The 263,600-nt window shown below is 43.6% G+C and overlaps 11 protein-coding genes, 1 long non-coding RNA gene and 2 other non-coding genes across 28 annotated transcripts in view; 9 read left to right on the top strand and 5 right to left on the bottom strand.

The window, feature by feature from the left end:
- Positions 1 to 40: 40 nt before the first annotated feature.
- On the top strand, positions 41 to 112 carry Trnaq-uug. Its single transcript has one exon. It is a non-coding gene; the product is annotated as a tRNA-Gln (tRNA).
- A 155-nt stretch (positions 113 to 267) lies between these two features.
- Positions 268 to 339, bottom strand: Trnac-gca. The gene has a single exon. It is a non-coding gene; the product is annotated as a tRNA-Cys (tRNA).
- A 4,071-nt stretch (positions 340 to 4,410) lies between these two features.
- On the top strand, positions 4,411 to 9,492 carry LOC118510873 (brain-specific homeobox protein). Its single transcript, XM_036053235.1, has 5 exons — positions 4,411 to 5,299; positions 6,789 to 7,084; positions 7,213 to 7,378; positions 7,502 to 7,635; positions 8,509 to 9,492. The coding sequence occupies exons 1-5, from the start codon at positions 4,752 to 4,754 to the stop codon at positions 9,234 to 9,236; spliced, it is 1,872 nt and encodes a 623-aa protein (XP_035909128.1). The 5' UTR covers positions 4,411 to 4,751; the 3' UTR covers positions 9,237 to 9,492.
- An 11,701-nt stretch (positions 9,493 to 21,193) lies between these two features.
- Positions 21,194 to 100,331, bottom strand: LOC118510872 (GTPase-activating protein CdGAPr). 3 transcript variants are annotated; one of them, XM_036053231.1, is made up of 9 exons: positions 100,182 to 100,331; positions 98,747 to 99,542; positions 33,885 to 34,697; positions 30,734 to 32,613; positions 30,406 to 30,668; positions 30,023 to 30,345; positions 29,246 to 29,934; positions 25,458 to 28,889; positions 21,194 to 24,413 (listed from the first exon to the last, which is right to left on the bottom strand). In XM_036053231.1, the coding sequence occupies exons 3-9, from the start codon at positions 34,260 to 34,262 to the stop codon at positions 24,332 to 24,334; spliced, it is 7,047 nt and encodes a 2,348-aa protein (XP_035909124.1). In that variant the 5' UTR covers positions 34,263 to 34,697; positions 98,747 to 99,542; positions 100,182 to 100,331; the 3' UTR covers positions 21,194 to 24,331. The 3 variants fall into 3 exon arrangements, with proteins under 3 accessions (XP_035909124.1, XP_035909127.1, XP_035909125.1); XM_036053234.1 differs by having other exon boundaries at positions 98,747 to 99,520; XM_036053232.1 differs by lacking the exon at positions 100,182 to 100,331 and adding an exon at positions 99,957 to 100,069.
- Positions 100,332 to 100,866: 535 nt separating this feature from the next.
- On the top strand, positions 100,867 to 102,756 carry LOC118510870 (metallophosphoesterase 1 homolog). Its single transcript, XM_036053226.1, has 3 exons — positions 100,867 to 101,174; positions 101,238 to 102,074; positions 102,145 to 102,756. The coding sequence occupies exons 1-3, from the start codon at positions 101,079 to 101,081 to the stop codon at positions 102,334 to 102,336; spliced, it is 1,125 nt and encodes a 374-aa protein (XP_035909119.1). The 5' UTR covers positions 100,867 to 101,078; the 3' UTR covers positions 102,337 to 102,756.
- LOC118510871 (glucosamine-6-phosphate isomerase) lies at positions 102,701 to 108,170 on the top strand. 4 transcript variants are annotated; one of them, XM_036053227.1, is made up of 3 exons: positions 102,701 to 102,978; positions 105,306 to 106,092; positions 107,137 to 107,348. In XM_036053227.1, exons 2-3 carry the CDS (start codon positions 105,325 to 105,327, stop codon positions 107,200 to 107,202), a joined length of 834 nt encoding a protein of 277 aa, XP_035909120.1. In that variant the 5' UTR covers positions 102,701 to 102,978; positions 105,306 to 105,324; the 3' UTR covers positions 107,203 to 107,348. The 4 variants fall into 4 exon arrangements, with proteins under 4 accessions (XP_035909120.1, XP_035909123.1, XP_035909122.1 ...); XM_036053230.1 differs by lacking the exon at positions 107,137 to 107,348 and adding an exon at positions 108,040 to 108,170 and having other exon boundaries at positions 102,703 to 102,978; XM_036053229.1 differs by lacking the exon at positions 102,701 to 102,978 and adding an exon at positions 103,924 to 104,044.
- Positions 108,171 to 123,279: 15,109 nt separating this feature from the next.
- On the bottom strand, positions 123,280 to 191,270 carry LOC118510869. 8 transcript variants are annotated; one of them, XM_036053217.1, is made up of 6 exons: positions 190,082 to 191,270; positions 172,343 to 172,779; positions 139,312 to 139,478; positions 130,783 to 130,919; positions 130,523 to 130,699; positions 123,280 to 130,042 (listed from the first exon to the last, which is right to left on the bottom strand). In XM_036053217.1, exons 2-6 carry the CDS (start codon positions 172,463 to 172,465, stop codon positions 129,924 to 129,926), a joined length of 723 nt encoding a protein of 240 aa, XP_035909110.1. In that variant the 5' UTR covers positions 172,466 to 172,779; positions 190,082 to 191,270; the 3' UTR covers positions 123,280 to 129,923. The 8 variants fall into 8 exon arrangements, with proteins under 8 accessions (XP_035909110.1, XP_035909111.1, XP_035909112.1 ...); XM_036053218.1 differs by having other exon boundaries at positions 191,149 to 191,264; XM_036053219.1 differs by having other exon boundaries at positions 191,154 to 191,180.
- A 13,943-nt stretch (positions 191,271 to 205,213) lies between these two features.
- LOC118510868 (bromodomain-containing protein 7) lies at positions 205,214 to 208,783 on the bottom strand. The gene is made up of 4 exons (XM_036053216.1): positions 208,618 to 208,783; positions 206,228 to 208,486; positions 205,955 to 206,143; positions 205,214 to 205,860 (listed from the first exon to the last, which is right to left on the bottom strand). The coding sequence occupies exons 1-4, from the start codon at positions 208,676 to 208,678 to the stop codon at positions 205,574 to 205,576; spliced, it is 2,796 nt and encodes a 931-aa protein (XP_035909109.1). The 5' UTR covers positions 208,679 to 208,783; the 3' UTR covers positions 205,214 to 205,573.
- A 492-nt stretch (positions 208,784 to 209,275) lies between these two features.
- Positions 209,276 to 218,076, top strand: LOC118510865 (eukaryotic peptide chain release factor GTP-binding subunit ERF3A). The gene is made up of 9 exons (XM_036053211.1): positions 209,276 to 210,485; positions 213,208 to 213,399; positions 213,470 to 213,616; positions 213,694 to 214,042; positions 214,129 to 214,402; positions 214,868 to 214,954; positions 215,051 to 215,227; positions 215,303 to 215,471; positions 215,543 to 218,076. Exons 1-9 carry the CDS (start codon positions 210,113 to 210,115, stop codon positions 215,584 to 215,586), a joined length of 1,812 nt encoding a protein of 603 aa, XP_035909104.1. The 5' UTR covers positions 209,276 to 210,112; the 3' UTR covers positions 215,587 to 218,076.
- A 6,135-nt stretch (positions 218,077 to 224,211) lies between these two features.
- Positions 224,212 to 237,975, top strand: LOC118510046. Its single transcript, XM_036051435.1, has 7 exons — positions 224,212 to 224,501; positions 228,193 to 228,412; positions 228,495 to 229,235; positions 231,599 to 231,723; positions 234,168 to 234,348; positions 236,928 to 237,043; positions 237,144 to 237,975. Exons 1-7 carry the CDS (start codon positions 224,358 to 224,360, stop codon positions 237,873 to 237,875), a joined length of 2,259 nt encoding a protein of 752 aa, XP_035907328.1. The 5' UTR covers positions 224,212 to 224,357; the 3' UTR covers positions 237,876 to 237,975.
- Positions 237,976 to 238,145: 170 nt separating this feature from the next.
- Positions 238,146 to 239,299, top strand: LOC118510867. Its single transcript, XM_036053215.1, has 3 exons — positions 238,146 to 238,297; positions 238,396 to 238,893; positions 238,956 to 239,299. The coding sequence occupies exons 1-3, from the start codon at positions 238,253 to 238,255 to the stop codon at positions 239,181 to 239,183; spliced, it is 771 nt and encodes a 256-aa protein (XP_035909108.1). The 5' UTR covers positions 238,146 to 238,252; the 3' UTR covers positions 239,184 to 239,299.
- Positions 239,300 to 239,686: 387 nt separating this feature from the next.
- On the top strand, positions 239,687 to 247,079 carry LOC118510866 (alpha-tocopherol transfer protein-like). 2 transcript variants are annotated; one of them, XM_036053213.1, is made up of 7 exons: positions 239,687 to 240,125; positions 243,825 to 244,164; positions 244,285 to 244,487; positions 244,615 to 244,765; positions 244,867 to 245,014; positions 245,092 to 245,248; positions 245,319 to 247,079. In XM_036053213.1, exons 2-7 carry the CDS (start codon positions 244,056 to 244,058, stop codon positions 245,739 to 245,741), a joined length of 1,191 nt encoding a protein of 396 aa, XP_035909106.1. In that variant the 5' UTR covers positions 239,687 to 240,125; positions 243,825 to 244,055; the 3' UTR covers positions 245,742 to 247,079. The 2 variants fall into 2 exon arrangements, with proteins under 2 accessions (XP_035909106.1, XP_035909105.1); XM_036053212.1 differs by lacking the exon at positions 239,687 to 240,125 and adding an exon at positions 243,032 to 243,655.
- Positions 247,080 to 248,421: 1,342 nt separating this feature from the next.
- Positions 248,422 to 263,600, top strand: part of LOC118510863 (adenylate cyclase type 3) — a 40,563-nt gene continuing 25,384 nt past the window's right edge. Inside the window, exons 1-3 of one of the 2 annotated variants that reach the window (XM_036053210.1) lie at positions 248,422 to 248,609; positions 258,138 to 258,991; positions 260,659 to 260,830. In XM_036053210.1, coding sequence (XP_035909103.1) covers positions 258,766 to 258,991; positions 260,659 to 260,830 — 398 coding nt within the window. In that variant the 5' untranslated portion in view covers positions 248,422 to 248,609; positions 258,138 to 258,765. Of the gene's footprint in view, positions 248,610 to 257,993; positions 258,992 to 260,658; positions 260,831 to 263,600 lie in introns of both variants that reach the window. The other variant, XM_036053209.1, reaches the window with a different exon arrangement.
- On the bottom strand, positions 248,618 to 258,041 carry LOC118510864. Its single transcript, XR_004906081.1, has 3 exons — positions 257,909 to 258,041; positions 249,639 to 249,771; positions 248,618 to 249,517 (listed from the first exon to the last, which is right to left on the bottom strand). It is a non-coding gene; the product is annotated as an uncharacterized LOC118510864 (long non-coding RNA).

Below are 263,600 nucleotides of genomic sequence, written 5' to 3'. Positions count from 1 at the left end.
TCTTGTTTGTATAGGTAATTTGGAGTGTGCAAGCGCGAACGGTTCCATGGTGTAACGGTTAGCACTCAGGACTTTGAATCCTGCGATCCGAGTTCAAATCTCGGTGGAACCTCTCACTTTTTGCTTCGTGAGTGAGCGCGGAAGCTTTGCCGAAATACATCTATTCACAGGTGAGTGCCGATGATGAGTTCTTCCAAAGCCCATATCGAGAAGGTAAGGGTGCTTACTATGGAAAGGTTCGTGAGAAAAGTAAAAAAGCATCGGGCGAGGGGGCACCCGGGTTTGAACCGGGGACCTCTCGATCTGCAGTCGAATGCTCTACCACTGAGCTATACCCCCACACAATAAAAGGGCGTTTTACTGACGCATTAGAAGGGCAACCTGAGTTTCGTATCGACACTTCTATTTGTTCGTTCGGAAAATTGTTTTCATTGCTTGGTGCTTTCAATATGCATTTATTTTTCATTCCAGAAAATTGTATTTTTTTATTCTGTAGAAAAGTTATTACATTTTTAAAACCCTAGGTATAGGACTGAAGTTTACAAATACAGTTTGAAACTATTTCCCGCAAACATTAAATCGAACCATCATTTAGTGTCTGTAATGTAAAAAGTTTCATACAGTCTTTCGTACAAAAATGTATATTTCTAATGTCATAATCGTTTACTGATATTCACCAAGTTTTCAATTTTATTTCCTGTTGTACTATCAAACCGATCAGAAAGCAAGTTATTTTGGTTGATGTTGTGCAGTCAAATCGAACAAATTAAATGATTCAAAATTCAAATAAAAATTACCAACTCATCTTGGGTTTCAACTACACGGACGCACACAGTTTAATTCTAATTACGATTATTTGCGAATGAAAACGATACCCCCGGAATGTGGTTTTACGTTTTTCCTTCCTTTTTTTCAATTCGTTATGAATACTCTGGCCCGGCGTTTTGTCCATCGAGCTGCATAGGGCTGCACTTATGTACAGCGCTGGAAAAAAGGAGGCGGAGCCTGTAGGGAAAACGGAAAACAAACAAAGGCAAATCGAAGACAACAAACAAACAAATTAGTAAACTTAGAAATAATGTTTCGTTTTCACTAAAATAAATTTAAGAATTATGAACAACATTAACAGTTTGAAATAAAACTAAAATAAAATTTAGGATGAGTAAAATTTACAATAACAAGAAAGGAAACATGTGAAACTGTTTAGCAAAAACAGTACAAAGCAAAAAAGTTCCTAAAATGTTCAATAATTGCGCTAACTTTACAACAATTACCGTAAGAGAGAGCTCTGTATCGCTGACCATTTTGCACCATTAGTGCACGTGTACCGCCCATGCCACGTACCCATTTCAAGCTGGGAAAATGTACATACATCAGCTCGTAATGGCCACGATACAGTGCGCAAACTCGAGCCATCATCGAGGCTCGATGTTGTGGTACATAAGCACATACACATTTGCACGTTTTGGGTTTGAGTTTAATGTGAAAATGAAACATTACGGTTTTCATCTTGCCTCGTTTTTGTGCCCATTAAAGTGTGGGGAGTGAATGGGGTAGAGGTAATGGTGTCCTGGACCCGGGGTGGACAGGATGGAGCTTCCTTTTCCCTAGTACAGGACGCTTACGTGACCGTTTTTCGCTTAGTAGTTATGGTTATTTGCTTACAACATTCACTGATGGGGATGGGGGAGAGGATGGGGCTCTCTACCGGAAGTTAATAAATGAGCACACCGTGTGAGGTGGCCAGGTTCCGGTTGGTGGCTGGCGTTCGAGAGAAAAGTGCTTTTGATAAACAGATAATTTGCAGCCATCACGGCGTCACTGCTTAATCGATTCGAGAAGACACAGACACAAACACAGACAGGCTAACACTGGGGGTAGTTTACTCGCCGTAAAGTTCATTTGATTTGAACTTTATATTCCACGGTTTAGAATCTACACAAACACTGTGAAATATAGTTACTATTTTTCAATTTTGGAAATTCAATAAAGGAAAGATTATGCTTACATTAATGGCTCTTTAATGAGTGTCCTTTTTTATGGAACTAAACACTCATCCGAAATCCCAATTCTGAGGAATGGGAATAAAGCGTTAGAGGAACGTAGAGGACTGGGTTTCGATGGAGGAAAACCACCGGCAAACACCGGCGGCCACATTCAATAAATTGTTGAACCGCTAATTGATGCATAATTATGCTGCAGTTCCCCCCGGACGAGGAGAATGTGGGGCAAAGGAATGGGTAGCTGAATTGCAATTGCATATTTTAATAAAGCCTTTCAACCCCGAGAACAGCCATTCCATTCGCTTGTGGCAATAGCGATGGAGGAATTGTTAAAATGCTTCAATCACATTTTTTTTAATATGCATAAATGATAAACAGTTTGCTATATCATTTAATCATACATCCTATCTGTATTATAATCAGTTTAGTTTCCATAAGCAGAGCAGAAAGATTGTAATTGCAACGCCTAAAAGTATGCAATTACAGTGTTCAGTGCCAGAATTCCGAAAACATTTTTTTGTAGTAAACGTAAGTATAAAGTGACGCCATTTTTGTTTTCTTCTACAAATTATTGCACAATTTAAAGCTCTACTAAGTAATTAATGTGTGTTAAACTTTTACTGTATATTACACTAGAAAGAAATATAAAAAAACAAACGAAGTTTTCCTCCATTTCCTCAATTTCCAATTTTATGCAGTACTTTCTTACATAAATTATCTACAAGTTGGATGTTTGAAAAATTAAAAGTTTTCAATATTTGTACCTAAATAGATACTTTTAAGGTTCATTTCTCTACCACAACACAGGCTCTGCTCTGGACATTTAATTATAAATCATTCAAATAAGTCATGAAGAATTGCTATAGTTTTACAGTAAAATTATCAGAAACATACTTAAGTAAGTAAATGAAAGAAGCAAATAATTTAGCTTCAACGTGCTGCTCTAGCAATCGCTTAAACTGACTGTTTCAAAATGCGCCTGAAGGTATGCTATCAGGTGCTTAACTTCCAACACGCTCCTTAGTATCACTCAATTATGCGTGACAAAAGCAGAGGTTTCTTAACAAAAATGGTTTAGTTAACATGGATGTAGTCTTTAATGGTAAAAAAGGACTTAATTTTATCACAAAGCAATCAAAATAAAACCTTAGGTAGGTACGAATAAAACTTAATCTTCAAACTTACTTCCTCTAGCATGCATTGCCTACATCTAGGGGCGTTTTATGAACAGAACAAATCAAATGAGTTTTAAATTAGCTGCACTCTTCCCAACAAAACATTCTTAACATAAAGTTAATTGTTAAAATAACAGCTCAAGCTCAGACAAAATGAGAAATATGTACTGGTCAGCGAATTCTTTCGTGACGAAAACATTTCAAACCGTTCCACATAATGGTTCCTCGATGTTACCTTCTTGTTGCCAGCGTTGAACCACAACTCGTCAGCGAGTTAATTTTCCCCACCAACTCGCACACACACACACGCCACTTAAAATATGCTTCAAAAACTCGGCACGCTATGGTAAAATTCTCCATACCGAGCAAGCTGTGCGTAAAATGCAAAAATCTTCTCACACCGGCACACCAACACAAGCGGTTAATTATAATGATATGTAATTAATTCCGTTACAAAATCAAGCCCACCGGGAGTTACCCTTCCCAGCCGCAGCTCTACCCCACCCCACCCCAACCACCGTCTCTCACCTGTGGCCACCGCTTGCAAAATACCGCGATACCCCATAATCGCGATGACAGTAATCTTCGGCAAATTGCGCCAATAAAGCAGCAGTCATGGTAACTTGGATGGTGCATTCCACCAGCGAGCGTGCGAGCGAGCTACATTGCACATCCTCCACAGTTCACCCGAACACGTCTAATTGGCAAATATAACAGCGAAAGAGAGCCTAATATTAGAGACCCTCCGTTTATTGTTTCGCTCTTGTTGCTACATTACAAACAGGTGAAAAACAAGCAACAGAAACGCATCCGCTAATGCGTTTTTCCCTATCTCGGCCATTTTGTGTGAGTGTGCGGGGCTCGTTTCCATGGGCGACCATATGTACTAACTACTCGCCTGTCAACGGTCGCCATCAGACAGTTTCCAGCTATCGGCCGGCAGAGGGCAGCACGCCGCGGTAAGAGAGCGAGAGCGCAAGGGAATGGCGGAGATTCCTAAGCGGAGAATGATAAAACATAATTTTGCCACAATTTAGCAGACAATTTGTTCGTCAAATCGATGCAAGGGAAAACGCTGGTGATGGTTCATTAGCAAAAGCATGTAAAATGGAAGCGAATGGAAGCGGACGTCGGAAAGCTGGCCCTCGCCTCCTTATGACGTCCTCACAGTTCCGCGTTGTTCCATCCATAGTTTCGCTAGCGTGTAAGTATGGGTGCATTATGGTTCCATTTAAGAGTCGTCAATCACATCCGGCACGAGCACGGTAAGGGAGGGTTCGAGGCTCGTCGAGTGGCCTGCCTGAAAGGATTTGCTTCCCTACCGATTGCTTGTATATAATGGGCGCTTCCGGTACATGGTCCGGTGCTTGGTAGCTCGCTTAGGGTGTCGCGAGCCGTGCCAGTCAGCCAGTCAGTTGTCGGTGTGCTACGGTTGCAAAAGGATGCTCAGTGTTGCCAATCACCTCCGCCATCAAGGATTTGCAGGTTGGTTGGTGTGTCACAGTGAGTGATTCGTTCTCAGAATCTCGTCAACCGTTCGCGTGTTCGGTGTGTAATCGCTAGTGAGCAGTCAATGTGTACAACCGATCAGCGTGGCATGGCATCGTCCGTACAGGCACATCTGCACGGTAGCAGTACTAGGCCAGGTTACGCCACGAAGGATCAACTTCCGGCGGCCCTTGCAGCACGGTGTAAATCGCCCTCGGCGACGGGTGTCATCGCCGTCAAGACACCCTTCTCGATCGAGGACATTCTGTTTCAAAATGGTGGTGGTGCTGGCGCCAGTGTTGGACATCCAAATAGTCCTTCGAGGGAGCGTGTCATTCCTTCGCCCGCCGATCGTCATCCGGTAGAGTCGGATGTGGATGAATCGGATGTTGGGGAAGATTCACCGGAAGTGGCCACTGTTCCGACGGGTAATGCTGTGAACAGTGGTCGGAGAAAGAGTGCGTGTGAGTTAAGCGTAGCCGAGCGGAGTGTGGTGAGTGGAAATTGTGGGGAAAACAATGCAAAATCTGGTGGCGATAGTGTTGGTGCGCGTGGACAAAGTGGCCAGGATGGGAATGGGTTGGGTAAAGGTGGAGAAGATGACTATCGGAAGATGGTGATGCATTCGGAAAGGTGAGTTTAACTGTGGAGAGAGTGTGAAAACGAGAGAGAAAGCATAGGAATAACTGATATAAAATAATGGAAAAATACGTGAAAAAAAGTAAAAAAAGGAAAAAATATTCAATTAATTGATAGGAATACGATGAAACTCAGACAGAAGGTATGAAAGCAAGAAAAGAAAAATGAGCAGCTAATTTAAAAAAAGCAACTCGAATTTTGCTAAATTTATATTAATTTGACAAATGAAACCAGCTCCTAATCGAAGAGTGGATCACGCTAAAATAGAATCAAAACAGAGAGAATAAGAAGAACTAGCGATAAAAAAATATTTTAAAAACTTACAGACATTAATGCCAGTACCAGATAAAAGGCGGAAATGGGTAAACCAACGATAAAATTGTGTGCCTCTTTACCCTCCGGTATTTCAGCGCCTAAAAGTATGCAAATCAAATATGAAAGGAGCGCGTATGGTGCGAGACCTTTGTAGATTGTAGCAACAATGTTCAGACTCAAGTTTCATGGACAATTTTTGAAAGTCTCCAAGTGTTTGTTGTACGACTTGAATTAAATTGAATTACAATTTACAGGACAAAATTTCAAACTACTATGCAGTTTTCCAAGTGACATATGAGAAACAACCTTATAAGAACTCGGATTGCCATTTTTGGCTTTCTTGGTTTGATTTTACCAAAAGGTCAGAATGGTTAGTCCTGTGGTTGGTGACATGGAAAGCTTCTGAATACAAATTTCTATTTATTGATAGTATAATTATTGAGGTTAAAAGTGTCCTTTGGAAGGACCATAGTACGCTGTGTATGGTGCAGTGGCATTTTCCTTGAACATGTTTTAAACCTGCGTATTTTTATTGGAAATCCATAAATAACTCGTCGATATCTTACTAGGAAAAGGATCAACTGTGAGTTAAATAGCAACGAAAATTGCAGTTCGAGATACGCTGATTTCTTAGAATCGTGCGTATGTGGAAAATTTATTGTACACAGATTGCATACCTTCAGGCGCTCAAAATTCTTCACACAAAGAATTTGGAATGTTTTGAGAAAGGAAATAACACACCGAAACTGATGATGTTGTGTGTTTTTTTTAAAGATAACCATTACACTAATTCGTAGAACAAAGGAGAGCACTATCAATTTAATAGCTAAAGTTAAACGACATTTGACATATTTTAACTAGAAAACAGCTAACATCGTTGATCGTTTGCTAGTACTTTCTAAATGTTACAAGAATAATTAACTGATTTTCACAGCATTCCCGATTGTGCCTTAAGATACCAACGCCTGAAAGTATGCAAATTAGAAAATTTAGGGCTACAGATTGGGCGTTGTTAGACATTTGGACACCGTTTGATGCCTAACTGTGGAAAAAGAGTCAGATAACTCTGTCATTCGTAAAATCTTTCTATTTACTGAATTTTGAACGAAATTTAAATAAAAATCTCAAACAGAAAGTAGTCAAAAATTAATGTTGTCTCCCTTCCTAGATTTGGCAGCAAACTAAGCATGGACCACGGCAGCACACCACACCAACCGCCGGCCACATCAGCTTCCCGCCCACAGCAACAACAACAACCACCGCCACCACCTCCTCCCGTACCCCCACCCGTACCCCCGGTGAGCAACGCCGGCCCGGTACAATTCACCAGCGGACCGTCGGCCGGCGTCATGTACACGACCAACCCGTACAGTGATCCGGGCTATCTGCAGATGGCACTCGGCGCCTACCTAGCACCGTCGGCCAGCGGATACAAAACGGTCGATCCGTACTTCCTGTCGCAAGGTAGCGTCCAGTAATCGATTTGTTTTTCATCGATAATTAAGTTGGGACCTCGTTGTCATCCCCCCCAAAAAAAAAAACCTTGTCAATGGGTGTTAACGTGTGAGTTTTTTTGTTGTTTCATTGGACAGGAATTTTCGCCAGCTCACCTCTGTTCCCCGGTGCCGGCTGTCCGGACATTGCGCTCGGGTTGGGCATGGGCATGAGTGCGCTACGTCACTGCCGACGTCGAAAAGCTCGAACCGTGTTCAGTGACCCACAGCTGACCGGGCTCGAGAAGCGGTTCGAGGCACAACGGTAAGCGGGGCTATTTTTGGTGATGCCGTTGATAATGAAATTAAGAGTAAACTTTTGCGTTTTCCGGGTTGGGTTGCTTTTTGACCAGTGCTTGTTTCTTGTTCTCTGTCCCTGTAATGACAGCTACTTATCGACGCCGGAACGTGTCGAGCTGGCGTCCGCGCTCGGGTTGAGCGAAACGCAAGTGAAGACCTGGTTCCAGAATCGGCGCATGAAGCACAAGAAGCAGCTACGTCGACGTGAGGTCAATGCGGCCGGTAAGTTGCCCGGTACAACCGGTAGAACTTTTAATTGAGTTAATTGCTGGGTTTTTTTGCGGATGGGAGCGGAAGGGAAGAAGCGAAAGTTTGGAGCAATGACCGGTCACCGGAGTTTTTAAGGGGCGGTAAAGTATCTTCTTCGGGGGCGGGGGTAAAAGTTTGACCACTCCACTCTTGCCGGTGACCCGAGACCTGATTGTGCAGCAAAGGGTACTACGCCATCGTGAAACTCAATTACCGTAGCCGAAAACTCCAAAGAAATCTTCCTTTTCGCAGACCATACTAGGTGGAGACGCGTTCTAAGTTAGTGGGGTCCAAATTGGGAGACTGAAAGTAAAAACCCTTTTAAGAAGTTTCGACTCCTCAGAAGTCGACCCCGGGACAAGACATCCGATATCTTTGGGTTGCATCTTCAAGCAACCTTTCCATTTACTGTTTTCGCTTGGAAGAGTTTTATTTGATGCGGAAGAATTCCGTTGATGATGAACATTCCTTGCTGGGGATGGAGCAAATGGACGACATTTTCCCCTACCTTCCTGGAGACACAGTGAACACGACAGGGGGACCCACTTGAATTCTGTGTGACTTTGGCTATTCACAAACAATAGTGCCCTTCGTTGGGTCGCTTTCATGTCGAGTGCTATTGTGTCATGGATGTCTACATGGCAGAGCACAATGCGCTGGTATTCAATATGGAAGACACACTGAAGAAAATTCCTCATTGCTCACTACCTTCTTAAAAGGAAGAGTCTTGCGCCGTACAGCCCACGGTGTCATGCGGGTTGCGTGGTGTTAGGCGTCTTAAATAATTTACCGAATTTCTCTCTCTCTCTCTCTCTCACACACATCCATTTCATCTTTCCCGCACAGATACTGGCGGATCGGGTCAGAACGGAACCAGCAACGGTGGAAGTACCAACTCATCCTCTTCCTCCTCCAGCCGACTTCATGGAGCAGCGGCAGCGTCCTCCACCGGATCAACCACTTCAACCTCATCCTCGTCTTCCTCGTCCGGTTCGTCAGGATCGTCCTCGGCGGCAGGTGGTGAGAAGGGTGGCTTCACTGCCTACAGCAACGGGAAAGCTGCTCCGGGTGGAGTGTCGGCACTCGGCAACAAACCTCCACCCAGCTCGTCCGCTTCCTCCTCTGCCTCTTCCACCTCGTCCAGCTGTACGAGCGGGGGTATGCTAAAGCCCTTATCGTCCACCGGTGGATCGATGCACTCATCCTTTAGCTTGGTGAAACGATCGGCGGCTGCTGCAGCGGCGGCTGCTGCGGCTGCTGCTGCTGCGGCCGCTGCTGCCTCCATGAACAATGGCGGCCCGGGAGCATCGATGCATCATCCGTTTCATCCCAATCATCCACATCATCCGCATCCCCATCACCACCATCCGCAGCAGGCTCATCATCATCCGGGAGCTGGTGGACCGGCGGGTCCTCACCATCTGCTAGCGTCTCATCACCTGTCACATCTTGGTCCTCCACCAGGCCACCGTACACCACCGAGCAGTGAGGATGAAAATGAGCTGATGAACGATAGTGATTCGGACTGTAGTGATGTCGATATCGTTGGAGACGAACAAGGCTATCTGACGTAAGGATAGGAGTGGTGCATGCTGGACATCCCGTCAATTGGTGAATGGTAGTAACCAAGTAAATCATGTGTATAGTATGAGGCCCCGTTGGGGAGAAGGGAGCGAGGGTGTATAAAGAACTTGAAAATAGTGGTTGTGTATTAGATGTCCTCGAGCGAATTGAGGTTAATTCAGCACCGTTTAAATTCTTCCATCAGGGTAGGGTTTAGGAGCAAACTCGCAAGCTAGTATTTTCTTATTTAATTTGTCAGATGGAAGTCTGAGTTCTAATATCCAAGGTCTATTGAGTATCGAGATCTCGCAATAGCCAATTTATCAAAGAGACTGTCCTGTGGATATCCTTCGTCGATCAATCCATGTTCCAGAATTTCAGATTTTCGTTTAGAGTACTAAACCTGGACCTGGAGCTCTTTTAGGTCTTTCAATTTCTCGTGCACCAAAGATTCTACCATTGGATTTGAATCTTCAAATTAAATCAAATCTTGACAGTCCGGAGTCCAGCAAGGGCACATTAACAGAAAACCTAACTTCAGCTATTACATTCAGTTTGCTTTCCTTTTATGTTATTTTCTTCAATCTCACATTACAATAGTCAGATAAATGCATATAAATTTAATACCGAACAGGGCTAGTGTTGCAATGTAGCGTTAGAAATTTGAATTAAAACCAATACAACAGTATCTAGTCAAGAAGTGTGCGTGTGTGTGTGTGTGGTACAATAAGCCGTACTGTTGTCCACGAACGACAATATAAGAGACTTCAATAAACATACATCGCTAAACGAAAATCGAATGGCCTCCAGTTATTGCCGCTAAGTGGAAAATGGAGCACACCACTCGGTGGACACCGGCTTGGAACAATTATGCCAATCCCTTTAATTGCGATCCAATAGCTCTAGCGCTAAAGCGGGTCAATTACATCAAATCATTTCAGCCTAAGGCTCTTGATGTTTTCGCTGTGAGGAAAGGAGACTTTAACTTTGAACCAAAAAAAAAAAAAAAACGCTTTTCTTTGCCTTTCCTTTTGGTGGAAAATCCACCCGTGACAGCTAAGGCGGAGCTACGATTAGTACATAAGTGCTACATCTGCCACAGTAGTACATAGAAGCCGTCGTCATGAATCAGGATGCATCAATGGTCGGAAAAATGCGATGATAATCTACCCCTCGGTCCGCTTCTTCTTCAGGGCATGCGCAGACACACGCGGTGGAAGGAAAGGCTCGCGCGGCCCGTTTGTCATCGCCCGTTGTTGTGAAAATTGTGCACGGCGAGCAAGATTGTGAGCACGGCCTGCACAACACACCGAAGCACATTCGGCCGTGCGCTCATTAGTTCCAATTATATTTGATGAAGATATGGCATGATGCCAGAGCCAACCGACCCCCCCCCCCCCATCCACAAGTGCAAAGGGGCCATGGATGATGGGCGCTCGTTTGGCATTTTCTTTAACTCGCGGAAACAGTAGCACCTTGTGTAGCTCATCGTGTGGCTTCGTGAGTTTTCCTGCAAACGGGGGAAAAAAAAGGTTAGTTGAGATAATTGATTTAGGACCGTCCGCCACAAATCATCTCCTGATTGAGCGCATTATTAAACTTTATGACTGCGATGTGTGCGTGTTTGTGTGCGGAAAATCGGGTTCTAAAACGGATGGGACCTGGCGGAATGACACTCAGCGGGATACTTTTTCTATTCAAGTTGCAAAAAACTTTTTTGGGGGGATGTTTTGACGCTGGTGGTGGGATCTACACCGAGATTTGATTAGAGTTTTAACTTGACATGTGAATATGCTAATCTGATATGTTGGAATGGTTTAAAAAATCAAGAATAATTTGATGCTTGATAGAAGTTAGCCAGTCTATATGAATTTCTGGGAATTTCTGAGAATGAAGTGCTCATTTAGGTAGTAAAGTGGTGCTTCTAAAGTCCGATGAGGATGGATTAGGATGCTAATAGTTCCAACGTTTTGGAACCTGGTGCGCATTCTTGAGCACCTAGTGTTATTAAACGACGAGATCATTTAAATGTGTGGGTCTCTTGAGCTACTAGGCCGTTTCGACCTTCTGGACGACGAGAATACTTTAACTACTAGACTCTGACACGACCTTATCCGTTAAGTTAATTCAGAAGAGATGCCTTTTTCAAATAATTTAGAATGTCTGCTAATGGAAGTACAAGGGCATTAGCGATGGTATCTCCACACCCTCACCAAGAATATCAGTGAAGACATAGAAATATGCCACATCAGGTCTTCTCTATTACAACTATACGTTATCTCTCTAAAGGATTCCCTGCTGTATACTTCTTCGGAGAACCTGCACCAGTCTCTCCATCTTTGTCTAGTTGCTGTTCTATAGATCCTGATCTAGTATCTAGTATGCAATTGGGCCATGTAGCTAGGCGGCATGAAAGAGTCGCTGACGTCCTCACAGAGAACGCCTCTGAACAGAGCTAGACGGTATAGAGCATTTGGCGTTTAAGCTTCACAGCTTCTAGTTACTTAGTTGCTTAGGGATTCTTAAGGATATCCTCCTATAAAGGCGACCTCCACTGAGGTAAAAAAAAACGGGAGTTGTGGCTGTACACGAGTCTATCATGGACAATTGAATTGGTGGCTTATATGAAGAGGACTTACAGCCTGATCATGAACGTCGAACGGCAAAAAAGCATCCTCAAAAAGCTCAATCAGTATCATAGCAGTGTTCGAGCTGCCGTTCGAGTAATAACTGGAGCTTTCATTCGACGAATGCTTGACATGAAATATGCTGAAATCATTTTCGTTTACAGCGTTTACTCGCTGAAACCGTTTCTACTTTAATTTGACGATATTTTTTCTTTTCCTGTATTTTATTTGTACTTTTTCACTCTCTGTAAACCAAATGGTCATGCAGTGTTGTTTATATTTTGTGTCCGGTTTGACAGCTCAGAAGCCAGTTTGACAACCAAAACAGCTCAAAAAAACGATGTAACATTCGTCGATTCGAATATGTTGGATGATACCAAATTTTCTGCCGTTCGATTCGACGTCTCCATTCGATTCGACTGCCGTTCGACGTTCATGATCAGGCTGTTAAACTTTGTCTACATATTTTTTCCACAACAAAATCTGTTTTCTATATTAAAACAAAAAGATTTTTCTTCTTTTGATGCAACAAAAAGTCTTGAAGGACTCATCAATTTGCTACCATCTAGTTACTCTTTCATAAAGTAAGGATATTGATTTTTACTCAACTCTTTCGCGCAGATGTTTACCACCATTAAACACCATCAAACACACAGGGATATCCGTGAGAACCTTCTCGCAACCATAGTCCAACAACAAGTACCACCTTCCCAGCACGTACGTGCCAGCGTCAGAAAGTCTTTAAGTAACTAATTAGCAGCAAAAGGTTCCCATCGGTTCGGGGCACGTTTTGCAGGGTCGAAGTTGTAGTTGTTTGTTTGTTGCAGAAAACAGTGACAGGCACGTAGCCAGGCCAGGCAAAGAATCCAGCATCTTCTCATTACTGTTGGAGATGGCGGGAGCGACAAATGACCCAGTTGGATGGAATGATTTCAGCAGAAAGCAGATTTATGATGTTAAAGGTCAGGTGGAGCAATAGAAGCTTGCGGTCGTTTTTAAAACCTTTCTAATGACCGCATAAAACGATTCCAGTGAATCAGATGCTCTGACATCGCTCAAGTGTCATTCACACCCCTGCTCATCATCATCATGCCGGTCGGTGCCGTTGACATCCCTTGTCAAGCAGTTTGTTTGAGGCAAAACATTAACCCTCATCACTTCCGAAGAGAACTGCATACACACATTCTTGGTGTGCATTCATCGCCTTTGTCCTTGCACTTCCGTTCCGTGCTGCACTTATCGATTCACAATCACTGCCACACTGTATGCTGAGCGGTTGATGTTACAATTATCTGAACGATCTGAAGACAACACTGCTAACTTGGTATGAGAAAGATCTGTTTAACCTGTTCGCAGGAAAACGGAAATGCCGGTGTCGGGAGCAACGGAAACCGGATGCTCCAGCAGACTCATTACTGTTATTAGCCGGGAAATGTCAACGGTAAAACGGCCTGGTTAAACGTGTCGAGGGCTATGAATTAAGGTGAGCAGATAAAAGAGTAACCGTCACAGCATGATTGCTGGTTGTGATGTAAAGCACCGTGTGCGAGTGGAAATGGGGGAATTATATATCAAAATAGTTGCATAACGCTTATCACTGAGCGATGATCGGATGGAAGGCATGACGTTCGGAAAAAGGTTAAAAAAAGGATGAATTTCCTTGAACCGACGATAGGTTTAAATGGCACGTGTGCGTTACAGTTAGGGAAATTATAGTTTGATAACATCATGTACGAAACATGACTGTAATAAATTTTACTGATTTAATTAAGTTAAATTGAGTTGATAGGAGTGAAGTAAATGAAATTATTCAGTCGTTTATTAAATATTTTGAACAAGCTAGTAACAAACTTTGAAGAGTGTAACATTTTTTTTAATATTTTTTAATAATTTTACGTACCTTAACTTTTATATTTTTATGTATTACTATATTATTTCATGACTTTACTCTTTTGCAAAGCAATTTTTAGATTATGGGTAACATGTTTTTTTGTATTTAAATTCTTAAATTTCAACATCTCAAGGAACAAGTTTTCAAAAAGTGCTGTATGAAAAAGTTAATTTAATATGTACAATATTACGAAACAATTTTTATAAAAATTATGAACCATTCTTCGAGCTCTAAAATGTTCAAAAATAAGCTTCAGAGGAAGTAGCCATATTCACTTTTACACTCTACGTTTTATTAACAGACACTACCATTAGTGGCCTGCCCATGCAAAGAGCTGAAACACTAATGGGTAGCTGTAACATCCCTTAAGCTCACATTTTAAACCGAACCTATAGTAGAATACAATACCAATAAAAAAAAAGCAGTTTTCCCATCCTCCGTGCTAAGATCGGCAATTTAGATAGCACTCCAGCACTTCAGACATATTCGCCGACAAACAAAAAAAAATAACAAAAAGGGCCACATCGCACTCGGAAAGCATAAAAAGCAACAACAAAAAAAAAAACACTCAAAGCACGGAAAATGCCACCGAATAAGAGCGGAAAAATTGATTGGATTTATTGCACCCCACTCCGTTAAACCGTCGCGGAAAGGTGGATGAGTGGTTCGGGCTTGACTTTTGGGCGCGAGCCAAAAATTACTCACCGGATCACAGAACCAGCCGGCACCGTGGGTGTGCATCATGTAAATATTGTTATTAAATTTAGATACGATCAATGAAGGCGTAATTAAGCGTTTCGTCACCGGGAAATCATCGGGAAATATGGGGGGAAGATATTAAGGCGAAATGGGAAGTAGGTGTGAGAGAGATACAGGGCGTAGATAGAGCACTGGGAAAAAGGGGTTGACAGATACGGAACGCTCTCAAACGAAGGGTAATGCTTGAGCATTGTGTTATGGTGTCCGTGATCAGTTTCCCAGTTGCTTGATCATCCGTTTCGCGATTGAGGATGATTAAAAGGGCGAAAAGGCTTTGATAAAATCGTAGGCCAAACAGTTAAATTGATGCTCGTGTACTGCGGAAAAGGATGAAAAGTAGTAATTTTATAAATGCAAAAAAATTTGATGTTTAAGAGAATTTTTAGCATGAAAGTTAATTACAAGACAGCGTGTATTATGCTTGAAACGCCCGAAAGTATGCAATAAAAAATAAAGCAAATTTAAAGGATATTTTTGTGTGTTTAATTTTGAAATATTTTGCATACTTTAGGGCGCACGTATTCGGGCAGACTTTTGCAGAATAAATTAAAACAGTTCCATGAATCCAAATTGAAACTCTTGCTTTTATAAATCAATTCCTCACGTCTTTATCCTGATCAAAGCACCAGCTAATTAAATAAGCGAATACTGTTATCATGCGGTGCCTAATTCTTCCCATCCCATTGTTGACCTTCTCAATAATGTTTTTAATTTTATGCTTAAAAGATTGACATGGCAACAACTTCAAACGTACCCGGGCCTTTTTTCCCTACTCTTAGACTGCACAGTGCTTATCGATTTCATCCTGTTGTGGCGTCTCCAATACCTGGCTCGTCGTAACCAAGCGCAACGGATGGAAATTAACCAGTTCTTTCCAGTTCTTCAGCGCCACAGGTGGACGAATACATAAACAGACATTATCCGTCAGATGATTGCTCTATGCTTCCCTGCGGTGTTTTCCATGCAAACAAGAGGGTTGATGACACCCTTACTGAGGTTTAAGCGCTCACCCAAGGTACCTTGGGTTTTTTTTTTCTAGCACCTTGGCGTAATTCCTGTTAAAAGTCGATAAATGTCAACATTTGTTTGGGATGAAATATATGAATCCGATTACATCCCTCACAATAAACAGGGGTTCGTAAATGGCGGAACAATGAGCTGTTTGAGGACTTGTTGTCGAAGAGTGACATCGATGTTTTGGTAGGGTTGAATTTTATTAACACCTCTGCAACATCTGCATGGTTTAATACAACTTATTCGACTCATTTAAAGTATAGAAAAATACTTTTGGATTTGTTATTGGAAATTATCAAGGGTCTAATGGACAAATTGACCAGGACACTCCAGATTTTGGTGGTCTCAGTAGACCCTTCCCCAGATCATCTAATTAACAAACAATTAATTTCCCACTGCTGATTGATTTGCAGTAGAGCTGGTTTGGGGTGCTGATTGCCATTTACCCTCGCTGCATTGTGTTGCAATATGGCTGACTGATTTTTTTCTCCCGCGAGACACATTCCACCAAATTCTGCTGGTGTGTTGAAATAATCTCATTTATACCGCAACATCTTGCTACCATTTCCACTATTAGCAGCAGTTGATTTTGACTGCTAAGTTCTCCATTAAATCGCACTAACAAGCTGCCTGATTGATTTCCCCCAAAAGGACAGCCGAAGCTACCGAGGGAAGAGCGAATACACGCAGGCTTCCTGTGAGCAAGAATCAATACAGAATAGGGATCCGAACGAGGACTCGTAGGTGTGTCTCACAAAGGATAGCCACGAGACTCGCTTGATTCGAGTTGATTTTTCCTGCCCACTTTACACTTCCTTTAGCTCCTGTGCTTAGGGTTCTACGATGCCTGTCCACTTGCTCGAACAAGAAACAAGGTGGAACTACTTTCGACGCGAGATTAAGAAGCGGCGCTCGGATTGTTGAGAAGAGCCGTTATTGAATTTTGAAAGCCATTTCGTTTCGATCAACTTGTAATGTGTACCGTTTTTGCTAGACGGGGACGACCCTGTGCTGCTCATTGATGTTTGATCCTTCGCTTTTTTTCTCGCATTGTTACGGTGTGATGTGAAGGAGTTTTGTCTTTTTTGTGCCTTTTTTATTGCTTTCTTTATTGCTTTTGTTTCCTCTTTGTATTGTAGTGTTTTCAAGGAGTGCACTTCAACGTGTCGCAGTAAGTTAATAATATTTACTATTATCATTTATATCTCTTTAGGATATATTTTTCTTTTGAAGTCAAATCTAATTTGTTGCACAAAAAATGTTAATGATTTATAGTTTTCTACTTCATGATTTTGTATTACCTATTTTACTTTTATTCCATTTTTTGCATTGATTAGCCAAGCCTTCATATTGAAAATACAATTAAATTTGCTTGCTTTTAAGTTGTGATTTTTCTCAAATAGTGTTAATTTGTTTCTTGGATTTTAAAATATTTAGAATAAAATGAGTTTCAAATCTTAGAGCATTTTAAATTGGGAGGATTGCTTTGTTGTCTTACTTTAAATCAAAGTGGTACACAACAAGTGCACAAACTTCGACTGCTAAGGTAAGAGAAGATTAGACTTTTTATTTGATGGGAATCCACTAAAACAGATCACAATTATTCCAGGGAAGACAGGTGGTATTTTTTGGAAGAGTATACAACAAAAGGATACAAATAACAACAGAAGGATAAACATCTAACAGAAGGATAGCTTAGCTTGGCTCCTGTACGATCTTAAACACAACATAGCCTACCTTTAGGCGCATGTGGATTTTTTCAATAACCTGTTACGTTTCCATGTTCTTTTTATTCAATAATATTTCAAAAAGTCAAAAAGCTTTAAGAATTTTTATTTTACTGTTATTTTAAACAAAACCATAAATTTTAATTTAATACTTCACATGAATGAATAATGCTTAATTCAAATCAAGATGAATCAAACCTCCAATCTCCGTCAACACTTATCTGTCAGCTCGTGGTTAGCTAGACGCACGGTTTAAAACTACAATACGGTCCATTAGCCACGCTTAATATTCTAAACGTGTTGCAGTGACCTTCTGAAAGAACGTCCCACAAAAAGAAAATTTGCAAAACTAAAATATGCAATGGCAAAGCCCGTACGCCAATCTCACGCAACAGTAAAAAAGGATGGAAAAAGCGTGAGAGCAAAACGCAGACACAGAAAAACAGAACAAAATATAAACCAAAAGAAGTAAAGCACTCCTAACAATTCCGGCCCAACAAAGCGTAGCATACGTTTGCCTTTAACCCCAGGAGACCAACAACATCACCCGTCATCGGGCCAATCGAGCGGAGGAGAAATCATATTAAAAAACCCAGGAAAATCAGCACACATCTCCTAACACCCCGGCAGGAGGGAAAAAAGGCGCCACCAAATCAGCGCACCATAATCCGCATAATTAACCGACAATAGCGCAACCGGCCGTGTACTGAGCTGCTGCCGTGGTGTCTCCGGTTACGCCGGCCGGAAATACTGCTGAGGGCGGGCGTATGTCCACAAACCGATGGAGGGTTGGACAAAAAAAGGCAACATTTAAAAAATACAAGGGAAAATATGGATGGAATCAGTACTACACTCGATACGCCACCAAAAAAAAAAGATCCTTTCGCTGAAGGAAATTTGATCGCCGAACGAAAGCGCTTAAGACGCACAACAAACAGCCTGCGAGTCCTTCTGTGGTTGGACTGGAAAATCGGCTGGATGGAATAAGGAAACGGCCACTTCCCAGCATCTCAGCAGGAAGTGCACCGTCCCCCTTTCCTGCCCCAGCTCCGTCGATTCCGACCACCGATAAACGTCATGTAAACAGACTAATTGATTGAAATTAGGTTCACGTGGCACGGGGCAGAACGGGGCCGGATGTCATGCTGAGGTGGTAACCAGATTCTTCCTGCCTGTACGAGTCTGTGTGTGTGTGTGTGTGTGTGTGTGTGTGTGTGTGTGTGTGTGTGTGTGTGTGTGTGTGTGTGTGTGTGTGTGTGGGTGTGTGTGTTGGGATTCACTTCCGCCGTTGCATGACTTGATTTCGACACCCGTTCGCAGAGGACTCCTCGGTTCTAGAGTTCTGACATGGTCACGTGGCACTACTTAAGCGTCTTCTGTCTGTAGGTGTGTGTGTGAGAGAGAGAAAAATCAGCAGCAAAGCAACTCCGGCAGCAGGTTCATTATTTTGGATGGATGCCACCGATTAAAGCGGCATAAAACGTAATAACAACCTGTCACAGACCGTGGACAATTGTGCATGTAGGGATGACGGGGAACTGCAGCACGCAAACACATCTGATGGCGTGTGATGACCTGCTTTTACGCGATTGTTGACTCGTGTGCGGGTGATTAGAGAGGATTGTTGAATGATGCAGTGGACGACTCAGCGACAACTCATTCGCAAGCGAATGACGTAAATCTGTGACGACTTTTCTTTTGAAGCAGTAATTACTGGAATGTGTTGATCGTTCTTTAGAAAGGACATTTCATTCATTGCGGATTGGTCTTCAAATTCGGGTAAACCTTTAAAACTTGGACTTCTGATTTCACAAGAATCATGGCAATTGTTTAATGATAAAAATGGTCCTACTTGAAGTGTTATACTCAACAGTTGTTCAACTTTTTGTCCATCATTCATACAAACAGATCACAGTCTGAGAACAATAGAAACTTAACAAGAATCTTGAGCTGGGGAATATTTTAGCCATAAGGGATCTGCAGTATCATGACAGTATTAGCTGTTGATTTCTTCCAATTGGCTTAATGTGTTTTCGAATAACTTACGTACTTACCTGATTATCAGGACGGAATTTTGCTTGAGCGCTTTCTGGAGAACGTTACCACTCTTTCGTGATGTGAACTTAGCAGAACTTGTCTGTCCATCTGTCTGTCGATCAGGCGCTTTACAAGCTATGTACTATGTTCCATAACGATTGTCATGGTTCAACATTTTCCATTAGCTGGAGATACATCAAATAAGAAATTACAGCCGAACTCGAATATGTAAGCTAATACTTTATCCGTGTTTTAGAGGTCCTGGCATACAACCCTATCTCTACTATGTCTATCAAAATCCTGGGAGTTTGCCGAAAAACTGTCCACGGGTCAATCTCTGGGCATACCAAACTGAAACCAGGTTTCAATATATCAATTTTTATCATCGTGTGATGCTTCTTGCGAAAGGAAAATTTCAGAAGCCACTTCGTACCCCTGTCACCTATCACCGTACGATGAAAATTCTGGACCAAACAACAGTATCAGTCCTTCGAGAACTTGGTGTGATGAATGAAGTCAACCCTGAGCTCAACACCATTACTCCATCTCATAACCACGAAACGACTGTAGTGCTCGATTAGTAAATAAGCAATACTGCAATAACGAAAGTCTTATAAACAATTTTAAATTTTCAGTCATTTTGTTCTTCTGGCTGCATGTGCCACGGTAAAACGCCTACATTTATGCGATCCGCAACAATAAAATGTCATTAAAAAAGTTAAGATTGCACTTATTTAAATTTAAATGCATCTGTAAAAACTGCCATCAAATATGGAATAATAAATAGGGGTAGGATGTTCGATAGCTACACTACAATTAAAATGGCGTAAAGGGCAGACTTACAAGTTAGAGAGCTATTATTTTTAGCACGATAAGAATCTCAACCCAAAACGGTCTGCCATGCGGAAGGTGTGATGAAATTTAATTGCCATTCATCTCAGATGTGGCACAGAAGTTGCTCCCTCACCCCAAACAAAAAAGGACCCCGAGTAAATCGGCATCCAGATAAGCATCAAACGTTCACGGTACAGCATAATTAGGTTTAGTAATGAAAATTGAACCTCGAGTGGGCACACTTACACCCCCCGGGCCGGAGGAAACAACGGTGCAAAAGATAACGTTTAAGATAGTAGCACCGTTCAAAAAAGGTCCTGCGGGATGTAGGGTGTGTATGTGTGTGTGCGATCGTAAAACCCTCGGTAACTTAATTTCGGACGGCCGGACCAACCGGAAAAGAGTGGTGCGCGATGGTACGGAATTAAATTTTCCCTTCTTTGCTTTATTTATAACTCTGTTGCAAAAATTGTTTTGTTTTCAGCGCACCCTTTTCTCGTCGAACGGAACAAAAAAACGGGGGGAAGAGAGAGACAAAAAAAAAGTGCAAACGTTTAACATTTTCGTGACGCTTTTTCTTGTCCATCGTTGTCCACCCATTCCTTTAAGTTTGCTTTCGTAACTCTTTCGTACAAGTATACACACACACACGCACGCACGCATCGCACCGTTCCATTTTTAACTACTATATTTCACACCCGAGAGCTTAAAACGAACTCTCCCCGCTCTATTGCTAACACACCGGTACGTCATCTTACTGTGACCGATCTGTCTGTCACCGTTTTCCCCTTTCCCAATCAATCCATTTTCTGTTCAATTAATTCTCATTTCACTATATCAATTAATATTAACACATCAAGCATTACAGCTGCTGCTTCGTACTCGTTTAATTTCAGCCGTTTTTTTTTGTTGCCTTCGAAGCATTTGCTCTAACATGTGCGAGAAACGATAATTCTTCATTTAAAAAAAAAAATCAGAGTGTATTAAGAGGCAACGCAATTGTTCGACCTGTGTTCTGACGTTTAGTATTGGTTTTTATGTTTGTTTAAACACGATCATATGTTTTGTTATATCGTATGTTTGTTTTTTTCGTATTAATATATCATCATAACTATCATTTCCTTTGCATTCCGGGTTCTGGGGGGATTTCAAACACGTTTGCTGCTGGTCTCTGCTAATATCAATCAGTTCAATTACGCTCAAATCTATACATTACTCAGTAGTTGCGTTGTATTTCATTCCTTACCATTCAGTTCCTGCCTCCCTGTAGCCAACTGTTGGCAACTACGATCTTCTTTTTGTCAATTTAATTACAAAAAAGTGGCGTACTTCATCATTGATGGAAAAAAGCTTTATGCCTGATAATTCAGCTAATCAAAAAAGACAGCCAACTGGAAGGCTGCAAAACGGGTGGAAAGAGCTGTACAGGGTTACTCAGTCCAGTTGAATATTGTAACACTATATGTCAACGGCATGAAACGCTAATCCGATATCGTATATGCAATTTAGTATCGATAGCCCTTTTCAACACGGGAAAACAAACGCTCAACTCCGTAAAATCCCGACTCGAAAATAGAAAATGCCTGGTTTACAGAGCTATTTTTGACACACTTTTAACACTACTTCGTTTAGCACTATAAGTATCGTATCATTTCAATTGATCCTAAAAAAATAGGGTAGTATGCCGACCGATTGTGGCGCCGCTCTTCACACGGCAAAAACCGGAGATTGAATCTCAGCCAGACTGCCTCCCCGTACGTAAGGCTGTGACTATCCAGCTGCGGAAAAAACCAAGTCGAAGAAAAAAATGGCTCAAGATTCGAAGTCAAGATCTTCGAAGAAGAGGTTATGGTGCCAAAGAAGAAGAGGAAGAAGGGTGCTTTATAGAATAGAAAAAGCATTACAATATCTCAACAGAAAGAATTAAAAGTCTAAAAGACTTATCTTAAAGAATTAATAGATGTTTTAAAATCAAAACCATATCAAATAAGTTAACGTTTGAGTTAACGGAGTTAAACATTTAACTATTAAACAGTATGACAACGAATTACGCAGTGTCAACAGCCCCGAACACTAGGTATTTTCCATTATCGAGTAGGGATTTTAAGCAGCTGAATGTTTGTTTTCCCTTGTTGAGAAGGGGAGTTAACGAGGTCGAATTGCATATGCGATGTCGGATTACCTTTTTATGCCGTTGGCATATAGTGGTACAATGTTGAACTGGTCTGAGAAACCCTGTAATACAAACGGTACGGAAAACACGGTTAAGCAAAAAAAAGGGAATTTTTCATTTCCCCTTTCGAGCAGTTGAAGTTCAGTTCTTTTACTATTTCAATATATTTACAGGATGTGATGTTATCAAAAATGGGGTTTCCAACCACAAATCAAGACGCGATAAACCGACGCTCCTAGGCAAAGGGAAAGCTAGTTCAAGGATAAGTGCAATGGCAAACTGGTAGTTTTACGTCTGATAAAAAGCGATTAATTGTAAGCAGCTTCTATGTTTTCAATTCTTAAAATATTAATACACAATTCGTCGTGCATTGAGTTGCCTTCCCACAAAAATACTGGTGGAACTCTATTGTTTTTTTTTTGTCAAATTACAAAACCGATTTGGAGGATTGGAAAAACGTTATCGCCCGTAGTACAAACAGCTAATAGCTTATATTGGAGAGTTGGCTTCGATTTTGAGGAATTGGGTAGCTGCTTGTATAAACTCTTATCTCCCATTCGTTTCTATCATGAATAATCTTGCTTTACATAATCTGGAAAGGGTATTTTCTTTAATGTCTGCTGCCCTGTTATTGTCTCTCGTGTACACATAAACTTTCCTCTTTTCGTTACTATTCGCTTTCCCTTCCTATGGTGTGTGTTTAGTGAAATCTGTATAATATGCTTGCCTACTGTCTATTATCTTGCCACAAAAGCAGTGCTTTTTTTGTGAGCATTATCAAATTATAACACAGCATGATAGTGCTCGTAACAACAGAGAGTAAATATTTTTAAGCAAATAATTTTTTTCCCAAACAAACGATAAATCGACACTGTAAATTGTAATTTGCAATCGGAAGTCATAATAAGCAAACTGAAGTGCATTCTTCTGCAGTGAATTCCGTGTCGAATTCGAACGAAACAATCAAATTTAAAAGCGCTTAAACGATAAACTTAAGCAAAACTATTAACTTTTCTATTAAGAAAAGCGGAACAACCTTTAACCCACCACATGTCAAACATATTGTTTTTTTTACATTAAAACAAAACATTACATTATTTTTCGCCTGTTTTCAAACCAAAACGAACCAAACAGAAAACTGTTAAGCAAAACATCTACAAAGCTATATAAAATGTTAAAACAAACTTGTGATGTGCCTTTAGTTTGCAAGTTTCTTCTTCAATATTGTTGTAGCACACAATAACGCAAAAAAGCGCATCCAAATGAGTGCGATTTAGTTCGCTAACCAATAACGTACACTACCAGCAAAACGTAAAATCTATTTACAACTTATGCGTGTAGTTTGACTGCAGCTGACTTTTTTCACACTATTTGACAGCTGACAGCTCCTTCCTTTCGTCATTCCGATTCATCGTAGGTTATATTGCAAACACAGTTTCCCCGTTTGGCTATTGATCTGTGTCGGCAAATGCACCAACAACTTATATTCTGTTAGCTACTCCAAATACCTCATCATACTAGTTGTATTAGGCGAACAGTACAAAAAACGGGGGAAAAAAGTCTCGATTCCGATAGCTAGATTTGGCCACATTCTCTTAATAAGATATACCGTGCGTGTGGGTATGTGCCCCGGGAAAAGTGGAAAACCCGAGTCCCGGTAGCAGCAGCATCACCACCACGGCAACTGCAAGAAATCTCTTTTTCTTCCTATCGATAATCTGTTAATCGAACACGTTTGATTCTTGCTGCTCCTCTATTACAACTGGGGGCCGTGTATAGTTGCACTCTATACATATATATTTAACTGATGAATACTCATTCAACGACCTGAGTTTCCTGTAGTTGACTGTGATAGATAGATTTATGAAAAAAAAGGGTTCTTTAAGCTATTGCAATAAATAGATGTAGCTGCTGTCGTCTGTAGCCACATTGACGTACCACACCGTGGTGGTGGTGTATAAACAATAGTGTGTAGTAGAAGAAGTAGTAGTAGTATAGGTCCATCGGGTTCTGTCCATTTTGCTGCCATCGTTTGGTGTGCTCGTTAAGATTGATTCTGTTGCGATCGTGATTCAAACATGGCCGCAACGTCTTTGATGGAAATGGGCGGTGAGCAACGATCACGTCTAAAAAAGAAAGGGAAAAGAAGCGAGAAAGGAGAGATTAATTTATTTTTAGTGAATAATATATTTTAAAATGATGTTACCAAAAACCAAACTTGCGTAAGATATTAATTTGTACACTAACACATATTATGCTTAAAGTGCTTTAAGTCAAGACTTCTGTTCAGTTCGTGCGTTTGTAGCTAAGCGTACCGAATGTTTCGATTTACCAATGGCAGTTAACTTTTTCATTCCTATTTAATCTGTACTTGTTTGTTATAAAATCTGTATTGATGAATTTCGTACAAAAAATCACTCTTCGAATCCAATAATTCGATTGGTGTTTGACACCACTGCCGTCGTCGGTAAATCGCATCCATGCAAGTTTTGTGTGCTTGTACCGCACCTTGTACGCAAGCTTCAATGCAAACTCAGTGCGTGCGGCGATGTGTTCATGGTGTGCGAAGCAGAAAGTGGTAAAAAGTGTTTAAATTGCTGCGGGAAAATGGAAAATTCAAATAAAATCCATGAAATTAAGCCAAAATGAAGATCGTTAAAGAGAGAAAAATCTAGCAAAAAGATGAATTTTGATGAAGGTTCGTAAACAACAAACGCGCTAAACACGCAACAAACACATACAAGCAGCAGAATGTATTTAAAAGTGACTACCACTGTAGAGAGAACGAGTTTAACAGTATAAAATGTGCAGTTTAATTAAGTAAAAAGTATTATATAGTAAAAGAAACATGCACAAAACGTGAGTCACAGATAAATTGTAGTGAAAGCCTACCCATAAAAACACAGACACAACAGAGCTATCAAATCATACGTGTACACAGATGTCTGGTCAGCTGTAGTGTGAAGAGCGGTGGAGAAATATTGGTTGGATTTTTGGGTGGTCGTGTGAAAAAATGGAGCATCTTTCTGTTCTTGTATGTGCAGGTTGGTTTCGTGAGAGCTCCGGGGACGAAAACTAGCCGCTTACGCGGCAAGAGGGGAAACACACCGTGCGTGTCCGTGCCATAACGTGACTTAGACATGGAAGAAGAATAGTAAGCGTCTACTTACTGCGCACTACTGCTGCTGTTGCTAGACGAATTGCTTCGCGTCACGACGAGTCCGCTCCGGCCATTGGCAAAGCTGTGACGCTGCTGCTGTGGTTGCACCGCTTGCTGGGCGTCTTTGACGTCGTTCGCCGAGCCGGGCGACGACACAGGATAGTCCATACTGCTGCGTTTCACATCGAACTTTTGGCGTGTTTTCAGCTCGAACTTGTTATCGCACACCTGTGACATGGAAGCGTCACCAGCGATCGGACCGCAGGCGTTTGCCACCACTGACGGTAGATCGTTTTGGTTCTTCTCGTCACTGATTCGTCTGGTGCGGTTCGGTGCCGTTGGACGTAGTGATGCTGCCGCTGCTGGCTGCGGGGCCATAGCGACCGTGTTGAGCGAGACGGAAGCGATCTTACCCGCTACCGGATTGCAGCTTGAATCGGCCAACGGAAAAGGACCATCGGAGGACAGCAGTTCGGCCCGAGATTTCGAACGGAAGCGCAGTGAATCGTACTTCTTGTCTGCCCGATCCGCAACCAGATCACCTTCCTTGAATTCGCGCAGTTCAGATTTGGATTTGGACTTTAGCTTCCCGTTCGCACCACCACCGTAGTCTCCCCGTTCGCCCTTGAACGATTCCGAACGATACTTTTCGCTCAGCTGATGGCGACGCTCTTCCTTAATCTTTTCAATCCGCGAACGATCCAGCTTGCAGCTACCCAACATCTTCAGGCTCGTGATACTGTTGCGGTCATCGTCCGCAAAGCTGTCACCCTTGCGACCACCGACCACCCGCATCAAGGGCGTTCCGGTGGGTGAGCCAGCTCCACCCTCAGTCATCATACTGTCCGTGCCACTGTTGTTGGACGTCCCGTCGCTATAGTTGTACTGCACCAGGGATATCCGGTTCTCGGTGGTCGGCGTAATGCGCACATTGTAAGCACGCGCCTCTTTGGTATCTTCGATTTTCATCGAGAGATCTAGCTTCATCGGTGACGGGTCCGTTGGACTGCCGCCCGTCGTCTGTTTGTGACCACCGCCACCAACACCACCAAGCTGCTGTAACGCCTTCGCTCGACAACACTCGGACGTTGCTTTGCCCTTGCCATTCGCATCATCAGCACCGTTGAGGTCGACATTCTCCACACCCGTCGGAACTCCGCCCGTACCCAACGGGGGCAATTTCTTTGGTTGATTCATGCTTCGTGGACGCGCTGACAGAGAGAGCTCGAGCGATTTTCTCCGGTTTGGATTGTTCTCGTTGAGAATGTTCTTTTCCACCGCCGGGATCTGGTGGCTGCTCTTGTTGAAGCCTGCGGTACTTCCGACGACAACAAAGCCGCCCCCACTTTCCAACCGTCCACGACCGCTTCCAAACTCACGAACGAACGCATTCTCGTCCAGACTGCGTGTAAAGCTGGCAAACGCACTCCGATCATCCTTGCCGCCACCGGTAACACCATTGCCGTTGGCAGATTTATTACGTATCGTAACACGTTCGCTAGCGCCATAATTGCCATTGTTCAGCGAGGACCGAAAGTGATGATTCTGGCCACGATTGATGCCACTGAAATCGAACGGTGGAGTGACATCTACCGGGCTAGTTTCAAACTTTGTTGCCAGCTGCTTAACGCTCACGACCGTTTCCACCGCATCCGGAGCACCGTCCGTCAACAGTAGCTTCGTTTTCGGGGACACCACCGTCAACTCTATCTTGGGTGGAATTTCAATCCGATACTCCATCTCGTTGTCCAAATCGCTTCGGTCGGCACAGAGCGACGAGAACTCATCCTCCGTTAGGACCGATTTAAGCGTGTCCGTGGGATTGTTGCCTGTTGGCGGAGAGCACGATTCAACCGCGTTGGAGCGTTCCACATTTTCGTACAGCGGATAGTTGGATTTCTTCCGGAGTTCCACATTTTCGTACAGCGATACGTCGGTGTTGTCAAATTCTAGGCTATCCTCATTCACGTCCGACATTGGTACATCTTCACTTTCTTCCTCGTTCATCGGAATGCCGGAGCCGTTCGTCGATGTCTTCGTTTTGCGCTCACAGTAGTGCTCTTGATTCTCCGCAAGCACTCCGCTGGCGTTGTGATTGTTGTTAATACCATCCTCAACAGTGGATGATCCCTTGATAGGAGTTGATGCAACACCCTCCGAGGTGGTAGATATATCAGGTACTATTCGATGTGCCGCCGCCGCATCTTCACCATCGCTTTGCCCTTCCATCGGTCCGGGAGGGTCGGCTTCACTCTTTACCAGATGGTTCACCTCCGAGACAACGTTCTTCAAAAACTTGACCTGCTCGTATACCATCGTTTCGTCGAAGTTAGTCTCGAGCAAACGCTTGGACGGCGATAATCCATCATCCATTGCACCGTCCTTTTCTTCCTCTTCTTCGACCGGTGGGACAAGCACATTTTCGTAGATGCTACGCCGCTCGCGTTGGTATTCTTCTTCCGCAATTAGATCCGGATTCACGCCAGCACTTTCGTCCATGTTCCTTGGTGGTGAGCTAGACCGGAACACATTGCCTTCCTGCTCTTTCCGAACGGGTGAACGCACATTGTACGTAATGTTGATGGTGGCCTTGATCGGAGTACCGGGCGATTTGGCGGCTGCCTTCTGACTAAAGCTGGTCATTTCGACGACCGAGCCTTCACCAGTGGCTGCAACATGAGCACCGTTCGGGGACAGGTCTGGGTTAAGGTTTTGGTACGCGAAATCACTTGGCGTAAGCGATTGACTAGTGTTGGTGGTCGTATTGTCCGAGGTGAAGTTGGTCGAACCTGTTAGCTTTGTGGAGGCGCCGCTGAGGTCAAGTGACAGCTCCCGCTTCATCGCTTTCAGGTCGTGTTTCTTCACTGTCGCCGGCGGTTTACCGCCAACGTTCGGCGAATCGTCGACGGGCGTTTCTTTGGCATTTTGCATTTGATGTTCCAGATGGGCCGTGATGTCCATCTCGTCGTAGACGGGCGTGGTGATGTTGCTATTGCTCGTCGTATCGGAACTGGTTGAACCGATCAGCAGCGAGTAGCAGGGACTGGGAACCGGTGGCGATTGGGGAGTGGTGGGTTTCGCCCCGGTGGTACCTGCCGACGACGGTGCTGATGGTGGTGGTGGCGGCGGATGCACAGTCGTTAGCTGCTGTTTCGCTTGGTGATGGTGGTGATGATGGTGATGGTGATGATGATGGTGGTGAGATTGTTGGGAAGGAGGGAACAGTTCTGGGCCCGTTCGGCGAATTACGTTCTCGGAACAGCTACGCGGCACGGACGCAGACTGTTGGCCTTCGCTTCGTGTTTCGCCGCCACTACCGTCAGCACCGCCACCGTTACCACCGGTTCCGCTACCGCGACCGACATCCGACGTGCCGGGATGGTGGTAGCTGTAACGGCCAGGATATTTCGGAGGTTTCGATTGACCAGAAGAAAGCAGAAAACTGTGAAACGAAACAAAAAAACAAGAAACGGGGGATAGAATCGAGAGGGGAGACAAAATGAGGCGAGAAAAAAGAACACAACGCAGGGGAGCACAGGGCAGGGGACTAATGTCGGAACGGAAGACAAACACTAAGCAGGACATTTGATAATCGTAAAAGATGAAGAAGAAAGCAAGCTTAATGCATGCGCAAACGGAGTCGAGAAATAGTCGCTGATGGGCGGTCAAACATAATTTCAGCATCGCTTCAACCAAATCGCCGAAATGAGCTCAATTTTGAGTTGTTCTTGCTAGACGAGCTAGTCTCTTGTTATGTTCCTTGTCCGCAATGCGCAACTAAAAGCATTCAATATTTACCTTTCGTACAAGGAACTTTCGTTTTTCTTCAACCCAATCACATCGAGTGTGGTCGATGGCGGTTGACTTTGTTCGTCGACGCTCATGGATTGAACTTTCTCCACCACGGAATTAGTGGCTGCAGCGGCTACTGGCTGTGATGCTTTTTCCTTTCTGGCCTGTTTCTCTTTTCCGCCAGCACCAGATCCAGGATAACTGAAGCGTGTCTCTTTCGCGGGGGATGAGTTGTACTTGCTGTATGCATACTGCGGACCTGGATACGAGTTACGCAGACCGACCGCAAGCGTTTCATCCTCGTGCTGTTCGTCCGCCGAATCTTCCTGATGCGGCGGTTTGTGTACTTGAGCACTGGTACAGATTGTGTTGACCACCGTTGTGCTGGACGTAGTCGAGCCACCCTGCTGTGGTCCACCACTCAGACCGATGGAGTTGTGGTGTTCGGGTGTGCTGCAATCGATGAACTGAATATCGCTCAGCTGATCCTCCAGCTTGTAGCGTTTGCAGAGGCTTTCGTCGTCTTGACCGAGGCTTCCACTGCCCGATGAGAGGGCCGCCATGTTCCACTGCTTGTTTGTGTCCTGCGAGGGGCTCGGTATGTTGAGTCGTGGCTGCTTCTTGGGGCTAGGGTTTACGCTGTGACCGCTGCCAATGTAATCTTCTGGCCGTGCTCGTAGGGTGCGTCGTACCGACTATATTCATTGTTCAATTGCGGGGAAAGAAAACGCATCATTAGTTACAGCTAGGTGTGATGTATAAAATTTCAAAGCTCACACTTACCTCCTTTGCAACCTTTGGACTGCTCACAAGACTTTCACTTTCGGAGAATATTCTCATTTCTGGCTCTTCTCGATCAAAGTTTAGACCCAACTCGGACAGTTCACGTGACGGACAGGTGACGGCACCATCTCCACTGGCTGTTCCATTAACCACTGCGACTCCACGTATGGGCGACTGCAACAGATCGAAGTAAGAGTCATGCGAAACAGACCGACTGTGGCCTGCAGTTCGCAAACTGTCTACCGAGTTCGATCGCACGCAGTTGCTGTCGATGGCCAGATTCTTGCCATCGAATAGATCGACACCAGATGAAAACAATAAACCTACAAAAGAAAATGTAGACTGATTAGTACCTCTTCGATTGCTTGGCATCGATTACACACTTTTAGCCATCTTATCCAACAGTCCGCTAGAGCTCTCCTTAATGCTGACGCTGCGCCGGTGATCCGTATCCTTGTCCTCTACCTCAGCCAAGCTGGATCCACCAATTTCTGGTTGCATCGCCGAGGTCACCATTGAAGCATTCTTGTCCGATGATGCGGCAGATGCCATACCGCCTTTAATATCACTATTGCTGTTCGACTGTCGTGGTTGTCGGGTGAAGATCGACTTCCAGGACGAATGTGATTTCCGTTTGTTCCAACTTCTACAGAGAGAAAAAAGGGATGATATTAGCACTCCTGTAAGTTTTACGACTTAATCCACACTTACCTAGGTACCGGAAGAACTGTGTGGTATTTGTCTGGTAGGCTAGAAGGTCCACCACCAACCTCGATGTAAGACCCGATGTGTGTGGAAGGGTTAGTGATGTTGATTGGTATCGTCTTTTCACTCTGCTCCATACAGTTCTTCCGAATCCGTGCCTCTTCCAGGCTGAGTAGCTTTGCGCCACCGACGCTCAAGCTCTTCGGACGTTCCATGGACAGCGACAACTCCTGCTGATCACTACCAGCACCACCATAGTTCTGCACGCTGTTACTATCGCTCAGTGAGTTTGGCTGCGATTCTACGTAATGGCTTCCAAAATCATCAGCAGTATCGTCAAAGATTTGTTCACAATTGCTGATCAGATATTCGGTCACAACTGCCTGTACACCAACGCCCCTGAGGGCAGCCACTCCACCAGACTCCAGTGCGGGACTACGCAGCAGATTCGGTGCCCACACGATCGCTATATTGCGCTCCGTCATACCGGTGCTCGCCGAGTGGCGTGAAATCTTGAACAGATGCGTCGCCAAGTACTTCAGCGTACGGTAGTGGGGTGGTGGCAGTTTCTGAACCGTTTGTCGGATAAGACGCAACTTCAAATCGGTCGGTGCATCAAGCCGGGTTTGGATAGCTTCCACAAAATGGTCGTACAACTGGTATGTACACAGTGGATTCGGCAGCTCACGGAAATACATCTTCAACAGTGAGCTGACCGCATGTATATCCTGTCGGATGTCCGGATGTGTTAGGTCCGGAATGCGCTCCTCATCGAACGCACGTCTCAGCTTCTGAATGTTTGACGTAATGCCCGACAGCCGGTAGATACCATCCACGATACCATATTCCTCGATAAACTCCGCACAACACTTCAGCACCATTGGAATGTCCTGTCCACTGTTTAGCAGATGCTCACCAAGGTCGCACGAGAACACCCGCTCCTTGTAGATGCCGCTCTGCTTCAACCGACGACGAGAAGGCCGCGACAGAATGAAGCTCCTGAAGAACGCAATCAGCTTGCCATGTTTGCGAAGAACAGGCTTCGTGGGAGACACGGCCAGCGATCCGACGAGTGGCGCCGGAAATGGCATATGCCGTGGCACCTTATCGCCGATCGTAGCAACACAGCTCTGCGGGAAGAATCCAACCTCGTACTGGTTCTTCTGCAGGTGGCTTTTCTTGCCCCGCCACCAGATAGATTCGGCCGGACTTGGCATATCGATCACGGAGATCATGTCGCCCACCTCGATCGAGATTTCATCGCACGCTTGGGCCACGTACCGCCGCACACCGTACGCCGCACCGACCGCTGGAGTGTTAATGCAACGCATTGTCTGCTCATCCGCCACAGGCAACCGGCGACCTTTGTTGTCAATCTGCAGCCAGGTAAGTACCGGCCCGCAGGTCATCGCATCCGAGGCAATCATCGACAGCCGGGACAGATAGGCCGCGACCAGTTTCTCCAGGTGCTGCTCCTCGCTGGTACTACGGTCCAGGCGCTGCTGTTCACCGCCACCGTCTGGTAGCGCCATTAGCACGTCCCGCAGGTTCTCCAGCTCGCTGACACGCCGATCGTACACGCACCGGTGCAACATCTCGTCCAGGAAGCACATGTTCTCGTACGAACGCTTGATCATGAATGGATCCGATCGGCCAGCGGTAACGCGAATGATAAACCAAATATTACTACCGCCTTTCGTGGGACAGCCAGACCCGGACGGACCCGTCGGTCCGATAGAGTTCGTCTGGGAGGTGTTGAGATCGGAAGCGAGACCAAGCTGGGAGTCACTACGCTCGTCACCCTCGAGCTGCACGGAAAGGTTGCCAAGCTGGACGCGTTCGTAATGGAAGTGGGCGCATTCTTCTAGCTTCGGGAAGCGACAGGACTGCGAATGAGAGATGAAGTGAGCATGAATATGAGATGAACTACAGGCAAGAATTCGATGATAAGTGAGTATAGCTTTACGGGAGTTCTACCTGACAGACAAATGAAACTATAAAATGAGTCGTGAAGATTGCACTAATTGGCTCCAATTAACGAACACGCTTAATCATCGGATTATGACTTGAAGTTGGAGGGTTGGCATATCAGTGGAAACGGTATAGATTGTTGAACAGTTAGGATGAGGAGCCTAGCTATAGATGTGTTTACTTTAAGCAGAATAGCTGCAAATGAATCTATAATTCACGAGATTAAAAAGTAATTTATTCTCTGCTTTGAACCACAAATTCTAGAGACTCATTAACGACCCACAATCATCATTAGATGCCTTCTTTTGAATGCGGATGAAATAGTTTTGGAACTAACCGAAGTGCTCTATCGTAAATAATATTGTAAACATCGGTTATTTGATGACGCAATTCACAAGAATTCCTATCAAAAAGAGCCTCATCCTCTTTATAAAATAAAAATGACATTCAAGGTTCTCCCCGCATAGATTCCCATCGAAAGACGCATCCACGTCATATATCGTGGATTAAGAATCTCAAACAAAATCACGATCAAACCCTCATTTACATACTGACCACCACATGGTGAGCGTGTTATTACACTGCCACTCTTCTTCAACTCTCCTGAAAAAAAAAATCGGTTCCGTTTCAGAGTGGACAAGAAGCAGAGCGTTTACCCAACGCCGCATCACCAGAGAGAACCTGCCCCTGCTGGGGGGAGTGTAGGCGTTGGGTATATGAGCAAACAGGCGAGACACTTGCACTGAAAAGTAATTAAAATCGTTTCAATTTTTCCCTCAACCCTCGAGGAACCGTACCGTAGCGCTGTGTCCCTGCGGGCTGTTTAATCAACGCACGGGAAGGATGAAAATGTGAGGTCCCCGCTTTTCAGCAGTGCATTATAATTGAATTAAGAGAGCCGACTCTCGCCAGGGTAGTAAATTATGCATGGCTTAGCAAACGAAGCGTTTGGGATATCGATGTGGAAGGGACAACATACAAAAAAACGAGCTACAGACCCATCCCATCCAACCGGGAAGGATATACTTTTACAATATTAGTCAATGAGAGGCGAGGCGAAAAAAAAAGCAAACTCCCTTCCGGTGTTGGAGGAATCATTAAACTGATTGTCATGTTTTACAAGGGTACTACAAAGCATCGCGCCGGTTGGGGAAAACAGGGAACTTCCAATGAATGTTTAACTTACCCCAGAAGCGTTCTGTGAACGAGTGAGGTTGGCATTCTTGATGTGCGTGGAATCGCAGGAGGTAGTCGAAATCTGGGACGCGTTCATGATCGCCGATCCGCTGTCCGCCGAGTGGATACTGGTGTTAAACAGATCGTAGTTAATCTCCGACTCGCTATCGCTGATGGTGCGTGGTTTCTCCATCAGCGGCATCTTTCCGCTGCTGCCCACACCGGTCGGTGGTGCCGATCGCGGCGGAGGACCCGCCGACCGGTGATGAAGATCCATGATCGACGACTCGCTTCCGGTTGCTCCGTGCCCAATGTCGATGGAACGGTGCCGATGTCCACTGCCAGCCGTAGTGCTGATTGACGAATCCTTCCGCATGATTTGGCTCATTTTGATTCTTCAAATCCGAAGTCTTCCCTCACGTCGTTACTGGAACTGAGGTTGTCCCGCAATCGGTATACGTCCCGCACGCGGGTTTGGCAGTGAGAGACAAGCTGAGGAAGGTGTGACGGTCTCGAAGTCGTCGAGAAATGTCACGGGAGAGATTGCTTTCGCTTGGTTGCTGGCAGGTGCGCATCTGACGGATTTCCCGAGTGTCAGCAGCCGCCTAGCTGCTGGAACCGGCCACTGCCGTCGTCGACGTCGTTTCCGCTGCGAACATCGTCAGCATCGGGGGGTAATGGTGTCCCGGCGGAAGAAGATGTCTTGTTCAGTGTAGTGGCCGCATCAGCACCGTGCAGCAAGCTGTCGTTGTTCTATGCTTCGCCGACTCGTACATTCTTTGCCGTTCACAATTGTGCTCTCCGGTGGGTGTGAGAGTGTTTCCTGTTGAAGAAGCGTGAAAAGAAAAGGGCCCATGAAAATACATACACATACTGGGGCTTAGAAATCAATCAATCGTCTGTCGGCACGTCTGTTGCACCGTCTGTTGCTGCCGACTATGCTGTGGCACGCTCCAGCTTCGGTCGAGGCCTGTTTCCCGGAACTCCCCAGTTGTGTGCGTGTGAGCGAATTTAAATCGTTTCCTTGCACCGCACACAACCCACCAGAGTCCAGGAAACGATAAATTTAAAAGCAATTATTTTAGCGCTCCAAAAAGGCGAAACACGATGCACCGAAAAGTGCAGCGAATGCAGCTCACGAGTGAAACGGGTCTCGCTTGGTTAAGTCCCGACTCTGACGATCATCTTCTTTGTATGTTGGGGAAAGAATAGGAGATACACAATGATACACAAGAAAGGGCAACAAACGCACGGAAGCACTGCAGCAGCTCTAGACAAAGTCCCCAGTCTTGAGAATAGGTTGGAATGTCTTAGCCAAAGTATGCCTCATGCATCAATGAGCGACGTGCGACAAAGCCGAACGATATCAACGGAAGTGTGCACCGATGCGTATATTATGCTGCCCGGGCTTCTAGCCCAATGCAACAACGGATCGGATTTTCGCAACAGCAGCCTAAGGTTCAGGTATGTAAATGCGCATGCATACATTACACCCTGCCTATGAGCAGGATCCCTTCTTTTTCTAGGCTTCAGGTGCATTCCTTGGGTTCTTTGGCTTTGCTTTTACGGTGAGAAAACTGTCCCTTGCCGATAATCGGCAGCATTAACAGTGATATTATTATTCACCGGCATGCGACAGAGCAACAACAATCGCCAGCAGGGCAGTTCAAAAGGAAACCCCAAGCGAAAGACACCGTAGGCTAGGGAACGATTTGCAGGGCTTCAACCACTGCCAGCACGAGTTTTGTCGGGGAAGGAGCCTTCGGTAGGGACTTTTTAATATTCCATTTCAATAATACGAATGCTGTCACCCCTTCCATCCGGTGAGCATCGATTTGCAGCGACCAAGAAGGGATGTGGTTTTTTGCCCAACGAAGGAAAGCCAATCGGAAATTCTATTTTGCTGTTTTTGCAAAATTTTATTAATTTCTTATTTAATATTTTCTTGATATTTATATTAGACAGTTGCCATTTTAATCGTCTTAAATCAGGTAATGTCCATCTTATCACAGTGTTTACCAATACAAAGAATGGGCTGTCCGTATGCCGACAAGAACAAAACAATTCTTCAGGATTATTTAAACTAATGTCAGGTTGAGAAATTTGACTGCTATATCTTGATCATGTATATCACGTCAAGACATTGAAGTTCCCATCAAAACTTTGGCAATTGTTAAACCAAAGTGGACACTGTTGCTAGATTAGCTCATTTGCTTGCAAGTCGTCGACTGCTTTTAACCTGCTAAACTCCCTATATTTGCACATCAGTTAAAGACACTCCAAAACAAAATTTTCAAACCAAACCTTTAGGCCTTCGTAGTTACCCTTTGTTTGCTTGGCGTAACACGCGGTCAAATCCGAACCGCCCTACACTTACCCGAACGAACAAAAGGTAGCGCTCGGGCAAAGATTAGCCCGACTAACCAGATTTGCATTTGGCTGCATCAAACACGGACACATTCCGAAAGACCCTAAAGCACCGAGGCACACGCGGCACCATCGGCAAACGAGTTTGACCCAATTTCACAACACAACCCAATCTGGTGCATATTTCAACCATTTGCCTTACGTACCGGGGGGCCTTCTCTCCTCCCGATTTGGTCTTCAAACTGCTTACCCTTCGATCGTTTCCAATCAAACCGGTGAACCCTTCCATCTTAATAGCATAGCGCACTGCTGCGGCCAATGCGGCAAGTGGTTGTCCCCTTTTAAGGGCACCGCTGGACCATTAAGACGACAAGACAATTGGCCACGTCGTCGCGTGCCCGCTTAAGACGGGCTCTACCAATCGGTCATCGTTTGAAATTGACCCGTCTTATCCGTCAATCATCATAAATCCTAGCCGGCGTGACATGAGCGTCACGGAGCCCGTTGCACGTTACTGACGAATTGTTCTACCCCGTTAGACATGAATTCTTGAGAACAAGCTATATTCACAGCACCTGATCGGTAGTAGATGTTGGAACTCTTTTTTGCCCCAATCTTTCTTTAGCACACTCATTAGCCGCTGTTGGCAAAAAGTATTTATTGCTGAGTCAAGGTGCGACACGAATAGTGAGCGAATCGATTAAATTGACTAAACTGAATGGCATGTGGCACAGAAGCATGCCGAAGTATAATTTGCCGCCGTGTCATCGAGTGATGCTGATAGCATTTAATAGTCCTCTCGGAAGTCACTGTGGGACGGAATTGATCATGTGTGGTTATTATTATTCATGGTATTCACGGAGCTGTATAAATATACAAGCAATTAGAGATTCAAAACCTGCCCGCTACAGAGACTCCCTAAATGACAGTATCAAGCATCAGCAACTACGCATCTACCGGTGTATGACAAACATCCAGTGCGCAATATCTCCGACGACGACGCTCCGGTACGTGATGGGGTTTTTTAAAACGCATTCCACCCATCATCGACCCAGGCATTTGGGTCTAGCTGCAAAACCACACGTGTCCCCTCGTCCCATTTGATGCCTGGAGCACCAAATATGTAGTCCACTAGACGGTTTAATGCGTCCCGTTGGCTTGCGGCATGCAAAAACCCACCGTGAATCCATCATAGGCGTCACAGATCTTGTCGGACGAGATAACCGCAACGCACACACGTGACCTACGGCAAATTGGCGGCCGCTTTCGGGAGGCCTCTGTTTTCAACCATATTTATCTTGGCGATGAATAATATCTGTTGTGGCTGCATATGGACGCGGCGTCACGCACGCATGTCCAAAAAGTGTGACCATGAGCTTAAGACTGCAGAGCTATCAAGAAATGAAATCTCCTAATGATGAGCTGCAGACGGTTTTGGGACGGCATTGATTTAGATTCAATTTGGCGCACTGATTCAGTATGCGTTTCATGACTTGGTACCTGGAGGCCAATTTGGGAGCTGTGATTTTGGAACCTACCAATCAAAAGTACTTGCAGTCCCTGGCAGGAACCGGGCAGGAACAAAAACAACATTGATTAGTGTGTCGCAATAAGCTGTGCAAACAAATGACGGCACTGCTGCTGGACTGCTGCCCAAAAGCATTCCTCATTTAACCAAACATTGTGGGATCTATCCCCAGCTCAAATGACATTTAATCGTTACCAGTAATGGGTCCACACCTTCTCCCTCGTTTTCGACATAATTCAATTAACTCATTCGTTTGCTGATGACATCCTCGGGCAAACAAAAAACTCCCCAAGCAAACGCTTACATAGACTACACAAAACGACGGGCCGGGGGCACATCGGTGCCAGTGTGGCACCATCGATTTTTCCGAACTTCTCGCCGAAAATCACTGTCCCAACACTATTGTCTCATGCTTGTATCAAAGTATCAGCGTGACAGGCAAGCATACAATACGCAATAGTTTCGTTCGGTACGACGGAAACTCGATGCTCAGAACTCTCTCCTTTACTGTCTTCGCTGCTGTTCCCAAAGGCAGTAAACTTCAAGGTTCTTTCGAGTTCTAGCAACCCCGAGCTCTCGGGTCTGCTGTTTACAGTATCGATTTTCTGGCGCCCGGATGAGTAATTGCAGTGTGTTGTGTTTTCTTCCGAGTCAGTCAGCCTACCACTGCCCCGAAAACACCACCATGGGGGAAACCCGATTCGGTGGCGTTTTGTCGTCAAGTTGTCGGCAGTGTGGGTCGGCAACAGACACGACCTCATAAGCTTCACCTCCCGAGCAGGGTGGAGTTGTGGTCTCTTCCCAAGCTTTACGACCCCTGTCACCCAAAAGGCATTGATTTCATTTTCGTCGCTCAAAAAGCTCTAGAATGTATGCAAGCGTGGAACGTTTCGGCTGCTTCGAAGAGGAATGCCGTCCGACAGGTTCTAATACAGCCGGCACAAGAGGGACATGATAACAACTACGCAGCTAGGCACGCTGCCGTTGTGGGCTGCGCCGGTCGTACTGGCGATGACGAACGGTCCTAGTTATTCGATTAGGAAAGACGCAACGTTCTTGAAGATATGTTGCAATAAGGTTGGCGGCAATTTTAATGATCAGTGTAAACAGCTTAAGGGTAATGAATGGAATTAATTCGACAGGCTCGGTGCAACGAGATGTCGGAGACTTATTTCTGGAAAATAAACTACTTGTGGCAGGGACGCCCGCAGGCATCGATATACCTATTGACTCACTATCAAGAAACCGATAAATCAAACTTAGATCATACTGAATGTCTGTCCGTGGTATTGGAACCACCCTGGGGCACTCTGGTTCCACATTATCACATCACCACGAGATGCACACATTTAATTACCTTCAGGTCTTATAAATATGTAAATCAGATTAATAATTCCATGCACCCTCAAACCGGATTCCGAGTTGGTTGGATTGGGGAGTCCGCTGGCTTGAGTTACGGTGTTGAATTTCATACAAAGTGCGGTACGCAGTGCAGACAAAAGGCAACCGGAAAATTAAAAGACTCACACCACGCGGAGAAGCCATCAAATTAAATTCTTATCCTTCTGAGTGGAGATCACAAGAAGAGTAAAAAAACACCTCATAAATAATAAAGGATCCACTCGGTGCAGGCTTCTTTTCCCGTTTGGCCTTGGTGCCGTCTATCTGTCTGCTGTCCATTACAACCCAACGTATCTGTAAACACTGCAAACACAAACACATACTTCAGCAAGGAATGCATGCACCCAGAGGTTTAGATAACGACTCCGGCAGGAAAAAAGACAACCCAACAATTAAGGCAGTTTTATTCTACAGCGACGGACATTTTCGGAAGTCTCGCAGTTCCGCGCGGGTTTCTCGTTCTTCCATCCCGACCCGAGTGTGACTCGACGAAGGACGTTCGACCGAGATCACAGCTACCCCCCGAGGGGCTACGTTTGCAAATTGGATGCTATCGTTTGCACAACACCTTCACCAGCGGAGGGTTCATAGTGGCGGCCTGTGCCGGCGGTTTGCGTGATTATGCTACTGTTGCGGGCAAAAAGATGAAGGACGGTCTTTACCGAGATCCTCCGAGGAAGGATCCGAATCTCATCGTACCTTCAAGGCAACACAAACACGGTACGGAGCACGAACGGCGGTACGGTTCAGTGACAGACAGGGTGGCGACTACCCACTGTGCGAAGGCAGCAGTCAGCAGCTCAATGTTTGCCTGTCCGCCACATCAGCAGCAGCAGCGGTCGGGATTTACAATCCTGAGGCGTTATTTTGGGTCTGACGGTTACCGTTCAACCCATTCCCATTCAAGGAAATAAGCAGCTAGAGCCTAGCGAATGGCCGGAGCTCCTTCCAGCACGACCAATCTCAAGATTACCTCCGGTTTCTTCGACAATCGACAGGCAGCACCTTTTGCTACATTTTCACGTTCACCTTCCCTTTTGCGGAATAAATATTCTTCCCCCGCGAGGGAGAAAGAGCATGCATTCGGGAGCGAGAAGTAACCGGATGCCTCCAAGGGTTTCAGCGCTTGCAGGCACTGAAGAGATTTAATGCATATTTAATCGTTCGTTTGTTTACCGACGAACCAAACGCACCCTCGCATGCTCGCCTGTATGGAAGGAGCGTGCGCGTGCTTTGTTGTTCCTTTTAAAGTTGGCAGTTGGAAGTCAACCACGCCAACCGGGTGGCGTCCGTTCTTTGCGGACAATCACCGACACCTTTGGTGGACCGGTTATCGAAAGTGACTGAATGTCTGCTCCATTTCCAGCGTTTTACATCGTGTACTGGGAGGTACGCTCGGAGCCGTGTTTACACACTGCAGGGAGTCGAGAACGAAAATGTTTCTTTTTCGCTGGCATTTTAAAGGAAAAGGGCACACGCCGAGCTGGACAGCTTAAGTACGTGCATAGCTGTCGGGTATGATTCAGAAATGGTAGGATTATTGAGCTAAGCCTGCGGACGGATAATTACGTAGACGTCATTCAGAATAAGCTGTTTTTCTATCATAGTCTGTAACTAGGCCCTAATATGATGTCAATTTGAGTAATTCTTAAAAAAAAGAAAACTCATGAATAAGCAAGTGTTTATTCTCCTCCAGCAAGTACACTGTCTCCTCCAAGTGACACTTTCAATTTTGAAGAAATCTCAAACATTTGAGAGTGAACCTCTTCAAAAAACCCTCACTCCAAGAAGCTGCTTTAGAGCCCACCCAAAAGACTTCCCTGGAACTCATCAATATTCTCCAGGACAAGAGATGAAAGACTGCATGTCCTTTTGTCAGACGATTAAGCTTGTTAGCGCACGGGTTCCTCGGCGCGAAAAAGGGAAAGTATCGAACAGGGAAGTACAAGGTTCCGTACGAAGAGAGGCCAAGTACAAAAGGGATGAATGAATGAATGATCATTTCCAAGCAAACATGATTATTCATGCTTTGTACAGATTTCTCTCCCTGCCTGTCTTTTTTTTTTTGACACGTCTATTGAGAAATAATAAAAAGAAACAGCTTGTACCGGGTTTGTGCCCTGAAGGAGTCACTTTTATTTTTGTCCTCTAAAAAAAGCCAACCAGCCAGCCTCTTCCCGATTGTCTTGGGTGTTCATGCGATGCTTGGGCAGGAGGTGGTGAGGGTACATATGCTTACTCATCTCCTTGAACCAGTATTGAAAGTGGGCAACTGCAGGGTGTGATCACACGTTTGACACTGTGGTCGAACGTGTATGTGTGTGTGTTTTTTTTTGCGCCGTAAAGTCACCAGGCACGTGAGATCCCCTCTTGAGCCGAGAAGACTCGTGTGTGAACTTGAGCCGAGAGAGCCCACTCGAACCCAAATCAATAGCCGTGATAATGGCTTTTCAGCAATAACAAGGCATGCGGAAAACATTTCTTCCAATTAGCTGGGTAAGGTGGTGATGGGTTTGTTGACAAAGCTGATTTTTGAAACGTTTTATTAGCTTCATGTGTGTTTATTATGACTTCTTGAATAATACATTGAGTTCCCGAATTCTTCGAATTTATATGCAGATAACGTGACATTTAATGGGATTGTGTTTTTTAACTCTTCAAATAAAATCCTCACAAAAAATTCAACCAGCTGTCAAATTTGAAAATTCTCAGAAACTGACAGTAAAAAAAATTAATCGCTTTCTAAACAAAAACAATTCTTGCTTGCTTTCATTGTCAATGTTTAATCGATTTTTGACATCAAACACGTGTCATCAAACGATTAAAATGCACTGTAAGGCTGATAACATACTGCCTTTGATACTGTTGACGACCTGCAGGTGCATTTTATGGCCATTACTTATCTCTCAGCAAACAAAGCAATAAAATGGTCATGTGTAATGTAAAAAAAGTCGATCGATTCATGGACATAGTATAGACTGATGAGTCACTCTGGTAAACTCCAGTAAAAAAAGACTGCAAAAAATTAATATTGGGATTTCTAATAGCAAGAGTTTAAATAGACAAATCTAATCTTATGAGATTATTTAGCGGCAAGCATGTACAAATATTCAACGTTGTAGACTATACTTGATCGCATTCAGCAAAGTCAGCAAAGAAAACAAAACTACTTTCAACGCGGTTACAAAACGGCTCCCATTGCCACTGGCGTCAGCCGTTTAAGATAATTCCCGGATTATTATCGACCGGCGTTCCGTTCACCAGCGATAAACACCACGCCATTAGGTGCTCTCTTGTTCAGTATCAAAAGCACCCAGACAACAAGCGGACCAGATAGTGAGGTGAGGTGCAGGGGAAACAAATTTTGTCCGCCAACCATCATCAAGTGAGCGTGTAAAAATTGGCCAAATCGAAACGAACGACTTTGCCCAAGATAATAATGGCATCCTTTTTAGCGGGCGCAAGCCCACCGACACACACACACCGGCAGATTATTGGGACCCGATAGAAATCGAAAGTTCATCCGACAGTTGGCAAATTGCGTCGGGGGCAACAAGATTGCATTCGCCGGTATCTGGGGAAATCCCAGCAACGCAAAACAACAATCATTATCGCATGGTACTGGGCAATCACTTGAAACTTAAAAAAAAAAAAAAATCAACCCCTCCATTTATCGTTTCTCGAGACCAGACACTGCTTTCTTCCGATTCAAGTGTACGCTTCGGTCTATTATAAGTGAAAAGAAATGAGAAACTTCTTCTCACCGAGAGGGTGCGAAAGCGATGCGATAGACGTCCCCCCGATGCAAGGTTAAGCACCAACGGAGGCGCCAAGCGAATGCGCGACCACCAGTACCAGCGGACCAATTTGTTCACTAAAACTCATCGATTTACTGATCGCTGACGCGCCTTACCCATTTGGCCTGCAGGCTCGAAAGGCGAGAGAAGTAGAGAGAGAGAAGTAGAGAGAGAGAGGAAAAAAACTTTCTTCCTCAGTACAGTAGTGTCTAACGACGGCGAAAGGAAAAGTGAGCAAGTGAGCGCCGCGGTAAGAAAATTGCATTTTGTTCTCCATTTTGAAGTTGGTCGCGGGCGTAGGATGGGGGTTTTGAAATGGGGGTAGGAACAATTTTGAAAGTTAATCAACTCTGACATTTGGGAGAGTGTGAGCTGCATCATCACGAGACGGGCTTATAATTGCATCTCTCAAGATTGCGTTGGCAACATCTTTCAAATGAGTCCTATTAGATTTTGTGGAACAGAGAAGCATTGAAGTGACTTAATTTGGAAATGATCGACAGGTGTTAAAGGATTTGAGCTATATAGGTTCAATGAAGTCCAAAAAGAAGCCTTCCGATGTCTTCCATCATGCTTGCTGTTCCTATCTTCAGTTAATCTGCGAATTAAATCACTGACATAGGAATAATCCAAAGCCTATGTCACTGGAACTGGAATATTCAATTGAGAATCGATCCCAAGATCGAGTTTGAAGTTAAATTAAAAGTGCCAACGTAAATACCTCAAGAGCCCATCAAAATATAAACAAACTCGAAGGACCCTACAGTACACACCTAGCTGAATGCCCCTTTAAAGCACTCCATTTTGCTAACGTGATACACTTAAAAGCGCTAACCTGTTTGCATACTGCATTTCCACCCGGCATCCGGCTTTAATTCAATCTAAAAACCAGCCGGTCGGAAGATACGGTTATGTTCTCCCTAACTCAGGAGAGAGCAACAAAAAAACTCGAACTCCGAACGGAAGTCTGACCTGTCTATCGCTGCTGTAGCACAACAACAAAAAACGTGGAAAATAATCCGATGAACGTTTAACGCATTTCATTCTCCTGGAGGTTGGTAGAAGGCGAAATGAACCTTTCCTTCCATTCTACACCACATCACACTGATGACATAATTTTTCAATCAACAAACCAACAACAACCCAGGCAAAGTTGGGCCAAGCCCTACACCGGACACAAGGGAGTTGGGTGACAACAACCGAGAGGTAACATAAAAATTCTTGCGCGTATCATTTCCGACATAGTTGGCGTGGTTCCCGACCATCCCAGCGACGATACTGCTACTGGAACAGCAGGAAGGAACGGTACGGCATTTATTGTGCAAATGGTTTCTAATCCTCCGCGCCAAAGATATGGAACGCGACCAAAGCCAAGGATCTGCGTGGCGCCATAAGCGATAAAATTTCGTTAAACCCTGCTACCCAGCAACCTCGCTCTCTCTCTATGTGTAGGGATCGCCTCAGGCGACAGGACTTCATCGTAGAATTTGTCAGACGGCGAGTCCTGAGCAGAAATGAAATCATCATCGGCAGAACGGAACTCAGCAACTCCGAACTTCCGGAGGGTGTGAGATGCAAAAGAAAAAAGCGTTAGACAACTGGACAAATGTTGCGCTTGCCTAGAGACAGTGCGCGATGAAGTCACGCCAGCTGTAAAACAAATGAAGGAAAAGCGATGAAAAATCCGTTGCTTTTAGCTTGCCACTAGACTTAAAAAGTCGTTTCAAATTCGTGTCTGTGCCTTTCGATGGGGCATGTTTTGGCACAAGACATTAATTTTGATGACAAATTTGGCGCACGATGGCGACGTCCTGTTCTGTGGGTATCGCTTCGTCATTGCCATTTATTACATCATCGCTTATCGCGCGTGGTCGTCCTCATGGTCGTTATCATGATGTTGGTACGACTAGTCTGAAAGACGCGACATAATAAAAGGATTTGTTTCGCTTTTCCTCAAGAATCGATAGTCGGGTTTGTTTTATGTATTTGAGGACTTAATTTGGATTACGCGGAGATAGTGCTCTTTATATCCTCAACCTCAGTCACAAAAATCAGGAAAGAAATCTTTTCAAAAAGTGATGAAAAATAGAAGTTTGGAAATTGAGTACTTGATGTGTTGGACTAGACATCATAATATTTTCTTCCTTGTGTCACCACCACCACATCGAGAACGAGATCCGGCCACGCAGCGGATATTTCCATTTCTCTCTCACTCTCTCTCTCCCTACCCTCTTCACGAGCCGTCTGTCACAAATGTTGCTTTTACTAGGGGGACATAAAATTGATGATGCGCTAGACGTTCGTCTGGAAAATCTCCCATAAAATCCCGCGGGATATATTGCCGTTGCCAGCAACATGGAAGAGGCGAGAACGCCTTTTTGTCGTAAAAAAAAGATGCGCCAAGTGGGAAATTTATGCTAGATGATAGATTACGGAAGGCCGTGTCGAGGCTAAAGGAACTATTGGGTGCCAATCTATCAGCAGGGGTAACGAATCCCGCCGGGAGTAGCGAGAGATTTGCATCCACTAACACAACGGCACGAATTGCATTGCCACGTCATCATCAACCGCGTGTCTGTCGAGGGTTTAGCATTTAAATTTAAAATGTAATTTCTATAACATCCAGCACTTAAATTGGTTTTCCTTCGGCTCGCACCCTCGGCTTGAAACGAGCTGCAGCTTTCCACCCATCAGCAGCAACAGCAGCATGTAGATATTACGGTGATCACTTTCATCGGTGTTTTCGTGATTATGAAACCGTTTGGTAAGCGTTTCACTTTCAAGTGTGAATTAAACGCATCTTCACACCATTATCGGGGCAGACGAGGTTTAATGTTTTCTAATGCCTCTTCTGTAGCCGGGGTGTGTCCAGCGAACAGAAGAAAGCCATTCCACACGGATGCAGCTAAGCGCAGCCGTTACTTGTCGGCATAATCAACGCCATTTTCACCTGTTACCGCAGCGAATAGTAGCGCCGGTGTCAATCGTGATGCACACAGGCAACTCGATACATCGGCCCGTGATCACTCATCATCAGCATATAATATCCTCTGCTTCTTGCTTTCCAGCTTTTACCTACGGCGAGAGAAAGAGAGAACAAGGAGAAAATGAAAATGTTAGTAAGCTGGTGAAATGTATAAATATTTAGCTAAATGTTGTGAAATTGCGTTCAAATGACTGGCCCTCCTGGCCACGCGCGGCAATATGCACGCGTGACGGCGATGTTCCAAAAAACGCCGCCTCCAAAGCATGACGATTCTCAATTGCAAAAGGTCAGATGGGTGTGTTTGGGGAACTGGAAGGTGAGGTGAAGATAAACAACCGAACAGGACTGTGAAACAACAAGTGTTTCCAAATGCAATCTTAACCCGTCTAGACGCTCAATATAAACAATACACCGGACACAGCAGTAGCACACACACAATATGATAATCGACGGCGAACCGCGAAAATCTGTGCAGCAAGAATGTGCTAACGAATCACTCTTCTTGTTTTGACTGATGATAGGAATGGTTTTTGCTTCTTTATTTTACACTCTCCCAGCGTGCTAGAGAAAGAAGGCTCAATTGAGAGTAATTGAAAATTTATGGACATCCCTAATTTAAGTTTTTTCTTTCCACTAAAATCCCTCACTTGATGTTGTACGGTGTCCACTGGCACAACTCAAAGCATGTTTATGCTACAACAGCACGCCGGCCATGTTTCCATTTGAAGTGGTACCGCCTTGATTTGAAGCACCGAATCAAGTCAATTCCTGGGGTTCTGTCCTGGGAGGGGGTTTGTTCCCGTTTTTTTTCCCCTCTTCTGCGCTGACCTTTGATTATTGTTTCAATAGCTCTATTAGAGTAGAAACGAGACCAAATCACGATCATGGGGCCATTCACCTACCCTGACTTCATCGCCGAAGCTCTAGTCTACATACTTGCGATTCGATACCAACGCTATAGAGCACAATAATGTTGCAGCATGCAGTGCCGTTTATTTTACTTAGATTTCACTATTTTCCACATCAGCCGTACACGAACTGCAAAACGTTCACACTGTTTTTCCGCCGTGGCGCTGGGGAGATAAGTGTTTATTTGCTCTGAAAACCCTTCAGTAATTGGGTTAGCTTCGACGCGAATGAGAGCACTGGGTTAGGGCTTTTGGAAGCGTTTCCAAATTTGTTTTCTAAGCAATCGACAAACCAGTGGGAAAGGTTTATGAAGTTCGTCTGCGATGGAAGTCCGCAGCCGATTGTGCTTCGTGTGTAATAGCGTTCAAGGGTTATTTCGTTAAGGGCAGTGTGTTGGAGTGATGTTGCGGAAATGATCTCACTATTGATGGACGAGGCGAATGGAATCAATGAGTAACAAAGGGCCTACAATGTAGTACACATTCCTGAGTAACTTATACTAATCGCACCGAATGGAGATTTCGGTATGGGGTTTATGGGGAATTATAGCTTGAGGTTTGACAGGCACATCAATAGCATCTTGGCTTTGGGTTTGATCTTGTGTGCAGAAGGTTATAGATCAAAATCTCACCAAGACTCGGGCGCCAATTCCTGGTAAAGACTTCTTCAAGTTCTAGTCTAGAGGTATATAAAAGTATCCCCAGATCTCGCCAAATCTTGGTCTTTATCAAAAATACATTACATCGTGTTTTTCTCTTACTATTAGTAGATCAACAACAAAATTAGAGTACAAATTAGCTACTTCCGCCATTTTTTACAGCATCCAGACCATTCACAGCTCAACACAATCATGAAATTAGCCATCAAAAAAGTCTATTCACCAAAAAGCCTACACACGTAATGCGGTACATATCGCATTAATCCTCCGCTCGCGATATGCTTGAGAAATCTTAATGGCCATCCACAGGCGTCGCTTTCCACCACATCGCCACTCGCGCTAAGAACGGAAGCAAGTATGGCAGAGAATACCGGGCCATATTTAAGAATTATGTTCCACACATATACCGTTGTGCCGGTGCTAATTTACGCCTTTCATCGCGAGCAACATTAAAGTATGACCGGCGTTGTCTTATCGTATGGCGCCACCGCCAACTGGAATCTTTACTCTGTATTCCCTCCCATACATACGGACATTGATTATCTCGTGGCGAAACAACAACAACAAAACTGGGAAGTAGTTTCATCAGCAGTTAAGTAGCGAGTTTTCGCTATTGCGTGCGTGCGCTCGATGTATTGTGCAATCAGTACTGAGTGTGCTGGTAAAAAGGCAGAACCAGGCAAGTGGAATTTATTCTGCCCGAATTGAAGTTCCGTGTGCGTATACGTGATTTTCAACCTCCTCCGAGTCGGACATTTCTTGTAGAACTTGCCAGCAACGTATCGCAATTATGATTTTTGCGGGAAAAGCTTACCAACCACCAAGATAGACGTCGGCGAAGGACGGCTTCTTTCGCATGCGGCCGGTGTGTCAGTGAAGGATGAGCAGCTCGAAGGGTAATCGAAAAGCGGAACCGAATCGTGAGCACAGCAAATAGACAGAAATTGATGGGCCTAATTGGACCTCAGTTAGGGTTGAAAGCGTGAAACAGAAATTTAGCTATTCCAGGCTTTATCGAAAACATAATTTCGCTTATTGCAATTTCATGCAGCACGCAAACTCGTGCTTTGATTGGCAAAGTCCTTGCGATTGATAAAGATTCTCCAAGGTTTTTTGTTTTCATTATGCATGTTGCAAGGGTACTCATGATAGTATTTTAAACAATAAACAACTGCATTGAGTGAGAAGGGAACTATGTTTCGTGCATCGAAGCGTGATTGCAACACATCAAGAGGGCAATGTTGTCGATTTAGTTTACAATCGAGAGAAGAAAAAAAACTGGCCAACATCCTTCAACAATCCACAAACACTCTCGTTTTCCTTCTCCGGAGCACGGATGCTTGTCCACCATTTAATTTCACTCCACACGGTTTTAATTGAACTTTCTAATACTTTTTTTTTTCTAATTACTTTTCTCCCCTTCCAGACGTGCCAAACGACAAAGCTAGACACAACTTTCGATTGTTGGCATCTTGCTGGCCACAGCCGACTGCTCAAGTTGTATGAAAAGCCTCCCCCCAAGCTTTATCGAGTTTCATCCGTACGTTTGTGTTGGATTTGCAGAATCCAAACATCCGTAGCCAGGCAACGATGGCGAGATGCACCACATAACATTATGCTGCTGCCGAACGATTTTCCTTTCATTTGTCAGACGGATTTTGATGCTGCCTGGGATTTCTCTTCCAATAAATTTTCACCATCGCCATGCTGCTGACCACCGACTCTGAGACTGTTGACGATGCACAGGAGACGAGGGCAATTAAACCATAATAATAATGATCACGATCATTATCATCATCACCGGCGTGATCACAATCTCATCTTGGCATCAAGTGTGTTGTTGGTTTTTGTTTCCCTTCTCGCCTTTCGCAATTCCTGGCGATCTTCCCCATCGTTTTTCGTACCCACCAGAGTTCACACCAATCGTTTCGACAACCGGCGACCGATGGAAAGCTTTTGTGGCGTGGCGCGCATCTGCGGACGCTGCACGAGAAAATGCGTCACGAAGGAAGCAACGAAGTGAACAAACCGTGGACAACATCTCCAATTGTGGCTATGGTGAGGATCGGCGGAAGGAGGCAACAAATTTTCCCTCATTCAACAGCTGAAGGAATCTTCACTCGGACGTCTCGATTCGTTTGTTTGCTTTCGGATTTCGCTCTCGATCGGATCCGGTCCGGAAAGCTCCATTTGGACACGCCGTGGACACTCCGCTGGCCCACACTGAGCCCAGACAGATGGGAGGTGCCCGTGAGGAAGTGAAGAAGCAGGCCATTGCCAATCGCGCTACACCAAATGTAACCGAGCAGCGCCAAGCAGTAGCCCGACGCCGTTCCGGCAGGTTTCCTTTCGCTTTTATACACGATTTGGAATTTGATGGATTGATGAGAAAATTCCAGCCCACAGCCGGGGTTTGTTGTGCGTGCGGGGGCTACATTTCTACGCTTTCGCTGTTTTGAAAAAAAAACAGGCTTGAAATGATGTCAAAACGGGTGACGGAAAATTTCAAGTTCAAAACCAACCCAACGCCGGTGGAAATGCCGGTTGTCTGGAGAAGGTGGAGACAATTTATTCGTGTTTTTATCTTCCCCGTAGGTGTGTTTAATTCAATTCAATTTAAATTATATAGCAAGCGATTCTTCGCAAGAATTCTTATGAGTTTAAAAAGCATTTTTGTGTTCTGATTTTTAATTCAAAAAGAACGGTCATCTGTATTGTCTGAAGGTATGGATTAGGGTTAGTTGACGATTCAATCTTGTCAAAAGGCATTTGTTTCTCAGAATCATGAAACGGCAGATATAGCAAAGGGCATAATTAATGGAGAACTTAAAATTATAAGTTTAGGGTTCATTTAGAGTTCATTTTACAACTCTGACCCTTTTCTTTGTCTGCAAATTATAGACGGATCTTCACGAACTTTGCGTGACTTCAATTATTGAAAGTCATTGATAATAAAAAATATTCATCGAATTGTCAGAAACAAACCTGATTTGAGATTGGCAAGAGATAAAAGAACTCAAGAACTTGAAAATAATTTTAGAGTTCTCAACTTCACATACATATCTGACGCATATCTACAGTCCAAAAGTTCTTATAAATATGAATTCTAGATTTTTGGTATCATTTTGTGCTCTAAAAACTTATCATGGACGAAAGTATAATCCTTTCTCCCCCCTTTTCCAAGAACCCAACACCATCTTGTAAAGCTGGCTATAGAAAAGTTGCTCCAAATAACAACCAGCTTGATGGTGCTACTGGGTGATGTTCGTACACCAACTGACATTTTTACACGATTCACATTACTTTCACCCGGTAGCCGGTTCGAGATTGCCGGTTCGAAGCAGCGTTCCAAACGCGAGCAGCAGCATAGAATTAAACAATAAATAAATGGATGACCGATTGCATGTTCGTGCGGTGCAAATCACACCTTCCACACATAAAAACGACTACCAGAAATGGACACGAAGGGAGTGCGGATTGGACGGAGATCGGCCCATAATTGTACGATGATTGATTTTCCAATTCCATTTCGAACCTTCAACGGTGTGCTCGCGTGGAATATCAAACGAAAGAATCTGGCCCAGAAAGTAGGAGCGCAAGGGCTATGGCTGTGAGTAGAGTGAGCTCAACTAGGTATTACTAGTGGCGGTAGGCTGATCATTTTCACGCCGATCTCGATATTCGATAGTGAAAGTAGTAAGTGCAGTGAAGCTGTTACTGAGTTTTTGTTTCGTATATCGGTCAGCTTTCGTACATAGGAATGGAAGTTACACCTTTCAATTGTGTACGCGAGATGACCTGGATCGACTTGCAAGTGCAAAGAAATTCAAACGCGGTGGCCATTTTATCCGAACGGAAATGATAGGTCAGCGTGACAAAGAAGGAAAGGGAAATGAATAAAGCGAGAAAAAAGGGCTGCTTTTATGCTCCAAGAAGTTCGTGAGCGATCGTCTCGAGTGCATCGAGGTGCATCTCACACAGCACAACATGTGGTGCGCTTGGTTTGCACGGTTTTGAATGTGCGCTGCTCATGCAACGTGCACCGGTCAATGTAAGAAAAAGACGCGACGGATGTAACCGTCAGCGTGGACCTAAAGGCGAGGAATGCGACGAATGCACGCATGTTGTGCATTTACGTCTGCCCTTTCTTTGGCCTTGCTCCATGCGGTTTGTGGCTCTCGTTTCCTCCGGAGCATAATGCATTCTCCTCTGAGACGCATCGCGCAAATGCAATTCCACCGCCGGAGACTCGCGTTTAAGATGAAGTTCGTTTGGTTTTTTCTTTCGCTCGCTCGCTGTGTTCTCAACTGCACATCCGTGTTCTACGGTATCTCTGTCGGCTGATGCTGGTATGCTATGTCCGGAATTGCATGGCAATGAACTATCTAGTGACGGTCTGCAACATAATGTAGCATAATGTATGTCTGTCCTGCTTTTCTTTCGTCTTTTTAGAAGCGGTCATTCTTTACTTTGGTTTCGAAATAAACTTTGAAATTGAAGTTCTAACTTTGTTACTGAGAGAGGCAAGCAGGTCTGTGTTCCGTAGATTTTGCTTCCAATTCCTAATGGGATTTAGAGCAAAAGTCGATAGAGGCATATTGTTTTAAACATGTGGACATTGTACCTTCTTCTCCTTTTTTTAAATTAAAAACCTGCAAAGTCTTAGATTTCCATTTCTGATAAAGAAATTCATCAGTTCTTTTTTTCGAACATCATGCTGTTGTTAGACCTCCAATATAGGCCCACATATTGAAGAGCTATTCATTCAACATTATAATCATTATCATCATGGACTATATGTTTAAATCTTTGTCCAATTCACCCAAAACAGGGTTCGTGCAGTTAGGTCAGAGTCTGTATGTACGAGAGAATGAACAATGACATCTCTATGTCCTCAGCACATGGAGATACTTATCTCCAATCAGGAACAACACCATTCAAAAATGTCTCATCTAAGCAATATGCAGATTTTGACCACCGGAACTAATCACGCCATTATTCATTCCATTTCTTAACTTCCTTGCCACAAAAATGCAACCAACTCTAACACACACAACAAACAAAAAACCCTCACACAACCGGTGGCTCATTCATAACACACGCAAATTAATTGCTCAATCTGTCACTGTGACTGTGGACCTGCCTCGTCAGGGTCCCATCCCATTCACGTCACGGCGAGGGAAGAAAACCGCTTTGTAATCGTTTTGCAGAAACAAATGTTTGCATTATTTCCATGATGTGATTTCCCATTCAACGGCGTCCTAACGGCAATTTTTCCACCCCATACCACGTCGCTTCTGTCTTAACACCACCAAGAGATGCGCAACGTTGTGACGAATCACATCTTGAGTGGCGGATACCTTTTCTGTACTGTAACATTATTATTTTTTTAATTCCATGATGATGTGTGTTTGCGAACAACCTTTTTTTTTTCGCTGTTGCTTTCTTCGCCAACAGTAATGCAAAATGAGGAGCGAAAAACATGCGCTGAAGGCCAACCGAATATCCAACAGCAGGCGTACATGCGAAAAACGGGATGTGCATGAAAACTGCGCCTGAAATATGCGGGGCAACAACAACAAAAAAAAATGGCAATGGCAAGACGGTTTATTTTTCCTCCGGTCCGGAGTGTGCATAAATATTTACCAATCGTAAAACCAACTAAAACGACGAAGCGTCTGATGCAAAACGTCTTCATCGCGTGCGTTTGGGCATTGCTGAGCGTACGACGCTTACGCGTGCAAGCATCGATATATCTAGCCCCGTAGTAATGGTAGCAAAAACACAACGGAAACCAGCAAAAACACAACGGAACTGATCCAGCTGCGATGTTTCAGCTCGCAATAAACCGAACGCACAAACAACGAGAGCACTTGAGACGGATTGTTATTTCTTGCTAACGACACGCTTTTCATCGGTGTGCCGGAAAACGAATCAGACACTCATGGTTGGTATTGGGGACGTTGGAAGAAGCGACCGATCCTTGTCGGCTGATGGAAGAGGAAAACAAACCCTCAATAATATCGATGGTTCAAAAATAGTCAGCTCCTCTTGATGACCAATCAAGCAGGAGGTCAATGTGTCAATCATGCTTTTCTTCCTGTTGTGTCACAAAACACGTTGTTACCGAAACAAAAAAAACAAAATCTTTTCAGGAAACATTTTTTCTTCCTTTTATCACACGATTTGCATACCTTCAGGCTAAACTAAAAAAAATTGCAAGACAAAATCGCACAAAACATCCGCTACTTTAAGACAGCAACGCTACTACCGCTGAAGGTCTCAATTAGTTAAGGTCAATACTCTAGAGCACGGTAGAAGCGGAAATCACCACAACATATTTATTTACCCTTTTTTTGCGCCATATTTTATTTCCCATTTTTTACGCCCATCCAGCGGGAAGATATTGAAACAGCGCAGAGGATTCTCCCTAATTGACCGGTCAACTCCGCCCTCCGCGGCTCATTCCCGAATCGATGCTTCTTTATCGCTCCGCAGGGTTTTAGTGGCTGTGTGGCTGGCCTTCAATTTTCTACAAGTCACCAATGTTTTTTTTTTGCAGCAACAACCTTACAACACAATCTCCGGACAACGCATCCGGTCCCGTGTGTCCAGTGCTGTGTGTGTTTTAACAAGACGCAGCGTTTCGTATCGAAGACGCAAACCTGTTTTGTGCCTGGTACGATCAAGTTAAGAAGATAGGTCTCCCAACGACGAAGCTACAGCCCGACGGACACACTCTACCTTACGCGAAACCGATGTTTCTATGTTTTCCTTTTCGCTGGCAGAAAATAAAATACCTGTCGTCGGGGTCATCGACAAATCGCCTACCTGTAGCCAACTCCCAGCCGCCGATCACTATCGTCGATTTGGTCATTTTTGTTTGTTTTTCTATCGGCAGTTTATGGCACATAGCTGCCTGCCCCGGTTCGGTCGTGTTCCCATTTTGTTCGGCGCTTGCGAAAATACCACTCTCCACACCGTCATGGAGTAATTGATCACCGAGACGTCATCTTTTTTTTGTTGCCGCTTTGTTGAGGTTGCGCTACTAACCCCCCCACAGTGCTAAGGGGCGTTAAGATATCGCGAAACCGACTCACCGCAAGATGATGAGCGGTTTCGGGAAGTAAGTTGCGGTTTTCGCAGTTCAAAGAACTCCACCAAGGGGATCTACTGGGCACACTGCAACGCAGTCGCAAGGATCAATCATGTTCGGTTTGACAGTACCGGCTTTGAAACGGAACAGGAAGAAAAGTGGATTCGCAGCAACTGGATTGACGGCAGCATGTCTATTGTCATTTTGTTTGAAGTTGGTTCCAGCAATGTCTCTAAGCTCTCCAAGCTTACTTAGAGAATTAAAGAGCTTTCTAATGAAGGAAGAAAAAATATTATTTATTACCACAACTTCCAATATGTGAGTCCCGGCAATTAGAGAGCCCTCAATCGAAAGGTCACGAGGGTTTTCGCACCTACCGCGATGTAATAGAGTGACGGTTATAAGAAACACCTCCTGTGCCAACGTCACTTTCTACCACACTCAGGGGTGACAGCTGACGTAATGCGAGAAATTAAAATTAATCCCACAAACCGCGCGACACACTCACACACAGATCACACGAGATCCCAAAACGTCTCTGAACAAGTTTCCTGCAGGTCTTTCTATCTCCGAATGTCGCGCGGCTGTTGTGGCGTTAGGGAGATTTTTTTCTTCTTCAACACTAACAACCCCTTTCGGAGCTCTTTCTCTTGCCACGGCTTGGCCAGGCCACACCAAGAGTCAGACTCAACCACCCAAACACAATCAACGCAAAGACTGCCCACGCACGCGTCCCAACGTGCGGTCATCTTCCACGCAGACGGCACCGAGAGCTCAGATGTCGCCGAGTGCCAGGCGTGCTATTTTAATTAATCAATTTCAACTTCCCGTGCCCCGTTTCCCGCTAGTGGTGTTCCGTGCTCGTGTTGGCTGATGTAAATTTAAATTTATTAGACACGAGTAACGAGAAGAGCTCATTTTCGTGATTATATTGTGGCGATTAAACAAAAAACCAAGGTGACGCTCTCAGGAGAACTGAGAAAAGAGGTTAGATAAGGGAAGTGGATACCTTCGGGGTCAGAAGTATCTTCTTCAAACCAAGAGTCTTGTGTATATGTGTTTGAAAGCAAATTATCAATTGCTTCTCCCAATACCAGCGGGACGATAATTTGCAACCGGTGCTCCTTGATTCGCTCAATGGGGTCAAGTGTTTTTCTGAAACACATCGCCGCAGTGATCTTGAGAGGCGATTGAAGATCATGGTACAACACATGCACGGATTTCGAGTGTGTTGGTAGCCAATCATCAGCAGAATGGATGTTTGTTTTGTCCATCATCTTAGTATCATACGATGTGTCCAAGGGTGTGCTTGAGATATTGAAGATGCTTTAAAACTCTAAGTGGAGGACCCGAAATCGACCATCCTACTTTATGAGGTGTTAAATAATTGATTTTAAATTATGAGATGGGAATGTAAATCGAAAAAAAAACTCATTCAGCAGTTCTCAATTGAATTTTATGCAAATTATCTACCACATATGCTCCAAACAGAACACAAAAATAGAAAACGACACTAGACGAAGCTAAGACTTAGCTTTTTCACCGATCGGCGAAATATCGTACACGATTTGTCTCGGACCACGCCAAAGGAACAGCAGGAAATAGGTTATCTTTTTTTGTTGTTTTCGGCACCGCTTTCACCCCGCGATCATCTGTCTAGCGCACATAACTGCGGTCGGTCGGCGAATTTGCAAACACACACACACACACTTGGCGAAAATAGAAGAAACCAAAACCCTCACCCAGCAACATAAAGCCTACGTCGAAGGAAACGAGCGTCAGTGTGGTTAGTTGGCGTTTAGTGAGTAGGTTAGATTAAATCCCTCGAGGAACTCGTCGATCGTCGCGGATTCTTGCGGTGGTAGATCGGAGTAGTAATGGAGGAGGAGGAGGCCACCATGCCCCACTCCTAGCTCCACAACAGCCCCCTTCTTCAAATCCAGATCCTTGCGGCACTTTCTTTGCGGTTCTTTCGTTTTGTTCGTCCGATCTTTGGCGCTCCCCGGCGCGGTTGTTGTTGCCGGACCACAAGGAAAGCCACAGCCGGCATCGCGCAATGATACAAAAAAAAGAGCGAAAGAAAGAAAAACAAAACACTCGCTACAAATCGCTCCACCCGTGGAGGGGTTGGCTTAATTTTTATCGGACCAGAAGCCTCAGCAATCAGCAGCAGCAGGAACAACATTATTTCACTTCTGATTAAGCTTAATGAATTAATATTTACGTTCGCATGCGCATGGCGAGGTGGTGGTGGTGGTTTATGTAAACGCAACAGAAGGGGAGGAAGGTAGGAGAAGGTGGGAGGGTGGAGATGACGCGGGCGGGGTGAATGCCTTCGTACGAGGGTGCGGTCATGGCACTCGGTGTAGATTGATACACGCTGGCGGTACATCGTGTACGGTACGGCATATGTTAGCTAAGCCACAACAAATAAGCTCAATGATCGATCGAGCTCGGCCGGGGCGGAAAAGCGTGTGTTCATGTACAGACCCGTAACTACGTCATGTTGTTTTATGTTTAGCTTTGTAAAGTGAGCTATGTTTATTGCTTAATCTCTATCTTAAGCATAATGCAAGTCACAAATTACGAATTATCTTTTAACAAAAAATAAGTCGTTAATTATGTCTTTGGGAAGGAAAACAAATCAAGTTAATAAAAAAGCATTAACAACTTCCTCAATGTCTCTACCGAACAGTAATAAATATCACCAGATAGTTGAAATATCTCGGTATGACTTCAACTCCCTGTCGGCTGACAGGCCTTGCTCAACCAACCGTGTGACAACAGTCTCGAAGTGAAAGAGGAAGTATTTTTTGAGCCCAGCAGCATACGCATATTACATGACGCAGTCCATGTCGCGCCACGCGAACTTCCCCATTCCTGCACCCATTTCTCCCTCTTCCTCCCCCTTTCTTCTTCCGTGTCACTACCATGTTTGCATTTCACTGATCGACCCACGCGCAATTTGACAAACATTCGATTACGCCTTTTTCCTCATGGGTTTGTGGACCTGCGTCCTTCTGTCGATACAGTATTTTGCAACTTCATATGTATGTTGTCTGGTGGTGTGGTACAAAAATGCATTTCTTTCTTTGCACTGCGGCTGCACAAACAACATGCAATGCAAAAAAAAAACCCAAAGCAAGCAAATCACCACCATTCGGGCGTATGTTACAGTCTTCCACATTGACTGGACATGGCATGCCGTCCGGACGACGCAAACGACCGGCGAATGTTTCCGCGCCTGGCTACTGAGAAAGACTTCCGTCCCGGGTTTGGGGTGATTTTACGTTTACCGAGGCTCGCATGTACCGAGCGTACATACAGTGGGAAAAAGTCAAATTGGGACAGCTTTTGTCTGTAACGATTGTTATCTGTACTTAAGCGATCGTCTAGTAATTGCTATGTTTTGTAGTTACTTATAATTTTCTGACAAGTTTAAAAAAAGGGATTGAAGTGCTCGTTACTTTGATTCGATTTCCTTTGAGTGAAAGAACTATTGTTTTAACAATCCCTACGTAAAATTATTACACCATTTGATCGACTTTGACCTAGTTGAAAGTTCTAACGATTTTAATTCACAAATCGTTGAGGGTGTTAAAATTCAATATGTGTTGATGTTTGGCGGGTTTGAACGGCGTTTGGCGGCTTTGACAAATACTGGTAAAAAATATCAGTTTTTAACTTCAAATACTGATTTTTTTGTTACATTTCAAAATAATCTGCAAAATCGTGCAATCTTGCATATTGGATGGAAAAAAATATTCTTTTTCTAATAATTAAGATTCAGCAAAAAAAAACCATGATCGCATGAAAATAAGTGGCATTTGAAGGTGTCCTACCTTGACTTTGACGCACTGTACGTACACGCCGTGCAGAACCAACATCCGTCAACAACAAAGTATTGCCGGACGTAATCGAAATTCATGCAACTGGAACTCTGGTGTGTTGCGCTCGCTCTCTCCCGGGTTGCGTTTGGGTGGTCGCACACGGTAAATCTGCGCCTCCCCATTACGTCATAAGTAGATCAATGTGTGCGAGCCGGACTTTGAGGATCGATCCGACTCTTTATGCCAACAATCAAACAGGAAGGGTGTGCGATTTTTTAAGGTTTGTCTTCTTCTTCCTAAAGCTATTACATCCATTGGATCCAATGCTCATTGGATCCTGGTCCGTGTGTTGTTATTTGTCCTGTACCCCTTAGGGGGAGATATACCAAAACGGATCTTATCTTGATCGGAACGGGTGGCAATGCTCGAGGCTAGGAAAGGCTAAACGATTCCCAAAAAAAATATTACACAGAAACCAGCAAGAAGAAGCCGCGGTGGTGGCTTTGCACCAGTTATCTCGACGATGACCAATCGATCAAGTATCAAAGAGCTTAGAGAGAAAATGCTCGAAACATCGAAGCATCATAAAAATATTCCACAACTCCCCACAAACTCCTAAAAAACCTGCCCCCCCCCCTCCCCCTGGTTTCGGCTGATGAGCTGATAAGGGTGAAATAGAGGAAAGCAGCCGAACGATAATCATGATACCGTTAATAGTTGCCCGCTATTTCATACCAGCTTTCGGACGGAGGTTTCCTTCAAACTTCATTTGAAAGAAAAAACCGCCGACCAACCTGGCAGGCATGCTCTTCCACCGGAATCGGTAGCGGAATGTTTTTGAACGAATTTATCGCAAAATATGATCGGCGAACAATGGTGAAAGAAGAAAAAATAGAACTGAATCTTCCTTTATGATGTTGCTGTTACCGCACATCACCGTGGATAAGGGTGGCGCGATCACAAACAATGCACCACACATTAGGGAAGAAAACAGAACCTCAAAGCAGAAAGATCGCTTTGCGGTACAAAGTATTTGAAAAGCGATTTACTGTTCCAACGAGAGCTCGTTTTGGGAGCTCAATTTTAGTCCGGGGAAGTAACATGTGTTTTGTTCAATTTTCCATGCGTTTGTTTCGAGTTTGAAGAAGAGAAAATGAACATAATTTATAATAGAAAAAAAAACAACGAACAAGTGTATTGGATAAAATTAGGCGTTTCTAATACGATAACCGCCGTAACGGGAGTTCTACGCACCTTGGGACTGGGGCTGGTAAATTAAGCAATTTTCATCCCTTATTTTAGGTTCTTGTTCTTGTAATTGGATTTATTTTTTTGTCAGGATATTACATCCTATTATATTCCTAATTTTTTACACAGAGTATGCTCTTGAAATGGTCTTTAAGGGGTATAAGAACCACCAGTTATTACTAAAACAAACAAGGGTCGTTGAATGTTTTGTAGCCTTAGCACTCGTGTACTTACACTAATTCTCGTCTAATTGTAGCCAGTTTTGTTGGAATGTATCGCTCGCTCCACACGCTTACCTGCAAGAAATAAATAGAAGAGACACACAAAACATGAGTCACATGGCAGTAAAAGCTTTTAGGCAAAATTAGAGACACCCATAAAAATATGTTAAAATGATGTTCTTCAAGAATTCATTCCCTATCATCTCCTCCAGTAACAGGCAGCACAGTAAAGACGCGATTTTTCATCGTCTAATTTTGGCGGCTCATAAAACCGCTCACTGCCCTACACTTGCCAAACAACCTGGAAGCGCGCCCGCTGTTATTTATGATTCATTTTTCGTCAAGTCCCGTAAGTGCACGTAAGTTACCGCAAACCAAAACCGGCCCACTGCTTCAGCTTCTTCTTCTTGCGCGGAAACAACGCAACGAAACACGCAGCGTGGTTAAATATGTGGAGAAAGTAATACACCCAAATCGACACACACACGGCGGCGCGCGACGTGCAAAACTTAAGTACAGGAAAAACGACAAACCACCACCCATAGTGGTACTTTTCTTCCTCCAGAGCGTGGGTGTGTGTGTGTAGGTTTTTTTTTGTTTTCCATTTTCTTGAAGCAAATAGCACGCCTCCACAAACGCCGACCTATTTCCGCGGGCAACCGACCGACCGCGAGCGAAAGTATGTGTACCGGCCAAATAGTGCGCGCCGGTGTCGTTCTGGTAAGGGCCCCTAGCGAAATTAAATCTGGAACAAAACGGAGAACACAACATCAGGCCGGGTGCGACAATGCAACAACCCTCCACAAGCTAAGCACGTGTGCCAGCAGCACCAATCGAGTTGGAACACTTTCACGGCCTTTTTGCTTTTTACTCGGTAAGAATTTACAATGAGCATGCGAGTTGCTTAATTTCGGTGTGCTTTCTTTCCAATATGGGTGGCGCGGAACTGATATGTGGGTGCTGGCACATGTAAATTTATAAGTTAATTTAATTCAAATGTGCTAAATTGCACAAATGGCCGCCTGTGCTTTCGGTGCCTTAACCGTGGTTTGGTTACGAGTTGGTTAGCCCGAGGTTTTATTGGCGCAAAATTTGCATAAACTTGAAAGAAAGCCCAAGAAAAGCAGAACGAGTTAACGGAGAGGTAGAAGTCATTAATTAAATCACATCAAACGGAAGCTACACGGTTGATGGCTATGGTTAGAAAAGGCTTGATAAGGGATGTACAGTGGTCCTAGCGTAAATTAGGGCATCGTAAAGCTTGGTTTAATCGTGAAGTTTGTCGAGGGAACCTATAGAGCCTTTCCCGATTCGATCGTCCGTTATCATTCTCATGACATCGCCAGCTCACCGGAGCCTGTTTAGTTAAAGTTGATGTACAATGGTGAAGTCATTTTATACCTCATCCACGCATATCGGGGTCAAAACTCCTTCTAGGCATTCTCCACTCAAACGCCGCTGAGGAATGTTCGCCAATTTTTGGCAGAGTCCATGACTCAGGGGCGTACTGCCGTATGGTCCGTATAGCCTCAGGTTCGTTTTTTGTGACAGCTGTTTCAAATATTTCGACCAGTTAGTTGTCGATGATAGCGTTTGATCTAAGATAGGTTAAATGTTGGACGACTTCAAAGGTGCGATCACATGTAAAGCACACCTCTTTAGTAGGATCGCTGGTCTTATCTTTGTTATTCTTGAGCTTAAACTACTATACCGACGATTTCTTGATACATTGGTCACTTATACTACATACGTATAAGAGCCTAAAATCAATGAACACACCCTCTTCAGAATACTTAAATCGAAGGCAAAATTGATAATTTTTACTTTGGAAATTATGCAGTTAAACTGTGTAGCAGCTGTCAAACTTATCTTTAGCCCATTAACATCGATAATAATCTATCGAAACGAACGACTAACACATGGTCACCCTTCTTCCCGAGGTTATACCACTCAAGCGTCATTAAATTTCATAATGACACATATACCCACTACACCACACACAAACACACAGTGGTTCAGACACCACCTCTCGCTTATATCGCTTCATTTCGCGTGCAGCGAGACCAACAGCAGCATCATGTGCGAATTCTAAGCTGACCGCGAGAGACTCTAAAAATACCAACCAACATCATCTGCAAATGCTTCTTGGCGTAAATACGCTCACCCCGGGGTGCTGCTGGACTTTGCCGAATTTAAACTTTGTACACAATAATGTGGAAACCAGTGGAAACAAAACTCCGTGCGTCCGTTGAATGTTTTCGCAGCCGGTGGTGTGTAAGCAATTTTGGAGTTACGCTTGGAAAACGTTACAGTCCGAGCGGATCTTGAATGCACCCCAAAAACAAATACAACTGCTTTGGACCCTTCATTTTACAATGTGCTCAGATGCACAGCTTCCTCCCAACTTACCAGCTGAAGTGGGAGGATGAAAAATCCGATACCTTTACGCAACATCCCGCCGAACGATGCTGTCTGGCTGCGGTGCAAAAAAATATGCTTGTAGCGTGACGTGACAACGAACAGGATCCACAGTCCAGCAATCGCTAGCACCCCCCAAAAAAAACCATACGAGTCTACGGAGCACTTTCCATTTCATCTTGTCTTACCCGGCATCCCACCCAATCTGTGCGGCCAACTTTCTTACGTGCGTGCGGATACAAATCTTGACCATCCGTAACGGAGTGCCAGGACCAGCTTTTTTTTCGACCCGAGAATCTGACCGATTTTTTTATTCGCAGCAACGATTGTTGCCGATACGTTTCGGTGGCGTAGCAGCCCTTTTAAAGCCTTTCGGTGAGCTCTACGAACCGTGACGGTTTCGGTCTTCTGACCGGTCAGCAGCTTGTGTGCATCGTTGGGCCAACCACCGAACGGAGTCTTACACACCACCCACCAACAAAAAAACGGGAAACAATTGGCTCTTCATCTTCATCTGTGCAGCAGCCGGGAACGTATCTGGCTCGTGGTGTGTGAGGTGCATAGGCAAAAAACACAGATCTCTGGGGTCCCACAAGAAGTGGGAAATTTGAAAACAAAAAAGCTTAATAAATGAAAAACAATATCTCGCGCGCGCACCCATAAAATACGCATAAACGATTGTGAAAGTGAATCTCGAACCGGCGCATTTTCACGTCCGACGACGGCGGGCTCGAAAATTGAAAGGGCACATCGTCTCAACGAACAGGTTTTGTCTGGCCAACCGTTTTGGAGGACCGTTTAACCTCACATTGGCGAGAATTATTAGTTACGGTTGTGTGAATTTCGAAACGGTTTTTTTTGCTACGCTCTTGAGACGCGACAACGGTCGCGAAGAGCTGTGGCAATTGGCCCACTATTAATGGTCCTCCCCCGATTGTGTTCGGATGTTGGAGGATCACTTTTTTTATTTGCATCCCTCGCGATTTCGTTTCTTTTCATTTGCTTCATTTTTCTTGACTACGCGGGCGAAGGTGAGAGTGACGTGCCCTCCCCGACTACAACATCAGACCTCGTCACACGGCTAACCTTCGGTGCCATTTAAATTCGTCTCGATCAAATACGATTATACTGCTACTTTACGGTACCGAATCGGTGCTGTGCTTTTCAATCGACACAACGCCCTTCGACACGCAAAAAAAAGAGTCTGCTCTTTTCCGGTTGCTCCACTTTTGGCTCGATGAAGAAATTCACTTACATATAATGAAGCATGAAATTAAAAACATTTAACTCGGGAAACGGTCGGCAATGAGCGAATTGAAATCCAGTTGACCTCCGCGCAACAGCGAGAAGCAATTGAATTGCAGCATGAGCGGCATACGAATTTGAGGACCAATCCACTCAGAAGAAACATCAACAGAGACACAGACAAGCTCACAAGCAAAAAACCCTGACAAAACGAAGCTTAAGCGATGCATTCTGTGTTTTCTTCTGTTCAGCACTTGATCTCGTATAATTGAGCAGCAAGAAAATAAGAAGAAAGTAACATCCAGTGGTCCAAATTGAGCACGTTTGTGAATCAGACCTTCAATTATGCTACAACCATCGAATGGAGAGCTTACGAGAGCTGAAGACAAACAGAGTGCAGAAGCCATCGGGCTACAGAGAATGAAGAAAATCAAACATCCACACACACCTTTCAGATAACAGACAGAGGCTCGATACGGGCGTGATGTGCGGTAGTTAGTTAGTTGCAGAATATGGTAAGGCCTTGCTTCTGCCCAGCCGCAGACACACACTCACAAGAGTTTGGAATGGGATGAAGCAAAAGGTAAGCAAATAAATAGGACAAACCCGTGGTGTTTCGAATACGTGTTTCCATCGGATTTCAAACGCAACCGTGGGATGGGGAGTGAGAGAGTGTGTTCGGAAAGTTGCAACCGAAAATAGGAACACAACAGCGTCGGTGGCAGGCACCGGCAGCGTAGTGTCGGCCCAACCTAAACAACCGAACGGCAAAGAACGTGAAACTCGTGACGATGAAAGTGTCCGATAAAAAGTCGAACTGTTTTGCGCCGATACGAGAGGGGTAGAATGGGGGTAGAATGGTGGAGGCATCGAAGAGCTTCGAACCGTTTCGAAAAGATCGATCGCTCAGCTGGCCAGCCGCGTACAGAAAAACCTGCGTTTATCAGTAGGTAAAGGTGTGCCTCTTTGTGTGAGAGAATGTTGTGGGCTTTGGGTCCAACTGCATCTGGGCGAAGAAAATGGTAGGGAGTGTCTACAAGGACAAGGAAGCATGATGCTCACGTTATGATGAGTACCATGGTTTTATTAGAAGTATGTCATAGAATCAAGTGCCTTCTACGAACATTTAAATTTCGATAAAATTGGAGAAAATAAGACAAAAAAAAAAATATTCAAAAATGTTAATGGAACATTATATTTAAAAGAAGAACAAAGAGAAAAAATATATGAACTAATGTCAAATGTGTTAAAAATAAAATATTTAAGACTAAAATACGACGAAAAAAAAATAAAAAAGTAACCAAAAATAAAGTATAAATCGAAAAACCGTTCGAAAAAAAATCGAAATTATAAAAAAAAAAAACATAAAACATAGAGAAGAAAATAAGAGTAAAAACCAATTAAAAAAGGAACCAAAGTAAAATAAGACGAAAACATACATAAAAATACATAAAAATATAAAAATAATAAATAAAAACGTTAAACTCATTTGAAACAAGAAAACAGTAAAGCAAAAACAGAACTGAAAAAGTAGCACTATGGTTCAAAAACACTTGAATAAAACACAAACAGAAACAGGAAAAAAACAGACATTGAAATTGCTGCTTTATTGGGGCCGACATAAAAGTCATAACACTCCAATAAGAAAACAATATTACGCAAAAGGTACATAAATAAAGCAAACGAACGTATAATGCAAGCACGAAAAAAGCAATCGGATGAGAGAGAGAGCGAGAGTTTCCAAACACAAACCTTCAAATGTCATCGAGCACGGAAGTCATAACGCGGAAATGCCAATTGAGTGCTCGAGGATGCATCTCCAGCAATAATTCGCACGATCCTGACACCTTTTCCCCGGGGTTTTTTTTTCCTGCTGCCTTTGCACTTAAGTGGTCGGCGTGGGAAGGTTGTGGTACGGGATCGCACCCCGAATGTTTCATCCCGTGTGCGATTAACCTTTCGCACACGTATTTCTGCATTAAGCCACACTTCAGAGAAGGGCACAACAGACCCCATCGGATGATGACGGTCGGTCGGTCGGTCGGTTCTCGGTTCACTCTTATCCGTTGTTTTTGTAGCGTGCTTTATGCATCATATGCATGCACACACATTTGTTTTGCTTCGCTGATGCTGTTGAAGTGTTGTTCGCTCGTTCTCGTTATGGCAGTGCCCTTTGACCTCGTGTTATGGCACCGGCGCGTCGGGCGAGAAATGAGCATCACAAGTCACGTGAATCGACGAGATTGGTCACCCATTAGCCGACCTTTTCACCACGATCAAAAGCGTGCTTCGGTTGGTGAAAACGAAACCTATCGTTGGAGTCACCTAGCAGCTTAGGTCTTTGGCGGATCGTTGTGTTTTGTTTGCAAAAGCGAAAGCGGTTTGTCGTGCAGAAAATGTTCAATTTGGGTGAATTTTGCAACTAAATCATTCTATTAAGTAACGGCGCGACTAAACCATTTGCATAGATGCATTCACTGTCTTTTGCCCGATGCACGATCGACACCATCATCAGCGTCGTCATATACATCCGAGAGCTGTCGTCCATTAGCAGGCCATGTGTCGTCCGTTTTGCGCATCAGCAGATCTCGAGGTTCGAGGTCGACTCTAGGGTGGAGGTGCAGGAAGATGCAAATGCAAAAGGGCATATTTCACTGCATCCACCCAATCAGACATCACCATGATGTTGCTCATCACCAACAGAGGATCGGTAGGAGTGTCCGAAGGGTAATAAACATAGCGCGCGGCATCACTCTCCGACGAAAGTCGACGGGTCTCACTCCACACACAATTGGTAGGGAAAGTAGCGGCGAATGAAGAACGAACAGAACCCGACACTGATGCTGCAGCCGATGTAGGTCAAACTAATAATTCTCATCAGCTCCTCCCGAAACGGAACGGGTGTATTACAAAAGGCCTGACACTGAGTGCGGTGCAAGGTTTGTCTTGTCGCTGATGCGCAACTTCTGACCGATTGATGCGTTGCTGCCATAGAGGGAATGATTAAAGTGAAAGAACGTTTCATTCCAAGAGAGATGAGAGAGCTTACATAAAGCAAGAAGTGATAGGAAATTGTGTGATAAGTAGTTGCAAGAATCATCGCGTGAGTCATGAGTGCTTCAAGAATTCTGCATAAGCTTCCTCCAAGAATTATACTAATAGTTTGTATTCTAGGTTAAATAAATTGAATCCAAAACGAACAAAGTATTTCAAAGATTCTGATCCACACATCTCTAGAACCTCCTACAATATCTACTTTGTAGACAGTGTCATCCACACCACTTGGACTTCTTCAACAGTTATGACATCGGTATCGACTTGCACATCCCCAAAAACTTCATTAGAACGTCTAGTTCCAACATTTATCTTCCCCAACGCCTCTTCAGAGGTGAAGAAAAACTTAAGGGTGACCCTGGCCAAATGCTCGAACAAATCATGCCCACGTTAGGGAGGTGGACACGAAGCACTCTAATAAATTAACGCTTCCACTAACCTCTTAATTAGTGGCTACACGCAGAGTCTTGGGTGCATGTCGCCGAGAAGGGAGTGAATACTCCTGACATTACCGGACCGGAACCGAATGGGAACCTCTCTTGACGGAGTAAAACAGAACATCAAGGAGTATAAATATCAATACTTACAGCCAACTTTAAGCTAGTACAATGTATATCTCCCACTTGAGATCTAGATGTATTGCAAACACATGTTCTGTCAGATGCAAATTTCCAACGGTGCAATAAAAATAGACTCGCGCGTGAAAAATAGCCCAACTTCGCCGACCATCGCCACCCGGTGACATAGATGCATTCGTTTTCTTTTGTACAGTATTGGATCTCCTATCTCCACCACCATGTTAATTGTGTCTCCAATGTCAGCAATGATCGCGTGATTGCTTCCACTATTTCTAACAAGCTGTCACGAAGGTCACTCTCGGATGGATCGTCACGAGGACGCACAAAGCAGAGATTACTTCAGAGTAAGCAAATAATCAATATTGATTTTAGCATCTGATCAATCCGAAAACTTCATAGGCACACCCGGACCTTTGTTTGGACATGGCTCTCTTCTCCTCTCGATCATCCATGCAACCAACGGCTGTATGTAAATAGCTAGATGGATTAAAGACAACAGCAACAAAAAACCGGACAAACAAATTTGCATTTTACTACTGCATGCACAATTCCCGCCGCAATTTGTGTCGACATCTCACCTCAAATTATCGACAGCAGCCGGCCGGCCTGGGTGAGTCCTCCCCAATCTGAGCTGTTGATTGAGTTTGACCGTAATCTTCCGTAATTTTAACGACACAGACGGGGATCGGGAGGTTTGTTTGGTGGACCATCCGATGATTGATGACATTTGGACGGGGGGTTTTTTGGTTTTGTTTTTCCGGAGCACCCAACAAACGACCTCCAATTCGGGACAGTGTAAACAAGATTACGATAAATCAGTGTTGCGCAACGTGACGTGCGGTGTGCGTGTGTGGATAAATCAAAATTTGATGCCACATATATCAGAATTATAACATATTGTTTCCTCGTGTGAGCTAGATGCATTTTTGGCAGCAGGGTTTTTTTTGGTGGGGTTGTTAGATAACGTAACAAAACCGTGTTCGACATGATCGTTGGAGCAGAAGAGTTATCAAAATGAAACTAGACACTATTTTGGGGGTTCCACATTTTACAACCTCTTTAAAACTATTCATGTTTTTCGTTAGTTGTGTAAAAACGCAAGAGATGACACAGTAACACAGCAGCAAAACTGGATGTGTTACACAATTAAATTATGAGACGCAGAAAACGATGTCCCGCACCTCGGCAGAGCAGGGCGCAACAGATAAAAAATGAGATCATAACGGAGGTTGTAGCAACTGGCTAAACCCCCTCCCTTCCTGAACCATGTCACTGGACTGGTTTCATTAAAAAATTGCACATCCTTTCTATATCACCACGAGATCTTTCTCTTTATCGTTGGATTCAGGAAGCAAGGCCCTCCTCTCCCGTAAGAAGTGTACCACTTTTGCTACCAAAGTCGGTCAAACGAAATCCCTCGACATCATCATCCCGGGGTGACCCAAATGCAAGGGTGGTAGATGTTATATTTTCTTCACCACGACGATGCACACACTTCATCCCAGCCGGACGCATGCATAAAAATGCATTCCCTCCCGTACGATGCGGTCCCGACGCGATATGACAGACAGGCGATGATGATGGTCGGCCGCGCGCGCCCGATCGTGAAAGGGAAAATCTCTCCCCCCCTGAGAGCACCCTGACAGCGATGCGAACATAAAATTATGAATGACGGGTCGCCAAGAATTCGGGGCGTGTGTGTGTTTGTTTGCTCCGGCATTGGATTGTATTTTTTATGACCATTTTCCCTCCGAAAATCTCTTGCGCGAAGCCCCAATCCGGCGTCATGTTAACGGATCAGCTCGAACGGTTTTGATGGTTCGCAATAAATCGCTTCGAAAGTGTTTCTGTCAGCGAAAACAAAACGACCGCCACAGATCCCGCCGCCAGGCAGATGCTTGCTGCGTCTTGCTAAACAACAATCGGGTTAAAGCCGCGTAAGCATATGACAGGGCCGGTATGAACATTGGAAGCCTGCAACGTTGTTCCCTTTTAGCCGTCAGAAGAAGTCTTCCCGTTCCCGATCGTAACTGGTCGTAAAATATGATCGGACACGCACGCACACGATCCCTCCCAGCTTGAAGATGAACGGAAGAATGCCTTATACAATCATCCCCCGCCAATTAGCAGACGAGCGAGCAACACGGGCCTTTCACGTTATGAAAAGCCAGCCAACCGGTCGGCCAGTTCTGTACGGGTATAACAATTTGACTGTTAGTTAATCTTGCGCTTTCTTTTATTTTTACACAGCGAACACGTCACGTCACTGGACAGCGTACGAGCGTTGCCAAATCATGGTGCATAATTTTTACGACCCGAAACCTGAAGATGATGCACCGCACACAGAAATGACGTGGTAAAAATAGGAGGCTTGTCAATCTCTCTCTCTCTCGCTCTGTGCGGTTCAGCTGTCGGAAAAACATCAGCGCATTAAACTTTTTCAGAAAGGAACGATTACCTTTACGCAACGCACCAATAAATCTCCATCAAAATCAATCACTCAAGATTATACTTAAATCCCGAGAAGTGTGTGAGAGACGAAATGCCCTCCACTTGCATTAAGGTTTATTATGTTTCGCCGTTTATTTTTGCTTGATTTTTTATAAATTAAATTTCTTATGCAATTTCTTTTAGCTCCTCGCTTTGTGGCGCTTTGTATAACTGCTTCCTTATCAATCCTTCAGAGTAGCAAATGACACACTTCTGAGGAGTGTGAACAGGCCACGATTAAAAAAACAGTAAATGTGCACTTCGGCCGAACGTGCCCGGGTGTGGTCGAAGTGGACCATTTAAAGAAAGTGAACTCACTTTGGACCTCTTCGAGCGCATCAATGTTGGAGCAGCAAATGTACGCATCACGAACAACCATCAGACAATCCGTCGGTGGCAGAAAAGAGGCATCCGACCAATGGACCGCGAACAACGAACTCGAATGAAATCGAATGTGCTAATGGAGGTGTGTGCTGTATGTTTGCAAATGAGCAGTGAGGCTTTGTGGTGTGGTACATTGGGAGGGATCTGTAACACACAAGACAGTGAGCACAACAGGCAAGAGCGAAAGTGTCTAACAGCACGGTACATTACTCGTGTTATGCATCTGGCCAGATGAAAGGATGTCGTGAGTCTGCTCTTAAAAACATGCTGACCGTAAACAAGGAAGTGGTCGGACAGCGTTGCATCGGAACGGATTTGAGTCGCAGTGAGAAGGTGAAGGAAAATCGTTACGATTTCCATTCGAATTTCGAAGTTTCATTTCTCACATCAACACACAGATCATTCTTGGCATTTCGATACAAGCAGTAGCGTACAAGTACGGTCATATAAAATAGTTCGAAAATTCGATTTATATTGGACATGAAATCAAATGATGACTTTTTTGAGGGAATATATAGTCTTCCACACATGTTTTCTATAGCTTCGATAGCTCAATACAATGTTATTTGTGATTTTTAAGAGTAAAGAACAAAAACTAATGTCTTTTCAATTTATTTTTTTTACTATTTTTTTAGTTTTGAAGGGTCTAATTCGTTCAAAACACAGATAGCAAAGCGTGACATACCGCAAATGCACCATAGACTGACTTCAGCTATATTGGATGTATTACACAATCAATGTTTGTGGGTCAAATAGCAGCGTCGGTAACGCACAGCTCATCAACACGCATCGTCCGGGGATCAAACCTAGACTTTTGCATTTCGTCGAGATCTTTTGTGGCATTCCAAAATATACACAGGCTAATAATTTTCAAGGCACATTTAGGTCACAATTTTAATACTTGATTGGCCAAACGATATATTAATCCTCGGAAATAGTTGCAAAAAAACTCTGCACGAAACATCATGATTCAAAAAAAGAAGAACAAACCTAAATGGCATGACAAATCGCTTCCGAACGTGGGAAACTCAATCAATCAAAACATGGGTAATCATAACATCCCCCAAAACAGCTTCATTGTTTCCGCCTCTGGAGATGAGCATATATTTATCAGATCGCGCAGAAGCAACCCGACGACCAAACCCATCCAACCGTAAACAATGTCAACCACTAGCTGCGAACGTTTACAACATCCATTGCGGCGACGATGGTGGTGGTTCGCAAGATGTAAACCACTAGATTAATTGTCATTTGGTTAAATATGCTGTCACATTTAGGTTGCACGTTGCAAAACCCCCGCACCAACGAAGTTTATTTATTATCACTACCGCAGCGTTGCATCGGGGTGGTAACATAGCAATTTAGAACAGAACCACACCCTGGCACATCTCTCGATGCCTCGGCGGATGCATTGTTGTGGATGCGCGTGTGACAGTTGGAGCACACTATCTTAATTAGAATCAATTTTCCATCCATCACATCCACGAAACTAAAGACCATTACACACATGTGCACAGGGAAGGTGATTGCGAAGGGTTGATAAGTACGTTAAATGATGCCACCCACCCCACAACAATTGCTCCACATTTTCCAGTTGAAAAAAAATGGTCCGTTACCGTCACACTTTGCTGCGCGAAGAAAACGCGACGACATGCCGTGATGAAAGAAAAGACTCTAAATACCGTAAAAGTGTGTGTGTGTGTATCTTTCAGGGAAAAACGTGTTTTCATTTGAGACTTCATTTTCGTAACCCGTCGACAACGCGGTCAGCAGTACGATCAAAACAGATGCTTCCCTGTGGAGAGAAGGTTGCGTATGACATTGTAACAGCACGTCGCACGAAGAATTACAGAAACGAGTCCGAATGGAAAGTGAGAATATTTACAAAAAAACTGTACCAAACTGTCAAGTGGGGCAAGAGTATGGGAAAAAGGCCCGCCACTAGGGGCCCTTTTTCCGCATCCCTGCGTAATAACTCTCCACGATATCCTCCTTCTTTAGTTCGCTTCAGAGTGACAACCACCGGACCGAGTTTCGGCCAGATCGAGCGATTCCTTTCGAGAGTGCGTTTACTGTTGCTTTGCACATTTTATTAAATTTTCTCGCCATCGTCACGCCGCTTCTGTTAGCGCCCTGCTGGAGAAGCAGGATCTTGGGTTTTTTTTGTTTGTTATTGAGCTGTCTCATGCTGACGTCCAAAACGCGGAGATCACAACGAAGCGGAACCGGCTACAATTCAAAAGTACCGGGGGAGCATAAATATGTTGCGAGCGTCGTCGTACAGCATTTGCCACCATGTGAAACACAAAAACATCAAACAAGCAAGCAACAGATGGTTTCCAATTTCGTTTCAGTATTTTTTTCGGTATTTATATGTGGGTCTCATACGTTATGCCAAGACGTAACTGAGCTGAAAATTGATCGCAGCAAAAGCCACCCAGGCCAGTGATGACAGAGCATCATAAAAATCCTCAGAACACGGTAGGACAAAGTATGTTACTCTCTTGCTGTTTATTCGCAATGACAGTATAAAAAACAGCACATGACAAGCTTTTGACAGTTTTAAACACTGAGAGTGAGGTCTACACTTTTATATGTGATCTCGTTTTTCTGTTTTCTAATTCATATAAACAAGGTAAGAGGAGGCGAAACGCTCATCAGCACGTCTCATGGCTAGGATACAGTATGAGGTGCAAAAATAAACTCCTGGTGAAATGTGCTGGCAACTATTTATAATGCGGTAATCGCTATGCCCGATAGAACGTGGGAAACCCTCACTAAAACCCAGGTACATCCGTTGGTACATCCGAAATAGCTTGTACATCTATCAGGTTCGAGATAATCCCTCCCACCGAAGGTGTGTTCTATATGCACGAGTTCAATTCGCCACATAGTATCATTCTCGATGTCTACACACATGGATTCCGCCACAGAATGGATCATTACGGCGAGAACATATATGGACGACCACAGCCATAGTTGTCACATCGATTGAACTCCTTCACATGTGTTTTCGCGATCCGTAACGCTGGCGATCACCGTCTTGCTGCTTAGCAAGAACATCGAAGTTCGTGACATCGATGCCCACTCGTACCGAAGAACGCCATAAACGTCGGCTCAGTGTACCGTCAAAGGTGAGGAAGAGCCACGGTACATGCACAAGCGCTAGTGTACGACCATCCCTCTATCGGCTCTGCAAGCCCGGTACGGGTGAAGTGTCTGCCGATCGTGTTGCGGTTTCGCGTCCGTAAACCACCCTAGACATGATGTCGTCGCCATCATGGGTTCGAAAGATTGTAACACACAGTTGCGTCTCGTGGCATCAATAAACCACAAGCTTATGGTGTGGTGCACTTGCGTTCTACATTTTGCGCAATAAATCCAATCCGGGCATTAGAGCCATTTGCAAGCCGTGAGTGAGGAAGGCGCAGACAAAATGACGCCGAATGGTGAAGAGCTGCATAGGATTATCGAACCGAAGCAACTGAGGATTATTTCAGGAACTAAGATGCATCAGGAACTCTGGTGCATCAGGAACTCTGGTGTTTCACGGGTAGTATTCATCCAAGCATCACTCCAACATTATTGATGACCTCCAAGATATCTCCCACAAATGTTTAACAAATACTGCATCTTCATGATCTTTGAAAATGATCCAAACTCGTCGGCAACGGTTAAATCGGAGGTGTAGAATTTCCATTCTTCAGCTGCATAAGCTACCTCAAAAGTTGCCTCCAAAGCGCTTTCCAGATTCTTTATTATGATTTTGGACCACATCGGACACTCGTAAAGGTCATTCCGGCATTGCTCTCCAGCATACATAAACTCACGATCGACGAATGGTCGTTCAGGGAGGACCCTGAACCATTTTTTGTTGCCTTCATCCACAAGCAACTCGGGACGGTTTTTGTGATGAAACACGAGAGCTGCTTTCAATAACAATCAACATCAACGTGACCACGACGCGGTTACAGCGTATGTGTTTATACCACCCCGGGCTGTACTTTGCCGCCTTAGATTAGGACCATCGCCTGTCGAAAGCAAAGCAAAAACGCAGGTGCAATGAGGGCGTCACGTAAAATCCGATAGACTTCATCTTAGTTGGCCGTTTTTGTTTTGTTTTCGCAAAACAATTTTCCATCAATGACGGTACCTACCCATTGCGAAAATAATTCTTTAGCAGCATGGTACCCACACCCCTCACCGGGCATGGTTTTGCGATGGCCACACTCTCAGGTTTCCGTTTTAACTAATAAGACGCACGGACCAAGTCGCTAACGACTCCGGTACGCGCTTTTGATTGATGAAATCTTCCACCGTCTAGACGTTTTCATGGGAAAAGCTAACAACACGCAAACCGCAACGAACGGTTTGAACGTGGAAGCTGCTGGGCCCGGTGGCAGCAAACTGCTACTAACGTTTTGCGTGGCGTGTTTGACGCGTGGTGTCAATTTCATCGATACTTTGCGGCTAATATCACCTGCGAAGTTGGTGGGCATAAGTCTTGCACAGGTGTGCGCTGGTGAGAAAATGCAACGAGCCATTAAAACCACCGACTACGAAGCGGTTAGACAGCGAGGGTTTGAAGTATTATTGCCCCAGATAGCTTTAGACATCGATAGGTATCACGCGCTAGAATTATTGCCTCACAAATGTCATTTTACGGCTGAGCTATGACTCAGAGCAATCGTTGGAAGTCGTGCTTGAGGTGATCAAATAAATTAAAAATTCCAGTTTAAAGCACTCTGCAACAGGTCATTCCGGTGAGTTTATGTAGGCAACTCAATCTAATCTGGACGCTGGAATTTGACGTAAATGCTGATAACCATCTCGAAGGGACGTATTTACGATGGGCAAATTTCCTGAGGCATCAAAAACCACCAGTAGCAGCATCTCGCAGCATAGAAATGAAGTGATCTTCGAGCGAAACGAGCTGTGGACGATGCCTCCAGCTCAGCAAGACTTCCGCAAAAGTGTTGCCCGCTCAATGCGTGCCTAAAGAAAAGCCTGTGTCAACAAAGCGATAAAGGGCTAGAGGGAAGAAGAAAAAAAAACTCCCTTCAAACCAACGCACCCAGAGCTGCTGAATTGCATTCTCCAGCCCGGCAGGGTACCCGTTGAAACGACACAACTCGACGCCCGTTTCTATACCGTTCGGCTATCCCAGTCCGTGGGTTGAAGATATCGCCCATCACAAAACGATGCCTCCTCCTCCTTTTCAGTTTTTTTTTCCAACGTTTTGGATTATCCAGCGCACAAAAGATGCATACTGTGCATCATCATCCGTATGCTCCACTCCTTCCTTGGGGGTGCGAGCGAGTGTGGTCTCCCGGAATTCTACTTCGAGAGTTGTACGTCAAGTCCCGTTTTGCTTTTTGCCACCGGCGATGTACCGCCGCACAACAGCTCATGAATGAACGTCAGCGAATAGCGATGAAGATGATGGATTGATGGATCGGTTTGGTAGGTGGTAGGGCAGGATAAATGATGTAGTACCACTTCCCTCTACGGTGTTTGTGTGCGTCTGTCTCCTGCCACAGCTACCTCAGCAGGGTCTTAGAGTGCTTGAAGCGGGTCTTTAGAGGATCTTTGAAGCAGATCAAACATCATAACTTCCTTTGCACAAACTCGTACGGAACGGATCGTGCAAAGCCGCTGCAGCAACACGACTGTGAGGCCCTCCGATTCTGGGCGGTAGGTAGGTAGCAGACACCTGGGGATACAGTTGGAAGCTGCCTCCTTCAAGCATTGGAATGGGTGTCGGATGTGCTCTCCAGCAGAGTAATCCGTTAGCCGTGGCAGAATAAGATAAGTGAGTATTTGCATTTGCATCGTCTCCGTTCTTCAGCTGTTGGGATGTTGCATTCTAGGGAGAAATGAGTTGTCCACTTTCGCAATCGGACATGTCCAGATTTCTTGCTGCTAGTGAAGAGGTTGAATTAACGGAACCTCGGGAAGACAAACGGGTCTTCCCAACTTGCGAGTGTTAGCTAAACCGGGCACGCCAACATGGCATAGTACTGCGATAGAGAAGCAATAGAGCGGACGACTCTAAGTACATCCCGATTCGAAAGGGGGTTTATTTTATCTGCACTTACCAACCTGTCAGCGCAGGTTGTCTTAGGTGTTTTGAAGAATATCCACGATAGTAAGGATACAAAAAGCAAATTAAATCCAGTTTCTTGGAACCGACTACCTGGCAATAAAATGACTCCCACTGGTTACGATTCCGAATGCATACCTTTCGGTGTATTCGGTGTATAAGCAATTATATGAACATGGTTCCAGCCATAAACCCATCTCCGGTAGGTTGTAAAGCAATTCGAGCTCCTCCAAATATATTCTAAAATGAATTGTTTAAAAATCCCGACAAAGCACGAAACGGAAATCGGGATTCAATTGTGACAAAGCGATGTTTGTTTTACGGCCAATTACACTACGGACCGACGATTGCACCGATCATCCATCCGAGACGAAGCGAATGCACCTCCCTCCCCCAAAACAGAAGTCAATTTTTCAAAGCCTCACATTTATTCACCCGACTCGACCATTAAAAAGGCCACCGGTAGAGCCACAGCAAAGTGCTCTCTAATATGCCCGTTCATTACGCAGCGCATTACTTTCGATGACATTTATTACGCTTGTTCGCCTAGCCGTGGTTAGCTTTCGGTGTGTGTGTTTGGTGTGGTTTTCGGAGCATTCAATTCCCTGTTTGTTCCAGTTTGATGAAGTTGGGAAGGGTTGGGAAAAAGGCGGAAAAACGATTTGGGGAGGGCCTGATCGCAGGGACGTTAAACCTTCAGAGTCGCACTTTACGGTTGAAAAATAAGTTGCACACTAACGAACAAGGTTTCGTATCTCGACTCCGATATTTACTGCACCGGCAATGCACTAAACTATGGGAAAGCTCACCAGGCTCAACGAGTTGCCTCTGATTTGATTAGGTTTCAGAAGCCAGGAAAAGGTTATGCGCTTTTCGTTTAAGGCGATTGATTTAAAGGCTATTTTTCAACCTCTTAAACGGAGGGGGCAAAATTTAACTCATTTCTTGAGGGCACTGAGCAGCAGTCCGAGTGAGGGTTACCCTGCCCAAGTGTCTGCCGAGTGAAAGAAAAACCCAATTAGTTAACCCGTCACGGACCCGTCAGTTTCGGTTGCCCCGAAGGAAGGAAGCCTTCCGTCTGTCCGATGAGATTGTTCTTTTAAAAATGTAGTTTTTGTACAATTCGATCCGATCGGTTAAACGGGGGCTCCCAAGCCTGGAAAGTTAGCAACAGCAACAGTAGTTAAATGCTACACGATACAACAAAAACGCATATCACCTAGATGCATGAGGATCACACCGGGGTGAGGGTCCCGGCATGGAAGCGAGCGAAGCTGTTAATCAACCTTTTTGTACAACACGGGAGAAAGTTATGCTAAACATGGCAAGTACACACACACACACACGCGCTGAACGTATTAACAACCTTAACAACCCTCCTGTGGGCAGCAGCTGATTACGGTGCTGTCTTGTTTGCCCCTTTCGAAGGCGTATTACGGCAGGCTCGGGACCAGCGTGGCACCTAGCTGCTCGTTTTAATTTTATTTACATCATCTTGCACCAAAGTGAAACCGTAGTGAAGTATAATGTAGCGTGTTATTTCAAATTCAATATGCAGAAGCGAACATAGAAGCATAATTTATCGCTACCTTTGTTAAGATAGTTAGAAAACATAATTACACACAAATAAATCAGCTCGTGAAGTAGTCTAAAAGGAAGTGCAAATTGAACAAACGATAGGCAATGGTTACGCACAACGGCACAAGAGCTCTAATTGCTGCCCGTATCTAGAGCTAGCGCGCCATTGCTAATTTCGTTTAATTTTAAAACAATTTCAAACACATTCTTCCCAATAACCGTATCGGGCCCGTATTAAGTTCTATCTTTCACCATGCGTTTCCAAAGCTTCCCAACTTCCGACTTCCACCATTTTCCCCGTGATAGAGACTTTGCAAACAGGAAAAAGCGTTTAAGCGTTTCGCAATTTCCCGATCTCTACCGACAACCCAACTCCAACACCGTCCCACCGGGGTGTCGACAGGTGAATCTAATCGCTGCTTCGCTCGCGGATATATCTCATCGAACAGCGCAATCGAAACCGGTTAAATGTACAGGGACCTTCTTCACGCCGTTCAATCTCGTGGCAGTAGAAGCAGGAAGTGAGCAAAATAATATCGTAACTTCCCAGTTCCTCTGCGTGAGTCGCTCTAGCCGGAACCCCGGTTAAAACACCTGCGCACGAACCGGACCACCCGGAGGTGAGAAAGAAAAGCCAGTGCAAAAATAAAGGAAAACCAAAATTTGCCTCTTCTCGAGGGAGGTTTCGGTTACGCTTTCAATTATAATGCTTTTAGTGTGATTATTCTCGCGATTATGCCACGCCGAAACTTCCGAAAACACAAAAAGAACTCGAAATAGAATAGCCGAAAAAACGGACTTTTGTTGGCTGGCCGAGAATTATTTTGTACACACGCGGAAAGTAAATGGAAGGAAAATGGAACAAACCAAGAGCTATGGGCACGGTTTGCGTAATGCCGGGTGCCACCCGGGTGATGAGTGTTTTGCAATAAAGCGGCTACTAATTGAAACACCGGATCAGGTGTGTGAGTGAATGCATGGTCTAATTTAAGACATACGTTACTGTTTAATTTTAATTATTCCGGGATTCGCTAGCTGGGACCCGTTTTGTGAAGATGGTGTAAATGAGTACAAATATAGGTTTTAGCGGGTTTAAAATAAGCGTCCGAAAGTCTGAAATGATGTACGATTTGAGATAAACAACAGCAAACCCCATAAGAAAGCAGGCTTGTAGAAAAATATTTGCTTTGAAGGATTTAATGCATTATGGTGTTTAACTTCAATAACGTTATAGCAATCTTAAAGTCTTACGATCTGGCATTCGGTCCACGGATCTCGTCTAGATATACTCTAGATCTAGAGAAACAGGATAGGCAATCATCACTGACAAGCGAGACTTGAAAACCTTATTGAGAGTTTCATAACGCAACATTGCTAAATCAGCCTAAATGTATGCAATGTACCTTCTGCATTCTTGAATTAGTCAATAAATTGCAAGCCTATTCTGAAACTTTATCCTTATTAAACCTTTTTGAACATGTTCTTGTTCTTCCATATTGAAATGCAACTCTATCAAATTTCTGTCATAAAACCCGAAATGACTGCGCCGACCTAAAAAGACCCCTTGACTTCACCGATATCTCCGATACATCGAGGCCCTCAGGGACCAACGACATCAACGTTGTGACTAATGAGGTAATCGAATGAAGCTATTTGCATAAAGTATCGTGTACTCTCACACAATTGCACGCACTGCCGGGCCTCACCGTCCTTCGTACCACCCATACCATACTCCTGCTTCTTCCATTATCCGATGAGAGCACGCGTCGTAAATTTGGCATCGACACACAATCGACAAACAATGAGCTTATGGAGACCTCGCGCAGGGTGCTTTGAGACGACACTCATACACGATCCTAATTCTGAATTCAGGTCCCATTCCCGACCATCGCTGTGAGCTTCGCTGACTCCCTCCTGCTGGGGTGGTTCCCCGGTACGGCTTCGCAGAACACTTACCTGCGGAGAAAGGAATGGGAAAAAGAGAAAAGAAAACAGTTAGTAATGCCATAATCGGATTTGCAGGCTAAAGGCAAACTAACGCAATCGCAATCGTCCCAATCGTCCCGACAGCGCCATCTTTCGCCACACCGCAAGGGACTTCCCTTTCTGCTGCCTAATGTACAAACGATTAATAATACTTTGGGACAAGTATATTGCACCCAGCCATCTCCGCACGACTCGCCGAGACGCCGCGTGACTACTGCAACGAAGGTGCATTTCTTTTGCCAACAAAAGTTGGATGTATCCCGTATTAGGTTTTGGTGTGGGTTGCTTCTTTCTCCTGCTGTCAACTAACCCCAACACTCATCGCAAGTATCCGTGAACGTGATGACGGATGGTTTTCGATGAGCGCTAAATTACTGTTAACGACCCCAAACGTTATGACATCGTTATGACTGTTTGCGAGGCACTACTATGGAGGATTTTCAATTTCGCTCCTTTTAGTCGCCGGAAGTCGGCCAACGGGACCAATTGGTTAAGGGTTTGCCATTTGCATTGATTTAACAATTCGCAAAAAATAACGGCGATTTTTGGGGTTATGAAATTATGGTGTGGATTTAACCTAAATAAAAACTGGATATCAATCTTTATCTCAACAACAATAATTTTACCCCAATCACACCAACTATAAAGAAATTATAGCCCTGTAAAACTTGAGGACCTTCTTCCGAAATTATTTCCAAATTACACAACTAAAGCATTGACCTCCAGCAGGTAGGTGGATTAAATCTAGATGTATAAAAAAAGCACCACTTAATTCGAATTCGACATTCTGATTCCGAAAACAAGGCTCAGTTAATAATATGGAGCAGCGATCGTTTCCCACCAAACATCCCGACAACACTTCCCAACCCAAGCGGTTCGGCTTAACAGTTATTTTGACATCAGCCTACTCTTTCAATTCCCCCAAAAAACTGCCCCAAGAATCAGTTCTTCCCTGCCGTTCGTGTGGGCGGACGAAGCGCCCGACAGAAGAGTTCGTAGAATAAAAGACAACATAATGATATGGTCTGAAGCCGCGGCCCCAACATAAAGGATGGGGAACTCGCAATATAATGACTGTCTAATGAGGTATAATTTTGTGCGAATCGTTTTATGAAGAGGACTCTTACCATACCATACCGAGAGATCGAAAAATACCAGGCAACAGTAAACATCGTGAACTGCGACACCGATTAAAGAAGACCTGTTGCCTGTTCCATTCAGGCGCGTACAAACATTACCGACAAATACCTTTGAAGAAATGAACAATAAATCAAATCCCGCGAGAAATGGCAGGTTAACGCGCCTCGTTCCGTTCAGAACGCAGGGCAACATGTGATTAGTACAGAGCCCTTTTAATTATGACCTACTTCGAGTCGCTTCCCTGTTTGAATTTTGCTTCGAAAAAAGCAACCAAGGTACACCGAGGTTTGAAGAACGCTTTATGGCCCATTTTTTGCGTTAACTTTTAATCTTAATTTTCTTCGCTTTTCCGTATGACTACCGCACGGAAAACAACGAGCCATATACTTAAGGGCGTGGAAAAGTCGAATCCGATTTTTTGGCGTTTGTTTTTGTGCTTTCTTCTACAAACACACAAAGGCATCAGGGTAGATGCGCTCAATTGCAAGGAAAAATCGTGAAGCGCATCAACCGATGCCGAACAAATTGGACGATTTAGTGAGACTTGGCACTACAACGTGGGTAAGCAAACAAAACGCACGCGCGCTCGCTCGCTTTTGTTCCAGACGGATGGTGGAAAAGTGATCAAAATTGGTTCATACCGTATCGAGGTGAAAATGAGCCCGGGCATATGCTTAAGATGAGGAGCTAAAGGGAAACAACAAAAAAAACCCCCCGAATGGCCCTCCTTTTGTGAGCCATATCACACCACACGGAGAGAACCTTGAACTAGGGCGTCGAAGTGTTTAATGGCTGGTAACGAGGTGCTCAACGAGCCTGCAAGTGAGGTGTGGTTTAAAGAAGCAAATCTCCCCTCATCAACAATAGGTAAGAAAATCCCAAACCCCGAAAAAAGGCATCTCCAAGATAAGCGTGAAGATGAGGGGCGATAATAAATGGTACTACCGCCCCACTTGGATAACGATGCCTAAAGTGAAGTTGCTAAGGAGAGGGAGGTAGAAAAATCAATCATTGCCCATAAATATTCGATCGGAGGTTATGAACCGGGCGAAGTGAAAATGAGGCAACGTCTTGTGAGAGACAGGGAAATCGAAGAAAATGCTCCTTTTGACCCGAATCGAACGGTTTCATACTGAACGTGTGTTAATCGGAACCACTGTTCGAAGATGAGTTTATATGCTTGACCTAATAATTAGTGCCGGCGCACGCTCTCTCTCTCTCTCTCTCCCTCTCGGTAACGGATCAGCGGCATTTTGGCATATAAAGGAAATTATTTACTTTTGAACTAAAAATTCCACCGATGCTCAAAAACATCGGAGGCCCTTTTATGGAAGCCGAAACCCTTACCGCCTTTTCAATAGAGACTCGATTGTATCGATCGCAGAAGCACAGCCTCTCTTGATGATCACAATCGAGCATTGAATTGGAGATCTCTCTAGCTCCTCTAACTCCAACTACCAAGTACTACGGCTCCCTCATCACTAGGTTATTGTTTGAACGAATTCGAGTTCAACCTTGTTTTTTTTCGCTATTCGGTATCTTGATTGAACTCCAGACACTAGACCCGCATAACACCGTGGTACCGATAACCATGAACAGTCGGGACTGTATATTAACCTTCACCCTCAGCACAATCCCCCGAGGACACCGTTTCGGAGCATGTGCCCGTGCGTTACAGCAACCCATCATCTCCCATCATCAAGTAAACGGTGTATTTGTATGCTGTAATATAGACCAGACCGGAGGCATGCCCCGGCTATATACGGAAACGGTAACTTGCGTTCTCCAAACTCGCGACTGACCCTGACTGACAAATCGAGTGTGTTGAGTTCGAGCTACAAAACTCCACAAACCCATTCCCGAGCTTCACTCTATCTCTCAATGCCCTTATGTCAACGCCACTACTACTCCTCCCAGGTTACTCTGGATGTAGCGCGTTATAACATAGAGGTGTCCGTGTTTTGTTGGGTGACCGGAACCGGTTCCACAAATGCGTTGCATTCGGTCATTTTATTTCGTCTTCATACACCGCCCGCTTCCCGCAACACCTCAACGGCCCCGCCCCCCCCCCCCCCCACACATGGGAGCGCATTAATATGCTAATTTGGTAGGTAATCAAATCAGAGAGTTGTCGCTCCAACAACGGCACACACAACAAGGCAAGGTTCGGTATTACGACGCACGACGAAACGTAACCCCTGGGCGTGTGTGACTGTGTGTATCTGGTGGACCAGAATCGATGGGCAGCAGCAGTACGGTTTCCCTAATGTTGAGGGTTTTGCTGTGACTGTGCGCGATGAATGTGTGGTGGGAGCTGTTGGGTGGGAATGCGTGAAACATAGAGACACACACACCGAAATGTGCTAGAGGGTGAGAAGAATTTAGGTGACGCATGATACGTTAGAATTTATCGCGTCGTGATGAGGGACAGCAACGATTACATGGTAGGTACCCGGTCCACTTCCCTAAGCGACGAGAGTAAAGTTGCCGAGGGATGTGATCATAACAGATCGAGCTTGATGTAGGTGTCGTAGAATCAGTGATCGGCAAAATGAGCCCCAAGTTTTATTAGTGAGAGAGGAGCTCTCATCAGGATGAGATGAATTATTATTATTCACATATTCTTTCAATGTTACCTCTATCCACGATCTATGAGTGGGTATGATCTACGATGGAGCCTAATTTAGATTAAGCATAGATAAAACGCTAATTCTTTATATGGAGATAAGATCCAGCCTAGAGTTGAACACATACCAGTCGTATTGATAAGCCACACCCTTACCGATTGTACCATTTGACAGATCTTTTTCCGAGAGTTTAAATTGCTATTTAATAGACGATTCTATGATCTCCATTTTTATTTACTGAAGTTAAAAAATATTAACTTAAAGTTAAACTATGGAGCGCAATTCTCGATTATTCAGTCTTGCGAGTTTACCACCACTGATGCTGAAACTGAATGAAATCCGCTCACCGTACCACCTCCATTAAGCCACACCGAGCAACAGAGCCGCACATGAATCATCCACAAATCAATAGATCGCAAGACGCCTACTGCCATCGAATCAGGGTGAATCTGGTGTTGGTACTGTGCCGTGAGTACGTTGCGCGTAGGAAGAATTGAATCCCCAGTGACATCCGTCGACATTTGCCGTGTGTGTTTGTGTGTGCCCTTAGCTGCAATAGAATTCAGGCGCGGACACGAGACGCTTCCGTACGCCCGCATTTAAAGCGCGACAGCCGATCGAACAAAAATGTTCATGTTGACCCAGTTTGAGGTCACAACGGTTTGGTGCCCCGCACTCTCGTGCTTCCAACACGCAGCGAACGTTGCCTTCCTCCAATTTGAGCCCTTTTTTTGTTGGTCGACAGCAGCACCATTCGACCCGGAAATGGTGGCGACCCTCAAAAACCCTCAACGTTACGATCGGAGCAATATCGCAAAACCCTGTGCTCACCAGCAACGGGGCAAGAGATCCCTTACATCCGATTGGGAAATGGGAAGCACTACCTTTTAAAGGGCGACGTGTTTGATTTGGAACATGTTTGGCCATTGTGGTTTCGTTGTTGTGCTTCTTTCGAAACCTGGAAGTGAATTTCTCTGTCTGGTGGAAATATCTTGGTGTTGGTGGTCTTTTTTTACTGCTGTTTTCAACTTCCGCGAATCGACATTTCGAACAGTAAGCCTGGACACGATATTCATTCGTCGAGGGTTAAAAGTCGTGAAACAAATAAACCATACCCCACACATATATAGTGCACACCTCTCTCTTCAGGTTCGGTGCAATGTCTGGCGAGAGCTTTCGAGTGTTCAACCGGTCGGCAGCTGTCACCGCGACACGCTATTCTGTGCCTGCTCGAAATGTCATAAAAGTAGGTGCTCAGTGCAGCAAGGTGCAAGCAGCATGCATTATTTGTGCTCCTCAGGACGAGCTATAAAACATGGCGCATTTTATGGGAAAGTATAAAACAAGGAGTAGAGTTAAATTGAATTGAAATGGTTAATTTTAAATAAGGTTGTACTGTACTTTACCTCCACTCTTGAATGATTCATTCTACTAGCCACCAGGAGATAAATAGCTCGTATGAGTCTACCTCAATAGTGCTCGGTTGGAATAAAAATACCCATGACGAATAATCACAATCAAGATCAGGTGGATGATGAATCGTTCTCTTAAAGATAAAAAAAATCGTAGGGTGAATGAACATGTTGTGGAATAAATATGCCCCCAAATGGTGCATTATTTTGCGAGCATGACTAACGAGAGACCGGTCTGGCGGTAATCGTTTGTTTGATCGCGCACGTAACCGACAGATAACGACCGAATTAGTCGGTGGTCCGTGTGATTAAATTCCAATTAGAAAAATATATAACCCTATTTTTATTAATTTTTAAAAGCAAAACATTTAAAAGGTGAAGTTGCTTTATTTTTTTAATTTAAATTTATTGTCCCTGTACCGTGGAAACCGAGGATAGAAACCATCCTATTTTATGGGCAAAAAACTTGAACGTTCAACATTCAAATTCATCAAACCGTAGCGATAAACTATTCATCATGGTGTTAACACGAGTGACGAAGAGAACCAACCAACACCTCCGCCCTATTTCGAGGACCATCGGAAAACAATTGGGAAAAAAAACTGTGGGCAAGATTGGTTACTCACTTCCGAATAAAAATAACCAAAAAAACGGAAACGAAAACGCGAAATAATAACCCCCTGAAGACGATTACTCCCAGCAGGCGCACACAATTCCGGATTGTTTGGAACGATGGAGCAAATGATAAAAAACTACACACGCGGCTAAAACTTCACCGGAAGAAGATCTCTAGCTAGGCCACCAACCAACCAATCCCGGCTGACGAGTAATGGTTTTTCAACACACGGAATGCTTGAAATTGCGATCGGTGCGTACCGCGGTGCGATGTTCTAGGCGTGCAAACGACCTGAGGCGTCATCGGTGCGTAACGCGCGAGCACCATCAAGGCACGCACAGGCACGTCGGGTACCTGGGGGGCCCGGCCGGCCCATGTTGCTCCACTACCAGACCCTCACTCTCACCTCATATGCTCATGCACGGCCCACTAGGGTGCAGTGCCAACGGTCGCAAAGCGCAGCCTAGCGTTTCTAAATGCGATGAACTGTCGATTCCCGTCGCCGTCTGTTACCCACTTACCAACCCTCCCCTCCGTGACCATTAATTCTTCTCATGCAAGTCTCGCCTTTGATCTGACGGTATGGACTAGTCTTTTTCTTCCGATGTGCATGTTCATTATGAGACGGAATGGTATGCATGCGTTTGCTTAAAGGTTCTAATATTCTTGGCTGCTTTGGTTGTATGTGATTGAGTAGGTGTTTGACATAAAAATGATTGGTCTTAAAGAATATTTTGAAAAAGTTTGATTTCACTAACATGATAAGTTAATATTTGAAAATAAAATAAATAAATTAAAATAATTTTAAAATAGTCAAGAAAAACGAATTGACCAAAACATATCATTAGAACATAGTTTCAGAACATCGAAGTTAAGAAAATAGACACACAACATTGAAGTCATAGATAAGATAAAGTTCAAAATCATTAACAAATAAAAAGAAACTTGATAAACAAATAAAAAAAATTAACAAACCAAATCAAATAACTAAATAAGACCAGAAGAGAACATTTCACAAAAATAAATTAAAATAGAAAGATAAAAGAAATGCAAACATAAAAAAAATAATGGCCATAACAGATAAAATAAATAAAAATAAAACTTGTGAAAAAAAAAACATAAATGAATCGAAAGCAATGGAACTGTGCTCACTAAAAATAAAAGCTCAGCAAATCGGTCAGATCGTTCTGAATGAATATTAAAAGGGTACAAGAGAAACAAGAAAAGGATAATAAAAACGACAGAAAAATCATTTTCAAATATCATTTCCCATTTTAAAATCACTGCTACTGTTTACCAAGCAATTCGTCGCATTCGATGACGTCATTACCGTGTGAAAACTCTCCTTTTTCTTCCGATTCTGCACCAAGAAACTCACCACAAAAGCACCACCAAGAATCTTCATCTAACCAGAGGAGGTAGGAGAAAAACACAAATACAGAATCCTGACAAACTTTTACGCCAATCTCCGGTTTTATGCATCCTTGAAAGCCACAACCCCATAACACCATGCCAGCCATATCCTGCCCTTGTTGTGACCCAAATTTTAACCCAGATATAAGCTGCTTGTATTGAAGTTGTTCTTCCAGAGACAACACCCTGCTTTCTATTTCGCAATTTCTGTTCTTCGTCTTTTTTCTCCATCTCCAAGTTTAGGCCATCTTCGGGAGGAAGTTTTGATCCACCCCAGCGTTTGAACTGGATTATTTCCAACTTTTCCCAGCGGAAGAAGGGAGTTTTTTGCATGTTGGAAAACTTTAAGGAAAAGTTTGACATGGCAGTGAACAGGGAAAGAGCAGCGTGTTTTGGGTTAAGGTTTTTATTGGGAGATGACACGTTTGACCTTATTTGATGTGTTTCTTTTTTTATTATACAGACAGGACACAGACGTGGCAATTGAATTCCCCAGTGTGCCATGGGCATCAAATAGTACAAAGAAAGAGCATTACTATTGCAGAACAGCTTATGGATCAAATAAAAACCCAACTCCTTAACGATGTTAAACGATCGCAATGAACATTTCAAAGTGTTAGTACAAGTTGTTGCTTCAGTTTGATGGTTGTTAATACAAACTTCTCGAGAGGAATTCCCTAAGGCAATATCTTTCTCTGCAAACTACTCCTCTTGCCCCAAAAAACAACACCCTCCGTAAAAGGTAACATGAAGCGATAGGTATTTCGCTTCGAGGTTCATGTTTTCAGCGTTTCGGTATGAAATTGTTTCCTCAACAACGCGGCTCATACCCACGATCGTTACTTCTTGGGAGCAGTTGTGCTGTGCAGGCAGGCGGTCAGACAGGTACTTGCTTTTGCATGTTAACATTTACACCTTTCGCTGCCATTTGTGGCCACCACCAAAGTCCGGATCTATCGAAACAAGGGGTTAGGACCCGTAGGCGAAATAGTAGTAAAGGCCAAAGCAGAAAGACTTCACATGAGTAAGGAATTTCGAGGTGAATATTTACGAAATCGCACAACCTGTTACCACGTTCTCCCTGCAAGGTTCCCCTTCCTGGGTAGCTCAAGAGATGAGGAACCCATTTTAGCACCATGCTAATTTAATTCCAACGTACTAAAACACACATTCATCCGCGAGCCACCAAGTAAATGGGCGATAATTATCGCTTCTAGGGGAGGAGATTCCTTCGCGAGTGTGGCCAACATATTAGGTGGCGTTTAATTACTGCCCGGTGGAAGCTTCAATATCCGAAAGAAGGATGATGGACCAACGATTAAATTATGCATGATAATGATCATCACAATCATGAAAAAAAACAGAAGGGGGCCTAACCCTTAACTGTTGCCTTTTAGCGGTGCCTAAGAGGCGAAGTATCTGCAGAGCTACACCTCACTACGGAGCATGAATCTATGAAAGTGGAGCTCGTTTCGTTAATTTTCTACATCACAAACACATCGTCCCAGTCCATTCCACCTTTGCTCCCCAATTTGCTCAAGGTCTCACCTCATAAACAATTCCGCCGGCGGGTTTATTTTAATGCAGTGTAATTCCTCATCGAATTCCGGTCTAATCATCAATTCACCCAAGCGCAAAAATGGAGAAAACATATATGAACCTTAGTGAAAATGGAGTGCTTTTCTGCTGAAGCGTGTGCCGCATGTGCTATCATCTGGGTGCGCGTCCGTGTCTCTTAATTAAGCTTAACTTTTATTAAGATCTTACCACAGCGACTTACGGTTTCGAAAGCAGATTGCATTACTATTATTTTTGGTTCCTCTTGTTTTTTTTTTTTTTTTGTGAATAGATTTGCCATGCCCACAGCCAACAGCTTCTGCCGTGCCGGAATATTATCAAAAAACAGAAAGACTTCCACACAGAAGAAAAACTTGCGACGCAAAAACCTAACGCGAATTTAAGCGAAAGAGCACACTATTAATTGCCTAATGACAGGCCTCATACGCTCATTAGTGACGCTGAGTTGCTTGTTTTTTTTTTCTTAATTCTGAGGCTTTATTTTATGCGCGTTGCTATGTTTTATTCTTCTCTCTTCTCGCGGTGTGGTTCCATAGTAAACTGTTGTAAGATTTATCGGGGACCCGTGAACAAGCGCTATAGAAGGCTAGATCATATATTACGATAATTGTTTTGGATTATTTGTCGGGCGATTTTGAAGTAGATAGAGATAGATGAGGGGAGATGAGCAGACAAGAAGACAGCAACCCAACTGTCACGTAATGGTCGAAGAATGATAAATAATATCAAGTAACATCATTGATTCGGTTAGTATAATTGATCCACGCATATGATAAAGTTTTCGTGAGTCCTGAGGTATTTACACGGTCCCACTGGAGATTTTGATCCATATCAATTGTCCCATGAGTCACATCCGAAAAAGGACAGTTAAAGATCGTACATATTCTGCGTGTGAACAGTGACCCATCAACGTTACATTAATTGATACGAACATTCCACTAGATCTTCGTTTTGTTTAATTTACACAATAGAATCAAACATGAACATGGAAGACAGCATGTGCCGTAAACACCAAGGGAATGTAGGACGCAATTTCCTCCGTAACTCACCCTTGACGAGTACTTATGTACATGCAAACTTGAACTTGTTACAAGCTTACATAAACTTTTCATGGACATGGACAGCATCGTCTCAAAGGCACATCAAAACACACAATTAGTATCAACCTCACAACAATCGCGTGTTTCCCAATGCTACTAAATTCATGTCTAACACCGCGTCGCGTTTTAGTCTCACCATCTCTACTAACCATGCTCGATAGAAACCTATCAGCCAACCAGCATCTTTGCTAGGTTAGTAGCCAAACCAAACGGCAGACTATTGCCCTGAAGATCAGCTTCCCTCCTCGGGGCAAGACACAATGTTTGGTTCAACGCGTCTTCGTGTATGTGTGTTTTAGTAATAATTTGTCTATCTTTACGGTTATTGCTTTCGATGTGTCTAGCAAAAGTTCGTCCGCACACACATAATTGGTTCTCCTCCCAAAGTAGCTGCTGCTGTTGCATGTACGCTCAATCAGCTGCTGTTTACTTCTTCTTCTGCTCAGCCTTATTTTGCACCGTACGCACCGACTGAACCTGGCATGATCAGTGGCATTCAAACGCACAGGAGGCTTCAACGCACACAGGAAAAATAAATTCAACAACCAGCCGTGGGGTTTTGACTTTTGCGCAGCCGTTGTCACGCAAGTAGCGAGAAGACAGCATCACCCAGGCGGGCGGATATTAAATTCTCGGCCAAGCGAATCGAAACATGTTTGCATTTCGATTTGTCTAATAGTTTTAGGTCATGGCAATGATGATGATAGGTGGGTAGTAGTAGGTTTGGGGTGGAGAAAAAAAATTGGTTGTAAGCGAGCGAAAAAAAGACCTCAACATTGTATTCAAACGACCAGGCATCTCTCGCGAGTGCTACTGCTCTAGGGGGAATAACTTGTAGCTGGTCCCGTCGTGGACGTCTGGGTAAGGAGAGCTGGTCGTAGAGACAAACGTCGTCTTTGTCGGAGAGTTAGTGGCCGTAGAGGTGGGCTACAAAATGATACCTCGCGCACCAGTATCCCCGCGTGATGATCGTGAACTTGGCGTAACATTGAATTAATTTCGTATTCAAATGGTTCAAAATGAAAGGTTAGTGGAACTGGTAGCAGTGGTGGCGATAGGAGATGGAAGCAAAATTATGAAAGCAAACCCATTGGCTACACAACGTATCTGGCGAGGGAAAATAAAGAAAAAGACACTTTTTGTACATCAAACATGCGAGATGATCGTGTCATAGCTAGATCACGTGTTCTGTACAATAAATCTCCTCACCAAGAATTCTTTTCTAAGACTATTAAAAGAACTCACACTATAGACAGTATTGCCTTACAGTGAAAAGATGGTAGATTGCAGGGACATCATCAAACTCCCTCGCAATATTCAACCCAGATTGATGACAGCGATGACGTGAGATGCATCCCATAAAGCTCATTACTTCCAGCAGCACCAAAGCTGACGGATCTTAAGAATGTCACTCTCGTTGGTGCTTATCTTGCAAATAGCATCTTCACTGAGCTCCAACTGAACTCCAACGCTGGAAGTTGATTAGATGGACAGACACGCACGCAAGGGAAAATATCAAATGTCTATGCTGATGTCAAAAATTGACTCGCAGGTCAATTGCATCCGATCGCAGGTGCTCTTGAGTATGGTAGGATGCACCGATTCGAAGATGCTATGATCTGGTTTGTTTGTTGGTTCTTCCCTTCTCCTTGCGTATCAATATCCCCAGCAGACATGCAAATCCGCTTAAAAGATCGTACTGTGTAAGGGAACAAGAAATGAAGGTGTAGCAGATCCACCTTACCATCGAGCGTGAAGGCAGGGGAGAGCAATGAAACCATCGCCGACTGTCGTAGCTCGTTAGCATCGCACACACGGGGCGTACTCATCGTCGCAACGAGACAATGATGCATCATCGGTGTGATCGTATTTATAGGACTTTTTTTTCCATTCCCTCAATTCCCATCCCCATCTCCTTCTGTCCGAGAGAGTCCTCCCAGGGTGTGATGTGATTTCTTGACGTTGCAACACCCTAAGCGATCCGATATCAAATTCACTCAAGCGCCGTCAGCGATCGTTTGCAATGATCCTTTATTGCCATTCTAAGCCCAGCTTTGCACCCTAACACCGTATCTGTCAACTTCGATTGCCATGGATGACGTTTAACGCTGACGAACGATGGGAGATAATTTTCCGACACTGATCGAGTGAAAAAGGAGAGCTAGGCTATAGGGAGACAACGGAAGACCACCGACCAATAGCGGTATATCGAGTATGTTTTGGTTTTTAGCGATTCTTGGAGAGGAGTTAGTGTTGTTGTTCGTAGGCCAAAAAAGGGTTAGGTACACAGGTCAACACCGGCCCCTGGAAAATCGACACACCAGGAGGGAAAAGAACAAATTTATCTAAACACACTGTCGAAAGGGGTAATCAAAAAAAAAACATCGAAAAAAGAACCCCCAAAAAAAGCCATATAATCACATTCACCGGGATCATCTTTCAAGCTGGGAAGTTCTCGACCATGCCTGTGTCACAACATAATAGGGAGGAACAACCAAAAACTCGATTGCAGCCGGTCGTTTTCCGCGTGCATACATTATTCGTGGTATCCCATATGCTTCCGACACAACGGATAACAGCAGACCGCCAACACCCGTCTAGTCACTACTGTACACGTTGATTCCGATCGCAATAGATGCAGATGTCGATTTTGTTAGTGCAGTACCCAGGAAGCAAAAACAAAAAAAAAACAACGAAATATATCACCAAACTAGGTATTTCGGTTCCTTTTTTTCACCTCAATCCATGATGCCCCTCTCATGGTCCAAAAAACACCCCAGACTCTTGTGGCCGTGAAGCTGCAGCGAACGATTTGTGTACGTGCGCCCGCTTTGTTTTAGACAACGTTTATTTATTTATGTTGCGCGCATCTTCCACACGACCGCGTACCGTTTGGGGTCTGGTTGGCTCCAATTCCGAGGGAAAACCCGTTCTCCCGACAAAAAAACATCAGACACAGCATCGAACTACGATTGTCGGAAGCCTCCAGGGCGTTGTGTGTATGTGCGCCCCGTGAAGTTGCCTGTTGAAGGCATCTCGATAAGACGAATTTATGAAGGGCACACATACACCCGTGAAGGGTCGCTGTTTTATTCAAGAGCTCGGGCCATTCCTAACGAAAAACATGGATTTAAATCGCTCGTAAAGTGTGCGCGATATTAAAGTGTGAATGAACGCCTCGAAAAGTTTGGAGAAAACAGTGTATCGATTGCTTTCCCATGATTATTTTAACACTTTTTTTATGGGTGAGTTTAGAGGTACGAATAAATTCAACTTTAAGGAGGATTAAACTCTTAAACTCTCCAGGGTGTCTCAGATGGCTTATCAAGACTTATTAACTACACTTCAAGGAACAGGACTCTAATGATATCTGATGTCGACTGATATCGACTGATATCAGATAGCATTCCAACTTTTTGGACAACGATTTAAGATATCACACTTGTAGCCCATTACCTCACAAATCAGTGTTGGAGCTTCAGGAAGGCACGTTGGCCAACAAGATATAGATTCCTCAAATTTAAAACGACTTTATCAGATGACATTACAACTTTTGAAAATCAGTATCTTAGCTTCAGAAAAGTATGTTGCTCACCAAGTACTAGAATTCTGAAGTTTAGGTTGACTTTCTCAATTGCCCAAAGAAAGGTAGAGTTCTCAGATGATATCTCAGTTTTGCCCATAACTTCACACAACCAGTATTGGAACTTCAGGGAAGTATGATGCCCTTAAAGAGATTGAATTCTGAGGTTAACTGAGGTGCTCTTGTTGCCTAAAAAGCTCTGTTTGTATGACATACGAGCATCCTGGCCGGATTACTGTCTAAAATGATCTGAATCCCTGATCTAAAATGATCTGACATCTGACGACATTTTTAAAACACTTCTAAAGTATGGCTATCAATAACCATAATGTTACCTCAACCCGGAGAACTACAAACGGCCGGCATCTCCTGCAGTAATGCCGCTTCGTACACAAATTGTCATGGGACATACAATCTCCTTCTACGCCACACCGTACGTAGGACGTTGGTAGCTTAGGAACCAAGAGACCGGACCGGAAAAAAGCCAGTTTTCAAGTGTAATTTGAGCAACCGAAGATTCCATTCGTCATGTTGCATAGGTTTTGTGCTCCAGAACTTGTTTTACTCTACAATCTTAAACAAACGCTGCAACCGATAGAGCAGCGATAAAGAGCTAGATGCTGTGCAGAAAATACACGACATCATGAAACATGGGAGCGTACGATTGCAAAAATATCGATTCAATGCATCTTGCCACGCATCAAGTGCCAATTAGCTGAACCACTTGTATTTTACGTTATCTGCCCGATTAACTATCTCGAAACACAGATGCATAAAGGGAGAAAATAGCAGACAGGTTTTCTTGCCCATTCGTTCCAAGAGAGCATATGTACCAAAACCCCCGGCAAGTAACGTTTTGCGCTGACTGGCAGACAGTCGGCAATTCCTCCAAAACTCTTCCTTGTCCGTGCGCGGTGGACCATTTGCTAGCCGTATATACTGCACTACGTTCGGCTTCGATGCCGATTTCGCTTTCACCAATTGCATACGTTCAACCCCGCACGAGATGCACTTTCCATTGTTACGCACAATTTGCATACGCCACACAGCACCGTACCCTACCCGATCGTCCTGTCCTTTCGGGTCGTGCTTTATTTTTATCCCTTCATCAACCCTTGCCATCACGGTTGATCGATGCAACGGTGTATGCAGATTGCAACAAAATGCACCCAGACCAGAAGCTGCTGTGAGGGAAATTCGAAACAGAAAAAAATACCATCCAATCGGCCAATGCTTGCGGGGGCTATTATGTTGCGTAACCTGGGGACTGGGAACATGCAAACGCATAATCGCCTCACCGAAAAAAGGGAAGTTGAGTAACAAAAGGTGGTGCTGCTGCGAGACATTACATTATTCGTTGCATTGTGTTGATGTGGTTCAGAAAACAGAGAGGGAATTTTGTGGAAATATGAGACATCAGGAAATATGCGACAGAATTCCTGAGGGTTTGAGTTAAAAAAAATGCAAGAACCTAGAATTTTTTTTTCTGAAATTTGAGTGAGTTAACTCATCACCAAAGTTCAGTGAATCTCGCCACAGATGGCGGTCATAGGGACCGCAAGCTTCGAGAACTTCTAACTTTAGGAAATTCCGATCTAATGAACTTTATAAATTCTGTTTTTGGACTGATAGTAGACCTCTCGAGCTACATTCCAGAAATGCATACTAATTGAACTTTGAAAGTCTAGGCCTTCAGAAGACAAAAACTATATTTAAAACGGAAAAAAACTTTGGACTCTGGAAATATGCATCTGTGACAAACTTCCCAACATTAAAAGATTCCATGTTCAGGAATGGCTTCATTACAGCTGACAACGGACTTGTCATTTTGCCAGATTGCTCACTGAACACGAAGCGTGCCAGTGGCCATGGTAAGTCTTCAAACGTACGGAATCCTGGGTATCAATTCCGTCTCTCTTTACGCAGAACGGAATGTCCAGGTAACTTAGATCAAGAAGTTTGTTTAATGGCAAATAAAATCAACTCAGAACGATTCACAAATTCAGCGAACCCTGCCGATAGTACCATGGACTCCAATGTTAGGAGAAAATAAAGAATACCTTATACATATATAGCGATTCTTCAATACATCATTTCATTAAACTGCTACGCCCACAAGCACTAAGGACATACATTAATAGAACCCCACACACATGACGTTTCGACACATTTCCCACTGTGAGCAGCAGAACCACTGAAGTGCATTAGTGCGATAGTTAAATCCATAAAATGAACGATTACATTCAATAAAAGGAAACCGAAACGGGCCGGGAAGTGAAAATTGCAAACCCATTAATAATAATCATCACCCAACACATATGCCATTGGCCGAGTGCGCCCGGGGAGGGGGGAATAGTTTACTAAGAACCACCATCCTTCAGACCATCCCTCTAGTGATCGAAACTCTAGTCTCCAATCGCATCTTCCAGAGGTACGCTTGCTAGTGGCTACGATATTCTTTACCGCCCACAGTCCACACTGGTCCGTAACGAAGGAGGACCACAATGACACTCGCACAAGACCAGCCTAGAAGAGCGCCCGGAGCGGACCTGACCATTTGGTGCATTTTCTTCGCCCAGATTGCTTTGTTGCACCGTGCACATTTCGAGCGGTCGAACACCGGCCAGAATTCCGTGCACCGAACCGTGCCTGGTGCCTGCGAATGGCGAATCCACCAACGGAGCACTTGATAAAATGTCACCGTAAATAAATGCTTTTGTCGCGGAAATAAATTGCACCCGAGTTCTCGCTCGCCCCCCCCCTGCTAATGCGCCTGGAGAATGGCGATTATGTTCGCATGTGCACCTAGCCTGACCATGGCAGCCTGGCAATAAGCATTGGTCCGATGTTCCCGTCCGAGATTCCCGAGACGACGGTTGGGTAGGGACAATCTTCGTCTTATCGCGAAGTTTTGGGCGTGCATTGAGACGCAAGCACACTCGGGCACAATTTAATTACGCAGAAAGGGAGGATAAAAGATGCCCTGCGCAAGTTTCGCGCGCTGACCGGCGCTTCTATGCGCGAGAGTGTTTTCGGTGATCGCTTGATTCCTGCTTAAGAGGGTTTCCTCCAGCTAGTGCGTAGAGCGGAAGGCAAACGCAACCTTTTTTCAGACGCACTTTAGTGCACTAGTCTTCGCCATCGCCATACATTTTGCATGCAAAATCTCACCTCATACTGAGCATTAAGCTGAAGAAAACAAGATGAAATGTTAAAACTACACGTTGGGTCTCATCTTTAAAGCAACCCTGTTCGAACCAGTAAGCCTCAGCACGGAAGCAACCGTACCAGGGTAAAAGGTTACGATCATTACCATAACTTATTCCTGTAATTATTGCGTTACGCAATTGGGTGGTGGATCGATCGCTTGCGTAAAACAGAATCGAAATCAGCGGGTCCGGGGCACTGCACTGACCGTGCAAAAGTTGAAGCTCCGTGCCCTCGATCGCAATATAGCTGAGCAATTGAATGTTAATCGGTTTGGAAAATATATTAACGAAAACTAGTTTCCTACCACCGGGAGCGTGCGCTGGCAGCTTCCTGCATCCGCAGGGGATGAAATGGCTGGATACGGTTGTTTGAATTTTTCTTGGTTTATATTTCTCATTTTGCTTCCTTTTTTGAAGCAGAGAACTGGTCCGGCAGGATGGAATTTTGCGCTGCTGGGCCACAAAGCACGGTTTAATCGCGTGTCTGAGTGAAGCCTAATTAGTCAACATTAATTGCGTTTACAGGCCACTGTACCTTTGGAAGGTGTACCGCTCGGACGAGCGTTAACCCTACGCTAACATTTCACTTGTTTTGAGCAATTAGCAAAAGCGGTTCGGCATCCTAGCTGGTACTGGACAAATGGTGGACGCAAAAAAAGGGATTAATCATTTGTATGCCGCTTCAGTCAGACGGATTATTGTTGAGGGCGTTATAAATCAAGATAACTATGTTTATTTCCTTAATGGAAAGCAGAAATGTGTCAAATGCTAATTTTTAAGGATAAACTCAGCATTATTTTAATGCGTGCGGCAGATACATAGTCTAGTTTTAACTTGTTTCACACAGAGCAGCCTTCTTAGCCGTGTGTGAAAGTATAGGTCTTTTCATGCAAGCAGACGCGCGTTCAAATCTCGATCATGCAAATCAAGGACTGGACTTACTTGAATGCAATTACTATTTAAATTACTCAAATAACCTAAAATTCCCTTTCTATTATCGTATTTATTACGATTTGTAAGAGTTTATAAAGCTAATCCACTCCAAAAATGTCTTATTTTGATTCTTCCAACATATTAACAATAAATTACAGATCAATTGGTACCAATCACTGGCGTAAAAACCCATTCGAACCTCCACATTCCTTCCCAATTATCGCCACAATATACGGCACACGCACTTTACACAGCATGGAACGAGATAAGTAATTGTGGGGCATGCTGAGGCCACCAAAAACATTCACGCCAATCCAAGAACACGATGCCGGCGACCGGCTTCAGGAAAAGGTTATCAAAAAAACGAGAACCACTCGATGGAGGCAGAGCGAGATCACAACAACCTAATGCTTCTTGCCCGACATTATTAACACCGTTTTTGGGAGGTCCCAAAAGCGTTTAGCAAAAACGGGCCCGGTTGCGTATGTGTGTAGTTGCGCTCGCCGTAATCAAACTCCCTTGGAATGTTTTGGCCTTTTCTTTGGGGGGCCAAGATAGGGCTGAACCAGCCTAGCAATAAATTATGCCAAAAATCATTTATCCCAACAGAGCTGGTGCTTCTGGGAGGTTCTCCCGTCCAGACGGACCGAGAATGTTTGGTATGATCGGCAAAATTTATGATTGATAGTTTTCCCGGAACGGGTGCGTGTGTGTGCCGTTGTTTGGTAATCTTCTTGCTGTAGCTCAACCGGCCAAGAAACAAGACGCAGACGAGCCATAACACCAGATACCAGATTAGACAGCATCATCAGTCCTGCCTCGAATGAGGTCAACCGGAATTTAATGATTTTTGATTTTGGATTATTTTATTTAGAAAAGACAAAATTTCTTTTTCTTCTTTCTCCGTCTTTACCACCCGTAGCGGCGAATGGATAAGATTGATTCCAAGCTTTTCACGCCCGGCGGGTGCGTTGTGTTGTGTGCGTTAAGATAAATACGATACCATCGCAAAATGGAAAACATTCCTGCAACAGGGAAATGTGCTGACGACCGAAACAGGCTAACCTTTGACCCCAACCGTTATTCGGACGTTTGCTAGCTAAATTTCCGCACAGCAAAAGAGAGGCGAAAGAGCGAAGGTGAATTTTCCTGCTCGGACTGTTCTAGCAAGAGAAAATGGATTCTCTCGCGCAACTTTCGAACACACAACAGTGAGCGAGAGAAATTTGCCAAAAAGGATATACCAAAGAGAGAAACTCCCAGGAATAGGGTGGGATCACACACCTTCTAACATCTGTTCAGGAACCATAACAACGCGATGGAAACAAAAGAAAGCAAAAACCACCCTTTTAGAGAGCATTTAAGCAGCGCCCTCTATCCTTACCTTATTTTTCCGTTGTTGTTGTTGCTGCTGCTGCTGCTGTCCCTAATGCACAGGTGTATTGGTGTTCTTTCAGCTGATCACTTTCCTTTCTCCCGTACGAAAATGGTGCCGCCTCTGTTGCTTCGATTCGGCCGCTTTCCTACGGTTGGAAAACTAGCTGCTTCGGTGCAGGAGAAATGGGCAGCCTCACAAACACACTACTGCATCACTGATCTCGCACTGCAGCAGCACTTTTCTCCATGCGCGCTAAAAATATCCAGCGACATTCAAATCATCCTGAAGCACAGACTCACATACACCACACAGCACAGCACGGCAAACTTTTCCTGGGCGTTTTGGGGACTTTTCTTTCACAACGTTTCACGCACACGTACACACATACACACACTTGCGGGAAATTTTGACACTTTCTTTACCGGGCGTTTTTCACACCCGATTGCCGGAAAACAAGGGCTGGATTGGGTGGACCCACCCTGTTTTCAGGTGTTTTCGGGAGTTTTCAACGGCGGGACTAAATTCGAACTTCTTTCTGATCACACAACGAGCGCGACACAACGCCTTCTTGGTTGCATTTTCTTCCAAGAATTCACAAGGCAATTTTGGATAGATTTTACGGAAAAATTCTACCTAGATTGAAAATTTTTCACACAAACACACACACCCGCTCTCTTTCTCTCATACTCTTTCGCTCTCCGCAGGGGTTTCCATACATTCACAAGAACTGAGGCTCACTGTATCGTGTCGCGGCGCGGTATCACATCCCAATTGGAAACGCTAGGAAAATAAAAAGGCGATGCTGGAAAATTGAAAACGATTAGATTCTCTCACTCCGAGTTCCAAAGGCGCATCCTTTGATCAATAATAACGGGTGTTAAATTTTGCTTTCTTCCTTGTTGGTTTGATCAATATGTGTTTGAATTTTAAATACGAGTGCCTTACTTTAAGTCCTTTATGTTAAACCAAATTATCTTAAATGAATACGACTCGAAATTCCAAAAAAATGCTATAGCAACGAAAAATGCAACAGGACTTCTGCCAAGCCTACTTGGATGAAAAATCCACGATATGCGTTCTTTCGCTTTTTTGGTCAAAGTACCACCGAATCTAGGCAACCAGTGAAAGAATTCGACGGACGAACATTCCGTTTCCTATCCCAACTAGCCGAACTATTGCACACTTTTCTACAGAACACTTTTAAGCAAATATTTACACAACTCGCACTACAGATGTGTGTTGCACGACGGCTGCCGAAAACACCTCTGCATCTCTGCACGTGCGTGCTGCAGGGAAGCATCGAGTTCGTGCGTAAGTGCAGCAGCTTGGATAGCTATCATGGCTTCACTCAGCACCAGCAGCTCGATGGAACCTTTTGCACCAAGCACTAAAATGAGTGAAAATGCTTGCTAAAGGCACACTTTAAACGGTCAACACTTACACGAACTAAAACGGGGCTGGAGTATTGTCGCTCTTCGCGGTATACTTGCTGAAGCTACCCTCTACAATTGAAAACAAAACTTTATAGCGTGAGGCACGGACCGAAACGCGTACGTCCGTTCGCTTCGGTTGCTAGAAAAATATTGAAAAAATAAATAAATCTTCGTTCGGAACGCAGCGCAGGCCTGCTGAACGAAAACGTCAAAAGCGTCGGCGAATTTGACGAAAGCGTACGCTTACCAAGGTATGTAGAGAAGAGGTGTTGGAAAAAGGCCTTTTCGGGTGTTGTGGAGGGAATTCTGCTTTTTTGCTTGTGGAAAGAATAAAACGACATAAGCGATACGATGCATGCGATAAAATTTTGAACTGGAACTACATTTTCGCATCTGAAGTATCCTTAAAACACAGAAATTATACAGTGAATTTATTTTATAAAAAAATCTCATGATGCCCGTACAAACCTTGTTTTGAAACGCTTCGTAGAATAAACGGTTTTTTAAAGAATGTCCTTTATCCAATTTGAACATAACTTGCCTCACTTTTGTTGTGTTGACACCAATTTGTAAGTAAAAAGCTTTCACTTTTCTTCAATCTATTTGCCCCAAAAGTTTAGAGTAAAATTGCAACCTTTTTGCACTGTTTGAAACGCTTCAGCTTCATTTGAAATCAATGAAGCGTTTATCTTCATTTTTCAAATGACGTTTGTCAGCGGATCTGTCAGCTTTAGTTTTGTTTACGAAAACAATTCGATCGATGTTGTAAAATTTGGTTTCATATCTCGTATTTTTCCCGTTTTTCCACTGGACCAAACACACCGAGGCATGAGTCGTGATTGTTGACTAAAGCCTCAATTAGAGCGTAAACGGGTGCCGCTAACCGCTTGCAGCCAGCAATCGCCATGAAGCTCAAAACACTTATATTCCGGCTACTGCTCAGTATTGTATCGTTGGTTGTGTTTAACGAGTTCGTTGTTTACTACATTGTGCTGTTAAAAGTGAGTCTTGAAACAAGCATCAGACTAGCGAACCATCCATTATGCTTTTCTTTATAATTTCAGTGTCAATGGCCATCAAAACCGGCATCAGTGAACGAATTGGAACCAGTGAGCGTAATGCTGCTCGCGGATACCCATCTACTAGGCCCCGTGCGAGGCCACTGGTTCGACAAGTTGCGGCGCGAATGGCAAATGCATCGTGCCTTCCAATCGGCCATCACACTGTTCCAACCGGAAGCAGTCTTCATCCTCGGGGACGTGTTTGACGAAGGGAATTGGGTAAATCAGAAAGAGTTCGACAACTACGTCGAACGCTACCGCCAACTGTTCCACACTCCGCGAGGCGTAGCGCTTCATAGTATTGTAGGCAATCACGACATTGGCTTCCACTACGCCACACGGCCCAACCTGGTGCAACGATTCGGGGACCAGTTTAACATCACAGGCGTATCGTTGATCAGCCTGAGAGGCGTGCATTTCGTGGCGATCAATTCAATCGCGATGGAAGGCGATGGGTGTTACCTGTGTGAGAAGGCAGAGAAAGAGCTAAAATCGATCGAGACAATCTTCAAATGTGGTAGAGGAATTGGGCAGTGTAAGGATGTGCCGAAGTTGGAAGAGTACAGCAGACCGATTGTGCTGCAGCACTTTCCCATGTACCGTGAGTCGGACAAAGAGTGTCAGGAGCATGATTCACCACACGTAGACCTGTACCGTGAACGATGGGAAGTGCTATCGAAGGAATCGACCGATTTGATTGGAGATTTGCTTAGCCCGAGGTTAGCTTTCAGTGGCCATTCGCACCACTACTGCCATATGGTGAAGAATCGTATAAAGATCGAAGAGTACACGCTACCTTCGTTTAGTTGGCGCAACAAAAACAATCCCAGCTTCATGTTGGTAAGTACAGTACCGATCGCTCATCTGTATGTTCTGTAAGTGCAATTGGTTAACTCTTGTTAATCCACAGGCACGCATATCGCTAAAAGAGTACACCGTTTCACGGTGCCGTATGCCGGAGGAAAACACCATTGTAACGATATACCTCGTCGGAGGAATTTTGATACTGCTTGTGTCCACGCTGAAAATAGCGGGCATCATCGGGCAACTGTGGTCCTTCCTTTGCCGTGGTCGCAAAGATTACAAAAAACTTACCAAATAGCTCATCATCGTACGCTCGAGCTCAATTTATTGTAGATCGTAAGAAACGGAAGCGAATTATGGTAGAAATAATAGACGATATAGCGAAATTAGGCACATTTATATGGTTTGCTTAAAAATGTGTTTTCCTCTAATTTTACACCAAAAGTCAGATGTTCAGAAACTGATACGATTTTTGTTAAATTTAGCACTAAATTCTCATATATTTATCATTACAGAAATATTTTCATTTGTAAAAAACATAGTTCAAACCTGTGTTGATTTCGCATTGTTGAAATGATCTCTTTTAACGGACGATTCAAATTTCTATCGTTGGCGTTTTTGACATTTTGACACGGAGCTCACCAACACCAACGCAAACGCGCGCACTTTGTTGTCAAAAGACCGGACATAAACAATAAAATTTACTTTCATTTCAAAACGCTTAATTAAACTGAAAAAGCATCCAAAATACAGGAAACATCCTATTAAACAAGTTTACTGTACAATCTGATGTTTGAATAACCAGCATCATATCGAACGAAGTCGTTTTTTAACATTTAAGTCAGTGCCTGCCTTTCGTACGGTGGACGGGCAATTCATTCTTTGCTCCACCGTCCTGTCGGTGTGTTGTGTGCAGTGTTGTGATAAGCAAATTGTTTCGGTAAGTAGTGATAGAGCTGTTCGTTTAAGCGCTTGGGCAATAATTCTCTTCTTATCAGAAGCTTGAAGGAAGTTAATCCATACGTTAGGATGGTAGATTCCGTGATATAATAGGAAAGGCTATCCGTAAAAACGCCGCTAAAGCTATACAGCTATTGCATACAGCAATCGATAGGGTCATTGACCGGGTGGCCGGATCGGGTGCGATGTTTTGCGTTGTACACTCAGCTGTACATTGTTTACATCGTGATAGGCTCATTTACAGCGCGGTAGAATGGTTGACCGATGCAGTAACGATGCATGCAGCACGTACAAACCAGCAGTTGCAATTTATTATGACCACAATGCAAGCCGGTAGAGACCAGAAACGGTTTCAATTTCAAGGTCACGGAAAGTCGCCCTGATGGAAGCATGCGATTTGTTTCCATGCGTCGTTTTGGCCGGATTTTTTTTTTGAAAGCAAGCCAGATCGAACAGCATTAAAACTAAACAAATCTTAAATATGATGGTGAATCTTCTTTCTCGTAGGAAAACTTGTTCATCTGGTGATAAAACTTTACCGACGAGAATGCTTCAAAAATAGGCTCCCAACTCCCATTTGAACCCTTCGGCTGGAAGTACTCGGAAACGGTTGATGTTGATAACACCAAATCGAATCTGACCTACAAAAGCATTACTGGGGAGCATTGATAAGAAGCTGCAAAGCCCTTCGGAGAGTAGGTCAACAGCGAACAATGCGTTTGCTGTGTGGAATGGCTTCCTTTTAAATGCACGCGAAGAACTTGTTTCCTTCGAAAAGTGCTTTTAATTGTACTACCGAACTGCATCGTGCGCCTTCGAACCTTCCAAATGCAGCGGTTAAAACAACAGGCCCTGACGCGTGTTCAGTCTCACACACACTGTGGAGACTGCCATAAAACGGCTTATGATTTTTACGCACCCGTTCAGTACGCTGTCGAGTGTCCATCCTTTGAGCCGTGTCGTGAGCTGGTGGTGGTAGTCGTCGTTACTGCCATTCGGGGGTTGCTGTTTTGGGAGTTTAAGCCACAACCAGTTTGAGTAAGAAGGCATCGCGAACGCGGCCGTTGGAAGCAATGAAACACGCTACCAAGCAAATATATTAACATTGACCCAAATTCATTCGCCCAGACAAAACTGCGCGAACGAGTTGAAGTTTTTCTGCGCGCTTGTTTGGTCAGTGTCGTCTCTTATCGTTGTTGGAACGGTGTGCTGTTTTGAGAAGTGCGGGTTTTTGAGTGGCGGCTTTGTGTTTCGTTGTACTGGTTTTGGGTGATAATTGCGGGTAAATAGCTCTTCTCTTAGTTATGGTGGTCAAATGTTTGAGTTTAAGTTCTTCTAGTGATGATAGGGCCGACGTTGAGGACGACAATTTCTAGAACTCCCAAAAGATTGCTTCCTATACTTTGTTAGTTTATCTTGAGATCACTGTCAATCGAATGGAGACGGGCAAAATTGTATTTAAAATTAAGATCAGAATTGGCTCTAGTCCATCCTGAGCTAATTATCCTCCAGCATTCGATTCTAGTCGAGGCACGGATCTAGTCGAGATTTACCTTCATAAACTGTTGGACGTTGAACTGAAAAATTTAATGAAAAATTCCTCATCTACATGTTTTTGCACTACATTGGATAATCGTAAACTCATTGGAAATCATCCTCGTACTGGCAACTCGCACATCCATCAGGGTCCAACGCATCGTCCTATCGCACCGTTTATTAACGATGTTTGTTCGGTTCGTGCCCGTGACCCTCGTGAGACACAGCAAGTCCGAAATCTAGGCCGCCACCGGTACCGAAAAATTGGTGCCACAAACACTGGGCTAAATTGACGTTCGATGGCGCAACACTGGCCTAATTGAATTCCAAACTCCCCCTGCACGGTATCCAGTAACAGCGCAGCGGTGTGTGTGCTTGCGTACACAAATATCAATTCAAATCACATCCACCACCGGCAACTAGGAGTGTCCTTCGGGAGTAGTAAGCGAGACTGGAGCGACAAGCGTTCGATCCGCAGTCATCAATCTTAATAAACTTTCCGGATTTGGCCACCTACCGTAGGCGGTCGCGCACTTCGGCACTAATGTCATTATTTTTCACTTATGGTGTGTGTTGCACTGTCCCAGAAGGGATGGACAAAGCTGATCCCTGGTTGTTACCCGGCTATCCCCGGCTAGTGAGACTGGATCGATTGGATGCTTTTAGCTCATCAATACTTCAACTAGAGAGATATTCCCTCTGTTCCGACACGATTGGGTCTGTTCTAGTCTCAACCAATTGTGTTTCTTCGTTTTGTTCGCTTTTTTCTAGTAAGCTCCTCATCGTCAAAATGCGTCTGATTATCCTCGACACGGCCGAGTACGTTGGCGAATGGTCGGCCAAGTACGTGATGAAGCGCATCAACGACTTCAAGCCCGGTCCGGAACGGTACTTCACGCTCGGACTTCCGACCGGATCGACCCCGCTCGGCATGTACCGGAACCTGATCAAGTTTCACCAGCAGGGACGCATCTCGTTCAAGTACGTGAAGACGTTCAACATGGACGAGTACGTGGATTTGCCGCGCGAGCACCCGGAAAGCTATCACTACTTTATGTGGCACAACTTCTTCAAGCACATCGACATTGATCCGGAAAATGTGCACATACTGGACGGGAATGCGCCCGATTTGGTGGCCGAATGTAATGCGTTCGAGGAAAAGATTAAGGCAGCGGGTGGTATCGAGCTGTTTATCGGTGGTATCGGTCCCGATGGGCATATTGCGTTCAATGAGCCAGGTTCATCGTTGGCATCCCGAACGAGGGTTAAAACGTTGGCGCAGGATACGCTGGAGGCGAATGCACGCTTCTTCGGGAACGATATCAGCAAGGTACCGAAGCAGGCGCTGACGGTCGGTGTGGCGACGGTGATGGATGCACGGGAGGTGATGATCATGATTCTTGGATCGCACAAGGCGTTCGCGCTGTACAAGGCGATCGAGGAGGGCGTGAACCATATGTGGACGGTCAGTGCGTTCCAGCAGCATCCGCACACGATCATGATCTGTGACGAGGACGCGACGCTGGAGCTGCGTGTGAAAACTGTGAAGTATTTCAAGGTAGGTGGAAATGCGTTTGGAATGTTGGATAAAAAGCTGGTGGATGGGGTATTTGTATTTAGGTGCGGTGTTGGTATGGTACTGTAGGATTATCGTTGAACTTAATTTACAGGGCAAGAGCTGTACATAGAACGCTGATGGGAAGTTTATGGTGTGTGGTAACAGGGTGTATTGGGTAGCATTATTCCTTTCTTCATTCTCTACGGGGATATTTATTCTTGCTTTTTAAATAGCCAATCATTATTAATGAGTTTATCAGGCCAATGGTCTACGTCTTATCGTCCACTTTAATGCCACATTTGTCGCAGTTTTCAAGCGTATTTTTTCAGAAATTTACTACCAGTAAGTTTGAATACTATTGCAGGCTCTGTAGTTTAAAATATTGATGGGCGAGTCGTGTCGATCCTCCCTGGTCGGAGCTATCTGTCAGCGACCCGGAATCATTCGGGTAGCTCCAACGCGTTCGGGTTGACCCGTGGGTGCAACGAGTCCGGTTCGAACCGTATAGGCAGCAAAACATACGCGAGTTCGACCCGTGGGAGCAACGTGTTGGGGTCAACCCGTGGGTACAGCGAGTTCGAGTCGACCCATGGATTAGACCGAACTCGTCGAGCTCCTCACGGGTTGTCCCGAACACACTGCACCCACGGATCGCCCCAAACTCGATGGAACTAGGAACAGGACCCCAACGTTTCCGAGTCGCTTACGGATAGCTCCCACCCGGTAGGTTCGGGTTGCCCCGCCCATCAATACCTCCAAGCTATAAGCCTCCAAAGTTGCTAGCTATTAGACAAAGCCGTTACAATGATGTGATTGGTGGACAAGGCGTAGATTGCTCTGTAGCTCGGATCTCGCAATGTTTTAGACCTGCTAAGCACTACATTCTCCTGCTTCTCTTGGTTGGTTCATTTCGGTATCTAGAAACTAAGGATTATCGGTGTTGGCAAACTTCATTCCTATTTTCTTCTTCGATTCCACGACATACGCTAATTCGGTTCATTTTTCCCTCCCGTTTATTGTCGCGCGGCGCTGCACTTTCCCCAGGCTCTAAGCAATGTGCACCACAAGTTGATCGAAGAGGACTCGGCCGACGTACGAAAGCTCAAATGAAGGGGGGAGAATCCTGCGTTGCGCGCTAAAAAAAACCCCATGATGTCGAATTAAGCATGATCTACAGTATTCTTTTTTTTCTTCCTATGGTTGGAGTGGTCGAAAGTGTGAAATATATTCGAATACACTTTTCATTGGCAAGCAAAGTTTGGAAGGTTTTACTTTTGGGCATATCATTAGTAGGAAAGTACTACCAACATCGACCGAAAACAGAGATGCACGCAGGAATACTACTGGGCGTGATACTTTCCATCCCACTGGCACAGTACACCGCTTATCTTTTGGGCAGGAAAAAGGATATCCATGGGACCAGGAAAGTGGGTTTCACCAACTAGTTTTCAATCATATCTGCCCATACTCATCATGTTTTCTAGTGTGTGTGTGTGGCTTAACCGAATGGTGGAGTTAAACTAGGCCAAAAATGGAACGAAAATTGGGTTTTCTATGCACCCCAAGAGACGACTGGATGCACAAATTGGAATTGTTTTACCCAGATGCCTTATCAATTTCATCCTCTTATGTTCTTATCTGTCCCTGCTGCGTATAGGATTGCTACAAACTGGCAGCCGATGGGTTCGACCAGGCATCGGCACGCAATTAATGCTCCAACCGTTCCTTGTTTGCTCCCATTGCGCTTTTTAAAGTGGAAGAATCTTGCTGGTGTAGAAAGCTAGTAGTGCCTCCACTCTTTTTCTCTCCACATCTCCACACCTTCTGTGGCGCCCCACGCGTCAAAGATAATTCCGGTGTACGAGTGTTCCAGTGTGTGTTGTTCGATGATGGCGTAGTGCAGTTGGTTTGGTGTCTAATTTTCTCTGATCTATTTGAACCTTGCAGGGCCTGATGGATGTACACTCCAAACTGATCGAGGATGATGTACCGAAGTAAAAATCAAATTCACATTCTTTTTCCCCAAGGGCAACAATCAACAAAGTTTTTTAGCGGTGGGAAAGCTGCTGATAAAAAAATCGAACAAAACCGCATCTACCAAAGTATTTCCGGGGCCGACACTATATACAATGGTTAAATGGTTTTTTTTTTGGGTGAACGAGATCGAATATTGTTACCAATGTGTGTGTTTTTAAACAGTTAGCCAGTAAGAGAGAAACGTGTTGTTTGCGATTTTACTTGAATTTTTGTTTTTCTTATATGTTTGTTTAAATAATTTGTTTTGCTTTCTGCAGGTAGCAAGCTCAAGAAGGCGGATAAGCAGGAGAAGAAATTTAATAAAAAAGAACAACCGATGTGCCACTCGTACGATATGGCTGTGCGTATTATATACGAATTACACCCGAAGCAAGCGACAATCAGCGCGTGTTAATAATTCGATCGTAAAACTTCGAATACTCGAACTACTACGACGACCCCATTCACCGTCGCCTAATTGACCTTTTCTTGGGTGAGATCGTAAAATGAAGGATCATTTGTGGACTTTAAACTTTACCACCAGTCCAACCGCTCGTTCCGCAAAAGCTGATCATTCTCGTGATTGACGGGCCCCGCTCGGGCGAAATAAAAGTTTCGCCATTATCAACAGGACGCGCTGTTCACATGGTTTCCGCCGCACGGGGCCATCCATCCTCCGGTTTTATGCGGAGCGAAAGTTTATAGTTTTGCACCGCGGAATAAGGGATCCGGTAGCCGGTTGTAGGTTGTACCCGCCATTTTATTATACGTCGTCGTCGTATAGAGGGGTAAAAGGGGCTAAAAAAGAACGTCGTCGTGGTTTTTGGTGTTTCGGGTTTGGTGGTCGCGCTCCGATTAGCTTTTGGTGGTGGATTTCCACACCGAACCACAAGCAGGGGAGGAACTCTTACCGGTTAAGGGTTGATTTAAAAGGAACGTTCAACCGATCCGCTTAACGGGTAGGATCGTAAAACTTTCAAAAACCCGGGGCTTCATAAAACTGAAGGAACCGTGCTCGACCGTGGTGAAATTGGCCAGCAGCAATGGCAGTCGCCTAGTGTAGTGATTTGTTGGTGTTTCGCTTGCGTTTGCAATAGTAATGAAGTAGTAAGGTAAGGCTCTTATAAGGTAAGGTAAGAATATTGGGAGAGCTTTGCAATCATATAGTGGAATATTGCATACTAATTAGGGAAGATTTGTAACGCGACTATAGAACTTTGTAATTGCAGCTGAGGATTTTCTGTCGAACACAATATCTCTTAACTATTTGCAAAAATCTATTATATGATTGAAACATTCCCCAAGCGACTTTCAATATGCCACTATCCGAGTGAAAACATTCCTCACAGTATGCATCGAACTTCTTTATTATAAGTTATTAAATATGCTTCCTCTATCTATTTTAAGTGCTAAATGATGCGAAATAGGTAATATGCTAGCGGAAATAACGCTTCCTTAGCATCTCAGACAAATAAGAGCTATTTTTTGCAGACAGACAGCGGGTAGTCTGGCAAATCGGGCATGGTGCTAATTAAATCCCAACTTCTATTTTCCGTTCGCCACCTCCTCCTTTTCCATTCGTTGCTTAATGTTTAGTCCTACGAAAAAAAAAAAACAGGGAGCAAAACAAAACGTAAATTTACGCCAAACAAGCTACACGATGAAGAGTGCCCAGGTTGTCTCCATGGGACTTACCTTCGCCACCTTCTTAAGCGGGTGGCTGGAAACCCCATAATTGCGGATGAGAAAATTAAGTTCATTTACCCATCGAAGCTCAAAATGCAAAAAGCGGGTTTTCTCACCATTCCCGCCCGACGACACTCGAGATAACGTATCTTAATCTTCCCAGTGGAAAACTCGAAGCAGGACCTCTGTTGTTTAATCATATTAAAACTCTGCCTGGGCAGGGAGGGGAAAAACCCGGTGTGGCAATGGAGCTAGACGATAAAACTGTACACCAAACACCGCAAATAAGAGCGATGCACGATAAGGAAGGGTGTTTGGTCGAATCGGGAGAGTTTCGTGGAAAGTATATCTTCGAAACCTGTTGTTGGGTCGAACAGTTCGTCGGTGAATGAAAATCCCAGTGGGAAAGAAAAGAAAAAAACGCCTGAGTGAATTAGTTCGCCGAATGTTCTTGGGACATGGGCGAATGAAACTGACCCGGGGCAAGAATTTTCACTCGATGCACTGCAGCTGCAACGTAGGGAAGCAGAATTGAAGCAAGCCAACGTACCACAATCGTTACACGTCTGGCGTACCCACAATGAAGGAAGCCTTGCGCGAAATGGAACTGTGCCAAAGCTTCACCCAATAATACATACACTTCGTGCTGGATTTTCCACCCAAAAACCCACACACACACACACCCACACCCACCACATCAGCAAAATAATGGAAAAGCTTTACGGAAAAGCTCAATGGAGAGCTGCACGACTTACTGCTTCTACAACACATCTCGGCTTTCGCGTCTAGCAAATTGGCCGGAACAACACCCAATTAGGTTTGGGGATTTTCTTTTCCAGCGCTCGTCATTTACTACACGCGGATCGATATCCGGTGTGGATGGTGGTGCCGGCTGGAAATAAATGATGTTGTGGTAGGGAGCTGCCGGGTCGGGCTGGAATTGTAGAGATGAAATCGAACAGTCGCCGTTACAAAAGCTGGCCGGTTTCGGTGGGGGGAAAGGAGGGGACTAGAGAGAGAGAGAGAGAGAGAGAGAGACAGAAGGTAGAAGAAGTAGTGGGTGGTAATTTGTTCTCTTTTTTTGGGGCATTCGATTCTTAACAGATTGGAGAACGAGAATTCGTAATTTTGAATTCCGCTTCCGCGTGATACGATACGAGATGGAGTTTAAAATTGGCGAAAATCGGAATGCTGGTTGAATAGGTTTTTTTTTAAATTTTCTTTAATCTATTTTTAATTGTTTTATTTGGGTTGACTTACTGAAAAGTAGGAATAAAATACCTTTTTCAACTTCAAATTACTTTTACAGAGCTTCGATGAGGAAATTTTCGAACAGTGTAATGCGGATTGCATACATTTAGGCTGAATTATCATCGAAGCAGCCACAAGTCGCAATTCACGCGGATTTTAATTATTCCACAGGCCTTCTTTAAGAATTAAAATTCATTTATTCTGCTTGTTGAAAGCTTCAAGGCTGCCTCGATTTATTTTTGCCCAAATTGCCTTTCCTTCAAACATCAATCAGTGAGCAGTAATTCAGCTGTTGTGAACAGTAAACTACCGGTTTCCGAAATGCATTCCCTGCTAGACATTCTTTCTCGTCCCTTTTTTTTTGCGAGGAATTCCCATTCCTGCTCCGAAAAGTCCCAAAAGAAAAGCGGGAAATCTTTTCTCTACCGTATCAGGCCGTCCGAGTCGGTTCTATTTTGCTTGCAAAGCTTTTATGCAAAAAAGCGCACGAAACTACGAATATTTCCTTTGGTCGACCGGAGAGCGAGAGAGAGAGGGTTTGGAATGGTACAAAAGGATCTCGGGGTTTCTGTGTGGAATTCCCTTGCGATGAATGGTCGATTCGTTGATGGATGTGCTGTTTGTCAGTGGCACCCCGGCAGAACTATGCTATGGCTTGCATTCCAATGGTAATGATGAGAAAATCAAGTGGCTCCCCCGAGGCCATGGATCGGAGAGTTGGAATTTGGTTCGCGCTGGGATTTAAAGCTAAAAGAGCAAGCCCGAAGGAAGCCGAGTGTAAAACCTGCAAACCACAGGCCGGAAAACACTGGGTGATCTCCCACCGCGGCTCCGGGATCCTTTTCGCTAATAAATTAGGTTTGTGAGGGATTTTAACGATGTTACTGCAACAAACGAACCGGCAAAACAAGGGTTTACGGAGCCCGGGTGCTGGGAAAAGACGTGTACGGAAGCGTTCAAAGATTTCCTTTACGGCGCGATTTTCGGAAGAAAGCACCGAAGACTATAGCAGTGCAGGAGTGGCTCCTGAAAGATCGCTAATTTCATTTCCTTTGCGAGCAACTGACGAAGGTTGCGGTCCACAAGGAACTGAACTGTACTGGGTTGCGGAAAAAATGTTGTAAAATCGGAACGAGAGGAGAACGTGCCTGTTTTTCATCGATTGAAATGTTTTACTTAGAAAAGCGCCCACCGGCAAGGGCAGGTGTAATTGAATAAGAATATGCAGGAACGCTGTGTTTGTTTCCGCCAGAAAAATAAACAAACAAATCAACGATGAAAGTGAAATGTAAAATTTGATCCATTACACGAATAATTGATTGTGAATCGATAAGAAGCGCATAATTTCATGCTGGGAAGTTAATGATGGAGGTTGGAATGGAAAGGATACTTTAACCGAAACTCTTTAGATTGACTTAACAAGATTAAAAGTTTAGAAAAATGTTTAAAATTCACAAAGACAAGCTCAAACAAGTGATTTGGTGCCTTCAAAGCCATGAAGTTGCACATAAACTGTGAAAATAGCTCAGAAATGGTACGGCTGCCATGTGGATTGCATACTTTTAGGCGAGAATTTTTAAATGAAATACCAGCTTAATTTAGCTCATTTATCTATAATTTTACCCGTCACGAAAACCTATTCTAACCTTTACCTTCAGTTTAACTGAGCTGTGATTTATTTTCTCTCATCATCGTTCATTAGCAAGTCTCGTGCCGGGCGCAGTAGTTTCTGTTTATTTGCGTGAATAAATCAGTACGCTTGAAATGGCAAAAGGGGAACGCTGGAACGCTGGACGGTGGCCTCACGAACAACAGAAACTAGCCCCCAGTCCAAAGTGTGTATTTACGCCCAGCAGTGTTTTTACCTTTCTTCGTAGGCGTCTAGAAAGGGCTATCGGTAAGACCTCACGCAATTTCTTCGGTTGAAGCGCACGCAAAGAAGCGAAAGAAAAGTAATCGTGGGCTATTGTTTGAATGGTTTGATTGCTTCCATTAAAGATGTATGAAGCGGTAAGGCCTACCGATCGCTAATGCGTTTCAATGTGGTAGTTGTGTACATGGGGGAACATTATCTGCCGGAAAAGCCCAACGACAGGGCGTAAGGGTGAAAAACGTTATCATAAGTTTTAATTAATTTTGCACCATCGTTCGTATCGATTTTGAGGTGGATAGAGTAGAAAAAAAGAGCGCGTTAAACAACCATCACCACGTAGCTTATCGAGTGTAAACAAATGAGGAATTTGGAAAATGGATTGCGTTGACAACTTTTGCTTTTCCGAATGGGAAAGTTTCGAACTTTAATCTGAAATTTCGGCGAAAAGCGTAACACTCGCGTCGGTTATCGATTTTAGAAACGTGTCCTGGGCACGCAAGTCCTTTGCTGGTTGTCGATCGTGTAAGGAATGGTGAGATAAAATCAAATTTTGCTACACAACCATTTTAATACGGCTCATAACTCACCTACACAGACCAACAGCGTTTGACCGACCGTCTGGTAGATGGTATCGCAAATGGCGGTCCTGCTTCAATCTCTACCGTACGCCTAACTTTATGCAATCAGTCAGCGAATCGTGCAAAAGTTTATTTAATACCAGAATCTGAAAATCATTGTAAATTCAAATACGCGAAACCAAAAAAAAAAAAAAACACACACTCAGTTCGCTAACGCGAAACTTCCATCACGCACGATCGAAGTTCGGGAGCGTGCAGCACGCTCAATTATAATCACGTTTGCGTTCTGTGGAAATGTGCATAAATTAAGCAGGGTGCAAGAGCGTCGGGCGTTTTACTAGCCCAACATGCGATCCATCAGTCTGAGGGAGGGTTTCATTGTTTAAGGTAGGAGGGAAGGGACGGTAAGGGGATGTTTGCTTGGGCGGGTTTTCATCTCCTTTTTCACATTTCCCTAGGGGAATGTATGGGGTTGCTTTTTTTCTGTCCGCTCCTGTTGTTCTTAGCAGCGCCAAAGTCTAGCAGCAATTTCAAGTCAACGTTCGGTTTATGGGTGGCTTTTTTTTGCTGCTGTCGCTGCGGAACTATGGCGGTGAATTATTGGTGTACAATTTTATTGTAAACGCAATGGGCGAGCAACAGTGAGGGGTGTGAAAGGCTGGAGGATTTGTTTAGTAAGCGTAAAGGAATTCGGTACAGTTTGTTTTTTGAATATATAATACGGAGAAATTAACTTTTCATCAAATTAACCATTTTTATGTCTTCAAAATGATGAATTTTATGAAATAATGACTGGCAGTAGTTTCACCATCAAGAAAGGGTAAAACAATCGTTACTATTACTTTTGAGCATAAACATTATATTTTCCTTAAAGTATGCAATCTGCAATGCAAAATCTCATCCTACACTAGATATTGAAATATATTTTATAAAAAGTATTAGATGGAACTCAAGCTGAAATTATAAATATTTTTGAACAGTTATTTACATTATGTCAGGAAATTTGCCCTAAAGTTAGCAATTTCCAAAAAATTTCCTATTCTCAGAAGAAAAAAAGTTGATTTAAAAAAATAATTTCAAAAATAATTTAAAACTGCCAAAAATCATTGGAAAAGACATCAAAAGTATTTGGGAAACCTTGAAAATCCTGTAGGAAAGCTTAACAAACTTCAGTACTTACCGTAAAAATTGTTTCCATAATTTTACTTCACAGCGCCTAAAAGTATGCTACATGAATGACAAAAAAATAGCTTATTATCTTTTCCCCGTTGCTGTCTAAGCATTTTTCTAGTGAGTGCAAATGAGTGCCACTATTCCCATCCGAACGAGAGCTTTCGTTAGAACCATTTTCATCGATTTTCCCCGTTAGTGTGAGAAGAATGAAATCGCTGCCAACAGTTGACTGTGTACGAGAGCATTTTCCTCACATGATGAATTAAACTCGAGAGAGAGAAAGAGAGAGCGAGTGTACTAAAGAGAGTAACTACTCTCAGCAAGCCTGTCAGCTGTTGCTGGTCGGGAGCAGCAGAATCGACAATCGCCAAGGTGCGAAATAAAGCATCATTGAATGGGAAACAAAATGTGCCCTTAAAACCCATTAAACGGTGACGCTGCTGATGATGATTCCGAACGAGCGAATGGCTTTCCTTCGTGAAAACCGAAACAAAAAAAAGGAAAGAATAAAACCGAAAAATAAGCAGAAAAATAACGAGCATTCGGAAATGAACTTAATAAAGCAGAAGAGACCGTTGCACAGGGAAAAAAAAGAAACCGCGCAAACACACCGTACCGGAGATAAAAATAGAAAGAATCTGCTCCGGTGCAACTGGCCCACATTGGACCACCACCTGAAGCGCTGGAGCCTATGTCAGGGTGTACGGAACGAAACGAGGCTTCTCTCCATACAGATGTTTATCTAGATAGCAAGCGAACAACGTCCTTAATCATCGGGCGCGCTCGGAAGGAACCATTCTCGTATGTGTATGTGTGTTGTTTTCACGGCCACATCCAAAATCCTGCTCCATCATCATCAACAACAAATTCAACCGCAAGAGAGAGTACCAAAAAAAAAACCCTCAAAACAAACAGCCGAAGAGCTAAAGGTGTGATAGAAAGCAAACATTCGCTGTCCCTCGTACCTGGTTCGTTTCCTGTCACGGACCGGGTTGTTGCATTGTTGATTGTGTTGAAACCAGGTGAACGATGAACTTCGCAGGAAGACATTTCCAGGTAAATCCGGGCAGAAGCGAGGGACGACACCTCTCTTCGGTGAATCGTCAACAAAACTTTTACATTCGCTCCTATTTGCCTACATCCGTCGGTTTTTGCTCCGGTAACAAACCGACCGATGATAGCCCCAAATTCGTTACATTGGAATGATACACATACACCTGAATGGCTCAATTCGGGGTGTTCCCACGTTTTCCGTGATCATACCGACCGGCATTGTCATCTCCCTTTTTTTTCGGGATAAAACTTTGTTCGTTTCGACGACGATGATGTTTGACAACTCCGTGCTTTTCCGTGACTTTTGAACCGTTCGACATGGCATGGCAAAAGGACGAGAAAAGGTACCCATCTCACACAGGTACACACACACACATGGGTATGGATTCCATTTGCTGCTTCCCGGTGGAATACGTGGAGATGGTGGAAAAGTTTTTGATTTCCGCATGTTCCAGCACATGGCGTTCGGAGGACACAGTTACATTAACATTTTGACTTTTTGAAGCACTGGTTCAAGTGTACAGTGCGATGGAAAACATCGTTCGGTGTGTGCTTTTTAATATGTGGCACGTGGAAGGCGGTGTTAAATAGGAAGTGCTGGTACATGCAAAAATTACAGAAAGACATTCCTTAAAAAATGGCAACAGGTATCTCTTTTGCGTGTAAATATTTCCTGGCTGGGATGCTTCGCTTGGTGGTGCGTGTTTACTACACAAATAAAGAACGATAGAGCAGTTCCGGTATGTTTACTCGCGAGAAACGTATTAGCTTTGATGATAATAACGGTTAAGGTGAAACCTGTGGCATTCAAATGGAGGCGCCCAGTGGTTTGTACATTTATGCAGTATAAATTACTTCGAGGAAAAACCTTATCCAGGATGGGGAAAAAACAGGATGGTCTGTGCTAATAAAGTGAAATGAAAACAGGATACGTTCGTTCCCATTTCCAGGTAAACGTTCCTCGTTAACCGGAGCGAGAGTCTGTGAACTGGAAGCTGTGAAAACACGTGTCATAAGCCTAGTACATTCAAAGATTTCAATTCACTGTCATGCAAATTGCATACTTTGGGGCTGATTTTCAAACGGTGCTGAAATACGAATTTCTGAAAACGCCTAAAGTTAGGCAATTTGAAGAGAAGCTCTATTTTAATCATTTTAATGGAGTTATGTTCAAAAGTATCGCTTTGACTGTGAGAAAGTTTTATCCCCCCTATACCATATCGTTTAATAATCTATTTCCCATCTCCTCATTATCCTACCGAGGCGCGTTTAGAAAATTCGAAGGAAAAAGGAGCACTCAAGTAGCGAAACCAAACCGCACAACGGTTGCCATAACCGTAAGTCTTACTGCTACAACCACCAGCATCACGACCACCACGGCCAAGAAAACGAACTTCACTAGTTCACTTCTTCAAGCACCGATAGAACCTCGCTGTACCACACGCCTGCTGAAAATACTGCACCTCGCCAACAGTGTACCGAAGAGAAAAAAAAAGCGGCGATGCTGCCAGTGTAACGCGAACCAACCAGCCGCACTCGCAAATCGTTCGCTCATAATTTATGTAAATTGTAATCATATCGTAATTATTCTTCCGTCTTTTGGTTTATATTTAATGATGCTCTCCAAGCGCCACCACACTCACGAGTACCAGCCGAGAAGTCTGTGTCACAGTGTAACCGCACGGTCACCATCGTAAGCGCTTCGTAAGACGCAAAGTAATCCAGGGTCGGTAGCAAGCCTGACGGTTGGACGGAGATGCAGGGAAAGGCTGTAAAGTCGCCGGTGGGAAGGGCATCAAGTGTGGCCTCACTATTGGTAGTAATTTTTGGCCCATTTCGGTGGTACGGTTAGGCAGGCTATGTGCTTCCGCTGGAAGGTGTTGCCTTATTGGTTCTACCGGGCAGGTGGACGAGAAGGCTTAAAGTGTTGAGTTGGTTGACAGACTCTGGCAAGGAAGGAACCTGCCAAGTAACACACCCACCATAGTTAAAACTCGCCTGGTGTATTGAGTAATGCGAAAGGATTTAAAGATAACAGGTCAAGGGATGGGAGATTCTAAAAGCGAATCAGCAAATTGAGGCCTTTCCGTGAAAGGTTTCTATAGCTCGAGATGTGCGCCTTCCCTGAAGACTGGGTTGTTTTGTTTAATGTGGTCGAAACACTACGGGTGGGATGAGGATAGGTTGAGTCACGTACTTGAAATTGGCAGAACATTTGGAAGAGCTATGTGTGTGTGTGTACATGTAGACGGCTTGGTGAGAAATGATGGGTCGGGCGAAGCAACTAAAACCCATAAACGCAACAACATACGGGGTAAGTTTCACGCTGTTCGCTCGTTGATGAAGACGTAAATGAGATTATGGTGACACCTTGCGGTATCAAAACGAGATTAATTGGGGTAAATATGTGTGTGCTTTAATGCAGTTGAAATGGTGGAATGATATTTGACTGTGAGCTTGATGCAATTTATTATGTTCATTTTTATTTGAAAAGTCATTGTCGTAATTTTGAATAAATATTTAATAATTTGACAGTTGATATTCGGCTTCATGTACAAAAATGATGAACTCCTGCTAGTCGTGATCGAATGGAAGATGCTCAGAAGGATATTTTGCTCACTAATATATGGAAGTATTATCAGGAGCTGTATCATTACAGTTGCCAGACTTCGTAGTGGGCTGGTCATATCCTAAGAATGATACCGGACGGTTCAGATCGTAACGTTTGTTTGAGGCCGTTGAAGTCGACATAGTAGGCGTTGTGGAGCCTATCTCAGATTGAAGTGTTCTAGCGCTTTATAGAACAACTGTCTTAGGCACGCGAACAGGCGATCTTGTAACTGTCCTTTTTACCTCGGTTTGTTAAAAAATATTAGAAAACAAGGTATTAAATAATTGATTTTTTAAATCAATATTTTTTATGTAACTTAATATTTTTTATAATTGATTTGTATTTAAAATTTATATTTAAAAAGCTTTAGAAAAAATACTTAAATTTACTACAAATTACATGTCTTTCTTCTTTTTTTTCTTTCTCTTCCAAATAAGTTCATCTGCTAACACCCATGCTGTAGAACCTTACAATGTGAAACACTTGCATCCGAACCCTACAACAGTCCACATATACTATGGAATAGCTTGCTGTACTAAAACTTTTTTCACTAGCACAACACAAAAGAACAATCAGCTCACAAACAAGGGCGATCAAACGTATCAAACCAATTCCAATCGTCCAATCGCGGGGAAAGAAACGCTCAACAATTCCATTCCTTTTACGATAATGTACGAAAACTTCAATTATCAAATTAATTTTATAGGGTTAAAAAATTACCCCACAGTGGCATTAAAGTGTGCAGTAAACATTTTCATTATAAATAATCGACCAAATTTTCCATTCTTTCACCTTCTGGGTGCTGCCGAAAGCGCTTAGTATATCGATGGAAGCGATAACGATGGTTTGTTGCTGTTGGACAGTTCTTTTGGTGTTGGGACAACAAACTTTTTCCCACCGGACATTGGGGACTGGGGACACCTAGTCGCAGAACGGAAAGCACACAATCGCATCCAGTGAGCACGGTTAGCACTTTGGTGAAATCGATTTCTCCATCACTTGATCACACACACACACACGCGCGAGCTGCTATTGGTTATATCGAAGGTATAAAGTTTTGCTTCTTTCCATCCGAGAAGGGTGATTCAGTTAAAACTGAAAACTGCTTAACGAAGAAGGAATAACTAACCGAGGACACCGTCAGGCTGGTGGGTTTCGCGAAGGAGGAGGGAGTTGCAGGCGGCCACTTTTCGACGCAATAAAACGTGATCAAAGAAGGTGATGGGTTTTTATTGGCATGCCTTGGGGCATTCCTTGAGAATTCTTAACGAACCCCGGCAGTACTGGCTGGCCCCGGTGGACGACTTCGTGTGATGCGGGAGCGTCGGTGCGAGATAAAGCAACGCACATCCTGCAGCGATGAAGACGTACATCCTAAGGAGATATCCTTCAGCGTATTTGCGTCTTGTGTTCGCTCGACGGTGCGACTGATCAGCGTGACTGGTGGGACTGGTGCACGTTTTATGCTCGCTTTTTGACCCTGCTCGAGTCCAGGTGAACCAGCTAGGGGAGAAAGGGAACGGATACCGGAACGCATTTGTACGCAGGAAAATGGCGATGGCTCAACGACAACAAGCACCACCACCGATAAAACGATGACAACTGTCGCAACGATGTTTCGGGGGGGCACTGCTGTAAAGAGGGTTGTCGGGTTTTTTGGTGCAGTCGTTAAATTGAATCGGTTGTCGTGATGGGTGTCTCGGTCGAGCGCAGACAGTAAGAATGTACCGGTAGCTTTTCCGGTCGAGCCGGCCAGCTACACGCATCATCGTAAAGCGATAATAGATTTCCATTCAATTCTGTCCCGAGTTTGGGGTTAGTGGGTTCGTGGGACAGAGAGTTTTTTCGTGGAAAACAACATTTCTTGAGGCTGTTTCAATTCGAACCACATGTAAGACATTTATCTTGCAATAAACGATACGTGGACGAGTGAGATTTCTGGGAAGAAATATTCAAAGCCGAAGGTGCTCTTTGTGTAGCTACCGACTGTCGTTTGGTACAACTTGAGTGACGGCTGATGGTTTGAAGGGAAATCAAAGAAAATGTTCTTGGAATAAAACTAAATTGAATACAGTAAGGATTTCATAGAAATCATTTTCAAAGTCATGGCAGTAATAAAATGCATTTGGCCTATGGATTTAATTGAGTGTAGCGAATCAAAAGCTCTCGGCTAAAGGCGATACGCCTAAAGCTATGCAATTTACGTGACATATGCAATCCCATCCTGTATGATTCTGTGGCAAAGGGATTTGCGGGATCATTTTCGGACCTCGGTCTTTGTACAGAACGTCAGAGAGGTTTAACATTCAGTAACAAGCTTCTGGAGAGATTAAAATGTCGAGCGTGTAGTTATAGATGAAACTTAAAATCTTTTTATTTTTAATTCAGTTTTTTTGCATTAAAATTTTCTTTATAGCTATACACGATAAAGAGACCTTACCCTATCTTTGTGTCTTAGCGACTTTTTGTTTGAAATAATTAGGAAAATCTAGAAAATCATTTCAGTTAACACTCCAAAAAAGCTTGATTATTTTAAACGGACTTCCAAAGCCTTTGTCATTTGAACGAATAAATTGGCTTAAGTCATCCATGTGATCCTAAAATAGTTGAAAAATTGAATTTGAAAATTCAAATCTAATATTAGACTTACGTTGTGAATCAGGTGATAGTTATGATTGTGTGCGCTCACAGAAATCGAAGTCTTCTATTACCATCTAGAAATGGTTACTACTTCAAACCAGCTACTTCAAATAATTTCCCCAACATTAGTCATGAAATGTTCAGAGCATTACCTACAAAATGGACCACCAAAATGTAAACAAAACAGTGCAAAATAATTCCTTTTCCCGCTTTCTGCTGAAGTACCATAAATAAAGGATCGCCATTTATAATCTTACCAATTTATTTCCTACCTACAGCTGCCTTCAAAATCCCCAGGACGTCCACAAGTTGAGGTGGAAAGCTTACTTATGCTTTAAATTGTTTTTCATCTGCTATCTGCACTGCTCCTAGCCAAGGAAGAGCCACCTCCGGGAGGAGCGCTATGATAAATGACCGTGATGGTAATATTAAAAGCCATGGATCGGTGGCTAGACTCCCAGCAGTAGACGGAGCAGGCAACAAGTACTTGAAGTGCTTCAAGGTTTCCGGAGGCGAAGGGCTTCGTCGAGATCGCCCAGTCTATGGCAAAGACAACGTGTGTACCACCAACCCACGGGAGAGCAATTATTTTTTACTGCTAAATCTTAATCGCTCTCCATGTGCGGCGAGGGAATTTCTGCGTGGCCTTGGACTTGCCGCCGTGGCTTGGATGCGGCTTTGGTATCTGTGGCTGGCCCGGTGGTTCTTGTCTCACACATTAAGCATTTTTGTGGTCATTTAGTTGTAATGTAGTGGTACTTTGTGGAGGGAAAAAGTTTGCCCTTGAACTTTCCCGTACCGACAAGGTAGTGGATATGGACAATAAACTCTATACCTTAGTGTTCTACCCTGTGTTCTAGTTTGTGCAAACAGTTGTCGAACTTTACTCACCCGATGATCTTTCTTGGACGAGCACCTCTCAAAACAAACACCCATTGAAAAAGGTAGGTAAAAAAAAACACTCACACAAACCCAAACGAAACTGAAATGAAGTCAATGGATGGAAAATTTAATTATGATGTTAAATTAAATTTTTGCCAAAAAACAACACATCATACCAAAGGGAACCGCGATCCTCCGATGCTTTCAGACACAACACCCGAAGCCCGAGGGCTGCCCACTTGGCAACCTGTCGGCATCTCTGTGTTGCCGATGGTCGGTGTTGGCCAAAGTGGCCCCAAAAGGCAAGGTCACATCGGGTGGATTGCGGTCGCTCGGTGCAAAAGTTTTATGAGCATAATATTCGAATGAAGATGTTCGCCAGAAGTGCAAAGTTTAATGAAGGTGAAACGATGAAATGGGCGCGATAGCTAACGCGATAAGCATGCCGAGGTGAGGGGAAACAGTCGGAGAAGAATGGTGTGGCGCGGGGAAGTGAATTGAATGGCTTTACTTTGAAGTCATATTTTTGGCTGTTGGCAAAAAGGAACGAAGTGTTTTATTTCGTGTCAGCTTAATTATGGAGTATGGTCGCGTTGTGTATCCAATCGCGGAGCGGCTTTTATTCATGAAATTGTAAGGGAAAATTAAATTTGATTGCCAAATGACTAATGACAGAAGGGCTGTAGGTTTGCTGCAGGTAATTATGTATGAAGTTATGAAAGATTTAATTATTTAAAATAGTCTTTTAATACAATTAAATCGCATGAGACACGAATCATGCAGAACTGAAACTGAACATCTGTAAAGCTGTTTGCATATTTTTAGGCGTTGGAAATAGTCATTATCGTAAAATGAGATTGAAATTGATAAAATATGTAACCTGAAGCAAAAAATATAATCACAAACATTTGAACAACAAGAAAAAAAATCAGAAAAATCACAATAAGAATGGCAGTAAATCGAATTGCATAATTTTAGGCGCTTAAAGTATTTTTTTTTCTTTTAAAGCAAAAGGAAGCAAAGTAGATAGCATATTTAATCTGGAGCATTTAAATTAAATTGCAATCATTCAATTTACTCACCAATGAAACACGATCAGCTGGAACCAACGTTTAATTACAACATTAACAGGCTGGAGACAGGCTAAATCCTCCGCTGGCACGGCTACACCGATCCACCTTCGAAGCCTTCAAATGACTAGTTAAATCAGCTAGCAGTAGTAGTGCCGCGCAGTTCACCCATTATCCCTAATTAGATGTGCACCCGTTTCCCAGGGCAGCATAATTGAAAGCACTCGAAGCAGCAAAACACACTGTTGGAAGCACAGTTCCGGGAAGCGAAAAGGATTAGCGTAGCGTAGATAAAACTACTTTCTCAATTGTTTTGCCGCCCGCTCGAACAACAAAACACTCGACGATTGCTCGTTTTAAATGTACTTTTCATTTTATTGGGTCTCGTTTCGTTTCTTTTTGTTGTTTGTTTTGTGTGTTGTCTTTGCTCGTAATTGATTTGATTATACAGTTTGCGCTTTGCTTGTACAGCGGTACATATGGATGCCGTTCGGTTTCTGTTGTGTTTAGCGTTATAGTATCGGTTAAAGAAAGGGTGATTTATGCGTTTTTGATTTCTTACTCTTGATTTCTGTTCCTCTTTATCATGTTTACCTTTTTGTGTTGTGGCTTAAATTTATAATGTAACTTGTAGGAAAAAAAAAACACAAACATTGCAAGTCGCTCGATAGGGTAAACGGATTACAACATTGTAATATATCAGTAATCAGTCTTAGGAAAAGGGAATTTCTTTTCGATGAAAATATTTTTTTAAGTAGAAATTTCAGATAAGAATACATTAAGCAAACGAACAACAGCTTCGTGTCAATGAAATATAACTTAATCCACGAGTGTATGTGTGTGTTTAGTTGCGTGCTTGTGTCGCGCTGTTCACGTGCGTACGAAATATTGGTCCACGAAATAAGACATTATACATCTTGTTTTGGGTTTGGCTGCGATTGGGGTACACTTCTTTCCCTCCCCCTTTTCGGCCATGTAATGTGTCTGTAATGTGTGTGAGTGAGTGTCGTTTGTTACACGCTGGAACATAATTTTCCTCAGAACACGGTTGCTATGTTCGGTGCACAATATGTGACACACACACACTCTTCTTGTCTCTTTACATGTGTCTACATGTGTGATGAAGCAATACTAGTAAGTTAGTGTGTGTGAAGTTGTATTTGGAATGCTTATTTTTGCTCAATGTTTTCCTCCTGCTACATACTGGCTATACTTGGTGTACTCTGTGGTTTCGTGTTGACGGTGTGTTTGTGATTCCTTTGGGAGTGTATGCATGCTGAACTTTGGTTAATTGTGATGAAGTGAAAATATGCATTTTTTATATAAGTGTATGTATAACTACTAACGCTTTTTTTTGTTCAGTATACATTCTTTTTTCGAATGCTTCTACTTTGATTGGTGTTACAGGCTTTTGATGTTATGTGCACGAACAGTGCGGTATGGTCGTTCATCCTTTTACCTTGATTGTGTCACAAACGCAAACATCGTTTAAAACAATTAACGAAATTGAATAATGCTAACCACATAAGAGGTGATGTGGTTTTTGTTTTATATCAACCTCTTTTAAACACAAAACTTATTAATAGCATCGTGAAATGTTCACTTAATGATAAAATTTACATCAAAAACATGGATAACAAATAGTTTGCTAGCTTTCATATAATATTTCAAATTTGTCCTAGTTCAGAAAGTAATTTAAACAGTTCTATGCTCTGTCAATCCCTTAAACTGACTACATAAAATGTATTTTCGATTTTTTCGGGTGAGTTTTACTATTTACTCTTGTGTGTGTGTGTCTGTGTTTTTTTTGCGTAATACTTCGTATCAGACAGGGTATCAACCATTTTCTACAGGGTACGTTACATCACTACGCCATACAGCTACTTTATGATTATTACGACACTTTGACAGTGGAGTGCTCCTGAATGTATGCAAAACAAAAACAAACCCAGTGCTACGTAATTTTTATGCTGCATCAACACTCTCATTATCCCCCCTCCTGGACCACACTTGCTTCATCGAGGAGTTTTCGCATAATATATTTTCATTTTCCATCTTTTTATTTAAATTGACAAACAGGACATCTATATCACAGTTATCACTAAACTTTATTAACTTAAACGTGGCCCACACCGGTAGCCTTCTCATCGTTACTCGGAAGGGAGAACACAAGTTTGGAAAGAGGTGAAGGGAAGTAAAATACTTTTGATGCCTGCTATCTGTACTATCTCAACTTACAGATGATCTACGAATTAAGAAGATGCACTAGTGTTTGTTATATTTTATAAAAGGAAAATAAAATAATGTTGTTAGGGTAATTCTGTTAGTAATTCATTTATCTTATGCTTTAGTGATTCGACGTTTTCTGTGTATCGTTCGAGCATAAACTGCGCGTGAACTATTGTGGTTTCCTTCCTTTGCTTCTGGTGAATTAGTTCGAAATTTGCTCTACAGCTGTGTGTATGTGTGTTTTTTCAGTGCATTTAAAAATCGTATTAAGACTTGTTCTAAGATTTAACCTTTTTAACCCTAAGCCACAACGAATCAACGTGTTTGATTCGGTTAGTTGGTTTAACTTCATTTCAATAGCATACGAATGAATTTTTCACAATATCGTGTTCGATTTTTACGAGGCTTTCGAGATGAGATAATATTGTTCGAACTATTTTTGGACATTGCTCAAGACGAAGTTGACAATAGACATGACCAACTGGAATCTGTATCAATTTCACGGTACTACTCAAGATGAAGTGGATACAGCGCTTCGATGCACTTAGGAGATATGAGTTATGAAACATTATGGTGATCGGGTGGCATAGGCAACAACGGCGTCGATCTTCATACAGGGCAGGTCCGGGAATCAAATCTCACCCAGTCCGCCTCACCGTACGCTGCGCTAACTATCCAGTTCCGGCAAACTAAATTCATGGCAAGAAAAAAAAGGCAGGACAAGACCTGCCACTTGTTTTTTACCGAAGAAGAACCTTTTCAGCATAAAATATGACTTGGATAAAATTGGGGCGGTCCGGTGACCGAGGCAATAACGGCGCCGGTCTTCACAGGGCAGGACTGAGGTTCAATTCCCATCCAGACCGCATCCCCTTACGCAGGGTTGACTGCTTTACTAAGTCACAGAAAGCCAGGAATGGTAGGCCCAGAGCTCTCGAGGTTGTAGTGCAAAGAAAGAAGAAAGAAGAATACGGATCGATATCCTATAATCTACAGGTGAAAAAAAAAAACATTTGTGCAAAATTTCCAGATTATGGTTTCAACAGTCACAGGTCGGAAATGTCCCTTTTTAATTTTTAAATTGTCCAATTTAATTTCATCAAAGTCGCGAAATGGTTCGAACATTACAAGCCCATCCCGAAATCCCTTCCATGGTGTTCTCTGACCCATTCCGGCTATTAATGGTCCTTACATTTAATAAAAACAAAATAATATCTTACAGCGACACTATTTAAATGTACATTTTCTTAATAATGCTTTGCATTTATTTTCGCATATGGCTGTGGATTCAAATGTCGCCATAGAAAACTCCCGGTGATGAGGAATATAAAAATAAAAAACGTTAAAAATATACGAAATATATTGCTTTTGTACATACACTGTGTACTGTTCTTCTTTTTTTTTCGATTTTACATCCTTAGTTTTTGATCGTTTTTTCTTATTCTGTTTTACTACTAGAAACATGTTTTGTTTGCTTGCTTGTAATACTAGACCTTTAACGGTCATTAATTTACAAGAGTGAATTTTGGTGAATGCAACGACTAATATTAGATGGTTTTTTATGCTTTTAGTCCGTTTCTTTCATACGTTTTTCCCCGTTGAAAATAAAATTGAAAAATATGTCAAATGGCTTAGAATAAGGGAACAAATTCAATTATAATTCCATGCCAAACTCCATAACGCTACCAGCAAAGCCAGGGAAAGACATCTAGTACATTAATTAGTGGATTTGATGTGAAACAAAAACGCACCTTTACCCAAAACATTAAAATTCACATTTCCGGACCCAAATCACACAATTAGAACTGTAAAAGCACTACCTGCCAGCTGCCGATCAAATCGGACCAGAACGCAACCAGCCACCGCCACGCGCCCGCTAATTCTAATCTAATCCAATATTTACGCCGGTCATTAGGAGGTTATGGTTATTGAAATGATTGTTGCTCTCGCCCCGGAAGCCGGCCGGAGACGGAAATCCCTTAATGAAATCATTCTAGGTGGGTACGGGGCAGATGGGTGGTCAATGAAGGGTAATATTTTTCCGCTTGATTAAACTTCCATTAAAAGCTTCGGCGCACGGAAAAGCAACCAAACACAGCCAAACGAGCAACAAATGAACATCGGTTTCGGTAGCATATTAATGTGTGCCGAGGGTCCGCCCCTGGGCCCCGGTTTCTTTTCTTCCTTCCCGTGCGCTAAACAAATACCCACAACATTCGGCGAGCAAGCTCTGATGTTCGTTGGATGGTTCGGAGTGGCCCAAAACGCTTGCTCGGCTGCACGCGGTTTCATTGCCGGTGGCATTTGATTAATGATTATGATTCGGTATTCGGTATTGTTGGGTTAAGGCTGCAAGTTAAACGTAATGTATTTACCTGCTTCCTTTGCTTACATTTGTGTACTTGTGTTGTATGGTGGCCTTTCTGGCAGCCGCTTACTTATCAATAGCTTCAATCAATTTGATGCACCATTATGGAGCAACAGGAACAAGCAACGGAAGTGCGATAGCGTACACATAATTAGGCGAGAACAAAACTCGACGAGAGTTATTTTTACTTTCCATTCGCGGGGAATTGATTATAGGTTTTTCTCTGTTTGTTGCTGCTATAAACCAATTATCAGTGGCTTAAGCCTACGCACACACTTTAGGTGGCCATTATGAATAGTGAAAAAACGTCTCTTATTCATCATGAAAAATCCAAAAATAGCGTCACAGCATGGTGGAAAGCCCACACAATGGCATAATTACGAATCAGTTTAGTGTATTAGATGCACGTACATGTACGTGTGTGTGTGTGTGTGTTGCTCGGGGATCAGTTTATCAGCACCATTATCGACCGACATTCGGAGGGCACAATGGTGCATTAGCTGACATTTAATTATGTAAATAAAGCGAACCGAGCGCGCATACATTACTGGACATGCTGGGAACAGCTCTATAGACTGTATTCTGTTTTGCTTGTTACGCTTAGTTGTTATAAAACGGGAGGCTGTGGGTGATAGTATATTAGGTGCGCGTCAAAGTAACAAACGTTTAGGAATTAGTTGGGCTGGTAGAGAAATTTTAGCTTGGAATTGATCTGCTATCAGAACCAATTGAATGGTTCAAAATCAAGCTAGCACACGGTGAAAAAACTGTATTTTCCCATTTTAAATATGTTCAAAGGTGTTGTTTTAAGCGGTACAAGTTTTTGGAATGTTCTAAAACTAATGATATTGCCTTGTCAAATTTCAGATAAACTTTAATTATTAGCTTTAATGTTAATAATTATGAAACATATCAAGAAAGTGTTCTTGGAGACATTATATCTGAAAATGCAGGATGAGCATTAAGGTTGTGCTGTTTGTTTAGGGATAGAGCCTCGAAATTTGACATGTAGAGGGGCTACCTTCATTAAGAACATTATACATAGTTTTTTCACTTTTTTTCAATAAGGAGAGGCCTTTTTTCTTTGTTCTGTGAAAAAAAAACCCAGTGTTTTTTTTTCGCAAATTTGCCTAGACACACAAATATAAAAATAATAATGAAAAAAATCCAAAACACGTTCGTTACTTACTTGCGCACCTAGCGAAAAGATTAAAAAAATATCGTTAACACCCAGATACCGGAGTTTGTCGAAAGTTATCACCATCCAATAAATCTAACAGGAGAAAGTTTTTATTAGCTGCATAGCAGCAATTCTATTAATCTGAGGGGAAACTCATCCCCATCATGATGTTGAGGGCGCTCAATGGAAATGGTTGGAGTCATGGCTTGGAATGCTTATGCTTCCTATCCAAGGTTTGCTTGTAACGTTAGGAGTTAACCTATTTTAATTAATATAATTTAAACTAAAATTGAACTCAAATTAAACCACAAATAAATTTTACTTCAAAACCCCATCTTTTCTTTAAATCACTTTCGTATCACCTTAAACGAAATTTTCAACCCGATCAGATTTGCAAAAATGTCAAAAAATCTGAAGCTAAAAATAAACTTCTCGTCATCGCTCGCAGGGACTCGCACGTTATTTCGCGCCATACACGGTTCTCTACTTGTCTACGGTAAAGTTTTCCTTTCTCTGGGTGTATGTGTGTGTGTGTGTGTGTGTTTCTATTGGTGCATTGGTGCTCACACTGCTTCCGTTACAGTCCGTTGCACTTTCTATTGCCGCAGTGTATCATGCTGCCGGTAGGCGAGATTGCACCCGCCTATCCTGCATCTATTTTTGTCAGTTTCAGCCTGGAAGAGGCCATTTCGTTTTTTTGCTGCCGCTCTTTGTGTGTTGCATTAGGACACGAATCCCACCATCCCTGACCGTTCGGTTATTCGTTTCGTGCCACTCCCAACACACATACACACACCTATATATACCGGCTGTGGTCATCGCTAACCGAAAGGAGCAAGTGCCTCCGGAAGTATGGCCGGCGGGTGTCCACCATACCTCTGCAAGCGCTTCACATCCAAACGTCAACGATACTTCGTTTCCGGCACTGGGGGTGCTGTGATTTCGACAGAATGATGCAGCTGCAGCACGGATTTGAACCCATCAATTGACGCGGTACCTGTGAGTGATGCGCTCGCATACGACGAGATCCCGTAGGTCGGTGGGTTTTTGTCGAAATTGGGAACCAGAGCTGGCCATTTTGGTCGTTTTATGTGCGCGCGAGCCGGTTCTCCGGTTCCGGGATGTTGTGGTTGCGGTGCGAGGAAAGGGCCCGCCAGCAGCCTGCATGATCCGACATGATCACACACACGCGCGGACATTTGGCCGCAGTGTCGTCCGCATTCATAGGTAGTTGGGCCGGGACACGCAGCACAGCAGGCCCATGTTTTTGTATAATGATCCGCGCCGACGTTTCGCTGGCCAGGGTCCGTTGATTTCGGTCGTGAGGGCGATTGTTCGCTCTGTAATGGATTTTGGGAGCGAGATTTACCGGGGGGAAAGATGCATCGAATAAAATGCGTTAATCAAGGTAATATCCGGTGGAAGGCAGGGCTTCATAATGGATTTAGGTTGATTAAAGGTGATGCTGTCCCATTGCATACTTTTAGGCGCTAAATCAGGATCAACCCAATGATACCAGGGAGATGGTTTTAAAAGGTCACCATTGTCGTATTGAAAACGATTGATGAGTCAGGTTTTTTTCTTCATCAATGGAGAAAAAAGAAGCGAATCTAATAGAGACACAAAAAGGGGCACCAAAGAACCAAACCTATCACAATCAGCTTTGCGTAGCTAGCTTCTATTCCCTCAATCTGCCAGCAGTATCCAGCAGACTTTCAAATAGCGTCATCAGCCACCCGTAGTGATGGATGGGACTCGAGTTTCACTCGGTTTCGGTTCTTCAAACACGCACGTCATTGAACGTCCGGACCGGTACCTACCCAGGTAGCTTTCCTGCTGTGGCATAAACTCCTGCAGCTCCTGCAGTATTCGGGCGATCTCCTGCGAATCCTTGGTAATGCTGCACAGCTCCTCCTGATTGAAGTCGGGCGTAATTTGCTTGCAGAGCAGTATCTGACTTATCACATTGCCCAGATTTGACGGGCCGGCACGGTTTTCTGGAACGAGCGGGGGAGAGACGGAGTGGACGGTAAGCTGGAAGCACAAGCCCGACGGCAACGATGTAGGTCAACGAACTTACCGTAATAGCCGGACATGTCCATCGGTATTACCTGCACCAGTCGGTGGCTTTTGATTAATTCTCTTAGAAATAGTTGAGCAAGGTAGAACAGCAGCACCAGGTGTGGGTTATCGGTAAGGATGCCTTCGGCGATGGCGCTGCAAAAAAGAACCAGAAGGGGAATCAAAATATAAAACGTTGTCCGAAAATCTGTTGACTGGAGGGTATCAATTTTTTTCGTGATTAAACCTCGCTCAAACCATCAATTATCCTTGCTTTAAAACAACAACCACACCACCTTTTATGGAGCAGTTAATCAGTGCTCGATTCGAGAGCGTTGAGTAAAATTTGAGAAAAAATCCTTTATTGGTTGAGCACACTCTGTTGAAACCACGAGTAATTCGAAAACTAAAAAATAGTTTAAAAAAACCTCATTTTCATGCTCGGTACCGTGAACCACCAGGCGCCTCCATTGCTCGACCATGAAGCACCAGGCGTCTCCATCCTCATCGCCACATGGAGCGTAACTGTTTCGCGCTTCAATCAATACCGTCCGATCTTCGTTTTGCAACATTGGCCTTCATCTCAGTAGTAGCACCAGTAAATGTGTTCGAGCACCAATAATTTTTGTTCGATTTTTTCGTTTTTCCTGCACACCGTACGTTGACACAGATTTTCCAATGGAAGTGGTCCAATTTGATCTCATCTCGAAACGAAAATCCCGCGGACCATTACTACCCTTTCTTTGTGGCTGCACTACATCACGTACATGATTATCATCGGCTGGCGAACGTGTGGTAAAACAGTTGAACGATGCACAACGTGGGATAGAAACGCTTTCGCCCCATTATTGGGGGGGTGCTCAGCAGACCGTGCTGGCAGTCGGTTTGAAATGGACTTCCTTTAAGCGGTGGCTGCATTCTAATTGGGTTACAGACGATAAGCTTATGAAATGTACGATTTAACGAAGAGGTTTTGTAAAACAAACAACCTCAAATTGGGAAGGAAGAAGTGTAGTACAGCAAATCGATTTGTGGTTTCGGAAGGGCTGGAGTGTACCAAGAGTTAATTAATGGTGTTTATCCAGCTACCATTTGACAGTCTATTACATCTTCCTTTTAAAGCAGCTCAAATAAGTTTACAGCTCACTCGATTATGCAACTGATTAACTTCTCGCTTTAAGCAATTAATTAGTAATATTAAGCGAGAATACAGAAAAGTATCAGAAGCTCCAGCTAGCTGGCGGTCAAACGCAATCATGATAATTATTTCAAGGGGCAGCTCGGTCACATCGTTTGCGTTAATGGCTTGGGATTTGTCTGCTCGTTATGGGCCCTGCTGTAGGGCTTTTTTTCCTACGGCAAACGAGCGCCTTCTCTCAACAACGCAAAGGGAGAAAAGAAAATCGCCTCTAGCGATGCTTCTGACATTTGTTTACTCGGTGTGAGTGTGTGCGTGTCTCGGGGATGCTATAACGTGTGCAGATTATTAGGTTGTTTCTGAGCTCGAAGGGACGAAACACGTAAAATCTTGGGGAGTCCCGTGAGAGTACACTTCCGCTGGACTCCACTCCGCAGCAGCCTTTCACTTAGCACACGTAAACATGCTTTTCCGAAGATAGACATGTTCTTTCCATTTTGCGAACATCTTAAAGTGTGATAACTGAGAGAAAGGGTGAGATTGCGAAAGAGTTGTGTAGGAGTGGTAGTTCGCCTAAATGTGTGTTCGCCTTTCCCGAATGGGAGTGGTTTTCTTGAGCCGAAAGTCATGTTTTGTTCACTCGCAAGAAACATTTACAAGCTTACAGTGGTTCACACGGTGTCGGAAATGAGGTGAGTGTTTATTTTCCGTCTGGGACGAATGGGTGTTACATGGCGGAACTATAATTAACAAGAGTAAAAATGTGATAACGATTATGTTGACAAAACAATTTAACAAGTTTAATTTAATATTTTATTATTTCGATACGTTTACAAGAGTTTGTGATGATTGTGGTATTTATGGCAGAAATCCACCAGCAACAAAATCATTGCATACCCAAACGAAAGCCACACACGCACAGTCACATACCGCACGATGCATGATGATAATTGATTCAATTCAGCAGCCTCATCCCATCAATTAAAAAGTGCAATTAGTGGGCAAAAGCAATTTACTGCATGATTTGAGTGCGTCGCTTAATGTGTTAGCACATTGATTCATTAGTTAATAGATTTGTTTGTACCGTTGCCACATCGGAAACGTGATTGAGAGTGAGTTTAAACGAGCTGTAAGTTTATTTTTGCAAAACCGGTTAATTAAATCGCTGTAATTCGTTGGCACAAATTCCTCAAAATCACTATTTTGCTGCTGATTCATATTCCGGTTCGTTTTTTTCCTGCTTTGTCTGCCACGGTGTGTTGCTATTCGTTCGCGAAATTATTTACTATCTCTGAACGGTACAACACAATGCCATGCTCTTTAATTGAATACAATCGATACGCAGCGTAGTCGCTAGACGTTGCACGGTGGGAGCGTTAATGAGCACGAACGCAGCATTCCACCGGAGGAAAAGGGATGCGTTCCAGTGAAAGACCGTGCCCATCTCCATGGTACAGCACCGTGAACCACCAGGCGTCTCCATCGTTCGACCATGAAACACCGGGCGTCTCCATCAGCTCCTGGTGCGAACTGTTGGCGAACAGTAAAATCTTCAATCAGTACCACCAGTCGTGCTCGTGCCTATCTGCACCGTTCCGGTAATGATCACTACGGGTGCGCTCATTTTTTCTCTGCGTTGCCTACGGTCGGTAGGCGACGATAAAGGCGAAAACAATATCGTAGCTTGATAGGGATGATGCGGATACGGTTTGCCAATCAGTTTCCCGCACCCGAGGTCCCTTTCGAGGTTCAACTGATCTCACTGTAGGCGAAGCGTATCGATTTGCGTTGCTTTTAATCTACTGCTCGTACCTCAAAAAGCCAGGAATTGAAGAATCGCAGCTCGGTAGATGGAGAACAGTATAACCAATCAATTTCCCATTCCCATTCGTGGTTGGTGTGTGCGTGTGGCCACTCATGGGTGTAAATGATACCGAGTTTTGAGCTGGCACGAAAAATGAAACGATCGAAAGAATGTAAAAAAAGGTAGCATACACATACGGAAGATGTGATTTTTCCTTCCCCCAAAAAAACCCATCTGCTTGAATTATTCGGTTGAGTAGCTTTTCGGGGTGTGCTCTCATACATGTAGAGTGCTTTTTTATACCATATTGATGGCGCTCGTGGAGCGTGGGGGTTTTTATTTTCAGCACAAAAGGAAAAACGAAAGAGAAGCGGAAATGTTTCACAGCAACGAACGTGCGAACATGTTTTGGGGGGAGTTTTTTATTCGTTTGAAATATTATTTCGAAAGAGAATTGATTAGAATTTCGTACAGCATGTGAGTCCTGACTGTCTTGATTGCCGTGAGGTGAAGGATGCAATGATTAAGTTACGAACGTATGACGACGTGATACAATGGTTGTCAAGGGAAAAACAAAAAAAAAAACTGTGTCAGATCGAAAAAAAATCCTATAAGCCAAACGTCGAGCGGGGAAGTGTTTTGTTTGGAATTTTAAAAACCTAATCATACTTATCTTCGTTTACACTGATGGGCTTGTTATCGTTTCTCACCTCTTTTAACAATATGCATTGACGCCGGTACGACTTGATTTGATTACTGAAGTTTTCTGTACCGATTTGCGTAGCGGGCGCAGGTTGTTTTGTTTGTCACAAAGCACCTCCATGCGTTCGTACGTTCGGTTCTGGAACACGGAACACTCATCCATGAAATGGTAATTTATTGCGCCGAGAAGCTGAATGCGAACGTCAGACCGGTGTCGAAAAACAATTTACCGGTAAGCTTATGAATTTACGAGGCATTAGCAGGATGTTGCTTCCTTCGTTCGGCACCGTGCGCCACACACTGTCACAGTATTTGTGTTTCGGTATCGGCAAATATGTGTGCACAGGTACATAGCGCGGTAGAAAAAGTAGCAGAAGACGTTCATAATTAATGTACTTCATTAAGCGTGGTTGAACGTAGGTATTTCAAGTGTCTGTATCATGTGTCGTGTAGCTATTGCATCCACTTAGATGGCGTTTCGTTGCTGTAAGAGGCGTGCGTGTTTTTTTATTTTCCGACATTGAAGAAACTTTTTCACCTTATACTCCTCGGTAAACAACCCAAAGGAACCCTCGTCAAAGTTTAGCGCGTGTGCTGGTAAGAAAGCGCTGAAGATATGCACTGCGACTGTGTGTGAGTGTAGAACTAGTCTAGGGAAATTAGGGAAGCGTAGAAGATCCCAAAAAGTGGTTGTAAAGTAGCTGATAGATGAAGAACTATAAATGTTCTTCGGTGAAGTTTTTCGCTTAAGGATCAAAACAGCAAGCGCAATCGATCGTAGTTCTTAATTGAAATTAATGCTTACGCTTTTCGGGGTGAGGTTGTTGGAAAAAGTTTTCAAATCTTCAAAATTAGAAACCGTATTCACCTTCGAACTACCTCGGTAAAGTTGCACAAAAAATTTACATCTGTTTAGGTCACAGTTTACAGAGATTTAAAATGAATATAAACATTCCCCTAGCGTTCAGATTGCTCTCATACCAATTTGAAAACCGATGCACAATACAATTATCGGTTTGTCGAGGCACACAGCTGCCTGTTTACCACCAGCAAGTTTGTCTGTTGTCATTCGTTGTGGTTACAGATGATGGGCTATGCCATTGTGGTCGGACGGTACGCTTTGTTCTTTGTCAGCACTAACCACATTAGTATGTTGTGTATTACGCTATGACCGGATTGGAGCTGTACTTAGGTTAGGAAGAAATGCAGCACATAAATTAACACTCATTTGGTGGTGGGAGCACGAGCTTACAAGATGCGTTCTTGCATAATAATTTAAACGAGCCATGCGAATTGCATACCTTTAGGCGGTTTTTATCACTGGGATTGGGAAAACTAAAGCTCTAGCATTGTGGTAATGATTTAAAGTCTTTTGTAGTTAAAGGTATTTGAAAGGACAGGGGCGTTCCGGTTTCCGAGGCGATAACGGCGCTGGTCTTTATGTTACAATTTTTCCGGACGAAAAATGTATTTACCTTGTTATATGTTAACAGTGTTGAAATTTAAAAAAATATATTTTGAAAATTTAGTAAATAAATCAACACTTATTCGGCAGCAAAATGATTCGAACAACTTCTCTATTTCCGTAGAGGTTTTAAACGAGACATGCAATTTGCATACATTCAGGCGGATTTGTCATCTCGAGCTGGATGCACGATAGCAAGGATTAAAAGTCTTGGTTTTAGATTTTCAGTTAAGGAATTTTCAATTGAGCGAGAAAAGGAATCAAAATGATTCAGAAATAAACGAGCATTGCATTTAAAATCAACAACACCCTTTGAAGCAACACAAAAACGGACGATCCCCAAATATTTTCGGTTGTAAAATATTGTCTTCAGCCTACAGTTCTACAACATTAGCACCTCAATGAAGCAAAGCTTCCCTGTTTTTTTCTTCCTCTGGATGATTTGTTGCAATTGGTACAGCACGGTAGCTGATCCAGCTGATCCCCGTTTTACTTCGGGACCGAGTGTCATCTGCAGCGAACGATGATTCCCTTGTCGCCTATTTTGCTTCCGTTCCCTCCAGTACCACAATAAATCATAGCTTTTAGACGTTGTTTTTTTCCCCCATCTCGTGAGCAATCGTCTGGAATAGGATTAAGAACGGTGTTCAACAATTTGGAGCAGCTGCACAGTTTGCGCTTCCGCGGTCAAGCTCAGGCGTTTTGGAAGGAGCAACGAAAAAAAGTACATTTTATGCAGTTGTTCGTCCCATTCTCGTTGAACAAGAATCCGTTCCCAGGCAGAGAGTGTTAGACTTCTAGAAAGAGCAGCGGTTGAGTTATAAATATTTTACAATAACACATTCACTGCTCACTCACGTTAAACAGCGAAGCGGGATGTTTGGTAGCAAATGGGCAAAATTTATGGCCGATAGACTCTGTTCCATTTTTTTCCCCGTACTTCGTGAGACCGTTTTTTTTATGGCAGCGCTGACCAACAATTATGTTCCTTTTACAGATCATGCAGAGGCGCTCCGTTGCGCAAGGAGCGCAGTCAGTCGCAGTGCGTGGTGATGATTTAGGGTGAATTATGTGAACCTTATAATCCCACAGCACGTGCCCCGCTGTTGCTTGTGTTGAACAAAAAACCAAACTTCGGTTCAGCACAGAGCTGGAACGGTCCAGAAGCTAGCAAACGCAAGAAAAGCTTCATTTTTTCCCGTCTCTCCACGATGCATCGTTCAGAACTTTTGATTCCGGCCGCTTACGAAGACCAACCAGTAGCAGATTTTGATCGGCTTTACAGTGTGCGGGCGCGCGCGGGTGTGTGTGATGCTTTTTGAATAGCAGAGCACAAAAGCTGCACGAAAGATTATCCGACGATTGTGCCGAAGGCAAATTTCGTTGTGAATAGATTATCCTCAGGCAAACGGGAAGTACGGTGGAACGTGCCTGACGTTTGGGTACGAGTTGTTACAATGAAAGGAAAGCGAGCAGCTGCTATACGACGTTAATCACGTGAGGAACGCGACAATATCTTTTCTCTTTTTTGTAAGACTGATCGCATGAATGATTATATCGTCATGAAGCTGTGACATTGTTTCTATGGCCTTTGTCGAGCGCGTGAAGGATTAAGCTTTTCTCACCCTAGACAATCGGATTCTAAAGAGATTTTATTAATTATTTGGCATTGAGAATGAAATTTGATGTGAAAGCATTATTATGTTCGTAAACCAGCATCTCGAAGTCCTTCACATTCGTACAAAAATATGAGGATCGTCATCTGTTCGTTTATAGCTCCGAATCCAGATACTGCAGTGCCGTCCAATTCTAGGATCGCCTAGTTCCATCGCTTTACGTTGAAGAAGCGACAGTACAATGCAAACCCATACCACTCAAGCTAGCACCTTTTCCATGTATATATTCCGAAGCTTTCGTTGTGAGAAAATAGAAAAAAACCCATCCAACTTCGTACGTGACAGGAACGGGAAATGAAATAAATTGCATAAAATTTCAAAAACCCGTTGTTTATTATTTTCTTTCCTGCGGAAGAGATTATGCTGTTTGGGTGCTGACCGGTGGACGGGCCCACTGTGACAGCGTGACAGAGTTCATTACTTTTGCGCCAGAAGTCGGTGTGTACGGTCGTCCGCGTCGGCTGGCGGAGAGAATTGAATTCGTGTTGATTTGATTTGCAAGTTTGCTCTTTATGCGTCGTTCTTCTTGTGGATGCTTTGTTTTCGCAATTGAGGACGCACTGTTTTAGTCTGTGGAACGATTTATTTGAAGAGTGGAAGACAGAATGAGGTCAGGTGGTGGCTGGAAATGTCGCTTCATACCGATGGAAAGATGAACGCAACGAGCTGTCAAATTTAGAAAGATTGCAGCCAACAAAGTGCCTTGAGATAAAAAACGAAAGAAACTTGTTCGGTTAACTAGCATATAAAAATACTTTTGTCCTAAAGATTGCATAGATGCAGGCATTCACCATGTTATGATGTTATGAACCGTTTACAGATCTGTAGAATAGGCAAAGCACTCAATTTTCTATGATATGTTTTATTGATTAGTGATTGACAAAACAATTGCATACTTTTAGTCGTTTTATTACGTGATTTGAATACTTTAAAGAAATTTCGTAAGCTAGGGTTGCAGAGCTTCAGAATATGTTGAATATTCACGTTTGATTAAATAAATTCTTCTTCTTCAACATTGGTACATCTGACTAACGTCATATTGTAGCAATTATTTGTTAATAAAATATGAAACAAAACAACACACACTCTCCAAACAATACACTCCCATTACTTTGAGAGACTTTTAAAACCCCCTGTTTCATTCTTGTGAGCTAGAGCAAACTTTGCAAACCCTCTAGCCGGACCAAGGCTCCTTGAGCGCCACACACAGCTCGATATACCTTCTAGGATGCTCGCTACGAACCGGAATGCTAGCCCCAACTGTGTCACCGGCGGACACGCGCGAGAGTAAATATTTAAACTGGAACGGCGTTGGGTGTTCCATCCCTCGGCCCCTCCTCCCATTCTCAAGCTCGTTGAAGAAAACAACTTCCGGCCTCGGCTTTTGCAAGAACCCTGTTTGCATCTCGTTAGTACGCTCGTACGGACGCCAACAACAAAGGGACTGGCCAGGCAGCGAAAAATGAACTTTTTCACGGCGAGTGGCTATTGTACATTAGCCGACTCGAGCCGACGACAGCGAGCATCTTGAAACATCTAACAACTTCCTGCTCAAGTGGGTACACTGGTGGACTTTGCAACCGAAAAGCCCATCGAGGCATCCTTTTTGGTGATCATATCTTCGGATGCCGAAAATGCAACGGCCCAGAAAATGCTCCTGGGGAGTGTTAACATACACTTCTTAAGCTACTTCATATGCTTGCGTACAGTAATGATAAGTGGCAGTAGTGTAGTGTTGTGTTCCTGTTACCGGTGACACTTACGTTCGTATCTGGGGCAGTATCAGGGCGGCGGTGTGTTTGCACGCTTCCACACAGGACCGGCGAAGTTTTCGTATTTTCTCGCGCAGCTCCGGACAGTCTCGCGATTGGCCGACGTGGATAAGCAGATCGCGAAATAGCGCCACTTCACTGTTGATTTCGAGGATTAGCTGGAACGAGAAAGCAACGGGGACAGCAATTAAAGTTACGCTCGTTACAATGCGGTTGTAATGTCTTTCGAGAGAGAGAGAGAGATATATATCCTTGTTGTTCGGGGCTGGATGTATGTACATCCCGGTTGGAATAATAATCCGTATCAACAACTGCTTTACCGCTTCAAACACTACACCCAAGCCACATTGTAATTCTGGTGCCATGATTTAAATTTTGCATTCGCTATGGGTCGTTCATCCTTACTTCATACACACACACACATCGATAGAAAGCATGCTAGTGGGCGAGGTTTTCTCCTTCCACACATGGCTCACAGCAACGTACACGTTGGCATTTACATGGCAGGTGGGTTTTGCGTCGGCAGTAGCAGGCTTTTCGCCTTAAACTTAAACATTCAGTGCAGCGTAAAGCGGCACTGCATTAAAATCTTACAGCATTTCCCCCTTTTCGGAGGCGTGTATCAACATCGTTTCCAGGGACACAGGTACCTACAGAGGTTACCTTTTGAATATTAATGATGTTCGAAAATACGTCTAGCGTGGTGCAGACGAGACTTTGTTGCATTTGTTGGGAGGTTGGTGGGTTTTTTGGACTGTTTGGGTATGGGTAATGGTGGATGTAGACACGTTACCAGAACCGTTATGCTTTATAAATAAGTCACTGCGCTTTGGGAAATAGTGCTAGGTGGGTTATGCTATATTTTCAGGTTTAAATAGAGTAGTTTGATGGGTGGATTGCATACTGTCAGGCTAACCGCTGTCGAGAATTTCATGATAAAATTATGTTTTTTTTTCGGGAACAAATACCCAATCACATTTTTAGCATTTCATTACACTAGTTGCTTGCTTGTTAGTAGGTCTGAAAGCGCCAAAATGTATGCAACACGTGCAATACTGAACTGCTTTCGTTGTTGGATGAAATAAAAACAAAAAGATGATGATATAAAACAAAAAAGATATAAAAAGAAAAGATGATATAAAACAACAAAAAAAGCTAGGATTACTAAGTTTTCTGGATAATAACATGAACGAACAAGTTGAGGGAACGCAATAAATAAAAAAATAATTCTTGTAAATATGCCTAAATGCACTTCTACAAATGTGTCAAGTGGATTGCATACTTTCAGGCTGTGAAATCAGTTCATACAGACGTAGCTATGCAAATAATCTGGTTCATTTTTTTTTTAACTACCAAATGATTCGAAAAAGTATAACAGCTTGCATCATTTGAGGCTCTCACTGCCATTCAATCATATACCTGCTTTTATGCAAATCTAATGACGTCAAATGTTATTCTTTTGTTGCTACAACTGGGCCAATCCGTTTCGTGTGTTTAAAATATTACAACAGATTTTCCTGAATTCCCACACACCAATTACAAATGCTCCGTAATGAGTTTGTTCCTGTTACCAGCTGTCCTCAAATTTCGCTACCAGCAATAATAACTGTACATGTGCAACCGTTCTGCACGCTGCAACCGTTCTGCAACTGCATCTGTTTCCGATGAACTATCGCCTCGCATACATTTTAATTCCATGCCCTTGCTGCAACAAAACCTGCACGAAAAAATCATCTTCCACACGTCGTTGCATACGTTAAAAGGCAACAACCGATCGTGCAACTTTTGAGTGACTCCCAGCATCAACTGCCTTCGCCACCCGAAATCCTCCCGGAGGAAAAGGGCCATGAATAATATATTAATAATTTGCACCAGCAGCAACAGTAACCAACAACAGTGATAGAGGACGCACCGTGTGAGCGCTTCCGCCGTTGAGCTTTCGTAGCTCGTAGAAGCTCATTAAAATTCTATCGGCTGACGTTTCGTGTGTCGTTTACATGCGTCACCGAAATTTAATTCCTTCGGCTGTAGGCTGCTGTTGTTTCATTCAGTAGCAGCAGTAGTGGCAGCAGCGGCCAACCACTGACAACCGGTAGTTCGGTTGGTTCGATGAGGTACGGATGGTTTCGATACCGGTGTGCCAGCGTTCCAGATAGGCTTGCGGGATGGTTTCGATCTACGGAGAGTAAGTTTATTAATATTCATAATACCCACACACTGGTGGCCCAAATACAGTTGTGCCTGACGGTGGGGGCGAACGCTATAAAATTGCGCAAGAGAGTTTCATTCAACACAACATAGCAATGTGTCACAGAAATCAAAGAGAAAGTTGATCTTTTGTGGTAGCGTATATATTTTTGGTGGGTTAGAAAGGTATTTTAACACGCCAGAATTTAACCTGATGTAAACGGACCGATAAGCCAGCTTATCAGATTCTGTGCAAAACAGTACAGTTTCTAGTTGTGGCTTGGTGTTGATCCGTTTGGTTGGCAATAAAACATACAGTTGGCGGCGTATTGGTGGTCCGATGGTCGGCAATCGATCCGTATTGATTTTGTCCAACCCGTGAGCCGGTTGGGATCTGTTCGTGTATCAATAAATAGTGCGTTCACGAGGAGAAATGGAGAAACACAGTAAGCGCTAATTTAATTCGCCCGGAACGGGTTGGGAGATCATCCGGGGGTGTGCCAGTGTTACCGCAGGTCAAAGGACACTAAATTAAACAATTTACATACTAAATGCCAGGGAGTTGCGCTAAGCTCGGTAACACGTTGAGTAAATTAACGGTGAGATAGGTTTGGGGATAGTTTATCATTTAGGGATCTGTAATTAGAGGGTTATTCGCATCCTGTTTTCGAGGTGTAACTTGCTGATTAATTCTAGCTATTTATGGTATAAGGATATCATAAAAATTATGTGCTTTACACGGGCTTCCGCTATTTGTCTAGGAAGCATTCATTCCTGTAAATTCTCTTAACCTTCAAAGTTTAAGTAAGCATTTTTAATTATTCTAATTGCTTAACCGTCAAATCTACCCTACAACCCTTAGAGACCGTTTGCACTCAAGCTCCATAAACCTAGAAAACCAGCCGAAGCCTTAACCGAAAACTGTACCCGTAATGTGCAGAGAGTGAAAATAGTATTTGTAGTTAAAAACCGTGGTTCTACCTTCTGCTCGTTTATGTCATAATAGAAGCACCGATGCAGAACCCGGCTGGGTTGGTCTCAACGCACCAGAAGGTTCCAGAAGTTTAATTAAAATTACTTCTCCGGGAACCATTCATATGGCTATGAGCGTGTATATGTGCGCCTTTCCACCTGCTATCTAGATGATGATTTGAAAGTTGGAAAAATGTTTGGGAGAGAAAACACTGATGTAGGTGCGAGAGTATTTATGAATGTTTTCAAAGAGTTCTGCAAGTTTAAACAGTTTGTAGGTTTTTCTGTGCAATATTTTTGCATTAAAATGCTCTGGAAAATCATTACAGCCGTAGTGTTGAAATAGTTTAACGAAAAAGTTAATATTCTGGGTTATCTATCGTTTTTGTAACATGAATTGCATAAATTTAGGCTTGAGCGAAGATGAAAAAGATGCGAGAGATAAATAAAAAAGAATAAAGAGAAAAATAACAGAAAAAGGAAAGAAAATCGGGAGAGAATTGAGAGAGAAATGAGAGAAAAGCGAAAGAACATAGACAGACAATCATGATAAAATGACAAAGAACCGAGAGAAAATCGAGAGAGAAATCAGAGAAAAATAAGATAGAAATAAGAGAGAATTGAAAGCTATATAAGAAAAAAGCGAGAGAATAGGGAGAGAATCTTGAAAGAAAATGATAGAGAATTGAGAAAAATCGAACGAAAAATTTAACAGAAATAAGAGAGAGATGAGTTAGAATCGCGAGAAAATCGGGAGAACAACGAGAAATAATCAAAAATAAATGAGAGGGAAATAACAGAAAATCATTTGAATCTCATTCCTCTCTCATTTTTCTCTCGATTCTCTCTTGTTTCTTTGTCATTTTATCATGATTCTCTTTCGATTTTGTCTCTTACTTATCTCTCCATTCTCTGTAGTTTTTCTCTGGATTCTCTCTCTATTTTCTCTCAATTTTCTTGTGACTCATTGTCAATTCACCCTTGATTTTCTCGTGTTTTTTCTCACATTTCTCTCGATTCTCGTTTTATTTTATCTCGCTTCTCTTTCTCATTTCTCTATAATTTATCTGTTTTCTCGCTCTTAATTATTTTGATTCTCTTTCGATTCTCTGGTAATTTTCTCCAAATTTCCTCTCGATTCTTTCGCATTTCTCTCTCTTCGGCTCGATATTTTTGTCATCTCTCACTGGACTCTCTTATGCTTCTCTTTTATTTCTCTCTACATAAGCTCTTATTTCTTTCTCGATTTGTCAGTTCTATAATTATTCTCTCTTTTTTTTTACTATCTCTCGATTTTCTCTCGATTTATCTCATTTATCTTACGATTTTCTTTCATTTCTCTCTCGATTCTCTCTAATTTCTCTTCATTTCTCTCTAATTATCAAAAATAACCAGTCAAACAACTAATTTGGTTTGACCGATTCAATCTTCGTTATGCCATTTTGGGAATCAGAATGTATGGCTCTGTAAACTCCGTGTGTCTTATCATTATAAATTCCCAAAAATATGTGATTTTTAACGCAATTTTTCATAAAAATTTGCATACATTCGTGTTGTTGTTGTATTGCTCGTAATAGTATGCAATGCCATTACAATTTATATTTTAATCATAAATAGTTCTGGAAAACAATTCGTTAATGTTAACATAGGGAATTGTAAGCATTTTTGGAAAAAAAACTAAAAATAAATCTGCCAAAATTCTGCTGTAACGTTTTCCAGGAAGATTTACCAACCCGCATTGCCATCCACTTCAGGATGTTTAGTATTTAAAGCTAAAAAACTCTATTTTTGGCCCACTTAAGAAGGGTAAAGCGGAACCAGGTTTTTTGCACCATTCCCATTTGCTAAAATCTTGATCATGACTGATGAATGTGCGCAATTTTTACTCCAAATTTGTGTGTGTGTGTGTGTGTGTGTGTGTGTGTTTGTGTGTGTGTGTGTGTGTGTGTGTGTGTGTGTGTGTGTGTGTGTGTGTGTGTGGGTTAAAGTTTTTTTTTCATTTACAACCCTTCGTCAGGGTGTTGGGTTTTATCACATTAATGAAAATGGATGATAATGCTTGATGCAGAGTGACTAGCGACGGTAGGGAGGCTATTAAACTTGCGCAACGGCATTCACAAACGGCCCACACCGCCCGAATGTAGGCAACCGGCAAATCTCATCTGGACTGCCAAATGAGTGAGCTTGTTTTTACATTTTCCGAGCACAAAACACAACACAACTCCTTCACGGGAATCGTCTCTGGTGCTGGTTGTCGTAGGTGACGAGTGGTGCATGTGTGTGTGTGTGTGTGTGGGCTTTTCGGTACATAACTTAGTGAATGATGGATGAGAATGATGCGAGTGTGCCAGTGAGGAAGGGTAGGCACGGGAAACTGTGCGGGAGTAATTTTAATTAGATTCTCGTGTTGTTGCTACCTGCTACCCAGTCACGGGCATAGCATCGGAGGGCAAACAAAGTTGCTCAACCTATGATACCCGTCAGGCATTCGGAGTTGTAAGCAACTCTGGAAGCAGAGGGTTTGTGAGTGTGCAAATTCATAGATCTAGTTGTTGGTTGTTGGGCTTGTTTTCTTATCCTTTTGCATTTACGCTCCGGCTGTATTTACGAGTCGTGCCGAGCACGGTGGAAGTCATACGGAACAAAACACATTTCGCGAAAGCGAACGTTATCAAAATGATTTCAGATGTCTTCCGCGCCCGGCAACTTATTGACATTTACCACCAGGTTTTGATACATCAACATTAGCGCTATTCTTGGAATGCGCCGTCCACCGTAAATCACTTTCCACTCACCGTGTGCAGGTTGGAGATTTGGGTAACTTCCACCGGTGTCATATGGTGCATGGCCAACATGTCGGTCACACGGCAGACCTGGTCTTCACACGGAGGGCGCTTATTACTGCCTGCTCTTAGCCTAGTACGCACACGCACGTCCGTAGAGGCACGCCGACACGCAACGGGATGCTTTTATTTCGGCACGAACTTCACACGCCCGTCACCCGTCGCGACGGTAAGTAATGCTGGTCACGCAGTAAATCCAGACCCATTATCGACACAAGGGAAGAAGATGGCGCATTCTACCGGCGGCAACACTACAGCGATCGTCCCGAGCACCATTAACATCGATTTTTGCATTTTCCTCGCATGCTTTCGTTGGCGGGGCTGTTGGCTTTGCGAGAACACACGCGCACAAATAACATTCACATCCTGCAGATGCTTCTTCCGTGGAAGAAAATAGACACTCTCGCACAGTACGCGACCACACCACCACCGCAGACGGTTTGGTTTTGGCGAGGAGTATTGTCTCACCTTAGGAATGTTGTATCATGTCGTCACGTTATCATTTGTTTGCAGAGCTTTAAGATTTCCTTTTCGAAGTGATTCTGCTAGTTGGATAATAGATTTGAGATTTGAATCCGAAAAAGGTGTTAAGAATGTTTAGTTTACTATGAGGATAGAAAGAGGAAAACCCCTAAAAGTATGCAATTGGTTTTTATTTGCTAGCTCGAATATTTTAAACGCTTTTCTGAATCACAAACTTATTATATTTATACCAAGTTTTCCATTGAAAAATATTGATTGAGTTTTTACTAAATGGAAAAAAAGAATTGGAAGAAATATTTAACAAACAAGCTTTAACATTGTCTCTAATATTCCACAGAACGTTTCTAACATATTATTATTTGTTAGATTCCTTGATTCCTTGAATAGCTTTCGAAATATTCTTAGAACTTCCTCTTAATTTTGTTTTCGAAATCGTTAATCTAAATTTTATTTCAATCTCTAACTTTTACAAGCAACCAATTTTAATTTAAAATTAATCCCCTAAAGTTATGCAAAACTAATGACAAACTCTCTCTGTCTCTTTTCAACATTTTTCTCGGTAGTAAAACACCTTCACGAACGTCAAAATAAACACTCGTTTGAACAATAATCAAAAGCTCACTTTCCCACAAATAAATGTATGCGCAATTGTAACATCGTTTTCAAAGAAAATCGCCTAGAAAATAAGACATCGATTGTGGTTGGAATAAAAGAGATCCCCATTTCTTCACCGTTTTGCTAGTGCAAACGCTACATTACGCATTGATTTGGTGCAAGAGGCTGCGTTAAAGGAAGTGAGTCTGTCCCGGTACGATGGTTTTGCTGTGCGCTGGAAGCCTTTCAACGCTCGCTCGCTCGCTCGCTGGTGAAACTCATCTGACGCGTTTGGTCGCACCGAAAGTGACTCGCCTCGAGTTCCCGGAGAAAACTACAGTACTACAGCCAAAACAATAGTCCATACCATCGGAACAGCGGAACAGCGAGGCAATGTTAACTTGTGTGACTTCTCACCACGCTTCTTGCTCGTGTCCTGCTCCACACCCGAGCACCAATCGAAAGTTACATCCGCCTTAGGGAGTAGCTACACATACATTTGATGCTCTCGTAGGCATGTATGCGATCAGTTGCGGGTCGGTCATTCCGGTGCCGGGTAACAAACGAGCTTCGAAATTGGCTCGGGCTTTCGCAGCCGTGGCGACCTGAAATGTTACTGTTGAACTTCCTGGAACCATGTTAACATGACGCCCGTACGACACGATACTGAAACGCTGGACCGTGGAAGCGATGCCATTTGGAAGGTTTCCAACCGAACGGTTCCTCGGCTGGCTTGGCTTGGTTCGGACAGTATTTTTAGCGAAATATTACCAGCTATTTCGGTGGCGAGTGGTGGAAAATTATCTAAATGGATTTTTAGTTGGACAAATCGATTCTTAACAGACGAGCAGTCTGCAACAGATTGTGTCGATGTGACTTAATTAATATAATCCTTTGTCCAGAGCAATCGTGCCCGTAGTCGATAGTGAACTGCATGTGTCATCGTTTTAGCCCAAAATGCATCCGTCTCTTTCAACCAAGAACCAAGGGCAAGAGCTGTTCGGTTTCCCAAGGACAGCATGTGCATTCCATTCATGAACGCAAGCAGCAACAACGCATGTCACTCCGCTTGTCATCGAGGCACTTGGCCAAAGTGGATCAATTAGATTCACTTGGTGCTGTTGAATGCCGATGTTTGTGTAAAGACGCAAACATTCGGTTCAACTGGTTGCTGGTGAGTTGGCTGCGCTACACGAACCGAGGACCGGAAGCACTTCTGGCAGAACATGAGCAATTTTTCGGTTCCGATGTCATCGTCAGACTCCTCGACAAATGTATGATTGCTCGTTTGTGCACGATATTTGCGTTTGGCTCGGTTTCGTGCGTATTCGATGTGTGTTTGCGTGGGGTTTGTCGCTTCGGATGCTAACGGTCGGATGTCTTCTTTCGGTTGCTTTATGGCCATAAAATATAGCCCCGGAAAAAGGATGAGTTTTCTCGGAAACGAATTGGGACGGAATGCACTTGTGCGAGATGTTGTGTAATAAAGGTTGCTTCTTTTTGCTTCTCGCTCCGACTCCGATGCCAATAAACTGCTAAATATGCGATTTTGCTCCAAAGTTGTTTTCCCCTTTTTCTTTTAACCCACGCCAAACGATCGTCTATAATTTAGCGTGATGAAATATTTTGGGCCAAACAGTTCGTGGAAATATTTAGAGCAGCAGTACGGGCGTGCTTAAAAAATGTTAATCCAACCCCATTTTTCGGGAGTGCAAAGTTCGAGCCTCGCCATGGCACACATAAATAAGCACAACAGCAGCAAAAAAAAACTGCGTTCGCTTAAAAGCTGTGCCAGCGCTTTAGGATGCTAATAAATCAAACACCGAACTGTGCGCTGCGCTTGAATGTACGCGCGTTGGTCGGGATGGGACGTCTAGCATGGGCCGGATAGCACTAGCATCGGGAAGTGAAAGGGACCCGTCGTGGGGTGAAATGTTTTGCATCTGCTTGAGAAATTTAGCAACAAGAACAATCGAGATAACAATTTGCATGTTTATGAAAGGCAAACGGGGTATTTCTTTGCTAGTGTTTTTTTTCGCCTTTTTTCTTGCTGATTTAACTTTTGTGACGCCTCTTTTGGGGAAACATGATTGCAGATGAAAAGTTTGGCTCAACTTTCGGGCAGGCGAGCAAATTATCGACCATGTTTTCGTGCTGGCCGCTTTGCCATTGTATTAAAAGTTTTTAAAGGGAACGCTAAACATCACGATACGCAAAGGCTAGAAGTGAAATGGACCTTAAGCTTTGCGACAATGTTATTCACGATCTTAATACTTTAAAAATGACTAAAATACACCTCTTAAACATGATCGGTAAATCGCGTAAACTCAAAGAAAAATTAACGAACCTGATAAATGTTCAACAGGCTAAGCAGATTGCCTACATTAAGGCGTTTATCGATTCATATTTGTTTGACAGTAATGTTGGGAAATAAAAACAGAATTTCGTTGCAGTCTTCGTCGCTTAAAGTAGTCCCCATATCACTTAGTTTTACTCGAAATACTTGAAATAAGGTACATTAAATAAATAAGACCTAATTAATAATTTAAAGCTTAAATAGTCAAAAATTTCAATTCAATACGCAGAGTTGACACAAGCCCACTTTAGGTGTTTTAAATGGATTGAATGATGAATTGTTTTTTACCTTATTGTAAAAAAAGAAGTAATTTAACGAGTTCACTGTAAGCATTACGCATTTAAGCATTACGGCCAGGCCATTCCTTTTCAAGAAAAATCACATTTTATGGATTAAAGCAAAATAGCTCCCGAATGTATGCAATTCATATTAGGTGGGATTTGTACCATTGCTTCACTCTGATAGTTTATTATCCAGTCTTGTTCAGTGAAAATTAACATATTCAAGCCAAGAACAAAATAGATCCGCAGTTTCCAAAACACTGTAAAAAGAGTTATAGCCCTTGTTTTGGGCTGTGGGACATTTTATGTTGATTGAAATTGTTTTAAAATAAATTTAAATTTCAGACATTTTCTTAGAACTTCAAGAAGCTCTCCATAAGCTTGGTATCATTTCATTTGAAAGATTGAATTCCACCCGTCTTTAGCAATAAAGCTTCAGCACAGTCAAGCATAAATAAATCTTCTCCACAGCATCCCACTCACTTCCATCCTCTGTGTGTATCGTATCATCTGTAATAGAATGCATTTGACACCGGACCTGCAAAAGCCCAAGTTTATTTGCCATGATGAAAGGGTCGGCACCAAGCGGAAGTCGACATTACGCTCCTACCAAACTGATCTCCACCAGCAGAACCAGCAGCAGTAAAACATTGCTGTCCGTCCACAGCGAAAGCATTCCGCATCTGCAGCAGTGGCAATGGAGCCCGCCTACCAGCTGGACGAATTCCATCGCAGATATCGCGCCCTCGGTGTGAAGTCCGCCCACGGCGCGTACATGCAGCAGCAAATGAACATAAAAAGGACCGCAGTAGATGCCACCAACACCATTTGCAGCCGGTTTGCTGCTGTTGTTGTTGGCAAACGGTTGTGAATCTTACGCTGCTGGAGGTGATGAATCCTGCCAAATGGTGCGGATTCCTTCATTATCCTGGAAAGCTTTTGTTCGTTCATCGCACACTTCCTGCGGTTGGATGGAAAGGGGACCGCGATGGTGGCCACTGCACTGAGAGATTGTTTTGTAAAAGTATTTTAGGTTTTTTTTTTGCTCAACCATGGAAATGCCATCTGGAACCGGTTCTATAGTTCACTCTGCCCGAATGCTTTCTTGCGAGGCTTAAAGTTTTCGCTGCGTGATTTAGAGGAGTTTTCACTGTGTGGTTTTGCTGTCTCCATACTGTTTGGTGTGAGTTATTACTGAGGAAGATCTGCCATACGTTTATTACTGCACTTGGGCGAAAAGTAGTTTGACAGGTTTTAGGCCAGATTAGATGATGAATGTGAGAGTATGCATGCCTTAAACGAGTACCAACGAAGGATGGAACAAATTGCATACCTTCAGGCGCGTATATATGGAACACCGAGACCCTACACATTATGTACATTTCGTTCTACTTTAATAATGCTGTTCAACACGAGAATAACAATTTGTAGCACCGGTCGGCTAAAAGAACAAAACATCTTCCCCGTACAACGGTACCGAAATAAAGCTTAAACGCTTGGACGGGGTGAGTTATGAGTGTGAGCTTTTATTATGAGTTATGAGCTAGGAATAAGATGATGCAAACAACACATGATGCTGTAGGCACCAGGCGCTTGACTCCGATACGAACATTATGAACCGTACATGGACGACATGGGCGACATGTTGTTGCCATTGCCATTTGTCGACACTGCTGTTTGACCGTATTCGAAGGAACCATTTGCAAATGAACCATCGAGGCGAGATTGGGAAGGCGAGTGGTCGAATGAAAAATTCAATCAAAATATTTGCCACTCTAATTGGTGTTTTGAAGCTTGACTTTGCTGGATGGGACGTTGAGCAAAATACGTTTGGATTACTTATTCCCGAGAGCCGCTCTCCGGAAAAGCTTTGAACGCACAGGCACATTGAATTTTTTTGTACGTAAGATTTTTGAGGTTAGCCTAGACCCAAGTCCCTAGACCCAAGAAAACATTCAAATTTAAATTGAAGTGTTTATTTAAAAGAAAACCTTTAAAACAGTTATCACATCAATCATCAATTAAACCATTCGAATGGCTTTTATAGCTGTCATTCTGTCAGTTTGATGTTTTCATCATTTTCTAGCCTCAGGCGCACAAATCGTGCATCCTTTCGCCCACGAGACTCGGGAAAGAATATCAAAATTTTATTTTGCATCCAGCTCTACGTTCCTGTCATCCATTTTCCCGCTCATAGAGCCCGCTTTCTTTTATGTGCCTTTCACTTCCATTAGCCCGGGCGGAAGTAAAAATATCCATCATTACGAGCGCATCATGTTTCCGGTTCCAAGCGTGCCGTAGCGTGCATCACAACCGGAACATCGTTGTGCCTGTTACTGGCACGCTTTTCTTCCCCGTGTTGGTTTGCGCAAGCCGTTCGTGTCTTTGGCCTTCTGCAAAGGATGTCATCAAATTAATGTCAGCTCTGATAACGATATGACACTATTCCCTCAGCGGACCGCTACGCCCGGGGAACCGGAGCACCCGGGCTAAGGCTAACGATAGAATAAAAATGTTATGTTATTCTTTGTCCCCGACATCGAATGACAGACAGTCAGAGTCAGCTGGATGCCCGGCTGGGAGCTGGGGGAAATGGAGTCGGTGTGGAGTGAGTGATAAGAAAATCGGAATGAAGCTGGGAAGGAAAGGCAACAAGGGGTTAAAGCAATCATTTTTCAGAACAATGCAAATCCAAGACAGCAAACAGCTGAGCGAAAACTAGATCAGCTTGACGTTTCGGGCCGTAACACCACGACGTGTAGGCTGAATGATGGAGACGCCCGGTACGTTGTGCTGGGCTGTCAAGCGGTAGGGAAGCGGGGGCCAACAAAGGGCAGCCCAACGCTCACATTCTCCAGCTCCAGCCATGTGACAGACAGTGACAAATGGGAAGCAATGAGTGCCGCCATTGTCAGCACCACTGTCCGACAAGGTTATGGAGGTTATGTTGCTGCGCTTATGCGCCACACCACATTATTGTTCGCTGGCCGTCAGCAATCTGACAAACACTGGTTAAACATTCGCACTGGTCGGTAAACAGGTGGCTCCCAGCAGCAGCACCAGCAGCTGATTCTCGGTATGGTCTAACAACTTTCAAACATCATCCTAGATTTAAGTCTCATTATTTTTTCCTCCCTTTTTGAGTGCTTCATTCGTAGGATTTAGACGAAAAAACAACATGATAAAGCTTGCGAGAAGCCCAGCGGCAAAAGCATTTAAACTGACTACCGTCAGCAGAACTTTATCGAAAAGGCATAGCGAAAGTGAAATTTTCAATCAACCATTAAATTCGTTCTGGAAAACTCTTCGGGTTTGATCGGGTTTCGGACTCTTTTTTTTGGTCATATTTTGGCACAAAGAAAAAAGGATAAGAATGAGTAGAGAAACTTTCAATGAGATTTCTTTTTTGTGTGCCGAAGCTTTTGAATTATTTTACATGTCATTATGTCATTAGGAAAGATGGTGAAAAATTTTATTCAATCAATTAAAAATCAACTTGACCTAAAAATCTAACAGGAGAAGTTAAATTGAGGGGATGAAACGGTGGATCAAACAAATTGCCGGCGTTTGTGAGATTGATTACTACAATGTGCTGGTCAATCACTTGAGTTTTAAAGGAACAGGGGAAAGAAGACTCAATTGAATAGAACGCTGATGTTCATTTGGAAGTAGAATTGCCTACTACGATGGAAGGTAAAAAAAAGCTTGACTCTTTTAACATCTCGAACGACGCACAAAAAGGCGACAAGAACTGGAATATGTCAATACGCTCGACGTACACGACAATCAGTGATCGGTTCGAGAAACCGGAATCCTAATCAAATGTTTGCATAACTTTCCGGGCCAGGAAATCATGACCGGGCGGCATGTTTTTTTGTTGTTGCTGATTGCATCGAAAATGAGGGTTCACTTGTTGAAGCTTTCGCCATATTGACTCAGTGTCAGTGATTGTGTGTTCGAGGCTCGAGGGAGCAGTGATGTTCGGGGCAAAGAAAGTGGTAAGGTACATAGAAGAGAATGTTTACAAAAGAAGTAGGCTAGTTACGTACACTGGTAACTCGGGTGTGAGTGGGTGTACGTGTGACGATCCTGATGTTGCTACAAATGGGCAAAGTTCTAGCATCAAACCATCGGTATTGATCACCTAGATCGACTACGGGGAATACTGGCTACTCACACACGCACTCATACCAACTCACACCTTCCGGGCGCAAATGCACTAACAAGATGAAGTCCAGCATCCAGCACAATTGATGAAACCACCGGGTGAAAAGGCTTGCACGAGCAGCATCGCTGAGCCTCACCATCTCCGAAGGGAATTTGCTTGCTACGGGATCCCGGTTGTAAACATTCCTAGATTCCGGGTTGGTTCTGGGAAGGTTGGTCTCACTAGAGTTTCTCACCATCTCGTGAGGGTTGTACAAGGGATCTTTCCATCCCGATGTGCAACAAAAGCGATCGAGGAAAACTTTCAATGAAGTTGTTATGGATGGAAAAAGGGAGAAGTGTAGAAGAAAATGTAATAAAGCGTATATAAAGTTCATTGGCGTTATTACTTGGGAAGTTGTTCACTCTTACACGGTGCGACAGAACGTGAGCTTTGCTTATTTGTTGCAAAGTATTTATTACTAATGCAATTTAAAATTGTAGCTTGTTTCATAGCCATGTTCGGTTTCTGATTGGGTTTTACTTTGGTACGATTCATGGAACTTTTACATTTGCGATTCTGATTATACTCTTCCTTGGAAATAAAGCGCCTGAATGTATGCAATTTATAAAAGAAAGTGTTTTTAAAGAATATTTCTCGAAAGCCTCTGCATTTCCACCGCAATTCTTACCAATTTTTGACAAATAAGCTTGGAACTCTTAAAGGATAAAATAATAAATTGACAAACCATTCTTTCTATCCTTCTTATGACTCTTGAACCTAGAAAGGTGTTTCCTGCCTGCCATATCGGTCTTCCTTCACTTATTTTTCGTTAACTTAAAAAATCAATCGTGCGTTCCAACATCTGGTCATGCCGTGTGAACACTAATTACACTACCCTCCCGGAAAAGCGAAACGGAGAACGCCTAAAGGTATGCAATTTGTAAAAATAATCCTACGAGTATCATTAATTGTGACGCATTGTATTTTAATTTTAAGCATAATTTGTCATTCAAAGTAACCAAGCGACATATTAATTCAATAATTACAAAAAAAGCTTTAAAGTAACAAACTTAAGTCATCAAATTCATATGCCTTTTAATATATAATGACTTCCAAATAAAAGCTTTTGAAATCCCATTCGGGAAATTATGATCAAGAAAACTATATCGCCTAAATGTTTGCTATAATGTTACTAAATACAAAACAACCAATTGAACACAAGTTTATGAAATTGATTGAACTAATTCTTGCATTCCTTATCATCGAGCTTATAAGCATGCAATTTATGCAACAAATCGCTTCACCTAATGCTACTCATTTCATTCCCGAGACCGAAAGCGACCGTCGTTCGTGGTTGTGACACTTTAACCTACAAATTTGCACATGGTTAAATAATGCCTCCAATAAATAGTGCCGCAACACAGCAACCGTAACACATTCTAATGAGAGGCTCCGAGAGCTCCTATCGAGTAACACAAGCTGAAGATGACAGTGAGAAACAAAGCCTTGGCTGCTTCATACATCTTCAAACCGTTCCCGATCCCACTGGCCGCACAGTCTCGCGTACATAAAATCACCTGTGCGATTAAACATTCCTCGTCGTGCATTGCTGAGCTGTAGCCTGAGCAATGTCTGCGGTACGGTATCTAGAGCATCGGAAATGACTAGTCCGACCTTCGGTAGCGAATCGCACAGCCCGCAACGGTGCATCACCAGATGGAGATCCGTTGGTGTACGTACGAACAAGACCAGTATTCTGTCTGTCTATGGCAAAGCCTTTCCATGCCTCTCTTTCCCCTTTTTCTCTCACTGCTCCGCTGCGAGTACCATGGAAGAAGAAATAAAAGTTAGCAGCTTTAATTGTATGCGTCAAATCACCGTCAGTGGCATTGTTGGGGGACGCATACAGACGAGTGACGCGACTTTACGCGAAAATAAAAGGTCCTCCTCCAAACCCAGGGTGGAAAACGATGGTTGGGCGCAAACACAGATACAAAAAAAAACGGCGGTCTTATGAGCGACGAACGTCAGCGTTGTGTGGGTTTGGGGAAATAATTATCTTCGCTTGAGTGAGGTGAAATGGTTCCGTCTTGAATGGATGCGACAGGCTGGCGAATGGGTTCGGTGTAGCTTGTAGGGCAGTGGGTTTTTAAGGTTGTGTGTTTTTATGCTCATTTTTCCTCTCGCTCTCTCCTCTCTCTATTTTATCCCGCCTTCCTTTCTGTGATGGGGTTTCGCATTTCAGATTGTAAGCTGTCTCGCGGTAGCTAATGTTGCGGAAAAAAGAAACCACAGATGCCGACACCTTAAGGAATTTCATCCTCCCTCCCCCCTCGAAAGAAGGCTACACACCACCGAGCTAATGATGGCAATTATTGATTTTTTCGCAGCTTTTGTCCTTGGTTGTATGGTGTGAGAGTAAGCGGCGTATTTGTGAAGGTGTATTTGAATGTAACAGGTGAACGGGGAAGAAGCTTTTGTTTATGAGACGTTTAACACATGATGACATTTTACTGCTAATTCACGCTTTGTTTAAAGTCTTTACGGTCGTTTAGGTTTAAGTTCCTCGTTTAATACACATTCTGCGGGAGAAATTCTCTTTTCTGACCTTAAAGTTTCCCAAAGCGAGCCAACACAACCAATCGAAAGTGTCAGATAAAAGTGTAAAAGTATCGAAATTTGACAAAGAGAAAGCAATAAATAGATACAGAATCTTTTGCCAAAAAAAACCCAAAAAGAAACTTTCCCATTTGAGAGCGCTCTCTTTTCTGTTCGCAACCCCTGGAAAGAGCTTTAGGCGTGATCGATCGGCACGAACATCCCCGGCAAAGCATCCCTCATAATCTTCCCGGCCTTTGGAACAACACACTTCATTCGCTAGATTCGGTGTCCTGTAGGCATCGAACCGAACCGAAGGGTTTATCAAAACCTCGTACCGTTCCAGATTCAGAGTTTGGATCCTCGCTTTTCGCCAAAGCGTACCAGTGTGTGTATGTGTGTTTTCTTTTCTTAGCACTCTCACGGAAAATGCCGGTTAACGCTCCCCTCCCCCATTCACAATCAAGGCTAGTTTTGTTGGTGTTTTTACCACTCGCCTGCCATCTTCATCTTGCCGCTGGCGAATGGTGGCAGACGGGGAATGGGAAAAGGATTGCGCCGAACCCATCAAATCCCGCACGAACAAAATGAAGTTAATTCACATCCCAACGCGTCCCGCTTCCGGGGCTGAGATGGTCTTAGAATTCCATGCTCATTCTTTTCCGGTCAGGTCTGTGTGTGTGAGTGTGTGTGTGTGTGTGTGTGTGTGTGTGTGTGTCTGGTGAGCTTTCAGCATTATTTTGGCCGGTTTTTATTGATCCAAAATGCCAAGCTCCGGGAAGCTTATCCCCGGGAAATGTACCGCCAACGACGACGACGACGACGACTACAACGACAACGGTGATGGTTTCCGTTTGGTAAAACCTTTTATTTCCCTGCTTATTGTTATGGCAGAGAACAGCATAAAAGTGAAAGAAGGTAGGTTCAAACGAATGTGACGCTTTTGATGAATGTGCTTGGCCAAACAAAAAAATTAAGTTGATTTTATACAAAGACGACAGAAGAATGCAAGAAACTAATTTTCTTTCTTTTTCGAATTTTTCCAAACTCGATTATTCTCAAATCTTTAAAGATTTATACTAAAGCGCAAGAAAAGGAACCAATGTAATCCTTCGGTAAACAGCTGTCCTTAAAGCCATCCGACACGTTTCACACCGAGCAAACGAACCTCTCCCTGTCTCTCTCTCTCCCACACGCTCTGTTTCGTTTGTTTCGTCCTTGGGAATGGATTTTCAATCAATCGTGCATATCTGGCCGGATGATTCGCGTTACATGTTAACAACGAAAGCTTTTCTATCTCATCCCAGCAAAGAAAAAACCAAACCGACTTTCCTTAAAAATTTCTTCTGGTCGGGAAAACCCTATCAACAGGGATCGCTATCGTGTCGCGTTTCATATGCTCCCCTTAAAAATCAAACCGAAACACAAAAGATGCTACCCCGACCAACATCCACCCAAAAAAAAAAAAAATCCCCAAAAACGAGCGTAAAATGGGCTTAGGTTGGCGGCACTGGTCTACCCCGGTGATGGATGGAAAATGTTGGGATGTTTCGCAGAATTCACTAAACGCGAGACACACTTTCGGTGCGACCGATTGTAAAACCTCGAAACGAAATGGATTTGTCTGACGAGGGCGAAACCTTTCTCTCGGTTCGGTTAAGTCTAAAGCGTGGTCACATTAAGAGTGTGTGTGTGTGGATGTATATGTACGCAGTAATCGAATTGGGGCAGAGTTTTCATGGAAGTCAATCACGGTTGGTGAGTCACATCGAACCAAATCGACTCGACTCGGAGATGGAAAACAGTGATATTTCGTTCATAGATAAATATATTAACAGTTGCAATATAAGAATATTTAATATTAAGTGAATAAAAAAAAGTGAATAAAAAATAATTCAAAAATCATTTATGTGAAGCAAATGGCTTGCCTTTGTGGCGCATTATCCAACGGATAGAAATTAAAAATTTAAAATTACGCCTTAATGTATGCAATCTGCCTGTCATCTCTACAAAATGTATGGATTATTCAGCGAAAAATGTACGGCCCATTTTAAACAGCTCAGCTTTCTATTTTTAACCCCATCACTCAGGTGAAATGCCATCCTCTTTCATGCGTGCCTTGTTTTATTCCAGATTTAAAAAAACCCATAAAACCCCTTCATAGAAATAAAACCGGAAATGTACGGATTAAACGCTTTTCGAAGCCATTATGCCAAATACCCTGACCGACGCACGCATTGCTTTTATTTTTCAAAAATCGGCAATTTCAATCACTTTCCCATGAAGCCGCTATCACCGGCTTTTGGACAGGGGAGAATCCCGCGTCTTTCCTTCCATAGGGCTATAGCCAGGCTCGGGGAAGGGTTCAAGTGAAACTGTTGCGCTGGGCAAATCGTCGTCAGCGGGAAGCCAATTTTAACAGCAGCACCTGGGACCAATTTTATCGTCATCGGTGGGGTGTTGAAACCATTTTGAAGCGTGTGTGTGTGTGTGTGTGTGAGAGAGAGAGTGAGTCTGTGAAAAAACACACAACCACCCTGAACGAGAGCTTAAACTGACTTGATTGTGAGATATCGTATAGGAAAAACGGGGTTCTGATTGGGTTTCAGGTGGTTTTTGACAGGTGCTACCCGGTTTTGTTTTTCACCTCTCCAATATGCCTATCGATGTTCAGGTAAGCTGCACATCAAAGATCGACGGGAGATAAATATTTGATCCATCGTTACGATGGCGTTCGTCTGGCACTCAAACGACGTACGAGATTCACTTAACACGTACGTTTGCTTATTGCACACGATCGATCCGTAACTCGTTGCTCGCTGCTCGGAGGCAATGGTGGAATCGAACGATTCTTTAAGCCCTATGCTCGCCCATGTGTTTAGCTGTTTATCCATCGAAACATTAGCACGTAAGCACTTGCGACGTCGGGCCTACTGGGTGCCACTTTCACAATGCCTCCCAGAAGTGGACAGCGAAATGGAGTTTGTAATTGAATTTTGTGCACACAACCGAACAATAATGCAGGCCATTTGCAGGGCACACGCCATTAGCTATTTTGGTTGGGTTGGTTTCAATTTTACAGTTGAAGTAGCCGGGGGGCTTTTTTATGCCCAGCAGCAAACCGGCGTTGGCCAATTTTCTGCGTAGAGCTTTTCAATGTGTATTGTGGAAAGCCTTTTGTGGAGTATTTCATTTGATCCCGAGTCTGAGAAGAATACTGATACTCATCATTAAATTTATGAGTAAAATATATCTCTAAAAGAGTTTTTGTTGTAGGTTTTCAAATCTCGATTTTATTTGAAGTAAAATCTCTATCTTTGCTTGCTCATTAAAGCGACAAAACCAGACTTAAGTCCCACGGCTAAAGTTATTATTATTCATCGGACGCAAAAGGTTATGCACGTCCTGGCGGTGACATTTTCCTTTCTCTCTCTCGCTTCATCCGGTTCGGGTTAAGCACACTCTAGCGTTAATTGGATTTTTTTACAATATAAAAATCCCTTTTTCTGTTCAGTGCAAAAATTATGCTTCCTTTTTTGGCGTTCAAAACGGAAGACTGAACTAACGAGTTAGTAGTCGTTAAATTATAACCCACCTACCTTCTCCAAATCACCGGGAGAAGCAAGGTAAAAATAGTATGGTGATGCGCGGCGAAGAAAAACATACTTTTTTATGTGCAAATTATTCGTCCGTTTGCTTTGGGCAACGTTTGCCGAAAATATCCGCAACTCATTGACGTTGTGAAATGAGGGGGGTTGATGTCGTGTAAATGGGGGTTTTCTTGTCGTTTTTTTTTTGTTTGATGGAATTTCTTCGAATGATGACCAATCTTAGGATACTAATTAGACAAAAGGAATTGGGTGGCAAACATTCACCACCTCAGAATGCTTTTGTGAGCGCGTAATTATGGCCATTATTTTGACTCTCCAATTATTTCGCTTTCAAGCAGGCCTTCATTGTGTTCCGGTAAAGGTTTTGTACGCATATTGGAGAAAATTTCAAAAAGCATAGTAGGATGATGATTTGGAACCACGAATTGCATACATTTAGGGGCACTGCAATGTTTAATATCTTCTCGATTTGAAATGTCAAACTTGATATTGTCATGAACGCCTAAAAGTATACTATCCTCTTAACAAGTATTACTTTCAAAATGTTTTCTAACTATTTCAAGTATCAGAACAAGAATTTAACATTTTCTAAAGCAAATTTGACACCCTCTTCTGCGTAACTACAAAACTTTTCCTACGCTACTCATACAAAGTTAATGTGCTCGACATACTACGACACACAGAAAAAAAAACGTTTCGATCTTTAAGATGTGACCTTTTGAAACTTTAGCTAGTTTACGATGAAATTCAATAAAAAGGGACACCTTACGCCCGGAATCGATAGCTGCAAGGTGTAGTTTCCAAAGTTTGCTCTCACACTCCCGCCCGTGCTTTACTGCAGCTTCTGCAGGGTCATTTCATTCAAACGCCTTCTGGTGAAAGGAAAACTTTTGCGCAAATGATAAATTGACATTGGACACCTTAGTTTCAACCTGGTGGCTGACTGAGAGGTTGCCCGTCGCAAGCGTAATATCGGTAGACATCGATGATACCCGGCAGTGTGGGACGTGCTGAGGTATTTTTCGTTCCTTACGGTGCTTCACATGTGTGCTTCAAATATCAATTCTTCGAAGCAGAAAACTTGCCACAGTGCACCAGCTCGGAATTCGGTTTGAAAGCAATATAGGGTGGAGAGTTCACATCCTCTCGACCAACAGCTGCGTTTTATGATTCCAGGTAAAACGGGAACCGTGCTGCATAGAGCTATTAGTCTGGCTACTGTCGAACCTGAACGGTGGGGCATTTTTATTTAATTTTATCGAGGAACATATCACACGTTTCATTATTGTATGGAGTCGAATGAGTATTTTGATAAAGAGCTATACATTTCTGTTTCACATTTTTAAATTATTAATTTAAAAATCAATTCACTTCTAATTGACAGAGCCACACGCTTTAAGGAGCTTTGATTCTTGACATTCACATAGCCAATTTTCGATAGAAACCTCTTTAAATTATTCACTTTCTTCACTCTTTCTTCCACTGATTCGACCACAAATTTCCTCGAAAACACACCTCAAAACCACACTTAATTCTAAGAAACTCTCGGTCATACACTTTCACTCGACTACCACACCGAAGACAGCGTGTTTTGGGCACACTTCACGCGGACTCGTTCAGCATCGCACGAGATGTAGAAATTAACTGCCAGTCTGCTCTGGTGGAACAGCATTCCAGTAGGCCTGGAAACGCCGTACCGGAAGCGACCACCCCATCCCTTACACACCGTACACCAGCAAGCAACAAACACGTTCGTGCCGAACGGACGAACCGTGTGCGCGTAAGCGAGAAAGTGTCAGCGCTCCTCGAGTGAAACGGAACAGGCCAGATCGAAAAAGGACGAACACTTGAGGAATGAGCATGGGCACACGAGCACATTGAAGCCCGCTCAGCTGAAAGCCCGCAATCATCATCAACATCATCGCCGTGATCGTTACAGGGACGCCTGCTGTCGGGACGGTTGCAGGAATTTAGGCGCTCTCCGTACGCGGACACTGTCAACAGAAAGAGACTGTGAGAGTTGTCATGCGGGAGAGCGAGAATTAGAGAGAGAGAGAGCGAGAGTGAGCGGACTGTTATTTTGAAATTCTACACCGACAATCGACCAACGAAATAGCGCGCCATTTTAGGAGCTTTGCCTTGCACAGGGTTGCTTCCGTTCGTCGATTGTGAGTTCTTTGTTATGATTTCCCCTCCTGAGTTACCCGGTGAGTGCTTCACAAGGAAAGCTTTAAGGGGAAGCTTAATCACATGCGAGCTTTCTTCATACACCGTTTATTCCCGCCTCACGTGAGAGTTCATTCAACCGGCCACCGGGGAAAAAAATGATGATAAAGGATGACAACGTTTACCGCTGTTTTCCATCGTTTTTTTTTTTGTCTGATTGCCAAACGTAAGTCGTTAAGTTTTGATCTTGAACATGCCGTCAAACCAGCAGTGGAGTGGATATTAGTCTGTCTCGCCTAGTGAACTGCGAAACCGAACAGCTCGATAGGTTTGCCAGACGAAGTGATAATGGTTATTTTATTGCACCGTCAACTATTACTGCCCCTACTGCTCTCCTCGTCGCTTCCGGCTGCTGCCGTTGGACAGAACAGAAAATTGCATGCATTGCGAGAGGCTGATTGTTGATAGTGCCAGTAGTATAATGTGATCTGGTTCGCATCGGTATCGTGACGCATAAAAAGTAATGGAAAATTATGCATGATTACTATCGCGCCCGAATACGCAACGTCAAACGGGTGAAGGCGGTGGTAAGGGAGGATGGGGGGATTATTTACTGTCCGAAGCGGTCGTGCTGACGAAATGGATCAATATGCTTTAAGCTGGGCGGATGGGAAAATTAAGCTTTACAATGTCCACTCGGGCTCTCGTTGTGTGATTATTTTATTATATTCATTTTATTTTTCATGCATGTGTGCATTTATTCTGCATGATGTGTGTCAAGAATAATTAATAATAGTCTTATCTTTTTTGTTCTTAGCAAAAATTACCCAAAGCAAGATAATTTGTCGAAAAGAGCTTTCGTTCGTAGGAGAGTATTAAATTTTTTCCATTAGAAACTAATTACAAATTTCATCCTTGAGGTATGCAATTTGTTGTACACCATTGATCAAATGAATCAAACTGCATATTAGAAGTGTTATTTGGTTGTTCATCTGTTTTAATAACCATTTTTTTGTGTTTTTTAGAGTAAATTCTTAAAACATGAATTCACTATTTTTAAGAGAGGATTAAAAGAAGAAGACATCTTGAAGGATTTTTTTCACTTCAAGTTCTACGATCTGCTTTATAATCTAGCTTGTGCATATAATATGCAGTGGATGAGATTCACCAGGCTCCTTTAGCAGTCTAATTATAGTTATAGTAATGTTATTGTAAGATTGCAACGGTTTAACAGAAGACGGTGGATCGTCTGCTTATGGCTAAGTAAGCATGAAAGGAATAACACTATAGACAAATTTCTCATATCACAGCCTAAATGTATGCTATTTGCAAAGTAAAATATTGCAAATCAGGCGTGTTATTTGCTTTTTTTTAATAAAATGGAGTGTTAGAAATATTTTCAAGCTTTTATCTCATCATTGATAATACTCACAATCTCGATAGATGTTAAAAATAACCCCTTTCAATTGCTAAATTGAGACACATTGCTGACCACTATATAAAATTCTGTACGTCCTCTACTCCGAGCTCAGAAAGCAATTTGATTTACGAGTACAGTAAAATATTTCACGACTCAACCATCATCAGCAGCAACAAACCATCAACAGGGCACCGGGTACCTTCATTGATACGGCTTTCCCTCCACACACTAGATAGCAACGCGAGGTTTGATCCGAAGAAAGAAAGATGTGCGATACAGAAAAGGCTGCAATAAAGATTATGACGATGTTACGTTCTTTGTTCGGTTTAACGTTGCATTGAGAAAAAAAGGTAACAAAATAAAAAATTGTGAAAATATTCCCCAATACACCAGGTCTTTATTTCCTCAGTCAGTACACGAATGAGGCAAAGGTTTGCAGGAGGTGAATAAGAGATCTTGCTATATTTTCAACGGGAATCAATTTTTCCTTCCGTTTTTTTGGCACGGAGAAAAAGGAAGATGTCACCTACAATATCCTGTCCGGCGTTCGCTTTGGGGTCAGCGGAAGGAATTGAAAATGTTGCGAAAATAATGTTACAGTTGAGCATCACCACCGCTCAACCTCAATGCTTCCGGTCACTGTCACGGTAGGGTGGAACCATGGTACGCCTGCAAGCTCAGGTATCTTCCCATCATTGATTCAAACCAGGCAAAAGGCTTCGATTTGTCATTGGTTTATGGCAGGAGTTTCCCGTGCTTATTTTCCTGTTTACCGGCAAAAGGCTTCACAACGTAAACGTATTCGCACTCTCGTTCGTTTTGCTGGTTCCGTTTCCGTTTGGTTTGCGACAGGTGAGCAGCAGAAGCAGTGGTGGTGGTTGGTGGTGTGATGATGAAGGCCAGCTCCGATCGGACGTCTTCGTTATGAGCTACTATTTGTCATTCTTTCGGGCCCGGTTCTGGTACGGGTGGGTTATTTTTCCCTTCTCGCGTTCTTTTTCGCCCGATTCTAGAGCATCGGGTTTATGTATCCCGTTTCCGGTTCCTTTCATATTTCTTATGTCACAGCGCATAGTTTCATACGCTACGTACGGGGAAGGATCATTGCTTAGTAACGCACTGCGATTCATTTTTCCTTACCAGTCAAGCCATGGAACCCGTTCAATCCCGTGCACAACGGTGGCCACATTGTACTGCCAGGTGGGATCCAGGTGAGCGAAGGATGGCATAAGAAACGACTTCCGCTTTAGAAAATGATCATGGGGTATTATTCATTTTGAGTCCACCCGGTTCCCACCACATTTTCTGTTCGTTTTGTTACGAACAATAAGCTACACTGTAGTGACTGTTCAGGGTGAAACGGTAAGTGCTGCTACAGGAAAGCCTTGCTATAAATTAGCCATAAAAACAGCTGTTACTTAGAGGTAAAGTTTTAATAACTACTAACGTTAAAGTGAAAGAAAGCAAAGGTAAACACAACTTACCTGACCGATAACACTTTGACCCTAAATTAAATCAAAACCCTTTTCGTTTCGGGCTCGGGAACCACAAATGTGCAACAAACTAAAGTACAAAATTTACGACCGTTCGTTTACGATCAATTACGATACTTTGTTTCATGCTAGCGTGCCAGATTTGGAGCACCACAAGCTAAGAATGCACTCCGGATCGGTTTTGTCGACCGTATCCGGAACAGTTTTATTACCAATAAGGGAAGGAAAAAAGGGGTAAAGTGTCATAAAAAATAGGGTAAGGAAGTAAAAGTCTTCTCCAAAATATTACTTTCAGTGAAACAAAGCGCAATCCCATCCGGGAAGCGTGTCCACTAGCGGAACGAGAATTCGATTCAGTTGTGTCTCCCTTTCGATAGAAACTAGTTCAATAGTGTATTGTCATTTTCGTCCACAGGAATATCAACAACAGCTCACCCACACACACACACACACACACACACACCAGGTTGTGTGGAAAGTTTTCCTCCCCTCGGTTTTCGTTGATGCAATAGACGCTTTGCACCGACCTGGGTCGGGCATCGCAGGCAAAACTTTCAACTCGTAACACGGCAAGGAAACTCCAGTTTGTGCAAGAAACTCGTGGACTTTTCCCAAGAACAAACCAAAAAAAAAACGCACGTCGCTTGGCAAAACCTGTGAACGATGTTTATGATCAAAGTTTTAGTCAAACAGTATCGGCTCGGATACTGTTGAGAGTATAATCCGAATCAGAGACCTTCCACGAGGCCCGGGGACAAACGCGCCCTTCAAGGAGAGAAAATTATTTTTTTCCAATTTTACGATCCGATCGACACCGAAACACCCGCTGTTGCTGGAACCGTTGTTGGGAAAGTTTATTGCTTTTGGGGTTCGGTAGCGGATGTTCTTGCGGTTCTGTTTTCTGCTGAGTGTTGGATTTTCTATTACTCTGTCTTGCTCTGTTTTCTCTCTCCGCGCCCCCTAGAACGTGAGGCAGGTTTTGTTTTGCTTTCGGCTTAGAACTAGAAATGCAACGTGCTAGAAGCGCTGGTTGGAAAAGTTTTTCGATCGTGAGAAGAAAAACGTGAGATGGAAACTGTCAACAGTTTGCACAGGGAACGGAACCGTAGCGCAGTGTCAAATAGCAAGAGCTAGCCGGTCGAATATCAAACAATGGTTCCGGCTTTCTGCTTACTTCATGAATCCAATCTGGGTGCACGGGAGTAATGAAGAACTTCTTCTCGGTAACCACGGTAGCTTCGTGTCGGTTTCCCGTGTTCAATGTAAATAGCAAAAGTGAGATTAAAAGAAACAAACAATGAGTCCAACGCACAAGAATCCTCATTTTGGTTTGTGTGTCGTCCGGCCCGATATCAGTCATCAGCATCCTTGGTTGGCAAACATTAGGCCAAGCGATGACCAGTGGGCACAAGACAAGTCCTTGCGGTCTTGTACATGCGTCCTGAATGAGTTTTCGCAACGTGCAACGTTGATCATGGTCGATACTTATCTTGGGTTGTGGTGAAGAGTGTGGTGTTGGTACACTCTGTATGAAGAGTTTGCTTTTGATGACCAGCTGAGTGGTAATGGGACAGAATAGCAAGCAGATCGTTTATCGTGTTCAAGCGCAAACAATTACTCTCCGCAGCCCCGTTCTATTTGTGCAGAATAGAAGAAAAACCGGTAGTAGTATTGATTTTTTTGCAAGTAGTTCAAAAGGGTAGTAGAAGAAAAGGATTTGTAGAAGTTTTTTCTTACAAAAATGAATAATTGTTAAGTAAGTTGAACTTTTGTGCAGAAAAGAAGGCTCAAAATTGGAAACTAAACCTTTTCTTAGTTTAATTTAATTTTTCGTCAAAAAAAATGTACAAATGCTGTTTATGACGAAAATTACGAAAATTAAACGCCTGAAAGTATGCAATATGCGAAACTTATTAAAAATATTTCATGATTCTTTTGAAAATGTCTTTACGTCAGATTTTCGATTATTAGAGTATACATGTTGTAGAAATCCTTCCTCAAATTCAATATATTTTCGCTTTTGTAATGACTCTTAAAAGGAGAGTGATTTTTTATTCTATGGAGTTATAAAATTGTAGGATAAACAACAATTATCTTCAAGCCGTCATAATTAAAAATAAAATTAATAAACCACAATTCGAATAATTTTCATAATTTCGTTTACATTTAATTTTTTCTCCTTTCAATTATGAAACTAAACCAATCAATCAAAACTATGATACCCTCATAATTACATTTAAGCGCCAAAAAGTATGCTATTTGCTAAGCAGAAAATTCATTTCTCAATATTTATTTCTTCGTTTGAATATCTCCTTCTGTACACGATTGTCCACGATTATACACGAGAGGTAAATATTTTCTTCCTCCTTGGACAATAATAACACTCAATAAAAGCGAATAATCCTACACTAATCTAGAGATTATACGCATAAAAAAGTGAACGCTATCCCACCACACCTTAAGACGATAATCGCTTTATGCTTCTGGTGTACGCCTGTGGCACCCTCACACGTATTAATGCGTGCTGAGTTCATGAGACATTTTTATCGATCCACCACCGCCAAACGAGCATTTGGGTAGCCCTGGTAAGCGAGTTCATTTGCCGTATCGCAAGTACTGCAAGGCCAACAAATCCTACCACTGTCCTATTAAGTACTTACAGATGTTTTCGATCTTCGTGTGTTGGATGCGAAAGAAGGCGCACACGCCAGGCGAGAAAACGAACTTTCATTGAGAGAGAGAGAGAGAGGTGCGTGTGGGTGTGGGTGCCCATCTTGCGCTTCCTTTTATGTCTAATCATTCATGGCGTTGAATCTTATTTTACGGTTGCTCATGACATCACAGCTTACGCACGTTTCTGTGCGACCGCTAAACACACAGACACACACACCCTTGTTTAGCGGGGAAAATTCTTCTTGGCGACCATCAGCAAGTGAGTGTTAGGAGGCTGTTTCGTAGGAGGTGCGTTAAAGAGAGATTGTATTTGCTGTCATCCTCGCCATCCAACTCACCCGCTATGAACCCGGTTCAGTAGTCTTCAAATTGACTACGCATCTGAGAGTGCAGCGTGTACAGGAAAAAGGTCCCGCTATCAATTGAATGATGATCGTTCGTTTGCGAGTGCGGGCAGGTTTTCCACGAAAAACACGGAACCATATTTTATCGACATTGCCATCATCATCGTCCGGGATCCACGTATTGGACCCTATCGGAAGCACAATTCCAAACCCAATCGCCGAACCGGCTGGTTGGCTGGTGCCTGTGGCCGTGAATGGCATTTCTTGACTGTCACGATGGGAGAATGTTAATGGACAAGCAATTGAACCACGGTACGTGACATCCATCGTGTTGGGGGTCTTGCGTAGAGGGGGCCCGTTTTTTTTTTATTTGCTGTATGATATTTCTTCCAAGTCATAAAGCTCATAAATGAGTGTCAGCGAAGCAATGGTTGGTGCGGTGTGGCTGGCCATTACAGATAAGTCAGATTTTCTTCTAGAAATTGGTAGACTGACCGACGCGGACGTCACAAGGAGCTGTAAAAAAATGGTCAGTATCGGCGTTCAACGGAGATCCATTTTTATAACAGATGGTGTGGTTATTTATTTGTAATAATTCTAGGAAATCGATTTAACTATTTCGGGTGGTGTAGGGGCCATTAAAAAATCGATATTCTAAAGTATAAATACAACAATCTCAATTCCCTAACCCATTGTCTAAGAATCAATTTAATGTGTCTTCCTTTTATGGAAAAATCAGAACTAAAGGAATCTATTCGCTCAAACGCCTTCATCCGCAAAACTATCAACACCCATTTGCTCACTGAAGCGTCCACTGAACCCGTCCACCCAAGGGGCTTGATGCCCGAACCCTTCACTAAGTAAAGCTGTAAAACCTGACCTGGGTCGAACGGCACCCAACGTCCCATTCCAACATTCTCCATGCAAAACAGGGAAGCCCAATAAATGGGTAAAATGCTCCAGCCCCATCCATGCACCCATGGTGAAAGTAAATTTAATATGCCAAACAAAGTCAACGGCACAAGAAAACTTGCCCAAAAACCCACTCGACCAGCCTCATGACAACCATTGAATGGGTGCCGGAGTTCGGCAGAGCCAACTACCGAGTACGGGTTTTGATGATCGATAAGTTAAACAATATTGAACTGAATGGCAGTCCATTGAGAATGTTTGAGCCCCGACTACTCGTGGCCAATTTTGTTCCATCGCTGTAGAATGAGGAAACAACAATGACTATGGGCGGGTGTATAAATGTGACCAGCCAGCGGTATTGCTGGTTGTTAACATTCCGCCCGGAGAACCTTTACAAGTGCTTTGGGTAAAGGTTTTCGGGAAAGGAAAGCGGTGAGTTTGTGCTGAGATCATCAATAATGCGAGTTTTGCTTAATATTGAAGACAGTATCGGTGAGAGGTTTTGTGGGCAAATGGCTCACCGTTTAAAGAATGGGAAATTGCCTTAAAAATAAATAAAGCTCTAAAATATTTTTGAAGAAGCTTCACGTGGTATAAGGTCGCCTGACGTGTTGACCCTTTCAAATGTCTTGAAACAGATTATTTTTTTAAAAATACTGCCCCTCACTCCACGTTGAAAACAATTCACTGCTGCGTACAGTAACCACGCACCCCACAAACACAGCAAAAGTTATTTCAATTCATGCCCAATTTGTAAGATCATTCGGCCGGCCCCCACGAGCCGGCCACAATGGTTACAACTTTCCACCATTTTCAGTCCAGTCCGAGAATGCCATGAATTATAGCCCAGAACCCATGTTACTTTACTGGCCCAGTTCTTCTGTCAGCTTTCTTTTGCAACAACGGTGGCGAAAAGTTCTGTTGCGTAGCGCAAAAAACCCTCCCATTCGTAAGCATGGGTACCACAACAATTCAAATAAATGCTACCGTTGATGGTGCGCTACCTCATTCAAAACAAAGTTGTAACGAGGCAAAGAATTAGACATTCTTTCTACGCCCAAAACCTGCTCGCGCACAAACGGTGGAAACTTTTTTGAAATTTGAAATAAAAACACAACAAGAAACGGCACTACAATAGAGCTGTACATCTGTGTTCGCTCATCACCACAAAACGGTAGACGTTGTCTGGAGCGAAAACGGCAAGCAACAAAATAACTTTGTTGTCAGCTTTATCGAAACTGTGTACTGCGCGTTTTGTATCTGCGAGTCTGAGGTTTTGATTCTGTTGTTCTGTGCTGGTGGCATGTGCTTTGTACGAAGTGGAAGCAAACTGGGGCAAGCCTATACAATGACATTTTAATATTCTGTGGCTTTGAAGGTTTTGTTGTGTCGATTGTCACCATCAGTCACCAAATCGACCGGGTCAGTCCATTTTCAATTTTCTCTCAATCTTTCTCAGTCACTGAACACACACACACAGCAGTCTTCCTGTGGTTCTTTCTCATTGCGTATGTTGCGCTTTATTGCAAATCCTTGCGTATTTTGTTTCGCTACGCATTTTTAAATTTCATTTCGATTTTAAATTGCTGGAAAATGGAAATGATTTTTAGGTGTAGCGTTGACTTGACTTCTGTGGGGTAAATTCAACTCAAACATTGAATTTAAAATTCGCTTTTGATTATGCACGGCTCGCTCGATTCCTACGGTTGTTGCACGGTTTTTAATTCATCCGTCACGCGAACGCTTTTCAATCAAGAGCGCATATTGAATAAATTATGCATCTTTTTGGTTTTTTTACGAGGCAAATACTTGTGGATTTTTATGAAAACTTATTAAATAGATTACTTAAATGCTTCGCACCAAATTCTACTTAAGATTCAAGACTGCGTTCAAACACGACATCGAATTGCATACTTTCAGGCGCAACTGATATAAGGATGCTTCTAAGGTTATGCAAAGGCTTTTTTTTCTACCGGATTAATTTCTCCATTTCAGTCGAATTTAGCTCTCATTTAAGCGATCGAAACGTATTCTTATAACTCTTTCACTCTCTCCCACTTCATTCAAGCACACATAAAAGCTCTTTCCTCACCAGCAGCTCGTAATGAAATTCCACTGCCAATCAACGAGCTGCGGTAACGAAAAGGTTTGCGAAATAAATGAAATTATATAAATCTTCTCCCGCCGGAGTTTTTGTTGAAGTGGGGGTTTTTTTTTTTGCACCCATTCACTGCGGTAAATGAACGAAACCGCATACGATAAGGGATCATCCTAGCTTTTCCCAAAACTTTCCAAAGCAATTTTGTGTTTTTCTCACGTGTGTGTGCTTATTCGGCGAAGATTCGGTTCGGTTTTTTCCTGTGTCAAGCTAGCGTGTTTGTGGGTTCTGTGAATTGATTATGAATACTTCAATCATTGGCTAGCTTTTTGCTCGAACGAGAATGCTGTCCGGTTTCCGATCAAACCAAGAAAGCGGCGGTGGTGGAGGGTGTTTATTCCTTACGATACGAAATGAGCCTCATTTTTCACTGCACGGGAGGGAAAATACGAGCGAACGGTTCGTTGTAATCAATTTAACTGGTGTGCTTGGTGGGGTTGGTTTCGATGTGGGTCCAGTGCTGTTAAACAGTGTGTCAAAAAGAGCTTTTCTTAAGGATGCTATTTGCTGCAGAGAAAAATAAGTAGATTGCTTTAGCTGATTGTATGCTGGAGGAGATTATTACACGCAAGTTTCACTAAAAACAGAGCTTCACGGTGAAATTTTCCCATCAGTCTTCCGATGCTCTATTATCTCGCTCATAAATATTCATTGAAGTTGATTGAAAATCTAAACTCAATTTTCATGCTCAAAGACGGCTGTGTTTTAGATAAGAAACGTTCCACCTCCATTATGACATTATTATGCATCATGATTGAAAATTATAATAAATCATCAAAGTCCTTAAGAAAAATAAAATCAAACACATACACAGACGCGAACGCAAAGCAATACTCACACCAATCACCGTGATTTGATTCCTAACGCTCCGACGTGTGACTGGAATTAGAAACCCATTAATCATCGCACGCGTCACCTCCCGAGGGGCCATCTTTATCGGCATCCCCTTATCATCACCATTACCATCTCTCGGGCTGACGAGCTTTAAAGGCACGACACCAGCTCCTTCTCCGTTTGCTCCCAGCAAGTGAAATGCTAATCAGATCTACCTTTTCCAACCACGATCAAAGTTCTAGCGTTTGGTCACAAATTGTGTGATACGGATGTGTAAGAAAGGGACAAACAAAACTAAAAACGGCAAAAACACACACCACCAACGATGAATAAAACAACCGACCACAGTTAACGAATTGGCGAGTGATCAAATCATCAAACCGGCAATTCGAAGAAATGGTCCGAGAGGCGGCTTTCTTTTTTTCTTCCCTCTCATGTCTATGCGATCCCATCGTCACCGACGGAAAGTGTCTTCACGGGACCGTCATCTATCAATCTTGCGCTCGTTTCCGATGCATAGAAAGGACCGCAAAGGAGGGAAGGTCGGCAGTTATCTTTTGTGGAGATTTATGAAAATGTTTGACACTCCTCTGTGAGGAAAATCTTTCTTTTTTGTTCGACACAAGATGAAATCGGCGAAAGAAAATCTCTACGAAAAGGCAAAAAGTTCACGAGTGAGGGTTTTAAGAGGTGGTAGAGATTTTTTATTTTCATAATGGTAGATTGCTGTTATGACCTTTAAGAAGCTTCAAACTCATTATTCTTTTGCAGGGAAATAAATTGGTTTGATTTTGCTTATCAGCAACTCCGTCGGGCAAATTAATCTGGAATATTTCATCGTAAATTTGAGTTCTTTTGAGACGAGTGTAAAAACACAATCAAGTCTTCACTAATTGATGGGACATAATAATCTCCTTATAGCATTCGTTTATATTTAGAAGCCTTACCTTGAACGGATCGCGATCGTGCTGCGTTTGGTTGATGTACATCGACGTCCGCCGGCCAACAATCGATCGGCAACCGATGGAGCTGCTCCGTCGCCCGAACCGGTCGGCCGTTACTTGAAGCATCTTGGTATCCTTTTATTTGCTTGGTGTTTATTTCTTACGACGAGAAACACTTTAACTTACTAACCCACCAAAATCAGATTTATAGCATTAGCATGCTATAAATAACGCTATAATACTACTTAACATGGAGCACGATAAATCTTCATCTTCTATTTTTAGAGCACACAAGCACACATATCTTTATAGCACTTTTTTACACATTCAATTGATTTATTTCACTGGCCAAATGCATGTGACACCGACAAAAAAAACGATGTGAAAACTCTCCAGTAATCCACCGTGAACTCACATGCTGCACTCTATTTTCATTTCATCTGGAAAGGAAAGGAAAAGAAAACAAAGAAGGTTAGTCAGGTAGTTAATGTATTGCAAAGCGATTGGGATCTTTTCCGTTGCCTTCACGTTGGCCGAAGGACATGCGTTAACGGAAATTTGAAACAAATCACACACAATGATAGAAAACCGCCGAGCGAAAGAAGAAACCTCAAAGTGACATCATATCCATTCGTATTCCTCGATTTTTCACGGGGATGGAACGGTGCGGTGGATGAATTTCCATTGAATAATGTTTAATCGAATGGTTGATTTTGAGGTTACTTGTACATTGATCTTCCCGACTCTGGCAACGAACTCCAGACTTATTCCACTGGACTCAACTCCCAAACCACAGCTTTTCGTTTTCACTTCTTTGAGCTGTACATTTATTCCATTTGTGAGCATTTGTGTTCGCGATATCGGCCCACTAGCAAACCACAACGAAAAAAAAAGGGTTTTTGCTTAAAACAAAGCTTTTTCCTCCTTCTCTCTTGCACCTCCTTTCCCCACCCTTTGCTTCTTATCCTACCAGCAGCGTAAAATTGAAGAGAAATCGCCCTTCATTGTGTGAAGGTAGCGGAAAACCATCAATTCGGATATCCGGATAAAGGCAGCCGGGTGCCAAAGGTAAAAAAACCGCAAACACAACATCGATCCAGCATCCGATCCGGCTCCGTGGCACAAGAAACAATACGGATAAACGGGAGCTATACCAAAAAAAAAATAACACCAAAAACCAAATTCCAAACCAGTACCGGAATCGCGGTTCTTCTGCCATGCTGACAATCGAGATTGATGGCGCACGGCTTGTCATAGGTGAAACGACCGAAAATCCTGACACGGACCCGTGGCAGGATGTGGGCCCCGTCACGGTGGTAACGAGATTTGTGTTCTGGCGTCTTCTCGCGGTAACGGAATGGAAATTGATGGGACGGCACGGAAAACTCGCGGCACGGTGCACGGTGGTTTTTTGGGCTTTCTTCGGCTCCCGGGGTGAAAGTGGAGTTGCGAAAAAGCGTGCTGCTAACATCGTATTTTCATTAATGTTAATGTGACGATGAGCCGGTGCAGGCGGGTGATCGAAGTGGCGAACGGATGGTTTTCGATTCGGTTAACCGTAAAAGGATGCGATAAGATGCTTTGTGTTGAGCGGCATGTTTGCATAGCAAAGAGTATTATAATTTTAGAGTGAGTGTTAACACGATTTTCAACCGTGAATTGTCTGTGTTTACCCATTTTTTGTGAGAAAATGGAAAGAGTCGGAAAATATAACTCAATTTAAAGGAAACATAGCCATAATACAATATAAAAAGCGCTCTTAAATTCTTTCAAGTGAATTATTTGAGCGTATAAAACGGAATGAATAGTTGTGCAATGCAGATTGCATACTTTTTGATCAATTTCGAAGCAAATGCGCCTTAAGGTATGCAACCAGCATTCAACATTATTTTATAATCATAATTCGAGGTAAAATTAATGATATTTTCCGTTTTTTTAGTTTTTTCTTTAATTTTCAATAAAAATATCGAGATCTTAATTTCACACCATTGCTGGGATATTTACATTAAACCCGAGTTTTCCACGAACTTTATTATTCGGATAATCAAACAGTTTTTTTTAGTACTGCTGGGAAAGTTTTTCCTTTCATAAAAGTATAAATTTCCCGTTCATTACGTTTTCGATGTATTATTCTCATATTTCGCTGTGTGTTTTATTATCACCATGTTAAAACGAGTTGTGTGATTTTTAATCCCTCTTCCCTTTTTTTGCACGAAAAGCACTCACGCCATGTCTATTTGGCTTGTAACATAGATGGATATGGATAGATCGGTTGGAAAAATACACTCTCACGTGCATTACACTTACTGCTCCAGCTGCACGAGAGGACACTTTATTTCCTCACCCCCTCCACCATCCATCGCATGATAAAGTTTTCCTAACGGGTTGCGATCCTGTCTACACGCTCGGTTGTATTTTACTACCACCATAGGTAACACTTCCGAGCAATTCACTAGAGTATACAATTTTCACTCTTCACACTAAATGTCTTCAATGATTCTTCGGGAGCAATAGAGAGAAAAAAATGCACACACACACATACCTCCCAACCCAAATTTTATTTCTTGAAAAAGAAATAAAAATGAAGGCACTTATCACCATCAGAGCTAAGCTTTCCTCCTCCCTCCCCCCCTTTCCCACAGAACGTCGCGCTGAAACTCGTTTTACACGGAAGTAAGAAAAATGTGTTTCCTTTCCACACACACTCACGGTTGCAACTGTAAATGCTCGGCGCTTTGGGAGGAATTCCCAGCTCCCCAGCGTAAGAAGCTTCCCGCAAGAAGTGCCAGCATCAAGCGACACGTTCCAGTGTCTTATGCAAAGAAATCCCAACCATATCCCAACCATATCCCCAATGCGGTTGATCGTCGGAAAAGCGTGAAATATTTTATGCAACCAGCGCGCTCTATTCGAGCGTCTGTCAGAGGACGCGGCAAATGTAGAACCGGGGGGCGTAGCATATCCTTATGCTAGCTCAGAGAGAGAGTGCGATTGTTTGCAGAGACAGCGAACGCTAAACCGAACGATGTTTGCATAGCGAATGAAGTGTTAAATTATAAACCCATTACACGTTGAAAGCGCCTTCAGCCTTGTGGCAAGCAAATACTATGGTGATGGTGGTGTTGGGAAAGCAGAACCTTCCATCTTCTGTTAATCGGCTCCGATCGGAGGAAGGATTTATTACGGAAATCTTCTCTATAGAGCAAGAACAAAACCCGCTACGCACAAAACCATTAAAACAACTCAAATTAAGAGATAAAAGCGTTCTTTTTTTCTTTTAATTCATAATAAGCGAGTGAATTCGAAAGTTTCTTCCGCTTTGGGAAAAAAGCTTCCCATTCATTCCGATGGAGACGCCTGGTCGCCTGTGTCGAGTCCGATGGAGACGCCTGGTCGGTGGTGAAAATTTTCTGTACAACGGTCGCGAAGGTGCTTCCCTGCCACGCTGAATGATAAAAGTGCCAACCACGCACATTATTATTACAGACAAGATATCGGCATCACCCGGCAAAACTTTAGGACCATGGGCGCTGGTTTGCATAACATTATCACCACCCTTTTTGTTCACGCATTTTGCTTCCTGCCCGGCCGTTACTTGTGTAGGAAAATTAAGTTCTACGAATGGAGCAAAAACAACCTACCCGTGCTGAATCGACGGTTCTCTATACGCAGCGTAGAAAAACCCGGTGACAGGCGGCAAACAGACCTAATAAATATCCGAATCCATGCCCCGGCCGTGGTCTTTGTGGAAGAATCTGTTTTGGCACAGCTTTTCTGTAAGAAGTATTCAAATTTCAACTTTTCACCAGCGTCTTTGTGTTTGGAAGGCTCACAGCTCAGCCCTCGTGCCTGCATTCGTGACCCAATGTCAATCGCAAACGAGTGGAAAATTGAGATGCCAGCTGGCCTCATTTACATTCAAATGGATTTGGCCTTCGTTTTGTGAGTGCTTTTTTTCTCTCTCACTGTCCATTCTATGTTCTAAACCAAATCATCTCGCTTTCTTCCCAACATTCTATACAGCTTCTTCGTTTCTGATGCAAACACTTTGAAAATCATAAACTCACCACGAACCTGAAGCTTGAAGCAATTTCGATCGGCGCCCGTTGATTGACGCACCGTCGCGCACGTAAAACTTGGCCAGCGTGCTGAAAAGGTCAGCCCGGTGTGTGTCGGATTGCTGCTGCTTCACACTTTCCTTTTCATCGATCAACCGACCCGATGAAAGAGTTTGGTCGTGCGGGACAAAATCGATTAAATTTTACGCTTCGCGCGTTCGTTGTCGAAACGAATTTCGCGTTTTTCAGCGCGAGGCCCAACCATAACCGTTGATTGATTTAAATTATCCTTTCGTTTAATCACTTTCCGCGTACCAAACCATTAGGAACAATTTTATGCCTTCCATTGGAGTGGGTTCGTAACCTGCTGATGCTTGTTGCTTATTTTTTTCTCTTTTGACTTTAATTACACATAAAGCATAGCAGTTCGGGAGAAAACACATTTTCGAAATGAAAAGCTTAATTATTCGCATGGGAAGCATAGGGTACGATTTCCCTCCCCGTTTTAATGAAAGCACGACACTGTGCAATGGATACCAAAGTTTGCATATTTAAAAATATGGAAATTAAATTGTATTAAACAATAATTCGTTCGTATCGTGGTGCAGACCGCCTACCCGACGGCCTTTGTAAATTGACGAGTAAAGCGTGTGGTAAGGCTATGAATATGCAACCAATTAAATCCTTTGATATGATTCGCAAAGGTGAATAGCTCACCAAACTGCGTGCCAGATCAATAATTAAAAAGGACTTTATTTTGTTTCCCCCATACGCTCATGTGGGTTGAACAATATGAGTGCAAAAATGAGCAAATGAAACGCCGACAACACATTTGATTGAATCAATTCATCGACCGTCATTTCGTTGAACAAAACATGCACCCTCCCTCCCGCACGCACGCTTCTCGTTGGATTTGATATCCAATATATATTCGTATTTTGACATGGTCTCGTATGCAGACGATTGCATTTTATGCACCGATGTACCGGTGCATGAACAGAACCACAGCACAAAAACATCCCCGGCGCCGATTGTGGGAAAAAGCTCCCCAACAATCCTGTTTCGAATGCGATTGACTGGATTCGAAAACACCAGGTTCGAACAGGGGAAGAACGAAGGAAAAACCACAAAACCCGATCAAGGAATGGCACATCCACAGCCGTATGTCAGCTTTCCGAAAAAGCGGCTTCGCGGTTTGTGATGAATACGGCACAACTTTATCACATTCATACATTCCCATCAACAGTGTGTCAGCGGAGTCCACGACAGAAAAAGCCCATAAATGATTGGCATATTTTTCACTGATTTGACCACCCGAACCCAATCCAATGGGTGCGTGTGTGTTGCGAACTGCAATCGTAAACAATTCACATGAGCAGGATTAAAGCTGTGAACCTTTACGTGTAGAAGAAGGCGAGGAGAGTTGCACCGTTTGCTCTAAAAGTCGTCGACAGAGACATAATCCTTTCATCGTTTCGTGAGAGGTGAATTTTTGGGTGGGTTTTCTATGGTTTTTGGTCAGTTCCATTATATCTTCCCAACTTCTCTTCTAGCTCTAGGGCTGGTGCATGTTTGGAGCATAGATTGCCGAAGCCCCGGTGAAAGGTAATCCTGGTGACTGTGAGATTAATTTGTAGCAATTTGTATTTTTAGGATGGATTGTGGTAGTTTTTCTTTCCCCGGGAGAGGTTTAAATGGGTTCCCGGGACCATGGGATCTCCTTCACGTTTATGACGATTTGCTTCTTCGAGATGATTCGCTTTGCTTTCCCGCAGCGAACGGTGAAGACAAATGGTACGTTGAAATTTGATTTTTGTTGATGAAGGTTTGCTTCGGTTGTCATCGGATACAGCGAGTCGTTTGGTTTACCTCAAATGCTCTGCTTGACAGACGGACGAGAGAAATGCGTTTCATTTTTTATATATTTCTATGTGCTTCAAATGTTTTTTACGAAATTGGAAATTTTGCGATTTTCTTCTCAAGCAATATTTGTAATACTATCTTCAATAAACGCCTAACAGTATGCAATGCATATTTCATGTTCTAGCACAAAGCTTTAATATTATGTTCTACTTTTTCTACCTCTTTCATCAACCTATCATCTACCAAAGCTATATTTTCCTCACTACATAAACGCTTTTGTTATGCCATAATGCGCTGTTTATTTAAATACGTTTACTTCTACCCGGCTGCTTCTAGCCCAATACGCTGTACTCCATAAAGAAAAAAATAACCCGCAAGTAAAATATGGCAAATGGTCATGATTGCCGGAAAGATGCTACCACTTCCGGCACGCGAAAAACAATACCACGCGACGGAAAAGCACAAGCGGAGGAAAAATAAGCACACACACACACACCATCCGCGAGCATTGCGAAAACCATGAAACAAAAGCTTTCGCACGCATAATATTTCCCCTTCCACAGGGGCTTTTGTGGGGAGGGGATGTCGATATAAAAAAGGGAAAGCCACCCTTCCCGTTGTAACGATCTTGAGCGGGCTATCTAGATGGTTGACAAAAAAAAAAAGATTGAGTCCATTATGGACGAAAAGGAATATATAGTGAATTTTCCTTCCGTAGTAATAAATTTTCTCTAGGGAAGGAAAATCACCATTTTGTTCAATGTCTTCCTATTTAGATGAAATTCCCTACGGAGCGTTTCTTTTCGCAGCAAGGCTACAAAAATGAAGAAATATAAAACAAAAATCGAGCATTGGTGAAGTGGTGGAGACGCCTGGTACTTTTCGAAAAATTTGTTTGCATTACATTGTTGGGAGGCTCTCTATTTTAAACTCAAGATTTGGTAAGATAAAAAGCATCAAAGTAGCCTCAATCATCCAAAGCCTACTGTTTTATATCGACAAGTGAGAGGATAACTAACGATGACATTTCACTGTTTCATTTCGCTCAATGCGTCTACTCACGCTCACCAGTGCGTAAAGTGAGAACTGTGGCTTAAAGCGTTGCTTCTTATGGCAAGCACAAAGTCAAACGGAGCACAGTAACCCCATTCACAAGCAACATGAATAATCGACCGTTTGAACTCCGGTTCGGTGTGGCATATTTCTGCGGCCTGTTTTGCTGTTCGGTGGCCATTTTGGAGCAATCGTTGCGTGTACATTGCGCTGCTGTACACAGATCGACACCTTATAAAGGAAGCGAAAGAACTTAAAAAAAACACGTGTATCGAAGTTCAAAGCAGTGAGTAGCAGTGGGGGCAGAAGCAAACAAAAAAAGAATGGTGGCGATTTGTTTCTTTCCTTTGTAGCTGTTTTTTTACTTTAGCTGCCTCCCGAACTTACAAGCCCCCAAAGTTTTATTTGCATGGCTGCTGTCATATTTTGCTGCTGCGTTTCATCGTCGAGTTTAGCCATCCCTCAGCGGATTTCGGTTTATCGTTTCGGCTCAGTGTGCCTTGTGAACTGGTTTGTTTCTTTTCACGTTCCGCGGTTCGACATTTCACGATTCCTGTGGGAATACACCGAGTGCCAAGAGCAACACATGGAAGTATTTTTGTTCTGGCTGCTTCTTTTTCCACCCTACACTGTTGTTTTCTCTTTTGTTTTTAGCAGCGAAACACTTGTGCGAGATGTGTGTGTGCTGAGGACCATCATGGCGCGGCGTGAACGTTGTCGATTTCAAAGGCAAACAGCCACTGCTGAATGCTTAGCTGATGGCGTTGAGAACGTTTGCAGGGGAGGATATAAAACAGTGAACATCAAAATGATGAATATATATTTCTGGTGGAAGGATTTATTTCCCGCACGCACACATGAAACTGGAAGGTCAGTTACTTCAAACGGCGGTGTGATTTTTTTGTGCTTTATTGAGGGTGAAACGTTTCCAAACACGCAAACACTACCTAACCGCTCGTATGAGCATAAGCAGTTTAAACATGAATACATCAAATCCACCAAGAAAGCATTATGAAAATGTCACAATTGAAAGCAACAGTAATAAAACAATTAATCAAGCTCGGCTTGTAGAGCGATCATGTCCTCACATCAATGTACGCTCGTTAATCACGAGCATCCATTGGCGGAGTGTATTTCCGTTGCGAAAATTTAACTTAAACGGTTCAACCGTGGCAAAACAATTAATCTTCCCACATTTTTTTCCAGCTGACCTTTCACGCTGTGTCTGTGATGTAACAACCCGTAAATGTGTTGAGGAAGTATAAGGCGAAAAATGGAAGGAAGAAAGAAGATGAATTAAATTCACCACAACATATACCGATATAGATACAGCTTTAAAGCTACGCTCAATGGAAGCTCATGTGTGGAATTATATCTCGGAGCAATTTTATACCGAAACCGTGCTTTATTACCCCGGTACCGGTAGCGCTCACAAAACGTCCCGTTCCGTGAAGACGAATGTGAATGTTGTTGGGTGCGTAGCCTTTATTGTACGCCACATAAAAGTCAGTTGCTGTGATACAATATCTTCAACGCAGAGGGTGGCTTCCGGGGTGTTCTTTTGTTTAGGACACAAGCAAGTGTCACTTTACACCTCTCGCTTAATATAGAGCTGCTTTCGTGTATGCGTGCTTGGGTGAGTAAAAGCAATCAAATTTATTAAATCAACTCGATGGCATTCGTACGCTCTGCCACAACAAATCGTTGCTGTATTTGTGAGAGAAAATATATTAACGTCTTAAACGCTTGGTGAATTTACGCTTGTCTGCGATGATAGTTGCTTCCGACCCATACGCACATACAAACATAACCAATTGAAACCCTCAACGATCTTCTTCTGCCCCATCGAATGATACGAGCTAGACAAGTGGGAAAATTTATTAAAATTAATGTGCCACTGTTCGCAGACGATAAGAGACGACGAACCCACCGGCATGTTTATTGCAAAAGCACAATAGCACCCGTTAGTTTCCCTCGCCAAAGCCTCTCCTCTTTCCCCTGGAAGATACTCCTCGGTGAACTTTATTGTTCATTGCCACCATGACAAACAGCTTAACAGCACCGAGCACACGAGCACGGTTGTGGCTGACGAGGTTGCTATTGCCATCAACTAAAACGTGCCCGAACACGACAAATTTTCGGAGGAAGAAGAATCCGTCCTGCTAAACCTTTTCACTACCACGTTGACACCTATCGTTTGCGATTAATATCATTCTGTGTACATCGTTACGGGGTTAAAGCTCGACCGGCACAAGTTATAGGAAGCTTAAGCTGTAGGGGCTGTAGCTACCCCGGAAACCTTCGCTGACAGAGAAAATACGAAAACTTACGATAACAAATCGCTTTGGACAACAGTCATCATAAAATAGCTTTGAGAAAGGGAAAACAAATGGCAAAAACAAACAGCATTTGTAGAACACACGCACACAGCAACAACAACAAAAAACTTAGCCTCGTGAATTCGATCCTTTGAGAAGGAGAAAACGATACGAATAGATAAGAAATTCGATGCGAAAGAAACAGCCACGGTTTCGTTGTTTTATATTTGGACCGAATCAACCGAACCGAACGGAATAAAAGGGGGGATAAGAATAAATAAACCTTTCGTGTAAATCCTCCCGTCTCGCGGACGAGTGAAAGCTCGCTGACCATCTGAGTCTTGCTATAAATTCCTTAACACCTATACTTTCCGCACTCTTCCTTGTTAACCCGAACCTAAATAAAACACCACAAAACGGTTCCGGATAAGCCGAGAAAAATAAAGCAGACGTTCCTCCCCAAGGGAAGGACGAGCTGCTTTTCCTCACCAGGAGGGGGCCTGTTATCGGAACGGCACGAGAGGAAACGAAGATATGTGTGTTCCTCAACACGCACTGGCCCGGGCATGTCATAAATTGTTGTTTTTCGGTGATTTTCAACCATTCTCTCGAATGGCAGAAAGAGAAAAAACCCCAACAACGGGTCGAGATGACTTTCGATTTGATAAGAAACACACACGCAGAGAGAGAAAAGCGAAATCCCATGGTCCGTGGATAAATAGCGGTGTGTCCATCGATGAAACACTTGTCATGGGAAAATAAATTCACGGAAACATGCTTCGCACATTGCAAGGGCGTGTGTGCTTGCGGTCGGAGTGTATGAATCGTTTGAGTGTAGTATATCGGTTGAATCGGGCGGTTAGTTGTGTTTAAGCAATTGCGTGTGCTGCTGAAAGTAAATGATGTTTGTGCATCGTTTGGCAATGGGGTTGTGAAGGACTCTTGTTATCGAGCAGAATCTTCTAAGAATCGGAGATCGATAGATAGAGTGAATGATTTTGCACACGAAAGCATACATTTCGATGAATCCACTGGCTAGAACTGAAATAATTTTGTATTTATGCCAAACGGTTGACGATTTCCAAACATTTGGTATGGTGGATTGCATACTTTAAGGCTGAACTGGTTGATGGAAAGAGTCAACCCCTAAAAGTATGCAAGTTGCTGTTTTATATTGTCTCAAAAGTTTTTGTTTTAAAAATAACGATTTTTATATTAAAATTATCACAGTTTTGTTTATTTTATTCCATAGCAAATTTTATTATTGCCCCAGGTAATTCAATTAATTTTCCGTGTGAAATATATTAACTTATTCTTCAACTCAACACATTTCCACGAACTGTGAACCGCTCGCCGAAAAGGCAATTAATCTACCATTAACAAACGTTAAACGGGCGTTCGAGCAATCGAAAATGATTTATCGACAAAAGGTGTCGAAGGTTGCTGTCGGGGCCGGGCAGCTCAAAATTGAATCCCAAGAAATGGTTCCGAACACAACCAACTGCATAAATAAAAACGCAACTTTCCCTTTATTAAAAGTAAACTACTGGGACCCTATCTATCGATCAATCATTTTCCATTTTCCGAGAGAGCGTTCGACCTGGTATTTTATAAATTGAAACTTGTGTTTACTTTTCTGAACCATTTAGTTTGCGAAACGGCATCTGCACTAAAGCGTCCAGCTGTTTGTGTCTTAATTTTGCTTGCGCTGGCAGAGCGAGTGCTTATGGCAAGTAGAAGCTTTCGATGGAGCAAAACAAAACGACGGTTAACCCTTCAGGCTGACACCTTCAAGCATTCTTTCAACGCGTAAATTCCACACTCAACTTCTTCCAAATCGCATATTTTCCTCGGACGCTATTGCAAGTAATCCGATTAGCATAGCTCATGGATGCTGGCACTTGAAGCCAAAACCTTCGCTGCTAACGCTCTCAACCCGCACGTACACGTTTGTTTTACTTTGGGTTCGATTCGTTCGACATTCGCCCATGCCAAGCGACAACACTCCAAGAACGACGACGGCAATGATGTTGATGATGATGATGAATGAAAGTGTTAATTTGGTACGTGACCAGGATTTTCGGCGCTTGGGTTCGGTTCGCCCTTTTTGATTGGCCCCTTTACCCGCCGACGTGCTCTCAAACGTCCAGCTTTCCCGTGTAACCGGATGGTGGGCGAAACTTTTCATTTGAAACGTTTCATCATTATCTGAAGCCGCACAGGGTTAACAAAAGGGCCTGTCGTCGTCGGCTGCTACTACTACTTCAGGTGTGTTTCAGCACGAACAGTAGCTCCTTCACCAAGGACCAGCTAGCGAATGGGTTGGAGAAGCACTAGCAGGCACGGAAAGTTTCGTCCGAGTTTTCTTGGACAACTTTGCCGAACGAAACGAAACAACTTGTTAGGTTTGATTTGAGTTTTATTGCGAGCTCACATCAAGCTACGCGCCAGCCAACGAACTCGCGAGGTTTGACCAACTTTTCCAACTACCGCACTAACGCGAACAAATGGTGAAAACTGTGTGCAAATTCACCAACCGAACAGAATTGGAGCAACACGCCATCCTGGTTCGCGTGTGGATTCGCTACCGGCCCGCCTTGCTCAAATGCTAATTTTGTTTCTTATTAGCCCTCGGGCGCACTAGATTCTAAAGGAAAAATATATTCCCCACTGGTTACTCCCATTAGGAGTTTCAATGGCCGGAATTTATGCTCTACGGGGGGAAAGTGAGACCTTTTTTTTCTACGTACGCTACTCCCTAGCCCCAAGACAATTTACGACCTTACAACCATAAGCAGGGGCTAAACCCTGTCCACCGTTGGGGGTGAGTTTACATCGTTTTTGCGTTAAACAGGACAACGCTTAATCCTTTCCCCTTTTTTTTTGCTACTACATTCGCTGTTCATCTCGCCAGTGTCCACAGCGTGTAGAGACTCATTTTTCATGTTGGGCACGATGTTGCTTCGGTGCTACTATTTATGTTACATGCAAACGAAGCCTGCCTTTATACAGAAAAAGGCACCAACATTGCCAACGATGTACAGCATAACGTGCAACATGTTCAATAGTTCGCGGGACATGGGCCCTATTACTAGTCGCCCCGATGATATCTTGCTGACAGCCACCCATGAATGACAGGTTTTTGCATTTAATCTGTCGCAATGTTGCTGTCTCTGTGTCCGCTCTGTGGCGGGTTTCTCTTTCATTATCACTCACTGTTCCCTGTAATTTATGTCCCTTTCTGATGCTTTCCCAACGCTCAACTACAGTTAGCAAGTGCATTCTTCGGCATCGTTCCCTCGTCTGTCGGTCTCTGTGTGTTCATTTTGTTTTATTTCTCCTTGTTCTGGTGCATGTTTATGCTACTTGATTGAGCAGTTGATTGCAAGTTCACTCGCTGCCTTTCTGTGAACAGAGCTGAGGCGGAAGCTAATTAAAAGTTGGCTGACATAACGTGCTAACTGACGCTATCTCGAACGGTCGGGCACAAGCGAACAAACGAACCAGGGTCCATCAACGGGCATAGTTAGCTATTGGTTACAATGGTGGAATGGTAAACAGTGTACATTTCCATTTGTAACAATGTGACACACTGTTGATTGGTGCTCATGTACTGGTGCGCTCGTGACATCTGTTATGTCAAGTTTGTGTGGCTGTTGATTCCGAGTTTCGTTAGAGATAACAGGTAGCTTGTATTACATATTTTTCAGAATAAAAAGCGACAGCCGATAGCAGAAAGGCAATATATAAATTACTCCATTTTAAACAGATTAAAACTTAAAGGGGTTTTGGTAAAAGACTCGAGAAGGCCCCCCCCTGACAAAATTTGTTAGGCGCTGTAGGATTTACGCCTAAAGGTATGCTATCCGCAGTACACGTTGCGAGAGCTTCACAGTGAGCTTTCAGTGTGCTTTCACTGTGGTCAAAATTGGTTGAAGAAAGTCGAATAAAATATTGTTATTATTTGATTAAAACCCCCTCTCCGCTAACCCTACCATTCATTTTGGGTTACAGGAGCTTTGTACTAGTTTTCAGTCGCACTAGGGGTGAATAATCGGGCCTAAAACATGCACGGCGTTCTCGGACGGTAACGGAACAGTAATTCGATTAATACTTGTTACCTTGCATTGATATTCAGCAAAGGAGGAAACATAAGAATATCATAATCTCAAACCACTTGTTAAAATGTATTGTATCAAGTTCTACTCGCTGTCTATTAACAGTATTAAGGAACAATGCACAATGTTTACATCAAATGGGTTTTGACTATACAGTAATTCCACTGTACAACAAAAATGACAGGCCACAGTGCTGCACATAAAAGATTCTAGGGGGGGCCTTCTCGAGTCTTTTACCGGGGTTTTTAATGCTTTCTTTTAACACTCAACAACTTCAACCAGAATGGTACACGTCGTGAAAACAACGAAAACTTAAAATATTTTAAAAATATTACTCCCAACGTTTTTTTTTTTTGTTATGCGATTTGCATACTTTAAGGGTGTTCACAAGCTGAACAAACATATACTCTGAATGTCTCTGCGAATGTTTAGCTTTTTTCACACTTTCCAGAGAGTTTCAATTGACGACGCTTCATATAAAGACAAACTTTCAGAGATGGTGTATTAGTATTAAATTTATTTCTATTATTTTTCAGTTTTTTAAATTTTTTGTTTTTTATCATAGCAACAGTTTTTCTATCTATTTATCTGCTGTCGTTCCAGGTATAACAAATAGTACGCCTGATGCTCTGCAATCTGCATAACACAATACGAATTTTCAAATTTTTGTTGTTTGTTTCGATTTCAATTGAGTTGAAAACAGTGATGGTTGCTGTTAAACGTTACTGAAGCTCATTCGGCAGGAATTTTAATTAACTAACACAACTTGCTCCCATCTATTATCAAAACACTTTACATATCTATTCACAAATACGAGGACAGCCGTTATGTGCAAGCGAAATGCATCGGTTATTGTTTCGCCAGACGAAACCTATTTCAAAGCTCACTCATGCAAAATGTCTGCCAGATGCACCAGATACGCCAACCGAAATAAAAACCCGAAGCTTAGCAAACTACCAAACTTTCTCGTTGACAGAAGCCAATCCTCGTTCTATGTCGTTCACATGGATCACGCTTCTTGATTAATCCACCGACTCACCAAGGACAAAGTTCGCCGCGGAATGGAACTGCGTCGGCATCGGACACAAACAGAATGCCGAACTGCATCGCATTCTCGACGGGACATTAAATCTGCCATTTGTTAATACCTTTTTTCTGCATTTTCTTTGTGCAGATTTGAACTCGAATGAAGCGTTCTAATGCCCGACGGTGGCGATAACAAGGTCAACGGTCTCGGACAGTGGGATCAACTTGTACCATTTTGTTTGTTTTTTTTTGTGTTCACTCTTGACGAGCAAATAAGGGCAACGAAAGCGAGCTGGAAAGCAGTTGACCATTACTGTTAGAACACATTTTCCACATTACAACCACAAAGCACCGATCATTACCACGGTTCTGCTGAAGTGCAGATAGATGGGTATCGTTTTGTTGGGAATGAGTATGCTTTCGCCAAAGCGATGATGCATTTGGACGCCCTTTGTTCGAATGCGTTCGTACAAAGAGCGATGCAAAACTCCGAGAGCCCGGACCGGACCGGAAACGGAATGAGCTTGGGCAGTAATGTGTGCACAAGCTTCAAAAATCCTCCCAATCTCTCCACGTACACGATCCCTTGGTGGACGGACATTCATTAGTGAGTGATTTATGCACGGTTTGCATTTAATCGAACCACTGAATAGGCACCAATCGTTGTATGAAGAAATTAAGCGGTCCGGATGTGCCTATCATCGCACCCAAGCCACTGTGTCCATGGGTTAAGCTCACTTGACTCAAAACGAACGAGCAAGAACGAGCCCTGGAGCATATTCCGGAAGAATGCAATCATGACTCGCCAGCAATTGGCATTGTCCCAACAGTGTGTGTGTGTGTGTGTGTGTGTGTGTGTGTGTGTGTGTGTGTCTGTGTGAGGGTGTCCCATCCCCACTGTCCGGATGTGAGCTTACCTCAAACAAGTAACACTTGCTCCCGGGAACGGGATGGGCGATAATGCTGTCGACTCCTCGACCACAAGCCACGGAAAATATTCCCAATCCGCCCGGACATTCATTCATCCCCCTCACCAGCTCCACAGTTCTTAGATCAGCTGGTCAGCTTAGACACAGACTAGTAATCAACCGCCATTTCTAGTCGGGTCGAATGGTTTCCTCCCCAAGGGCTATCATCAACCGGGGTTGCTACCCTGGAAGCCGGGGAAAGAGCCGAATGTGACAGGTTGCACTAGAAAGGGACAGCTGCAAGGGTAAACATCAGTGGGTTGGAACAGCGAGATCCTGGCCCGGTCCCTGCAGCCTGCAACACCCTTGCATCCACCGGGATCTTCACCGGATGCAGTAATGGCTAAACGACAGCGACACATGTGTTTGTGTGCTAAGTGATATTTAAATTGTACCGTTATCGTTTGTGGGGATGGCTAGCTACCATTCCGAGCAGCCATTTGCCTGATGGCTCCCGATACCGCGCGCTCGCCCCAAACACACTTTATCATGCTAGTCACGCAACACCGCAGCGAAACACTCGTCACACATTCGGAGGACAAGGATGTTGCGAATGGTGCTAGCGTCCTTCCGGTCATTCTTTCCGGAACCCGGAATGAGCGAGTGGATCATAATTGCCCTGGGAGCCTTAGACGCAATCACTTTGATGGTGATGATGATGATTGCGCTGCTGGGAATGATGGGAATGCGTTTCGTTCCACAGATGATATCTCGTTTCGGAATCCTGCTCGTTTTTTTTTTTTACTTTAATTTCACCCAAAAAGAAGGATCCTATAAATAAAGATAATTAGAACACACATTTGATGTCCCTTCGAGGCATGGGATACGAGTTGCTGAGCGGATTATGGAAAATAAAATGATTGTTGCATACTTTCGGGCGAAACTATCTTCATTCGAAATTTAAAGCGCCTAAAGTTATGCAAAGCTACAACACACAGTCAGAGGTATTACTTCGTTCGAATTTTTGAACGCGCTAATGCAACACCAGGATTATCTTTCAGCTATCCATCTGCTAACTTCACAAACACCAGCAGGCAAAACCACCCGACCCGAGCTGTCAAGACAGCTGTCAGCCGCTTCACGTCTTCAAGCTGTCAGTCTCAGTCTGTTTTGTTCCGTGACTTTCGGATGCTGCGAATTCGTTTCATAAGCCATTTTTAGATCGCGCGAGCGAGCGGATAAAACTATCCAGCTGCTGTTGTGAACAGCAAGATGCTTATTCGCTTTTTTTTCACCTCCTCACTGTCATGCTCCATTGTTTGGGTTGACCTTCGCAACATTTGGTCAGCACAAAATTTCGCTCCGTTTCCGCTTGAGCGCACGCTGTGGAGAAGAGCCCGGGATGAAAGGTTGTGGTTATTAATTTTGTTTCCACCCTCCGCAACCATCGCCCACAGCTCTTCGATGACAACACCTTGGTTTGATGTAATGCATTCAAGATGCACCTTCTCCAAATGGCTGGAAGGAACTCGGTGCACACAAAAGCCTTGTTCGTTACTAGAACATGGTGTGTCATTCTGGCTGATGGTTGATGGCGTTGCTTTACAAGCGCAACGGTGAAACATGAAATATGACTAAGAATAATGTTTCGCACGTCAATCATGTGTGGCTGGTAGAACATATTAGATTTTGCACCGTATGCATTACGGCTGCACTTTAAGCCACTTGCAGCAAGCGTGGAAATCAATAGGGGAACCAAGTTCTAGACAGGCTTTGCTGTGTTTGATGAGACGATCTGTTTAAGAAGCTGTTTAAATACTGGCTAAAGAGAGCTTTAATTTTGCGCCCAACGGTATGCAATTCGCATAAAAAAATTATGCTCTTTATGGTCTCAAGTGCAGCTTTTTGTACCCTGAATTATACTTCTTTTACCGACATCATAACGATATGAATGCATACCGCCTAGTCTGGATCTATTTTTAAGCTTCCAGCAAAGAGATAATTGAGTTTCCACACAGTTCAGCGCACAGAAAATGTCTCACAAATTATTTAATCCAACCCAGATTCCGGGGAAGCCTTAGGAGCAAAAAGTTTTCAAAGTTCCTTCACCAGTTGAAAGTTTCGCTCCATTTTAATTTGCACTCTTCCACCGTGCAACATACGTGACAAACCGCCATGCAATCGATTGTCTTTATCTCAATTCTTTTTCAAACTCCTAACCTTACCCACCGAGTGCATGTGCCAGCCAATATCAACACACGATTGCAAACTGTGACCGTTTTATTACGATTTGCGAAATCTGGGGCAAAGTTTTACACTACCCCACACACACTCTGTGGGGTCGATCGAAAGAAAATGCAACCCGGATTACTTGTGGAGGAATCTAATCGAAACTTACCCATCGCAACCGTAATGCTGCTGACATTTTGCCTTTCCTTCACGCTGGTGCCGTGCATTCCCTCACGTTTAAAAAAGGGCACTCGAATCTAATGATTTACCACTTCGATACTCGATCAACGTGGATAAGGTTTGGATGTGTGGACACGAACACGATACACACTGGAGCGTTTGCGCTCCCGGACAAATAGAACCGTCAGTTTGATTAATTGACACCGCCTCTTAATTACTGCCAACCGTCTAGTGAGGGTCGAGCTAGACCGGGTGCTGGAACCGTTGCTGTTGCCTGCAACTAATTGGCTGCTCTTTAAAAGATTGACCATGGAAAGGTGAGTGGCGTTACGTCAAGTGGCATGGGTGGGCTGGAGTGGTGACGTGCGAGGCGTTCAGGACGAGCTTTACTGGCACGCGTTGATGAAAGTAAGGAATATAGGGGATGCTAGTGTACTTTTCTTGGCTTACGAAACGGTGAAGTGTTCTGATTTAACCACACAGAATGAACCTTTTTTTTACACACACGAGTTTGACTATTTTTCATCAACTTTTCAAGATCGCGTTCAATGAATCGTCCAGCTACAGCGTCACAATAAAACAAAAGCCATTGAATTTCCTTACGATCCTTCACAGCATAAATCTGCACGTTGCCCGCTAGAGCTCCATATTTTGATACATCCTTTTCTCATCCCTTTTTTCTTTGTGCTCACAGTAAGAACCATGAATCATTCAATTCTTAAACTGTCCGACACACGATCAATCACAAGCAACAACGAACCTACACACACACAAACGAGACCGATTTGCGAAGAACCTCTTTTTTCACCACGTGTTAGATGAAGACACCACCGAGGGATAAAAGGCAACCGAGCCGGACATTACTGGGTGGGGTGTGCGCTCGCTCGATCAATCATCAGGATTGCACAGATGATGCACTAATATTTATTTTAACCGAGCAAACACAAAAAACATGCACCAAAGTGTCTTGTTTTTTTTTCTCACACGTCTGACATTTACTTTTATCACTTCACATTACTGCTGGACGCTTCTATTCTATTGGAGCTTTTATTCTACCTCACTTGTTATCACTCCACAGTTAAAAGATGCACGCTCTTATCGTTTAAGACGAGTAACAGACTAGAACAGGATGAAGTCTCTCTGTGCCATCCTGGCTTTCATATCGAACTAACATCCAATTTCTCAGAATGCAAACAACAAATGGATGGCGCGAAAACGTTCGCTCCTCGGTTTTATCAACCGACGTTCGGTCCCACTTCGGTTCCAGGGGTTGTAAATCCGGAGGTTCTGCAGTAAGGAGTGAGTCACAAGCTTTAGCGAGCAAAATTTTCATCGTTTGAAATTAATTATACACTGTACAAATTTTTTTACTCAATCCTAATCGACGAAAAGCAGCCTGCAAAGGACATATAATTGATCGGAAACTGTGAATTGCATACATTGTGGCGTTTGAAGTATCAGGTATTGAGATACAATATTGAAACGCCTAAAAGTATACTACAGCTGTTACTTTTTTATTTTTTTATTTAAGTCTAGCTGTTTACTGTGGGTTAATGTTGAATTTATCATCCTCTTCGCAATTCCTTCTCGACTAGCAGTTGATTTCTCTTCTCATTCTAGCTAATTGCTTCCACAAACCTTCGGAACTGCTCGAACGCTCCTTCGGTTAACTGCTCGAAACACTCGCAAGCTTTTACACCGCCGCCATGTGATTTTTCCCTTCAACGCTTCGAATTGATACGTTCACGAGCAGATGAGCATTAGCCTAAACAGGCGCCGACAGCCAAACAAAGCAAATAGTGATACAACGCCAACGTTCTAGGCGAATAGCAGCAGCTGGGTAGGCGAATTGTGTGATGCGTTGCTGGTTCCGTGTGAAAAAGGACACGTTTCACGATGTTACACACAACTGCTGTGCCTAACTAACGCTCAAACAACACCACCGTTTGATTGTTTGCTCTTCGTTTACGTTCGCCCAGCGATACCGGTACCATTCATGACAAGCGAGCGCTGCCGCTATTAGCACGGTACTACGTAGCAATGCATTTATGCGTATGACAAGATGGTTCCCCACCCAACAACGCCATCGAAATGAATGCGTGGTCAGAGGCTTATCCCTGCATGCCATCCTCGCTCCGCTGACCAGTACACTGGCGTGGCTAGGGTCACGAATTGTTGACCTCAAAAAGCATATGCCCTTTCCAGCTTTTCACAGCTGACTGGTTCTAACCCACGGTTCCGTGTGCGGGAGAGTCAGATTCAATATGCGTTTTTTTTTTCTCCACTTTCCCTCACCAACATGTCAGCAGAAATGCATGCAAAAGGGTAGCGGTTTAAATGTGAAGCGAAAAAAAGAAGAAGATATTTTAAAATCCTTCTATCGGACTCAGACTAATGGTCTTACTAGAAGGATGGAGTGCTGGTACGATGGACACGCCAATGATGGTTACAGCGACTGCGTTGGGCAAGAGTAAATGGAGAGTAGAGTAAAAAAAAAAAACAGGGTAATGGATGGCAGAAATGTAGCCCTAACGGCAGCCACATTGGTTGAATTTATTAAAAGCGTGACAACATGGCATAGATTAAATGCTATTTGAATTTGCTTTTATCTACTGATACGTAGTATAAGTTGAATAAAACGTTGCAAAGTAAAATCTCAATCATGTAAAATCATGCTTGAGAGTCAGAAGCGCCTAAAAGTATGCAATAATAATATTTTTTCTCTTGTAGCTATTTTGAAAACTATATCACTTATGATTAGTGTCAGCAATTTTTAAATCAACAAAAATATAAAATTTCCTATCGAGGCTAAACTAAATCGCAGCAAAACAAAGTTTGGCTTAAAACAAAGTTTTCACTTAATCGAACAGCTAGTTGCCGAAATGGATGTGACCTATTTCCGCGTGGCTACAGCCAAAAGTTCCAAAAATACTCGTGGTATTGAATTAAACGTGCATAAATTCAATCAACAATTCAATTTCAACATCTGACAGCACTAGCTCAGCCAGCGCATTTGAATGGATTTATTTTCAAACGATGTTTTCCTCCCTGCAACTCTATTCCGAATGATTGACAGGACAGTAAGCAACTCTTGAAAGCTCTCTACACTCACAGATAAAAACAGTAACGAAAGGGAAGCAAAATAAAAAAGGGATATAAATAAAAATTCAGTAGCTTCAGTAGAAATTTAGTAAATTCCTTTAAATCAACTACAGTACATTATTTTATTCGCTTCGATGATGTTTTTTTCACTCGAAGTGCACAACGCACGTTATCGGAGATCGCACGATCACACGCTGATTCTGTGATACAGTGGCAGCATAATCCAGCATAATGTCATCGCAAAGTCAGTCCATAAATCCTTTAAATACAGTCACGCTTTTCATCGACCATCGACCGGCGTCCAAAAATGGCACAAAGATGAACCACCACCACCTTGGTTGGTGGTCCTGGAAAACTGTTGTCGGTCACGCCGAAAGGCAAGCAAGCCGGTCGGTGCGTCGATTGCGTGCTCGAATCAAAAGTCTCGTTTACTTGTCGTTCACTGCCTAACCTCTCCCGGGTCTGATGCTGCTTTGTGCCTTCCCAAATCTTCCCGCCGACCATCGTTTGATATGCAAATGTGCGCAGCAATTTCTCGTTGCTCTGAGCAAGCACCGAACAGAGTGGAACGACGCCTTCCCAAACGGTGCGATGTTCTTCTTGGCCTTGCTTTATTTAAATCAAAACGTACAAACGAAACGAGCAATTGGAATCTAAAAACGAAAATAATGCCGCAAGGGCTTTTGTAGGGTGAAACTATCAATTGGGAAGAGAAGCAGCTTTGCCTTTTCTGCTCCGTTCCTATCAAGTGTCGAATAAACGGTGGACGAGGAGCTTTGGACCAGTTGGCTCTCGCCCTTCACTGGACTATTCCAGCTGGCAGTTGAAAGGGATTAGTAGGTACGGAAAATAGGTTGTGCTTTTAAAATTTATTCAAAACTGATAAGCAGGGAAGTGGATTCTTATTTTGTATTTGACCGTTCTTGTGGAAAATCAGTTGGCAGACAGCTTTCATTTGTCTGGAAGGAACTTTTGGAAAAAAAACAACTTGAGAGCTGCCCAACGTAGAGGAGACACCAGCGAAGAGGATTTTTTTTTTTTATTCATAAAGAACGGCCTGGCCGTATTGCTGAAGAGGATATTGTTTTCAACAGAATTCTAAATGATTTTCAAAGCCTGTTTTAATGATTCTCATTTATTTATTTTTGAAAAGAAATGTACGTCATGTACTTAAAAATGCAATAAAGTATCATTTTGTTGTGCAGATAGCGTGAACTTAGGCATTAAAAATTTTATCCTTCGATAGAACGCTGCCCTGAAGTATCAATCAGCAATCAGCACATAAAATCTACTAATTTGTATCGTTTTAATCATTCATTTTATCGTCACAAAATATATTTAAAATAAAAGAAGTTCAATTCAAGGAAATTAAATTTTAGACATTAAATAATGTATAAAATCAACAAAAAAATCATTTGAAAAGATATGAATGAATGACTCCCAAATTCAAATAAAACGAGAGAATTTTTCATCAAAAATATGAATCAACCTGCGTCTTCTATCATAGGTAAGTAACAACACTCTGTGCATAAATGCGCTTACACACCAATCCCATTTTCGCACATCTTACTTTACCATGCATCTCACTGAGATTTTACAAATCACCGTAAGATCCTTCGCTTGCTCTTGAAAGTCTAGCGAGAGATAGAGAGAGGAGGAAACAGAGTCATCTGCCACCCGAACCAAAAATCCCCCACGTCAGATACTCCTGTTAGCACTGTACCCTTGCACTTGAAGCACGTAACACCGATTCACTGGCCCAATGTCATCCGGCACCGGCTGGAACAATATGTCAATCTGCAGCCTGGATCATACACGGACACACGAAGGCGACAACCGTTCATGCTTTCTCACCCTTATTTTGGTGACTTTCACACCAACCACATCCGTCACGGTGGAACCCGAACAGCTGCAAAAATCGGTCGAGAGCATCGTTAGAGCAGCGAGTGCAATTGTAGTCGGTCTCAACCTTTCCGTCCGGATATTGACACTCCAACGCTACCCGCTTCCAGAAACCTCCTGCATGCCAAATGACACGAGAAAGCTCACGAGACGATTGCAGTTTTGCTTCACACAACTGCATTTGTGGCGGGAGGATGCAAGCAATTAGAAGAAGAATGCAACTTCGTGAGAAGTTTTCGCCTTTTCCCCCCCGAACCGGACACTCTTGGCCCAGAGTGGGACGCTGTCTGACTGGCTCGTGCAGAAGTGTTGTGGCTGTGGACAATGCCAGTGCCAGACACAATTGTCACCATAATGATACCGCTGCTGTAACCGCTTCTGGGTGGATGGTTCTCTGTGGAAATGTGTGTATGTTTGTGTGTGTGTGGTGTCAGTGCGCCAATTTAAGTTGCTAGTACCGAATTTGTGGCAACAAGCACCATCTTAGGGCGTTAAAGTTGTGTGGCATCGTTGGAGGTTTTCTCCTTTTAGAAATGTTACTTGTTGTAAGAAATAATAGCTATGGCTTTCTCATTTTCCAAAACGAAAGATTTAAAAAATAGTGCAGGACAAATTGCATAGATATGGGCGCACGTTTAGAGTACGAAATGCTTCAAATTGGAATGAATTGTAGAATTATGTTTTAATTAACTATTATACGATGTATTAAAGAGATCTTCTTATACTATGCTTTTTGGGATCATATCTTGTATTCATATTGACTCATACATTATAATTGAAATGTGATTCTATTTACACTAAAAACGCTTCCATAAAGCTTCCATTAAGTGAAATCTTGGATTCGACCTTAAGGCCCATTGCATACATTTGGGCGTGTATCTAAGAAATCATTTGCTTTTAAACGTATTTGTATTGTACGCATTTTATAACATTCATGTTTAGACAAATCAGCAAATAAAGTAGATTGTTTACTCTTCACAGTAAATCTAGAGATTCATTTATTGGTTCACAGTCAATTTGCAAAGATGAACAATAAAGATGAAATAGAACAAAGAAACAATTTAAGTTCCATCGACATTTAAATTATTGTGCGAAGGATATTTCGAAATTGAAAATTCATTTACAATGATAAGTTTCTCCTTTTTGAGGCTCTTGTGTAAGGCATGTTGCATACATGTAGGCGCTTTGAGCAAATTGCATGCTTTGGCATTTATTTGAGTTTAAGATTGAACGTGTATTAATATTTTATTAAACAACTTCATTAAAGGTCTCGTTGTCTCCTACTCTCGTATTTTCGAACCTCTTTCACCGGTTCATCTGCAAAACACACACAAGAGAAAAAAAAGCTCACCACTAATTAACCACTAATTTGTGGTGCTATTTTCAACCCGTAATGGCACAATAAAACCTGCACAGCTCCTGTCGTGAAGCAACGCTCGAAGCGCAAGACACGATTATTGGCAGTAAATTTGTCTACACACAGTTTCGAAGGGAAGAAAAAACGAAAACTGCGACCTTCTTCCTTTCTTCCTATTTACGACATCCTTTCCATTATCTTAGTGCTTTTACGAAGCTTGCCCAGGGGAGAGGATCTACAAAAAGACACACACACACGCACGTTGTCAGTGGAAATCGGTAGTTAATTAAATTATCTTCCCACGAAAAACTCCTCGTGTTCGTGGGTTCACCGAGCAGGCACGCTTCGACATCATTTTTTGAACGTTTTAATCACTTTTCTGCTGAGTATGGTACAATGAGAAGCGAGCTCGGGGCGGCGGGGCTTTCGATATAGATCGTAAATTAATCAAATAAACTAGTGAAACCGCGTCAGGGTTTTGCGATGGCTCCGCAATGTTTAGTGGTGACAGACCTCGAACGCACGTAACGCTATTAACTAACAGCGACCAGCAACGCACTTCGCAGAAGGCGCCTTGCTTTTTGGTTGCTTTTCTGGCGTACAGCTTGGAACAAAAAACTGGCTCCACTTCTTAGACGACCAAGACATCGAGCTGGATGGTTAGGGAAGAATCTGGGTGGCTTGCTCTTCCCCACCGACGCAAAGTATCGCGACCATCTTGTTCTAATTGGATTAAACAAGTTTTTTGCCTTGCTTGCAAGCACCACAAGCATGGTTCGTCGTTGGAACGAACGATCCGTTCGCGCCTGTTGGCAACATAAAAAAACCACAAAACTATTTTCCTTTTTCTCGTGAGAAGCACTGCACCGCAACGATTCAGCGGTTCACATTTTCCGCAGCATTGATATTGGCGAGGTAGAAGCAAGAACCTCCGCCTCCAGGACTTTAGATTTTTCATGGTGTTTCCGTGTGAGAAAGGTTAATTGCATCAGTAGAGGAACAAAAAAACAACCTAATAAGAGTGTATTCTGGCGAGATGCTTTGTGTAGAAACTCTTGCCCACCCTAATAAAGCTACTTCGGATGCACTCTCGGCTGCGCGGAGTGAGATTTAATAAAAACAGTTAACTTGAATAAAGATTTTTCGTTGACCAGAAAAAAACTGCTTCCCTGCTTACCACAAACTACACCCAAGTGCTTTACTGTTTACTTCCTGCTCAGTAGAAGAAACCTGAACCAATAAGATGAAGAAGTTTCGGCACAGCAACAAATCCCTTTCAGTACCACCGCAACCACCAATCATGATTCTTGGGGAAAGAAAAAGTTTTTTTTTTAGAAGGTGCACAAAAGAAGGAAAGTTCCTTCAAGCTTGTGTGCGTGTGTGTGTTGCTGTAGGATGCATTTTTCAACAAGCGCCGTTAATCTGATAGGATTTCGATAAAGATATGGTAGATAAGGATTCTTTCTCATAGAAATAGTAGTCTTTAGGAGGTTTCATACGTCATTCGGCATTTTGTTTGTTCGAATAGAACGGCTTGGGCGTATTGCTAACAGGCAATGTTTATTTATTACAAAAGGAGTACATTTTTAGTACTACTGATACTCTTCAATTCCCTTAAGCTTTTCACTTGAAGGCACTATAGAAATAGCTACAAAATTTTTACAAGGAGTTTTCAAATGTTTATTTGTGAATAATTTGTTAATATTTCTACTTCAAATCAGATGATTGTAGTATTCAAAAAATATTTTGAAATACGCCTAAAGTTTGACAATACGGCGTCTGACCGTAATCATCAATTAATAGATAAATAAATAAATACGCCTAAAGTTATGCAATGCACTGTGATTATTTTTATTACGATCTTTTGACGTTTTAGAAGTTCATCTTGTAAGTAAACTTTGAAGAAATAAACAATTAGATATGTTGACGCTCTGATGCCTGAGGCGCTGTGCTTGACACGACTGGAATAGGTATCGAATCCCGGTAAAATCAGTTCCTGTGCGTAAAACTGATCCAGCTGCGAGTAATACCAAGCCAAGGAAGCCAGTAATGGCAAGTCAAGATCTCTCGTGGTTTTCAAACCAAAGAAGAGAAGAATAACACTACAAAAATAATCTACTAAAAAATCTAAAAGTAAATAAAGAATAATTTACTAGTAAAGATTTACCATTTAACAGTTTCAACATCATGAAACTCTAATATGGATGACGGTAAGGACTGGTGTATAATGTTCAAGTTTTAAAATTTGGTTTCTTTCTCATGTATCTACGATCCTCGATTGTGTGAATGAGTCCTCTTAAAGCATTTATTACGGGTAACAAAAATTGATTTTAAATATAATTGGCCGGTTGCCGATACATTCATCGGTAACTACGCCTAAAGGTATATAATTGAGCTATTTGTTTAAATTCGTTTAATCTAGCAGAGAGGAAAAACATTCATTATAAAATAGAAATTCATTTAAATTGAAATGCATCTCATGATGCAAATCATGTAAATCTATCATCAAATATGCTACGACATAAGCAGAAACTTTGTTGCATCCGATGTTCTCAACTTAAAACCAATAAAGATAATCCATACCCTTCTCTTCTTGAAGGCAGCATTCTGCTCGAAAAAAAACCCTTCCCAGGTGCCACATGTAAGATTTTCCACACTTCGTTACTCTAGATTATTTTCGATCAATCTCAATCCGTATACCTTAGATGCCGTTATCTTCCACGCAAATGAACCTCAAAAACCACAAACAGCACAAACGAGTTGAGATCCAGAGTGGATAAATTCTAATAACATAATCCTCTCCGGACATTGTCCATCCGTTCGGACGGACGACGGTACATTATTCCCGACATAACCGTACAACTACGTACCGGTACAGTCGGATGCCGAGTCAAACACTCCCCCGGAGAGCACTCGTTCAGACGTTCAATTTCTTGATCATGTTATCCACCGTTGCATCCACCGTTGCCTTCCATCCATCACGCCAGCCAGGGAAAGATTCGAAAAGCAGCAAAAGAATCTTACCGAACTGGTGTGTTTGGAATGATAAATCCATTCGTTTGCGGTATGGAGATGAGGATGCAGTTTTCCATCGCGCCCCTTCTCTCGTGCACATTCTATCATCAAAGATTCAAACAAGATTTTTGCATCGAAATGGCAAAATAAAGCATTGGTCGTTCGAGCCATGTCTCTACGTTTTTGTGTGGTAAAAGACTACGAATTAGAAATGATCGGAATCAGAACAATCATCCTGCGAGGAGAACGAAGTTTGCAGTACTCACATTTGCCACACGACACAATGCATCCCGCAAGAAAATGTTCTTGTAATGGTACAAACTACATCGTTCCAACAAAACCACATCATACAAGCATGGGGCCACTATTCATGTCCAATTTTTATCCCATGCACACAACTCACCAACAAAACCACATCAATTCGTGCGTTCATTACAGCAGTGCGCTGTGCGCTCTGCTACTGTGACAGCTTGGAGTCGTACCACTCCATTAAGACGATCACGGAAGCAATAAAACTGAAGCTGCTGCTGTTGTTGTTGTTGGTATGGTAAATTACAGTGCGAAAGTGGATCTCGCCCGCGTCATTGACGACAAAACCGCGCGGGACGTCGATGATGACGAATTACAAAAAAGGCGTTTGCGAACAACGACGTGGAATGCAAAATACGCAGGCACTCGATGAAGCGATGCGCGATGAAGCGTGGAGCGTCACTATGGCGATAGTGAAATGTCGCGCCACACTTTGCAGGGTTACTTGACATGAACGTTGACAAACTCGACATGAAGGCGCTTTAAAAGCAATTTCAAATTAAAATTAGAAGCTTTTATGCTATTCAAATTTTTATTTTTTTTTTGTCATAAATATATGTTTACTCTGATTCTATTAAGAATATGCCAGCGTTTTTACGAGTTCGGTGGCTTAAGAATACCCATTTGAAGCGCCTGAGAGTATGCAATGTTTTTTTTTTATTTGCTCCTAATGGTATGCAATTTTTATTTTCATTGTTGTATCTGTTGAATGATTTGAACTCGAAAGTATTATTTTTCAATAGACCACAAGTATTGAAATAAATTTATTCAAAGTTTTCAACAGCTCTAGAATCACCACAGCTCTCGTCGAATAAAATTCATTTTAAAATCTAACTTGCATACCTTTAGGCGCACACCAATGTTCTAAATCATTGTGAAGAGCTAGCGCAATTTTGAAAGGTTAAACTTCATGTTTCATGTGCCAATAGTGTCTTTCTTTTCCAGGAAAACCCTTCCATCCATCACAACCAGCACCGAACCAGATCGACGTCATCAGTGACTCCCGCAGGCGGCCAAGCGCGCGCGTTGGCTGTGAATGATTAAAACTTTTGTGCGCAAAAGTTTGTCATAAACAGCTGCCCAACAGCAGGCGGAGATGTGTTTAAAGACCGTTTTGAGCACGAAACATTCGCGAACCACCCACCGTCCAACGGGCTTCTAATAAATGATTCCGAAGAAGAGGAACATCCCCGATCCGTGACATAATTACTCCAATGCGGCCTCTGCGGAGTGACCTTGAAAACCCGCTCCCGCTCATCCCTACCGCCCTCTGTCCGCCGGTACTTTAAATAGGCGACATCCTCACCGGCCCAGCCCCGGAAACCGATGCCTGCCCGATGGGAATGGTCGTTAAGTTAAATGGTTGCTGCTTTCTGTTGCCCGCTTCCGGTTACATCCGGGGAGGCGGTGGGTTGTTGCTGAAGACGTACTCGACAGTAACTTCGACCCATCGTACCCTTCGGGCGCTCAGCTGACTTTCCGATTCCGGACCAAGCGTGTCTTGCGCTGGTATGCACTCAATCCTGCATCCAATTTACGTCTATAGGATGTTGAAGCTGGGTAGGGCGTCGTTTACAAGACGCGTCATCTTCGCGCTCCCAAACGGCGGCCTCCGTCTCCGGATAGCATCATTTGCATCTCATTGTTTTTTCGCGTCATTAACGTTGCCTAAATACCGTTTTGCTTCCTTTCCGTAGAATGAGGCACGGCACGTGTTGATGATGCCAGACGGTAAAACAGTGTCCGAACACAGCCTAGGCTTGATGGGTCGGGGTCAATTAGTGTCGTACGGCCGTAGGCTGGTACAGAAGACGGTGGCTAAAAATGTAACGCTTTTCCCTCTACTCAAGCTGTGAGTATAGCGTTGCGTTGTTTTAATTGGAATATGAATTCTTCCGTCTGTTTGACCTAAATTTAAATCTCAATTTTCTCCCTGCTATTGCTTTAGTTTGAAGTGTAGACATTCGTTCATCTTTAAAATAGAACAATTTCCTGTCGTCATTTCCGAATGCTTGAAGCCTTGCCCCTTCTTGAGCACTCGAATCCGGTTGAAGGAAATGAATTTGTCAGCATTGCATGACCATTGGACAGAAGTAGGCAAAGGTTGAAGTTGAGCGGCAAATTTATTCATTAACTACGAACACCATGCGACAATTTCCTTATTTCTGTTTTACAACAGTCCAACCCTCCCTCAAAACGCTTGTAGATAGGCGTGTGAATAGATAATCGTCTATTACATATTCATGTTCGGGTTGTCTTGAGAAGTGGATGAAGGCATGGACTATCAACTCCCTGGAGGTTTCCCACTCAAAGTTCCAACACTGGTTGGTTAATCGTTTAGTCTAACACCCTAGCAGTAGGCAGTAATTAGCAGGCTGCAGCAGCACAACATGAGACCAACACGTGTGCCATCTCCTTGCCAAGCTTTCGAGAGCACTTTGGGTAAATCTTCGATGACCTACTTGAGGGCGTTTGTTGATACTGGCTGACCGCAAAAGTGGGGTTAGAAGGAGGTTCTCCTCGAGTGGCAAGTTGGTTAGTTCAAGGGCTAACCAAGGCGAAGGAGTTTTCTGCATCGGAGCGTTACACCAGTAAGTTCGGTTTCTTCTAAGACAATAATTTGAATACACCCGTGAGCAAATGGTCAGCTTCATTTGCATCTTTAGTGCTTCAATTAGGAGCTTCTGGTAAGCGAAGGTGAGCGAAAGCCTTTCCTCCCGGTAGTCAGCTGCTACGTGCCATTAAAGATGGTAAATGCAGATGCAGTGATAGTGGGACGTGTACCTGCGTTCTTGGTCGAGATGTTGAACAATATTATTGTAATGAGATGGGTGGCTTTTTTGCCAACTAAACGGAGTACTTAACGAAGTGATACTGTGTAGCAAATGGCATATTTTTAGGCGTAGTTAGCTGATCTTATTTGTCTTTCACAATTCTTGTAATTAGAATAATATAACGTGGAATAAGAACGCGTAGCGTTATATTCCACGTTACATTATTCTAATGTGCGTAATTAATATAACAAATATTAATATTCTAAGTTCCCTTTTTACAAGCATGTTAATTTGGTAAAGAAATTATAAAACTTTTGTTGCATACCTTTGGGCGTGCTAAAATTTCAGTGCTAGCGGTAGCTTTGTTCCTCAAGATATTCATGTGTTAAGACAACCTTCTTTTCCTAATGTGTTATTGAGGAAAAACGTACTACGCACTACGAATTGCATACTTTTAGGCGTTGTTAGCTTAGCAGGAAATGCAATTTTTAAACTGGTTTTGTTCATGTTTACAAAATATTTCGTTTAAATAATGTTTTTATGTGTAAACGAAAACGCCTAAAAATATGCAACTTTTAGTGTTAGTGTCTCTTTTCAACATAAAAATATTTTTAAAAAAAGTATTGCATACCTTTAGGCGATAGAAACACACAATTGTCCCAGTCTTGGCTAGGGTGAATGTTTAGCTAATCTTACCTCCATAAACCATATTCGTATGCTAATGGAACGTTAATATCGGATGGCGCAGCACGAAATCCACACCATTTTTGTTTTCATTGCCCAATCATTATTCTAATCAACCGGTTGTTTTGCTGTTGGCAGTGTATGAAAGCGGAAAGAAACAGAGCAAATGTTCACCATTGTTTATTCGGAACAAATCCATTTATTGCGTGTACTTAATGCGGAGCAATTTCTTCTCTAATGTGTAGAAAGGCAAAAACTCACGCATTACATTTACCTGAGCAGTTAGCGTGTTGGTGAAGTTTACAAATCATGGCATGAATAATGGCGTCCAGCAATGGGAGGCCACCAGCGGTTCGCGTCACAGAGTTTGATTTAATTTTGAAGAAAAGGGCTTGCGAAAGGTCAGGAATTGGCTAAGATTTCTTATGGCCTTTTTCGAAGTAAAACACGAAGGTGGGTACGATTAGCATACTGAAGTGTTTTCCCTTTTTGCGATAAGCCCACATTAATCACCGGTTGCCATAGACCATAAAAAAACTGCCACTAGTAACTTACTCTAACATGGTAAGTTATAGCCCCATTAAGACAAGTCAGTGAAACTAAAATAAACGATTAGAAAACGAATTATTTGCCTCTCGCAATGGTGCGCTTAAATCTCCCGCACGACGTTCCACTGTTTGTTGGAACTGTGCTTCGTACGCCTAATTTATAACTGGCCGCATGGTAAAGAGATAGTATGTAATGAATCGTATTTTTGCCCAACTTCGCTTCGCGCATCATTAATTAATTTCCAAACGGAACAATCAACCGTGGATTATAATTTATCGAACGAAAAACGCGAATGGCAAACTTTCTCCTGTCGCTAAATGGCGCAGGATCCCGAAACTCCGCGTTCGGTCCCAGACGGTTTATTACTTGCAGCGTTACCGTCCCGCTGGAATGCTGAGGCAAACTTTCCACCGTCCTCCTTAAGAAACAGCGTCATCTGGTGGGGCGCTCTTGAAGCAGGAGGAAACCTCCTACAACTCATTTTCTACCGCACTTTGTTGCATAATTTCTTGGGCAGACAGACAAACAGCAAGGATGGGCAGCAGGCAGCAGGACAGCCGAGAGTTGCAATAAAAGGACGACATTCTTCGCCGCGAACGAAAAGACGCCTCACACTCACGAACGCTCTAATGTCTTTTTAATTTCTTCGACCCATCCCTACGCTCGATTGTTCCTTCCGGGATGCTTCACTGTGCTTACGACCGCAACCAGGCCGAAGTAATCGGAAAGTATCCGAAAAGTACTCAGCCAACAGCTATTGCAACACGTGCTATTTGTTGCCCTAGGCGGGGTCTTGAGGAAGACTTTGTCTTTTGTTGATGTCTTTTAATGGTCGAAATTGGGGTGCGTTTAACTCACTTGATGGCTATTTAGCGTAAAGTATAACAGCAATTTGTAGCCTTGATAGCGCGCTAGGTTCTAATCGTTTCACTTGATTATTTCCCAGTTGGTGCTACTTTTATTTGAAATGCTGTTAAGATGTATAAAGTTCCTGTAATTTTAGTTGTTTAACTTAGCTAATAACCTACTCCAGAACTGCAATTGTCTTTTACTGATGTCTTACGCTTTAATGAAGCTGTTGATACAATTTTAAACCCAGACCAGCGAGATGACGCAGCTTCTGGCAAGGCGCAATTTGATTGTATTGAAGTAGTTATGAGCGCTCCGGAGCCGTCGGAGTGGTGCCGGCTTCGAAGCCGTTCGAGTGGAGCCGGCTCCGGAGCGGTCGGTGTGGAGTCGGCTCCATGTTTTACTGGAGCCGTTAGTCACAGAAAGCCAGAAATGGCAGTGACCTTTCGAGGTTGTAGTGCTAAGGAAGAAGAAGATATTGAAGTATCGTATCCGAAAAATGATCACGACTTCTAGACGGCTAGATACTTCGAATTGGGACCAAGGATAGGACCATAAGGACTCAAGGAATATTAAAACACCATTTATGATAAGTCATTTTATTTAATCTAATTTTATCGTACAATTTAAAGAAAGTTAAAATTTTAACCATATTTTCAACTTGAGTTAGAGTTTTGTTTTTTTTTTCTCGTCCCCGTCCCCGAAGCACTTGTAATACGCAGCGCGATACAGATCGCTATGGATCGCTTTTCGATTTATATTTAAAAATAAAACTTCCCTTCGCCTAATAAATCCTAACCACCCTAGAGGCATCTGTTTTCTTTTGCTTTGTTTTATATAAAAAATACAGCAGTTTTTGCACCCCTCTCTTGCTACAATAAAACACACACACACACGTACACAAAAACAAGCACACAGATAAACCATCTTAATAAGAGCCTTAATCCATCAACATTTGCTCGATGCAAGCCGTATCGGACGATTCCGTCCCGCCCGCCGTACTGGGGCCAGCACCCAGGAACTCACGCAGCTCACTATCGATATCGACCGATGGAGCTGCAGAAACGACGGGATTAGGTTGAATAATCGACTGCTGCTGCTGCTGCTGGGCGGAAGGTTGCTGCTGGGCCGGTCGGGTGAGATGGTGCGGATGGGGATGGTGCTGATGGTGATGGTGAGAGATGGGTTCCGGTTCGAGATCCATATCCATCGGCGTTGTGTCAATGTCTGTGGGGTGAGCGCCACGCGATTGGCAAAGCGAACCATGTTATTAGTTACATTTGTATTCATTAACAGCCTGGCGCGTATCCGTTTTACTTACCAACTGTTGGGGCTGGCGGTTGGTTGGTGTTGGAAATACTGCTACCGGTCGGATGGGAGGGTGCTGTCACATTTCCGTTTTGCTGTTGCTGCGGTGCTGCAGGTTGAAGCGATTGTGCAGGTACTGATGGCGGGTTGGCGCCGCTCATTGCATTCGTTGTTGGTGGAGGTTGAAAAATGTCCAATCCAGCTAAAAATAAATAGAAGGTAATCATTACATCTATTCCAAACACATCTCTTCTCACAACACTATCCAAATGATGATCCCACTCACCGGTGCTTATACCCATAGCTTTCCGCAGCGAGTGAGGATTTGCGATGGCCGCCGGTGGAAGCTGCTTTGCGATCGCCGTCAAATTGGTCGTAATCTGACCCGCCAGCTCCAGCTCACCCTCCGACGGATGCTGAATGTGCGACAGATGGGCTGGCAATGGCGCCGACAATCGATCCGTCTGTAGCTGATGCAGCTTCTGCAGCAGGTCCGAATTGGTGCTCAACGATTGCTGCAGCTGTGGACCGATTTCGGCACCCTTCAGCTGACACTCGAGCTCGTCCAGAAAATTCATATCGACACCCAGGCTCGACAGAGACCGCAAGCTATCGAAATCGATTCGTACGTTCGCGTACCGTTTAACCTCTTCGGCCACCTCGACCGGATCGGGGAACGTATGCCGGACGGCTTTGCTCTCTTCACGCTGCATGTGCGTTTCGTACAGCTTGCCGTACGTCTGCCGATGCTCACCGTTCGTCAACACGTCCAGCAGATTGTGCGCCATGCCGGCGGCGAACGGACTGTCCATCGCGAAGCGTAAAATACTTTCCGCATAATCCGCGCCCGTCTCACAACCGTACGTGTTGAGGACCATTTCCGTTTCCTCCTTGCTAAGATTGGCAAAGCGCGAATCGAACACGGGCGCGAACGAGCTGAACGCACCGTAACTGAGTGGTTTTACGATTTTTGCACTATTGCGACGATCTTCCCGGAAGCCTTGCAGCTGCCCCGTGCCGTACTGTAGCTTGCCCGTGTGCGCACCCAGCGTCACCGTTCGTTCCGGACCGCCCTCCGACTTCGTGTCGAGCAGAATCTTCATCGAAGTCGTACCGTCTTTGTGCTGGCGCAAAAAGCCCAGCTTGTGGGCTGACTTTCGTTTCAACAGTTTTGTCCGTGCGTTTAGCGCAGCACTCTGTACCTGCGCCAACACCTCATCCGTCGTCAAATCATCCACAAACGCTTCAAACTTGGTGTGTGGATTGTTTTCCAGCCGAATTTGTTTGCGCTTTTCCTCCTCTTCAATCTGCGCGTTAATGCCTTCGTCAACGGCCGCTGCCATTGCTTCGTCTGCCGAGTCGGCCGTATGGTGCTGATGATGAAAGTCACTGTCTGTGCCATCGCCCGATCCGATCGGTAGCTCGAACCCAAGCTCTTTGGCTGTCAGCTCGCGCATATACGTCATCAGCGGGCGTAACGAGCGCATCAGATTGTCCGTCTGCAGCAAGCGTGCGCCAACGTGCAGCAGCTTCTTCGCCGCCTTATGGTACACCGTCTCCGAGTGATTGTACTTGATCGCGTTCTCGCACATGAGCTTAAAATCTTCACTAAACTCCGACACCGACCCATACTCGTTGTCCTCAATCTTTTGCCGAATGGTGGAAAAGTCCATCGGTTTGAGAATGATCGACGAGTACCCGGGCGCAATGTCGTCGGTAACGGGCCACGCAAAGAACTGATGCGGATCACGCTTTTCCAGCGCTTTCAGCAGATGGTCCAACAGTTTGTTCAGTGGTGAACGGCTCTGCTTCTGCTTCAGCACGCAACTCCGCGGCTCTCGGCCGCTACAGTCCGAGTTGGGTGTTTTCGGCGCTTGGCTCGAGCTAGTGTCGTGAAAATCTATCTTACTGCCCGGTCGTGATGAGGACTGCATCGAACCTGGACTTTGCAGTGGTTCGTCCGTCGTCACTGAGCTGGGTGCTGTTGTTAGCTCTTCCTTAGGCACAAGTCCTCCACCGAGCAGCACTCCATCGTGCTCGGTAATGGATTCCTGCTCAAGATCCGACTCAAGCTTCGGAGTAAGCAACGCTTCCGGTAGCAGCGGCTTTGTTACGGGTTGAGCAGCCAGCGAAGAACTGGCCACCGCAGCTACAGCTGCTGCCGCTACCGAACTGGCCGCCGGATAGTGTACACTCGGCACCGTATCTGCCGCCGTCGCTTGGGAACTCTCATCTCCGAAGCTGTTAAAATCTTCCTCCTCTTCGTCCTCCTCCCCGTGGCTCGTATCGTCACCCCGATGCCGGTGCCGCTTCTCCTTGTGATGATGTTTGTGTTTCTTTTCACGGTCCTTTTTCTTTTTCTTCTTTTTCGACTTTTTGTGACGCTCCGGATAGTCTCCGCTGGTGCTGGTGAACAGAGTGCTACCGCCGTCCGACTGGATACCGTATGCTGGTGAATCGTTCCCATGCTCCGGCGTCGAACTGTTGCCACTAACTTTCAGTATAAGTTTTAGGCTGGGTGGACGATCAAGGCTGAACGACTTTTCTGTAATAAAACGAGGCAAGAATGTTAACAAATTGTGCAGGTAAACAGGATGCGTCTGGCGGGACACTGGAAGCCGGAAAACAAGCCGCACTAGACGGAGGTGTGTGCGTGACACATAACAGGTGACTTACCTTTGCCACTTTCACGTTCCCTGCGTTCGGATTTATGTTTCTTGTGTTTCTTCGAACCCATCGTCGATAGTAAGACCGCAAAACACCGGGATTTTATGCAATTCTTTCTGCCGATGCAAGCCGAAAACAAGCGCTACAAATGGCAGATGCAAACGTAAACAAAGCGTCATGCGAAAAGCACAGTGGGTGACCGCAACGGTCAAGGGTAAAGGCGTTCCAAAATGATGCTCTTGCGAAATAAATTTTCATAAAAACGACATCTTTTATTGGAAGTCTTAATTAAGCTATTTTGATAGGTTGGATATATTTTGAGATATTTTTAACACTTTATTTTGCGGTTCTTCATAAAAATATCGAAATCGGAAATTTGTCTAAACAGCCACTCGCTGTGCCATTTCAAACAAACCATCAAACAACAATATTGAAGACATTTCGTTGCATTATAAATTATGAAATGCAATGTTTAAGCCAACAAAATGAAACACAGGCTAAGGTTTCATGATTTTATTAAAGTTTCGTTCCCCAAATTCCATAAATTATACGACCCTACTGTACCCTCGCCACCGCGCGTGCACTGTCAACTGTCAAACGAAACTGTCAAAAAAACTGCACCACATTCCTCTAGCCACCTTGGGAGAGAAGAAAGAAAGAAAGAAAGAAAAAAGTCAAAAAGGTTGTAAAGTCGAAGCGCGTGGTTGCAGCAAAATTTTCCCAATTTTCTGCACCCTGCACCCCGGTAGCCAGCGAAAACTGGAGCGTCCGACGTGAAACGGAACTCGGCACGGGTTTCCTTTCCAGCACGGTTTCGTTCTCTAGGTTTTTCCGATTATTTTTCCCGTTTTTGTCCGGTCGGCGAAAAACGTACCACGTCGGCGGTCGTCGTGTACGAGAGCTCGCGGTGTGAAGTTGCTAGTGTGCGTGCGTGTGTGTGCGAGTGCGTACGTGTGTGTCCGTGCGGTGCTAGTGGCTGCTAGTTTCTTGGGCCAAAAGAAACGGAGAACGTGTTATCCTCCCGTTTCCGCTTTTCCGTTCCGAACATCCCGACACTGTGGGTGGCAGTTTCCACCCTTTTTTTTGTTCCGTTCCGGATTCAGTTTTTTTGCGGTCGACGGCGCCCGATTTCCGTCTCCCCCTTTTACCCGTGAGCCCTGCGCTGCACTCTAGCAGCAGTACCCCCATTCATTGGTCAGTTACGTTGCACACGCACCACCGTTACGTGTGCGTATGCGAGTGCGTGTGTGTGTGTGTGCGTAGAGTGAAATTCCGGTGCAAGGCAGTAGCGCAAAGTGCACCGTAATCCGAACGCCGAAACAAAAAGGTCCCAGAACCAGAGTAATCCGGTCACTCCCCCCTCCGCCTAGTGTGCTCCGGTGGTACCCGAAAGATAGCAACGGCGAGACGTCGCGAGCGTACACCTAGGGAGTTGAGACAGCCAGCAGGCAAGTGAGAAGTGAGATTCGTCGACCAGCGAGCGAGTGAGCGAGTGAGCGAAAAAATGGCACAGGAAAACGATAGCAACGAGATGAACACCAAGTTCAGCAAGCTCAACGTGAATGCGGTCGAGTTTGTGCCGAGCTTTTGCACACCGGCGGCGACGGCGGTGCAGACGGCGGCGGCCGCGGCCGCACCGGCGGGTACACCTGCGACGGGTTCGCCGACGGCACCGGTAGCCGGACCGCTTCCGGTAGCCGCACCAGCATCGTCGGCCACGTCGAGCGGTGGCAGCAGCAGCGGCGGTGGTGGAGGGGGCGGCGGCGGAGGTGCCACTACGCCGACGTCCACAGCTGCCACACCAACACCGCCCTCCTCGTCGGCGCCGACACCGATGGAACGGGACGAAGATCCGGTGAAAACGCCAGAAAACAATGGTAATGCACGCTTATTTTCTGTGGTAACGGAGCATTTAAAGGGAAAAAGGAAGTGTGACATGGTTTTTGGGTGGAGGCAGCGGTAGCTAGAGGAAGTGCTCCATTCCCTGCTTGCATTCCGTCCCTCCCAAGCGACGGCGGCGGACCTTCCAACGCAATATTTGACACATGTGTGGGGAAAGTGGCTCTCTCTCTCGCTCTCGCTCGTGTGCTGCTCTCTCGCTCTCGATCGCAATGCGTGATGTGTCAAAAAGCTGTTCCGCGGCCTACTACCACCACAATTTTCGGTTCGAACTCCCATGCCCGAGATCGCGAATTTCTTCTTCGTCATCAATCCACCAGCCGCAGCAGCAGCGACGGTTACCGGTTTGTACTGGCGTGTCACCGCGCAACCGGTTCTCCCCAAGCGTACCGGTGGCAGGATGGTGAATATCGCGTGTAAATCATCGTCATCAACACGGCGCGGATATTATCGCTCGAAGGGAGCGAATGCGTTCCCCCACCCCCGCCCATCCATTGTGCTTGCGTTGCGGTTTATGTGGAGCTTCGTTGGCCTCGTTTTTATGAATGGGCAGCAATCCAAGAAAGACGCCTTCTGGCCAGCACACATACACACACACACCCTGCATGATGCGCTTGGGTGGGCGGTGGCGCAAATTTGTCTACCGCTCAAACTAGACAGATACTGACAAACATACGGAAACTCGTGAGGTCCTTAAAAGAATGGCTTGTTGTAAACTAAATTCGATCTGTCTGTCTACAAACTAAAACGAGTTTGACATCACTCGTGTTCCGCATGTTTGTAATGCTCTGCAGCAGTTCTCATGCGTCGTCGTCGCCGTCCTTCGCGTTTGGGCGCAATTGATTTTCACGTGGTCGGTCGCGCTGGAACCCACTTTTCTAAGAAGTATGAATAATTGAGAGCCAAGAAGCACACACAGATGATGCAGGGCACGCAGCAACTTACCATTTTTTTGTGAGGGGAACCGTTGGAATGTCGTGGATTAATTTACTAGTGTGCTTCTCTTATGATTGTTTTTAGGAAGAAAATAAGAAATAGAGCGATTGGGAACGAAGCAGAGAAAGAGAGCGTGTTCGAGTGTGGGAGAGAGAAGGCGAGAGTCTATAACTATCACGCTATCTTAGTGCTGCCCCGATGATTAGCGTGTCCAAAGCAATTCCGTTAAGGGACTGATTAGTCTGGCGGTAGTAGGTGGTACCACCGCGTACCACCACACCACGATGATGTCATCGAAGGAATTTTATTTTATTCGGGCGGAAAACTCTTGGGAGCAAGCAAACAGCACTTTAACAGACGACTGTTCGCACAAGGACTCCCAGCACCAAGCGATGGTAAAGTCATGACACACTACCAAGGATCCTTTTTGGTCTGTGTGTGGTCTTTGCCATGGTGATTTGTGCATGGCATATCTTCATCTGCAGTGTGCCACTTCTCGCTCGTTGCTACATTAATCATTCAAACCCGTGGGAGAGGCGGCATCTTCCGAACCGTGCACACTATCCTCGTCCGGACTATCCGGCTACCGGGGATAGTGCTGGTTCCCTGCTGCCGATGAGACCGCTAACCACCGCCAAGTGCAGTGTGCAAAGTTTGGTAAAAGGTGGTGGTGCTGATTGAATAAAAATCGATGCCATATGCCACCCGGTATGGCGGCGCACGATGGTCCAAAGGGCGGTCATATGGTTGAAAAAACGGGAAGCCTTTCTTGATTTGAGAAACTCTCTAGATGTTGGTTCTCTACCGCCTTTTAATTAGAAATTTTTTTTTAATTATTGGAAATTTACTTCTTTAAACACTTTCCCCGGCCACTTTTAGCTGTTGTTGATGTTTCTTAGGTGTTAAATTTGTCCTTTTATGCATATTCAATTTGCTGATTTGATGCTCGCAAACATTAGCTGATTGTCACGCATTTATTATTCAGTACATCTGATACTTACACGACCGTAGTGGCATGCCAAGCCCTCTCTTGGTTGTAATGTTCACTAAGGAACTAACTAACAAATGCTCCTTTTTGTAAAATAATTCTTTAATTGTCGGATCATCTAAGTAGTTCGTCCGGTGGCGCCATCTAGATCTCAAATTTGCCTTAGTATACTAAATATCAGAATAATATAATTTAAATGTTTGGTCTTAACTCGTACCACAGTGTCTGGTGTACTACGATAGGATCCGGGGGTCCTGTTTCACTGGCGCGCGTTAGTCCTGTGACCTCAATTCCGGACTGACCGCCTTTGCACCGCCGCCCTGTTAGTGTGTGTGTGGGTAGTTTGAATGTTTTCTCCTTACAAAACGGATTGAACCATGGTAGCAAGGAATTGGAATTTGGTTTGAATTTGTTCCGGTAAATGACAAAACAATTTATCTATTTGCGTTGTACCGGCTGGTGGAAGGAGAAAAGCAGGAATCAATTTAACTTTGTCTCGTTTTCGCCACCGCAGGTGGGCAACCCAATTAGGCGGGATGCGTCAGACGACGATGGGATATTAATCTGCCCCTCTGGTACTGGCACGATGTTTTTCGCCTGCCAACCAGCCACCAGCAGTAGGAGTATTATCAGTGGGTGGTTTGACGTACTTCTGCAATCTTAATGCTAAACAACCGCTTCGTCACAGCCTCCGCCAACAGCGTCGTCATACTATTTTTTTTTCTTCGCAACAACAAGATAAACTAAAATATTGTTTCGTTTTCAAAACCCGACAGAAAGTGAACCGCTCGACAGTTGGGACGCGGAGGAGGATTCGATCCTGACGCCGGAAGATGAAGAAATGGAATTGGATGATGGCGAGGTGGACGGAGACGCCGCACCGAAAGTATCGAAAAAGAAGCCCCCCAAGGTGGAGGAAAGCCGAAGCAAAAAGGAGCACGTGAACGTGGTTTTCATTGGCCATGTCGGTAGGTATTGTGAAGCCTTTTTCTGGTTGAGATTGTCATTAAACGCTGTGCATGTCTTCATGCCTTATAGATGCCGGTAAATCCACGATCGGTGGACAGATCATGTCGCTCACGGGAATGGTAGATAAGCGAACACTGGAAAAGTACGAACGCGAGGCGCGCGAAAAGTCGCGAGAAAGCTGGTACTTATCGTGGGCGCTCGACACGAATCAGGAAGGTATGTATGTTATCCGGTGGATGTGTGTTCCACATCCACAGCATCACTAACACTCTTCTTCCCCAATTCTCTCGCAGAACGTGACAAGGGAAAAACGGTGGAAGTTGGTCGTGCCTATTTTGAGACTGAGAAGAAACATTTCACCATCCTCGACGCACCCGGGCACAAGAGCTTCGTGCCGAACATGATCGGTGGTGCTGCCCAGGCGGATCTGGCCGTGCTGGTGATTTCCGCGCGCAAGGGTGAATTCGAAACCGGGTTCGATCGGGGCGGTCAGACGCGGGAGCACGCGATGCTGGCGAAGACGGCCGGCGTGAAGCATTTGGTCGTGCTGGTGAACAAGATGGACGACCCGACGGTTAACTGGGACCTTGAGCGCTACAACGAATGCAAAGACAAAATATTACCATACCTCAAGAAGCTAGGGTAGGTGCTTCTGCCACCAACAAACCGTCAGTGGGATGAGATTAATGTGTTTAATTGCCGGGAGATTTTTTTTTTTCACCGTACAGATTTAATCCGGTGAAGGATCTTACGTTCATGCCGGTGTCCGGCATTACTGGGCAGGGATTGCGGGAACCAATCGATGACGCCACGTGCCCGTGGTACCAGGGCCCAGCCTTTATTCCGTTCATCGACGAGCTGCCGTCGCTCAATCGCAAAACGGACGGCCCGTTCATTATGCCGATCGTCGACAAATACAAGGACATGGGTACGGTGCTGATGGGCAAGGTGGAATCCGGCGTGGCAAAGAAAGGCACCAATCTGCTCGTGATGCCCAATAGAGTGAGTACGAGAGATCGCGCTAGCTGTTTACAGTGTCGGTCGCAACAAGTGCAATTTCAACTATCTCTATAATTTTATCACTAAAGCCGGTTTAATCCAGATTTGTTGAGTCCACGTTGATCCCAATACTGGAATTTAAGCAACGTGCAAGGATCCATCCAGGATACGATCTCCGATTTTTTATCCCCGGATAAAGCTTTGAACGCATTTACAGGGTTTCTCAGGCCAGTTCAACACTGTTTAACACTGTTTGTCACAGCTTAGAGCTATTTTTCACATAATGTTGATAAACTGTGGTCCATATCCTGTTTGAGTCCTTTATACTAAATATGATTGGCATTCACATTTATTCTATACGATTATCTCAGTTGCACTTGTTTTGCCCTTCATACTGTGTGTGTGTGTGTAGAAGAGAATTATAGCAAACGATATTTACTAACCTATTACTCCACTTCTTCCCTTCAGACGCAAGTGTGCGTTGATCAGCTGTGGTCCGACGACGAAGAGGTAACCTCGGTGGGGCCTGGTGAAAATGTGAAAATCAAAGTAAAGGTACGCGTTGTGGCAGATACCCTGAGCTTTTTTTTCTCTTAAATATGACACTAATCTATCGGGATTTTCATTTTCCTAATTCAATTTCCCACACAGGGCATAGAGGAGGAGGACGTCTCGCCAGGATTCGTCCTGTGTGACGCTTCCAATCCGATCAAGACGGGCAAGATTTTCGACGCACAGGTGGTCATCCTAGAACACAAGTCAATCATTTGTGCGGGATACTCGGCCGTGATGCATATACACTGTGCCGCTGAGGAGATTACTGTTAAGGTCGGTATTGGCAGGACGGATTTCATTCAAGGGTCGCTTTTTTTTTTTAATTTCCCCCTTTTGCTCTCCTTACAGGCTCTTATTTGTTTAGTTGATAAGAAGACGGGAGAAAAATCCAAGACAAGGCCGCGCTTCGTGAAGCAGGATCAGGTCGCCATTATGCGGATTGAATGCTCCGGATTGATATGCTTAGAGCAGTTTAAACTATTCCCCCAGATGGGTCGCTTCACGCTTCGAGATGAAAGTGAGTGTGCTTTTATCCGCAGTAAAGGATCAATTATTTAATTTGTTTCCCTCTTCTTCATTCTCACCCAGACAAAACTATCGCTATCGGAAAGGTCCTGAAGGTTGTGGAGTAATGTGTGACCAAGTCCATCCTTCTTCGGTCCAGCCACCAACACGAAAGAACCGCTCGTTTCACATTGGCAGCCCGCAGCAGCAACAAACAGTGTCCTTTTTGATCATCCACGTGCATATTGACCATTGAAAATCTCACACTCTTTACAAACCACACACACGCACACAGGCACCACACAGTCATCAGCCAACCAGCACTGCGGATACACATACACGCGCACACCCAGGCCACGCCACATCGTTCCGTCGTTGCGCGCCGCTACCCGCACCGTTAAAAAAAAAAAGATATTGAAGCAAACCGTTTATTCCTCCCAACCGTGCTTATCCGATTACCGTTACCGCGGACATCCGGTCCGAACTTTCTATTGTTGGCTGAATCGCTTACGCTCCTCTCTTCTTGGCTGTATCGACGTGCGGGCGTGTGCGTTCAGCTTGTCTATCTTCTTCTCGATTAGTGTAACAACATTCTGAACTCTCACTCTCTCTGTATGCCCTCCCATTGTCTCTATATCCCCCTCTCGGTCCGAACCGTACCATAGATGTGGAATTGAATCAAGCCCGTGTTTCTCTGCCGGTGTGCGAGCGAAGGAACACCCGTATTATAGCTATATTATTCGAGCATTAAATCACACGAACCAATCGCGCGGACTCGCACACACACACACATTAAGCCAGCGAAATAACCTCTGCCCAGGGCCCAGATTAGAGGACGAGATGACGGGTGACGCGCGAACCCACTTATGAGCAACTGTGTACAGGCATGTTTTTTACACCCATCTCCCATTACCCCCTCCCACCACCACAACACACCAGCTTCCTTCCGAGCAGGGTAGTGGGCCCCCTCCAATACACCGTTGGTGGGCAATCGTGGCAGTGGGCTCAAAACAAAACTCAGTAAAATGTAACAAAAAAACAAATGGAAAACACCACACACAACAAATCGCAAACGAGCAGCAAAGCAGCGTACACTTATATAGGCTAAAACGGTAAAGCAAATGACACGTGTCGACTGAATGAATGAACTGAATGAACGCTCCGGTTTGGTCCCAGCAAGCACCTAACGTCAGATAATGAACCTCCGGTGTGCCGACGAGTGCGATACCCGGCAGAGAGCAGCTAATATACGACGCATGCATCAGGAACAATAATATTAAACATGATAATCGTAACACTGTTTTGGAGAGTGGAGTGAACTAAACGCCGGGAAACATGAAACAGGAAGAGGAAGGATACGCGTGGAAATGATCCGCGAATATAAAAACGGAACAGGAAAGGGCGTTGCGATTTATTGGAGATCGATGATGGCAAGCAAGCAAGAAGTAACAGGAACGCAACCGCACCAGCTAACCAGACACAGGTGGTCGAGCGAGAGAGAGAGAGAGAGAGAGAGAGAGAGAGAGAGAGAGAGAGGGTGAGTGATAAGTAAGTGGAGTGGTTAAAATGAACGCGCGGCGGGGACATTATACAAAAAAAGGAAGGGAGCAGCATCCAAAATCTGCCCCGTTTTATATCCTCCATCCGCGCAGAAGAACTTTTAAAGTTGCCGCCACCACCACGCATCATGTTGTAAGAGAAGAACTTTGATTGTTTGTCTCTGTTTGCAAAGTTTTGTGTATGTGTGTGTGTTTTTTTTTCCTTTTCACTCCATTTTTCTTTTAAATTTTCATCCCCATTGTGTTATTGGTGTCGAGAGACACACGCGAAGCAAAGCAACGCATAACGCAAGCTCGAGAGGGAGAAGGATATGTAGTAAGGTAACAAGCAAAGAGCAGAAAATGGGATTTGCGCTGGCAGTGATGGCTGATAGTCGATCGGTTTAAGGGGGAAGATCGGGAGAGCTATATGGCCAAAAACGAAGCAAACAAAGTAAGGAAACCGGAAGTACACGAAAATAACGCACGAAACCCAATAAACCGCAAAGGAGCCGCGGAAGCATGAGGATTGTCTAACGAATTATGGTTTGCTATCCATAAGTTATCGCTATCGTTGTACTTGTTGCATGGTTATTTTTTAAACATCCATTGATTGATTGGTTCTGTGTTTGTTTTCCCCCTCCCTTTTTTCGCTTTTGCTATAAATGATGCACGGTTTATTGTTGTAAGGTTTCTCTTATTTGCTTTTACATTTTTCATTTGCTACTATTAATTGGTTCTAGCACACACACACACACACGCGTTCAGGAACGCATATATACGATCGTTCGGATGAACCAACCAAAAGAAATGAAAGTGTGTGTGTGTGTGTTGTTAATAGGATATTATAAATGAGGGGAACGACACAACAATCGAGTTGAGTTTGACAAAAAAGTTTGCAGGCAGATGAAAACAGTTTTGTTGGTGCATTAAAAGCTGCGCAGCAAACAAACAGAAACAAAAACGAGAATGAACGGAGCAACAACACAAAAACACACACACAACAGTGCATAAGAGCAGTACGTACATATACATATATAAGAAGATGAAAACTGAACTTGTTAAAGCAGAAGAACGAAGGAGAAGTAAAAGGCGAAAGAGACGCAAGCAAAAACAAACATCCCGTGCATGCACTCAGCTACTCTACATCTAATCAAAATACGGTAAACAAATTTCCTATTAAACAAAGCAGAAAACCAGAAAAGAGAACAAACAAAAGGGCGACAACAACCATGCATATTGTGAATATGTTTTTTTCCTTTTGGTTCGATTGTGTGTTTACGTTTGTTTTCAACTACTTGTTTTATTTTGATATTTTTGACGAAAAAGGGAAACAGAAAAGCTAGAAAACCATGCTAACGAGCGAAAACAGTAATGAAACACAGCAAACGAAAGAGAAAGAGAGAGAGAGAGCAGGAAGGAAGAAAATAAAGAGGTCTCTTTTTGAAAATGGAACGCAACGGTCGTCTACGTTTGGATTCGAAATGGCGGACCACCCCGTCTGAGTGTGAAGAGGCTGACAGGGCTCTGGTGAGTAGACACGCTCTATAACAATTGTTTGTACTGGACTTCCTGGGGAATCCCTTGGATGCTTCTTTAGCTCTGCAATCTTTTTCGATGTTGACCTGTATTTACTCTGTATTGACTTGTGTATGACTTGTGCTACCAATAAGCTGTCCTTGCGGTACAATTATCTGAGGTCTGAAGTTGCTCCTAAGATGTTCATCTGTATGACTCTCACCGACCGTAACGTCTTTCAGTTTTTTTATGTTCCAGGTTTACAGGTGAACTTTGTAGGATATACATGTTTGGTTGGGTCAATTATATGTCGACAATCGGTGAAACTCCAAATCCAAGTTGTAGTTATGATTTTCCAGAATCCTCGGTTTAAGACATCACTTCTTAGCTCTCGGATCACCTGTTGAGCTTCAAAAGCAAAACATAAGCAAAATGATTCAAAAATTTCTTGTAACGTTCTGTAATCTGAGTCATTACTCCCTAGAAGCAACCCTAGTGTTCGTTTTTGAAAATCTCCCAAACTTTAAGGTGAAGCCTTCATACTTCCTTCTCCGAACCTTCAGCAAGAGCTTTTGATTGTGAGCGTTCCGAAGAGGACTTACAGACTGTAAGCAGGAGCGTAAAGTAATCAATGCAATCTACACTTACTCGCCTAATGTTTGATAAGTTCTATTCACTCAAGAATTATCCATTCTTAAAGACCATTCACAGCTGCCAGGAGTTTACGTTGGTCAAGGACACACTTCAGCACCCTCTACTACACTGTGTCTAAGAAAACCTAATCTTTCAAGACCCCGGCCCACAAGACAGAACCGTTTTAGGGCCCGTGGACCAAGGCGTTTAATTATGTTCGTCATGCATCCACCACCACCATGCCCGCGTGATAGCGTGGGACCCAAATGGGTCCGATAATTTGCCCCGATCGATCGATCGATTGATAATAATACGCGCCCAAAGACGTGTTGGACGTTTGGAGCAGCAGCAGCAGCGCCAGAAAATTGTTCTACGGGGAGGAGAGCACACTGGCTTATGCTGGCTGTCCTGCCACGAACAAGTTACATTCGATTCCATAATAATTATACACGTCTAATGGTGGTCGCAAAGTTGGTAGTGTGGATTGTGTACGACCGATATGAAGACGCGGTGTCTCTGTACCGGGGCAGAATTGATAGCCGGTTCTTGTAACGCAGAAGAGACGCTTTTAAAGCTGGTTTGAGGTGATATTATGCTCCCCGGCCTTTTTTTTTTTGGTTTGTTTCTTCGTCTACCATTCTTGGAATCTTCTTGCTTGCAAGGAGGCGCACTGTTGCTTTACTCAAGTGTTCATGTGCTCTGGTGTCTCATTCTTCGCTTTTTTTTTGCGCTCCCTCTTACCGGAGTTCTCCCGCAAGAACTGGGATCGCGGCAAACAAAACAACAACAACGACGCACAACTCATCGCACCCTGCGTCCTGCAATGAAGGGTTCCCGCATGCTCCATTCTATAAGGGGGAGCACTTCCAATGAACGGGGCTGGAGGACGCATGCTGGACGGACGGGTGTGAGGGTAACTCGCGCGCGTAATAATAAACTCCGGAGAGGCGAAACAAACCGTTCGCGAGTGCGTTCAGTTAGTGTTGACGCGTCGTGCCAGAACGTTGGCGTCCGAGAACTCCGTACTGCCTGCTGCTGGAGAATCGCTCCGGGGGCTTTGTGTACTCCAGTTGGTGTCTGTTGTTCGGGAGCGATAAACGCGCCTGTGTGTGACTGTGCCGTGCTGGGGTGTTCTTTGTTGCATTCCAGTCTTATAGGGCTTTGTTGCTTATGCTCGCCTGACGTCAACATCGATCGTGACTCGCGGCTCGTATGCTGGGAGAGATTCCTATGGTGGTGCGAAAGGAAAGAATCCAGTGTTTCGCCTAAGTACGGACAAGTGAGCAACAGTTAGCGTTAGTCACCAACGTGTACACCCAAGTGCCCAAGTTGACGAGCATCGTGTGATATACGAGAAGGAAGGACGGTTTTACGCACGATCAGATTACTGCTTCCGAGCCGGGGCAGAACATTTGGGCAGAGCTTCGAAGCATCAGTCATTTGAGAGGTATGGCATTTGTTTCGCCCTGGGCGTTGATTTCTTTTGTTACAAAAGCAAGTAACTACTGCGATGTTAGTGAAGGCAAGTGTAGCAAAACATTACTGATAAGGATTATCACAGCAATGACCTCGATGGTGGAGGCTTTGAAGCCCTCACTCGGCCCCGTGTTTGATTGTGGTGCTCCATTTACCAGGAGACCTCAGGTGCCTCTCTGGTCGAGGAGCTATTGTGAGGATTATATTTCACTGTGGAATGTACAACTGATTGCTGTGTCGTAATACGCACAATTATTCTCCTTATCGAGTCACATTACTTCATCAGCAAATAAATGGCCGATAATCGGAACGGAGTGGGTTGATATTTTAAAAACCATTTAAAAACAAACCGGGAACTGGAGTTTGATTGCGTCAATAGACTTTTCTCGCAGCATCCCTCTTAACTGCAGGCGCCCCCCCGCTATAATGCTGCTGGCCTTTTTGTCAGCAGTGTCCGTCTGGTGACGTTCGTGTGGTCCTTGAGATTGAATATTTATAGTTGCAATGTTCAGAATCGGCGGCTTGCAATGCAATTGCTTTTGCCAGTTAAGCGGCCCCGGTGACTATATCTCGGTGAACTTGTAAGCGTGCAAAGGAGGAAGCTGGCTACCTTCAGGTGACATCGATCGTGAAAGTGAAGGTTCGCCGTTCGTTCCCAAGTGGTCCGGAATTGTTCGAGAAGAACGCGCCAGGCTGCCTGGGAGGCTCGATTACCGATGGGGCTGGAGTATGATGATCTTTCATTTTTTTCTTCTTAAAACTCTTTGCTTTTGGCGCCAGTATAGGAATGTCGTGACAGCCGGTAAATAGTGTAATGGCGTGCTAATTGGCGGCCTGGGTTTTTTATTTATTGCCAGGCAAACGAACTGGAGTTCTGGAGTTCTGGTTGACCGATCTGGTTGCTCTTTGTGGTGCCTAACTGATTCCGTCAGATGATGTTTGCATTCTTGATCCAACTTAAATGGTGGGCAAAACAAAACTCCTAAAAACAGGTTGCATCATGCTTGATTCTGCGTCCTCGCACTAAAGCGGATAATGTTTTGCGGATTTTATATATTCACCGTGCGTCCGGTTTCGGTGGACGAACATCAAAATGGCTATGCAAAATGGCGTATCATTGTGGTGTGTGTGTTTTTTATCACGAGAAACAGTTCAAGAGCGCTTTGAAACAGCAACACGAACATGGACCCTCAAGCAATTACGATCAGGACTAAACTGGACATGGAAAGTCACATTAACGCAAGTCAGCATGCCTGATGAGTGGCTGACTGATGTGTGGGAAAGCAAAAAAAAAAAAGGAGAATCACTTTGTTATTACTTAACAACTTGTTTATGATGTATTTCTATCGATTAGCGCTGTTTTAAAGTTGAAGTTGAACCATAAACATTCAACCGCTAAGTGCATTTAAATCACTACTCTGGTAAGCTAACGTGCGTTAACAGCTGTACACCCCGGCCAAGCATCCTCCCGACGGCAACTTCCGATCGGCCTAAATAAATTATGAGAGCACTTCAGCTCAGCGACAGTAAATGTCAATAAATAGCAGCTGTTTAGCCGTTGGGCTCTGGAGAGCTCCATTAAAGGCCCTTGAATAAAGCCACACCTTTCAATCAAACCATTACGAGACGATGGTAGATGGATAAGAGCGGTCTGGGTGCTTATAGCTTGTACCGATTCTAGCTCAGAGGCAATATTGTGTTGAGGCGAAAAAGCGAGGCGTTTAACGATACAATCAAGATCGTGAGTAGGTTCACCAAACCGATCAGTTGCTCAAGAGTACGGAAAGGTTAGTCAAAGCTATTAACCTCTGCGTGACGGGGGAGGACCTCTCCGAGACACGAGTCAATTTCAAGTCGATTCTTAACTCCAAAGATGATCTGTAGAATATCTCAGTATTGACAACTCTAAAAAAACACACTCATCTAGCAGCAAATCCGGACGATAGAACTTTGTGACGCAACATGATTGTCGACATGATCTCCGGACCGACTGCGGAATGAATCGGATGGTCTGTTTGTACGCTACTCCCACGCGTGATGTGACTCATTAGCTTAGCGTTCTGGGACCAAATGGGAGTAATTGTGGCTTGCCGAGTGGTGGTTCCGGGATAGTAAAGTTCAACTAGTTCACCTCAAGGTTGGTGAAGTGGTCGTTTTTCGTTGTTGTGGTACAAAACGATCGCGTGTGATGGAGCGAGATGTCTTGCGCGCGTACTGTCATCGTGCCCGGGCAGCAGCTCCATTCGTGGGGGAGCGGTGATGGAGCGGTGGTTATTGTTGTGTACGCGGTCTTATTCACTACGACACTTGGCTCGGGATAGTCTGTAGCACCGGGCCGCAAGTTCGGTACTCGGTGAATGTATCTGTTCCATTGTTTGGGCATCGTGTCCGGGCAGTTCCCTTTTCGGTGGGAACTGACCTAGTCGTCGAAGTTTAAGGTCGCCGTTGGCTGCTGGTTTAGTATGCCCGTATGGAAGGTTCTTGATGGTTTTTGCCTTTGTTTATGCTTCCGCTGGTGACAAGCCATGGGAAGCTTCGTAATAATAGTTTTTGTATTAACTAGACTTTTCAGATTATTGTAATTCTTGAGAATTTGATACCTAAGCCAAAGTTATCTCTAATTTCTCACATTGCTTTAGCAGTTCAATCACTTGCGTCCAATATCTTGAAGTTTGGTTGAAGTCTATATTTTCTCATAACAAGGACAAGTTATGGCCATAGGCTACGTTGGGTGACTCAAGATCGTCATTAGTCGTAGCCTCAGGTAAAGAGAAGATATAACAAATTCAATACTGCGTAATGCTATAGATCGGCCACACCGATTTTTTGATAACACAAAGCCACTAGACAAAGCTGGTTCTGGGTTCAGAAATTTCGTCTAAGCGAGATTGTCCAAACACTTGAAATATAAATAGTTGATGAGATCGATGACCTAGATATTGGAACCCCAAAGCAGCAAGACAGCGTACTCGTACTCAAGCTATATAGCTCCTCGTCACACTTGTACTGTTTTAAATAGCGTGGAATCCAGTCCACGTATTTGAAACAAAACACACAACGTTTCGCAACGCTTGCCAATCAGTTCTTCAACGAACCATAGATACTTGCGTACGTGCCGTTCGGAAGAAAACTGCGGACAGGGCATTTCACTCCCAACACTTCACATGACTCACTCCCTGTGGTGTCGCGATCGTACTCCAACAAAGACAGAAGATCAAGAACAGGAAATAAAGCCAGGATCCACAAACTTCCAATCAATTCCTCCCGGCAAAACAAGTTTCGTGACTCCGTGTTGACGGAAAATCCGACTTCGCCATGCCGCACAGCATATGCGACCTTGGAACGGAACTCTGCTCGCGCACGAGGATGAACCGACAGAGGTGAACGCCTCCTCCAACGCTCAGTACGGCATCAAGAAATGGTCCCTTCTGCTTGGGGCTGGGTATGGGATATCTTTATCCCTCACTAGGGAGAAGGAGAAAAACCCGTTTAGACCACACGATCTCGCGCGAGCATGTTCGTGGTTAAAACAGACTCCGACCAGAGAACGCCAGACTTGCCTGGTGGTTTTTCGAGGCGAGGAATTGGTTCACAGCGCATAACATATTCAGTTCAGGATCTGATCTCCAGCTTCGAAAACGTAGCTCGGTTGTTTTCCTTGTTCCCTGTTGTTACGAAGCGTCTCTTAGTGCTCATACGTGTGATTGTGAAAATTGTGCTCGATTTCAACGAAAATGAATATCGCCACACTGAACGCAACGCCCATCGTGGGATGGAATGCAGGATCCTGTGCGAAGAGCTCGAAAAAATCTTGCTCCAAAGTGAACCGAATGCACAAACAACAGGTACACGCGGGTTCACATTCCACCGCACAAACGGTAATGGTTGGATGTAGCTAAATGGGGGTATCATCATTTTGCTCATCGTAATGATTGATCGAATTATCGATAGAGGCGCGTGCCTGTTAACAGCGTGTAATGTGGACCCCTGTAATGTGGCACGAAAGGTTACGCATGGGGAAAACAACACGCGACTTCCACACGGGAAGAATCGTCCAGCCTATCAAGATGGTCAGATAGATCGGTTCGATCTAGCCTATTAAGCTAGCGTCACGGGAACATGCATTGACATGCAAACGCATCCCCAAATTGGTGGTTCCACTTAGTGAAATTGGTGCTCTTAACGGTGCTGATGATGATCACGCAAAAGATTAAGCAATTCCTGCGTCATCCATCCCCGGAAAGGTCGGAAAGGCTTCCCTTGGCGAGATGCATCTAATCCGGAGTATTCATCAGAGGATCGTAGTAATTAGACGACTTATGGACGACCTTGGATAAGACTCACCTCACAGCAGCTGCGAGTTACTCCGTTACTCGAGCGATGCCGTTACTTGCAACTGTTGCACACTGGAGAGATGCAAGCCTGTTGCAGTTGGCACGTTTGGCCCAGATTTGGAGCAGGTTTCTTTGGTTTCGCTTTGCTCGTCTGTACTTCGAACAGAGCGTACAGGAGAAATTTTGTACGCACAATTTGCGATCGCAGTGGGGGTGCGATAATTGTTCGCCGAGCTCGGTAATAATAGTACAGCTGTTCGTCGAGACCCGTGAGATCTGGGTGGGTGACATATCGGGTAGGGTAATAAGGTTCTCTGCATGCAAAGCGGCATCAACGGTTGCCGGATTGTCGTGGTACGTGTTGGAGGCAGCCAACTCTGCATGGAAGGTCAGTAGCCGACCGTCACACGCTCCGTACTCCGACGCTGGCCGACTAGCGCCTAGCCGTTAATGCAATTTGTTTGGTATTCTATTGGATTAGGTTTCGGTTTGAAGGCGAACCCGGCAGAAATTAGGCCACCGGTCACTACTACTCGAAGTTCAATATCCTTAACTTTGTGGAGCAAACCACGTTACACATCCCGAAGCTAGCTGCCGCAATATCGTGATCGAACCTAACTGGACCACCTTGATACGGTACCGATGGCGTGCACAAGTTCAGCGTCATGGTTTGCACTCGGCGATGGGGTGGTTGCATCCGACCCTAAATGCATCTTGCAATCAAGAAAGCACTTCCAACAGGTGAAATACGCGCCAGGGTGCGTTAGGGATGTTAAACCAGTTTTCCGATGCATCGAGGCATCGAGAGCAACGTCGCGCGAGTGGTCAGAGGTCGATCGGTTAAATTAGTCACAAATCAAAGGGTGAATTCTCATCCCCATCGTCGGCCACCACAATTGTGCCTGTGTGTGTGTTGTTTACGACGTCTTGTTATGTGATAAACACGATGCTGCGTAAAACGAGCTAATCTTCCAGCTTCGTTTAGGATCTTTATTGATAAAAAAAAGGTGGAACATTGATGGAAGAAGAAGAGATTTCGTCACTTAATAACTTTAAAATACGCTCAGGGGTGGGTGCAAAAAAATGTCGTCGCAGCTGTTTGTTGACAAAAAACACTTTTTGCGCTTCCATTAAAATAAGGTCTAAGTGAGCAATTTTAAATGATTGAACGTGTCATTGAGCTAATCACGTAGCAGCATTCGTAGCTGGATTAGAGCGGTACGAGGCCACATTGTTTACATACAGCCGGGTAAACAGTGCATCCGTACAGAGCGCTGGATTTTTGCTTCCGCCGCGTACTTATCACCACAAAATGGCGTTTCGGTCGTTGTATAACTTATTTTTAACATTCATTGAAAGCTATTTGAGGTATAGAAGATGTGTTTGGGAATCTAAGAACCTGTAGAGAACAAAATTAGTACCTTGAAAATTTTATAGAAGTGTATGGCTTACGGTCCCTAAGATAACATTTTCGCCATTTATAAATTCTCCTTCAGTTCCGCCTTGATTCTATGGGAGTGGTGTAATATTTTATTTTTCTAATTCAACCCAACCGGAGAATTCGTTTAAAAGCAATATTTGAGTGATCATTTGAATATATTTTCAGCACTCCTATTTTTAGAAATTCCCATCGTCTTGAGATAGCGGGCTGTTATAGACGACCTGCTGAGGGATTAAGTTAAACAAAAATTGAATGACCCTTCTATCTTACGCCCTTTTGAGAGCAGCTGCCGACTTATTTACATATTGGTGATCAAATCTATTTCCATCGGTTGATATCCATTTTTGGAAAGAAAACAAAAATGAGTTGATGTCCACACTCAATCCTGTTTTTGGGCTGTAGTGCTAGGCTCTGTTCCAAAAATAACTTTTGGAATAGTGAATGTGTCCCATACGCTGTTTAAATGCCTGTACAAATTATGCGCAGCAAAATCTTCAACTACTACTACTACTACTAACGTCCGGCCTAAGCATGGTGGCGTTCACTTGACAGCTCAGCTTCACCGGTTCCGCCATTGAACGGAAATGATGGGCAGCGGTGTTGATGATTTGCATTAACCGCAAGACGGCCGATTGTTGACGATAACGTACAGGCCCATAGCCGTTTGCATTCGATGGACATCCATTTATTTCCGCTCCGAACCATGTAATCACCAACGCTACCAGTCTGACGGTGGATCGGCGATCGGTTGTTGTCTAACACTGACCTAGAGTTTTTTGGTTTTGGTGTGGTGGAAGATTGAAAACTCCGATAAGAAAAAGAAAAAGAAAATTTGATATTTATTTAGCAACATGTTTCGTGGATGCGACTTGCCGGTAATGACCTTCTGATCACCGGTAAAGTCACTGGCTGTGGGCAACTGTAGGCCGACCATAACTGGAAAGTCGTAGTCACAGTGTTTACCTTTTCCGAAGCTCAGCAACATATTTCTAGACGCTCAAAGACATCGCCGTTCGTGTTGGGGCAGTCTGAAACGTTCGAATTCATAATTGCTCACCACAACAGCGGTCAGTGAACGGGACGAGCTTGGCTGGCTGCCGGCGCTACAGAGTTCTTGATGAAAATCTGTCCCTTAATGTAATTCATATGCGATGTTGGAGATCGATTTGTCATTGACCGCGAAACCAAGTGGTTTCGCCCACCGCCATCGAGTGTTTCTACGGTGGGAGGGCACAAAAAAAAACGATCGGTTCCGAAATTGTTGGGCCGCACCGATCAGTCGCTTACCGTCGGACGGACTGGTCGCAACGTGCATTACTTGCGTGCTGCATCGAGGTTTAATTTGTGCCAAGGAGAGATTAAAGCCAGCATAAAGATGGTGGTGAATATAGTAAGAGTTACTTACGTGCTTTATCGTTATTTGTTTTGGGAAATTGATAAATATGGCCATTTGAGACTTCGAAACAAAGTTCCAGAAGAAGTCCTCAACTTTTGGGTGTAGTTGGGACTGAAGTTGCACTAATTGACCGAAGACCTACACATGGGCGGAATCAAAAGTGAATTAAAACCCGCACTGCTCCCTACTAATTATTGTGTCTGTGCCGTGTGCGTCGTTCCGGTTCAGATGACGCTCCGACCAGCAACATGTTACCGCAACAGTTGTTTGTAAACAAACCGGCCATCATATATCAACATCGGACTCTCCATCAATCAAATACTGCGATGAATTAACCCGTTTTTTAACCGGTGCGATTATAATACTAAGTGTCTGGTTTGTGTGTGTCTGATTTTTAGGTAAAGCGACCAATTTCCATACCACCCCGAAGGTGTACCGCTTGTCGCCTGTGGAAAGGTCCGAAGATTGTGTGCAGAATGCCGGAACCGGCGGGTGTCGTCCACAAGCTGTACATGGAGCGCGAGCTGCCGCCCAAAGTGGCGGAGGTCGCCCGTATGCAGGGTGAAGATCCGGACAGGAAGAGTTTGATGATCGAAGAGCTGCGTGACATGATTTATGGTGAGAAGAGACCGACCAAGATTGTCCACCGCGAGAAGCATCCTCCGTCTTCAGTGGCTGTTTTTTGTTTTTCTCTCTTCAGAAAAAGGTGACTGCATTCCGCATCGGGTGGATGATGACTATTTGATCAAGTTCCTTCGAGCCCGCTTCTGGAACGTGCTGCACGCGTACAATCTTATGGTGCGCTACTACTCCTTCCGCGAAAGCAACCCGGAGTTCTACGAGAACGTCAATCCGATGTCACTGCGATCGTTGGGAGACGACGACATCATCTCCATTTCACCCTACCGTGACCAGGAAGGTCGGCGCGTGATTTGCTTCAAGTTTGGCAAATGGCGTCCGAACAAAATCCCGATCGTGGACCTGTTCCGCGCCACTATGCTACTGCTGGAGGTTGGCTCACTGGAACCACAGTCGCAAGTGCTGGGTGGCGTCGGAATCATGGATTTGGAGGGACTTACCTTGAACCACGCCTGGAACCTTACGCCGACAGTGGCACAGAAAATGCTAGCCCTGCTGGCCACCAGTATGCCACTGCGAACGAGCCAAATTCATATCGTCAACCAGGGCTGGGTGTTTGATACGGTGTTTCAGATCTTTAAGCCCTTGCTGACGGAGAAGATGCGGCAGCGGCTATTCTTCCACGGTACCGATCGTGCCTCGCTGCATAAGTACATCGATCCGGAAGCGTTGCCGGAACGGTACGGTGGAACGAAGCCAGAATATCCGTACACTTATTGGTTGGAACACTTGAGCCGAGTAGAGCAGGTTGTTGATGAGCTGCAGCAGTTGGGGTATGTGTCAGATCCTTTGCTGGAAGATTAAACTGGGCGGGGGGATAGCTCCGGTGGGGTTTGAAGAGACTGTTTCTGTATATTCAGAAGAGAAGATAGGGTCGAGAAAGTAGCTGACGTTGGTAGAGAGTAGTGTGGGGCAGTGGATAACGAGCAAGCCACAAATTGTGCAAATGTGTTCGGGGACAAAGGGGATCGTAGATAGTGTGATATTTTTTCACAGTAGCAGAACTGCATGATGCGATATTTTTTGTTAAGATATATACTTTACACATAGCTTTGAAAATAAAGAAATATTTTACTAAGGAAACCATCACTTTCTTTTACTATATTAGCATTGAAACTGCATAGGAGTATTTAAAATAAGATTTAAAATACATTCAAAGCACTTTCTAGCTCTCTGAAAAGCTGTTGCATTTAAAAATGAAACGAACGTGAAATATTTCACGTCTTTGAATGAAATGTTTCAGATGCTGTCAGTGAAACGGTTTCAATGCTGTGTATTTCTTCACAGTGCAGTGATTAAAGGTAAGCTGCTTGCAGGCAGCGGAACAAACACACAAATTAAAAAAAATGTTATGCTTTTTTTTTTTCTACAAAACTAACATAAAAATTAAATTTCCATAAAAAATTGTTTTTTTAACTAAACCATACTGAACCAAAAAAAAATCGAATTTAAAATATGTTTAATATGTTTTAACATGATCTATTAAGATTAATTAGCTGTTAATCAGCAAAATTTCACCAAACAAATGTAACTGTTCGCAATCTATCTCAAAGACGCCACAAACCGGCCAGTAGCAGACGATCGTGCTGAATCAATTCACAAGTCCCCCAGCTGTCTGCCACTGTTCGTTGAACTCCTGCGGTACGGTTTAGAACCCGAACCCGCAAAAAGGTGCCATATTCATCATAACGCAAGCGGCTCGATCCAAAATCGAACTCTTGGAAGATGCCGGTTTAGCAAAATTTACATCGAAAATAATAAAACAGCAAATTGCATACTTTACACTTTTTCTTCGCTAGCGCCTCTAACACTTCCCCAAAACACGACCCCAAGTGCTACGTCAGCGTTTGGAAGCGTGCCCGATCGCTAGTGCGCACATCGGTTTTAACGGTGCCGGGGTGGATTAAAACCTTCCTGACGCGTGTCGCTAGCTCACAGTCGTAGAGCGTCCGCCGTACGGTACGGTACATTGTTTGAAAGCGGAAGATTTTAAAGTGCCACTGGTGAGCGTGTGTGTGCGCTTAGGAATTGGGAAGGGAAACCGGTAAGTGTGACCAGTGGAAACGCGATCGTTAAAGGGACAACCGTACGCGCCGCTCGCGGTTGCTCACTGTCGGTTGCATTGAAGTCTTTCGTTCGCGTTCGCTCGCTCATCGGGCTTATCGGAGCACCGAACCGGCCTTGGAAATATTCAGTAGTGCTTATATTAGGTCGGTGAATATGGAGACTTAAACCCTACCACATTGAAGACAAAAAAAAACAAAATCAAAACAAATGTGTGTCAACCAACCGGAGGGCCCCCCGGGCCGCCCCAAAAATAAATAAACAGCAGTGCTGCCAGCAGCCGTAAAAGGGACATCATCCCAAAAGTGATCCTTTTCGTATTGACATTTTTGGTGCGCGTTCGCTGCTTTTGGACGGCTGGGGGTGGGGGTTTTGCCGTTGTTATCAACGCGAGTGAAAACGATTTTCAGTGACGATGTTATATCCGTTAATGAGTAACAAATTATGCAACGGCAATGGGTTTTTGCCGAGACGAGTTTAATGGTTTCACTTTCAATTTCGAGAAGGAAGAACCGTGTGACTGTGTGATGGGTTGTGTGGTGAAGTGGTGAAGATGGCGGAAGAATGATGAGCGGAATGGGTGGGTTATAATAGTCCACCGGCCAGTCCACCATAATGAATAGTTCTCTGTCCGAACAGCGGATGGTCGTGAAGGTTATGTGCTATGAGGAGCGTGCGTGTATCGTGCATATGGAGATGATTTGCAAGAAAAAAAGCGAGCTCGCTCATATAACAAGAGATTTTATTACCAAACTCCAGCTGGTAGAGTAAAGGCTAGAGGTCTTAACGGCGCTCAAGACCCATCCAAAAATGTACTCAAACACGTCTTAATTTACCTTTCAACTAGTGTCTTCATTTAACGACTTTTTCAACTACCTTTCCCACAAGGAATCGGTGGGATTCCTCCATTGCACAAACGCAGTAGGCAAGTGTATAATTTTCAAAATGTGTCCACCAATTGGTAGATGGGATCACACCGAACCAATCCCACCCCAAACATAAGTGCACCAAAGGCCACCAAGGCTGTAAGAAAATAATATGCTTTCAAAGCACACGACCCACAGCTTTACAGCCGAAAATAAGCGCAGTCGGCATTTTAAGTTGTGGAGTTCCTCGGTGAGTTCGGAGTGACTCCTGTCGGCGGGCGCGAGATTGTAAATCAAAATTGTGGTCCCGCTCCCGCTGACCTTGCATGCGAACCAGGCAGACCTGCTTGCTTATTCACTGTTAGTACAACTTTCGCTATCGTTTCGCTTGCTTTTCTACTTAAACTTTTGGCTGGCATTCGCAATACCGTACTCCTACTAGTTACGAACAATAGGAGTGGAAATAAGAAATGGGAACGTGACTCGAAGAAGACAGCGTATCGAATTGGAATTTAGAAATAAGCAAGGCAAGGTAGTCCCACCAGTAATAGCCTTGCATCTTATTCTGGTCGGTACCACTTTACGCGATTAAACGTGTGATGGTGGCAAGTTTCTAGCGGTGGCCCACATTTTTCGGTGGTCTCGAAACACTAAAAACAAAACCTTGGCAGCAGCAGAATATGAAGAATACCGCTTTGGTCGACAACAATCACGCTCCGTCTTTGCGGCTGCCTGCTGCTGCTTTATTGGCTGAGGACAGCTTGTAGCAGCGGTTATGTGTGAAGTTGGAGAAGAAATTGAAAAAGCTGTCGGCTCTGATGGTGTAAATTGGATAGTTTTATGAGATGGGATGGGTTAGTGCAACATGGGTGCAATAAGATCGTTAATCGTTAAAGAACGTGTTCTATTGTGTAGGGTGGTGCGTGGTTTCTTAATAAAGGGATTCATTACAAGTTGTACAGAAGTTTTCACACTGTTATGTTAAAATCAAGGCAGAAGGTTGCAGTACTACCGTTACATCGCTTATTTAGTTTGTGTGTGTGTGTGCTGTTAGCAAGCTATAAACAGCCGACATACAGGTTGTTTAGTTTTATGTTGATGCTGTACTAAAAAGGGAAACCGAGGCAGTAAAACGTTTTCACATGCAGGTGTATACACTGTAATTATTTTTATCGCAATAAGGGCTTAAAAGAGAGAGGAGAAAAAACTAGACATTCAGCGATAATATTTTATTTTACTCTCCAAACATTATATTTTGGTGTTGAGAGACATGAACCATATAATCATTTGAATGTGTTTTCTTTCTTATTTACTGTTTACTTGTTTGTGTAAGCTTTTGGAACTTTTATTTGGATATAATTTTGTAAAATAAATACATGTAAATGTGTTACATTTACAAGCTTTTTTATATCCCCAAAGTTTTCTTATGTTAATGATTAATGCTTTGCTGATTCTTTATACATAGATCAATCGTTTTTTAAATAAAAGTATGAAAAACCTCTTGTTTTTCTTCTTGAAGGATGTTCTGGTGATACTGCTGACAGTGTTTATTTCTTTTATTCTATAAGAATCGTATTACCTGACCGTATTGGCTATGATGTTTTATTTTGTTTACATTAAATTTTATTTCTTTTTCATAAATTTTTAATCACAAAACAAGATAAATAAGCAAATTTGATAAATAATCTATACATAAAGAGTTAACACTAAATTACATAAATAAGTTCGAAAATATGTTTTTTTCCGATAACTGAATGGATTTATAAACCATTTACTTTTTAATATTCTATTAAAATGACATGGCTTTATAACACATTCATATTTGTACAATCTTGACACTTATCTGTCAAAATTAAAGAGAGATTCTTAAAAAGTCAACACATTTTCTATTTAATAAAATATATTTTTCCTGCTTAATTTTCTTAAAAAATTTAAACCCCGAGAAGTCTCGTCCAGCCATTTCTGGCGTTCTTGAATTAAAAGGAATACTTTGCCCTGGCCAATTCTTTTTTTATTATCGATCAGGAAAGGGTTTACGGTATTGCTTATTAAAATAATAAACCTCTGAATATAATTCGCTTAAGCCAGTCAATTAATTATTTTTGAGCGAATCGACTCCAATCTTCACCATTTTGGATAAGATATTTTTAATTTTGTTTTATGCTAAAAACGCTTAATCTAAAGCTCTTTAAAACACAAGTGGACAAATTCCTATAAGAAAAGCTCTACAGTAATCAAGTTACTCTAATGAAACAAGTGCTCTATTTCGCTCCACCATCCCCTACATTTATGCTGAACCGAAAGCCTTAACTCACCTTGAATCTTTGTGTGCGAGCTTTTTAAGACAATCGAGATTAATATTGCTCCAAATCGAATCGTTCTAACAAACAATAACAAAACCCCCGATCAATGTTGTTGTGGTCAGGGGTTTTTGTTTCCTTGGTTTCCCTTTCTAGCTCCACAGCTTACTCATCTGTTTACCGTTGAGCCAAAAGTTGGTCAAAAGAGCTGAGGGTAACCTGTTACGCCTTGTTAATGGCCATCCGTTCGGCGGACATCATACATCATGCCTAGCTTGAACACACAACTTGTAATTAACCTTCAACACGCTGGACACCACAAACCTTCGCTCGATATTGTTGTGGCTCAGTTTTGAATACAGCAAAACAAATCGATGAGGGGGTTGTTTGTCGCCAACTTTATCGACAACCCATCCGATTCGTGTCCAGAATTTGAATCGTAAAAATGTTTGCGTGCTTAACCTGTTTACTTCCGTTTTTTTTTCTTCTTCGCGCCACCAACAGACGTCGTCATCGAGGTACTCGATCATGCCGGAAATAAAGGCGGTTACGAAGAGTGCGCCCAACGGCAAGGACCTGCCGGCGGTGGAAGATGTCACCAACGGTAGCAACGCCCCAGTGACCCTTTTCGCCGATCAGCCCGAACGCACCAAGAAGATCAACGAACTGCGCAAGCTCGTTCAAAGTAAGTAACGACTGGGGAGGGGGGGGGGGTGGGATGACATTGAGCACGTGTGTGTGTGTTCGTGTCTTAGAGAAGGAAACCCGGATAAAGCGAGACAAAAAAACTCAAGCCGAACCAAATACCACCCATTCGTACCGGAAAGCTCTTGAGACACAGTGCCACTGGTGCGATGCAACGAAACGCGTGCGTGCGTGGTTTTATTCATTAGTCGCTCATCACGATCGCAAGATCAGCATTTATGCGGGCCCTAGAAGAGCAGTGGAAAAGGGGAACCCAAACCACTATCGATATTAGCATATTTATCAACACCGGCTGCATATTTCATGTCAATCGCAAATGGTCGGGGCCGGCTCTTGAGAGTGGTAAACCGATCCGAATGGGAAGCTATCGAAGCACCGTAGGGCACAGATGAGCTCTTTCATGCTTAAAAGACTACTTCAGGCAGTCCGTGGAAGATTTTGCTTTGGAAATCGCATATCAAATGTGATGGGTTTTGAAAGATCGAGAACTCGAGCTTCCCGGTGAGCGGCACAAGTGATGCAAAAGCCAAGACGGAAGCGGACTCAACGTTGCACTTGATGCACTTGCTATTGCACCATTAGTAAGTACCGTGCACACTGCACCGTCAAAGGGAAACAATGGTAAAGACACGAATGAAAGCTCTCGAGCTTCAACTTTGTGCAATTGCTTTTTATTTGCTTCCCAATTGAACAGACGCGAAAGCGAAAGTGCAGCCTGCAATCGGTGCATCGAATGCACTTCTCTGCCGAGAAAGCGTTACATTGTAGTTGGCTTCACGTGGTGTGATTGTGCGGCTTTGTCAAATACAACAATGGTACAATTAAAATCTGAATTCTCCTTTCAACGAAGACTTATTTTTTAATGAAAAGATAGCAATGAATGAGCATGAAGAGGAAAAAAAATGGCGGAAATCGTTTCGTCGCCATTTAATTTGCCCGTCTAACGCTTCTAGCTCCAAAACAAGCATCCCATTACCGTGCGCCATAAACCTTCATTCAATTAAGCCGTTAACAGCAAGCTGCCGGTGATCATCTGCCAAACGATTAGTTAATAACTCAATGCAGTAAGCACGAAACGCGCTCCCTTGTCACAGGGGGCTTGATGGTTTGCACGAAACGTAGCAGGCGTTCCACCACGATCATAGTCGACCATTTTCGGCACTTCTTGGGCGCCGTGAAGTGGACGAATGACGTGACGACGCACGCACATGCGGTCACTGTCAGGGACGCACTGACGATGCTTTCGATTTTTATTTTTAAGGGTGGGAGACACATCACAAGTGGCCGTTCTGTTTCAAGTGGAATGCTCACGCTGAAGAGAAGTTGGACCGATCGGTCAGATAATATACTAAACAACGAACAGAAATTCCACTCGGTGGACGAATGTGAGCATATTAATTCTACGGTGTGCGTCAGCTCGTGAATAGGTAATGTGTGCCAGTGACATTGAAAACTTGTTTTGAATTTGATTTTTACTTCCAGCCCGATCGATTAGAACTAAATTGTAAGTGCGTAAAAGTTAACGTTCTGTTCTGGTTTTGTTGCACAATGTTGCGCTGGTGATTAACCAAGATGCGTTTGAAGCGGTACGTTTACTGCCTTGATGCGTTAAAGGTTGAAAGCTGCCCTGTTGCTTAAGGTCCCAGTAAACGATAGCATCTTTCTCTTCTATGAATTTATTATATTAGTTTAGCCTCATCTATTTATAGTGCTTAATAAAATAAATTGAGGAAAATTTTACTTGATATTCAACTATAGATTTTTCACTGGAGTATTACAGCTTTATTTATTTATTAAAAGATTAATCTGTTAATTAATTATTTAGTTTTTTTCTGTTTAAGCGATTAAAAAATATAAGCTTAATACTTTATTTTTGAAATAATAGTCATTATATATATTTCGGTATGCAAGTGAAGTTGAATAATTATTAGAAAATTTAAAAAATATTAATATTCAATGAATGCTCTGTAATCATTCGAATTTCTGAAAATAACCTAAGACTTGAGAGTTCCTCGGTGGCTTTACTAAGATATGGTTTGTATAGCTGACTGACAACTTATACTTCAATAAGATAGAATTATTAGACAATTAGAACCGGTATCAAACTCCGTACAAATCCTTTCCAATATGAAAGACTTACCAGCAAATTGTAGATAAATTAGGCAAAAGACAACAGAAATTATAGACCAATATGTCTTCAGTTTGTGTTACCAAAATAGAAATCGAAGAATCGAATCTTTAAATAATTAAATCAAAAATCAAAATCCAAATAAATATCCTATCACATTATGATAGAATTCTATTCGCTTCACTTCCCTGATTAAATAATTCCCTAAGCCAGTTCCGTGTAAAGCCCTCGTAAGCATTGGCAAACAAACGCTCAGGTGCAACGAACTGGGCCTAACGCTGAAAATGAAAGCATCCACACACAAATCGACGCTTAATCGGACCATTTGATCTAACCGGTTTCGGTGGTTTTTTGGCGAAAACCTTCAATGAAACGCAATACCTGTTCCGTATGCGACTAAATTTAGCATTCCGCTTCTTTCTTCCCGCCAGATTACGATGACTGCCATCGAAGAAGCGACGACCTGTTCCTCTGCCGGTTTCTGTACTGTTGCGATTGGGACGTGCAGGAAGCGTACGGGCGCATCGTTAAGCTGATCAAGTTGAAGGTGAATGTCGCAGTTATCGAACCACATATTTAGCTCACATTCCCACACACACACACACGCAAACATCGTTTGCTAAGCTTTGTTATGTTAATCCAACCAGGAAGCGAACCCGGAATGGTTTTTCCACAAACCGATCGCCGCCTACGGTGAGCTGCTAAATCGCAACGTAAAATTCGCACTAAAGCATCGCGACAAGCGGGGTCGCCGCGTGTTTGTGACCCGGCTCGGTGCGATTGACTTTTCCAACATGGCCGTCACCGATCTGGCTAATCTGGACGATATTTGGTTTGAGCTGTTGTTGGACGAGCTGGAAACGCTCGAGAACGGTGTTACCTGCCTGATCGATTTGAGTGGATACTCGCTGAAGAGCTTCCGCTTTCTGACGCCCAACAACATACGGATCGGTTCGGCAAAGACGGATCTGCTGCCGCTGAAGAACATCGAGTTTCACGTGGTCAACTCGTCGGTGTTTATGAACGCAGCGATTGCTATCCTGTATCCGATGCTGAGCAAGAAGATTAAGGATCAGGTACGGTTCCACTACTCCAACTGGGACTCGCTGCACGAGTACATTCAGCCGGAAATTTTGCCAGAGGAGTACGGTGGCACGGCCGGGAAACAGTTCGACTTTGAAAGCATCCACGCCCAGGTGCTTGATCGACCGAACGAGTTTGATCGATTACTGACGTACGGAGTACGGAAGAATGGTGCCAACGCTGTCCAGACGACCGCCCTCACGACCTCATCGAAAGCGAAGGGCACTAAGGCGAAAGGAAAGCACAAGGATGCGGATAAAAAGAAGCCCGTGGCGGCGTGCGTGGTCGAGGAGTAAGTTAGGTGATACGCGTCTAGAGATAAGAGCCAGTTGATAAAATCTAAAACTTTTTAAAACAGATAGGAAATAAAGTGCCAATGGGCGTTGGGGAAATGGACCGCTGGAGTACCTGTGTTTTGTGTGCTGAAAGTAATGTCATGTATCTTATCGGCCCGTTTTGTTTTTTTGTGGTAATGAACCATGAGAAATTCCCCCTTTCGCGTGTCTTGTTCGACAAAGATAGCACAGAGCTGATATCGAACCTCAAGATACAACATTTATCTCGAGTAGTTTGTTTGGGTGAGTTGCTTGAAGTACCTTTAAATAAATAAAGCTTAATATAAAAAGACTTACGAAGCAAGCGCCCCCGACAAGTTACCACGTGCGGAGAAACAATGAAACTGCTTCTGATAGGAGTTCTGGCGGTTTGCCTTGGACAGGTACGAAGTCAAGACTCGAAGACAGGACGAAGAAGTCCAAATCAATTCCAATCAAGTCCAAAAAAAATTAACCACATCTTCCTATTTCCTCCCTAAAGCTCCAAGCTGGTCCAGTAGCACTCCCATCATCCGGCGTCCCATCGTCCGACTCTCGCGCTCAGTTCTTCTCCGAGTTCAATAACCTGCTCAACGGAATCGCCAAGGAGGCGCTGGTAAACCTTGCCTCATTGCAGCAAAACGCTGACAAGCAGTTCCGATCGGTCGAAGATGCCATCCAAGATCTGGAGCAGCTGTACAACGAGAAGGTGCTGAAGGAAATCGAAAGCTACGATGGAGCGCTGGACGAGCTCAAGTCCAAAGTGTCACCCTGCTTCGCGGAAGTTCCTCAAGAAATCCGGGACATTGTGCAGAACGCTCGGGGTAAGGCGGGCCAGTGTGCCAAGGAAACGTTGGACCGTGTGCGCTTGATCGAGCAGAAGATTGGAAAGCACATAGAGGCGGGTGCGGAGAAGGTGAGACAGATCATAGCGATCGGCCAGAAGTGTCTGTCGGACAACTCTTGGATTGTGGATCAGATCAACTGTGCGCTGCAGAACGTGAGTGTTGGAGGGATATTATGAGTTTTGCAGGATTTGATTGCTTTATCCATCAATTCTAGGCCCCCGTTGCGGTTAGCATTGTGGAAGAAATTGTTCGAGATGCAGCAGTTCTTATTGGACAAACGTCACGAGAGGTGGCCGCATTGGCCAAAGACACCGAGCAATGTCTTTCGGTGGCGGTTCAGGATGCAGCAACCGAATTTAACGACATGCTAGTGAAGGTCGTAGGATGTTTGGGTGAAACCGAAAACAGCGCCGTCGATGCACTTCCGGAATCCGGAAACTAAACCTGTATAATGTAAAGCAGTAGTACCACTAGCCCTCAAAGACCAAAGTTGATCAGTGAAACATTTGATGCCACATGTAGTTAATACATCGCCGAGAGAGTGAGATGCTAAAACAAGCGTCAAGGTTTTATTTACATTTTTTTCCCTTCGGCTCTCTCATCACTGACAGCTGCTAGGAAAATCACTTACGGCGGGGGAAAAACATCTGTTTTCCACGCTCTCTACACCTTTCGAGAGAGAGAGCGAGTGCAAAACTGCTCGAAAACCGAGTGACGCGCGTGGAGCACCGAAAGGTTGCCGCCCTATTAGACGGCTGTGCTCTCGGATGTGCTCCGGAATTTTGGCACGCTTCAGTCAGAACTGAGTAGCCGCCGGGACCGATTCGTACAAAAACTGTCCGACGCCGCGTAACGGGGGGCGGTGGCTGTGAGAGAGTAACAGAAGTGGACGGGGAAAGAAAAGAAAAGCGGAAACTTCAGGGAAACCCGTAGTGAATAATTCATCAGTTTACGGGATGTGTTCTTAGAATTCGGGTTACTGTTACGGGTATTATTAACGACACCGCTGTATCTATCAACTGTAACCGCAGTGTGAAGGGAATGATCCGAACCTCAAGGACATGAATGTCTAGTGTTGGGTGAAACGTCCAGAGTGTTTACTGTTGTTTCTCGTTCCAAGTGCATCTTCAACTTCACGTAATATCAAGCTACGAAAAAGTGTAACGCTTTACCATTTTGAGATAGAGTTCACCGCTATCGTAGTGTATACGTGAAGCGGAACGGTGTCGCAACAGACGCCATCAACACGTTTGTGAACGATTGTCCGTGTGCGCTCAGTATTCCGTGTTTAATTGGACGTGATATTTTAATTAATTTTCCACCATGAACATCGTCACATGCACCGTAGATTAACACGTCACTGGCGTATGCGGCTATGATGGTGGTAAGTGTAGTAAGAGATGCGACGTGTGTGGACTCCGAACGTGAGGACAATTTTTGACAGAGAGTGACAGAGAGAAAGAGAAGGATAGAGCGCCTAGCGCCATGATTGCCAATGAGAAGTAGCGTGCTATTCTTATATTTTTTAAACAATTGCATTTAAAAACTTACTCATCAAGGAACAGAAGAATCAGGAAATTATAGAAAAACATTATCAAAATACCAGACACAATACCGTCTCACACAGACGCTCTCATGTGATGTAGCCTGATGTTCTATCAATACTCCATGGAGTATGCGCTTTGAGATCTTGCGCCCGCTGTATCCTGCACGCGGTATCTCACCAAATCTCTCCCCAGGAACGGAGCAGAAACTGTCGGACCGTACAGTAAGGACACACATTGGGATGGTGATGACGCAAACCAAACACAGCCCGACATGTATTAGGACGAGCCGGAACCTTATCACGGTATTACATTTTGGGGCGCCACATTGTCTCCACGGCCGTGTACATGCAGTGGACCATTTCACCATACATGTTTCCGTCGCAAGAACCGACGAAAATTGGGCACTTTGCATTTGCGTGACCAGTTCCAATTATCGGACCCTTGATGGCTTCTTCTTGCGAGATTGCATCAGATTTCGGTGCAACTTACCAACGTACCAACGGTGGTGATGGTACATTTGCAGCATTTGCATTGCAAAATAGGTATCGGTGCTTCTCGGTGCAACTTTGATGGGGCGAAAACGATTCATTAGCGTGTTGAATTCGTGCCTGGAAAACAAAATCATGGACGGCAGCATGTGACTGACGACGCTTAGCCCCGTCCGCGTTGATTGGCAGTTTGGAACGTGTGTTCTGGTGGAGCAAACGGACACAGGGATTGTTTGCTTCTGCGGAGGGATGCGGTATTTGCATTGATTGGGCTCTATTATCACGCCCGGCAGGGATGAACGGCTATCAATCAGTGGTTTAGCGGAGGATAAAATGAGATTTGAGTAAATAACACACGTTTTATGTAGCGAGCGAACAGGTCAGGTGGTCTAGAGCACTATTTTTTTGCAAAGAACTTTTTCCGTATGATGGGACGGTTTTTTTTTTTGTAAAACAGAGTGCTTATTAAGTACACAATATCGTCATAGCTAAAAAAAATCAGTAGTTGGTTAAGAAATATTCCTATCAGAGTCTAAGATAGAAGGTGATAAAAGTATGGGATCTCAAACGCATTCTTATTCCTCTTACCTGATCGCAGAACAATCATCCGTGACTTGCATCTCGGAGATGAGGTCATCTGGAGAGAGACGTTCTCTTATGATTAAAGCACATGGTACAATTCAAGTTTTGAATCCCAGGCCTTGCGCGTTCATGAATCGTTCGTTATCAGTTATGATTTTCGATCGAAACAGCTCACGATACGTAAAAGAACCTTTGAAACATTGCTTCTAGTTATTTTGTGAACCTTACTAGATTTTTTTTGTAGATTCCACAGAAAAACTTCTTCATTATGAATTTATGAAATAGTCAAAGGAAACGGTGTAACCAGAACTCTTCCTATATTGCGCGGGTAGAGAAATCTGTCTCCAGGTTTGCTATTGGCATATTTCTTGGTAGATATTCCCTCTAAGGGGCGGTTCGGTGACTGAGGCGACAACGACGCCGCTCCTCACACGGCAGGATCGGGGTTCAAATCCCATCCAAACCGCCTCGCCGTACACAGGGCTGAATAGGCCTAATCTAAGACATCTAGTCCTGGTTGCCTAAATCAAGGGTTCTCGTTTAAGAGGTCTCGCCCACAGAGAATATTTTATCCAATCTTTTATGCGTTCCTTCAAAAACATTTTAAAATCTATAATTTACCACGGAGATAAACTATGCTAGCTATGCTCGTTAAGATAGTAATAAAAATACAATTCGGATGAAAAAAGTAGCTATTGTACAGTGGGAAGCGTCTGTAATCTATTTTTATCGGACAAACGCACCTCAAACGTGTTCCCGTTTCACCGACCTTGCTTCAGCGCAGTGTGAAGGGAAATCAAATTTAGGTAATGTTTCATTCTAATCAGTATGTCAACTGCTAAAATCAACGCATAAAACTTATTCCAACATGTCACCCTTCGTTAGCGCCATCGTTAAGTTTACGTTTGCAGGCGTGAATACAATAAAATATGAATTCTCTAAATCACGACCGACACTTTATTCAGCGTCGTAAAAGGATGCACTTGAAGTGCATTGTCTAACCACCTTTCCAACCCAGGCCCAAAACCCCCTGGTCTGGCGGCTTAGAAAACCCCCACCTCGCAACACCCCGACGTTTCGTTTCGCAAGCGCAACGGACGGAAGTAACGAGGGGCAACAAAAAGCAGACACGTTGTCAGGTGGCGAAAGAATTGTTTGTTCTAAAAATAATCTGCTCTATCTGAGTGCTGTGCGTCCGTCGCTGTGAATCGAACGCTATCTTGATGCACGCCGTTTTTATACGAGAACCGCTAACAGCTATATGTGCTCCTTCGTAGTAGTGGCACATCTTTTATTCTGTTCACCTCACACTCTGGTGGAAACCTTTAAGAGGCAAGTTCGTTCACATGGTGTGTCGTTCGTGTGTGTGTGCCAAACGATTGTGGCCTTCTTTATTGTTTGGCCTGGGTCCTGTGCATTGATCGCCCGTTGAATTTATGAATCACTTAGACGACCTCGTACATCATTCGGATTGTATCAATGAGGATAGCAACGGGTGAACGATTGCAAAACGATTTTCGGAAAAAGAGATGGAAAGATGGGAAAATGTTCGAATACGAATCGAGCTCAATCGTGGAGCAGCATATCGATTGCACATTAGCTACGATATATCGCCAATGGGAAAATAAACAAATCCACTGTATGTTTATCCATTTCTTTGCGCATTGAGTGGTTGTTTGGTGCGGGTAAAGCTATTTGAATGGAGATAAAAATATGTTTTGAATAGAACAGGAAGGAAGGAAGTCGTTGCTTTGCTAAAGGAAGTGATTAGGTTTGCCATTAGCAGAACTTATGAACGGATTATGGAAAGGGAACCCAAGTTTGATTATGTGTCCATACACATGAATAATCGATAATCGTGCTTAAAAAAGATGATGTTTCATAGAATCTGTAAAACTGTCTTAGATCTCCATTAAAAATGAATCCCCGACATGCAAGTCTTACTGTCCTTTCCTAATCCAAAAAATTTCAGGGACTGACAACAGTCTTTAAGTCTAATTCTGAGAAGGTTCGCAAAACTGTTCGCAACAATAGCCTCCAAGAGCATTAAAACCAAAAAGTATTTCTCAAATACCCTCATTCCTGGAAACACTCGATGATTTTGAAGATACTCAGCACCTGGCAGTATGCAATCAATGTTTCACTCACATTCCTGTGATCACCTACAGAGCATTTTTGGGACATTTTGTGGCCTATGAAGTGAAACATCTAAGCTTTCATAGCTTTTAACTGCAGACTAAAATTTGAAGGAAAATCTATTGCATACCTTTGGGCGGAAATATTTAGGACAAAAACAGGTAATCTTAGAAGGAAGTTCAACTCAATTTTTTATCTGACCTCTTGTTTTTTTTTCTCATTTTTAAAATTTGTTGTCTCATCTAATTGGCTTGATAATTAAACCACCCGAGACCCGATCACTCCAGAAGCAGTTCTTTAATTTGAACCTCCATTATTCGCTCTTTACAGCAAATTACACGCCCATCGTTTGAATGATTTGCTTCCCATCGCTTTTGTGATAAAGCAAGCGCATCGGAATTGCATCGAAAGCAGCTTTTACAAAAAATTAGAAAACTTTCTCCGCGCACAAACACTCCCGAACCATCAGGGCGTAAAGTGCAAACGGAATCATCACTCGGCTGCACAAGAGAAAAGTAAATCAGGGAACCGAGAAACGGGAACGGCAAAAAAGGCCCAGCCATGTCCAGCAACGACAGCACACCGCTGAACAGCCCGCGGAAAATCTTCGGCAAAACCGCCACGCTCGACAATAATGCAATGCTCGAGTACGAGATGAACAAAAATCTAGGTCAGTGGATGCAACCAACAGCAAGCCTTTCTCGGTGCACATTTCAGCTCCTGCCAGGACTTACGATCTTTTTTTGCTTTACTTCTCATTCGCTGCGCTGTCAATTCCAACTGCCAACAGATGTCAAGTTTCGGGAGAAGGCCGACAAGGAGTTGGGCGAAACGGGCGGCGAGCTGACGTACACCAAAATCCGTCAACTCCGGCAGCAGCTCAACATCTACAACGAGAACCATCAGCGTGCGCTCGGGTGCCGGCGGGATGATTCGTTTCTGTTGCGATTTTTACGCGCCAAAAAGTTTGACGTCGAGAAAGCGTTCAAAATGGTAAGTACGGGGCAGGTGGGAGTTTTGCTCATGCCTTTCGGAGCTGTCACACGGGGCTAGAACCCTTTTGCTCGTCTAGTGCCTAGATTTGCATCTGAATCGGAAATAATGCCTCCACCCATTACAGATGCAAAAGTACTACAAGATGAAGGAGGAATACCCGGAGATTTTCAAAGTGTCCCCACCGTCCGAGATGAAGTTTATGCTCGAGATGCAAATTCAAACCATGCTGCCGAAGAAGGACGAACACGGACGGCAGATTTACTTGTTTCGAGTTGGTGAGTCCAATGGGATGAAGGTTATGTGTGCGCATATGTGTGTGTGTGTGTCCCGGGGGGTACTTACTGTCCTTTTCTTTTTCTTCTTGCTCTCCAAACAGAAAAATGTGATCCTTACAAAATTCCAGTGGATTACGTGTTCCGGAGTAACGTGCTAGCACTGGAGGATGCTGTCCGAAGTCCGGAAACTCAGATTGGTGGCTTAGTGGTATTGCTCGATATGGCTGGACTTGGATTTGCTCACGCCAGGTACGTGGGACCAACTACGATGGGTTTCAATTTCTCGACTTTTGCATAACTTTGAGATGTCCATTTCGACTTTCCAGGTATCTCTCACCACATCTGGCGAAGAAAACGGTTGAGGTGGTGCAGGAAGCGTTCCCGCTCCGCTTTAAAGCGTTCCACGTGCTGCACGAACCGTTCTACTTCGACGCCATACTGGCCGTGCTGAAACCATTCCTCAAGGATAAAATTCGACGGCGGGTAAGTTGAGGGACTTCTTCGAAATCGCCGTTGGTCCTCACTACTTCATCCCCTACGTTTCATCTTTCAGATACACCTGCACGGTAATAGCATAAGCTCGCTGCATAAGTACGTCTCCAAGGACCTGCTGCCGGCGGAGTACGGTGGCAACCTTGGTCCGTTCGATAACACCGAATGGCGCCAGACGATACTGGACAACGAGCAGTACTTCATCGATCTGGAAACGTACAATCATCTGTCGGAGAGCTGCTACCAGCTTGGACCATCCAATGGCGGTGATGGGGATGCGGAAAGCATTGACAGTCTGCAGTTCGGTGACACGGAAACCGAGGACAGTGAGTTCGATGAGGATGATCGGCGTGTACTGAGCCCGAAGCGGAATGCTCGCTCGATACAGAACATTGAGGAGATCTTCCTGAAAAATGGATACGACGGTATGGCACCGAATGTCAGTGGGACAGATCTGGAGAAGGAAGTGGAGGAGCTTAAGTAGAAGAGAAGATGAGCTTGCTCACCGCTATAAAGTACAACAAGGCTAACGGCAAACGAGCTTCACTGGTGAAAGATGGTGGAAGATGGCAGACCAGCTTCTGGAGCTTGTTGAGCACCGTACAAGTATTCTATCTTCACTATCTGATTGTTAGTTCGCTTTCGATTGATAAGATTAACAAACTCGTTGCGTTAAAGAAACCATGATTTAATTTAACGAAGGAATTGTTCAAATAACGACAACACAAACACTAGCAAAAAAAGACTCAAGCCAATCTGTCGAACTTCATTCACTAATTAGGAAGGGGCTTTATGCACGCGTGCAGAAGTTGATGGCCTGTTAGACTGTTAGCTTTCCATGTGATAGAAAATACGAATGAATCAATAAACAAAGCGAAAGAGAGAGCTCCCATCAAAGGGAGTTATGTCTAGGCGATAATTCTAGTCAATTTAAAGAAGGGTTTAGCAGATTAGATTATATTTTTACATCAGGAGACCTCGGGACAACATTGAGAGAATGCAAAACCACACAACAAAACTTATCACTAGCTGCAGGAGAGATACATAAAACAGGGGGGCAGTTTGCTCGTCCTTTACCATGCCATGCGGGTTCTGTTATTGGCATTGGACTTTTTTAATTCAATTTAATCAATTCCGAATGCGGACGGGCAAAAGCAGGCAGACAAGCTGTCAGTCAAAGCTGTGGGCAGAAAGTTTTCCTTTCTGCTAGAGCTGAACGCCGAGCGCTCGATGGATGGAAAACTCAAAAACAAAAACTTTATCAAAGTAGAATCGGTAGAGAGGAAAGAGATGGAGGAGAAGGAGGAGGGATTTTTGGTATCAAGTTTATTTATTTAGTTTTAAACAAACTTATTCAACGCTAGTCAATTTAGTCTAAGTGCCACACTACTGCTATGAACTTATTCCAACGTAGCCGGTAGAGGTGATCCATCGTACACCAAAAACACAAATCGTACACGATACGCATCAATCCCGCCCCAAGTGTTATAATGAACTGATACAAACAATCAAACAAATAGACAGAGAGAGACACAGAGAAAGAGAGGGAATGAAAATTCGAAAATGCCCTACAATATTTAGCTAGAGCCTGTTTGCGCTATTCACATTCAAATGTATCAATAGAAATATTTAAAGCGGAATGCAAGATGAAATGAGCAAGAGCAATTTAAAAAGCGGATGAATTGAAGAATAATTAAACGCAATTCTAACAAAAAAAAAACACACTAGCGATTGTTGATTAAAATTTAGCAAAATGTAACAATGACAATTATCAAAACCACAAATAAAGTCTATTTTCATTCAGAAAGCAAAATATTAAAAATGGGTTTTAAAAGGCTGCGAGAACTTTTACTAACACCTAATAAATGGAATTCTTGTTGATGGAGGCTTAAGAAATGCACAAGAACTCTTAAGGCACTCAGTCATCTTGGTGAGTGCTTATTGTTTGGGGAAAATTGCTATTCTACGGTACTCATTTTCATTTTGAGTGTGAGTGAAGCCAACCGGAAAAATGGTTTCTCTCATTTTCGAAAGAAAGAGCGAGAGAGAGAGATGGAAAGCGACTCCGTTTCTAGATAGAGAGCGCAGGCTGGTTTGAACCAGATAAGTCAAACAAGGGAGAGTTATGGGTTTAGGATGTGCTGAGTAGTGAAAGTTGTTTGTATACAATGATGTATGATCTATTCAATCTACCCATGAGTCAGTAATTGCTGGCAGTTTTTATGCACAAGTATCCAAAAACAATTATTAAATAAATATATTTCTAAATTAACCTTGGTAGCAAAAATTGCATACCTTTAGGCGTATTTCCTGGAGAAACTTTTGCTCTAACAGCCTAACAGAGAGGTTTAGACCTGTCGATTGCTGACTTACTTGACGGGATAAACCCCGTAGCTAGGCATTCGCGAAGAGAGACGGTCCGGACAGGATGCGTTGCACAGTCCTGTCGAGTTAAGACCATAGGTACCAAATCAAACTACCCAACTTTCTCAGCTTTTGCATCCAGATTTGCCTGAATGTATGCAAATTCAGCATTGAAATAGTTATACTAAAAAAATTGTCAATATGTTTACCTTAGTACCATAATAAGGCATTAATAACCAAGAAACAAAATCCTGTTGAGGTACAAATGCTAAAACAACATCAATTCTGAGCCAGACCTGAGCCTAAAAGTATGCAATTTCCATTATTGTTTTGAAATATTTAAAATGACCAAAGTTTATCTTTTCTGATAAATAAATATCAATTAACAATTTAACAATTTAGAAATGAATAAATAAAATAAATAAAAGTATAAATAAAGCACCAATTTTAACCCTTTTCCACCAGCAATTAAGATCGATGGAAACCGTACCGTCGTTTATCAAACAACACAACTAAATATTCAAGGAAATGGACCACCCGCGAGAGCAAATCGACCATGTGCGCCTGATTTTAGAGTGCTCCTCCCCCGCGAACCGTTATATTCAATGTTCTCTCAACCCAATTCCGAACTCTCACACACTCTCACTGTCACCACAGACAGCTCAATTTCCTGCACAACTCAAGGGAAACCTGCTCTCGTAGAAACAAAATGGTTAGAGAAGCGAAGGGATTTTTTGGGCGACGCCATCTCGTGCGTCCAGGCCGACAGTACGACGGTTCAGTCTGTGAGTGAAGTCTGGCATCCTTGGACGTGTCCGGTGTCCGGTACAGTGAGGCCCAGTGCGCAAACACAGTACCACCAGTGCGCCAGTGTCACTTGCTGGGGCTTCCTGTCTGTGTTGTCACTTGACGGGGGGAGGGCGGCAGTGCAAAAAAGCTACACGCCTCCATTTTGTTCCGCGGATCTCGTCGCCAAGAAGTGTGTTGTGTGAGTGTGTGACCCTTTTCTATGATTCTTTCTCGTGCCTGTGCACCACCGGGGGTAGTAAAAACCGGGCGTTCTATAAAGCCCAGCCAATCAGTTCGACTCCCCTGAGGGTTCTGTTGGAGGTTAGAGAGAGAAAAAAAAACACAAAAGGTGTGTGGAGTTAGCGAAGAGTGAAGAAGCGTGTTTCGTGAACTTGACTCGCGCCGAACGAGGCAGTGCGAGGACGTGGGAGCGTGCGTTATCAGGGCCCCCGGGAGTTTATGCTGTCACCGTGCCACGACAGCACGGTGTGGGTGTCTGGAACGCGCTACGTGTATGTGTGTGTTTGTTGAAGTGTTGGTGCTTTTGAAAAGGATTTCCATCCCCTTTCTTGTGACTAGCCTGGCAAGCCTAGCGGCAGTCAAGCAGCGCGTAGTAGCAGGTTGGGAAAACAATTTATTCCACCTACTCTCTCAAACATAGTAAACCTTGTGCGTCCACCGTTTCGTCGTTCCGTTGTCCCGGATCAGGAACCGAGCTCGACTTCGGCTGGGTCGTTCTCCGGAGTGTGCTGGTTTTGTGTATATGCCGCAGCTATAATTTACATGCATCGATTTACTGCCTACATACTGTTGCTAGTTCCGATTCCTTCAAATGTCGATGTCGCTCCCGAAAAAAACAAACGCCCTGAGGAGCATAAAACAAAAACTCACTCGCAGTAAACGAATCACGTTACATAATCGGATTCTTATCAATTCCGCGGTTCAAACACCTGGTCGGCTGGCGCGAACAGCCGCCGCTAGTTGTTTGAAGGCGTCGTCGTCCCGCAGGGAGTCGGGAAAGAATGTTTGTGCCACCTAAAGTCGCTCATTTCCATTTCTAGACTTCTCGGAACCGCCTGCTGAGTGCCTCCGACACTTGTGACCTCCCTGAAGGCGCAAAGGTCTCCGATTAGTAAGGGAGCGGGGGGGAGTGGGTTTGCAGGCGTGTAGGTGTGTGTGTCTTTTGAGTGTCTTGAGGGAAGAGTAAAAAAGCAAACAAACTCCATACCGCAAAAGTGTTCGCTTCAGGTCCTTGGTGTAGTTGGAGTAGCAGTTCCGGTCGCCAGCAAACCGAACCAGAGGCCCACAGAAGAGTGTATGTAAAGTGATCCCCACCGATGACTCCTCCGAGTGTCGTTGTTCTAGAATTTAATGAAAAAAGATGTTAGTGTGGAGGAGCGGTGAAGTTCACACGGAGTAAAGGAACTTTCTACGCAAATCGCCTACTGGTGATAATGACGATAAAATCGATCCACTCGACATCGATGGTGTTTCCTGACGTAGGCCCCCTGGAAGCAAGTACTTACACGTCCACAGGACAACAACCAGTAACGCTGATGTTATTAACTGTCCCGAAGGATTTGTGGCTACGGCTTTTTCCCGGGTTCGGTAGTACAGCAAACTACCAGCAAGACTGTGACAGTCCTGTGCTGTCAAAACTGTCAAGGATGAAAAGGGACTCCAGGGACTCCCGGTCGATGAAATGCTATCCATGAAAAAGGCAAAGGTTACTGCGACGATCTAAAACGCCTACTTGTAGCTGCTTTGGATAACTTGAGACATGTTCATCGACTACTATTGGGAACTTCTCAACGGAGCTGAACATTTCAAACCGTGTCGCAGCCACCTCCGCCATTGACCAGTAAGCCTCCCGCGCTTCTTCCATCTTGGGGACATTAGTTTCCCCTTTTGGAAGCATCGGTCCTCCCACCTTCTCGCGTTTCGATTCCAAAAAGCGGGCCACGATTAACGGGAAATTATTGTTTTCCAAAGTGGCCGGTGGCGATCACGGTGTATTTTCACGAGCCGTTGGCTACCGCCGGGCACCGACCGATTACGTGGGATACGTATTCTATGAAAAACGCATTATATGCCTCCAAGGAGCGAGTAGAAGCGAACGACCCGAAAACCCGGTCATATTCGTCACCGAGAGGCAGACGGTTAAGGATTGTTGAGAAATGTGGAGGTAGTTGCCTACTACTACTACTGGTCGGACGATATCGTAATAGGTTTACAATGTCATTAGGTGCCGTAAAATGGAAATAAATTTGGTCCCATGGATGAGTTTTGCAGCTGCTGGTCTGTCTGTGGGCTAGCGTAGGCCAATTAAACAGCTGAGAGAAGAGTGTTGCAAGTGGGCATGATGTCCTTTTTATCGGTTCCCTAGCAAATGAGGCTGAAAATAGGATGTCTCATAGCTGGAAGTTATTATCGAAGGATTAATAGTGGCTCAAACGTTTTGCAATAATTGTACAATCTAATTATCTGCAGTAATTTAATCGCTTATAGCAGATTCTCTTAAAATCGCAATCGAGTGCACAAACTAACCTGAAAAAAATCAAATTGCGTGTATTAATACGCATTGATAGCAAAAGCTATCAAAAGCGACATGCAAATAGTGGCAGTGGTCGTATTGTGTCACCACAAAATTGCTAAAAATAGTCCTCCCTTGAAAAAACCAACGACATCGTTTTTTCCTGCTCCGATAAATAATCAAATTGTTTATTTAATCTATTCAAACGCGCCGTTCAGTGTTTTTTTTTGTAACCTTTTTGCATGTTGGTTGAGGTTTTCGTTCGCACACAACATCGGACCTGAGCCTTTGAATTGCATATCCAATCACGTTCCTACCACCCCACTAATATATCGATTGCCGAAAGCTCCGAAAACCCCGTTTGTACGTACTGTTAAAGAAAAACGGGGGGGAGTGAAAAAAAAACAGGAAAAACCTCCACCGAGAGCCATATTCACTGCAAGGACAAACAAATAGCATCCTCACCCGAAAGCTGGGAAAAAGGCAAAGCCAATATGTCAATATGTGTACACGGAATTCGTTCGATTACGATTTCGTGCACTTTTCCCACCGGGGAGATTAAAGGCGAACCGAGCGAGAGAGCGCAGAAAGAAAGCAAAAAAAAAGAACACAAAACCAGCAGCCTTCTGGTCTTTGTCCGAGATCAACGAATCGATAATACGTGTATTTGGTGGAGGTGCTCGCGTGGTGCACTGAGGAAAAAGCGGAAGTAAGATGTAAGGATATGCGTGTGTCTGTCTGTCTGTGTGTGTATGCGAGGAAAGTATTAAGCTTACTAAAATATTCATCCCAGTGACAGGCACTGGCTCATGGAGCCGTCGTTCATCTCCATATGGAAACGATCGGTGATGCACACAACAGCTTTACATCGAATCGCAACGTAATTGATTATTTTGATAGAGATATTATGTGCCACTTTTCCTGGAACTTGATCGGAACATTTTTTTTATAATTTTGAAGGTTGAAAACGTGATTAAAATATTTAACCGATCCAATGCCGATGTTTCAAAAATCCAAATATGTATCACGGTCGTAGTTGATGATGCTCTATAATGCTAGTGGAGTTTTTTTTATTACTGGTTCGCTTTTCTGATTTATCGTAAACTACTAGTAAACGGAAGTATGTTCCTAACACTAATTACAAGAGCTGATACTTGTGATACTAGCCTTCTACTTCTGTGACTTGATGATTGCCTACATTCAGGCTTGAACCAACAGTTATCAGAAGAAAACTTTTCAATAAAGCTTGCACTTTTTAATCGAATTATTGCAACTGCTTTAGGACATGTTTATTTAGCAACTAACTAATAATCAATCTAACTATTTGTAGTCTTATATGCTCATTACATTAATAGGCCAGTTAATTGTGTACAAGTTCAAAATTAATTCAACCTATTTCTTTGTACTTGGGAGCTATTGCTTTTAAACTAATACTTCCATTACAGGTAATATTTCTAAATTTTGAAAAACTCTTGATAATTGCCTATTTTCATCATGTTAATATTTTCCCTCAACTGTAGCTTACTACCAAACACTTGGCAATAAAGCATCAGTCTTGATGGTTGCATACTTTCAGGCGCCGTTGCGAATAAAATAAGTGCAAAAGGCAAAACAGAGTCTGAAATGTAGAAATGACATTTACATCGTTAAAAGCGCATACGTAAGCTATAATTAATTACCACACATTAAGCTTCTTCCCCGTAGCAGTACGAGACGCAACATGTGATTAAAATGAGTGTCCTCAAAATTCAAAGAATCCTTTCAATTTCACTTCAAAAACGGATTCAAAACTGAAGCAAGATATTAAATCGCCTCGGAAGCATCTTTCTTTCCTGTTTTTCCAACCTAAATAACCCCACGTACGTATACGTTTTCAAAAGTTGTTGAAAAAAGTGTTAAAGTCCTAGCTTCAATCAGTGTTGAAGAAAATGCATCAAACATTAGGTAAAGTTTCCGGGACATATCCAAAACAAAAAAGAAACCAATCCCGAATCATCAGTCCGTCCTAATAGCGCCGACACATGTCGTTTTAGGAAAACCAAAAAAAGCACAACCTTTCATTTATTTATCTTCGAAAACAACTCGAACCGAATTAGACGGGCAAAGTAAGGAAGGAACCGAATCGGCAAAAGAAGCAAACGAAAGCATGCTCTTGTCTTGATTGCCATCTTGTTAGCAATAAATTCACCGACACCGTGCGCTGTGGACCTGGGCCCGAGTAGTGTGCGATCGGGCAAAGGAAAGGAAGCAAAGGAAGTGGAAAACTTTTCCCTACTGACAAACAAACTGATAAGAAGTGAGTGAGAAGTGCAGGATAGGGATAGGCTAGAAGGAGGCAAATAGTTTAGCATATAATTTTGCTATCCACAGTCAGCCGTCGTTAGCTTTTGCTTTTCCGCGAAACCGAGACGAAAACTAAGTTACGCCTAATGTCGTACCACTTCCGGTTGTGAGCCCGGCTTTTTGTCCGCGTTGTACTGTAAATGTTGAAATCAGAACAGAACTGCAACAGTGCTGCTAGGCAAGAGGACAAATTTGATTTCTCTTACGCCGAGCAGCAAAAAGGTTAAACCCACGCAGGAACATGGTAGAAATGCAAATGCAATTCCCAATGGTAGCTAACGAAACCGGGCTTTTCCTTGGTGAATGGGAAGTAGAATTGTAAAGGTGAATTATATATATTTAACAGCAGCCGAAGTGGAAGTCAGAAGTAGCAGCAGATTGTAGTTGTAAAATAGGAAAGCTTTCAAGTAGGGAATATGAAGTACTTGGAAGGATGCTTGAGAATACAAACAGTTACAATGGAAAGGACAGCAAGAAAACGGCAGAAAACGGAACAGGGCTTTTCCTTTTGTGATGCAAATAGGTGAACGCTTCATCTCAGAAGCCGTTCAAGTAAAGCCATCACTTTGATACAGTGCTAGCAAATGTATTTAAAATGTATAAACTTCAACGGACTCCCGTAATTGATTCGAAAACAATATTGCAAAACTCACATAACTCGGGGTTCGTTTTTCCACCAACACGGTAAATAGAGAACCATCGTACCCGAACCAACGTATCCTTTTTTATTCCTTTTTTGCAAGAAAACTGGAACAGTCTGGCGATACGAAAAGCTCGGTTCTAGTTGCACTAACGAGAGCACAGAAGCACAGAACATCCTTGGGAAATGGGACACTTCCTTCTTTTATTTATTCCCTGTCCCCCATTCCCTGCCAACGGGTACTGGGTACGGTGGGAGCATCTTAATTGCTTTGCTGCTACCAGCAGAAAGAACTTTTTGATGCCATGGATGGATCCGTCACGGAAACGAAATGGCTGGGAAAAAATAGTACCGTTTCATTACTGCGGAAATGGAGCGCAATGAGATTGCCATCATATCCACTTACACTTGACCCAATTGATCGTGTTTTCCCGATGCAAAACTGAACTGGTCGGATGGTGTTGCAACTGGTAAACGTAAGGCAGACACTTTATTTTTATGGCCACGATTATATATTAAAGAGGTAATGCACAACAGGAAATACGTGTACCACGTTACTCCCTCACGCTGAATTATTCATCACTCATTTGCCCGTCGGCCATCGGCTCATCTTTTTAGATCGAAAATTTGTCATCCTCCAGGGAAATATGCCTGTCGTTTTTTTTTTTTTGCATTCTTCATATCCTGTCCCAAATCACCTCACACTCGCGTGTGTATGTGTGTGTGTGTGTGTGTGTGTGTACACACTTAATCCGACCTATAATTTAACCTTCCCACATGCTTCAAATTCCGGGCCAGTTATTTTGGCAAACATCCTCCAAAAACCAAATCAAAATAACGCTTCCTTTCGTTGGCCCCTTTTTTCCTTGTTGGCTGGCTCGAACTACTGTGACCGTCATTAGCGAAAGATTGAGCGGTCTTTCTCATGTGGGTGGGTATGTGTGTGGGGAACGATACAAGTACGACCATTAGTACGAAATGCTGCCTTTTGAAGGTATTTTATGTGTGAGCTACAAGGTTACGATGAAAAAAAGGAACAAAAACGCCAGTTAATCCTTCTTCCGAAAGTCCTCTCCGCTAGCAGGAAATTATTTCCAGTAGCAAGAAAAAATATTGGTCCCTCCTTTGAGAAGGCTTAACGTACGCAAGCGGAAGAGTACACTGGAGTGGGTGGAACAGTGAAACTGGAAAAATGTCGAGGTGGGTCAAGTATTTTTAGTGAAACCTTCGTGCCAGACACACATTTTGGCAGCCGCTACGTGAACGGGAACGTGTGTTGTGAATTCTCAGCCAACCGTACGAACTGTTGACAGTGCTGACCTTTCAACGGTTATTATTTTGAGCCTCGAGAGCACACACACACACACACACAGCAATTGAGTTTCCATGTAATCGGACGACTCTGTTTTTTTCCCTCGCTATCGTCTATCGGCTAAGAGCGAAAAAACACTTTGCATCTATTGATTTATGCTACCCCACAACGAAAGTAGGAAGGCAAAATGGTTTATGAAAATGCCGACCAAAGCACACGAAATACATTAAGCTAATTGAATGCTCAACAAAGTGCCAACTGCTCTAGCCCACTCGTGCTCTCTCTCTCTCTCTCTCTCTCTCTTTTAGGCACTCGCGAAAACTGCTGATGTTGATGCTGACTGTAAACTTTCCAGACACTTTCCAAAAACCCGCTGCCACCATTCGGCCGCGCGAAAAAGAGTGAGAGGGAGCGATCGAGAAAGCACCATCATAAATTTTATGTCGACCTCGAAAACATAATTGAAAGGTAGAAACAGCAACACAACACTGACAATACTATTCACTTTGTATGTGTGTGTGTGTGTGCGTTGTGGCATCATTTTTACTCCCTCTTTTCGCTGCCATTACTATCAACAGTGGGGAAATAATTAACCATTCTGCTGCCCATTTGCGCTCTCTACATCGTAACAAAAGGTTTCACGCTTTGCCGGTCACAAGTCATGATTAGATCTAGGGCAATGTATGTGTGTGTGTGTGACTATAAATAGGTGAAGTATGACCACCGAACATCGCCGCCATAAATTAACCACAAAACATTGAATAATGCACGGGGTGAAGAAAACGGGTGAATGGTGCATGAATTTACAGTCCCGGTGAAAACTCGCTACATTGTGTTATCTGTTAACACGTGAGTGTAACGGTGAGGACAAGCATTTTCAACGCTGCGGGAGGAAAAGTAAAACAACCGTACCGGTAAGCAAGCAATATTACTTTTGCGGAACGCGTACAATGGAGACGCCTGGTGGTTCTCGAAATTTTTTCTGTGCGATGGAGACGCCTGGTGGTTCACGAAGTTGTGCTGTGCGATGGGGACGCCTGGTGTTTTTAGTTTGGATGGAGACGTTCGGTAGCCCTCTAGCCGGGGAATGCACTAAGTATCACTAATCCTCCCGGTACGCAAGCCAAAAACGATGCTTTGCCACCGTTCCGGTGCGATAAGCTGAGCGAATGCACTTTGTTCCCGTACCATGTTTAAGGCGAGCTTTCTGCGGGATGTACCGTAGCAATATAATGCTACATTATTTGTAAATGCTGCTCGTTTGGGGTTGGCTCTACGCAAGGGAGTGGGATAATGAATCCATAAGCCCCCAGGAGCGGAAGGTTTTGTTGGTTTTTGTTTTTTTTTCCTTCTGGTGAGCGTGGTAAACTCACGTACAACTACTATGTGTGCGAACATGATGATGCTGCAGCTGATGTGTGTTGTTCTAGCTACGATGCGGTAAAGCGAGCGTAGAGATATCCTTTGAACTGTGGTACTGAACGGTACACGGTTGGATGCAAACTTTCCAGTCAATGTTTTGTACAGATTTTTCGCTCTACGGATCTCATTTTTTAGCCCCCGTTCAGAGTGGCATGAGTTTTTGCAAGGTTTCGCTACAAAATTGCAACAAAAATGTGTACTTTGTATCCGTAAAGAAGAAGAAAAGTTTACATGCCGCTGTTGAAACTTGAAAAACTTGAAATTTTTCGTTCATAGATTTTACCGGACTTTGCATTACCTGCACTTTGCTCGCATACTAATTAAGCAAAGCTAACTTTGTTGCATTAATGATGGAAAACTTTTCCTAATTAGCATATCCTCGCTATCCACTCCTCAACGTGAAGGATGAACTTCAACTTTTTACTGTGCAAATTGCACATAAAATTGAATAAAACTGTCAGCTGCACAAAAACGCTATAAACTGACCTGCTCAACCTTTATCCACCATCTTTACCTGGAATTGGTCCATCCAGCTAGAGGAAAAGAGAGAGAAAGAAAAAGAAAAAAAAACGGTTCAGATCGAAACGGCATTTCCCTGCAGCTACCAAGGCTGTGGCTCATAAACATCGTTAGCGTCAACCGTTATCAATTCCAATACCAGTCAGGTGCAGATGTGGAATGTATACCGGCACAATGAGTAAAACGTAGCCACAGCATGTTAGCCATCTTGAGCGCGGAACACCACGGATTACAGTCTTGGCAGATGGCTTCGGGCGGACCGGGACTTTCCGCCTTGCTTCTGTCTTCTTTTTATAAAATCCTATAGATAACTGATTGTTCTGGTGGGGCTAGCACTGGTTGAATTTATCTCTCGGCTCTCCATACAATTTCCCCAATCAAGTCGCTCAATCGCGTTGTCCGTGGCGCTGAAGGGCTGACAAGTATTAGAAAAATATGATTGATTATAGTTCCCGATGGCTAAGGGCCTGCTAGATTGCGTGACGCATGAACCAACTGAAACCCTGCCAAACGGCTTAGTTAATAAATAACATAAAGTTAGCCCAGCTTTTTTTAAATAACAATAAATCTGCAACGTGTTTCGCTGCCAACACGTCCGATAACAAACGCGAAGCTACGTTACGAACTCGGGACAAGAAAAGTTTTTCCTTCCAGAAGACTGTTAGGAGTCCATTAGGAACTGGACTGGAGTGTGGGAGAAAAAAAGCTTAACTCAAACAGTTTACTTACAATCGCTGGCACGTTGTTGATATTTTTTTTCCTATCTCTCTTCTTATCTCTCACACTCTTGCTCTGGCTTATCCACCATCATCAGCTAAACGATATCACTTCACGAAAGACTGCCTGGGGCCGAGGTTTTTTTTTTTAAAGCCTTGTGCAGGAAATGCTGCACAAAAACTAAACATTTCAACTACAGGTCATCGGTAAACGAGAGTAAACGCAAAACCTACCCCCCCAGACACCATCGGACAGAAATAGCTAGCGGAGAAAAACAGCGAATCCTTCCCCGTGACAAACATGTGATCTCGTTAATCAAACACCGAAGAGTGAAATACCGCCGAGCGAGGCATCATCATCCGCCGGAACCAGACGCGAATCCCACCGATAGCGTCCCATCAGGACGACGACCGACGACCGACGACGGGCTCGTAGTGTCGTTTCGTGTCCACCGAGCATTTTCACAGTCGATGATGCGAGCGAGTACAAGCCAAACAACCACCAGCACCGAAAGAGCAGAAAAATCGCGTTAGCATTATCATCGAACATCATCACCGGAACCCCGGTTTGCCCCGTGACGGTGGTTGTCGCCGTTGTCATCGTGACCGGCAGTATCGTCGACAGTCGATCATTTCGTTTTCCCCGAGCGACAATCATGCGGTGTGTGTGCAACGGTCGTCTAATATTGCAAGCGAATCAAGGCAGCCCACGTGTGGCCAAGTGAGTGTGAGTGTGTATACGCGGTTGTCAAAGTGAAGATTTAGTCGGGGACCCACACACAGTAAGAAACGGGTGCTGTGAGTGAGTGAAAAGTGAAAAATAAAATCACCCAACGAGGCGCGACGCGAGCTCAAAGCGAGTGACCAACGATGGACGACGGCACGATAGCAACGACGGTGGCTACCGTCGGGGGTGGTGGTGGCGGAGGGGGAGCTGGTGGCGGTGTGCTACTCCCCGATGCCGTCCTCGACAAGCTGTACCAGAGCTACGCGCTCAAGCAGAAGCGGGTCGCCTTTGCCTGCTATCTGATCGCCTCGATCCTGTTCGACATCTGGGCCATCGCGGTACCGCAAGGACAGAGCGTGGAAAGCATAGGTAGGTGGTAATTGCAGCGCAGACCAGCCCCACACACACACCCAGACAGACACACAGAAGGGCAATGTCAACGAGACGCGAAAATGCTAAACACAAGCAACGAATGGGCGATAGAGAGAGAGAGAGAGCGAATTATTTGTCTTGTACATCAAATGAAGCTTAAACAGAAGGAACTGAAAAACCTTCATCCTCGGTGCGTACTGCAATGCGGGAGGAAAGGTGAAGTTTTCTTATCACTCAAAACTTTTCCAATTATTAGCGCGAGCCCATTATTTGATCCGGTTCCTGTGTGCGCACGCACACCGCAGCTCAAATTTGGAAGATGCTCGGTACCAGCAAATAAGCAGCATTTGATTAAGCAATGATTTGTGACTGAGGATGAACGTGAAGAACGATTTCGTTTTGTCTTGCTTGATTACGCTTTGCTTTTTCTTGTTAAGCAGTTAGGGTTTTGTGTTGTCATTTGGAAGGCTTCAGGTTTATTGACCTTTGGAATGCTGGTGGAGAGATTTTTGTTGTTGTTATTTGAAGACAATGGTTTCCGACTCTCTTACAGCTGTATTGTGCTGTTAAGCGATTGTGATTGTTTTTTTGAATGTTTTTTTAAAATTCTGTAATCACGGCCAGGATTTATATCAATATTTTAATCAATATTTGTAATTATTTTTTATATAAATGTTCTTTGAGGGCAAGTAAGCCAATCTATTGCTGACATGACCAAGCAGCTTGTGAAGCCAAGAAAATAAAGCAAATATTAAATTATTTTTATTAGTATCTACATTTACAGCAGATTTCAGTTCTTTATTGATTTTTATCTTGCTTATTTTCAAAATTATTTATAGTGATTCTTTTATGTTTTTGTTCTTTCATTTAGTATATTTATTCTCTTGCCATGTTTTAATCAATTCCTTATTACCTCTTCTTTCGAAGAAGCTGTCCATCGATAATATTTCATTTTTCCATATCAATATTCATTAAAACATATCTTTTTTATATCGCGTGTATGACGTTTTCACGTTTCTTACTTCATTTTTATTATTTATTTACTTTTATATATATTTTTTTAATTTTCAAGTTCATTACTTCATTTATATTCTTCTTATATTTTCTAGTTTATTAACCTGTTTGTTCACTATAAGCAAACATTTTTTGAATTTTATTTAACGTTATTTTTTCTTGCTTTGTAATTTTATCTTCGTATTTAGATTTTTTTATATTGTTAACCGAGTGTTTCGGAAGCCAAATATTCTTTTTCATTATGCAATATTTAAGCATACTAAAAGAGATTCTTAATAACATTATATTTACTATAGTCCTTTTTCTTAAGCTGTAAAGAATCCATTTACGAAAATGTTATTCTCATTTCCACTTTTTTTTATTTAACCTTCAAGGAAGTCAGCTTACAATAAAAAAATTCTCAATCACAGTCTTCGTTTTGCCATTCTTAATATATTATCTCTATCCGTAAGCAGTTCTCCGATTCCATTTCCATCGCTTCAATTTGTCTGTCGATCAAAAAATAAAAAGCAAAAACAAACACATTCCACCTACAAATCCTACCAAATAAAAGCATTTCCCGCTTTTACTCGCGCACGTAATCTAATCGTAACTCGGTTCTTTTTCTCCTCTCATCTTTACCTGTCTGCGCCACCTACGACTCCGCTCAGTCGTTACCAGCGTGTTCCTCACCATCAACATCGTCCTGGCGATCGTGTTGCGCTTCTGTGGGCGGGGCCGGTTCCGCGGCGTCATATGGGAAATTGCACCCCATCTGGCGTGGCTGCTTGCCATTAAGCAGCTCTTCCTGCAGCTCTTTCTTAAAGGTTCGGTAACACCCAGGTAAGTGTTTCTTCATCTCTGTTTTTTACTTTTAGCATAACTTTACTTAAACGTAATAAAAGGAGCTTTTAAATAGGGGAGTGTGGTAGAGGATGCAGTCGGGGAAAGCTTGTTTGTTAGCTGTTTGCCCCCTACGTTGTTTGATCCGTTTGTTCACTTTTCCATCCAGTCGAAAGCAGGAAATGCAGCCGACCAGCGAACCAATCAAATCGATTCGAACGGACAGGCTAAACGGTATCGTTAGTGGCTGAGGGGGAAAGTCAGGTTGCCATGATCCCCGCTTCTATTCTGCTGCTCATGTTTGTACAACAACAACGCTGCAACAACAACATGCAACCGTCGCAATGAACCTGTGTACATGTGTCTCCCTCGTCGTACGGCAGACGGGGATCCCATCGCTCTGGGTGGGTGGACAGAATTCCTGGCAATCGTCATTGTTGTCGCACAAATAAGATTGTGTTCCAGTGTGATATTGTGGCCGTTGCTGCCGACTTCTCCCAAGCTAACGAGGGAGCATACACAGCGAAGAGTGCTTCGAGAAATGGCCACAAAATCGGGTCAGCCAAAGGATTGTGGAGTGGATAAGTGGCTTAAGAAAATAACAACCCTACACTTCCCGGAAGCTCCCGGTAGGAAGCGAGCTCGAATCATTCGCAAACGACACACGTGGCACACACACGCTGTAAGACATTTTCGGGACGTAGCTTACCGTTTTGTTGTACGTGCTCTCATTACACACAGGCGCCTGATGCACAAGCAGCAGCAGGGAAATTGAAGACCGCTGGAAAATTATTTTCTATTTCCTTCGAAGCTTTACGCTACATTAAGCTAGATTTGGCGTAATTTCCTTTCGCCCAGCTCAATGCACACACTGCAGCACGCTGGATTGTGACGCGAAAATTCATTACCGTATTACTGTGCAGTCGTAATTATTTCAGCGTTGTCAAACCGGAAGCTGACAGTTTCGATTATAGCAACCAATCGATTGGATAGATCAGGGACAATGTTATCAATTTACCTTCCGACCGGTCTCCACCCCCAAACCCCGGTCCTCGAGAACCATAAATTGCTGTCAAATCAATTTCACTCGAAAAGCTCTAGCATCACGCACATACACACCAAAGTCAAACCACATACATGCGAGCGCTGGTTCGTGCTTAGATTGCGTTCGTGGATTCCTCCGTAGGCTTGCGGCACCGATGCAACTGCGATGCATTCGTACGCGAAAATTAAACCCCTTCCACGATGCTCTCCATCATCGTTCAGTTCCGTTGAGAGTGCTTTGCGCTGGAAAAGCGAAGGTAAAAAGCAAATATCAATTTTCGATTGACACAAGCACACGCTGACACACATTCATATCAGCCAGAAGCCCCCCCTTCCCCCATCTCAGCAGGGATAGCCCCCAGGAATGAAAAGACATCGAGCAGGAACGTCGATAAGGTCGAAAAGTGTCCTTTCATCGTACGATGTTGCAGCTGCAACCGTGTTTACTGGTTCGTTTATTTTTGGGGTTTTTCCATCGAATGAGAAGTGAGTCCATTAATTTTATTGACAGTGCGCTTGTAACTGTATCCCATCAGCATCAGTCTGGTCATCAGTTGTGCAGCCGCCCGGTGCTTGGGCAAATGGTTTCGGTACGGTTTGTTTGTCCATTTCATCATACATACCGACCACATACATACACTCCCCAAAAGCACACACACACAGAAACATGCGCGTAGTAAGTGGCTTGAATACACTATTACTAGCTACCCCACATGGACCGAGTCCCCCGCGGTTCGTCAAAATAATGTAAATGAATATTCATGCCAATGCGAAAATGGAGACTCCCTAATTTAAACTTTATTATCCGGCAAAATGCGATGCGGGGTGGTGCGACCGATATTCCGAGAGAAAACTGCGAACAAACACGTCCGCAAACGTCCCTACACGCTAATGTGTGTGTGTGTGTGTGGGTAATTTTCCGGCACACAGATTTTCCCGTTTTTGTCATAATTACTCAGAAGGTCTGCCTGTTTTTTCGGGAGCTGTAAAAGCGTTATGCACAGTGCGTGAAAGCTGAAAATTGTGATGCCCTCGCTCGCTTGCAAAAAGCTTTCCGTTTATGATAATTTAGTTACACGGAAAATGATGTAGAGTGCGCGCTTCCACCACCATCATCGTAGGAAGCAGCTCAGTAATGTGGATAATTTTTCACTACCACTGCGCGCACAAGCCTGCACATCACAAGGTATGTGATGAATGATTCGGCTATTAGTTTTTCTTGCCATTCATTTCTTGAGAGTTGAAAATTTTTGCGAGCGAAAAGAAATTGGTGAAATGAGCTGTGAAGGAAGGAAATTATATCTAATTTATCTTGTAAAATGTACGTGACGGTGGAACGCGCGCACATGAAGAATGTAACAATGAAGTATAAACGGGGAGAGGGAGAGCGATTCCATGCTACAGTTGCTTCTTCAATCGTGTAGTGAATCGCTTTATATGTGTTACTTCTTCTGTGATGCAAAATCGGAATCCTATAGCTTAATCGGAGGAGTCTATCAAAACATAAATTTTTTAGTCCCCCTGGTTACTATGATACCACATTGGGAAAAGTTTTTTCACACCTTAACATCTTTGCATATCGATGAGATTTTGGTCCACATCCTTCGGTGTTGGGGCCTACTTACTTACCGCCTACTCCATCCAAGTAACGTCTAGCAGTGGCTTTTAGATCAAAGAAAAAGGATGAAACGTGAAAGTAAAAAATACTCTAATTTCCCTTCTTGAA

The sequence above is a fragment of the Anopheles stephensi genome, chromosome 3 (genome assembly GCF_013141755.1).
Source record: "Anopheles stephensi strain Indian chromosome 3, UCI_ANSTEP_V1.0, whole genome shotgun sequence".
NCBI lineage: Eukaryota > Metazoa > Arthropoda > Insecta > Diptera > Culicidae > Anopheles > Anopheles stephensi.
Note: the sequence above shows the minus strand (reverse complement) of the source record. Positions and strands in the feature narration are given on the sequence as shown.

Bases quoted from the DNA above. Each gene is read 5' to 3' on its own strand.
- LOC118510873 (XM_036053235.1), top strand. From the start codon at position 4,752: ATGTGTACAACCGATCAGCGTGGCATGGCATCGTCCGTACAGGCACAT. The intron at 5,300-6,788 runs GTGAGTTTAACT...CTCCCTTCCTAG, and splicing joins ATGGTGATGCATTCGGAAAG to ATTTGGCAGCAAACTAAGCA. The intron at 7,085-7,212 runs GTAGCGTCCAGT...TTCATTGGACAG, and splicing joins TCCGTACTTCCTGTCGCAAG to GAATTTTCGCCAGCTCACCT.
- LOC118510872 (XM_036053231.1), bottom strand. From the start codon at position 34,262: ATGAGCCAAATCATGCGGAAGGATTCGTCAATCAGCACTACGGCTGGC. The intron at 32,614-33,884 runs GTAAGTTAAACA...TCTCATTCGCAG, and splicing joins GTTCACAGAACGCTTCTGGG to TCCTGTCGCTTCCCGAAGCT. The intron at 30,346-30,405 runs GTGTGTAATCGA...TTTCTTTTGTAG, and splicing joins GTTGGATAAGATGGCTAAAA to GTTTATTGTTTTCATCTGGT.
- LOC118510870 (XM_036053226.1), top strand. From the start codon at position 101,079: ATGAAGCTCAAAACACTTATATTCCGGCTACTGCTCAGTATTGTATCG. The intron at 101,175-101,237 runs GTGAGTCTTGAA...TTATAATTTCAG, and splicing joins ACTACATTGTGCTGTTAAAA to TGTCAATGGCCATCAAAACC. The intron at 102,075-102,144 runs GTAAGTACAGTA...GTTAATCCACAG, and splicing joins ACAATCCCAGCTTCATGTTG to GCACGCATATCGCTAAAAGA.
- LOC118510871 (XM_036053227.1), top strand. From the start codon at position 105,325: ATGCGTCTGATTATCCTCGACACGGCCGAGTACGTTGGCGAATGGTCG. The intron at 106,093-107,136 runs GTAGGTGGAAAT...CACTTTCCCCAG, and splicing joins AAACTGTGAAGTATTTCAAG to GCTCTAAGCAATGTGCACCA.
- LOC118510869 (XM_036053217.1), bottom strand. From the start codon at position 172,465: ATGCTTCAAGTAACGGCCGACCGGTTCGGGCGACGGAGCAGCTCCATC. The intron at 130,920-139,311 runs GTAAGTGTCACC...TCTTTTTTGCAG, and splicing joins ATACTGCCCCAGATACGAAC to CGCCATCGCCGAAGGCATCC. The intron at 130,700-130,782 runs GTAAGTTCGTTG...CGCTCGTTCCAG, and splicing joins GGACATGTCCGGCTATTACG to AAAACCGTGCCGGCCCGTCA.
- LOC118510868 (XM_036053216.1), bottom strand. From the start codon at position 208,678: ATGGGTTCGAAGAAACACAAGAAACATAAATCCGAACGCAGGGAACGT. The intron at 208,487-208,617 runs GTAAGTCACCTG...GTTTTATTACAG, and splicing joins GGAACGTGAAAGTGGCAAAG to AAAAGTCGTTCAGCCTTGAT. The intron at 205,861-205,954 runs GTAAGTAAAACG...CTCACCCCACAG, and splicing joins ACCGCCAGCCCCAACAGTTG to ACATTGACACAACGCCGATG.
- LOC118510865 (XM_036053211.1), top strand. From the start codon at position 210,113: ATGGCACAGGAAAACGATAGCAACGAGATGAACACCAAGTTCAGCAAG. The intron at 214,043-214,128 runs GTAGGTGCTTCT...TTCACCGTACAG, and splicing joins CCATACCTCAAGAAGCTAGG to ATTTAATCCGGTGAAGGATC. The intron at 214,403-214,867 runs GTGAGTACGAGA...TCTTCCCTTCAG, and splicing joins TGCTCGTGATGCCCAATAGA to ACGCAAGTGTGCGTTGATCA.
- LOC118510046 (XM_036051435.1), top strand. From the start codon at position 224,358: ATGAATATCGCCACACTGAACGCAACGCCCATCGTGGGATGGAATGCA. The intron at 231,724-234,167 runs GTTAGTACAACT...CGCCACCAACAG, and splicing joins GACCTGCTTGCTTATTCACT to ACGTCGTCATCGAGGTACTC. The intron at 234,349-236,927 runs GTAAGTAACGAC...TCTTCCCGCCAG, and splicing joins ACTGCGCAAGCTCGTTCAAA to ATTACGATGACTGCCATCGA.
- LOC118510867 (XM_036053215.1), top strand. From the start codon at position 238,253: ATGAAACTGCTTCTGATAGGAGTTCTGGCGGTTTGCCTTGGACAG. The intron at 238,298-238,395 runs GTACGAAGTCAA...TCCTCCCTAAAG, and splicing joins TGGCGGTTTGCCTTGGACAG to CTCCAAGCTGGTCCAGTAGC. The intron at 238,894-238,955 runs GTGAGTGTTGGA...CATCAATTCTAG, and splicing joins TCAACTGTGCGCTGCAGAAC to GCCCCCGTTGCGGTTAGCAT.
- LOC118510866 (XM_036053213.1), top strand. From the start codon at position 244,056: ATGTCCAGCAACGACAGCACACCGCTGAACAGCCCGCGGAAAATCTTC. The intron at 244,488-244,614 runs GTAAGTACGGGG...CACCCATTACAG, and splicing joins TCGAGAAAGCGTTCAAAATG to ATGCAAAAGTACTACAAGAT. The intron at 244,766-244,866 runs GTGAGTCCAATG...CTCTCCAAACAG, and splicing joins GATTTACTTGTTTCGAGTTG to AAAAATGTGATCCTTACAAA.